Source organism: Triturus cristatus, chromosome 6 (genome assembly GCF_964204655.1).
Source record: "Triturus cristatus chromosome 6, aTriCri1.1, whole genome shotgun sequence".
In the NCBI taxonomy this organism is placed as follows: Eukaryota; Metazoa; Chordata; class Amphibia; order Caudata; family Salamandridae; genus Triturus; species Triturus cristatus.
In genome coordinates, this window is record NC_140589.1 from 1,891,085,209 (window position 1) to 1,891,373,566 (window position 288,358).

The following is a 288,358-nucleotide window of genomic DNA, read 5'->3' on the forward strand; positions in this document are numbered from 1 at the left end:
GAGCCTTCCTTCTGGAGTTGGCTCACGAGATACCATTGGCAGGACACCTGGGGCAAGACAAGACCTTCGCCCGTCTTGTCCCACACTTTTATTGGCCTCAGATGAAAGTGTCGTCCGATACCTACTGCCGGACATGTGTGTCTTGCCAAGCCAGTGGGAAAACAGGGGTGAAGCTGAAAGCTCCCCTGGAACCACTTCCTGTCGTTAGCACCCCCTTTGAAAGGGTGGGCATCGACATTGTGGGTCCATTAGATCCACCAACTACAGCTGGTCACAGGTTTATCCTGGTTCTGGTGGATCATGCCACACGGTACCCAGAGGCAATACCTCTGAGGACCATAACAGCACCTGTTGTGGCTAGGGCCCTGATGGGAATCTTTACCCGAGTGGGTTTTCCCAAGGAAGTTGTGTCCGACAGGGGGACCAACTTCATGTCAGCATATATGCGGGCAATGTGGAAGGAGTGTGGAGTGACCTACCGGTTCACGACTCCTTACCACCCCCAGACCAATGGTCTGGTGGAGAGGTTTAATAAAACCTTGAAAGGCATGATCAGAAGTCTGCCTGAAAGCCTGCGGAGGAAATGGGACGTCCTCCTACCCTGTTTACTCTTTTCTTACAGGGAAGTGCCACAGAAGGGAGTGGGCTTCAGCCCCTTCGAGCTTCTGTATGGGCACCCTGTACGTGGACCTCTTAACCTGGTGAGAGACGGATGGGAAAGAACTCCCAGAAAGCTCCCCCAGGATGTGGTGAGCTACATGCTGGCCTTCCGGAGCCAAATGGCTAAGTTGTGGAAGCAAGCTTCTGACAACTTGGAAGCCAGCCAAGCAGTGATGAAGGCGTGGTATGACCACAACGCTCACCCGGTGGAGTTGGAGCCTGGCCAGAAGGTGTGGGTGATCGAACCAGGAGAGCTTAGTGCCCTTCAGGATCGCTGGTCAGGACCCTTTGAGGTGTTGGAGAAGAAGGGTAAGGCTACCTACTTGGTGGACCTGAAGACCCCTCGTCAGCCCCTGCGGGTGCTGCATGCCAACCGCCTCAAACCCCACCACGAGAGGCCCGAAGTCATCTTGATGATGGTGACTGACGGAGGAGAGGACGTGGAAAGCGAGCCTCTCCCTGATCTGTTTGCGTCTCAAGAAAAGGATGGGTCGGTGGAGGGAGTGATTCTCTCCCCATCTCTAACTCCTGAACAGCAGGAGGACTGTCGCCAGGCCCTGGGGCAGTACTCTTCGTTGTTCTCCCTTGTCCTGGGTAGGACTCACCTGTGCGTCCATGACGTGGACACAGGAGACAGCCCACCTGTGAAGTCCAAGATCTACCGGATGTCAGACAAGGTGAAGGCCAGCATTCATAGTGAAGTCACTAAGATGCTGGAGCTAGGAGTGATTGAACCTTCTAGCAGCCCCTGGTCTAGTCCGGTGGTGTTAGTACCGAAAGCTGCACCACCGGGTGCCCAACCAGAACTGAGGTTCTGTGTGGACTACCGGGGACTGAATTCAGTGACAAAAACTGATGCTCATCCGATCCCTAGGGCGGATGAATTGATTGACCGGCTGGGAGCTGCCCAATATCTAAGTACCTTTGACCTTACCTCTGGGTACTGGCAGATCTCTTTGACTGATGGAGCAAGGGAAAGGTCAGCCTTCTCCACGCCCAATGGCCACTACCAGTTCTGTGTGATGCCCTTTGGGCTCAAGAACGCACCTGCCACGTTTCAGCGCCTGGTAAACCAGATCCTCACCGGAATGGAGAGTTTCTCTGCTGCTTATCTGGATGACATAGCTGTCTTCAGTAACAGCTGGGAGGATCACTTGCGTCACCTGCAAGCTGTTCTCCAGGCCCTGAGACAAGCTGGATTGACGATCAAGGCCAGCAAGTGCCAGATCGGGCAGGGGTCGGTAGTGTACCTTGGACACTTGGTGGGTAGGGGAACGGTGCAACCCCTCCAGGCGAAGATCGAGGCCATCATGGCCTGGGAACCCCCCAAGACACAGACTGAGGTCCGAGCATTTTTGGGCCTCACGGGATACTATCGCCGCTTCGTGAAGGGGTACGGTACCATCGTAGCCCCTCTCACGGAGCTCACGTCCAAGAAACAACCTCGACGGGTAATCTGGACGGAGGCTTGTCAGCAAGCCTTTGAGAAATTGAAGAAAGCCATGTGCGAGGCCCCGGTCTTAAGGGCCCCAGACTTTTCCAAGAAGTTCATTGTCCAGACAGATGCATCAGAACATGGCATTGGGGCAGTGTTATCGCAACTCAACGAAGAGGGTCTGGATCAACCCGTGGTCTTCCTATCCAGGAGACTACTTCCCAGGGAACAGAAGTGGAGTGCAATAGAGCGTGAAGCCTTTGCAGTGGTATGGGCTCTGAAGAAGTTGCGGCCATACCTGTTTGGCTCGCACTTCCTAGTTCAGACCGACCACCGACCCCTTCGTTGGCTGATGCAAATGAAGGGGGAGAATCCCAAGTTGTTGAGGTGGTCTATTTCCCTACAGGGGATGGACTTTCAGGTGGAACATCGGCCTGGAGTGGACCACGCCAATGCAGACGGTCTCTCAAGGTATTTCCGCCTTAGTGATGAGAACTCCCAAGGGGTTGGGTAGTTCTCCCCACTTTCAGCTGGGGGGGACGCGTGTTAGACCTGTCAGCCCTTTGGGTGGTCCCTCCTCATCATTATTTATTTTGTCCCACTTTTGCCTCAAACCCTGTTTGAATTTTTTCCTTTTTGGGAACCACCAGACTTTTTAGTGTTGCTGCAGATTCAGGGAGCCATTTTAGCTACCCCTGAAACTTCTGTCTGAGGGCCTGGAGCACAAGATGGTGGCCACCTGTGACATCACCAGCATCCACTGGAACCTACCAGCACCTTCCAGAACATTCCAGGAGGTTCCAGAACTCTGTGACAGTTGGAAACCGTTTAGAATGTTGGGAGGTTAAGAGAGAGAGTTGGCAGTTGGAGCTGGCAGTTGGCACCTGACTGGTGAAGAGAGAGGAGCACAACAGTGAAGGAGGAAGGAGTGAAGCAGCAGGGGTGGAAACTTGTGCCTGGAGTGGGGTCCATAAACCCACCCTTGATACTTGTCCCTACTGATGGATCCCAGCCTATAGCCCTGTGTGGGAAGAAGACAGAAGAAACTTATCCTAAGGACCTGGACAGCAGGAACAGGCCTTAGAACCAAGAAAACAGCAAGATTCTGACCTGAGAACTGGTTTCCCTGGAGTCCGGCGTCGAGTAGCCTGAAGACCTGGAGCCCGAGGTGGAGAAGCGGCGCTGACTGAAGTAGCAGACGTCGTACCCGGAGCCGCCTGAGGTCGTGAGAGGGCGCCGACAGAGGTCGTGAGGAATACCAGAGGTCGAGGAGGAAGTGAACCGAGGTCGAGCGAGCGGCGTCATCGGAGGAGTGAAGTCCGCCCTCCGGAGTCGTCGGAGACCGAGGTAGAGGAGCACCGGAGGTCGGGAGTGAGGATCGCACTCCGGAGTCGCCCGGAGCCTGTGAGGAGGAGCACCGGAGGTCGGGGGTGAGGATCGCACCCCGGAGTCGCCGGAAGTCGACATCGAGGCCAGGCCGGCTGACGTCATCGGAGCCGAGAGCGCCATCGGACCGGAGCCGCCCGAAGTCGACATCGTGAAGAGACTGCCCGACGCCGTCGAATCGGAGGTCGAGATCGAACCGAGGCCACCGACATCGGACCGGAACCGCCTGCCGGCGTCGTCAAAGAACTGACATTGTGCCGAGGCCGCCGAGACCGAACCGGAACCGCCTCACGGCGTCGACACGACTCCAGCGGCGTCGGAACATCAGAAAAAGGGCAGTAAGTGGAGTAGAGGGCGCCTAAGGCCCTGTGGAGACCTGAGAGACTGCTCTAAGGGGCTAGGGAGGTGCTGAAACCAACCTGACTGTGCAAGGGGTGAACTGGGACTAACCTAGAGAGGTTGTGTGGAGAGAGAAAGCCAGGGCACTGGTATTCCCCCCTTGGATCTACCTCAGATTAGGCCTCAGCCTTGTCCCAGCCAGGGAGTAGCCCCCCTCAAGCCTTCCACAACCCTACAAGCTGTGCCTGGGCCAAATCAGCCCATAAGAATTGAAGTGTCATCTGATTATATGAGGGTTGCTGTATACTTTTAATTATTTATTGGGGGTACTGTATTTATTGAATTTTTACCTATTTATTGCTGCACTATATTTATAGGTCCACAGGACTTGATGGTGTACAATATTTATTGGTACAGTATTTATTGCCTCAAAGTATTTAATTGTCTGTATATATTGCACTTGTATTTATGCCCTGTTATTTATGATCACCCCTATTTATTTCATCAAACAGCCAATATTTATTTGACCTGCACTAATTGAAACTTGTATATTGTGAGTGTCTTATTTATTTTTCCAATCAGCAACTAAGAGAAAAAGATAAAGAAAGAATATTTTCATAATTTTTACGGTGTAGAGTCGTTTTTGGAACGGATGCACGCATGGTTCTTGTATGGGTATATTGTATGCTTAGCACTGCGCCTGTTTCCTGACCACTCGAGCCAAGCTACCACAGTGTGTTCCGGAAGACCACCACCACCCCTTCTAGTGTGGGAGTGGTTTTCCAACAAGGGGTAACAAGGAACACTCGGGGTTGTTCTTATTATACCCCATGTTTTGAATTGGTCGGTTTTAGTCAACACTAGATCCCGAATTACGGACGTTGACAGCGTTATTTGAGTAGCTTCGCCCGTATTGGATCCAGTACATGGGATAAATTCTATCGCAATTATATCCCTCGATTGAAGATGATTTAAATCTGATAATGATTTGAAGAGTTTTAATATATTTCCTCGGTTAAGAATGTCTTGCGGGCCCCTTGAGATGAATTCTGGAATAAACAGCAATTGGGTGTTTTGAGTGCTGTTTTGGGGCTCACAGAGCTCGTTGGCCGTTGCTGGCTGTTTTTGCTTGGAATTTTCTTTGGAGAGCTTTCTTGACAATACGGATATAGTGGGTGAGAAAGAAGACTTTTCCTTGTGGTTTATATTTAAAGAATGTGGGGAATGACTTTTGTTTGTGGGCTCCAAGCTACAATGGTTTGCTGAATTTAAATCTCTTTTACAACCAGAATCTATAGCTGTACTTTGTATACATGGTTTGCTATTAGTGGCACCAGTGAGGGGTTGAAGTGAACTGAATTCTTGAGTAATGATTTGAAATGATGCGGGCTCTGTTGAGCAGCTCCCGAAACTAGGTGCTTAAGTGATAGTTGTGTAGAGCCAGATTTTACTTGTATTGGTGAATGAAAAGAAGATTCCAGAGCTTGAGATGTCACTGGTTGCCTGTTAATCTGTGTTAAAAGTTCTGTCTGTGTTAGCAGCTGATTTGACGGAGGTTGAGGGCTTATCCGTTCTCCTTTCGAAGAAAGTATTGGTGCTATTGATGGAGCATTTCCTAAGGGAGCGGCCTCGTCCCTGAGGGAATTGCTCATATTTGAAGATGTTAGGCCGATTATTAGTTTGTTACGGCTTTTTCGTTGTCTTTTCTTTTCCCTTTTCGACAGGCGGTGTGATTTTTTGGATGGTTTAATGGAAAGTGGTTCAGCAACTGCTATATCGATTGGGTTAGGAGACTTTGAAATAGTGTGAACTTTCAGGCGAAGAGAATCCTGTAGCTGACTTGGAGCCTGAGTGGAGGGATCTTGCGACTTGGACTCCAAGGGTTTCTTTATTTCCGTTAAAACGGCTGAAAGAAATTGAGGTAGAGATGAAAGAGAATCTATTATGGGCGAACAGCAGCACACTGATTGCACCAGTTGTGTTTGGGCTTGGGCTTTTTTAATAAAAGCATTGAGTGCCTCCAGTTTTTGATCGATCCCAGCAGTGTACACTGCAAGCGTGTTTAGTAGGTGTACCTGCATGTCCATCTTGACTGAATGGTATGTTAAAGCAGCTGATGTTGTTGAAAAGTTTGTAATAGTTGAGACCATAAGTTGTTGAAATTGGCCGATGAGGATGTGTTTTGCCTATCCGGCTCTTTATGCACAGTATTGAAAAATGATAAGTCCAAAGAGGTATTTATAATATTAGTTTTTAGGTCTTCGGGTAAAGGAACTTGGTCGGTTGCCACCCCTTGATTCCTTCTGTTCAAACAGGGGTCCAATTCAGATTGAACTAAGTTGCTGAGGGCCGCTTGTGGAGAAGCCCTAGCCTGTACTGGAGCGGCTGTTGGGACTCTTTTGTGGTTTATCCTGGTTAAGATTAACTGAAGAATAAAATGCAGACGGAGAGAGCAAACTTGAATTTAAAATTGGTTGGGGGATTGAAGGGTCAGCATTACTGTGAGTTGTTACCTTTAATGAAACTTGAACTGAATAAATTGATTGTTGAACTGAAGGTTGAGGGAGAGCCTGTTGTAATTGGATAAAGTTCAGGGCTTCTGGGGCATCCTTGCGAGGAGATTCTATTATTGATAAGGCACTGTGTTGACTTAAATCGGTGGATCCTTCATCGACCCTGTGAATCAATGGGAGAACCATAATTTGGTGTGGCCGTGGCTCAGGAACTGCTAATGCAGGGACCTGCTGAGAAGGGGATACCTGTTGATTATTCTGGGTACCTGTGGCACTCTTCTGGGCTGTGGCAGGAGCTGTGGACCTGAAGTAGTCCCTTAGAGAGACTTTGTTTTTTGCTGATTTTGATTGTTTTTTAGAGCCAGGTGATTGTTCCTCAGTCATTGAACGGGCATATGCTAGCCCTGGATCTGAGGTTGTCCTTGTGGTTGCTAATATTTGTTGTGGCGTGGACATCATTGGAGAAGTTGCCAGTAGCTCACAGAAGTCCGTGTTGTTTGCTCCTTTTTTTGGCGGTTTTACCAGAGCTTTCCTTACTCGTCCTGACCTCATTCCAGGCGCCCTTCCTTTCCCTTTTTTTAATTTTTTTTATGTGATTTATGTTTTGAGTAACTGCAAAGCTTCCTGGTGGTCCTGAAAGTTGCGATTGATTGGCTTAATGAGGGACCAGATCAATGGAAAACACGATGATCAGACTTAATTGAAGTAAGACCTTGAATTCACCTTTAATTTATTTATGTTGATTTGATGGTGAATTGATTACTGAGTTATTAAGTAATTGGGTAGAATTTGGTGAAGTTATTGGGTTATTAGGTGAATGGCGCCTGCTCTGGCAGTTCACCGGTTTCAAAGTGTCGGTTCTGTCCTCAGAAGTCTCGGGGACCGGGGTTAAGATCAACACAGATTCGAGCTCGAGTTCCTGCTCGGACCCCCAAATCAGGCTTTGCCCTGGCACCTCCGGCGCCCCCGGCGATGGCCGACCACGATATTGTTCGCTCCCTCTCCGTAGTCGTAGTCGTGGTCCGTGGCCGTAGTCGTGGTCGTGGCCGTTGTAGGTAGCCATCAATAACTACCACCGCAGCCTTGATTTTTAACGAGATTGTGGGGGGGTGCGCAGGGGATTTGCAGGGTCACAGTGGCCACCAACCTGAAGCTGATCCCAAGCAATCCAGCCGCAGAGCCACCTCGTTACTCCACGCTCCACGCTGAACTCAGCTCCGACGTCCAAGCTCCGCGCAGCTCCTCGCAGCTCCCCGCTGCTCCTCCTCCGTTCCACCTCCTCCTCCGTTCAGCCCTCAGCTGCACGCGGCTAATGGCAACTCTCCACCTCGGTCCAACCACGCCAGCCTCCCCTTGGCTGACGGCGATGTTTCAATAGTCCGACAATCCGGTAGCCCGATTGTGGTGGAGAGGGGGGTAGGCAGAAACCGCGTCTGAGGACTCCTGCGGCTTGCAGCTACAGCACAATTGCTCCGCTCCCCTCCGCTGCTACTGCTTTCTGCTGCTCCGCTGCTAGTGCTCTCTACTGTCCAAGGTATTCATTTTGAGAAGAATAAATCTTGTGATCATGATGTAAGGTGAGCACATACATAACATGTGAATTCTCTTGTGCATTCATGTTAAAGCCCAAAGCTCTTTCACTTCTTCATAATTCGAATGAATAGACAAATTATAAGTTAGAAACATTCCATCAGAACACACGATGCATGTAATGCAGATTGTTGCACAATAAGGAAAATAAACACAGCAGCTTTGTGAATAAATAATGACTTACATTGCATAAGCAAATAAGAAATGCATTATATAAGGGTCTGCTAAAAGAGATAAAAGTCAAAATATATTTTGGTGCAGCAATTCACAGTCATCCTCAGGACTTCCCTACATACAGTTCTTCGGACAGCGCCTGGTGAAATTTGTGTATGGGAAACTGACATAGCTGCTAGTTTTGGAGTTCCAAAAGTGGGAAAATATTAGTGGCGGCTCCTCGTGGGAGTGCTGCGGGGTGGTGAGGCTAAGTGGGGGAAGGGCAGGGCGGGGGGTAGTAAACTCCGGCGTAAGGCCGAACGGAGTTCAGTTAATAAATAAATAAAACAAATGTCATTGCGCGAGCTGCAATGCAGCGCACGCAATGAAATTTTTTTATTTATTAACTGAACTCCGTTCGGCCTTATGCTGGAGTTTACTACCCCTCACACTTCTTGGACAAGACTTAAGGGACCTCCGAGAGGTCCCTTAAGTCTTGGTTGCCTTGGTTGCTGCAGCCTTGCTGCATGAGATCACCTTCTTCCTAGTAGAACCTGTGGGCTCCACTGATATTCAAACACTCCTGGACTTCAAGCTGGTGCCAAAGGCTTTTAAGGGTTAAGCACTCTTTCTGTGCTTTTCAGAATTCCTCTCTGAAGGATACTCATGCCCAATGCAACTCAGATTTCTAGCATATCTCACACGGTAGGCTGTTCTTCCCCTTAGGTTTCAGATCCTCTCCCTGGAAATTAGATTCCTTCTTGGCCATGGGGAGTTTTGGGGCTGACTTCCCATGCCTCGTGTTCTTCCTCTTGGTTTTGGGGACTCTGGGTGATTGTTCCAGACTCCAGGTTCCCTTGACTTACCTGATGGACTGTCTAGGCTCTTGTGGGTACAACTATCTTTCCTCCTCAGCCCAAGAAGAGGTTTCTAGGTTGATTCCCAGTAGGCACTCCCCTGAAATACAGTGACACACAGCTACCATCTTCCGGTCTGACTGACAGGGCACACCGATACTGTCTGCAGGCATGTAACCCTTGCCACATAAAGGGGCCACTGCTGTGGGATGAAATATAACCTTATTGTCAACGTTGACTATCCTATGGAGAACATCTAGGATAATCTGCTCTGTCCAACACTGTGATCAGGCTTGCTCCTGCATCTCTCAGAGTCTCAACCTTGCTCCTATTGATGGTTGGCCATTGCCTATGCTTCACAATGCTGCGAGGTAGGGCAGCCAAGGCTTCAACATCCACCCCAATCACGGAGACTGAGGTGACTTCAGTCCAACCCCTGGTTTCCCCTGAGCAAACTTCCACCCCAATTCCTATACTTGCAGTCCACGGGGACTGCCCACCCGTGGGCCACTCTTAGAACTGAGATTGAGTCTCCTATTTATGACCTGGATTGTGACTCTCCAGACACATCACAGCCTTCACGTGGCCAAAATATTTCTTTCCCCTATGCCTACCTCTCTTGACTTTGAAAAAGGCACGGGACTCCCACTACTAAGTAGTGTTTTGGGACCCTTGTGAGAACTCCTCCTTGGGATCCACTAGATGCTTGTGTAACTCTGAATGACAATTACTCATGGCATGCTTCTTAATGAGCAGATTATATATCCCATCATAAATAAGTAGTCTTTGTATTGTCTTTTGCTCAGTCTACTAGTGCCTTTATGGAGACATCTATGACGTTTACCCAGGAATCGTGCATGCCTTTGTGTGTCTCCTTGAGCTTATGCAGGAGTCAGCTTTGTGTGTCTCCTTGAGCTTATGCAGGAGTCAGCTACTCAGTCTTCTAGTCAGGAGTGCACCCCTACCCAGTGTTGGCACCGACTCCTGCAGCAATGCTCCCTGGTGCCTTTGAAGCACCCTGCCCATTCCCAATGCTCTTTCATAGGAGATAAACCATGCATTTTTACCCCATTGCTAATCTATGCACAATACCCTTGGGCAAGCAAGGGTTGTTCTCAACCCCAGATACCGTACCATTGATGTCGCTCCCCACCCGTAAGCTAAACTCAATACCCTTTGGCAAGCAAGTATTGTGTGGCTTCCTTGTAGACACCTCACCATTGCTGCCACCATCTTCTTCGAATCTCCAGAGTCCTCAGCTGGTGTTCTTCTCCTCCAACGCCAGTCTCTTTCTTTTAGTACAAGTCTTTTGTCACTGAGCTGCAGCTGGCAAATGACCAGTTCGGGAGCACTTATGCTGACAGAGTCCCTTTTGCTCCCAGCCCTGGATGGCACACTAAAATATCCCTTTTGGGACAGGTGGTCCCTGCCCCTTAAACCACTGAAGCTGCATCCATGTATTCATCCTCGGGGGACCCATGCTTTGTGGGCTTCTTCCCAGACCTTAAAGGCCCTTTCATAGTCCGTCTTCCTGGCATTCTGGCTCAACTTCAATTGTCTTTATTCACATATGTTTTCATCTCCACCACTGTAAGAATTGTCATCGTAGCCAAATCCAAACCCAGATTTCTTTAGAGTTTTGAAAGGTGCAAAAAATGGAATAAAAAATGTTTTGAAAAAAACTAAATTGACTCTATTAGAGATCTGATGCCAATTAACAAATCAAAAATATGTTTTGATTTCAGTTCAATTTAGAGGTCTTTAATTTCGAACTTGATAGCTACTTGGTACTGCTAAACACAAGTCATGGATCACACCGCTGAACACCGGTGTGAGAACATGGATTATTAGTTGGGGTGGATGCTAGTCCATCACAAGTAACAATGTTCCTAGCCTTGTTCGTTCCAGAAAACGTTTCCGTAAACTAAACCTGAGATTGACTCATGTTAGCTATGGCAAGACAGACAGGCTTAACTTTAAAAATGTCTAAAACATTTAGCCATACCAACAAAGTTAAAAAGTCTAAATCAAAACAAAACAAAAAATAGAAATCCTGCTCAAATTTATAAAAATAGAGGATAGTTTAACAACGTGACAAAAATGAAATATGGGTAACTGGAGGTATGAATTTTTAAATAGAAATAGCATCAAAAAAGCATTCAATTCCAGTCACATTCATCTGCCTCAGCTTGATCAAATCTGAGGTAAGATTTGAAGCTGGTGCGATGGAGCACGGGTCAGATACAGAAACCAGGCTTGTCCTGGTCAGAAGATTTACCTCCTGACATACCCTCTGAAATGGAAGTCAAAAAATCTCAGTGGGGCAAAGCAGTAGGTTGGGGCTGAGAAGGGATCCATGAGGCCAGATAGCATTCTTATGAAGTCCTGGTGAAGCTGTTGACTTTTGGCAGGATTGGTCCAAGCAAGAAAAATTCAAGATTTGCCTCCAAGGAAGGTCACTCACCAACCAGATACTTTTGGTGCCTTTGCCTGGTGAAGATTTCCACCATCAGACTTAGATTCCTCCAGTAGGGCAAGGCTGCAATCTATAGATGTACACACCCCCACACGGACAGATACCATCTCTGCGACATCCCACTGAAATGGTTTTGCTTCTCAGAAAAAGCTACAAGCGAGAGCAAACTGAATCATTGGCCCAGTGTCAAAGCCCCTTCGTTGGATTGACTTGGCAGGCTTGTCATACTCCTCCGTAAGTCTTTGCAGACAAAATGTTTCTAAGGCCCAGGTTTTTCAAGATGTGAGAATGAGTACACTTCGACACAGCCAAGGGTCCCAGAATGACAGGAACAGTACTCAATCCCACAAAGTCACCAGCAGAGCCCAGGGAAGGTCCACTTTGAACTGGTCAGCTGGGCTCTTTAGGAAATATGCTTCTAACAGTGTGTTGTTCCCCTGTATCTTAACAGGAGGTCAACCAATTGACCAATGAAGTCTACTTCTTTGACCTTGGTACAAGTGCGAGTAGGTCCAGCCTTTCAGGTCTCCTCAGGGGTCTAAATAGCAGGAGCAGTCCTTTTGTTCAGAGTGCCACATTAAACCTGGCAGTAGCCTGTGGGTGGGGTGACTTCTACCTCCTCCTCCCTAGGGAAATGTTACCACGGGTAACACTACCCACCTTTGCAGCAGTTACTGTGTGCCATACTGCAAAACTTCCCACAGTGCCCCTCTACCTAATTCCAATATGGCAGAACCTTTCTTCCCCTGTGCATAGCTTGTGTGCCCACCCCAGTGATTTGGCCAGGGAAATGAGCAACCCATCCTCTGTGTCACTTCAAACCAGTTCTGTGAACAACTCCTTTACTGCCTGGATTGGTGCCTGCCTGACTAGGTGGACAAAAGAGGGCCCTGCCCAGGTGTCAGATCGCATTTGTCTGTTACAGAGTAGACGCCTTTCAAGTTAATTACATTCCTGGGCACAGCTCAGATGGTCCTCCTGCCAGAGAAACCAAATAACTCCCCATACCAAAAGTCTTTGCCTCAGTTCTGGGAGCAAATTCACACCTCATCAAGTGGCTTAGTCATCTCCTGGGTGACAGTTCAAAGCTCATGCAAAGCTTCTACAATTAGCTTTAGATAGCTTTATGTAGGGAGTAGGAGTCATTCTGAAATTCATTTTATATTCATTACAAATCTGACTTGACCAGTAAATTGGGTTTGAAATAAATATGTTTGAAAGCCCAAGAATGAATTTTGCAGCTCTTTCCTAAGCGAAGATAACTGCATGAAATGTAATATTGTATCCCAATGCTTTTCTATGAAACAGCTGACCCTTTTAGAGTGAAAATAGGTTTTGGGGCCGTGTCATTTTAAGGACATGTTTACCATGAAACGTTTACATGTCCAACTTTCAAATACCTTGCACCCTACCTTATGGGCATTAAGGCTTACATAGGGATGGCTTATTAATATTTAAAAGGAGGGTTTAGGCCTGTCAAAAGGGGTTATGTTGACACGTTGAATTAGCATTTTTAAAGCGTCATAGACAGGTAGGACTCCAGTCATGTTTATATTGACCCTGCAATGGATGGCACAACGGGTGCTGCCGTCCGCTACTGGCATTTGACTTACAGCCCTCAGTGCACTTTGTACCATATGCTCGGGACACATAGGTAAGATAAATTTGGAAAATATCCAATTTCAACATGTTTTAGCGGTCAGAGCACTGTGGCCCAGTTATCAGAATCCTAACTTAAAGAGTCAAAAAAGACATCAGCATAAGTAAAAAACAATGGGTGTGACCATGCAAAAAGAGGCAGTTTCCAACACGCGTGTGTTGAGAGTTTGGTTTCCAGTGTCATATAAAACACTACGTTTACTAATGGTTGCTTAAAAGGTTGTGAAAGGGTCTCATGTATATGCATGAACATAGTGAAGCATGGGACCGGTTCTCAAAGTCTACCACACATTGACGTTCTATTGGTGGAAAATTCAGAGTCTTTATAGTTTGTGGTGTCTGTCGGATACCTGCCATTGAATTAGGTTTTTCCCTGATAACAAATAACGTCAGTCTAGTAAAAAATGACACATTAAAACCATCCATATTTTTATTGATTGTTACCGTGTTACAGCTTATATTAGTACAAGTGCGTTGAAAGCAGGGTGGTCTTGCCCTCCCCCTCCAGTTAACAATTGAGAGTGAGGGTAGTGTTTTTTTATTTATGATAATTCTAATGCATACACACTCCTTCTAATTTCCGATAGCTGCCTGGATATTGAAAAATGTACGAGCGGGATCCAGCTGGAGAATAGAAGAGAGACAACAGTTGTTCAGTAGTAAAGATATCCATGCAGGAGTGCAGAAAAAGCAAAACCAGAAATGCCACAGCTGTGCTATATACCTTGTGCCCAGTTCTAGTATTCTAGTGGTCTACAGTAACATGGCCTGTATCTCTCCTTTACTAAGGTGGAAATATCTGAGTAAAAGAACCGTCCTGCCCAGTCTTGTCCCAAGGTCTTCAGACTGTAGCATCGTCAACTGGAAGGCAGTGGGGCTGGCGTGAGAAGAACCAACACTGCCTAGTGACAACAACGCGGCTTCATAGACACACAGCAGGTTATATGATGAAGGCAGTTTCAGGATCAGTATCTGCCATGGAAAGAAAGTAAAGAGAAGGATATGTTCATCAATGATAGACTATATCACTAGCATCATAAGCATCATCGTTATTTATACTCTTGAAACATCTTCATACTTTCATTTCAGCCATGGGATTGTTTACTATAAAAGACAGATTCACTGAGTCAGCATAAAAGAGAAGTAGGATGAACACATTTGTTATTTAAGAATTTATCAACAAATAAAGCAAATTTATGGTTGAAGCTCATAAACTCAGTGTCTAGGTTTCATAGGTCACTCTAGGTGGTGGCCAAGCTCTGCCCAAAATATTGCTGCTACCACTTTGATGTAACCAGGTTGTATTTTGGGGTCTCTCTGCCTGAGGGCGTTTGTCCTAGCACACAAGTGGAGGACTGTGTTCATTGAGAAAAGAGTGGGAATGTTCGATGGCTGGAGTTTTCTAGATCCTCGAAGATTCTGGAACTTTTCCTTACAGAAATGTGAGAAAAAATCATGATTTAGTCAAAGTTTGAGATTTGCAGGGTATTCTGGGTACGAAATGACAAGGGTCCACACAAGTGACACCACCCTTTCCTTGGGTGTCTAGTTTCCGGAAATGTGTGGATTTAGTAGGTATCCTTGTGTGTGCTGCCAGAGTCTGTGCCTAAATACAGCTGCTACACACATAGCCAAAATAGGCCGATTCAAAATGACTCCATTTGGGTTTGAGGCCTCTCCTGTTGCAGGCGCTAGACTCAGCCATACAAGGGAGCTACTTCTTACCCGTAGAAGCTTGGGAACATAGAACGACTAAACATCTTTTATTATTACCTGAATTTTACTTAATTATTGGCTTCCACATGTAAGCCAGTGTGCAAGAAATCTTTTTTTCAAAATGAGTTGAACAAATAATCTACATTCAGTATCTAAGGCACATTTCAAAAAAGTATGTTTTTCCTTCATATCCATTTCTGATTCAGCAGATTCTACCAGATGCAGGGTCAGCACACAATGAAAACCGTTATAGGATGCAGCTTTGTTGTTGGCTCCGGGTATCCTGTGCTCTTGGAGAAACAACAAACCGACATATCCCTGCAGTCAAAAGAGCCTGGCAGGTGTGACCATGCACTGTACTGTTTCCTGTTCATGGTATTTATAAGAACTCGATAAGGCTGTTTGTAGCTATTCCCATTACTTGTGAGTTTGTCTGGATTGCCTGTGTAGGTTGCTTGAAGCTGGGATCTCTTTCTCCCTGTTCCGAGGGTCTAATTCAGGTTTGTCAAGTCTTTAATTTTGCTTGGTTTGTAACGGGGTCCCCTATCTCTTAGCTACCTGGTCGGTTTGTGCTTTATTTGTGATTTCTTCGTTTTCCTGTTGTTCTACTATCATATCATGGGAACATATTCGTATGCCAGCTGAGCAGAATCCACTTATTAGACCTCAAAAAGCTACACTGGCTCCTGATCCAGAAGAGATGCTAGCAGAAGATGTTGACCCAAGCATACAAAGCCCTGCACAACGAAGGACCAGCATACATCAGCAAATGCATGACCTTCCACCAACCAACAAGACACCTATGATCCCCCTCCATCTTCCTCACACACACACCCTGGATCAGGCAAGGCAACAGCGGTGGACACTCCTTCTCCCACCTAGCAAACAAAACTTGGAATGACTTCCCCCTGAACCTCAGGAACTCCTCATCACTCCACAATTAAGTAAAGGACTCAAGACATGGCTATTCCAATTAACAGATCAACATGAGGCAGTCAGCAACTCAAGCCAGCGCTTGGAGCCCTCGCACATGATTTCCCGCACTTCACAAATCCTTGATTGATTGATTAGATAGAATCCCTTTAGCCAAGGTGTCAGTGGACCACAGAGTCTCTGTTGATTATCTCTCCTTTCATTTGTTCCCAGAGAGGGAGAAATACTACAATACAAGCAAGTGCAGAGATACTGTCTAATGCAGGGGAGTGATGGGGGTTGAAGTTAATTGGGTTATGTAGAGGGTTCGATTTTGTTTGCGTCTCCCAGTCTTTGTTTATTCAGTGGGGGAACTTCCTGATGCTAGTTCATCTGTTCATGTCAATGCCACATGTTCAGCCCGAATTGGAATGTTCTTATTAGAGCAGGGTCAAGAATGATTTATATATAGCTGGGTCTAATCTGCAGTTGCGTGGTGGACAAAATAAAGATGGGTTGGAATGCTGCCCGAGTGATTGCCAATGATTAGACTTATTGAAAACATCCTCCCTTCAACTGTTGTGTATTTTGACGTAGCTCTCTACATGGCCAAGAAAATGCCCAGATGTGGGTCTCTTGCTCACTATGCAACTTAAACCAAGCTAAACGTGACTGAAAAGTCACTATCAGGATGAAACCAGTCTTGGGTTGCTTGTGTTGCGGTTCTGAGAGGGCCTGGCTTTGCAGTTCAAGCTGCAGTGTTCCTGTTGGAGCAGAATTAACACTGATTTGCATATAGCTGAGTCTAATCTGAGTTGGCGTGGTGGGCAAAAGAGTGATGGTTTGGAATGGTCCCCAGAGTGATTGTCTGTGGTTAGACTCATTGCAAGCATTACCCATCACCTTTTGTATGTTTGAGTGGTGAACGGTTCAACAGACCCAAAGGTGGGTGAGACCAATATTTTCACAAAAGGACTCAAGACTCTATGTTCTTTTCATCTAGAAGGAGCGGAAACCGTGGCAGAATATGCAGCGGAGGCCACAGATACAATGAAATATGCACAGTGGTCAGTCTCTGTTGGTTAAAAGGCAGATGCTTCGCAGAGTTTTTCCACAACTAGCACAATCTGATGCAAGATGCATAGATTCTCCAAGCTGTCCAAATTCTCTAAGAGTTCTGTCTGGATTCACAGAGTACCCTATTTAGCCTAAAAAATAAGTCTCATCAGATTCTCGAATGACCACTCCCAGCTCATGGATGCAGAAATCAAGAAGTTAGGAGAGTGATCTAGACCTGGTTGTAAAACAGACTGAAATTGTCCTGCTACAGAGTCTAGGGATTGTGATAAATAGGCAAAAGTCAGTTCTTTACCCAAAACAGAAGCTAAAGTTGCTAGGTTTCAGAGTAGATTTGGTGCAAGCGACAAGCAGTTTTTCATCTTCTCTCCCAGAATCAAAAGGATGTATAGAATGAGATCAAACAGGTTCAGAAAAAGAAGCAGGTTTCTCCAAGGTCCCTGGTTTTAATATTGAGTTGCTTATCAGCCTTGATTCAGGCAATATTTACAGGTCCTCTACATTGGAGTGCCCTTTAGGGAATGAAAACCTCCCATCTTCGGTATGGCTTGACATATGCAGATCAAGTTCCGCGGACAGCCGAAGCCAAAGAGGAGTAGAAGTGGTTGCTGATCATGTGTAGGCATAGAATGGCAGGAACACTTTGCAAATATTTCCAGACATGGTCATCAACTCTGATGCCAGATGCTTTGGAATGGGCGCCCATTGTGCAACCTAGCAACCAGAGGTCGTTGGTCAGACCAAGAACTCCAATTGCATATTATTTGTCTAGAATTATTGGTGGATCTTTTTCCAGGAACAGAATTTGCAGTTGAATTTAGTTGCAAATGGGCATCATATTGGCGGTAAGGTATATCAGTTGCATGTGGGGCATTCCAGAGAGATCGCAGAACAAGCAAAATGATTCTGGAATTTTTGTCTGGAAAGGAAAATAGGGATGATTTTGGAATACCTTCCAGGGGTATCCAACAAAGTAGTGGACTGGCAGTCCCGCCACGTCAAGGATTCGATGAAGTGTAATTGGACCGCTGAGATTGTGGATCAACTTTAGACTCCTTTGGGTCGTTGTGCCATAGATGTTTTTTGAGTTCAGGCTGACCAGACCGATGCCACAGTATTTAAGTGGGAGTTTGGCCCCTAAGCTCTAGAGGAAGATGCTTTTCTGCAGGTGTGGGGCCCTCCACCGAACTCTGCATCTCTCCCATTTCAGATGAGTCCGAGGACAGTGATGCAGGTTAGGTGCCAGTCTACAGAACTGATTATAGTAATGCCACAGTGGACAACACAAGGTGGTATCCTGACCTAATAGAGCTATCAGTAGATGTTCCAAAACTGTTTTCAATATAAAGCACAATATTGATGAACTTCACAGGGGACACACATCCCCTATTTCAAGAGGGCAGTCGGTGTATCATGATTTGGAGGATTTCTGGGCGAGATAGAGCATCACATGCTTTCTGGGCCAAGCTGAAGCCCTCCTTAGGGAATCATGGGCTCTGGGAACTCTCTGAAGGTACAACACAGCCTGGAACAGATGGCATAGCTGGTGTTTGGAGAGGAGTGTGCATCTGTCTTCAGCCCCTCTTGAGCATATTTTACATTTTCTTTCTGATTGATACAGGAACACAATGCAAATAGGACAGTAAGTAATTACAGGTCCGCCATGTCAGCCGGGCACTGTTACAAGGATGGCACCACAATAGGAGGACATCCTTTAGTGTACAGATTGTTGAAAGGTATCAGACTCCAGTTTCCTCCCACACCAATGAATAACTCACTATGAGATGTTTGTGAGATGTTTCATTTACTCTTACTGTGTCCAGACAATGATCTTTGATCATTTAAGGAGTTAAAGTCAGTTCATTCTTTTGATCTGCTTCCTCCCATGCAAACGTGTTTCTGATGTGAGAGCATTGGATATAGATGAACGGTCCTTTACTCCGGAAGTTGTTGCTGTTGTTGGTTCACAAAGGACACAGATTAATTGCAGAGCTGTGTCTTATCCTACTTTTCTGGAAACGTCCAAGGCCTGTGTGATAAGATGGTTGAAAGATTATGAAAATAGAGCATCTAGGATTAGACCAAGAGGAGACAAACACCTCATTGTTGCTTTGAAATCTCCTCATTAAGCTGTTGCATTTCTCACTTTAGCAAGATAGGTAAAATGGGTTATGCAACTAGCAGGTATTGATTTGCGAGGTTTTGGCACTCGCTCTACCAGAGGAGCGATGGTACTGAAAGCGTACCATGTAGGTGCCTGATTGGAAGACATTTAGAGAGTTGCATGTATGTATGTGTTTTTTGTAAAGCGCACTGCTGCCGAGGCGTCGTGGCGCTGTAGACCGCTGGGGAATCCGTCCTGGCTATCCCTGTGAGATGGTCCCTCCTGGGTATCTCCAAGGTGAAACCAGGCATCCCCGGCGAATTGTGGGGGCCGTTGTGGAGATGAGGCAAGCTAATGCCCAGAGTTGCCAAGTGTGATCCCTGGTTAGAGTAGGCACCGAGGCGAGAATTATCAGTCCGCTGGCCCTGGTCCACGACCCTGCCGTGTCGGGAATTGAACCCTGGTCCCGGGCCGTCCTCTGCTTCCGGGTCTGCCGCCTCTAACCAGTGAGCCACACTACTCCACCATGATATTGAGAATTTCACAGCTGATAAATATACACAAATGGTGTTATATAATCATTAGCATCTAGGGTCCAGTTGAAACTCAGTCCTGAAGAAAGCTCTACAACTCCCCTGAGGTGATCAAATTGGCTGAAACATGTCGACCTGAGATGTTGGGGTACATGGCATACCCGAAACGCATCTTTCCTTGTGTTTTTGACCTTGTCAAAGGTATCCTGAATAAAGAAAACCAGGCCTTTTTAGTTACAGATCCCGTAGCAGTAAAGCTCCACTAACCAACAGTGTCGAGCCCACGCACACCTACTAGGTGTAGTGGGTGAGGATATAATGATGAAGCATACTACTGGTGGTACTAGGGGGTGAGGGTCCTTTTATAAAATCTAAGAGGTTTCTTGGATTCTACCCATCACGCGTATTTTCTGGAATGTACATTCAGATAAAATTAGATGTTAGATAGTAGATGCTTCTGTGATAATAGATATTTAATTTTGCAAGTGGAGGGTATTCTCTTTATGTTGCTTCTCACTCCGTTGTTTGCTTTCTAGTAGAGAAGCTTTGAACAGAGCAGACTATGAGCCATTTAAAAGAATTAAAGTTGAAGGAAGAATAGTTTCTATGAACAGCACAGAGATGAGTCCTATCCCACCCAAAGGAAAGCAGTATTGAGTTTATTTGTTGAAGATGGAAATCAAGCGCTATACTGTGGATAGAATCTCGTTTGATTCCCTCCCAGTTGTGTGTGTTTTTGGTTTGTTTTAGCAGATTCCAAGAGAGCTGAATGAGTCGTCTCGTTAAGGCGGTTTGAAGAAATAGTGTTTCTTTTGGAAGTCCATGTGGAAAATTGCAGCTTGCTTCCGGTTGAGGTCTTCGCAACAATGAAAAGGCGAGGTGGAGTTGTGCGACAGTGCAGGTATAGGCAGGTAGGGGTGCTGATTGGTAGGCTTGAGAAGTTCCTCCAACATCTTCTATGTCTACAATGACTACTACAGGTGTCTGAGTTTTGTAGCAGTGTCGGAGCATTGGTGTAGCCTCTGCCTGCTGTACGGTGTTCGCCTGCTGCCTGCTGTGCGGTTTGAATGCCTTGAACGGCAGAAACCCAAATCCGAAGCTGTGGCCGTCGGCAGGTTGCAGGTTGCAAGGAGAGAGGAGTAGATGGAGTGAGCCGGTGCGGCAGTCTCTACGACCGCGGCCGGTGCCCTGAAGTTTGGATTCCCGCCCCCCCTGTCCTGTCCTGCCCTGCCGTGAACTCTGTGCCGAAGCAGGTTGAGCAGATTGAGCAGCGCCGAGTTGAGCAAGCGAGTGGGCAAGAAACGGGAGTCCCTCACAATTTGTGCAATTTGTGCCTGAACTCTGTACTGGAGGAGCGTGTGCCTGTACCAGTGCCGGTGTAGTACCTGTGCCAGTCCCCATGACCGGATTTGTTCCGGATCAACCCCAGGTCACCTGTGTGACCTCTGCGGCCCTCCCTCCTACTGCAAGAGGCGGCAGGTGGCGGGGCGGAGGTAGCGGGTGGTTGAGGTCAGGTCAGGTCAGTTGAGGTCAGCGGAGGTGGAGGCTGTGGAGTGCTGGTGCATTGGAGCAAGCTTCATCACGTCCTGTCTTTTGTTTGTTTGTGCTGTGTGACCTGTGCTTCAAGTTCAAGAGGCAATTTATCGACATCCCCGACGGCCCGTACGCAGCAGGAGGCGAAGCTTAAGGTCAGTGACGGTCAAAGGCAGTGGTCAGGAGCGGTGTGAATAAGGAAACGCCCTAGGATCCTGAAACTGCGGCTTTCTGTGGAGTTCAGAGGGCCTATGGCCTATTGGTCCCCCTGGGCTTGTGGCATGGAACTTATATTTCCCAGTACTGTCCAGTAAAGATCGGTAAAGGCCAGTAAAGGACAGTTGTGGTCAGCTGAGAGCATCAAAATCTCCACCCCCATTTCCCTCAAGCAGCCCAGTAAGCTGTAACAAAATCTAATTAAGCATCTTGCAATGCCATCTAGGTGTTTGCGCTCAAGCGTATCAGCGAAAACAGCAGCAAGCTCAGAAAGTTGTTATACGAGCCATAGGAGTCCCCTTAAACTTCAAAAAAACATCTGGTGCAGGAGAAATAGGGATCACCTCTCTCATCTGAAAACGTATCCATTGGTGATGTCAATGTTTACAAAAGGTGTAAGGTGCTCCAAGCGTGGGAAGGGCTTAAAGGAGCAAAAAAAGGAGGTCCAGGAAGATGAGGTGGTGGACACTCATGTAACATCAGAGAACGAGGAGGGCATTCAGTCCACTAATTTAGAAGTCAAGGCAGCCCTATACCCGACCATAATTATTCAACAGAACAATAATGGTGAAAATTCCCAGTTGTTGTCATCTGTACAGCCACCAGGTGAAATTGTTGTTTTACAAACAGGAGGGGTGAGTAGCAAGACGGAAATGGATCTGTCGGTGGGCAAAGTAGAAGGCCCCTCGAATAAGAACGTGAAAAGAAAGGGACCTACACCATTATCACCATTGACAGGATTGGTATCTCTCTTTGACAATTCTCGAGTCTAACCAAGAAGTACGAATGGATTTGAGTCTAGTTTCTCCCCGCCTAAATTGGGTGAACTGTCACTAAAAGTGCCACAGCGTACAGAACTTAGCTTTAGCTCTGAGCAGGCGAAAATGGAGGATTACACTCTACTGGACATTGCTAAACAAATGGAAAAGAATGAAGAACTGACGGCGCAGATGAAAAAGATAGGCGCCATGGAGATGGATCCGGAACTGGGAGTGTCTCCCGTTTTATTAGCCGGTCAACCACATTTGCCTGCTCTGTGTAGTAGTACACCTACTAGTTCATCCCATGCTCATTTATTAGAATTTTATGCTGAAAGGACATCAGGAGTATTACTGGATAAGGGGACAGAGAACATTATGAATTCATCTGAGAATGCGCGGATGGGGGAACCTTTGAGATTTTCTAGGCACTAGAGAGAATTCTCTCCTCAATTTTATCTTTGCCTGAAAAAAGCACAGTAAATACTGATCATTTATTGGAAGTCCTCTCGCCCATACTAATAGGGGTCCAAGAGCTCAATCAGATCAAGCAAGCCATAAAGAATTTGGTAAAAGTTCCTGAGGTACCCAGTCGCTTATGTCAGATATATAACGAGATGCCAAAAAGTGGTACCAAATTTGTGGACGGGGAAACAAAAGAAATGAATGAGGGCTCTAAAAGTGTCCCGCTCAGAGGTAGTCCAATTGTAAGTTTACCCTCAGTTAAACACCCTGAGAGTGCACAGTATACCAGCCAAGGGGGAAATTTAAATTTAAAAGTATCCCCGGTAACTCCCCCATTACGAGTTCTCCCTATTTTTAAAAAAAGTAACACAAACAACCCAAGCTTATAGTTAATTGAAGAATTAGCAAATACTTCAGATATTGCACCCTTAGGGAAAGCCCCAGTATTGAGTGAAAGAAATATCAGAATTGGTCGAAGGGGTAAGAAGAAGAATAGGATTTGACGTATCTCTAAAATTGCGGTTCCCTCCAGTAAGCGTGGAATTATATAGTACAAAATCTCTTCCAAGTAGAAAGGACACAGGGACTTTGGGGCAACTCAAATTGAATACAGGTCGAAAAACTGGGCAAGATAATGATAACCAGTCGATCTGTTCGTGGGATAAATCATGAGATAAGTAGAGACCCCATATCCGGAAATGTAACGGAAAACTTACATGAGCCTGCAATAGACCTACCGGAGGTGCCCCTTTCCATTCCCGTGGATGGGAAACTTTCCCAGCACGGTTTGATTCCGGCCAGGGGACAGTTAGGGAGGGGGACTTGTTCACAGTTTTTAACAGTAATAGGGGCATGTTAGAGAGGGACCCGGTCTTAGGGCAGCCCGGAAATAGGTCAATAAGGAAAACAGGGCCAGGAGCCAGGCAGGTGAGCAGGACCTTGTTTTTCGTCTCTCTGTTTGAAACTGAACCAATGTTATTGAATAGAAGTTCCCTCCTACAGTTGTTAACAGAGATAAAGGACTTGGGTTCAATAACAAGTAAAGATCTCGAGACGGTCTATTTAGACTTGAGGAGCACACCCCCAAGTACTAGAGTTACATTCTCGTCCGGGTTAGTTTCAACATTAGTTATAGCTAATGTAGACTGCTTTAGAAAAAGAGGTATAGATGTGATCTCTAGTGTACCTCCATGCCGAGTTCCATCAGAAAGCTCAGGAACGATTCATCAGATGCAAGGGTATGGGTTCTCTAACAATAGGGGTGCAAAAATCCCCATAAACCTACATCAAAATAACTGTAGGGAGAAGCCTATGAAACAGAGAATTTAACTTTTTATGCCCTGATGCCCGAATGCCTAGTAGTCCCAATGTGGAGGATGAGGTAGCAAAGTGGAGCTGGGTTGCAGGTACCCTGAATGGGTCAAAAATATCCACCACAAAGCCCAAAGTGCGGGGGTAGCTAATTGGGAAACATCCTATCCTGGAATGTGGCGGGGGTAGGAAAAATGAGTTGGAAGCTTAAATCACTATTAGAATTTGACCCCAAAATAATTTGCCTCCAGGAAACCTGGATGGGGGAGGATTTTCAGTTTGAGAATTTTTATGTGTATTGTTGTACAGCAAAAAAATCTGTAAAAGGGCACGCAAGTGGAGGTTTAGCTATTTAAGCTGTAACATAAGATCTATAAGCACCCCTCAAAATGCTGTATCGGAGTAAAGTTGAGGATTGGTGAAGATAACTTGGGGAAAGCAATTTCTCTTTTACTAGTAAACGTGTATATTCCTCCAGGGAGAGCGTCAAACGTATTGGTCACCTCAATCTGTACTTTTGTGCAAAGCTTAAGTGACAATGAAGAATGCTCACGTATAATGATGGCGGGTGACTTTAACGCTAAATTATCCAATAGTGCAGATATGTCTTTTTCTAATCCGGAATTGGAGGTATGGGCCATCCCAGTTTCTGTACTGCTGGACCATCTAAGGTCAGATAAACAAGGCTTGTTACTTTTGCAAAATTTTGTAAGTTTAGACCTTGTAATGTTAAACGGTAGATTCCCAGAGAACTCCCCCGCTGCTTACACCTTCCGGGGTGCATATGGTCACTCCCTAACTGATTATATGGCAAAATCTCTTCAACTATTTAATGTATGTACACAATTTAAGGTATCTGCCACAAATATGAGTGACCATAGTATTTTAGCTGTAAAAATGGACATAGAAATTGAGAAGCCTGAACTCTGGAATCAGAGGGATGAAAAGGTCTCCTATAATCGTAACAACGGGCGCACTTGCTGGTCAAATAATTTGCTTCCAAATTTTAAAAGGGTCTTTGAAAATACTGCCTTTATTTCCAGCCAAGAAACCCCGGATCAGAGGTTCGCGAGAGTCTTGGCTGCAATTAGAACTTTTGGAAGAAAGAAGTGAGTCATTAGTTTTACTCCATTAGTAATAATACCATGGGAAATTCAAAAACTGAATCGGGAAATTAACGGTTTAATTAGAGACCAATTTAGGAAGCCTATGATACAAAGGCAGAGAGAAATAAGTAGACTGAAACAGGTACGGAAAAGGAAAATAATATCGGATCGTAGGAGGGCTGAAGACGCAAAATGGGTTAGACTTCGAGAGGTGGCTCTTTCTGGTGACACTAGGAAGTATTGGGCACTGATAGCAAAAGTTTGTGTTGGGAGAGAGAAGTCAAAACCTATTTTAATCCCAGAAGCAGAATGGTCCATGTACATTTCCCAACTTTATGCTTCAAATCTCGCAGTTGGACAGAACGAAGAGGCTAGCATTATCCCGACTGCGGGGAGAGACTATGGTGCACCGTCATGCATGGAGTTTGAGGGTTACATTAAAGGGGCAAGATATTCCAGTGCAGTGGGCCCAGATGATGTACCAGTAGCCATAATAAAACAGGATTGTGAAGAGTGGGTGAAATTTCTGCATCCGTTGTTTGTCCATTGTTATATCCATGGTGAAATTCTCTCCTGGATGCAACCGGGAAATTGTTTGCAAAGAGTATTCTCACTTATTTTCAAGAGTGGGCATTTGGAAATAATTTTATCCCTTTGGAACAAACAGGATTTCGTAAGAATAGTGGCACCGTTGATAATATCACCATTTTTCAAACTTTAACTGAAAAGTATCCAGTAAGTCGGGGTGCGCCATTATATTCAGCTTTTATAGATTTCTCCACAACATTCGACAGGGTAGATCGGGGGAAGCTGTGGAGGAAATTGGTCACCATGGGGATACCAGGGACTCTTTTATGATTAATAATTGCTCTTCACTCCTCCACTTGGACTCAGGTTTTATTGGGGGGAACACAAGGCCTCTCGAGGAAAATAGTAACCAATAATGGGTTGAAGCATGGGTGCCTTTTGGCCCCTTTACTTTTTTCTATTTATATTAATGATTTGCCTAGAAGAGTGGGGCTTAGTAAAGGGAATCCCCATAAATTAGGAAACTTATAGCTGAGCTGTTTGCTATATGCAGATGACGCCATAATAATGTATTTAACCCCAATCGGACTACAAAGACGACTTGCTGAGCTAATTAGGTACACAGAAGAGTATTATCTAAAAATAAATATTTTAAAGAGTAAAGTCATGATTTTTAGTTATCAAGGATGTAAGGTCAGAATTTTTTTTAACTGGTTCTTGGGAAAAGAGAAATTGGAAGTAGTAAAATGTTATCCATACTTAGGAAAAATATTCACAAATAGGTGCTCAGCTAATAGTCATATGGACCATTGCAAAGGCAAAGCAATCTCACAAGCCTTTGCAATTAACCGTCTGTACACACACTGTGGGAAAAGACATTTCTCACACATTATATCGGTCTATAAAATAAAGATCCCACCAACCCTATGCTACGCCAGTGAAACAATAGATGCACCTGAGTAAGACAAATTCGAGAAAGTGGAAGAGCAAATCTGGCGCCAAATATGCAATTTGAATCGCGCTGCACCTATTGCAGCGCTTAGGCTTGAATTTGGTTTACTTTCCACTTATGTGCTATCAATGACCGCGTGTTCAAGATGGTGCAATGCATTGTTAAATAGCTCTGAGAACCTACTACGGGTAGCACTGTACAGAGAAATATTTGTAAATATGAATTAAAAAAGTGCTATTATTTAGGAATAATTTAAAAGCATTAACAATGTTTGGTTTAGATAAGGATTAGGCGGCGGTTCTTTGCAAAAGGGCTTTGAAAACTATAATTAAGAAAACAATCTACGGGGTTTCTCGTGAAAGAGATATTAAAATGTGCTCAGAGAATAGAAATACTGATTGTATTGTGGGGAACAGTAGTGCCAAAAAAACCCCAACCTTATGTTTTATGGAATCTCAAACATGGAGTACGCAGGGTGATTCTGCTACTGAGATTGAATTTGCTCCCCCTAAGAATTGTAACAGGAGCTTGGGAGGGTATTGCTAGACACGAAAGGTATTGTCATTTATGTAATTCCTGTATACAAGACCTGAATCATGTTTTATTCTTTTGTCCCGCATTACAATCAACATGTCGTAGATATCTAAGGAATTGTTTTTTAAAGCATAATATCACCACAGGAGAAGAGGCCCAAAATTGTCTGCTGTCCTCCCATCTGAACTTATGGGTTTCAAAATTTTTTGTTTTTTTAAACAATTTTTAAATATATACTAAAGTCATAAGGATCTTCTTAATATGTATGCACTGAACACTTGCCATTTCTTGACCCTTCGGTCTTTAAGGCGGATTTACTATGTTTGTAGTCAAGCATGTGCACTCTTACAAACTTGTTTTGCTGCTAAACTATCGTGTCCTTCATGATCTTCTTAATATGTATGCACCGAGCACTTGAACTTTCGTTGACCCATCGGTCTTTAAGGCCGATATACTATGATTGCAATCAAGCATGTGCACTCTTACAAACTTTTTCTGCTGCTAGTTACTCATTCTGTAGGATCTCAAGCACCTTACTAAATCCTTGTTTTGCTGCTAAACTATCGTGTACTTCACGCTAATAAAGGCGAGTCTATAGTATTGAACTACTCTGCACTGTCATTATGCTGCTGGTTATACAGTACAGTTTAGTGAATAGACAAATTATTTTTTATTACATGGTTATTTCGTTCATTATCTAGTACTGTATAGCGTATTTTAAATCTTTGCACTTTACAATAAGTTTTAATTCTGAATGTTTTATGATAGTATTAGATTATAAGGCCGGATAAGTCTGTTAGAATTCACGTATGGTAATCTGACTACTCGTGGTTCATCCCTTCCGGCACTGGAAAACCTCTAGAATGGCTGCTACTGATTTGCTGATTTGTGGTTTTAAATGAAATGACAAGATGAATTTAGATTGGCATTTTTTATGTAATGTAATGTGTTTTTAAGATGTATTTTTATGTGGAATTCTTCAGAATTCCAAATCATAATGAATAAAAATTTTATTGAATTGACTACTACAGACGGGAGTTGCATTTTATATTAATATGCATGATAGTATGTTGATTTTTTGCTGCTGAAGGGAACTGGAGTTGAAGGCACAATAGAGGGACACTGAACTGCGCAACTCTACTCCTACCAGAAGATGCACTTTTAAATGATTGTCTCACCAAATGTTTGGAGATATCCGATGTTTGATATTTGAATCTGAGTAGCAGGGCGGTGGGCACAGGTGCCGCTCTTTCTGGGTAAAAGCTGCCCCTGTGGAGCAGTTCAGAGGTCACCTTTGGAATTTGAAAATGCTCAGTACATCTGTGCAGAGAACAAATAAGACCCCCGGACACTGCATAACATGGCCCGCCCCCTCAAAGAGAAGGGCGTGTCAATGCTCCACCCCTATTTGACTAAGGCAGATCAATGGGCAGGAAATGGAAAATCCTGAACTTTAACATTCACTCAAAACCATTAAGAAAACCTACACAACAAGGATTTTCCACTTCTCAGTATTTTTAGATGTATTAAAATAATGGTATCATCACAGTAAGCAGAGGTCATTAGAGTTAAAGGTATTAGTAGAAAACCAAAATAATATTAATGCAAAATTGCATGTATCTTTAAGAAATCGAGTAGCACCATCACATATGGTAATTGATAAAATTAGTAGTAAATAGGCATAAATACAAAAAGGACCACAGGCATCTAGCTCTTGCTAAGCAACAAGGAAAAAAAGTCTGACAGCTTCAGAAGAAGATAAAGATTATTGGACCTATTTCCAAGCCCCTTGCGCCGCCGGTGCATCACTTGAAACATGGGGAAAAGTGCGGCACCAGAGGCGCAATATTTGATCGAGTACAGCTTTACTGCAATATGACAAGCACTCTTGGTAATGTGGCCAAGTTATGCTCAATAAACCAAACCTATATTAAGCCTATTTTCTAATAAAAATATTTTACTTTCCCAGTCCCCCTCATATAATATTTAAATGATCAGATCATCACATTATAATATCTCAGTCATCGTTCTTGATTTTATTGGTTCATCCTTCAGTAACACTCTCAGGTTACCATAGATGCCAACCTAATGCAGTGGGGGGTGATAATTAGAGCAGGGGGCGTGGAGGATCACACAAGCACACTCACTCAAACCCATCGTTCATACGTGCACACATTCATCCACCATTCACAAGTACATACAAACACACACATACACACCCATTCACAGCACTCACTCACAAATACAAATAAATTCATATATACATACATGCACGCACCATACATAAAAGAATGGCACTTACCAGGGTGCAGCGGTGTTCTCAGGTGGAGGGAGGGAAGCCTCTGTGGTTCCTGAGATTTGGGACTGCCACCTGCTCTCATTGGCTGACTTTGTTATGGGTCAGCCAATGAGAGAAGCAGCAGTCTCTTGCTCGTCACAGAGTGGGATGGGGTCAGTGAGACTGCAGACCACACCCCACTCTGTGACGAGCTTCACTTGGGGGACACTCAGCCCAGGGCACTTCAGGGCTTAAAACTGAAGCACCTAGGTCCGAGGCTATCAGTGATGCTTCCCCTTGTCATGAGGAGGAGGACCACCAAGCGATTTGCAGGGCTGAGGAGGTCACGCCCAAAGTGCTGTGACATCTTCAGCCCAGCAAAGTTCATCTTAGGCTGCCAGCTGCCTGCGCTTTCAGTGCAAATACACCGCCTGGGGGCCAGACCTGAACAAAAAGAGTATCCCTCAGGCTGAATTTGCTCAGGCCGACAGACACTCTTAATATCTGGACAAAAGTGGGAGGTGGGGCCCCTCTGCCCTTGAGGACGGGCCGCCGCTTGCCTTTTGTTCATCAAGAACAGAGTTATGATCACTAAACTGTAATGACTTAGTCCAGAAGTGTAGAGGGTCTTTAGATGTTTATTTGTAGTTGGTTACAAGTCTTCCAATTCAATCCATTACAAGACAGACAAGACCAATCATAGACCCCACCAGGAGCAACCAGTGTGGTGCTCAGCCCTTCTCAACTGACATCTCAGGCTTCCAACATTCTGTACTACATCATAGGATGAACATTCCACTGGCAAAGCAAGAGATGCAATGCATAACAACAAAGCCAGGGTATGACATATCCCCTTTTCTTCCATATAAAACAACGAAGAAAGAAAAGAAAACAAAAAGATAGAAGAGACACAAAGAGTAAATCAGAAACACCGCAAACCATTGAGAAAACAGAACAACTAAAAGAAGAAGCTAAAACATAAGTGAAGAAAACAGAAAAGAAAGACAAAAGGTGACAAAAGGTGACAATACCATCCCCTTTTCCTCACAACAACAATAACGAAAAGAGAAAATACAAAGCCACTACCTCAAGATATACCTACTGGCCAGGCATGCATAATAAGAGACAAGTCAAAGCACAACACAATGACCAACAGACTAAAAGCAGACACTAACAAGAGTAGGAGAAACAAAAACTCCAATACAAAAAAGACATCATGTTAAGAGAAATACAGAGAAGAACAAGGAAAATAAAATAAAAACCAGAATCCACAGATGACACCAGTAAAAGATATCAAAAGGAAAACTGAGCTGTAAAGGGAAATGATGAGACAATCTAAGATAAATCACACAAAATTCCCATTACATTAAAATCTCATTAAAAAGTCACATACAATCTGTGTAGTGTAAACAAATGAGACGAGAGGTGTCCGTGTATGGACAACTAGTGTGGAGCTTCCACACTGTGCACTAAAGCAACATAAAAGTTAGCTTATCAGGTAGGAACCCGAGTACATGGGTAGGAACCCGTGACAGTGTGCACTGAAAAGAAAGAAATACCCTAGAGGTAATTTCTTGTGGACTGAGCAGATGGGAATGTAAGCCATGTGAGACACCTCATGAAGAGGCAAACATGATGTGCACCGTAAAAATGGGAATGTAACCCATGTGAGACACCTCATGTAGAGGTCAATGTTGTGCACCAGTAGAAGATGGGACTGTGACCCATGTGCTACACCTCATAGAGAGGTCAGTGTTGTGCACTAGTAGAAGGACAAAACGCTTGCGATACACCTCGAGTGAAGGTAAGGGCAAAGTGCACTGAAATAAAGGGACTAAACCCTTGCGAGACACCTAATGTTAAGGTATTGAGATTGTGCACTGTGTGATAAGGTAAAAATTGTGCACTGTGTGACCGTATTATAACACTAGAGATAATAAACACTGCTCACTAGAAACATAAAAAATAAAAAATAAACGAAAGGTCAAAAACTTGACTTGTCACGCTATTAAAGGGTCACTCAGCAGTTTTAGAAAACAGAGTTAGCCACAACACAGGAGGTTGAAACACTGTAAAACTGTAACTGAAATGAATCACTGTAAACTGTAATAAATTATACTTTAAAAATTGGCATACAAATACTGAATGGTGAGACATTGACTCTGGAGCTTCAAGCTTGTAATGTTTGAAATTGACACTAGATGGCAGCATAGCAGTGAATAAAGCTCGTAATGTTTGAAATTGTCATTAGATGGCAAAACTTAACAAAACTGGAGAGAAGAAATGTCGCCTCCAATGCCACCTCTTAAACAAGCATTTACAATGCAATGGTCTCGGCAATATTATAGGTAGAGCTATTGGTACTGCTCATTATTTTTTTTATAATTTTTGTATCCCTAAATAAATGGCATTGTCATTTCTATTGGTATTAGCTTTTTTTTGCATATGTTATACCTATTGCATTAGCAGAGAGAGAGTGAGGTAGTGAGATAGAGAGAGAGAGTGAGGTATTGAAATAGAGAGTGAGGTAGTGAGAGAGAGTGGGGTAGTGAGATAGAGAGTGAGGTAGATAGAGAGTGAGGTAGTGAGATAGAGAGAGTGAGGTAGTGAGAGAGTGAGGTAGTGAAAGAGTGAGGTAGTGAGGGAGAGGGATGTTGTGAGGTAGTGATATATAAGGATAGAGTGATGTTGTGATGTAGTGAGATAGAGAGAGAGGTAGTGAAAGAGAGAGTGAAAGTGAGGTAGTGAGATAGAAAGAGTGAGGTAGTGAGATAGAGAGTGATTGAGGTAGTGAGTGAGAGAGAGTGAAGTTGTGAGGTTGTGAGCTAGAGAGTGAGGTAGTGATGTTTTGAGAGAGAGAAGTTGTGAGATAGTGAGGTAGTGAGATAGAGTGGAGAGTGGAGTAGTGAGGTAAAGAGAGTTATGGAAAACACAAATTATCTAAGGTGAAGATAAATATAAACGGGACCTGCAGCGTGGACTTAGATGGCCATAAGGATTTTTAATGTAGTTGTTGACGACTTAATCAGTATTGTAGAGCACGTCATCTGAGTTCACGTATCTGCATGTATAGCGCCAAAGAACATTCTTGAAGTGTTCGCAGAGAACAGCGCTTCTTCGTTCAAGACCTCTTCAGTTTAAAGTTATTTATGTGGCAGCCGGGGACAGAGGGCCACAGTTCCACAAGCTCCCAACGAAAAGCGCGCACAAGACACAAACGACTTCAAGATAACAAATACAATACATTGTGCGGGATTACCATAGCTCCTATGACCAGAGACTGCAACTCCTAAGCGCTGTACATAAAAGGCGTCACCTAGTACACCAATGTAATGGAGCTCAACTAACGACTTCGGGAGAATGAAGAGCTGTGTCGGCCCTGCTGGGACTCGACCTTGTGACCGAGGTCGCTTCACACGCCTGAGCCATCCCATAGGCTCACCCATTAAACACGATGACTACATTTCAGCTGTAACAAACAAGCAAGATTTTAAACTATGATGGTTCAACTCATCAATTATATTTTGTTTTTTATTTCAGTTTTATCACTTATTATCTGGTTTGATGATCAAATAAAGCACTTGCTCTAAAGAAGCCGGGCTTCACCTGAAATATGTGTTGCCATACATTTTAAAAATGATCAAGACTGTGCACTAAGAAAGATATCTTTAAGAATGTTATGAATACGGGTGACGAGGCTTTAAGCCGAGAGACATAGCAGCTTCTTTCAGTGCTCTGGTGAGCCTGTCTAAAATCTCCTGCTGAGAGCCTCCTAAATCTGACTCCGCCCATCTCCTGTAGCTCAGTGTGCAAATGTGCAGGAATTTTATATAGCGCAAATCACCAAGCGGTCTCTAAGCGCTTGCTTAGGGAACCCGTCCTGGTATTCCCCTGTGAGATAACCGAGCAGGGCATCCGCAAGGTGAAAGCCAGGCATCCCGCCGCGAGGGGCCCATGTGGAGATTAAGCAAGCTATTACCCAGAGTCGCAGAGTGTGAACCCATGAATCGAGTATGCACTGGAGCAAGAATTATCGAGTCCATGGACATTTATGGGCTCAAGACCCAGCCGAGCCGGGAATTGAACCCTGGTCCCGGGCTGACCTCTGCTTCCAGGTCTACCTCCTCTAACCAGTGAGCCACACTTCTCCACTTGTAGCTCAGTGGTTGGGGAATGTTTGCAACACCGGAATGAGAGCTCACTGATCCCTGGTCACCCCCTAAGATTTGCCAACTGAGTATTATTGGAGCGATCGCAGTCACCGCCACACCCATCATGGTGGCGCCGCTCTCTTAACCATTTCTGGCTGCAGCGACGTCTCCTCCCAGTGCATGCCCAATGACAAGGAGGAGACCGCTGGATGACCCGCTGCCATTTACTTACCTCTACTCTGCCGGCATGTCATCTCAGCGGTAAGATCTCTGAGATTTCATCTCAGCAACAAAGCGTACACAACGGTCACGAATGCAACACTTGGGGGGTAGTTGCACGCACGGTAGTTCGCATCTCGTTGTGCAGGTGAAAACCCCTCCCGATTCCCGTTTTGCTGATATGGGGCCACAAGCCCTACTACGCGGGGTGTCCGAAGCTCGCGATACGAAAGGGCCTAAAAGACCTTACAATGCGAATCACCAATGCCGAAATTAGAATCAGCTCCCTGGAAGATCACAACAGTCTCCAATCCAAAACTGACTTATATTAAAACAGACGATAGTATTAAAAGAACGCGGCAGCGATGAAATAGAGCAGCGCGGGGTGTCCGAAGCTCGTGTTCTCCCTGAATGGGTCCGGGAGGCTGCGGGTTGGCAGTTAGAGTGAGGTCGAAAAAGTGAGACAAAACACGGGAAGCTTCCAAACTTTTTCGGCTTCGAGGGCGTGTTCCTGCTGTTCTAAAAAGGGCGTGGCTAAAAAGTGGAAAGAACAGCACGGAACACGCCCCCGAATCTGAAAAAGACGGAGCCTATTTGGAGGGACGGCTCTCTCCTCCAATGGCTGGCCTCCGTTTAGGAAGCCAGCCAATGGAGGAGAAGCAAAAAGAGAGGCGGGCTAAATAGCCACTCTAAGAATCATTAAATCTCCGGACTTCCGGTTCTGCCTTTGGCAGACCGGACGGTCCCTCGACCTAAAAACGAGTCACTATGTTATTGCAAACTCACAGGTGCTCAGATAAGTCAGCTGATCCCATGCACCCGATGTCATGCTGTTCGAACAGTCCGGTGCTGTTGGTGCAAGACCCGCTGCAATTTCGTCATAACAAAAGGCTTGTCTCCACAGACTACGACACAGAAAACGATACGAGTAAACCCAAGAGAAACTTTATCGGAAGGGAACAAAACGTGGTTGTCAGAATGTGTGGAAACCACGATAGAAAGTATTGCAGAAATCCCAAAGCCAAAATGGCGGCACGCACGGGCGCCGCCGCGCCTGATGGCTCCCGGTGTCACCATTCTGTTAGGCGTCCGTGTGAGGAGAATTGAGCATGGCGTCACAAATGCCGCGAAGAAGGCATCATAGGAGCGCAGGATGTAGGTAAGGCTGCTTGCTGTCTGAGGCATAGAAATGACGGTGAGAGCGTGTGAAGGGTGTGAGTGCGCTCGAGAGCTATTTAAAAGTACGAGGAAAGCAGTTAAACTGCCATTGACGGGCGCATCAAAGACCAAACAGCAAAGTGTAAATAAATAAATAACTCACAGTCAATGTCTCGAACCACGCAAAGGGAAGTGGTCGATGAGAGGAAATGTCAAACAGCTGTTAAGGCAGGCAACTCTCACAGACACTCCCAATTATGCAAAAAAACGAAATTATCCCAGGTCAAAGGAAACACTGTCCCTAGGCATGCAGACACATAGGTCTCCCCTTGAAGATGGGAGCAGGCCAGAGGAAACTCTGGGGCAGTGGGCAACGAGAGGCCAAAGCACTGGTCACAGGAAGTGTAGATTCCGTCCAAAAGTAGAAAGGTAGCAGTACATGTAGACAAGGAAAACCCCTCCAAAATCAGCAGGAAAAGCTTGTGGCAAGATAGTGAGCAAGAAAAGATCCCTGCTGTGGGAAACTGCACTTCAAGGGCACACTTCCTCCAAAGGATGGTACACACTTCTAGGGAACTGTACGTTGGTGGGGATCAGCGCCAAAATAGCAGAAGAGACAGATTTCCTCCAAGACAGGCAGGTAGCAAGACAGAAAAACACTCTCCTTGTAGAAGCACAGGACGTTGTACAGGCATCCAAATGAGGGTGCAGTCAGTGAAACAGTCATTCAGACCAGTGACTGGTGCACAGGTACAATGGTACACATCTTCTCCACTCTCACAGCAGAAACAGTAGGAATGGCACATACCTGAGCACACACACTTCTTCACCAGACAGTGTGCAGACATAGGCTTACCCTCACAGAAGGCTCAGCACCACCAGATGTGGGCTTTGTCTGAAACTTAGAGATGCACTCAGGAGAGTAGACAGCCTTGAGAAGATGAACAGCTCTGTGCTGCGTAGACTGGAACTGGCACTTTGCGTTGAGGGCGACCAATGGGAGGTCACTGGTGGGGTCAAGTGTGCCAGTTGAAGGTAGAAACAAGGCTTCAGTTACTCTTAAGACTGTAGTAGAAGTTGATTGAAGTTTGAAGAGGTGGAAGTAGCAGGTTCTTTAAAAAATCGTCGCCAAAAATTGTAGTGACTTAGTCCAGACGTGTAGAGGATTTTTAGATGTTTATTTGTAGTTGGTTACAAGTCATCCAATTCAATCCATTACAAGATAGACAAGACCAATCATAGAACCCACCAGGAGCAGCCAGTGTGGTGCTCAGCCCTTCTCAACTGACATCTCTGGCTCCCAACATTCTGTACTACATCATAGGATGAACATTCCTCTGGCAAAGCAAGAGATGCAATGCATAACAACAAAGCCAGGATATGACATAAACAAAACCTATGTTCAGCACTATTTTCTAATAAAATACTTTTCTTTCACAGGAGCATAATGTGGGATTGAGTCAAATATTTGCTCCGCCTGAATGGAGAAAGGAGAGTGGCTGCCTGTCATGTGGAGACCCTCCTTGGATCAGCCCAGAGCACAAGGCTCTGCTGTTGCAAAGAGGAATCATTGCCCATCAAAATACTGCTGTGATCTGAGACTGGATAATGATGTCCAACCCAACCAAGGTGGCGACTCAAGACTGCGGTGAGGGAGGCACTCGCTAGCTGGAACCCAAGATGGCTGCAATACTTTTGAGCGATTGTGCCGCTTCTCATTCAATCATCTTCTTAATGGAAGACAGGGAAGTCATGTGACCTGAAACACGGCACACTGAAGGTGTGAACCAATGCGGGGGCTGTGAGGTTGCATCGAGTTTGACAAGGCAGCTGCATCACAAAGCGCTGTTCTATTTAAACTGCCTTCCCCAGTCCATGGTAAAAAAGCGTCTGATGTCAGAATAACAGGGTCGACAATGGTAGGTTACAGTTTTAACCAAACCCAAGGCAATCAGTGGGAGGTGGGTTACGCTTGAGGAGTTGGGCTCTGAGTCCACAGTGCAGCTCTCCGGTTATCATCAAGGACAGTATAAGAAATCTGGGGTATTGATTGAGGAGGGTGAGTACCCACCTCAGGTAATAACCAACACCCTTGTCAAGAGAACCACTAAAGTCACTAAATTAATCTCAGCTCACTTCCTGGTAACTATTGCACAGAGCACACAGGACTATCTTAGAGGCAAGGACCAGAGTATTTGTGCAGTCCCAGAACAGCAATAAAGCCAAAGCACTCGACGAGAAAATTCCAATCCAATGTAGAAAAACAAGAGTAAATTATAATAAATAAAACAACATCAAAATTAAAAACATTCAGTAAAGGAAACCAGAATTATGAATTTCTAAACTTTAAATACAAAATAGCACCAAAAGCATTAAGTGACAATTTTGGTCATCTGTTTGTGCTTGACCACTGCTGAGGCTCAAGTTCAGGTCGACCACGATGGAGCATGGGCCAGATTCAGAAACCACTTACAAACCAGTATAAAGTTTTACCTTCAAACTTAATCTCTGAAATGGAAATAAAAAATCCTCAGCAGGGCAGAGCAGCAGGCTGTGGCCAAAGAGAGCTTAATGTCGTCCGATATCAATTTGACGTGGTTGCAGTAAAGCTGTTGAATTTTGGTGGGAAAGCTCTGAGCAGGAGAAATTTGAATTCTCAACTGGAGAAGGTCCCTCACCGGCTGGATACTTTTGCCTTTGCCCAGTGAAGAATTTTATCTTCGGATTCAGTCACTTTTTGGAGCTTGGATTCTACCGGCTGGGCAAGGCTACAGGCGGTTGCCAAAGAGGGCTCCAAGAGGACAGACACCTTCTCCGAGAGCTCCTGGTGAATCGTATTTGCTGCTGCGGAAATCTCAGATTGGGAGTAATCTGAATCCAGCGGCCATGCACCTTCATCATATCCGCTTGGCAGGTTAGTCCTGGTCTCTCGGAGGTCTTTGAAGACAGGAAAAGTTAGGACGCGCACAGTTTGACACCAGCCAAGATTCCAGGACCTTGAGGACAGCATGTGGGGGTCAAGACTCACTTCAGCAGAGGCCAGCTTCAGTATTTAGGACAGGTCCAATTTGAATTGGTCAGCTTGGCAGTTGCAGAAAAGACCTCTTTGTAGCCTGTTGTGCCCCTGTTGTGTGCCTGTAGGTTAAATAAGTCAGCCTTATGACCTCTGGAGTCCACTTCTATGTCCTGGGTAAAGGAGGGAGAGCAGGTCCAGTATTCTAGGCTCTTCTCAGGTTACAGACAGCAGGTTTGTCACTCTTCTGTTCTTCCACACGTCCCGAAAGTGTTGTGAGCCTGGTACTGGAGATGCCACATTTATGCTTGGCACCAGCCTCTGAGTGGAGGAAACTCTTGGTCACTCCCTAAGAAATGTTGAAAATGTTGCCAGGGGCAACCCTACCCTCTTTTGCAGCACTTCTTGTGTGCTGTACTGCAAACAATCCCACAGCGCCCCTTCCTGCCTAAATTAAAGATGGTGAAACCCTTCTCCCATTGTGCAAAGCATGTATGCCCAACCCAGAGGTGTGTCCAGGGAAATGAGCAACCCCTCCTCTGTGGTCTATATCAGTTCTGGGGTTGCTCCTCTCTATCAGGGATTGGTTCCTGACTGGCTTGGGGGACAAAAGAGGGACCTGCCTAGGTATCAGTTACCATTTGTAACACTCTTTGAAGGTATTTAAGTTTGTGGGCACAGCACAGAGGGCCACATGGCCATGCTGCCAGATGAACAGAATATCTCCACACACCCCAGACTTTCACTCCGGTCCTGGGAGCAAGTTCACATGTCATCAAGGAGCTATTCAGCTGCTGAATAACAGTTGGGCCCATTCAAACGGGCAACTAGAAACTTTTGGCAGGGAAAATGTAACTCTCTAAATGAACTCTTTTCAAAATATTTATTACACTCCAGACTTAATCATTGAATTGAGCTTGCAGTAAATATTTCAAAAGGTTCAAGAATAATGTTGTAGCTGGAGATCATATTTTTAAATTCAGTATAGCATGCCAATCCTTTCCTACGGAACAGAAAACTCTGCTACCGTGAAAATAACTTTTAGGGCATTTTCACTGTAAGGGCATGTTTAATATTAATATTTTACATGCTCTACTTTTGAATACTGTGTATGTTGACTTATGGGCAGAAAGGCCTACTTAGGAGTGACTTATTAATATTTAAAAGAAAGGTTTAGATCTGTCAAAAGGTGTTATTTTGGCTGGTCAAATTTGCAGTTTAAACCTGCAAAGCCAGGTTACAAATGGCAGGTCTGCAGCCATGCCACCAAAGTGGATGGCACAATGGGTGATGCAGTACTCTTGTGCTGCGGAAACAAATGATGGATGAAATGCTGAATGAATCAAACATTTACCCCCAGTCAAGAGAATGTTTGATTTGTCCCACATTCAGTCCATCATTTGTTTATCTTTTGTTTTCAAGCCGTAAGTGCGCCGTGTAAGCCCAGAAGTGAATCCCGGGCTCACTGTGTCACTGGATTCAAGCTAGCCTGGCTGATAGGTGGTAATACCCTGAAACCGGTCCCAGGATGCTTGTTTCTCAACCAAGGAGGACCTGGCTCGGTAGTTCGGGCTGTACTGTGCCCATGAGGAGCAGGGTCAAGACTGATTTGCATATGGCTGGGTCTAAACTGGGGTGGCATGGTGAAAAAAACAACAATGGATTTAACTCAGATCTTTTGACTTGGGGTGAATGTTTGATTCGTTCCATATTCCATCCATCCATCCATCATTTGTGTGCTTTGTGCATTCTCTCCCTAAGTGCGCCAGGTATGCCCAGACGTGGGCCCTGGGCTCACTGTGCCACTGGATTCAAGCTAGCCTAGCTGATGAGGGGTGAAACCCCGAAACCGGTCCTAGGATGCTTGTTTCCGGTCCAGGGAGGACCTGGCTTGGCAGTTCGGGCTGGACTGTTCCCATGAGGCACAGGGTCAAGGCTGATTTATATATATCTGTGTCTGAACTGGTTGGAAAATTGGTTGTAGTTTAACAAAAACATTTTACTTTTGCTAGTTTCATGCCCAGATATTCGGTGTACTAATTGCTAGACATTTGTTAGCCTAAGCTTGTACGTCCAGAGGATTTGCAAACAGGTTACAGGCTTTAACTGATGTCTTTCTTTATTGAAAAAAGAATTTGTGTTGCAAACAACTTAGAGTGACTTTTTCCCAATGCTTCTGGACTCTTCTTAAAATATATAGAACATTTGTCTAGAGTTGTCCCTTAAAGCAGTGTTGCCTTTGCCATGAAGTTAGAGTCAGTAATCTGTCACCGACTATCTCACATGGTTCAAATGTATTTCTGTCCCCTTTATATTTTTTCTCTTACTTTTCATTTCCTTTTTGCCATATTCTTTGGTTTTTCACTATTCCCTCTCTGTGCACCTCAGAGAGGTTGGGGTACACTCACAGGTGGGTAATTAAAGGTCAGAGGGTTAACTCAGAGGAAAAGAGTTAGCCACCAGTCCAATATTTATCAAATGGTCTTCAAATACTGTCTGACCTAATAGTACCCTATGAAAGAAAATGTTCCACTCAGTATTCCAGCTGTTGGGTGCCACAGGATGAATATGGCTGAGAAGTACTATGTATGGAACTACTAAGGTAGTCTGAAGGGGAAAAAAGAGAGTAAAAAAGAAATATCATTCTTGCAACATATAGCTAATTGGCAAAAAGAAAAAGTAGTGCAGATATAGAATATAATTTTATACATCACAAGTGTGAGAAATTGCATTTCTGGTTGGCAGAGGTATGCACCATGTCCCAGTAGGAGCCACAATCCTAGTCAGGGTAAGTCACAAACACACACTACATTAAGCTGTGCTCACCCTCTAGTAACTTCGCACAGAGCAGTCAGGCTTAACTTAAGAGGCAAAGTGTAAAGTATTTGTGCGATACTTCAAACAGTGAAAACACCACACAAAAAGATGCCACACCTGGTTTAATGAACAAAACAAGACCAAAAATCCAAGAAGTAGATCTCGAGATATGACATTTTAAAGAATAAATGGAAAAACAGCGCCTAAAAGCAATAAGCACCTATTTGGGATATCTGGTGGCACTGGACCGGGACAAAGATCGTGATCCACTGAGAATGCACCTTGTTAGGTCGATGATGACGGGATATTTGGGGAGCAGACGAGGCGATGTGTCAGCATCACACAGCGAAGGTAATGCATCCGTTTTTCCATATAACAGCAGAGATGCGTCAGTTCCAAGGGCAATGTGCTGGTTCTGAAGGGAATATGTCAACTCTGCTTTGGCAGTAGAAGATGTGTTGTTTCCAAGGACGATATGCTGGTCCCGACATGTGGTGCGTCGGTTTTCTCCACGCAACAGCATTGATGGGTCGGTGCTGAGGGCGATGCGCTGGTTCCAAAGGCAATGCATCAGTTCTGTGCAATGGCAGTGATGCGTCGATTCTGCTCATTCAGCAGAGTATGCGTTGGTGCTGAAGCAAACACCTTAAGCCCACTTCCAATGGTTGAAGTGTAGGAGCAGGGTGGTTAGAAATCTTTTATGTCCATTAGACATAAGATCAGGAGGCCAGCCAGCTAGCCCTTGGAGTCCCTCCAGGTTCTGGGGACCAGGAAGGCAGGTCCAATCCTTCTCACCCAGGCAAGGAGGACAGCAGGCAGCAAGTCAGCACAGTAAGAAAGCAGTTCTTCCAGAGCAGCAGTCCAGCAGAGTGGCGGCCCTTGAGCAGCATTGCAGTCCTTCTTCTTGGCAAGGTATCCTCAGGTCCAGAAGTGTACTGAGTTGGTAGTCCAGTTCTTATACCCAGTGGTGCCTTTGATGTTGGGGAGGCATCAAAGAAGGACTTTGAAGTGCACAGAAGTCAACCCTTCCTGCCCTGACTCCAGACTCACTACAGTGGAGTGTGCAGCCCCTTGTGCGGGTGCAGGACACAACCTATTCAGGTGTAAGCAAGGCTGGACTGACCATACCGGGCATCTGGCATTTTCCCGGGAGGCTACTTACTCTGTAGCAGTGCAGCAGTTTTAAAAGCACTGCCAAGTTCCTTGTATATCCAACAGTTTTCAGACAACAATAAAAGAGCCAAGATAACTCCGGTGACTAATGTACCTGCTGGAAAAAGATTGGAGTTTTGTCTAGTGGCAGTTTTGACTCATCTAAGCTGGCGTAAAGGGTTAATATGCAGGCTGCAATCAGCATGTACTATGCAGATCACAGAACAGTATTTTATGTGCATAGCTCAGTGGGTTACTGCTTTTGTCACAGAGATCCTTTTGTCACTGTGCAGTTAATAGGTATAATCGTAATCTAGGTTAGAAAGTTATGTTTTTTTGTCCCAGTCTTTCAATATCTTAGTTTTGCTACATAGGGTTTGTTTGGGTAGAAACAAATTCAGTAAAGTCAACCTTAAGCACTGTGTTACATTCCTAATCCGGAGTTTGTGCTTCCCCAGACCGAACACTCTTAAAAAATACCTACCAGTATAGGTGAGGGGAATCCCACACTTTGTCGTCCCTTTTGTCTTATGTAACATTTTCAATACATTGATTTCCACACAATTCTTTGTATCTGTATGTTTGTGATGTAAAAATGCTCCAACACCCTACACTTGTATGATAGGTGCTATAAAACAAATGAAATAAATGTCAGAGGGGCTATGGAGAGGCACGGTTGAAGGGTGATACTGACGGAATCATTGAAAAGCCCCAATAAAGATTGCAGTATCCTGGTGCACTGTAAGGTCATCATTTTCTATGCTTTAAAAATGAATACAATTGAATATATAATGAAAAATGTGTTGTAGAATGTACCACTTTTGCCATTTTTCCCCAACTTTTCTTGGGGGGAGAACCCCCAAACCCACTTGTAGTGGTCAGGCCCGCTGTGTTCGATCACTATGTACCATATGGGGGCTGGTCTGACAAAGGGGTGCATTGAGTTTGTAGTCCGGCCCTGGGTGTAAGTGTGAGGCTGTGCCCAGCTCCTCCCTCCCATCCTGCCAGGATGACCCATCAAGTCACACCTAAGCTCCCTTTGTGTGTGACTGTCTAGGGGGAATACACAAAGGCAAGGAGGAGGTAAATGAATATCATTTTGTAGTAGGTCTAGTAGTGCTATTGTGTGACTGCAAACGTACTCAAAATGCAGAGACTGAATAAGTCCCATAGGATTTACTATAAAGTTATAGTGGTGTTATTGTACATATATTACAAGTGCCTTTCCCCAAGGAAGGCCTTGTGGCTTGTGCCAAGCTAGCACAGGGACACTTGGAATCCCTCACACAAACCAACTTATGGGCGGTAGATTTCGGGACTGTGTGAGAGGAGACAAGGAAAGACAGGAAGATAAGAATGGGCAAAAAGACAAGGAAAGACAGGGATTTGAGGAAGGGTAATGAGACAAGGAAGGACAAAGAAATGATGAGAAGGGTTGATGAGGCAAGGAAAAACACGGAGAAGTGAAAGGGCAATGAGACAAGGAAAGACAGGCGAATGAAAAAGGGCATTAAAACAAGGAAAGACAGGGGGGGTGAGAAAGGGTAATGAGACAAGGAAAAACAGGGAGATGAGAAAGGGCAATGATACAAAGAAAGTTAGGGGGATGAGAAAAGACAATGAGACAAGGAAAGACAGTGAGATCAGAATGGGTAGAGACAAGAAAAGACAGGGAAATCAGAAAGGACAGTTAGTCCAGGAAAGACAGGGAGATCAGAAAGGGCAGCAAGACAAGGAAAGACTGTGAACTCAGAAAGGGTGTCCGCCTAGATACTCAGGCAGGGCACACAGATAATACATTCAGACAGGGAGTTCACACAAGAAAATCAGAACGCATGGGCTGGCATGGCAGTCATATAAAATGCTCAGGCAGGGCAACCAGACAGGGTGATCAGACATGGTGATGAAATAGGGCAATAAGGCAGGATGCTCAAGCAGAGTCTAAGACAAGGTGACCAGGCAGTGAATCAGACAGGAGAACCAGAGGATGTAATCAGATAGGACAACCAAACAGGACATCCAGACAGGGCAACCAGTCACCACAAGCAGACAAGGTGATCAGACATGATGCTCAGACAAGGCAATCAAACAGGACTCTCAGACAAGGTGACCAGACAGGACAATCAGACGTGTCAGTCAGACATTTCGACCATGTAAGTCAATCAGCACCACATGAACAGGCACCTTGAACAGATGTTGTGCACATCTTCGTGCACGAGCCACAGCACTTTTCCAGCCCAGGGCAGTCTTCATCACTCTCACACGTGTCCTCTCCTTCAGGCTTGAGGCATGGTTCCTCCTCATATGGGCACAACCCGTCTTTTTCTGAGAAAGAAGACACAAGAGGTTTCACAAGTTAGTTTCTGTGTGGTGGTGTAAGAGACATCTGGAAGATTCATCCTGGACACACAAGATATATCTCTCCTACATGCCTGTGATGTGCGTCTCAAACCGTGATTCATCCTGGACACACAAGAGATCTGTCTCTCCTACACTTCTGTGATGTGCGTCTCAAACCGTGATTCATCCTGGACACACAAGAGATCTGTCTCTCCTACACTCTGTGATGCGCATCTTAAACCGTGATTCATCCTGGACACACAAGAGATCTGTCTCTCCTACACTTCTGTGATGTGCGTCTCAAACTATGATTCATCCTGGACACACACGAGATCTGTCTCTCCTACACTGTGATGTGCACCTCAAACCATGCTCCACACCAGCAGTACTTGTACGCTTCTGGTGAACTTCACTTTGTGTACAGCTTAATCTTTTGACTTATTCCCCTGCACTGTTTGTCATTTTTTAATTCTGTAAACACCTAATCTTCATATTAACAAATGTAGGGTTGGGCAGTTCATTAACTTCAGAAGAATGATAAGCTGGGTTTAGGTTGTGAGGAGTAGAAATCCTGCCCCTCAGGTCCCACTGAGTGTCAACCACTCTCATGATATGCTCTTTCCTGTAGTTTTTGCTTTGTTCGCCATAAGTTGGCAGGGTATGCTCAGACGTGAGTCCCTTGCTCACTTTGCCACTGGATTCAAGCAAGCCTGGCTGAAGACGGCTGAAATGCCAGAAACCGGTCCTAGGAAGCTTGTTTCCGGTCCAGGGAAGACATGGCTTGGTAGTTCGGGCTGGACTGTTCCCATGAGGCACAGGGTCAGACTGATTTGCATATGGCCATGTCTGAACTGGGGTGGCAGAGTGGGCTAAAGAACGGTGATGGATTAAACCCAGATCAGTTGACTGGGGGTGAGTGCTTGCAATGTTCAACACTCCGTCCATCATTTCCTTTAGTTTTTGCTTTGTTCGCCATAAGTTGGCAGGGTATGCTCAGACGTGAGTCCCTTGCTCACTTTGCCACTGGATTCAAGCAAGCCTGGCTGAAGACGGCTGAAATGCCAGAAACCGGTCCTAGGAAGCTTGTTTCCGGTCCAGGGAAGACATGGCTTGGTAGTTCGGGCTGGACTGTTCCCATGAGGCACAGGGTCAGACTGATTTGCATATGGCCATGTCTGAACTGGGGTGGCAGAGTGGGCTAAAGAACGGTGATGGATTAAACCCAGATCAGTTGACTGGGGGTGAGTGCTTGCAATGTTCAACACTCCGTCCATCATTTCCTTTAGTTTTTGCTTTACACTACTGCAGGCATGGACATCCAAGTGTCATGGTGCTATAGATGAAAACAACATATTCTCCAATCAGAAGTGTCATACATACTAAGAAAACATTTAATGCAAATGTATCCTCAACTTAGTACTAGAAAGGCTTCCGGTCCAGGAAAAACTCTTTATGCTTCTGAACGGGTTCGAAATTTCCTTTACATAGCGTAAAACTTAAAATTATATCTTTTTGAGTTAATCTAAAATTAAATAGATCATAAAAGGACACTGCTGTAAAGTAGAATGTATTTGAATTATCATCAAGCACTGGCAATACCAACAGGTCTGTTTTTTATTGTTGAGAATGTGTGGATGGTTGAGTGGATAAATGCACCATTTTTATTTGCACTTTACACTAATGGGTTAGGACAAACATTGGTGGAACAGTGCCAGGACTTGCCTCAAATTGATAGATGCCCTATACCGGCCCTTCTCTACGCTGATGATGCAGTTTTAATGTCACGCACACAATTGAGGCTAAAACGGGCGTTAACTTCCTTCACTGCTTTTATGCAGAAGCTAGGTCTTCGAGTAAATATACCAAAGAATTTATCGTGAAGTGTGGAATAGGAAGCAGTAAGTGCAGATATATATATATATATATATATAGATAAAAAATGATAAATCCCACAAAGACATATCCCTACTGAGGAATTCTTTTTGCTCATAGGGGCACATGGTCCAAGGCAGTTAATGCCAGGAGGCTTGCATTTTTAAAATCAACAGCAGCCCTATCTAACTTTGCACGCAAACTGGGAAAAAGACCCCCCGAGAAATTGATAAACATCTACAGAGCAAAATGCGTCAACACCGCTATATACGGGGCAGGTATATGGGGTTATACGAACACCCAGCAACTGCAGATGGTGGAAAACGCTTTTTAAAGATTCCTCCTTGCAGTCCCGGATAGCTCTTCCATTTAGGTATGCCATGCAGAATTGGGGTTACCTTAAATAACTGATTAAATACAAATTCAACCAGTCCTATTATGGCACAGAATATGGACAAATACGAAAACGGAACTTCACAGGGAAATGATAAGAGATTGTATTAAACTAGATAGGGCCTCCAAAATCCCCTGGTTGAAATACATAAAAGATTTTATGTAGGATCTAGGACATCCAGAATATTATGAGAAGCCAAGTTCCACACTCTCTGTCACAAGAAAATATCTTTAAAAAGAGTCTATGACTCTTCTGGAGTCCTGTAGACTCTGCAGAAATAAAAAGGTCGACAGTCCGGTCAATTGTCACTTACTACATATGACATGCAACCATGCCTAAAATATGTGGAGGATTCTCAGTATAGATTCGCCCTGACCCGTTTTATGTTTGGTATCTTCCACCGAATAACATCCTTCCCCACAATGAACGATTGGATAAAAATATTAGTTATCTGTCCATGTGACGATGTGTCAGCCCAATCTACAATTCATGTGTTTTTTATTTTGTAAATTTTACTCGATACAAAGAAAGAGATGGATTTTACCAATTTTAAAGATATTAGGATTTTAGACAATGCCAACCTGCATTATTGTTTTTACAATTTTTACAGAATGAGGATTTCACCAGGTCTATAGCACGATTTTTAAGGAACATAATTGGCTGTAGAAAAACTATGATAACATGCATTTTGCAAATTGATTAGATCATTGTATATAATAATTTATAAAAATATGTGTTTTTATGATATATGATATGTATGATGATATATGCTGGTTTTTATTGTTTCTGCTTTTATGATTTTTTGTGAAGAATCAAATAAAGTATACTGAACTGAATTGAGTGGATAAATGTAAGATAGATTAAATGGATGTACGAGGATAGATAACTGACTCTAATGCATACATTAATTAATGGATACAGCTGTCTATTGGAAGCTCAATCACAAATTCCTCCAACCACTCCTTCCTGCATTCACCCGCTAACTCATCCTCAAGTGCAAATTACCAATCCACGATGTAGCACTTTATCGTATGGAGAAAAAAAACTGATATAATAAAGCAATGGTGTTGCTTTCTTTTACTATCCCTTTGATATAAATATATTTTTTCAAATGTTTCTCCTGAGCCTACTTTCCTCCAGTCTGAAGACGTTTGATTCCGATAACTCTTATCTACTACAAAGTGATGTCATGAAGTGCACTTATCACTTTTGGAATTTGTATTCCTCCATCATGCTCCCTTAATCTGCTTCCCTTCATGGGAAACATTGTTTTATATGCTTCATGGGGGCTTGACATAAACTATGCATTAACCCCTTCAGTGCCCATGACGAGCTGGACTCGTCATGGGCCGCGGTGGCGCTGTGCCCATGACGAGTCCAGCTCGTCATAGACCCCGCCCGCTAATGCAACGGCCGGCACTGGGCGGGGAAAGGGGCGGGCACTGAAGGGGTTAAAACCTGGACAGAGATAACTCAGGATCTGCCCCTTTACTAATCTGGCCTCAGATGCACATTAAACAAGACCTCTAGGGCCATATGTACCTGAATGGTGGCGCAGGGCAGCGCAGCACGTTACCTTGCTGTGTTGTTCTGTGCCACAGGCAAAGAGCATCAATGCACCATATTTATACAATGCGGCGCATGCCTATCCTTTATCCCTGCACTGGCCCTGATTCAGCGGGCTAGCGCCAATGCAGGCACCCTTGCACCACGGTGCAAGGGTGCCTGCTTTCAGCGCCACACATAGAAAGAGGAGAACGCCTCTATGGATAGTTTTTGTGCAGGAAGGTGCCACTTCCTGCACAAAAACTATCCAGGATGTAAGAACATTTTAACAAGTTTGAAAAACACAAAATAATAAAGTAATAATATCTTTAAAAGTGCAACACTATTTCGCTTTTTTTGCCACATAATTTACTGCACGCCATGGGTGCCATTATTAAATGTGTGCGCCTGTGTTGTAAAAGTAAGAGCGGGCACCATGCTGCAACATTAAGCGCAGTGCCAGAGTGTGGGGGGGCAGGGCGGAGTCGGGATGAGGGCGTGTGAGCATTGCGTTCTGGGAAAAAGATGTCTAGTAAAAAAAGCATTGGTCAATGTAAGAAAATATGCTACAGCCAATAGAACTGGAGAAAAAGTAAGTGGCCTGCACAGGAATCAATTAGGAGCCATCCCAATTCCCCTTAAAAGAAGACCAAACCAAGCAAATATCCTACTAGAAAAAGCCCAATTGACAGTGGAGATTGAAAAGTGCAAAAAGTCTAATAACAAAAAGTAGAAGCAAGGAACACGAGCCATGGTGGGGAGGTAGCAGTAACACAACTGTGGCATTAAGAGGAGTTAGGAAGAAGAATGATATGTGTGAATGTAAGCAGTTAGGGCACTGAAGCTAAACACAGACAAACAGTAACAGAGCAGGAAACCAAGAAATAAATTCTCTGCCAAAGAACAGATAAAGGACCATAGCGGAATGAGACAGTACTAAGTCCCTGCTATGTGGAAGGAACAGAAGAGAGAAAGGAGGGACAAAGAGGCAGGACTGACCTCTAGGAAGCAAGGATTTTTAAAGGACACTGACATAGACAAATGAAAAGCAATGGCAAGAAAGGGGATAGACTTGAAGTCTACATGCTGATTACAGCAGGTCTCGAACAGACAGGGCATGTTCTGTCTAGCTCGACCTAAAAGCTAGCAGAAATAAGCATATTTCTCCTTGTTATGCCTCTCAGGTTTACAAGCCCTTGTAAATCTGGGAACTCGTCAAAACCATGGGAGCTGCATGGGAACACCCACTGCAACGCCCATGGAATACCTCTCTTGCACAAAGTAAGGCAATGCAGCAATTTGCCCTGCGTTGCATTACTCCATATTTATGAAGCCATTTAAAGCCACCCCAAGTGGCTTTGCAAGGCTTCATAAATATGACGGAGAGGTTTGCTTCCTGCATGTACCGCGTTGCGAGGTGCAACCATGATGCAAGGCTCTTGTAAATATACCGCCTAGTGCTTTTAATGATGTTCCAAGGATACAAGATCACCTATTTTGACCGCATCAACAAGCCTGGCAGAGGGATCACCATAATAAACAAGGAATCTCTACAAAGCACCAACACAAATAATAACATCACCACAGCCATGGAACACCTGAACTTCCAACTCCAAACAGACAGAAAACCCACCATCAGAAGCACTGTGACCTACCACCCTCCAGGACTAAGCCTTCTACAACTTCCTTGTTAACTTCATCACGCCCCTCACCATGGACTCCAACAACTACATTTTCCTCTTTAACTTCAACTTTCATCACAACAACCACAATGACATGAACACTACCAACCTCTTTACAGCATGAACAACATCAGACTCACCCAACTCATCCACAACCCCATGCACACCGCAGGCCACATGCTAGACCCCATCTTCACCTCCAGCACGCGCCTTCATGTACAGCCACATCATTAAACTCACCTGGACTGACCCCTCCATCATCCACTTCAATATCACCAGCTCGCAGACCTGTGCCCCCAGTCTGCCCAATGCCACTCAACGCAGCTGGGGCAAAGTCTCAAAGTACACATGGACCAATTCCCTCAACACCACCCACCCCATTTCCTCCTACAACCTCGACCACAATGTCAGAGCCTTCAACAATGGGATCACCAACTGTATCAACAGCGACAGTCCCACCGGCAACAAACACCCACAGAAGATCCAACAAGCAGGCTAGCTGGTACACTGAAGACCTGAGAACCACTAGACGACACTGTGAACAACTGGAAAAGAGATTGTGCACCAGCAAAGACACAACCAACATGACCACCCTCGAGACAGCCTTCAACCTCTACCACAGACAGTTGGGAGAATCGAATAACAAGGCCTTAGACTCAGGTGTCGGATTAAGCTTCAATAACAGCAAAGAACTTTTCAACACCGTCAAAGAATTCTCCAACCGCTCAGCTGCAACAAACAACATTACCCCCCCCCCCCACAGGAACTCTGCGACAACCTTTCAAAATTCTACCATGTCAGGAGCACCAAGATCTACAGAAACTTTAAACCCAAACCTAAGGCCACCGGCTTCTTCAAGCAACACAACAACTTCCATAACTGCATGACAGACTTCGCCAACTGAATGATTGACAACTGCCTAAAGCTCAACACAGACAAGACAGAGGTATTCATTTCGGAAATAAAAGCTGCCCATGGGATGCATCCTGGTGGCCCACAGAACTAGGACCTACTCCTACTGCCACTGAACATGCTAAGAACCTAGTCATCATTCTGGACAAAAAGCTCATCATAATAACTCAGGTCAACTCTGGCTCCTCTTCAGGCTTCTTCATCCCATGCACAAATTGTAAGATATTCAAATGGCTACCCCAGAGCTCAAGATGCACCATTACTCAGGCCCTCTTCTTCAGCTGACTGGACTAAAGCAACACTCTGTATGCAGGGTTTGCAGCTCACCTTCTCCGACGACTACAGATCATACAGAATGCTGCAGCCAGACTTGTCCTGGATCAACCTTGATGAACACACATCACCCCGAACGTCAGGAAACTACACTTGTTCTCTATACAGAAAAGAGGCATACAAGGCCCCACAAAACTGCAGACCCGCCTGCTTAAACCACCAGCTGAACTTCCATCAGCCCACCAGAAACCTCCCTCCGTGTCCCTTTCTCTAACTCTCACCCGCTCAACCGACGTAGCAGATGTGGAGGTCACTCCTTCTCCTAACTAGCAGTGACCTGGCTATTCGGCTAATCAACTGGACCCTGACAGTGCCCGAATACCCTCACGGGTGACAAGTAGTGCTCTATAAATCTACTTATTGATTAATTGAATGAGAAGTAGGCAAAGTAGACTGACAAGGAAAACCAACCAATGGTAAGCAATATGTGGGTTACAGCCCCTCTGTGTTTTTGTTAAGCCACAATGTACCTCGCAACAGACAGCCCATATGCTGCCTAGCAGAAGCGACCTACAATTAGCAATGAAAAGTAGCTCTACAAAGGAGAGCATGTGTGTGTGCACACAATGTGGCGTGACTTAGAAAACTTAACAAAGCCCCACTGTTGTGTTGAAGAACTGGGCATTAGGACCTTTCAGCCACGACTGGGTAACCATGAAATAGGAAACGAAAATCCCTTCCTGCGAGAGATATGGGAATCAAGCAGACAGGATCAGGGCAGAAAGGGGTTGCATGGTGGAGATTAGAACCCCCAGTAAAAGAGGTGGCTAGAGTAAATGCTAGGGAAGGAAATCGTACTACAGAAAATGCCACAGGTTTGACTTAGTATTGTCATTGTTGACACCCATATCCTATGATCGATATTCAGAGGTATAAAAGCTCAAAGAGTTACTAGAAGGACTAACTTGCAAGGACCCCAGGCATAATAGTATATAGAGACCCATGAAAAACGCGCACATGCTCAGACAATACAAAGTGAGCAAGTGCACAGCTGTAGTACCTTCACCTACAGGGGGTTCCTGTATCATCTCCATCCATACGCAATAGGCCCACATGAAGGTGCCAGACATCCTGATTAAAACTGGAGATCATTGAATTATCACAGTGAAAAATCCTCGTTTACAAACCATGTAAAGGTTGTTCCTGGTCAGTGAGTAGCTTTCATCTTGGATCACCTGGGCTTTGTCTGAGGAGTCCAGAAGTGTGCTTTCAGCCAGGGTCAGCTCCTACTTGGAGCTCTACCATGCCTTACCAAGGGATCTAGCTAACATGTTTATATCTCTGTTCTCTTTCAAGTCAAGAGTTAAGTACCACTGGTTTTACATCCTTCTATCGCGACAATACCTATTGATATTGGGTTCTGTGTAATGTAATATATTCTAATGTAATGCAAGGTGGATTTGTAGAGCTCTGCTTGTCATCGTAAGGGTATCAAGTTAAACCGCATATTTAAAAAACAACTGTGTTAATTGTATCTGCAGCTGCTGCACAGTGGCTGAACCCTACAGAGGACGGTGGAGCAGCTTTTGACAGACAGGGAACTCTATTTCCTTCTACTGCAAGCACCTTGGAAGAAGAAGTAGAAGACCAGATTCTCGTGTGTTGGGCTGAGAAACAAAGACAAGCAGCATCTCCTCGAAGGTGGAAGGAGGGGTTAGAGCTACTCCGTAGGAGGTGGAGCCTAGAAGGGACCACTTCGCTATGCATTGAAGATTTAGGATACATTTAATAAGGAATTATGCAAGCTGTTCTGCAAATTCTCAGATGAGCATGGATAAGTTCCTGGTGGGTAAGCATGAGAGCAGTAAGGAGATGATGCAGGAACTGTGAACATCAAGATTCATGGAAAGTGTGACTCCTCAGCAATGCATTGTGAACAATGGGGCACAAAAACCTCTGCTTCTCTCCAGATCACCTCTCAAACCACATCTGCGTTCTAGGGTTTCTCCCAGCTCGGGGTAGTCCCTTCGTTTACGCCACCACCACGCCTATCCCTTTGACCCCAGCAGCTCAAGCTGCTACATGTTACATGGGATGTGCTCACAAAATGACATGCTAGTATCCATGCAGCAGATGGAGTCCCGACAACCTATACACATAGGCACAGAGTTACATAGCATTACCTAGAGTTTCTAATTGACTGATACACCATGTAATGAGCAGACACAATGAAAGCGGTACACTATTTACAAACAACATCATGGCAATCATTTTTGCCAATTATTTTACTGAATTTGAGTTGCACCTGTGTTTCATACCACTGATGAGGCAGTGAAGTCCATTAGCAGACAGGTAGCACGTTGCCTCTTGGAAGTGCTTCATTGTAAGAGTGTTGACATTGCAAAGAGGTCTATGAATATTGCATTAAAGAAAGCCCCTCCCAGTCTTGTGCTCACTCTGAAGAAGTTGTTGGTCACCTCTATAGATCCCTTTCTAAAGCCAATGGCTTATTGCTTGCAAAGACAAGACAAATAGGGCCACAACAAGGTCTACGGACCTGGGATTATTCCTTGCCAAGCGTTTAATCACCTGTGGGGGGGAGATCGTCGATGCCAGCAGCGATATCCGCTTGAGAGCTTTCCATGCAGGCATAGGCCCAGGCGGAAGGTGTTGCAATGGGCAGGAAGGACACACAAGACCTACCTAAGTACCCTTTATCAGCCCGCCAGGACACCCTCCTGACTAAGTTTCAAGCATCCTCAGTGCCTACTGATACACCGCCTGAGACTTCCTTCACTCCAGCAACTGCGGCACCCTCCTAGTCCATGATCCGTCATCTGGTGTGCCTAACACTCTTTCCTGAATTAGTCTCCCCCCTTCCCTCAATAATTCCTCATTGTTGGTTCTGGCCCTATTTGCAGGGTTATCCCCAAACCTTTTGCTTCTTTCTCTTATTTTCCCTGATCTGTTGTTGTTGGTTTTAGGACTCTTGGCACCTTACGACTGCTGATCAGTGCTAAACTGCATACGCTCTCTGGGTAAATTGTTATCATGATTCGTTCTCCCTGATTGGCATATTTGATTTAATGGTAAGTCCCTAGTAAAGTGCACTGAGTGTGCCGGGGCCTGTAAATCAAATGCTACTAGCGGGCCTGCAGCACTGATAGCCCCACCCACATTAGTAGCCCTGAAATGGTATTTCAGACCTGCCACTGCAGTGTCTGTGCGCAGTTTTAAACGGAGCAAGTCAACCTGGCAAATGCACCCCTTTGCCAGGCCCAAACCTTCTCTTTTCTTACATGTGAGACACCCTTTGGGTAGGCCGAAGGTACCCCCATGGGCAGGGTGCAGTGTATGTGAAAGGTAGGACATGTTCTGGTGTGTGTGACATGTCCTGATAGTGAAATACTGCCAATTTAATTTTTCACTATTGAAAGGCTATCTGTCCATTAGAATAGCAAAGGAGTTGGGGCCATATGTAGGTAATTTCTATTTACCGATTCCTAAATACCGAATTTTACTGATTCGGTATTTACAGATCGGTAAATAGAATGTAGGTAAAAAATCGGTAAATTTTACCGAATCGGTAATATTCGTTCTTACCGATTCGGTATTTACCGAATCGGTAATAAGGCATACCTTCCCATTCATTCCTATGGGCCTGGAGGCCCATAGGAATGAATGGGAAGCCATTCACTATTACCGATTCGGTAAATACCGAATCGGTAATAGGGGGAGCATATTCAAGGGTGGCAGGGTGTCACATTGACACCCTGTTGCACCCCTGAATCGTGCATGTGTGCACATGTGGCGCACATACATGCCCTAAGGGCATGTATGTCTGCCACATGGCACTTTTAAAAAAGCACAAAATTGCTTTTGAAAAGGTATTCGGTATTTACCATCAACTTGTAGTTGGTGGTAAATAACGAATCCTTAAACCAAAAATGCACTCACTTGAGTGCTCCCTACATAGGATTTAAGGATTCGGTAAGTTACCGATTCAGTATTTTACCGATTTCTTAAAATACCGATTCGGTAAATTACCGAATCCTTAACACCTGCCTCATACATTAGAAAGGGCTAAATACCGGTCGGTAACGGGAAAATTACAGATTTTCGGCCGTTACCGACTGGTATTTAGCTATCTACATATGGCCCATAGTGTGTAATATCTTACAAGTATAACTTTCCATTGGGACAAGATAGAGGAATAAAGTTGAGGCTCTCTGAACTCAGAATTTAATAACACATCTTTTACTAAAGATGGTTTTTAAATTGTGTTTGAAAATGCCTCTTTTAGAAAGTAGATATTTTTTGTTTAACCATTCTTTATGCCTCTGCTTGTTTATGGATTGACTGTCTGGTTTTAGAGTGACAGGGGCTGGGGATGTGCATTCACTGGGGGTGGGGAAGTGGTTGAAGAGTGCCTGGCCCTTCCTGGATGACTCAGAGCTGAGCCGAATAGACCTTGGCTCAATTTTTGAGTAGTGGGAGGATTTTTCCTTGCCCCTGAGTAGGGGCTGTCTCCACCCCCTGTGGTCATACTGCACCAGTGAGGACATAACTGGTTTGGATTGGGCTCAGAGGTCCTTGCACAAAGAAGAACAAATACAAAATGGGGTATAAGTAGTGGACCTTAAACCCCAAAACTTTAGATCACTTCTGGACTCAAGAGGAACCTCTTCCACTGGAGAGCTGTGAGGAAGAGTTCTGCCCTTTGCTGTGTGATATGTGGGGTTGGCCTGCAGTTGCTTCTTCTGCCAAGGAAACAACATAGACTGGAACTTTGCTGAGAGACCTGCTTGAAGATGACTCTCCAAGGGCCTGTGTGTGCAGGCCTCCTGTTCTGAAGTCTAAGGGACACAAAGACTTCCCCCATCTCCCCTGAACTCTATTGATGAGAGTTCTGACCTGCCAGGAGGTGCCTTTTCCAGGTTTGGGCCTCTGGCAGTTGTTCCTGCTATTGGGAGCTGGAAGAAACCTAAGAGAAGCAAGAAAAGTGATCTCTGATGCTGTCAGTGACACAGCCATGATGCCGCGAACTGCACCGAGGCCCAGGACAGCGCTCGTGAAGTGCACAATGCACCGCCCAGCCTGCTCCTCAGCTCTGATGCTCTTCGGCGCCTGCCGACACCTGCAGCTATTGCCCTTCCCGATGCCAGCACTCACACCGACTCAGTCACCGCCAGTGCCTGCATCCTGTTATCACAGCACCGATAACCGCCGAGGATGACTCCATAAACTCGCCGACTTCGTATTGCCTCACCGGAACCAAGGCCTCACCACCGACTTCCCTTGTCCTGGATTTGACATATCGTCTCTCCGCGGACACGATGCCTCATCTTCCACATGGCAGCTAAGTAGCCGGTCTTGACCTCAGCACCGATTCCTTACCTCCACGATGCCATGCATCATCATAGACTTCGTTCCCAAGGTACTATTTGTTTTGGGGTCAGTGTGAATTTGTGCCCGATGCTGCGCACCTTGCGGTCGGCGCTGTACTTTGGATTTATTGCTGTCACAATGTCATAATAGCCCCAGGTGGAGTTATTTCTTTTCTACAAGCTTCATTTTGGAAATAACTGATTTAGGTGCTATTTTACTACCTGTATGTTGGATTTTTTGTTGTTGTTTTGGTCTTGTTGAGTTTAGATAAAGATACTTTATTTTTCTAAACTGATGTAGTGTTGATTTGTGGTGTTATCACTGTGTTACTGTGTGTTTTGAGTGCCAATGATTTACACATTGCCTTTGGTATTAGCCTGTCTGCTCGTGCTAAGCTACCAAGGAGGTGAGCAGGGGTTATCTAAAGTGTGTATCCCCCTTACCTCGACTAGAAGCGAGCCAATCAGAGACCCCCAGTTCTAACACTCATCCAAACTCTTTCTCTGTAATGGTGCATATTGATCCTTCCCAGCGGTTCAGCAATGGTGCAGACCCCACTGTTGACACGCCCGCTTTGGAAGAATACCCCCTGGTTGCTTTCCTTTTTGTCGCTCCTGTTTTGTTTATTTTTCCCTTTTTTATGTATATATATATATATTGCGTTCTTTGCGTCTTGCACTGATGCTTCCTGTTGTTGTTGCTGTATGTCACATGAATCATGCTTCTGATGCACATGTATGTATAAGAATAATTAAATAAATAAAGATTCAAACAAAAAAATGAAGTCAGTGGCAGGTGCTGAGACTCCCATCACATGTAAGGCAAGTTATCATTGAACTGAAAACAATGTGGTTCTGTTTGAGACCCAGGGATTTCTGCTTGTTTCACTCTTCTTTGTTATTTACACAAGGGTGGTCTTTATTTTTTCAACCATGCCTGTATGATTTATTTGAGTTCATTCACATTTATCAGAGTGGTGAAATACTTTTGTGATGGGATGCTTTGTTTCAGATTTTGAAGGCGCTGTAAACAGCAGCGGAGGATCAAAGGCAGCGACTCCCTGCGCAGCTCAAACAGCGGAACCTTTACCCATGCATAGCGTTTAAACTAAGCTGATGCTGAGCATGTCTGCCCATGGTCGCACTGAACCACTGGCCGGTTTCCCAGAAGCTGCACTCAGCCTGTACCCATCCTGTGATGGCTGGTAGTGCAGTGGGCCAGCTTTGTACCTGCTGTCATAGGATATATGTAGGAAATATCAATGTACTTCTTGCCCCTCTTTTAAAGTCTTGGCACCTATGGTGCCCCTGGCACAGGCGCTCTCTTTGGTACCCACTAAGCACAACAGTCAATTCTCTGCCACCTTACACAATTGGCATGCATGCCGCCTGGCCTTGTACCATGCCCACTGCCCTGCCCTCTGCCCTGAGGTCCTTCTGGCAGTGTCCAGCCCAGCACTGGTTGTTCACCGGTACCTTACCATCAATTGCGGGGTCAGTGCACTTCACGCCACAGCCGGGGGAGCAGCACTTCTGCTGGCCTGGGCACTGCATGTCATTCACGCACTGCTCAGCTGGTATTTTCTCATCCATCTTGCACAGTGTGGTTTGTTTGGGACAGTGGCCAATTTTCCCTGTAATGCAGAAAGTTTGCAGGTTCAAAAAGCTATCGTTATCCCTTAAGGCTTAAAATGCTCCATCCGGGACATACTCTTAAACCACCCATCCATCCTCGACGCCCTCCATTTCATCATCAGCTGCAATTCTGATTTGTTTATTGTTCATTTTAGTGTTCACAATGTTCATTAACATTTAAAGATTTCTACTTTGATTACAGGTTATTTACACACCCTTCCTCCCCATTTAATAATGACCTCATGACTCACTATAGAATTCTCTTCCTAGGTTTTTATGCAAAAACGCAAGTGAACGTAAAAGGAGAATACGGATTGTAAGAGCAGTGTGGATACAAGCAGTGCTACCTGTTGCATTCTGTGTTTCTATTGAGGAGACAAAAAAGGAGCAAATTAACCAATCAGAGATGTACAGAGCGCTGCAAGTCACCCGTGAGGGTCTCGAGGAGCTGGGGTTGTTCGCTGCTGTGTGGCGGTGGTTACTCAAACATCCAGGTCTTTAGTTCTCTTCTGAATTGCTGGAGCGAGGGTGTGGTCCTGAGTGCAGGGGAGTTTGTTCCAGGCCTTGGCTGCCAGGTGCGAGAAGGAGCGGCCTCCGCTATCGTCCCTCTCCACCATCACATTGTGGCGCTTCCTTAACACAAATGCTGCCCACTGCACCCCCATTGATGTTGACATGTCTCGCCTGCAAGGACCACAGATGCAACCCTACCTATCACCACAAGAGGGAGCACAGCAACAACAGAAGCTGCCATGACAAGAGCAGCGACGACAGCAGCGACTACAGCTGCAACCATGGCAGGGAAAAGCCCCAGCAACTACATTTGTGACCACAGTAGGGACAACAGCAGCAACCAAACCTGCGCCCACAACATGGACCACACCAGCAACCACAGCTACACACACAACATGGACCGCACCAGCAACCACAGTTGTGCACACAACATGGACCGCACAAGCAACCACAGCAGCGCACACAACATGGACCGCACCAGGAACCACAGCTGTGCACACAACATGGACCACACCAGCAACCACAGCTGTGCACACAACATGGACCTCTCTAGCAACCACAGCTGTGCACACAACATGGACCACACCAGCAACCACAGCTGCACACACAACATGGACCCCACCAGCAACCACAGCTGTGCACACAACATGAACCACACCAGCAACCACAGCTGCACACACAACATGGACCACACCAGCAACCACAACTGTGCACACAGCATGGACCACACCAGCAACCATACAGTATTACTGTCATCAGCAAACACAGCAACCACAGTATTACTGTCACTAGCACTCACAACAACCATGTGGTTACTGTCACCAGCAAAGACAGTGTTACTGTCACCAGCAAACACAGCAACCACATTATTACTGACACCAGCAGACACAGCAACCACAGGATTACTGTCACCAGCAAACACAGCAAGCACAGGATTACTGTCACAGCAACCACAGCAACCACAGGATTACTGACACAACAAACACAGCAACCACAGGATTACTGACAAAGCAAACACAGCAACTGCAGTATTACTCTCACCAGCACACACCACAGCTGCAGTATTACTGTCACCAGAAAACACAGCAACTGCAGTATTACTGTCACCAGCAAACACAGCAACCACAGGATTACTGTCACCAGCAAACACAGCAACCGCAGTATTGCTGTCACCAGCAAACACAGCAACCACAGGATTACTGTCACAACAAACACAGCAATCACAGTATTACTGTCACCAGCAAACACAGAAACTGCAGTATTACTGTCACCAGCAAACACAGCAACTGCAGTATTACTTTCACCAGCAAACACAGAAACCGCAGTATTACTGTCACCAGCAAACACAGCAACTGCAGTATTACTGTCACAGCAAGCACAGCAACCGCAGTATTACTGTCACCAGTCCCTGTCTACCAAGAACTTAAAAATGTTGCTGGCCAAGGAGGGCCAGGTTGGCTGACACCGGCCCTGGAAACCTGATCGATGTGAATGGATTATATGTCTCACTGTGTACTAGGCTGTCTAACTGTGAACCTGTGTTTCTCGTTGTGTTTGTGAGTGTTTGATGGCCCACCCTTGTGTCTGAACCTGCACCCGGGATTAGAGAGATTGTTGTATTGGGTGTCGGTATATGAGGCCTGTTGAGGTGGCTGAACTAATTTCTGTCTCTTTGATATTGTGTGGGTGGGTGTGTGAGTATATGTATTGGTGCATTAAATGTATTTTTGCCATTTGATTGATGCTATCACAGAGTCTTACAAAAATGTAAGCGTCAATTAAAGGCCAGAGCACAGATTAACTAAGGGTTTGCATTGAGCTTGCATGGGGCAAGGTACCGCAAGGCAATGCAAGCTCTTACGTCAAATCTACTAAGCCACACAAGGTCACTAGAGTAACACAAGGTAGCACAAGTCAATGTCTTGCATTACTCTGTGTTGGGAAGGCATTCCATGGGTGGAGTGAGGGTGTTCCTACTACGTACGCCGTCCCAAAAGAGGGGTAACAAGGAGAAATAGGTTTATTTCTCCTCGTTATTTCCTCTTTCTATCGGTGCGCCACTCTGCAGCACACATACAAAGAGAAAAATGTCTCTGCGGATTTATTTTGTGCAGAAATTCCTGCACAAAATCCTGCCTGTAACACAGGCAGGATTGCCTGCATTAGTGCAAAGCAGCACTCCTGTGCGCCTGCGCAGGGAGAGAGCAGCAGTGCGTCATATCTTAGTCGTTACAGTACATTTCTGCTCTCTCTGTCACGCAGCGCAGCAAGTTGTCTTGGGGTGACGTGTTGCGCAACTTTTTAGTAAATTTGAGCCTTACAGTGTTTATACTGAGCACATTTGAAAGACGTAAGGTAAGAATCAGAAAGGTATAACATTGAAACACATCATTGGTTTAAGGGGCTGATTTTAGCATTTAATAAACACCATCACATTACGGTCTTTATTAATGTGTACGACAATGTGTTACATTTGTTATCCTTACGTGATAATATTTTGTTTATATCCATGAAAAAGTTCAAACATTGAGCGAATCTTATGTCAGTGTATTAGGACACACATGGATATAAAAAAGCAAAAGCGACCCAAAAATGATTCAGTTTAAATAGGTACTTGTAAACTGTAAATGCAGAGGGGACCTGCACTTGTAAACTGTCCCTGACAGAGGGGACCTGCACTTGTAAACTGTCCCTGACAGAGGGGACCTGCACTTGTAAACTGTCCCTGACAGAGGGGACCAGCACTTGTAAACTGTCCCTGACAGAGGGGACCAGCACTTGTAAACTGTTCCTGACAGAGGGGACCTGCACTTGTAAACTGTAAATGCAGAGTGGACCAGCACTTGTAAACTGTCCCTGACAGAGGGGACCTGCACTTGTAAACTGTCCCTGAAAGAGGGGATGTGCACTTGTAAACTGTACCCTGCAGAGGAGACCTGCACCTGTACACTTGTAAACAGAACCCAGCAGAGGGGACCTGCACTTGTAAACTGCACCTTGCCGAAGCAACGTGCACTTATAAACTGTACCCGGCAGAGGAGACCTGAACTTGTAAACTGTACCTGACAGAGGGGATGAACACTTATAACCTGTACCTGGGAGAGAGGATGTGTACTTCCAAACTGTACGAGGCACTCGGAAACCACCTGGCAGAGGGGACCTGCACTTGTACACTGTCCCTGACAGCACCTGCGGTCCATGCAGGTAACAGAGGTGAGGCGGTGCAGCCGCATGGGGGGGATTTCGAGGGACTCTGCCGACTGAAAATTCATTATTTATTTAATTTTCCTTGGCATCGTCCCTCGAAATCCCCCCAACCTAGCCCCACCGCTGTTACCTGCACGGACCGCGGCTGCCTGACAGAGGGGACATGCACTTACAACCTGTACCTGGCAAAGGGGATGTGCACTTGCAAACTGTATCCAGCAGAGGAGACCTGCACTTGTAAACTGTACCTGGAGAGGGTGACGTGCACTTGTAAACTGTACCTGCAGAGGAGACCTACACTTGTAAACTTTAAATGCAGAGGGGACCAGCACTTGTAAACTGTCCCTGACAGAGGGGACATGCACTTGTAAACTGTCCCTGACAGAGGGGATGTGCACTTGTAAACTGTACCCTGCAGAGGAGACCTGCACCTGTACACTTGTAAACAGAACCCAGCAGAGGGGACCTGCACTTGTAAACTGCACCTTGCCGAAGGAACGTGCACTTATAAACTGTACCCGGCAGAGGAGACCTGAACTTGTAAACTGTACCTGGAGAGGGTGACGTGCACTTGTAAACTGTCCCTGACAGAGGGGACCTGCACTTGTAAACTGTAAATGCAGAGGGGACCAGCACTTGTAAACTGTCCCTGACAGAGGGGACCTGCACTTGTAAACTGTCCCTGACAGAGGGGATGTACACTTGTAAACCGTACCCTGCAGAGGAGACCTGCACCTGTACACTTGTAAACAGAACCCGGCAGAGGGGACCTGCACTTGTAAACTGCACCTTGCCGAAGGAACGTGCACTTATAAACTGTACCCGGCAGAGGAGACCTGAACTTGTAAACTGTACCTGACAGAGGGGATGAACACTTATAACCTGTACCTGGGAGAGAGGTTGTGTACTTCCAAACTGTACGAGGCACTCGGAAACCACCTGGCAGAGGGGACCTGCACTTGTACACTGTCCCTGACAGCACCTGCGGTCCATGCAGGTAACAGCGGTGAGGCGGTGCAGCCGCATGGGGGGGATTTCGAGGGACTCTGCCGACTGAAAATTCATTATTTATTTAATTTCCCTTGGCATCGTCCCTCGAAATCCCCCCAACCTAGCCCCACCGCTGTTACCTGCACGGACCGCAGCTGCCTGACAGAGGGGACATGCACTTATAACCTGTACCTGGCAGAGGGGATGTGCACTTGCAAACTGTACCCAGCAGAGGAGACCTCATTTTGTAAACTGTACCCGGCAGGGGGAACCTGCACTTGTAAACTGCACCTTGCAGAAGGGACGTGCACTTGTAAACTGTACCCGACAGAGGAGACCTGTGTTAGCGTCGCCTCTGTGGCGTGTGTTCTAGGACCCGTCCCCACTGTGGTACGATGTGGGAAACTACATTTTCCTGTTGCTAAATTGTGGCTGCGGTGTCCTGTAAATGTACATTAAGCACTGCAATATGTTTTCTTTGCATTTTCCTTTCATTGTTCATTCCTTTATATGTTCTCCTTTTTCCCTGCTGGATGTAACTATAGGGGACTACATATCCCAGAATCCCCACACAGCAGCCACTTTGGGTGTGGTTGCCTATGGGTGTGGTCGTATCCCAGAATCCCCACACAGCAGTCACTTTGGGTGTGGTTGCCTATGGGTGTGCTCATATCCCAGAATCCCCACACAGCAGTCACTTTGGGTGTGGTTGCCTATGGGTGTGGTCTGCCTATAAAAGGATCCACACCCATTGGGCGTGGCTCACTATTCTGGATCCTGTGTGGGAGCGGCCTCTCTCTCTTCTGCTGACTCGGGAGTTCATTTCAATTTACTTTGAGCCTGCAGGTCAGCCTCTGTTGTTTGAAGGCAACAGAGTAACTTCATTTCCTTGTTGGATTCGGTGCGCTTTGGAGCTCATTTGCTGCATTAAGTGTTTGGCAGCACACTATCGTGCGCTTTGGGGCTCATTTTGCAAACTACATTTTGGCAAGCATACAACAGTGCGCTCTGGAGTTTATTTTGACTATTGTATGATTACGCTCACACTTTTGATTGTGCGTTTTGGAATTCATTAAAACATTGTGTTGTCGAGCATTAGGTCCAGCAGTTATGATTAAGAGCTCTGGCTCATTTTTGCATATTGAGTTGGTGAACATAGGGACTAGTGCTCTGGGTCCATTTGGCATAGTGTATGTGGAACTTTCGGATTAGCCCTTTGGTATGTTGATTTTTCAAGCGCTTGGGCAAGCTTGCAGAGGGGCTCATTTGGGTACTGTGTCATAATTATGAGTATATGCTCTGTATTTTATTGAACTTTACTGTTAGGAAGGTGTGATTGTAACACATTCCTTGGAAGTGTATTTTCTGTATAACTTGTATCACGGGCTCGTGATAAAGTAGAGACTCATTAGCAATAAGACTCCGCGTAGCAGAGTCTGGTACCTGAGAATTATTCATACTGATTGTTATTGTTTGTATGTTTATCTGTTTTACAAGTCTCCCTCCCAGCTGTTCCCTTCCTCAAACCCTACCCCCCAATTGGTCACTCTAACTTTCAATGCTGTAATAGCATCCTGATTGGAGGTACCGAGAGGTGGGCCCATAGAGCAACGTACAGACTCCGAGGAAGTGGCGCTCTGACAACCTGTACTTGTAAACTGTACCTGTCAGAGGGGCTATTCACTTGTAAATTGTACCTGGCAGAGGAGACCTGCACTTGCAAACTGTACCCATCAGAGGAGAGCTGCACTTGTCAACTCTACCTGGCAGTGGAGACCTGCACTTGTAAACTGTACCTGGCAGAGGGGATCGGCACTTGTTAAATGTACCTGGCAGCAGAGGGGACCTGCACTTGTAAACCATACCTGGCAGAGGAAATCTGCTCTTGTAAACTGTACCCTGCAGGGGAGACCTGAACTTGTAAAATGTACCTGGCAATTGAGATGACTGCTTGTAAACTGCACCTGGCAGAGGAGACCTGCCCTTGTAACCTATACCTGGCAGAGGGGACTTGCACTTGTAAACTGTACACAGCAGAGAGGACTTGCACTTGAAAACTGTACCCAGCACAGGGGACATGCATTTGTAACTGCACCAGTCAGAGGGGGCCTGCGCTTGTAAACTGTATCTGTCAGAGAGGACCTGCACTTATAAACGTACAAGGCATTGGAGACCTACACTTGTACACTGTACCTGGCAGAGGGGACTTGCACCTGTAAACTCTACCTGGCAGTGGAGACCTACACTTGTAAAGTGTACCTGAAAGATAGGACCTGCACTTGTAAACTATCCCTGGCAGAGGAGACCTACACTTGTAAACTGTACCTGGTAGTGGAGAACTGCATTTGTAAACTGTACCCGGCAGTTGAGACCTGCACCTGTAACCTGTACCCAGCCGAGGGGACTTGTACTTGTAAACTTTACCTGGCAGAGGGGACATGCACCTGTAAACTGTACCTGACAGTGTGGACCTGCACTTGTAAATTGTACCTGGCAGTGGGGACCTTTACTTGTAAACTATACCTGGCCGAGAGGACCTGCACTTGTACACTGATCTGGCAGAGGGGACCAGCACTTGTAAACTCTACTTGGCAGAGGGAACCTGCACTTTTAAACTTTATCTGGCAGAGAGGACCTGCACTTGTAACCTGTACCTGGCAGTGGAAGCCTCCGCTTGTAAACTGTACCTGGCAGAAAGGATCTGCACTTGTAAACAGAACCCCTCAGAGGAGACCTGCACTTGGAAAATGTATCCGACGGTGGAGATCTGAACTTGTAAACTGTACCTGACAGAAGAGACCTGCACTAGTAAACTGTTCCTGCAGAGGGGATGTGCACTTGTAAACTGTACCCAACAGAGGCGACCTACACTTGTAAACAGTACCCTGCAGAGAAGACCTGCACTTGTAGACTGTTCATGGCAGAGGGGATATGCACTTGTAACCTGTACCCGGGAGAGGAGACCAGCACTTGTAAACTGAACCCCTCAGAGGAGACCTGCACTTGTAAACTGAACCCCTCAGAGGAGACCTGCACTTGTAAACTGTACCTGGCAGTGGAGACCTGCACTTGTAACCTGTAGCTGGCAGAGGGGACGTGCACCTGTAAACTGATCTGGAAGAGGGGATGTGCACTTGTAAACTGTACCCAACAGAGGCGACCTACACTTGTCCTCTGTACCCTGCAGAGGAGACCTGTACTTGTAGACTGTACATGGCAGAGGGGATGTGCATTTGTAACCTGTACCCGACAGAGGAGACCTGGATTTGTAAATTGTACCTGGTATAGGGGACCTGCACTTGTAACCTGTACCCGGCAGAGGAGACCTGCACATGAGACCTCCGCTTGTAACCTGTACCTGGTAGAGGAGACCCACACTTTTAAACTGTACCTGGCAGAGGGGACCGACACTTGTAAACTGTACCTGGGCAATTGAGACCTCCGCTTGTAACCTGTACCTGGCAGAGCGTGTAGGAGAGTAGGATCTGCTTCACATGGGTACCCCCGCTTTTTGCTGGTGTTTCACTGTTTTTCGACCTTAGTCTGTCTGTGGCCCTGCTAATCAGGACCACAGCCTAGCTGCTTCCTCTCTAAAATGGTTTGCATGTACATTAGGTACATATCTAATTGGATTCTGGAGTGCCTTATACGCCCCTAGTATATGGTATACTATGTACCTAGGGCATGGGTACCTCAGAGGCCTACCAGGGGCTGAAGCATGTATTATGCCACCCCTGGGAAGCACTCAAAAATGGCACCACAGGTCTGCTACTGCAGCCTGGTTAAGGGTGTGCTTGCACCCCTTGCACTGGTATAGGCTACCTATATCACTACCATTGCACACACATATAAAACCTATAAGTCACTCCTATGGCAGGCCTTAACAATCCTAAAGGCAGAGTGCTTGGTTTTTATGTGAGAGGGTGCCCCTGCATGAGCAGAGCCCCTCTGCGTTCGGAGTACCTCCTCTGATGCTGTTTGTGGTGCAGCCTGACCATATACTCTTAAGTGCATATAACCTCGCGGTAAATGCTAACTTTGGGATAGCTGCACGGAAACATGTCGTGTTTGGTGTTAAACGCTTTGGAATACTACCCCCCCCCCGCCAGTTCTGGAAGCCCGGGTAGCATTCCACCCTTCTAGAGGGAGAGACATGTTCACACTGGTCTAACCCGGTAGGACTTTCTACAGCCCTTGCATCACAAAATGGATGCCTCTGCCACAGACACAGGTCTGGCCTCCTGCTGCTGACCGAAACACCGGCAGGGGAGGCCTGGACAATAGGTTTCCTGTCCCAGGGAGTTGTAACCACCTCCCCAGACAGGCAGATGTGTATTGGGGCTGGGCGGGAGCACTCTCTGGTGCTTTGAAGTCCTGCACTGGGGGCACACTTGGTGTCCCTGTGCATAGTCCAGTTCAACCCTGCTCTGGTGCGAAACTGGACAAAGGAAATGGGTGTAACCACCCCTCTTTCCAAACCCTCCCATGGGTGGGTCCCTAGAGTATGTCCAACCCTCAAACTTAGTATAAGTATGGGAACCCAGTCCTTGAGACTTTAGATTACCCTGGACAAAACTCTGAAACATATATCCTGGACCTTCGACTTTCTATCTCAACTAGAAGATGGAAGAAATCTCTCTTGGAGTCAAGGAGTGACTCCCCTGCTTGGCAGGCACCAAAGAAGCAACTGACCGGTCTTCATCGCTGAAGTTCCAGCTGGACGCCGAAGTCTTTGCATCACCAGAGGTGGATTTCCAAACTTCCCTGAGGCTACCCTGAGTCCACAGCAAAGCTGAGGCCTGTGGCTATCGTGGGTTTCGTGGAACCGTGACCCCTGGACACCGTGAACTTTTGCAGCACCATCATCTTCCTGGTCTTCCTCGAAGTTGTGATTTGGGCTACGAGTAGCCCCAGCCTTGAGCATCTCTTGCACCGAAGATTTCTGGCCTCCACTCCACGAGAGACCCGTGGGCCAGTTCCCAGTGCAACCACTCGAGGCTCCTTCACGATCGCTAGCCCGTTGGCTAGTAGGTACCCACGAAGGCAACTCCTCTTCTGATTGGGCTTTCCTGGTTGCTCCAGACGTGCTCCGACTTACCCTCGCTGGGTGAGTTCCCCAGACCTTGCTGGTTTGCACCGCAGTCCTTTCTCTGATTCCCAATGACTTGCCAAGGCTTGTTGAGTCCAATCTGGTTGCTGACACCGCAGCACTCGACAGACTTTGTGGGACAGCTCGAATCCAGCTCCTGGTTGCCATTGGCGCCTCCTGGACCTCGTGGCTGAAGAGTCAAGACACCCGTCAACTCACCTGAAGCGCCCGACATCTGTGGGCATTGGTCCATCCTGCCTTTGGTCACTGGTAAGTGACCCAGACTCTGTCCCCTCTGCTTTCAGGTTCCTTCCATCCTAGATCGAGGCTTGGATCGCTTCGGACACTTCTCCTCTCCACGGCAGCAGCACTTCTTTGCCAGCTTCCATTGAAATCGACGACGCCACCCGACACCAAAAGACACCTATGCACCCGGCTTCCCTGGGTGAGGTAACACAAGTACTCTGGTGCTCCCGTGGGTGCTGGCCCTAGAACTTCCTAAGTCCAAAAGGGTTTAGTCCTGACTCAATTCTAAGTGTCCCTAATCTTTACATTTCCAACCGCGACATTGCCCATAGAAGCTAATGGGAACCCACTGTTGTGTTTACACACTGCACACGGCCCCCGTGGGTCCCCTGCATCACTACCTTGGGTGGTTCCTTGGGGACCCAGTAATTCTACAGGCTCTAGGCCTTGTGTCTAGTTCAGTCGTGGTTCTTAGACCACTTTATTGGTATATGGTTTGGTACGCCCCTAGGGCCCAAACGTGTATTTGTGCTATTACTGTTGATTGCTAACTTATAAATTAAGTACTTCGAACTCCAGCCTCATAAAGAGACTAGAGGGGTGTGTTTTATCTTAAATACATATATTTTAAATATATACCTGGTGTGTTTGTCCTTTCATTTGGTCATTCAAGAGATTATAGACTGGTAAAAAAAGCTGCTTTACATTCCTTCAAGACTTAGCCTGAAGGCTGCTCTCCAGAGCTACCACTAGGATAGCTTTCAATAAAGGTTGTCTTTGACCTATTCACCATAAGGGGTTGTTTGGACTGATACAGGGTGCCCACTGTAACTAGTGAACAGCATATATCAGGCCAACTTCTCACAGAGGGGAACCACACTTTTAAACTGTACCTGGCAGAGGGGAACCACACTTTCAAACTGTACCTGGCAGAGGGGACCTACACTTGTAAACTGTACCTGGCAGTGGGGACCTGCACTTGTAAACTGTACCCAGCAGAGGGGACTGGCACTTGTAAACTATACCCAGCAGAGGGGACCTGCACTTGTAACCTGTACCCGGCAGAGGAGACCTGCACTTGTAAGCTGTACCTGGCAGTGCGTACCTTCACTTGTAACCTGTACTCAGCAGAGGAGACCTACACCTGTAAACTGTACCTGGACAATTGATCCCTCCACTTGTAACCTGTACCTGGCAGACTGGATACACAGTTTTAAACTGGCAGAGGGGACCTACACTTGTAAACAGTCCCTGGCAGAGGAGACCTGCACTTGTAAACTGTACCTGGTAGTGGAGAACTGCATTTGTAAACTGTACCAGGCAGTTGAGACCTGCACCTGTAACATGTAACCTGTACCCAGCCGAGGGGACTTGCACTTGTAAACTTTACCTGGCAGAGAGGATATGCACCTGTAAACTGTACCTGACAAAGTGGACCTGCACTTGTAAACTGTACCTGGCAGTGCAGACCTTCACTTGTAACCTGTACTTAGCAGAGGGGACCTACACTTGTAAACTGTACCTGGCCAAGGGGACCTGCACTTATAAACTATACCTGGAATAGAGGACCTGCACTTGTACACTGATCTGGCAGAGGGGACCAGCACTTGTAAACTCTACATGGCAGAGGGAACCTGTACTTTTAAACTTTACCTGGCAGAGAGGACCTGCACTTGTAACCTGTAGCAGAAGGGCCTGCACTTGTAACCTGTACCTGGCAGTGGAAACCTCCGCTTGTAAACTGTACCTGACAGTGGAGACCTGTACTTGTAAACTGTACATGGCAGTAGAAACTTGAACTTGTAAACTGTACCTGGCAGATCGGGCCTGCACTTGTAAACTGTAAATGCAAAGGAGACCTGTACTTGTAAACAGTAAATGGCAGAGGGGATGTGCACTTGTAAACTGTACCTGGCAGTGGAGACCTCCTCTTGCAAACTTTACCTGGCAGAAAGGACCTGCACTTATAAACTGTACTCATCAGAGGAGACATGCACTTGTAAACTGAACCTGCAGAGGAGACCTGTACTTGCAACCTGTAGCTGGCAGAGGGGAGGTGCACTTGTAAACTGATCTGGCAGAGGGGATGTATACTTGTATACTGTACCCAGCAGAGGGAACGTATACTTCTAAACTGTACCTGGAGAGGGTGACATGCACTTGTAAACTGTACCTGGCACAGGGGACGAGCACTTGTAAACTGTAGCTGGCAGAGGGGACGTGTACTTGTAAACTGATCTGGCAGAGGGGATGTGCACTTGTATACTGTACCCAGCAGAGGGGACGTGTAGTTTTACACTGTACCTGGAAAGGGTGACATGCACTTGTAAACTGTACCTGGCAGAGGGGACCTGCACTTGTAAACTGTACCTGGAAGTGGAGACCTCCGATTGTACACTTGTAAACTGTACTTAACAAAGGGGGCTTGCACTTATAGACTTTACCCGGCAGAGGGTACCTACACTTGTAAACTGTACCCGAAATTGGAGACCTTCGCTTGTAAACCTCTAAACTGTACCTGGCAGAGGGGACGTGCACTTATAGACTGTACCTGACAGAGGGGACCTGCACTTGTAAACTGTACCTGTAAGTGGAGACCTCCGATTGTACACTTGTAAACTGTACCTAACAAAGGGGGCTTGCACTTATAGACTTTACCCGGCAGAGGGTACCTTCACTTGTAAACTGTACCAGAAATTGGAGACCTTCGCTTGTAAACCTCTAAACTGTACCTGGCAGAGGGGACGTGCACTTATAGACTGTACCTGACAGAGGGGACCTGCACTTGTAAACTGTACCTGGAAGTGGAGACCTCCGATTGTACACTTGTAAACTGTACCTAACAAAGGGGGCTTGCACTTATAGACTTTACCCGGCAGAGGGTACCTTCACTTGTAAACTGTACCAGAAATTGGAGATCTTCGCTTGTAAACCTCTAAACTGTACCTGGCAGAGGGGACGTGCACTTATAGACTGTACCTGACAGAGGGGACCTGCACTTGTAAACTGTACCTGGAAGTGGAGACCTCCGATTGTACACTTGTAAACTGTACTCAGCAGAGGAGACCTACACCTGTAAACTGTACCTGGACAATTGAGCCCTCCGCTTGTAACCTGTACCTGGCAGACTGGATACACAGTTTTAAACTGGCAGAGGGGACCTACACTTGTAAACAGTCCCTGGCAGAGGAGACCTGCACTTGTAAACTGTACCTGGTAGTGGAGAACTGCATTTGTAAACTGTACCAGGCAGTTGAGACCTGCACCTGTAACCTGTAACCTGTACCCAGCCGAGGGGACTTGCACTTGTAAACATTACCTGGCAGAGAGGACATGCACCTGTAAACTGTACCTGACAAAGTGGACCTGCACTTGTAAACTGTACCTGGCAGTGCAGACCTTCACTTGTAACCTGTACTTAGCAGAGGGGACCTACACTTGTAAACTGTACCTGGCCAAGGGGACCTGCACTTATAAACTATACCTGGAATAGAGGACCTGCACTTGTACACTGATCTGGCAGAGGGGACCAGCACTTGTAAACTCTACATGGCAGAGGGAACCTGTACTTTTAAACTTTACCTGGCAGAGAGGACCTGCACTTGTAACCTGTAGCAGAAGGGCCTGCACTTGTAACCTGTACCTGGCAGTGGAAACCTCCGCTTGTAAACTGTACCTGACATTGGAGACCTGTACTTGTAAACTGTACATGGCAGTAGAAACTTGCACTTGTAAACTGTACCTGGCAGATCGGGCCTGCACTTGTAAACTGTAAATGCAAAGGAGACCTGTACTTGTAAACAGTAAATGGCAGAGGGGATGTGCACTTGTAAACTGTACCTGGCAGTGGAGACCTCCTCTTGCAAACTTTACCTGGCAGAAAGGACCTGCACTTATAAACTGTACTCATCAGAGGAGACATGCACTTGTAAACTGAACCTGCAGAGGAGACCTGTACTTGCAACCTGTAGCTGGCAGAGGGGAGGTGCACTTGTAAACTGATCTGGCAGAGGGGATGTATACTTGTATACTGTACCCAGCAGAGGGAACGTGTACTTCTAAACTGTACCTGGAGAGGGTGACATGCACTTGTAAACTGTACCTGGCACAGGGGACGAGCACTTGTAAACTGTAGCTGGCAGAGGGGACGTGTACTTGTAAACTGATCTGGCAGAGGGGATGTGCACTTGTATACTGTACCCAGCAGAGGGGACGTGTAGTTTTACACTGTACCTGGAAAGGGTGACATGCACTTGTAAACTGTACCTGGCAGAGGGGACCTGCACTTGTAAACTGTACCTGGAAGTGGAGACCTCCGATTGTACACTTGTAAACTGTACTTAACAAAGGGGGCTTGCACTTATAGACTTTACCCGGCAGAGGGTACCTACACTTGTAAACTGTACCCGAAATTGGAGACCTTCGCTTGTAAACCTCTAAACTGTACCTGGCAGAGGGGACGTGCACTTATAGACTGTACCTGACAGAGGGGACCTGCACTTGTAAACTGTACCTGTAAGTGGAGACCTCCGATTGTACACTTGTAAACTGTACCTAACAAAGGGGGCTTGCACTTATAGACTTTACCCGGCAGAGGGTACCTTCACTTGTAAACTGTACCAGAAATTGGAGACCTTCGCTTGTAAACCTCTAAACTGTACCTGGCAGAGGGAACGTGCACTTATAGACTGTACCTGACAGAGGGGACCTGCACTTGTAAACTGTACCTGGAAGTGGAGACCTCCGATTGTACACTTGTAAACTGTACCTAACAAAGGGGGCTTGCACTTATAGACTTTACCCGGCAGAGGGTACCTTCACTTGTAAACTGTACCAGAAATTGGAGATCTTCGCTTGTAAACCTCTAAACTGTACCTGGCAGAGGGGACGTGCACTTATAGACTGTACCTGACAGAGGGGACCTGCACTTGTAAACTGTACCTGGAAGTGGAGACCTCCGATTGTACACTTGTAAACTGTACCTAACAAAGGGGGCTTGCACTTATAGACTTTACCCGGCAGAGGGTACCTTCACTTGTAAACTGTACCAGAAATTGGAGACCTTCGCTTGTAAACCTCTAAACTGTACCTGGCAGAGGGGACGTGCACTTATAGACTGTACCTGACAGAGGGGACCTGCACTTGTAAACTGTACCTGGAAGTGGAGACCTCCGCTTGTAAACTTGTAAATTGTACCTTGCAAAGGGGATTTGGACTTGTAAACTGTAAATGGCAGAGGGGGTGTGCACTTATAGACTGTACCCGATAGAGGGGACCTGCACTTGCAAACTGTACCTGGCAGAGGGGACAGGCACTTGAGTCCACACTGGGAGAGACAGCAGCGCTTGTTCGTTAGACAGTCAGTGTCCATTTCACACTCATCCGGCTCTTTTGTTGTGCAGATGGAGGTGTCCGGGGGGCAGGAGCCAATCTTCTCTGCAGGGGCGACAAATAACAGTGTTACAAGAGTGCTGTCTGTGGAGGAGATAAAGTCACTGCTCAACAACATGGCAGAAGGTGGAGAGAATTACAGCTAATGGGAAATACATGTGCTTACCTGATTGTGTAGTCTCAATGCAGGGCACTCGCCCACCTGCATGAGTATGAGCCCAATCAAGGGACCAGAACAGTTTGAGGAAATTACTTTATCGTCCAGCTCTTATCTTCAAGATCCTCTACGCACAGCCTTTCTTGCATGCCCTTTAACCCTTGCCCCTCCTATCACCTCTCATCTGCACTTCCATACATTTCTGACTTCCATGCACTTACACCCAGCTGCCAAGTAACCTAGGCCGCTTGTGACCCTCTCTGGTATCCCTGGGGTTTGCCAACAGAACTTTGCATTTTGGGACTTGCAGGTTTTTTTGCCATGCATAACGATGGACTTTAGCCCCAGCTTGTCAGGTGATGTGGGTTTAAAAGTCAGGACTGGGTGAAAGTGCCACATGCGACATGGGTCTACTTGCTAGATCTCACTATTTTAAGGACACTTCCTCAGGGGCCTGGCTTGCTCAGTAAGAATGGGGGAGAGCTCGGAGGGGTTGTGAGTTTTAGATTTCCCAGCAATCTGACTGGCACATATTGTTGAAATACAATATAAGACAAGCAGGGGGCATGAGAGGGGCTAAAGGAGCAGTGGAAAGGGAGAGGAATGCAGATTGGTTGGGGCACATTAGCTTGGAAAAAACCCAACATTTTTAAGGACTTTCAAAACAGAGAGTGGGCGTTTTTGTGTGTCTGTATGTAAAAGAATTCGGGTGAAATCTGACAGACACTTCATAATACCCAACAAAACATACATTTCTGAGGGGCATAACCCCCAAGTACCCCCTGAAGCTACGTACTGACTTCCCTCTTTCCTTTTCTTTGCCCTTCTATCACCCAGCTGTGCAGACATACACACAGCCGTGGAGTGGCCCATTTCCTGGTAGCCAAGAAGTCCACGCACCCCAGAGGTCAGCAGTCACCCCGACATGTGAGGCAAACACTGAATCAACATTCTTCATGTGGGAAAGGAAAACACCAAAAACCTGGGGAAAAGGACAGAGGTGATAAAAAGCAGCAAAAGGCAGAGAAGGTCCCATGCTCAGTCCCACCTCATACACTATATATTGTTATCCGTACACCCTGCCTCCCTGTGGTCACCTCAAGCTGGAAAGTACCAGGCCTGAGTTAGCTGTCCACGAAACTCTCCTCAAAGAGATCTCGGAACCGGTGACTCAGGAACCGACAAAAGAATCCACCACGGTCAGAACCGTCTCCAACCGTTACTGCAGTGCCCTCCACACTGGATATTCCCACTTTGTAATGAATAAATGATAGCAACTTATAAAGCGTGCAGCTACTCGAGAGAGTGTCCCGGCAGTAACAGGCAAAGCCCAGATACGCATCCCCGCAACAGAGATCTTACTGCCCGCAGGTTTTAAGTTTTTTTGGAAAAGTGAGCTCGGAAGAGATCAAGCGCAGTTCACGAGGGAGCTCATTCCAAGCTTTAGCATTAAGGAAGGAAAGGAAGCGGGCCGAGGGAGGCAAGTCGGACCAGATAGGGGCCCGCAGGTAACCCCTACCAGTGCCGGGAACACCGGAACTACGGCGGGCATGCATGCGAAAAAAAGCAGGAATGATTGGACATGTCATTTAAATACAGGAACCACCCAAGAGAAACAGGAGGGCGGGGAGGCCAAGGGGCCATAAGAGGGCAGGGGGCCCCCTCCTTGACCCTAGTGACTGCTCAGACAGTGTCCTTGGGATGCTTCACGTCAAGGACACGTGGGAATAGGTGACAGCACACAATGACAGCCAGAATAGATGAGCTGCTCAGACAGTGTCCTTGGGATGCTTCACGGCAAGGACACATGGGAATAGGTGACAGCACACAATGACAGCAAGAATAGAAGAGCTGCTCAGACAATGTCCTTGGGATGCCTCACAGCAGGGACACAATGGAGCAGGTGACAGCACACGAGGACAGCCAGAATAGATGAGCTGCTCAGACAGTGTCTTTGGAATGCCGCACAGCAGGGACACGGGGAATAAGTGACAGCACCCAATGACAGCCAGAATAGATGAGCTGCTCAGACAGTGTCCTTGGGATGCTTCACGGCAAGGACACATGGGAATAGGTGACAGCACACAATGACAGCCAGAATAGATGAGCTGCTCAGACAGTGTCCTTGGGATGCTTCACGGCAAGGACACATGGGAATAGGTGACAGCACACAATTACAGCCAGAATAGATGAGCTGCTCAGACAGTGTCCTTGGGATGCTTCACGGCAAGGACACAATGGAGCATGTGACAGCACACAATGACAGCAAGAATAGAAGAGCTGCTCAGACAATGTCCTTGGGATGCCTCAGGGCAGGGACACGGGGAATAAGTGACAGCACCCAATGACAGCCAGAATAGATGAGCTGCTCAGACAGTGTCCTTGGGATGCCTCACGGCAGGGACACGGGGAATAGGTGACAGCACACAATGACAGCAAGAATAGACGAGCTGCTCAGACAGTGTCCTTGGGATGTCTCACGGCAGGGGCATGGGGAGCAGGTGACAGCACATGAGGACAGCAAGAATAAAAGAGCTGCTCAGACAGTGTCCTTGGGATGCCTCACAGCAGGGACACGGGGGGGGCAGATGACGGCACACAATGACAGCTAGAATAGAAGAGCTGCTCAGACAGTGTCCTTGGGATGCTTCACGTCAAGGACACGTGGGAATAGGTGACAGAACACAATGACAGCCAGAATAGATGAGCTGCTCAGACAGTATCCTTGGGATGCCTCACAGCAGGGACACGGGGGAGCAGATGACAGCACACAATGACAGCAAGAATAGAAGAGCTGCTCAGACAGTGTCCTTGGGATGCCTCAGGGCAGGGACATGGGGAATAGGTGACAGCACACAATGACAGCAAGAATAGACGAGCTGCTCAGACAGTGTCCTTGGGATGCCTCACAGCAGGGACACAATGGAGCAGGTGACAGCACACGAGGACAGCCAGAATAAAAGAGATGCTCAGACAGTGTCCTTGGGATACCTCACCGCAGGGACACAGGGAATAGGTGACAGCACACAATGACAGCCAGAATTGATGAGCTGCTCAGACAGTGTCTTTGGAATGCCTCACAGCAGGGACACAATGGAGCAGGTGACAGCACACAATGACAGCAAGAATAGACGAGCTGCTCAGACAGTGTCCTTGGGATGTCTCACGGCAGGGGCATGGGGAGCAGGTGACAGCACATGAGGACAGCCAGAATAGAAGAGCTGCTCAGACAGTGTCCTTGGGAAGCCTCACAGCAGGGACACAATTCAGCAGGTGACAGCACACAATGACAGCAAGAATAGACGAGCTGCTCAGACAGTGTCCTTGGGATGTCTCACGACAGGGGCATGGGGAGCAGGTGACAGCACATGAGGACAGCCAGAATAGAAGAGCTGCTCAGACAGTGTCCTTGGGATGCCTCACGGCAGGGACATGGGGAATAGGTGACAGCACACAATGACAGCAAGAATAGACGAGCTGCTCAGACAGTGTCCTTGGGATGCCTCACGGCAGGGACATGGGGAATAGGTGACAGCACACAATGACAGCAAGAATAGAAGAGCTGCTCAGACAGTGTCCTTTGGATGCCACATGGCAAGGACACTGGGGAGCAGATGACAGCACACAATGACAGCAAGAATAGATGAGCTGCTCAGACAGTGTCTTTGGAATGCCTCACGGCAGGGACACAATGGAGCAGGTGACAGCACCCAATGACAGCCAGAATAGAAGAGCTGCTCAGACAGTGTCCTTGGGATGCCTCACAGCAGGGACACAATGGAGCAGGTGACAGCACACGAGGACAGCCAGAATAGATGAGCTGCTCAGACAGTGTCTTTGGAATGCCTCACAGCAGGGACACAATGGAGCAGGTGACAGCACACGAGGACAGCCAGAATAGATGAGCTGCTCAGACAGTGTCTTTGGAATGCCTCACAGCAGGGACACGGGGAATAAGTGACAGCACCCAATTACAGCCAGAATAGATGAGCTGCTCAGACAGTGTCCTTGGGATGCTTCACGGCAAGGACACATGGGAATAGGTGACAGCACACAATGACAGCCAGAATAGAAGAGCTGCTCAGACAGTGTCCTTGGGATGCCTCAGGGCAGGGACACGGGGAATAAGTGACAGCACCCAATGACAGCCAGAATAGATGAGCTGCTCAGACAGTGTCCTTGGGATTCCTCACAGCAGGGACACAATGGAGCAGGTGACAGCACACGAGGACAGCCAGAATAGATGAGCTGCTCAGACAGTGTCCTTGGGATGCCTCACAGCAGGGACAGGGGGGAGCAGATGACAGCACACAATGACAGCAAGAATAGAAGAGCTGCTCAGACAATGTCCTTGGGATGCCTCACGGCAGGGACACGGGGAATAAGTGACAGCACCCAATGACAGCCAGAATAGATGAGCTGCTCAGACAGTGTCCTTGGGATGCTTCACGTCAAGGACACGGGGGAGCAGATGACAGCACACAATGACAGCCAGAATAGAAGAGCTGCTCAGACAGTGTCTTTGGAATGCCTCACAGCAGGGACACAATGGAGCAGGTGACAGCACACAATGACAGCAAGAATAGACGAGCTGCTCAGACAGTGTCCTTGGGATGTCTCACGGCAGGGGCATGGGGAGCAGGTGACAGCACATGAGGACAGCAAGAATAAAAGAGCTGCTCAGACAGTGTCCTTGGGATGCCTCACAGCAGGGACACGGGGGGGGCAGATGACGGCACACAATGACAGCTAGAATAGAAGAGCTGCTCAGACAGTGTCCTTGGGATGCTTCACGTCAAGGACACGTGGGAATAGGTGACAGAACACAATGACAGCCAGAATAGATGAGCTGCTCAGACAGTATCCTTGGGATGCCTCACAGCAGGGACACGGGGGAGCAGATGACAGCACACAATGACAGCAAGAATAGAAGAGCTGCTCAGACAGTGTCCTTTGGATGCCACATGGCAAGGACACTGGGGAGCAGATGACAGCACACAATGACAGCAAGAATAGATGAGCTGCTCAGACAGTGTCTTAGGGATGTCTCACGGCAGGGGCATGGGGAGCAGGTGACAGCACACAATGACAGCAATAATAGATGAGCTGCTCAGACAGTGTCTTAGGGATGTCTCACGGCAGGGGCATGGGGAGCAGGTGACAGCACATGAGGACAGCCAGAATAGAAGAGCTGCTCAGACAGTGTCCTTGGGAAGCCTCACAGCAGGGACACAATTCAGCAGGTGACAGCACACAATGACAGCAAGAATAGACGAGCTGCTCAGACAGTGTCCTTGGGATGTCTCACGACAGGGGCATGGGGAGCAGGTGACAGCACATGAGGACAGCCAGAATAGAAGAGCTGCTCAGACAGTGTCCTTGGGATGCCTCACGGCAGGGACATGGGGAATAGGTGACAGCACACAATGACAGCAAGAATAGACGAGCTGCTCAGACAGTGTCCTTGGGATGCCTCACGGCAGGGACATGGGGAATAGGTGACAGCACACAATGACAGCAAGAATAGAAGAGCTGCTCAGACAGTGTCCTTTGGATGCCACATGGCAAGGACACTGGGGAGCAGATGACAGCACACAATGACAGCCAGAATAGATGAGCTGCTCAGACAGTGTCTTTGGAATGCCTCACGGCAGGGACACAATGGAGCATGTGACAGCACCCAATGACAGCCAGAATAGAAGAGCTGCTCAGACAGTGTCCTTGGGATGCCTCACAGCAGGGACACAATGGAGCAGGTGACAGCACACGAGGACAGCCAGAATAGATGAGCTGCTCAGACAGTGTCTTTGGAATGCCTCACAGCAGGGACACAATGGAGCAGGTGACAGCACACGAGGACAGCCAGAATAGATGAGCTGCTCAGACAGTGTCTTTGGAATGCCTCACAGCAGGGACACGGGGAATAAGTGACAGCACCCAATTACAGCCAGAATAGATGAGCTGCTCAGACAGTGTCCTTGGGATGCTTCACGGCAAGGACACATGGGAATAGGTGACAGCACACAATGACAGCCAGAATAGAAGAGCTGCTCAGACAGTGTCCTTGGGATGCCTCAGGGCAGGGACACGGGGAATAAGTGACAGCACCCAATGACAGCCAGAATAGATGAGCTGCTCAGACAGTGTCCTTGGGATTCCTCACAGCAGGGACACAATGGAGCAGGTGACAGCACACGAGGACAGCCAGAATAGATGAGCTGCTCAGACAGTGTCCTTGGGATGCCTCACAGCAGGGACAGGGGGGAGCAGATGACAGCACACAATGACAGCAAGAATAGAAGAGCTGCTCAGACAATGTCCTTGGGATGCCTCACGGCAGGGACACGGGGAATAAGTGACAGCACCCAATGACAGCCAGAATAGATGAGCTGCTCAGACAGTGTCCTTGGGATGCTTCACGTCAAGGACACGGGGGAGCAGATGACAGCACACAATGACAGCCAGAATAGAAGAGCTGCTCAGACAGTGTCTTTGGAATGCCTCACAGCAGGGACACAATGGAGCAGGTGACAGCACACAATGACAGCAAGAATAGACGAGCTGCTCAGACAGTGTCCTTGGGATGTCTCACGGCAGGGGCATGGGGAGCAGGTGACAGCACATGAGGACAGCAAGAATAAAAGAGCTGCTCAGACAGTGTCCTTGGGATGCCTCACAGCAGGGACACGGGGGGGGCAGATGACGGCACACAATGACAGCTAGAATAGAAGAGCTGCTCAGACAGTGTCCTTGGGATGCTTCACGTCAAGGACACGTGGGAATAGGTGACAGAACACAATGACAGCCAGAATAGATGAGCTGCTCAGACAGTATCCTTGGGATGCCTCACAGCAGGGACACGGGGGAGCAGATGACAGCACACAATGACAGCAAGAATAGAAGAGCTGCTCAGACAGTGTCCTTGGGATGCCTCACAGCAGGGACACAATGGAGCAGACGACAGCACACGAGGACAGCCAGAATAAAAGAGCTGCTCAGACAGTGTCCTTGGGATACCTCACGGCAGGGACACAGGGAATAGGTGACAGCACACAATGACAGCCAGAATAGATGAGCTGCTCAGACAGTGTCTTTGGAATGCCTCACAGCAGGGACACAATGGAGCAGGTGACAGCACACAATGACAGCAAGAATAGACGAGCTGCTCAGACAGTGTCCTTGGGATGTCTCACGGCAGGGGCATGGGGAGCAGGTGACAGCACATGAGGACAGCCAGAATAGAAGAGCTGCTCAGACAGTGTCCTTGGGAAGCCTCACAGCAGGGACACAATTCAGCAGGTGACAGCACACAATGACAGCAAGAATAGACGAGCTGCTCAGACTGTGTCCTTGGGATGTCTCACGGCAGGGGCATGGGGAGCAGGTGACAGCACATGAGGACATCCAGAATAGAAGAGCTGCTCAGACAGTGTCCTTGGGATGCCTCAGGGCAGGGACATGGGGAATAGGTGACAGCACACAATGACAGCAAGAATAGACGAGCTGCTCAGACAGTGTCCTTGGGATGCCTCACAGCAGGGACACAATGGAGCAGGTGACAGCACACGAGGACAGCCAGAATAAAAGAGATGCTCAGACAGTGTCCTTGGGATACCTCACCGCAGGGACACAGGGAATAGGTGACAGCACACAATGACAGCCAGAATTGATGAGCTGCTCAGACAGTGTCTTTGGAATGCCTCACAGCAGGGACACAATGGAGCAGGTGACAGCACACAATGACAGCAAGAATAGACGAGCTGCTCAGACAGTGTCCTTGGGATGTCTCACGGCAGGGGCATGGGGAGCAGGTGACAGCACATGAGGACAGCCAGAATAGAAGAGCTGCTCAGACAGTGTCCTTGGGAAGCCTCACAGCAGGGACACAATTCAGCAGGTGACAGCACACAATGACAGCAAGAATAGACGAGCTGCTCAGACAGTGTCCTTGGGATGTCTCACGACAGGGGCATGGGGAGCAGGTGACAGCACATGAGGACAGCCAGAATAGAAGAGCTGCTCAGACAGTGTCCTTGGGATGCCTCACGGCAGGGACATGGGGAATAGGTGACAGCACACAATGACAGCAAGAATAGACGAGCTGCTCAGACAGTGTCCTTGGGATGCCTCACGGCAGGGACATGGGGAATAGGTGACAGCACACAATGACAGCAAGAATAGAAGAGCTGCTCAGACAGTGTCCTTTGGATGCCACATGGCAAGGACACTGGGGAGCAGATGACAGCACACAATGACAGCAAGAATAGATGAGCTGCTCAGACAGTGTCTTAGGGATGTCTCACGGCAGGGGCATGGGGAGCAGGTGACAGCACACAATGACAGCAAGAATAGATGAGCTGCTCAGACAGTGTCTTAGGGATGTCTCACGGCAGGGGCATGGGGAGCAGGTGACAGCACATGAGGACAGCCAGAATAGAAGAGCTGCTCAGACAGTGTCCTTGGGAAGCCTCACAGCAGGGACACAATTCAGCAGGTGACAGCACACAATGACAGCAAGAATAGACGAGCTGCTCAGACAGTGTCCTTGGGATGTCTCACGACAGGGGCATGGGGAGCAGGTGACAGCACATGAGGACAGCCAGAATAGAAGAGCTGCTCAGACAGTGTCCTTGGGATGCCTCACGGCAGGGACATGGGGAATAGGTGACAGCACACAATGACAGCAAGAATAGACGAGCTGCTCAGACAGTGTCCTTGGGATGCCTCACGGCAGGGACATGGGGAATAGGTGACAGCACACAATGACAGCAAGAATAGAAGAGCTGCTCAGACAGTGTCCTTTGGATGCCACATGGCAAGGACACTGGGGAGCAGATGACAGCACACAATGACAGCAAGAATAGATGAGCTGCTCAGACAGTGTCTTAGGGATGTCTCACGGCAGGGGCATGGGGAGCAGGTGACAGCACACAATGACAGCAAGAATAGATGAGCTGCTCAGACAGTGTCCTTGGACGCCACACAGCAGGGACATGGGGAAGCAGGTAAGTTGCCAGCAAGGTTACAGGGAAGTGGAATGGCACTTTCAGCCCGGGCCGGGTCAGACAGCTGCCCACAGAGTGGGTAGCAAGGTAAGCCTAGAACCCGCAAAGCCCAAGACACGTGGAAAGGGGCAGTGCGTGGGGTCAGTGCTGTCAGCCGGCAACTGAGAGAAAACATTGGTACAGTGGAAAAGCGAGAACTGGAATATTTAACAAATAAACATGGGTCATGACTCATGAATGACCAACCAGAAAGTTACGATATGTATGATCCATGTTGTGTAATAAACTGCGGCCTTTATGCACCACAAACTGTGTCCCCTGAATGTTTTGAAGTGGGGATGATGCATGATACCGGGTTTCACACTCTTGGGAGGGGTTAGGCATTACGACCCTTTCGCACACAAAGAATTACCAAAAGTGAAGCAGAACGCAGCGTTCTGATGGCAATACACTGCGCATATCTCAGCCAAGTAACCAGGGCTAGAATGATAGCCTGCCTGGGAACCAAAACTAACACTTGACACATTCCGAGATAGCGCATCAAGTCAAAATAATGAATTTCAGAGCCATTTTTTGTTTTATGGTAGAAGTCCACCTCGGGGTCATGTGTCAGTGTCAATTAGCACCTAACATCTCACATGTACTACAAGTTTCGTCGCAGCACTTAGGAACTGTTTGAACAGTTCCAGTACTGGGGCCACACACAGCTCTGCCGGTGCACTTCATCCCTGACCCGCAGTCAGTGCACCAGTACTGGGCCCAAACACAGCTCTGTTGTGAATGAATGAAATAAATTATCGTTCAGTTAATGAAAACTTACACTAAAAAACATCTTAATACAATTTTTTTTAACATTTCATACAATAAAGCCTCTTTATGTGATTTCATTACCTTTCATACATAACCAATCCCGTGCCCTTATTTTAAAACCACATAATTAAAAAAACAATTCCTCAGTTCATAAGTACTAAAAAAATCTCTTCATTGATCGCTATTAGACAATTTCCTCTCTGGTATTTCTATAAACTTCAAACGTCTGCCCGTGAAGTGTAAACCTTCTCCCTGCAGGCTGGCAATGACTGCTTGTCGACATGATCGAATCAATTGTCAATTATCAAATCCTGCCTCAGCAGCCTCCTACATTCCACTAATAGCCCCGGTCAGCTACAGATGATTTGACAAATATCTTCTCTATTATAGTTACAGAGGCGACACGTTACCACTCAACTTTTTCCACGTTGGGGTGACCCCCCGGAATAGGCCAAACCCGAGACTCATACATTTCAAATTGGCCCTTTGGCTAATTAGAACCCCCAGATATCTCCGAGCTTCGAGCATACCATATGAAGCAATCAATGTCCATGCATGGGCTCTTTTTGCCACTACTGCTTTATCCAACAGCAAGGACATTTTTTTGCTGCACCCGTTTATCACTTTGTTTATCACTTTCAAGCCCATAATTGTTCAGCCTTAAACGTATCTATAGCCACTTTGAAGCATTCGTTGGCCTGCTTATGTTTGTTGTTACTTATCACCTCCCAAATCAATGTCATCAGCGTTGCGCCATTATCCTGTCTCAGTTTATGGCAAATATGCCCCTAAACTGTTTAGGTTCTGTCGTCTAAGGCCAAATTCAAGTCGAATTTGCGCTGGTGATGTCTGCTGAGGGAGATGAAACCAGCGACAATAGGTACCTGTCACCAGCTTGTCTATGATATTATCAGTGCGTCCTCTAAAGGTCTCTACTCCATATGTCAGAGATGGAACGTGTTTAACTGACATTACTTCTAGTAATGGTTTGAGGGAAAGGCCTTTTAAGTTGTTCTGGAGGGTAGCGAATGATGCAGTTACTGAGTTATTTCTTCTCTGCATTGCTACCCACTGATTCTTACCCGACCCCCTAGCGTCTAGTATGACACCCAGAGATCTATATACTGAAACGGATTCTAATACAGACCCTTCTATACTCAATAAAGCTTGCGCTGCTAACCCCCTTGATACCAGCATTGTTTTTGACTTCTTTAAGTTGAACTTTAACTCGTGAGATGAAGCGTATAGAGCAGTTTAGTTTATTAGTCTCGGCAGCCACACTTATGTGTAACTTATTAATACAATGTCGTCGGCATACAATACTACTGTACCCTAGCCCAAACTTACTCTCGACCAGGTATTAGTATATAGCAGTTGGATCGCTTTCAACAAACTAGGTGTGATTCCACTTTTCGAGAACGTTTTCCAAAGAATATTCCTTTTCACCGTGTCAAAGGCCAAGCTAAACTCAATAAAACATAAATACAAGTTCAATGCTGGACACTTTGCCATTTCAGTTATAAGAGCTAACATTTGAATGTTAATAATAGCCCCCATGCCTTTTATAAACCCTGTTTGGTTCATTGGCAGTTGTTTACTGTCTCCCACACAAACAGTCATCTGCCAACGGACATTTAGCAGAAAACTTAGCTTCACAATCCATTAAGGCTATTAGCCTATAATTTGCAGGGTCCGAGGACTGGCCAGCTTTAAAGATCGGGGCCAAGATTGAGCCCTTCCATTTATCGGGGATTTCTTCATTCTGCAAGGCGTGATTAAATAGTATTGTCAGATTGTTTGCCCAATATTGCAAGTTTTCTTTAAATAGGGCTTGAGGGATGCCATTTGGTCCTGGCGCACCACTCCGACGACTAGAACTTATCATTGTTTCCACTGTTGTGTACTAGATTTTTAACTGCGTTATGTCCCTTGAATTATCCCCTGATCCATCTTCCACTGGATTTATTATGTTGTTTATGGCACCTGATGTAGAACCCAAGTGCTTTTCCCAGACTTCTTCCAATATATTTGAAGTTATTAGTTGCTGTTTTCTGCCATTGGCTTGATTTACCAATCTCCAAAACTCACGTGCGTCTTTACGTTTAGCTGCATAATTCATTTTACACCAATACAGATCTAGCTCCGCTTTTGTTTGTGACCATACCTCTTTTTTGTAAAGTGACCTTAATTTTGGTAGGGCGTCATTCCTGATTCTGGAGGATGCATCATTTCTTAAAAACCCTTGAGGCATGATTCAATTTTTCTTTGCTGTTTTAAGATGCGCAGACATCTTATTTGGGAATGGCGTAACTGGTGCTGCCCTGGCTTTTGACTGAACAGCATTTTTCTCTAGTAGACAGATTGAAAACTGCTCCCACTGAGTCAAAGGATTTTGATCTATTTTATTTAAAGCTTCCCACTGGACTCTTGCTTGCTGTTCGATAATTTTTATGCTATTTACTGACCCGTGTCTGCTCTTATAGTTAAGGACAATAGTTTGACCTAACTCTGGGGCAGTTTGGTAATGTAGAGGAATATTTAAGTTAAGTCTCATCATTTGTGGTTGAAGATCACTTTCCAGCCTATTGCCCAACTTGTATCTTGTTACCATCTGATATAGTGGGAGTGATACTATAGCCTTATAGCCCGCCGTAGCGGGCTATACCGGCTGTTAAAGGCCCGCTGCAGCGTTAAAGGCCCGAGCCGAAGGCGAGGGACTTTAACAAAGCAGAGGGACTTTAAAAGCCGGTATAGCCCTGCTACGAAGGGCTATAAGGCTTTTAGAACATTCTGCCACTAGAGGGCAGAATGTTCTAACAAAACAAAGCCTTCAGGGAGCGCGAGGGGATTGAAATCCCCTCAGGCTCCCTGAAGTCTTTGTTCACCGCCAGAGCTGTGAACAAAGACACATTGGAATGTTGGTGCTCTGGGCTTATACCAGCCTTTATAAGCCCGGAGCACTCCATTGTTTTCAATGGAGCTTCCAGCATTCCAATGTTCTAATAGTGAGTAATCTATAACGTTTTTCGCTTTTACCGAGTAATGAGTCGCTTGAGCTGGTATATCCGGATACGTCCAGCCATTCAATACTCGGAGACTGTGGTGCTCCAAATTTCTCACCGCTTCTCTGCCCAGTCTATGAGATCGTTGTTTGGGTACTTCCGTTGCCTGGATGTGCCAGATTTGATCCATTACGACCAATATTTGATCTCTAGGAGTCACCTGGAAGAGATTCATATGAAAATCTCCCGTCAAGAGGATCCACGGAACTGGTTTCATTATGCTTTGCAATGTCAATAAACTCAGAATCTTGTCGATTGTTTCTTTTTTTCAGCTTCCAAGGGGATGTGTATACACATTTATTATCATCAAGGGGATCCTATTAGCTGGACTATGAGGCCACACCTTAATAGCTTGTATGTTCGTATTATCGATTTCTACTTCTTCGATTTTTAATCTTAGGTCCACTGTTACATATAAAGCCAGACCTCCTGCTGCTCGCCCCTTCAATTTTATTTTAATTGCTGGCTTACTGTAACATAGATATCCCGGAAGTTTAATTTCCTCTTGAGCCCATGTTTCTTGAAAAAGGACTATCTGGAACCTTCCAATATAAGATAAAAATTCCTCATCGTCTACCATTGCTGCCAAGCCCTCTATATTCCATGAGCAGATGTCAACTTTGTTCATAATATGGCCATCGTGGCTGACAGGGTCTTAGATCCTTGTCTGAACTGGCACTCAGCACACTCAGGAGCCAGGAACAATCAGATTTAGGGTGATGGCCTTCACTCATTATAACGTCTATATAGTTATCTTCCTGAATGGCTGTGTTGTCCTTTAAAGGTGTAATTGAACGACTCCTTGCCCCCTTTAGGATTGTTGTTAGGCCTAATTGCCGCTTACAAATTAATGGACTTTTTATTTGGCTTTGACGTCCCCTACCGCACTCCTCTCCTACCCCTTTTTGACGAGTGTCACAACCATCAGGATCTAAAAACTGTGGGTAGGGTTCCTCCCTTTCCCTAGTCATCTCAATGCCCCAAATTTCTCCTTTTCAGCCCAAACTTGGTCTGCTACCTCTGGAGTGGTTCATGTAATCATAGTCGGTTCCTCACCTCCCCAATGTTGCAAGATTTACGAATGTGACTGAGTGTATGACCGTAGACTCTATATGACATAACTTCTGTATTTCTTTTGTCATTCGAATCATAGACCCTCTATTTATTCTATCTAAATGCCCCCTGGAATTGTATTTTGAAAAAAATGTCAATTTGCAGTGACTACTGGGCAGACTGGGGCGAATCGGCCACTCTCTTTGACCCTGCATTATAGTTCAGATTATATCCTGCTGTATGTTCTTAACCTGCAGTGCTTCTTCTGGGACCTTATATCCGAGTTGAGTGCCACCTGACTGACGTTGCATCTGTTCACCTTTTAGGGCCTTATCAGTCCTTAATGATTCTTCTCTTATTCGCATTCTAATCTCCTTTTTGTCTTTGTCTTCCATGCCTTTATCTGCTTCCAGAGCTTTTTGAATCCTTTCCCGGTCCCCCACTGACTTTACTATTTTACTTTGACTTGCTGGTTCATATTTTCCTGGTCTGATCTGGTCTAACCCCCGCTGAGTCTCGACAGATTGTCCATCCATTTCCTTCATCATCGTTTTTACTTCCACTCGAGCAGATATCCTCTCAATCTCCTTTTCCACTTTATTATCCCCTACCCAGTCTTCATTCTTTTTTCCTTGACATACCCCTCGATTACCTGTGTTTAAACAGAAAATTGGATGCATCTTCCCTTGTTGTGCTGAAGTTATTTCCACCTCTTTTTTTTTATGGCTTTTCCTGAGTCTTTTGCGCTGTCTCTTAGAAAGCTTATTTATCTTGACCGCTTCCCCTGGTAAAGCTGGGTCTGATGCTCCATCTTCCTGTTCCCCCTTCCTTCCTGGTGTACTGGATGACTGGACATTTGTGAGCCTTTTCACATGGGCTACGGTTTTTTTCCGGTTACTTTGCCGAGTGGGATCAACTTTCCTCTACTGTAACTTCTCCGCACTGGTTCTCCCCGGAGGCACCTCTCCTCCTGTTTGCTTATTTGTGCTGATTCTTTTTCGTCTGTCTCTCACCTGTTGGTGTTTAAATGACCTATTGGGCTCATCGCTGCTTTGGCAGATTGCCTTTGCCCCTTTATCTCTACAAGGACCTGATCCAGCATTCCAGGGAGAGTGGAAAATGTCTCCAGAACTGGGCTACAGGCACAAGTGCTAGTGGGCACTATTTCCACCTGCGCCTCCGCCTGCACCCTCTGTACCCACTGGTTCAATACTCCTATTTTTGCGTCAATAGCTGTGATGTATAATGCCATTGTATTGAATAGATCCACCTGGATGTCCAGCTTGCTTGATTGATATGTCAAGGCATTGACGACCGATTGAAATGAATGAAGGAAGATCTCCTAAGTATTACTATTCCGGCCTCGTTCCTGGCCTTGTTCTCCCATTTGTTGACTATTTGGGGGAGCCGACGTGAGTGCAAATACCCGGGTGGTCCTTTATATGGGAACCAGTTGGATGAGCCCCCCACAGATTTACTCCCTCAACCTTGTCCTCTACCTGCGGTAATTCATGAAATTGGTGATATGCATTTTCTACTTGGGACTCTCACTCTACAGGGGACCTTTTACCCCCAAAGACGCCCGCTAGGTCCGTTCCCTGATATGAATTTAGTGTCCCTTTAGGGTCTATTCCTTCTAGGTCGTCTAGATCATCCGTCTTGACCGGGTTTACCATGTTGTTATCTATTTGTTGATGCACCTGAGCTTGAGTCTGGATTTCTTTCCCCAAGAGAGTTGGCGTCATTGGCGTCGATGGAGCCGTTGACCCCGTTAGCACCCTAATCCTAGTTGGAGATTCCGATTTCCATTGTGGAGCACTGTTATCGCCTGGTTCCTTTGTGACTGGCGCATCTTTTTGCAAGGCCACTAACACACTACTTTCCTTCCCTCTTTGCCGCTCGCTATTTATGGCCCAGGTTTCCCAGTTTTTCTTTGTATTTAGACCCCCGAGGTGGAAGAACATTCCAACTTCTCCTTATTACTCGTAGCCGCACTGGCCGCACTGGAGGTCCGTTTGGAACACTCAGCCGTCTCAGACGGCTTAAATGTTGGTTGCAGTTGTATCGGGCTTTGCAGATCCTTGATGTGCATATCCTTATGATATGTAAGCGGTTCATCCACTGGGCTCTTCAAAAAGTCAGTGTTCTTCGCCCTTTTATTTTGGTTACAATTTAGGGATTTAACAGGGCCGGTTGCTGACCACGCCCCTTGTACTACAAGGGGAGGGTCCTCCATGCAGGGCTCCTCCATACAAGGCCCCTTTGCTACGTTGACTTTCTTATCTTCATTGTCTCCGATGTTGGAAGCAGCCCCGGCTTGCTGTTTCTGTCCCCGTCGGACTACTTCCTGTGCTCTTCTAGTTCTCCCCAAGCGCATCTCTTTGTGCTTTTAGGCACTTTTTTTAGTTTTAAGATCGTATGTCTGAGTTCGATGTACGCTGTTTTTAATCTGGCTTAGTGATAGGTTGGGTCAGTCCGACCCAACGCCCAACTACACCTCGGCGTTCCCCTCCTTCGGCGTAAACCAGCTCCACCAGAATTCACAGGGCTCCTCCTTGCTACGACCAGCCCCGACTGAATAGCGCTGGGATGGCGGAGATAAATAAGGTCAGAAGCGGGGGCAGCGATAGCGGATGGCAGGTAGCATGGCGCATGAGAGCAGGGCGCACTTGGGTGTCGCTAGCCCCACCCAACCTAGTTGGGTTGCTTCCGCGAACACACCTGGGCTCTTCACTCTGCAATCGCCGCTACGGCGTTTGCGCTCTCTTGCTTTCTTGCTCAATAGATCGACCTTGTCCTCGCTTACACCTACCCTCTGGGTCGGCTTACTTTGCCTCTCTGGTGCTTGCTCTGGTGCTTGCTATGGAGCTTGCAAAGTCCTCCACAAGAGACAGGGGGGATGAGAGACGGAGTGTGGAAATTTAGCCTGCAAACTGAACATTATCTGCGCCATCTTGCCTCTCCCCAGTGCCACGCACAGCGAATGCACGGCCGCCATTTTAGGCACCCCACTCTCTCCCCGCTCATTCTCGATCGCCAGCGCTTTCCCCTGGCGCTGCGAGCATCCCCCGCGCGCCGGCCGCCCCGCTCTCTTATACACGGGCCATAAACCCTCTCATTCAGCGCGACCCTGCCATGGAACCACATCCCACACCTGACCGACATCCCATACATGGTCATGCCCCTCTTTGATAAACCCCCTTCCTCTGCGCCCCATTGTCCGAACCGATCCCAGGCCATCACCTAGCCCTGCGGATGCAGTTTATTGCTCCTACTGTAAGGGAAACACCCCACATCACAGGGATTACGGTGGATCAAAGCCCCTACCCCCTGAGACCCGGCCGGTTGCACACACCCCCGGGAATTGGCGGAATATCCAGCTGCGTGATAGCCATCTCCTACTGTGGGTGGGGTGGGGACTTCTACTGTAGATATGTGTGGGAACGAGCTTGAAGTGGGGGTTCCAAGGAATGTCTTTCCGAACATCAAAGCCTCAACACGAATGTACCATATGTAATAAAGCAATAAACCTGTGTATAAGAGACCAGGTCTCAGAGATGCAGTTAGAGCACCTCGTGACGATACCTTGCTGTCTGATCTGATGTGTTCTGCTCCGACGGAATAAAACTTTGTTTCCTGCCTTCCAGTCTCCGGCGCCTGCCTCTTTCATTGGTAAATTATCGAGTGGTATGAGAGGCGATTACCGCCGGGCAAATACTTGAAAGGTTATCGATTGAAACTGCCTCTACCATTTAACAATTGGCGTCCCAAACGTGGGGCCCATCAGCGACACGTGGATCCAGTGGGAGAGGTCCCGACGACAGAGTGAACGACTGCAACGATCGGGAGAGCTCCTGCCCAATAGACCCTCGTCTGGCAGCCGATCATCAGAACTTCACTGGTTCCGAGCAGACCTCTCTCGAGTGATCTACGGTCCTGACTGGGAACCATCAGGAGTGCCGCGGCAAATACGGAGAGTAGAGGACGATCGGGCGCTGGAGGCGGAAGACGAGAAACTGTCCACGCGGTCCGGGTAAGGTCGTGATACACGACAAATTGCGAAATAATTGATTGATTGTTTGAAGCTTTGGAATACTAGTATTGCTCATTGATTGTGCTCATTGATTGTTCTCTTTGAGATATTCGCTGTCTACAAACGGGGAGGAGTAGAAATACTCTCTCTCTCTCCCTTTGCAGATAGTGAAGGGTAGGTAACGCAGACTTTTGTCCCCGTTGAAACCCGTCGTGCCTATCTTTATCTCCCCACTGATTGATTGTCCGAACATTGATTGTTTTGAAGAATAGTGCTCTTTGAGATATTCTCTGTTTGCAAATAACGTAGAATAGAAATATTCTGTCTAGTCTTTGCAAATAGTGAAGGGTAGGTAACGCAGACTTTTGTCCCCGTTGTAACCCGTCGTGCCTATCTTTATCTCCCCATTGATTGATTGATTGATTGTCCGAACACTAGTTGTTCGATATTGGTTCTTTGGAGGTATTCTCTGCTTACAAATAACGAGGAATAGAGATATTCTGTCTAGTCTTTGCAAGCAGTGAAAAGATAGGTAGTGCTGACTTTTGTTAAGATAAAGAAAGGAGGGTCTCCCTGTTTAAATTAAGGCCCAAGAGGAGGGAGTAAGTACAAAAATCTAGTATAAACCTCTAAACCGGCCTGTATAATTCTTCGACAGATCTGTATAGATTCTGTGTTTCCCAATCTGACTATTTAAAGATTTGTATTACCACATTATTTTCATAGAATCCACTAGAATGCAGTGTTATAAACAAAAATAAATTTTTATTTGTTTTTACTCTTTTTTCATCTTAAGATAATTTATACATTTTTTTAGAGAAATGATGCTAATTGATTTTCACACATAATTTAGAATACAGACATTGTTACAAAACAACATGATTGTGAAAGACATCCTAGACATCTACAATATAAAAAAAAGCATTTACTATCCATTCATACATCATGCTTGCATTCAAACAGAAAACAGTGAAGAAAAATAGTCTAAAGATAGAGAGCTAAAACTGTGAATTGGTCAGATTTTTCAGTTGACTGAAAGTAGGGAGGATGTTGAATTTCAATATCTTCGATATTGGCAATTTTGATGGTCAACGCGCGTTTCAGTGGATGAACCACCTTCTTCAGGACCAACTGCCGGAATTAGCAAGTGGGAATGTTAAAAAAGGATGTCAGGGTGTCTGTGAAATAAACACAAGGATTTTGTAATTGGCAATTGGTAGGGAAACATTATATTGCAATTTAAATTTAAAAGGATAGCTATCATGCGCTTTAGATGCAAAGTTATTAGAGCGAGGGAACATGCGTCGAGAGGTGCTGACTTTTGTCCCCGTTGAAACCCGTCATGCCTATCTTCTCCCCACTGATTGGTAGTTGGTTCTGCCCGGACCGCTTATTAGAGGTGAACCATCCGGCTCCACTGGAGGGCACCCCTAATAAGGACATGTTCACTAAATATGGACTAGTCGCCGTAGCTTATAGCAAGCTATGGCATAAATATACAAAGAAGGACCCCGAGAGTCAGTGGCCACTGATGGGATCCTTCGACGACCATAAGATAGAAGTGCTAGAAATAGCTCTGCGTAGCAATAAGACGACGCCTACTATGCTTGACAGTATCGGCATGTGGCGCAAAGAAGCAACGCAACGGAAAAAGAGGGAAGAAGTAAAAGCAGAAAAGGAATTACGAAAAGCAGCTCACCTTGCCGCTAGAAAGTTAGAAGAAGAAATAAAGGAGAGAAGGGAAACTAAACTAAGGCAGGAGCCCGAAACATCAGGCCAGTACGCTGTTAGGACCCCTTCTTTGCTCTACCCTGAGTTGTCCTCCAAGCAGCGAACGAATGACGAATTACTGTTAGGTCCCCCGATCATTTACATGCCCCCTCCATATGCACCCTCCCAGTCAGTAGTGCAACACCCACCACCCCCAAACACGAGCGAAAGCAGTACAGGGGCCTCGGTCCTCACGGCCTCCGCGCCGGCCGAGCCTCCTGTACTGAACACAACGTCGGCAATAACGTTGGATGACCCTGAGATGAGAAAGAAAGATTCCACCAGAATGAATCGACTAACGAAGGATGAACGAGAAGGAATCGGCAAAATAGTAAAGACTCTAGTGGAGCGTAAGGAAAGTGAGGAGTATATAACAGACGTATATAACTCGTATGCAGACAGCCGCAGACGACACTTTGTCGTACGACTTTGTTATCATGCCCTAAATGCATATGAGGATAGGTACCACGATAAAGGTCCCGAAGGCTTAGCGACCCTATATAGGAAGGTAGACATTGGGGAAGAAGGAGAGGGCGATGTAACGAACCTCTTCACTCGTACACTCGAGGTCTATCGACACCTTAGAGAACACAGGCAGACCACCAAAGCAGAAACCCCCATAGCGACTAAGCCCCAAGAAGGAAGGGCTGATACCATGATGCCCATCAAAGAGGCTGCCCCCTACTGGGTCCCCCCACGAGGTCAGGGAACACATGACGACATCAACCACCAAGATGCGAAGGGAAGGGTTGTATATAACTGGGTCTACCAGCCGTGGGACCGGCAAGATATTTTGACCTTTAGAAAAACTCTACCCGACTTGAGAAAGAACCCGACTGCCTTCTACACTGAACTGGGTACAGCCTTAGGCTCAACGATAATGACTTTAGCAGATATCGACTTGTTCTTTGGGCTATGCCTGCCGGCTGATGTGTGGAAACAAATCCGGAAAGTTGACCACGCTGAGCCGTTCGGATATACCTGGGTACAACTCGATACCATAGATAAACAGCGAGAACCAGGACAGAAACCCCCGAAAGCCATATTAGAGCTCCCAGACAAGATTGTACAAAAGCTGAAGACTCTAATCCCAGAAAGAAAGGTAGACTGGTCGATAGTGACGGCTTGCCACCAGAAACCCCAGGAGGATGTGTCTGAATACTTCTCCCGATTCGAGACTGTGTTTTCCGATTACAGTGGCCAAGACATGACCACCGCAACCGGACATCACCTCTTTGTCCAGAATTATGTGAAGGGTCTGTCACAAGAAGTTTCCCAGAAACTACAGACCAGCGAGAGTAGTTGGGCAGCCTCCAAACCCGCAGCAATTCTCCAGATGGCCCAATACTACGAAAACCAGAAAAACGAGAACGATAGGGCGTCAGAGAAGAAGAAAAAGGAACTAAAGGAGAGGGTAATGATAGCACAGTTGCAAGGGGTGACCATAGGAAGGGAACCCCCGAAAGAGAATTACCAACCAACCGCCCCTAGAAAGCTACCCCCTAGAGACCATACCCCTACACCCTACAACGGACGGAGAGACTTAGATGGGAACCAATGTGCGTTCTGTAGAGGGTTCGGACACTGGAAATCCCAGTGCCCGGTCCTTCTGGAACTTAACAAAAATAGGGATCCCAGAAACACCGCATATGACCCCAGAAATAGAGGACAGGGACGAGGGCACACGAACGACGCCATCAACGACAGGCCAGGCAGACCAAACACCTTTGATCGCCCCCGACAAAACCAGTGTCAGCAGTCCGACTACGAAAGCACTCATGACTTTGCATAGGACCGCCAGGGGCAAGGGAGGGATCCAGTCGAACTCCGTGTTGACCAGCAAGGTCCTTACGTCACCGCTAAGGTCCTGGGCACGAAATCTCCATTCCTGGTAGATACTGGGGCGACACGTAGCGCGTTATCTAAACGACTGATTCCTAGGGCACCCTTGTCTGGCTCACACGTAACCTCAATAGGCTTCGATGGAACGCCCTCCACTAACCACTTACCAGCACCAATCTCCTTTGACTTAGACGATAACGTCACTGACACAACCTTTCTGCTCTCCTCCAACACCCCCGATGCTATTATGGGACTTGACTTACTAAAACATTTTCGAGCTACCATCAGATGCTCCCCAGACGGAGTTCGGGTCATCTTGCACGATAACCCAGATCTGTCCAGACCCTGTCACACACGATGTGAGAAGTTGGCCTGATATGTAGTGCTCACTATTCTAGTGATCACTGTGTATCATTCCAAACGACCCTTATTGATGATTGGTTGCAAGTCAACCTTATAGACCAGCTATCCTAGTAGCGTGGATACGAGCAGTCTTAGGCTAAACTCTAGAGGGCGTGTTAAGCCAGCTGTTTACCATCACATATACCCCTTGAACACCAAGTGAAAGGACACCACACAAGTTGTTATGAAAATAAAAGGATATTTATTTATAACAAGACTACCCTGGCTCTTTATGAGTCAGGGAGCTAAGCACACTACACAACTCTTAGGAAAATACTTCAGTTGCACAATTTACACAAATGCCCGAGGGGCACGAGAAACCATCTACACTAACAGTGAAATGCAAATGGTTAAAGTCTGGAGGTACTGATTCCGGAGTGTTCCGATCAGTGGGACTAAACGAAAAAGGAACTGGACACTTGTAGAGCGAACCTGCGATGGAGCACCGAGATGCTCGAGTTACCTAGCCCGGAGGCTGCGGCTGCGTGAAGTTCGGCAAGATGTCGGGAGTCCTCGTGTAGTCTCAGGAGCCTGAAAGAAGAAGTTGCTGGCAGGCGACCAGTGACGATGTTCAGAGCGATCCAAGCCTGGATCGGTGATGAAGGGAACCTGAAAGCAGAGGGGACTCAGTTCTCAACCGCTAGCCAGCGATCGTGTGGGTACCAGGGGGGTACCGGCTGAAGTCACCTCGACCAGGTGAGTGGGTGACGTCGGACTCGGCTGTTCCTCGGACCAGGAGGCGCGGCGGCGACCAGGATGGAGGGCGAGCTGTCCCACGAAGGTGTCTGCTGTCGATGATGCTGGGCCCAGGAAGGGGCAGCGGATCTTGGCAGTGGCAACCCAAGCGGGGGAGTCAAGATGGCGTCGGGAGTGGACCAGGAGGGTCCGTGGTACTCCTCTGTTGAAGGGGAGCAAGAGCCAGTCTGGAGCAACCAGACCGGTGATGCAAATAATCTTGGAGCGTCGTGAAGAGGGCCACAAGCCGGTCGGCAAGTGGTCGGACAACGCTGGGAACAGCAAGAAGCGGAAGGGCCCCCACGCAGATCTCGTGGATGCTGGGGAGACAGACTTCGATGCTGGAGCTGCCCAGGGTTTAGGGCTTCTCAAACCCTAGGTGCACTCACTCGAGGGTCCCTCGGTGGGCGTGCTAGTTAAGCGTCGTGCAGGTTCTGACGATAGCCGGTCCCGCAGGTCTCGTCACACCTACGACTCTCAGCTGGGCTGATGAGGTAGGTAAAAGGTCAGAGATGGCAGGGAACTCAGGTCTCGTCGAGCTGGGCAGTCTTGATCCGTAGGAGACGTACAGCAAACCGCAAGCGCTTAGGTGGTGCCTGCTGGTGCAGGGTGGCTACTCCTTAGCCACAAGGGAGAGTCTTCAGAAATAGTCAAGAGTTCCTTTCGTGGAAAGTGGTTCGTGATTCGGAGTTATCCGATTAACTGATTATCCAATTTGGGAAGGGGACTCGCTCCTACCTTTATTCTAAGAAAAGGGGCTGGCCCGTGACTAGGTTCTACCTATGGGTGGAGCCAGGAGGGGGGTGGTTACACCCCTATCCTTTGTCCGGCTTCGCGCCAGCTCAGGGGCTGGTGTGCCCCCAAAACTGGTTTGAGCCGGGCTATGCACAGTGAGCACCGGGGTGCCACTTGCAATCACCTTCCTTTCAGCCCTGCCTACCTGGGATACACAAACCCTGTCTGGGATGGTGCTAACACCGCCCTCGACAGGAAACCCTTTGTCCAAGCTCCCCTTGCTGGAAGGTCCCCCAGCAGCAGGAGGTCAGACTTGTGTCTGGTGGCAGCATCCATTTTGTGATGCTGAGGCTTGAGTCAACTTTAACCGGGGTTCAAGGTTACTTCCATGTCGTGTCCCTCTAAAAGGGGGGAATGCTAACCCCGTCGCCAGGACTGGCGAGGGGTTCGTATTCCCATTCGTATGACACCTTACTCGACATGTGTAGGTGATGTGATGCCAAAGTTAGCAAATAACCACAAGGATTATAATGCATTAAAAGTAGTTGGCCCGCGTCACCATGGAACGGCTATTAGGACTTGGTTCCGCAAGCCGTCGACGGGCTCAGCTCGCGCCAGAGCACCGTTGTAGGAGAGTAGGGTCTGCTTTCTATGTTCACTCCCACTTTTTGCTTTTGCTTTACTGGTTTTCGACTTAGATGTGGCTGTGGGCCTGCTAATCAGACCCACAGCCCTGCTGTTCTCTCTCTAAATTAACACTATGTACTTTAGGTGCATAACCCATTTGGATAGGATCACCTTATTGGCCCCTGTACAGTGTACCCTAGGTACCCAGGGCATAGGTGTACCCTAGGCCTACCAGGGGCTGCAGCATGTATTGTGCCACCCCTGGCCTGGCCTTCCATTTTGACACAACTGGCTGATCACTCAGCTGGGGGCAAGGTCGTGTAATCACCCCTTGCTTAGGTGTAGTATTCCTATACCTAACTTACATATAGACACATGTGTACCTATCAGTCACTCCTATGGCAGGCCTTGACAATCCTGGAGGCAGAGTGCTTGGTAACATGTGAGATGGTGCTCTAGCATGAGCTGAGCCTGTCTGCAGCTTTCGGAACCTTGTCCTTATAGCTGTTCTATGATATAGCCTACCATATACTCTTAAAGTGCCTTATAATCTTAGACGGTTATGGTAACTATGGTTTGGCTTTATCAAAACATGTCGTGTAAGGTGTCTAACACTCGGGAATAATACCCCCATGCCATTTCTGGACATGAGAATATTATTCCCCCCTTCTAGAGGGAAAGACATGTTAAAATCATACTTCAACTGTTAGCCTCTGACCAAAGCCTCAGCATCACAAAATGGATGCTGCTGCCACGACACAAGTCTGACCTCCTGCTGCTGGGAGTGATCCCAGCCAGGGAGGCCTGGACAATAGGTTTCCTGCTTGGGGAGGTGCTAGCACCTCCCCAGACAGCCTTTAGTGTATTGGGGCAGGGTGGGCTGAAAGGAATGAGACATGCCTGGGGCACACAAGGTGTTCCTTGCATAGTCCAGTTCAAACCGGCGCTGGGGCACTCCAGCCCCAGCTCTGGCACGAAACTGGACAAAGGGAAGTGGGTGTAACCACCCCCTCCCAGGTCCCACCCATAAGGCGTGACCTAGCAGGTATCCCAGCCCCCCAGATTAGTATAAGAGTGGGAGTTGGGCCTCAAGACTTTAGATTATCCTGAACCTGCAAAACTGAACAGAAACTCTGGACCTTCGACATTCGACGAAAGAAGAAGACTGAAGAATCTCCCTTGTAGCCAAGGAGTGGCTACCCTGTGCAAACAGGCACCATCAAGAGACTACCCTTTGCTTTGCGACCGTTCTACGAGGAACCGACTGCAGAGCCCGACCAGAGCCTTGACTTCCAGACTTCTCCGACCCTCATCCACATCTGCAGCAGAGCTGAGATCCGTGGAGGCGACGAGCGACGTGGGACCGGCTACCTGGGAAAAGTGGCTAGTAACTTACAGCGCAGCTTCTGAGGTACCCTCGAAGTTGTGCACCGGGGATTGAGAAGCCCCAACCCCAAGCACCATCTGCACCGAAGATCAGCCCCCCACACTCCACGAGTCCTGCGTGGGGCCCTTCAGCATTTTCCTGCTTGCCGCGCCTGTCCGGTTGCTTGCCCGCTGGCTAGTGACCTCTGTGACGACGCTCCCTGAAATCTTCTGCGCTGGTTTGGCTCCTCCAGACTGGCTCCCGCTTCTCTGCAAAGAAGAAGCACCCCAGACCTTCCTGGTCTGCACCAGAAGCAAGTCCCTTGTTCTTCGTGGGTTCCGCTTGCCAAGGCTTGGTGAGTCCTAGTCCAACTTCGACGCCGCCGACAGCAAGAGCCTTCGTGGGACAGCTCGCCTCCTGGTCCTGGTCGTCCTCGACGCTTCCTGGTCCTCCTGGCTGCAGCGACAAGCTTCACCTTCACCTGCAACTCTTCACGACATCGCCTGGTTCCTTCCTGGTTCCACGTGGTCACTGGCTAGTGACCTTGACTCTGTCCCTTCTGCTTGCAGGTTTCTTCTCTTCTTGATCCCAGCCTTGGGATCCACCGGACACTCTTCACTGACTGCCTGTCAGCATCTTTCTTCAGGCATCCATAGGAGTCGACGACGAAAACGACGCATCTTCACCCCTATGCACCCGCAGCCTGTGGGCTAGGTAACTTGGGTACTCCGGTGCTCATCAGGATAGTGACTATCCTAGTGTCTAGTTTTCAAGTCTCAACTTCCTAGCTACTCCGGAAGTGTCCTAAATCTATCTATTTCTAAACTGTAACATTGCTATTGACTTTTACGCATTACGCGTGAGTGTTTCCACTCTGCACACGAATCCCGTGGGCCTCCCACTTCCTAACTAACGCTAGTGTAGTGTAGCCCCAGCGATTCCCTAGGCCTAGGCCTATTCTATTTCCGTGACAGTGGTTCTTATACCACTTACTTAGTATATGGTTTGCGTGGCCCCTAGGGCCTAACTGTATTACTTACCTGTGTGACTTACTGTATGCATTAATAAGACTGTGTTGTACTTACCTCTAAACTCATAAAGAGTGCTGAGGGTTTGCTTAGAATAAATACACTTTATTTTATATATATATCTGTTGTGGTGTCCTTTCATTTGGTATTCAAGGGATTATATATGGTATCACAGCTGGCTTCACATGCCATTCAGAGTTTAGCCTAAGACTGCTCTTGTCCATGCTACCACTAGGATAGCTGGTCTATAAGGTTGACTTTACAACCAATCACCATAAGGGTATTTGGACTGATATAAGGTGCACACTATAACTAGTGACATCATACATCAGGCCAACTTCTCACATTGGTGAGCAGCGGTTGGGATCTGAGCTTGCTGTTGTAATACCATTGTAATCTTGAGATACTAAATTGAAAGATCACACAGATATTGTCTAGGTACATATAACATAGTTTATAATACTTAAGTCCTACTGGACTTAGTGGTTGTAGGTTGAAGGGAGTAACACACCCTGACTACAACTACTAGAGAGGTTTAGTAGAAACAACTAGTGTAGGTAGGTGCACACACCACACCCTCACTAGATCATGCCTCTGGGAGGAGATCAAGTAGATGCTCTCTCAGGAGGGGCAGGTCTGCAGAAGACCCCCTCTAGGTATGATACCTTAACATTCCAGGAGATGAGACAATTGTGTACCTCCAGAGGAATAAAACAGGGTGCAAACCCTACCCTCCTTCAGTTAAGACAACTCCTAGAGGAGTATGATGCTCAGAGGGCATCTCAGGAAGGTGCCCTAGGCGCAGAGGAGGGTCTACCCACCACAGAGGAGTCAGATGGGGCTTCAGATGGGGAGGTAGACAGCCAGAGCCAAGTAAGGAGACTTAGCCAGGCTAACTTAAGTTTACATGGGAGTTTGCATGGGGTCCCCCCATACAGACCCACAAGTAGGCATTCACAGAGAAGCAGGAGGGACAGATCCCCTTCAAGGGAATCCATCCACTCCCATGTCTCTAACATCTCTAATGCTTCCTCTCACAGGGGAATGACTTCACCTGAGAGAAAGGAGCATGCAGCCAGAATGAGGGAGGCTAATCTGAGGATTCAGAGGGAAGAACTTGCCCTTGCCAAAGAGAAGCTTGCTCTGGCTAGAGAACAAAAGTTAAGTGGGTTAGAACCCACTGGTGGCAGCAACATTCCTAGAGATAGAGACAGGCACTATGATAATAGAAACCTGAGCAAGATTGTCCCTCCCTACAAGTGTGGGGATGACATCCACAAATGGATAACTGCTTTGGAGAGAGCTTGCAAAGTACAGCAGGTACCCCAAAGTCAGTGGGCAGCTATCTTGTGGCTCTCCTTCTCCGAGAAAGGAAGAGACAAGCTCCTCACAGTTAGTGATGAGGATGCAGATAATTACACTGTCCTGAAGAGTGCTCTGATTGATGGGTTTGGCCTAACCACTGAACAATACAGGTTGTTGTTCAGGGATACCCAGAAGACACAGACTCAGGACTGGACTGACTTTGTAGATTGTGCCACTAAGGCTCTGGAAGGCTGGCTAATGGGAAGTAAGGTTAAGGACTATACAGGATTGTATAATTTGATCATGAGAGAACAAATACTTAACAACTGTCAAAACCAGCTATTGCATCAACACCTGATTGATTCTGATCTGACTTCTCCCCAAGAATTGGGAAAGAAGGCAGATAGATGGGTCAGGACTAGAGTTAAGCAGAAAAACCAGAACCAGGGCGGTGATCAGAAAAAGGCAGACCAGAAGGGTAATGAGCAGAAACAAAAAGACCAGAAGTCTTCACCAGGCCCCCAAAAGGCTCAGGGGGAGGGTGGTTCCAAAAAGGATAAGAAGAAAGAAGGCCAAAAGAAACCATGGTGCAACTATTGTAAGTCTACCTCACATTGGTTTAGTGAGTGCACCAAAAAGGATAAGCCCCCAACCACCATTGCCCCTAAGGCAACTGTACCCCCTAGTTCAGCTGTAAGTGGTGGTTCCCAGCAAAAGGGTGTAGTAGGGTTAACCCTGGGAACTGAGGAGGATTCTGGCCTGGTCAGAGTACCTACTCAGGCTGTCCTGATCTGTGATGGGGACTTAGCTTTGTCCTCTACTGTAGGCCCCAGTAACCTGGGCAAGTACAGACAGACACCTTTTATCAACCAAAGAATGGCTCAGGCCTACAGGGACACTGGAGCTAGTGTCACAATGGTGACACCTGCTTTTGTGGACCCTGGACAGATCATACTAGGTGAGAATTACCTAGTGACCAACGCTAGCAATGCCACTACCTCCCATAGTGTGGCTATTGTTAACTTCTCCTGGGGAGGGGTAACTGGCCTCAAGAAAGTTGTTGTTAGTTCAGACCTTCCTGTAGAGTGTTTACTGGGCAATGATCTTGAAACTTCAGTTTGGTCTGAAGTGGAGTATAGGACCCATGCAGAAATGCTGGGGATAGATGCACATGTCCTTGCTGTGACCAGGTCACAGGCCAAAAAGTGCAACACTGAACAAGTGCTGGATCCTGAAACTATGGACCAGTCACAATCCAAGAGAAAGAGCAGTAGGGTTAAGGCTGTGCCTTCCCCCCTGCCTCAGGTGGTGGATCAGCCCTCCCAGGAGGATGATTCTGAGAGCCCTGAAGGAACTGTCCTAGAAGAACTTGAACCTGATCAGGTTGAGTTTCTTGGGACAGGGGGACCTTCCAGGGCAGATCTGAGGCAGGCTCAATTAGACTGCCCCTCTCTTGAACCCCTCAGACAGCTGGCTGCTGCTGAGGCTGCAGGGAATGCTCAAGGTACCCATAGAGTGTATTGGGATGAAGGGCTACTGTACTCAGAGGCTAGAGACCCCAAGCCTGGTGCATCCAGGAGGTTGGTCATACCACTGAAGTTCAGAGGCTTCCTTCTAACCTTGGCCCATGATATTCCCCTTGCAGGACATTTAGGCCAGAACAAGACTTGGGACAGGCTTGTCCCTCACTTTCACTGGCCCCATATGTCAGAAGATACTAAGGAGTTTTGTCGCTCCTGTGTCACCTGCCAAGCCAGTGGCAAATCAGGTGGCACCACAAAGACCCCCTCATACCACTACCTGTGGTGGGGGTCCCCTTTGAAAGAGTGGGCATAGATATTGTAGGACCAATGGACCCACAAACAGCATCTGGGCACAGATTCATACTGGTGATAGTGGACCATGCCACCAGGTACCCAGAAGCAATTCCCCTGAGGACCACAACAGCTCCTGTTGTGGCAAGGGCCCTGCTTGGAGTATTCTCCAGAGTGGGCTTTCCAAAGGAGGTCATTTCTGACAGAGGTGCCAACTTTATGTCAGGATACTTGACTGCAATGTGGAAGGAGTGTGGTGTTAACTATAAGTTCACCACACCCTACCACCCACAGTGCAATGGGCTTGTTGAGAGATTCAACAAGACCCTAAAGGGAATGATAAAAGGATTACCAGACAAGCTTAGGCGAAGATGGGACATCCTTTTACCCTGCCTTCTGTTTGCTTACAGAGAGGTCCCACAAAAGGGGGTTGGCTACAGCCCTTTTGAGCTTTTGTTTGGGCATCCTGTAAGAGGACCCCTGTGTTTGGTGAAGGAAGGATGGGAGAGACCTCTCAGACAACCCAAACTAGACATAGTGGATTATGTACTTGGTCTCCGCTCCAGGATGGCAGAGTATATGAAGAAGGCTTCTAAAAACCTTGAGGCAAGCCAAGAACTCCAAAAAGCTTGGCATGACCAAAAGGCTGTACTGACTGTTTACCAGCCAGGACAGAAAGTGTGGGTGTTGGAGCCAGTGGCCCCAGCAGCACTCCAAGACAAATGGTCTGGACCCCACACTATTGTTGAGAAAAAGGGAGAAGTCACCTACTTGGTGGACCTTGGGACTCCCAGAAGCCCCCACAGGGTGCTTCATGTCAACAGACTGAAGGCATATGTTGACAGGGCAGACATGGGGCTACTCATGGCTACAGATGAGGGGCAGGAGGAAGAGAGTGACCCTCTCCCAGACCTGTTGACTCAGAACCCTGATGATGGCTCAGTTGATGGTGTGGTCTTTTCTGACAGCCTCACTGTCCATCAGCAACAGGACTGCAGACAAGTTCTGCAGGCCTACAGACATATGTTCTCTCTGACCCCAAGTCAGACAAACTGGTGCACCCATGAGGTGGACACTGGTGACAGTCTGCCTGTGAAGAGTAAAATCTACAGGCAACCTGACCATGTCAGGGACTGCATAAAAGTTGAGGTACAAAAGATGTTGGAGCTGGGAGTCATTGAACCTTCAGAGAGCCCTTGGGCTAGTCCTGTAGTCCTTGTGCCAAAACCTCACACCCAAGATGGTAAGAGAGAGATGAGGTTTTGCGTGGATTACAGAGGTCTCAATGCTGTCACTAGGACAGATGCCCACCCAATACCTAGGGCAGATGAGCTCATTGACAGACTGGCAGCTGCTAAGTTTTTGAGCACATTTGACCTAACAGCAGGCTACTGGCAAATCAGACTAGCTGAGAGTGCAAAGGCCAAAACTGCTTTCTCGACCCCAGGAGGACATTATCAATTTGTGGTAATGCCCTTTGGTTTGAAGAATGCACCTACCACTTTCCAAAGGCTGGTGAATCAAGTCCTTACTGGGTTGGATGATTATTGTGCAGCTTATCTTGATGATATTGCTGTCTTTAGCTCCACCTGGGAGGATCACCTGGTCCACCTGAGGAATGTTTTAGAGGCCCTGCAAAAGGCAGGCCTCACTATCAAGGCCACTAAGTGCCAGATAGGGCAGAGCAAGGTTGTATACCTGGGCCACCTAGTTGGTGGGGGTCAGGTTCAACCACTGGAGAGCAAGATCCAGACCATAAAGGACTGGGCTCCTCCAACTACCCAGACTCAGGTCAGAGCTTTCTTGGGCCTGTCTGGGTACTACAGAAAGTTTGTTAAGAACTATGGGTCCATAGTGACACCACTTAATGACTTGACCTCCAAGAAGATGCCAAAGAAAGTTCAGTGGACAGTAAGCTGTCAAAAAGCATTTGATGACCTGAAGCAGGCCATGTGCAGTGCACCTATTCTGAAAAGTCCAGACTACTCCAAAGAGTTCATTGTCCAGACAGATGCTTCTGAGTTAGGTGTGGGAGCTGTTCTTTCACAACTGAATGTAGATGGTCAAGACCAGCCCATTGCTTTTATAAGTAGAAGGCTGACCCCTAGAGAGAAACGTTGGTCAGCTATTGAGAGGGAGGCCTTTGCTGTGGTTTGGGCCCTGAAGAAGCTGAGGCCACACTTGTTTGGCACTCACTTCAAGATTCAGACAGACCATTAGCCCCTCTTGTGGCTAAATCAGATGAAGGGTGAAAATCCCAAACTTCTTAGGTGGTCCATTTCCCTACAGGGGATGGACTTCACAGTGGAACATAGACCTGGGACTGACCATGCCAATGCAGATGGACTCTCCAGATATTTCCACTTAGAACATGAAGACTCAACTGGTCAAGGTTAGTTTAATGTCCCTAAGTTTGGGGGGGGGGTTGTGTAGGAGAGTAGGGTCTGCTTTCTATGTACACCCCCACTTTTTGCTTTTGCTTTACTGGTTTTCGACTTAGATGTGGCTGTGGGCCTGCTAATCAGACCCACAGCCCTGCTGTTCTCTCTCTAAATTAACACTATGTACTTTAGGTGCATAACCCATTTGGATAGGATCACCTTATTGGCCCTTGTACAGTGTACCCTAGGTACCCAGGGCATAGGTGTACCCTAGGCCTACCAGGGGCTGCAGCATGTATTGTGCCACCCCTGGCCTGGCCTTCCATTTTTACACAACTGGCTGATCACTCAGCTGGGGGCAAGGTCGTGTAATCACCCCTTGCTTAGGTGTAGTATTCCTATACCTAACTTACATATAGACACATGTGTACCTATCAGTCACTCCTATGGCAGGCCTTGACAATCCTGGAGGCAGAGTGCTTGGTAACATGTGAGATGGTGCTCTAGCATGAGCTGAGCCTGTCTGCAGCTTTCGGAACCTTGTCCTTATAGCTGTTCTATGATATAGCCTACCATATACTCTTAAAGTGCCTTATAATCTTAGACGGTTATGGTAACTATGGTTTGGCTTTATCAAAACATGTCGTGTAAGGTGTCTAACACTCGGGAATAATACCCCCATGCCATTTCTGGACATGAGAATATTATTCCCCCCTTCTAGAGGGAAAGACATGTTAAAATCATACTTCAACTGTTAGCCTCTGACCAAAGCCTCAGCATCACAAAATGGATGCTGCTGCCACGACACAAGTCTGACCTCCTGCTGCTGGGAGTGATCCCAGCCAGGGAGGCCTGGACAATAGGTTTCCTGCTTGGGGAGGTGCTAGCACCTCCCCAGACAGCCTTTAGTGTATTGGGGCAGGGTGGGCTGAAAGGAATGAGACATGCCTGGGGCACACAAGGTGTTCCTTGCATAGTCCAGTTCAAACCGGCGCTGGGGCACTCCAGCCCCAGCTCTGGCGCGAAACTGGACAAAGGGAAGTGGGTGTAACCACCCCCTCCCAGGTCCCACCCATAAGGCGTGACCTAGCAGGTATCCCAGCCCCCCAGATTAGTATAAGAGTGGGAGTTGGGCCTCAAGACTTTAGATTATCCTGAACCTGCAAAACTGAACAGAAACTCTGGACCTTCGACATTCGACGAAAGAAGAAGACTGAAGAATCTCCCTTGTAGCCAAGGAGTGGCTACCCTGTGCAAACAGGCACCATCAAGAGACTACCCTTTGCTTTGCGACCGTTCTACGAGGAACCGACTGCAGAGCCCGACCAGAGCCTTGACTTCCAGACTTCTCCGACCCTCATCCACATCTGCAGCAGAGCTGAGATCCGTGGAGGCGACGAGCGACGTGGGACCGGCTACCTGGGAAAAGTGGCTAGTAACTTACAGCGCAGCTTCTGAGGTACCCTCGAAGTTGTGCACCGGGGATTGAGAAGCCCCAACCCCAAGCACCATCTGCACCGAAGATCAGCCCCCCACACTCCACGAGTCCTGCGTGGGGCCCTTCAGCATTTTCCTGCTTGCCGCGCCTGTCCGGTTGCTTGCCCGCTGGCTAGTGACCTCTGTGACGACGCTCCCTGAAATCTTCTGCGCTGGTTTGGCTCCTCCAGACTGGCTCCCGCTTCTCTGCAAAGAAGAAGCACCCCAGACCTTCCTGGTCTGCACCAGAAGCAAGTCCCTTGTTCTTCGTGGGTTCCGCTTGCCAAGGCTTGGTGAGTCCTAGTCCAACTTCGACGCCGCCGACAGCAAGAGCCTTCGTGGGACAGCTCGCCTCCTGGTCCTGGTCGTCCTCGACGCTTCCTGGTCCTCCTGGCTGCAGCGACAAGCTTCACCTTCACCTGCAACTCTTCACGACATCGCCTGGTTCCTTCCTGGTTCCACGTGGTCACTGGCTAGTGACCTTGACTCTGTCCCTTCTGCTTGCAGGTTTCTTCTCTTCTTGATCCCAGCCTTGGGATCCACCGGACACTCTTCACTGACTGCCTGTCAGCATCTTTCTTCAGGCATCCATAGGAGTCGACGACGAAAACGACGCATCTTCACCCCTATGCACCCGCAGCCTGTGGGCTAGGTAACTTGGGTACTCCGGTGCTCATCAGGATAGTGACTATCCTAGTGTCTAGTTTTCAAGTCTCAACTTCCTAGCTACTCCGGAAGTGTCCTAAATCTATCTATTTCTAAACTGTAACATTGCTATTGACTTTTACGCATTATGCGTGAGTGTTTCCACTCTGCACACGAATCCCGTGGGCCTCCCACTTCCTAACTAACGCTAGTGTAGTGTAGCCCCAGCGATTCCCTAGGCCTAGGCCTATTCTATTTCCGTGACAGTGGTTCTTATACCACTTACTTAGTATATGGTTTGCGTGGCCCCTAGGGCCTAACTGTATTACTTACCTGTGTGACTTACTGTATGCATTAATAAGACTGTGTTGTACTTACCTCTAAACTCATAAAGAGTGCTGAGGGTTTGCTTAGAATAAATACACTTTATTTTATATATATATCTGTTGTGGTGTCCTTTCATTTGGTATTCAAGGGATTATATATGGTATCACAGCTGGCTTCACATGCCATTCAGAGTTTAGCCTAAGACTGCTCTTGTCCATGCTACCACTAGGATAGCTGGTCTATAAGGTTGACTTTACAACCAATCACCATAAGGGTATTTGGACTGATATAAGGTGCACACTATAACTAGTGACATCATACATCAGGCCAACTTCTCACAACCGTCCCACATGATTCCCTGCACTCTGCCTTCAGGATTGATAAGGCCTGCTATAGGAGTGACTGATAGGAATCCATGCGTCCATTTTAGGGTTTAGGTGTAGGAATACTACACCTACAGCAACGGGTGATTACACCACGTGGCCCCAGCTGTCGTGCAGCCAGTTGTGTCAGATTTGGGCGGCCATTCCAGGGGTGGCATAATACATGCTTCAGCCCCTGGTAGGCCCTGGGTACACCGATGCCCTGGATACCTGTGGTATGCTGAGACAGGGACTGACAAGGCGGCCCAGTTCCAATTAGTGGATGCACCTAATGTACATGTGTGTTAATTTCGAGAGAGAACAGCTAGGCTGTGGGTCTGATTGGCAGGCCCACAGCCGGAGAAAGTCGTAAACCAATGAAGCAAAAGCAAAAAATCTGGGTGATCATAGGATTGCAGACCCTACTCTCCTACATGACCCCCCCCCAAACTTTGGGACAATAAGCTAACCTTGACCATGTGAGTCTTCTTGCTCTAAGTGGAAATACCTGGAGAGCCCATCTGCATTGCCATGATCAGTGCCAGGTCTATGCTCCACTGTGAAGTCCATCCCATGTAGGGAAATGGACCACCTAAGTAGTTTGGGGTTTTCACCCTTCATTTGATTTAGCCACAAGAGGGGCTTATGGTCGGTCTGAATCTTGAAGTGAGTGCCAAACAAGTATGGCCTCAACTTCTTCAGGGCCCAAACCACAGCAAAGGCCTCCCTCTCAATAGCTGACCAATTCTTCTCTCTGGGGGTCAGCCTCCTGCTAATAAAAGCTATGGGCTGGTCATGACCATCAAAATTCAGTTGCGATAGAACAGCTCCCACACCCAGCTCCGAAGCGTCTGTTTGGACAATGAATGGTTTGGAGTAGTCTGGACTCTTTAGGATAGGTGCTGTGCACATGGCCTGCTTTAGGTCATCGAATGCCTTCTGACAGCTTGCTGTCCACTGAACTTTTTTTGGCATCTTTTTACTTGTCAGGTCGTTTAGCGGGGTCACAATGGATCCATAATTTCTGACAAATTTCCGGTAATAACCAGTCAGGCCCAAGAAAGCTCGAACCTGAGTCTGGGTGGTTGGAGGAGCCCAGTCCTGGATGGCCTGTATTTTGCTCTCCAATGGTTGAACCTGGCCTCCACCTACAAGGTGGCCCAGGTATACAACCTGTGTCTGCCCTATCTGGCACTTGGTGGCCTTGATAGTGAGGCCTGCCTTCTGCAGGGCCTCTAACACTTTCCTCAGGTGGACCAGGTGATCCTCCCAGGTGGAGCTAAAGACAGCGATATCGTCCAGATACGCCGCACAGAAGTCGTCCAACCCAGTGAGAACTCGATTCACCAGCCTTTGGAAGGTGGCAGGTGCATTTTTCAAACCAAAGGGCATTACCACGAACTGATAATGCCCACCCGGGGTAGAAAATGCTGTTTTGGGCTTGGCCTCCTCAGCTAACCTGATTTGCCAATACCCAGCTGTCAGGTCAAACGTACTTAAGTAGTTGGCCGAGGCCAACCGGTCGATAAGTTCGTCTGCTCTTGGTATCGGGTGGGCGTCAGTCTTAGTGACCGCATTGAGACCTCTGTAGTCCACGCAAAACCTCATCTCTTTCTTACCGCCCTGGGTGTGAGGTTTCGGCACGAGCACTACGGGACTAGCCCAGGGGCTGTCCGAGGGTTCAATGACTCCCAGCTCCAACATTTTCTGCACCTCTGTCTTGATGCAGTCTCTGACATGATCAGGTTGCCGATAGATTTTACTCTTTACGGGCAGACTGTCCCCAGTGTCGACCTCATGGGTACACCACTTGGTCTGACTGGGTGTCAGAGAGAACATATGTCGAAAGGATTGAAGAACCTGTTTACAATCCTCTTGTTGATGTCCAGAGAGGCTGCCACAAAAGTACCCTGCCCTAGGAATTACATAACTATTGTACAGGGGGCCCTTGCTTACTTTTCTGAATGCCACAAAAGACAACACCATCTACTGATCCATCGTCAGGGTTCTGAGAGAGCAGGTCTGGGAGAGGGTCACTCTCCTCCTCCTGTCCCTCATCTGTGGCCATGAGCAAGCCCATGCCCTCCCTGTCGACATATGCCTTGAGCCGGTTTACATGGAGCACCCTGTGGGGGCTCCGGGGAGTTCCCAGGTCTACCAAGTAGGTGACCTCTCCCTTTTGCTCAATGATCGTGTGGGGCCCAGACCATTTGTCTTTGAGTGCTGCTGGGGCCACTGGCTCCAGCACCCACACCTTCTGTCCAGGCTGGTACACAGTCAGGACAGCCTTTTGGTCGTGCCAAGCTTTCTGTAATTCTTGGCTCGCCTCCAGGTTTTTAGACGCCTTTTCCATGTACTCCGCCATCCGCGAGCGGAGACCGAGCACATAGTCCACAATGTTTGATGCCGGCTTTCTGAGAGGTCTCTCCCATCCTTCCTTTACCAAACAAAGGGGTCCCCTTACAGGATGTCCGAACAGAAGCTCAAAAGGACTGTAGCCAACCCCCTTCTGCGGGACCTCTCTGTAGGCGAACAAGAGGCAGGGTATCAGGACATCCCATCTCCGCCGAAGCTTTTCAGGTAGTCCGTGAATCATCCCTTTTAGGGTCCTGTTGAATCTCTCAACAAGCCCATTGCATTGTGGGTGATAGGGTGTGGTGAACTTGTAGTTGACACCACATTCCTTCCACATAGCAGTCAGATATCCCGACATGAAGTTTGCACCTCTGTCTGAGACGACCTCCTTAGGGAAGCCCACTCTGGAGAACACTCCAAGTAGGGCCCGTGCCACCACAGGTGCTGTAGTGGTCCTAAGGGGAATAGCTTCGGGATACCTGGTGGCGTGGTCCACCACCACCAGTATAAACTTGTGCCCCGATGCTGTCTGGGGTTCCATTGGTCCGACAATGTCGATCCCCACTCGTTCAAAGGGTACCCCCACCACTGGTAGTGGTATGAGGGGGGCCTTTGTCGTGCCACCTGACTTACCACTGGCTTGGCAAGTGACACAGGAGCGGCAAAACTCCTTCGCATCTTCGGACATGTGGGGCCAGTGAAAGTGTGGAACAATTCTGTCCCAAGTCTTATTCTGGCCTAAGTGACCTGCAAGGGGAATCTCGTGGGCCAAGGTGAGAAGGAAACCTCTCAGAGACAAGGGGATGACCAGCCTCCTGGTCGCACCAGGTTTGGGGTCTCTTGCCTCGGAGTACAGGAGTCCATCGTCCCAGTACACTTTGTGGGTACCTGTGGCGTTCCCTGCAGCCTCAGCAGCGGCCTGCTGTCTGAGGGGTTCAAGTGAGGGGCAGTCTAACTGTGCCTTCCCCAGGTCTTCCCTGGAGGGTCCCCCTGAGCCCAGAAACTCAACCTGACCAGGTTCAAGCTCTTGCGGCTCAGTTTCCCTCAGTTCTTTAAGGTCAGCCTCCTCGGAGACTTGATCCACGACCTGGGGCAAGGGGGAAGGCGAAGCCTTACCCTTACTGCTCCTTTTCTTGGAAGGTGTCTGGTCCGTTCTTCCAGGATCCAGCACCTGTTCAGTGGGGCATCTCTTGGCCTGTGACCTGGTCACAGCAAGGACATGTGCTGGCAAGCCTAACATCTCCATGTGAGTCCTCTGCTCCACTTCTGACCATTGTGACGTTTCCAAATCATTGCCCAACAGACATTCTACGGGGAGGTCTGAACTAACCACAACCTTTTTCGGGCCACTTACCCCTCCCCAGGAGAAATCAACAACTGCCATACTGTGATTGGTAGTGACGTTGCTGGCATTGGTCACTAGGTAACTGGTACCTAGCATGATCTGTCCAGGGTCCACGAAGTTAGGCGTCACCATGGTGACACTGGCACACGTGTCCCTGTAGGCCTGAGCCACTTTTCCATTTACCAAAGGTGTCTGCCTGTATTTGCCCAAAGTATTGGGACTGGCATCAGGGGACATATCCATATCCCCTGTACAGACAAGGACGGCCTGAGTGAGCGTGCCGACTAAGTCGTCACTCCCCTCGGTTCCCAAGGTTAACCCAACTAATGCCTTGGGAGGCGCACTACCACTGCTGACTGTACTAGGGGGCGCAGGTGCCTTAGGGGCTGCAGTGGCAGGAGTTTGCCCTCCTTTCTTGGTGCACTCACTAAACCAGTGAGTCTTACTTTTACAGTATTGGCACCACCTTTTTGACTGGCCTTCTTGAGTCTTCTTCTTCTGTGAAGCCTGACCCCCACCCTCTTTGGTTTGTTGGGGACCTGTCGAAGACTTCTGGTCATTTTGTTCGTTCTTGTTACCCTTTTGGTCTGCTTTCTTCTGACCACCCTGGTTCTGATTCTGGTTCTGCTTGACCCTTGTTCTGACCCATCTGTCTGCCTTCTTTCCCAATTCTTGGGGAGAGGTCAGATCCGAGTCGACAAGGTGCTGATGCAACAATTGGTTCTGACAGTTGTTTAAAATCTGTTCTCGCATGATAAGATTGTACAATCCTGTGTAATCAGTAACCTTGCTACCCAGCAACCAGCCTTCCAAAGCCTTAGTGGCACAATCGACAAAGTCAGCCCAATCCTGAGACTGAATTTTCTGGGTGTCCCGGAACAGCACCCGGTACTGTTCCGTGGTTAAGCCGAACCCATCAATCAGTGTGTTCTTCAGGACTTGGTAGTTGTTAGCATCCTCAGCTCTTGTAGTGAGGAGCTTGTCCCTTCCTTTACCTTCAAAGGAAAGCCACAGTATAGCTGCCCACTGACTTGGGGGGACGCACTGGACAGTGCAGGCCCTCTCCAAGGCAGTTATCCACTTGTGGATGTCGTCCCCTTGTTTAAAGGGGGGCACTATTTTACTCAGGTGTCTAGTGTCTATACCCCTGTCTTTCTCTCTATTGAGAATGCTGCCACCAGTGGGGTCTAACCCACTTAATTTCTGCTCTCGGGCCAAGGCAAGTCTTTCTTTGGCGAGGGCAAGTTCTTCCCGCTCAATCCTCAGATTGACCTCCCGCATCTTCGCTTCATGCTCCCTCCTCTGAGGGGAAGTCATTCCTCTCTGAGAAGGCGCCTGAGAGACATATGTATGAACCGATCTGCCAGAGCCTCTGGAGAGAGACCTAGCTCGTCCGTTCCCAAGGTTAAGCCTGCTTGAGCGTGGGCCCGGGGCTCCCCCAGTTCCATTCTCATGCCTGCTTAAGTTGGTCCTTGTAAGCCTGCCGACTACCACTGGACCTTTGTCTGCCTCGTCTCCCGATAACTCGTCCTCGTCCTCCTCCTCTGTGTGGAGGTCGAGGTCTGGGTCACCGAGGGTTCCCTCTAAGGGAGGCATGTTCCCATCTGCACTGGGGGGACCTGGGTTAGAGGACCTCCTAGCATCGTACGCCTCTAAGAGACCTATCAGTATTGCGATGGTAGGGTTAGAACCCTGGTTTAGCTTCCTGGAGGCACACAGTTGTCTCATCTCCTTGAAGCTAAGAGTTGCATATCGTGACACGACCTGTGGAGGGTCACTGACCACTAAGGGAGTCCCTGCAGACTCTCCGTGGACCGACATGCTTTTCTAGTGAGGTGTAAGTGTTGCACCTACCTACACTATGGGTTTACCTACTGATCCCTTGCTAAGAGTTGTAGTCAGGGTGTGCTAAGCCCTGTTACACTACAACAGCCGGTTCAGTAGAACTCGGAGTATTCTAAGTTAAGTTATATGTACCTGGGTACTTATGTGATCTTTCACTGCGATATTCTTAGGATACGTGTGTGGTAAAACAACAGCAAGCTCAAATCCCAACCGCTGCTCACCAATGTGAGAAGTTGGCCTGATATGTAGTGCTCACTATTCTAGTGATCACTGTGTATCATTCCAAACGACCCTTATTGATGATTGGTTGCAAGTCAACCTTATAGACCAGCTATCCTAGTAGCGTGGATACGAGCAGTCTTAGGCTAAACTCTAGAGGGCGTGTTAAGCCAGCTGTTTACCATCACATATACCCCTTGAACACCAAGTGAAAGGACACCACACAAGTTGTTATGAAAATAAAAGGATATTTATTTATAACAAGACTACCCTGGCTCTTTATGAGTCAGGGAGCTAAGCACACTACAAAACTCTTAGGAAAATACTTCAGTTGCACAATTTACACAAATGCCCGAGGGGCACGACAAACCATCTACACTAACAGTGAAATGCAAATGGTTAAAGTCTGGAGGTACTGATTCCGGAGTGTTCCGATCAGTGGGACTAAACGAAAAAGGAACTGGACACTTGTAGAGCGAACCTGCGATGGAGCACCGAGATGCTCGAGTTACCTAGCCCGGAAGCTGCGGCTGCGTGAAGTTCGGCAAGATGTCGGGAGTCCTCGTGTAGTCTCAGGAGCCTGAAAGAAGAAGTTGCTGGCAGGCGACCAGTGACGATGTTCAGAGCGATCCAAGCCTGGATCGGTGATGAAGGGAACCTGAAAGCAGAGGGGACTCAGTTCTCAACCGCTAGCCAGCGATCGTGTGGGTACCAGGGGGGTACCGGCTGAAGTCACCTCGACCAGGTGAGTGGGTGACGTCGGACTCGGCTGTTCCTCGGACCAGGAGGCGCGGCGGCGACCAGGATGGAGGGCGAGCTGTCCCACGAAGGTGTCTGCTGTCGATGATGCTGGGCCCAGGAAGGGGCAGCGGATCTTGGCAGTGGCAACCCAAGCGGGGGAGTCAAGATGGCGTCGGGAGTGGACCAGGAGGGTCCGTGGTACTCCTCTGTTGAAGGGGAGCAAGAGCCAGTCTGGAGCAACCAGACCGGTGATGCAAATAATCTTGGAGCGTTGTGAAGAGGGCCACAAGCCGGTCGGCAAGTGGTCGGACAACGCTGGGAACAGCAAGAAGCGGAAGGGCCCGCACGCAGATCTCGTGGATGCTGGGGAGACAGACTTCGATGCTGGAGCTGCTCAGGGTTTAGGGCTTCTCAAACCCTAGGTGCACTCACTCGAGGGTCCCTCGGTGGGCGTGCTAGTTAAGCGTCGTGCAGGTTCTGACGATAGCCGGTCCCGCAGGTCTCGTCACACCTACGACTCTCAGCTGGGCTGATGAGGTAGGTAAAAGGTCAGAGATGGCAGGGAACTCGGGTCTCGTCGAGCTGGGCAGTCTTGATCCGTAGGAGACGTACAGCAAACCGCAAGCGCTTAGGTGGTGCCTGCTGGTGCAGGGTGGCTACTCCTTAGCCACAAGGGAGAGTCTTCAGAAATAGTCAAGAGTTCCTTTCGTGGAAAGTGGTTCGTGATTCGGAGTTATCCGATTATCTGATTATCCAATTTGGGAAGGGGACTCGCTCCTACCTTTATTCTAAGAAAAGGGGCTGGCCCGTGACTAGGTTCTACCTATGGGTGGAGCCAGGAGGGGGGTGGTTACACCCCTATCCTTTGTCCGGCTTCGCGCCAGCTCAGGGGCTGGTGTGCCCCCGAAACTGGTTTGAGCCGGGCTATGCACAGTGAGCACCGGGGTGCCACTTGCAATCACCTTCCTTTCAGCCCTGCCTACCTGGGATACACAAACCCTGTCTGGGATGGTGCTAACACCGCCCTCGACAGGAAACCCTTTGTCCAAGCTCCCCTTGCTGGAAGGTCCCCCAGCAGCAGGAGGTCAGACTTGTGTCTGGTGGCAGCATCCATTTTGTGATGCTGAGGCTTGAGTCAACTTTAACCGGGGTTCAAGGTTACTTCCATGTCGTGTCCCTCTAAAAGGGGGGAATGCTAACCCCGTCGCCAGGACTGGCGAGGGGTTCGTATTCCCATTCGTATGACACCTTACTCGACATGTGTAGGTGATGTGATGCCAAAGTTAGCAAATAACCGCAAGGATTATAATGCATTAAAAGTAGTTGGCCCGCGTCACCATGGAACGGCTATTAGGACTTGGTTCCGCAAGCCGTCGACGAGCTCAGCTCGCGCCAGAGCACCGTCCCACATGATTCCCTGCACTCTGCCTTCAGGATTGATAAGGCCTGCTATAGGAGTGACTGATAGGAATCCATGCGTCCATTTTAGGGTTTAGGTGTAGGAATACTACACCTACAGCAACGGGTGATTACACCACGTGGCTCCAGCTGTCGTGCAGCCAGTTGTGTCAGATTTGGGCGGCCATTCCAGGGGTGGCATAATACATGCTTCAGCCCCTGGTAGGCCCTGGGTACACCGATGCCCTGGATACCTGTGGTATGCTGAGACAGGGACTGACAAGGCGGCCCAGTTCCAATTAGTGGATGCACCTAATGTACATGTGTGTTAATTTCGAGAGAGAACAGCTAGGCTGTGGGTCTGATTGGCAGGCCCACAGCCGGAGAAAGTCGTAAACCAATGAAGCAAAAGCAAAAAATCTGGGTGATCATAGGATTGCAGACCCTACTCTCCTACACACGACGTATGCTCTCTATAACTGATGCTGACCTGTCCCTACTCGACACATTACCTTCACATCTATGGGCTAAAACCGACTCAGATGTAGGGCGCATGGTGATTGACCCAGTACACATAACCGTCCGACCGGACGCAGTGCTCCCAAAGCTTCCACAGTATCGGATATCGCCTGAAGGCGAGAAGGCGTTGGTGGAAATCATCGAGTCCCTAGTTGATGCAGGAGTGGTAGAAGAAGTAGTCAGTAATGTTTGCAACAGCCCTATCCTACCCATTGTAAAGAAGCAAGGCGAGGGAGATGAGAAAGCCTACCGTTTCATTGTTGATTTGCGAGAGGTTAACAAAGTAGTCATACCCCAGTACCCCGTAGTCTCAGACATCACCACCATCCTCACCCTGATTCCATCCACTGCCACCACCTTTACTGTTATTGATCTCAAAAACGCATTCTTTTCCATCCCCATCCACCCAGACAGCCGCTACCTGTTCGGCTTCACTTTAAAAGCCCGTTCGTACAGATTCTGCAGGGCACCCCAAGGCTACACTGAGAGTCCCAGTATTTATAGCCAAGCCCTCAAGAGGCAGCTAGATGCAGTCCAACTACCCGATGGAGTGGTGTTAATACAGTACGTCGATGACATCCTTTTGGCGGCCGACACCACTCCCCTTGCAGTCACAGCCACCATTCACCTTCTCCGCTTCCTCGCGGAGAATGGTCACAAGGTCTCCAGGAAGAAATTACAATTCTGCCAACCCCAAGTAACATATTTAGGCCACCTACTATCCAAAGACGGGAGAAAACTTACCCCTGACCGAATTCAGACCATCCTAGAAACCCCTGTTCCCAAAACTCAGAAGCAAGTACGGTCCCTAGTAGGCCTCACCTCCTTTTGTCGACAATGGTTGCCAAACTTCAGTCTTATCGTAAAACCCCTGCTTTCCCTGCTGGCTAAAGATGTCCCCTTCCCCCTCCCCTGGACACCCGAATGTCAATCCTCCTTCAAAGAATTACGAGACGCCCTCTGTTTGGCCCCAGTCCTAGGAACCCCAGACTACACTAAACCTTTCTCCCTCTACACCCACGAAAGGGAGGGATGTGCGTTGTCTGTCCTAACCCAGTCCATAGGCCCTAAACAACGCCCTTGTGCCTACTTCTCTGCCACTCTTGACCCTGTAGCCAGAGCTTTGCCCGCATGCCTTCGAGCAGTAGCCGCCGCGGCTATCTCTATCCGGCAAAGCGAGGGGATCGTACTCTCAAACCCCCTCACAGTATTGGTACCCCATGCGGTTGACACCCTCCTGAACCAAACCAAGACTCAACACCTGACTAGCGCACGACTGACCGGTTACGAACTGACTCTGCTTGCACCCCACATCACATTGAAACGATGCACCACTCTGAATCAGGCTACTCTACTACCTCTCCCTGACACTGATCCCAATGCGTCCCCTATACACGACTGTGTGACCCTCACCGACGAACAGACCAAGAGTAGGGTCGACCTCCGAGATACTGCCTTCCCGGACCCTGACGGAGAACTGTGGGTGGATGGCTCATGCATCAAGCTCCCCGATGGCACCACCTCAGCTGCCTATGCAGTCACCACAGCCCGAACAGTTGTTGAGACAGCCCGCATCACACAGCGATCCGCACAGGCGGCGGAACTAATAGCTCTCACACGAGCATGCATTCTGGCAGCAGGGACAACCGCAAACATTTACACAGACAGTCAGTATGCCTTCGGGGTAGTTCACCACTTTGGGCTCTTATGGAAAGAGAGGGGATTCTTGACTTCTCATGGCACACCCATCCTGCATGGAGATCTAGTCTCTGCCCTGACCGAAGCGGTCCTCCTCCCCACACGGCTGGCTGTGATCAAATGCCAAGCACACAAGAAGGTGACAGACATTATAGGACAGGGAAATGCACTAGCTGACATTACTGCCCGAACCACAGCCGAGAATAGGTCCACGACCCGTATGTACGTGACCAGGTCACAAGCTGAGAAATGGAAGGATGCTAGGGAAACGATTAGGGACATCCAATTAGCCAGTACACCACACGAGTTAACTGAATGGGCACGGGTGGGATTGAAGGACGATGATGGTTGCTGGCGGACTAAAGACTCGAACAAATGGTTGCTACCAGACTCATACTTGATCCCCATGCTGACCATGGCACACTCCCCCGCACACATAGGGTCTGCCCCCATGATCGAACTCATCTCCAAAGTCTGGCACAACGACAAGATCCCAGACTCAGCCAAACGCCTGGTCCAACAATGCCTAGTATGCCTCCAACACAACCCTGGGAAAGGAACTGCTGTACCCCGGGGAGGGTTCGGGGTCCCCAATCACCCTTTTGAAGTCCTACAAATGGACTATATCCAGTTAGAAAGGTGCCAAGGTTTGAAGTACGTACTTGTCGTTGTGTGTGCCTTCAGCAAGTGGGTGGAAGCCTATCCAACCCACGACAACACCGCCATGACTACCGCAAAAGTACTACTGAAGGAATTCTTCCCCCGATACGGCCTTTGTCGAATTTTGTGGAGCGACAATGGCCCTCACTTCGTAGCCGAAGTTATCCAACTCATCTTAAAAGGGTTGGGTGTAAAACAGAAATTCCATGCGGTCTTCCATCCCCAATCTGCAGGCTTGGTTGAGCGACACAACGCCACCTTGAAGCTTAAGATAGCAAAAATAGTCGCCACCACAGGACTGAGATGGCCAGACGCTCTCCCGCTAGCATTGCTATCAATGCGTTCCAGCCCCACTAAACACCACTTAACCCCCTACGAGGTCGTTTTCGGGCGGCCCATGAACCTTTGGGCTGCTCCAAAGCCAACATCCATCCACGACGTCCCGGACGTCCTCATGTCTGACTATTTGTATAACCTAACTAAAACGTTGTCTGTCATCCATCAGCAGGTGCTGCACGCCATTCCCGACGTTTCCAGGGGCCCCGGACACGACATCCAACCCGGTGACTTCGTCTTAGTGCGTAACTTCCAGCGCACCAAGAGTCTGGAGCCCCGGTGGACGGGCCCCCTGCAAGTCCTGATCACCACCCGAACAGCTCTTCGAGTGGAGGGGAAACGCAATTGGCTGCATGCACACCACTGCAAGAAGGTATCACCGACCCTGACGACCACGGACAACATCACTGCCCAAGAAGAACTTCTGGACAAAGACCGACCACCCCTGAGCCGCTGCCCAGATACAGAGACACTCGAGTTAGTCAGATATCCTGATCCCACCGTGCCATCCAAGGAAGGGTATAACTTGCGACGAAAGGAGAGAACTTCGGCTAAGCAGACCACAGGCTAAGTGGAAATCTCAGAGCGGTAGCCTAGTCACCTCAAAGGCCACCAGGAGAGGAACTAAACGAAGTCTGTGGTTCTGCCCGCTACCGAGTCTCTTGAAGGTGATGGAAGCGCCCGACATGAAGATGATGGAAGCAACCGGACGTCCGAAGATCCACTACAAAAACCCAAAGACTGACCGAATGCACAGCTTAAAGACTATTGCACTTTTCATTACCCTTCTCTTTTGCCTTCTCCTCGTGGTCACCTTCTGGATCATGGAGGAGGGCACACCCGCTCATAAGATATTGCTGACCACCGTTCAACCTACCACCACGAAAGAACACCATCTGATCTCACTTTCACCCCAACTCCGAGAAAGGCGTAAGGAGTTCTGGAATAACTCTTTTGTGCAGTTGCTCCACCAACACAATCTTGCTGCCAACGCCACTAATTGCTGGATCTGTGGATTGCTACCACATGCCACTGGACACTCTATCCCTTTCATCCCTTCACCTTTTTCTGTCCATGGTTCCTGCCTCGCCTGGCTAATCCTCCTGCAAGAAAGCTACAAGGACAATGCCACTTCCGGCAGAACCATGTCACACTTCTACCATGGGTTCTGGCTGAACAAAACTGGAAGAACTTCTGCCCTCTTCTGCCCTCTGAGATCGAACACTTCCTTTCACATGGACATCCCTGCCAAAGAACGAGTTGAAATGCAAGTGTTCAACAACCCAGCCAGACCCACCTTCTCTTACCTCCGGAAACGGACGGCCGCCACCCTAACAGTGGCCCTGTCCGTCATCAACATCACTGGATTTGTGTGCCTCGAAGGCCTGGGGGTGCAGCTGGTGGGCCACAGCTCCTGCCTCATCACCCGAACATTGGACTCAGTTGACCCACCCTCCTTTGTTGCCTCCCCGAATATGTACTTCGTCTGTGGTACTAAGGCCTACACCTGGCTTCCGAAAGGTTGGGGAGGCACCTGCTACATCGCCTTTGTCCTTCCTCCGACATATGTGGCTCCAGCAAACCATCACCGACAGAAGCGGGCCAAAGACATTGTGCAAGCCGACTCCGCCGGAGCACAGTTCATGGACGCAGTGAAAGGCCTTGTTCCACTCTGGGGTCCAATGGCAAACAGCCGTGCCATCCGCCATTTAACCCAGGCAGTCGAAACGGCGATGAACATTACGGCTGGCGCCCTCGCCAACAACACCGCCGAGCTCCAGGCCGTCCGCTTAGTGGCCCTTCAGAACCGCCTCGTTCTAGATGTGGTTCTGGCTGATCGTGGAGGAGCATGACGCATCATTGGGTCCAGCTGTTGTACCTACGTACCGGATAACTCACCCTCAGTCTACAAAGCAATTGAACACTTCCACAGACTGTCCGCAGAGGTCCATCAAGAGCAAGGAGAATGGTCACTGGGGAGTTGGTTTTGGGACACTATTAAAAGTTGGGGATGGAGGCTGTTTTCATTTATCCTCATACCAATTGTGATACTATGTGGATGTTGCTTGGGGATTCAGTGTCTGCCACCTTTATGTTCGCTTTTTATGAACTGCATCTGCCCTAAGACTTTGGACTTTGAAACAGAGTGAATGAAAGCTCTGTATGAGGTGGAAGTTCGGAGTATTATGGGGATAGATCCGAACTAGGCAAGCTGGCGAGATATGTTAAAAGGGAGGACTGTGGAAATTTAGCCTGCAAACTGAACATTATCTGCGCCATCTTGCCTCTCCCCAGCGCCACGCACAGCGAATGCACGGCCGCCATTTTAGGCACCCCACTCTCTCCCCGCTCATTCTCGATCGCCAGCGCTTTCCCCTGGCGCTGCGAGCATCCCCTGCGCGCCGGCCGCCCCCGCTCTCTCATACACGGGCCATAAACCCTCTCATTCAGCGCGACCCTGCCATGGAACCACATCCCACACCTGACCGACATCCCATACATGGTCATGCCCCTCTTTGATAAACCCCCTTCCTCTGCGCCCCATTGTCCGAACCGATCCCAGGCCATCACCTAGCCCTGCGGATGCAGTTTATTGCTCCTACTGTAAGGGAAACACCCCACATCAAAGGGATTACGGTGGATCAAAGCCCCTACCCCCTGAGACCCGGCCGGTTGCACACACCCCCGGGAATTGGCGGAATATCCAGCTGCGTGATAGCCTTCTCCTACTGTGGGTGGGGTGGGGACTTCTACTGTAGATATGTGTGGGAACGAGCTTGAAGTGGGGGTTCCAAGGAATGTCTTTCCGAACATCAAAGCCTCAACAAGAATGTACCATATGTAATAAAGCAATAAACCTGTGTATAAGAGACCAGGTCTCAGAGATGCAGTTAGAGCACCTCGTGACGATACCTTGCTGTCTGATCTGATGTGTTCTGCTCCGACGGAATAAAACTTTGTTTCCTGCCTTCCAGTCTCCGGCGCCTGCCTCTTTCATTGGTAAATTATCGAGTGGTATGAGAGGCGATTACCGCCGGGCAAATACTTGAAAGGTTATCGATTGAAACTGCCTCTACCATTTAACAGGAGGACTTGGCTGATTTCCCGAGTCCCAAGTCCTGATGTGTGCACATGGGCGTAGGAAGTGTGGGGGACGCGGGGGATATATCCCCCCAGATTTTGGAGTGGGGGGGACACGGGGGACAAGGGTGGGGGGGACGAGGGGACAAAGGAATTTCCCCTCTCCCTTCTGTTATCGCAGGGCCATTAGCACGCGAAAGCGCTACCTAATGGCCCTGCACTTGACCTGCCTGGAGTCAGAGGCCACCCGCCCTCTGCCTTTTGTTATGCTGCAGGAAGGCTCAGCCGTTCTGGGAAGGACAGAGAACGGAGAAAAAATAAAACACTGTCTCTTTTCCTTCATGGCAAGGACCGTGTCCACTACTCCTGATCTGCCTCTGGCGGCTGCCCTCCTCTCTTTATTCCTCCATCTCTTTCTGTCTCTGTCTCGCTCCTGCTTACATACTGATTTCAAGAGGCAGCTCTTAAGGTACTCTCTCTTGCCTCTCCTTTTCTTTATTTGTTCCCCTGTGAAATTGGTCCAAAAAAGGCTGAACACTTTGGCTGTAAATGTCCTCATTTTCTGACCGTTTTCTATTGAAAAGAAAAACCTCGGAATGGAGAGAAAAAATAGTTAAATACCTAAATAAAGCAATACAGAGTGGACAGCAGACAGGCCAGACTGTTATTTACACCCACACACATTAGCGCCACTTTACAGAGTTTGCCAGTGAAAGCGCTAGTTTCTTTTTATCTTCATTCTTTGAACAACATTGTTTTCCCAGGGTGGGTAAGTGTGCCATTCCTAAAGGGACTGCAATACCTGGTTGATGGGTAGAGTGGAAACGTTTAATATGATCGTTTTCAACTTTTTAATTATTTTAGCTTATAAAATGCGGCTCTGTGTTTGGGGATGTGGTCTTTTTTAAACCAAACTGCATACATTTTGAAAGGATATAAGCAATGGACATTGAAAGGGGTCCCTTCCTGGTCCTGTAGCCATGTCTTGAACTTTTCAGGCAAAATCACTTACTGATTTCTGAATAATGAGTTTAAAACCGTTAAGGTAACCATGTTTTTTTCTGATTACAGTTCACATACTTTGCTTATTCTTGCATTCCCTATGAGTGTTTGCTTTTTCCAGGGTGTTATTCATTTTTTTTCAGGCAGCATTTTACTGTTGTCTAGTGCATAATTTGAGTTTAGTCGCAGCACAATTGAGTTGTGCTGAAGGCAGTGCGAGTTTCTCTCAGTGGGGCAGTATGGTGTTCAGTGTGGGAGAGAATGTGGCACTCTGGCCAGAGCTGCTGAATTTGGAACTGGAGAACCATGTTCAGACCTTCATGACCAGTTCACCATACCACACTCCTGACAGAGCTTATTCCGATGCTACACCTTAGAAGGCCCGATAGACCTCAAAAGCCCAGGTGTCTTAGCACCCACAGGTGGACCTGTCCACCACAATCCATACTGCAGTTCACTTCCAGTCTTACGGGCAGGCATATGAAGAAGCACATCCTAGATCGACAGTGAATCTGTCACTGAGGTCACAAGACCCTTGAGGCCAGTCCACCTCACCCATTGGTACCTCCATTGGCCTTTTTCCAGCACTAGCAGTGCAACTTGCCAGGGGTTGGCAATGTAGGATTTGCATGTACACCAAACTTAGGGGGTGATTATAATGGCAGTGGGACCGCCACGTCACCCCGTCGGTGGCGGTCCCACCGCCATTGGTGACTGCATGACAGCCTGCCACATTACAATGGCGGGTGGTTACCTGGCGCTCGTAAAGACCAACCACCATGCACCCGACGGGCTTCTTGGGCCCGCCGGTGTGGTGTAGGGGCTCGTAGTTCCTACAATGCTGGTGGTGCCTACCATGCACCGCAGCAGAGATTACGATGTCCCTTACCCGCCAGCTTATCAATGTCTGTTCACCTGCCATGGAAATGCTGGCGAAAGGGACATTGGGGGCCCGTAGCAGGCCCCTTTACCCCTGGCCCTCAGACATGGGTCCTGGGGGGCATCTATGATGCCCCACAACATATCACTGCACCATGTGGCAGGCACCGATATATTTAACATGTTCCTTTTTTTTTTTTACTTTGCGGCGGTTGATGCAGCCAGCAGCACCTGCTGCAATGTAAAAGATAGGCACTGCGAACACCGTAGTGGCAGTCGCATTGTAATGCCTATCGTGGGGCCTCCACCTTGAAGGCCAGCGGTCCCATTCCCCGATTCGATGGCGGTGGTACTGAAGTCCACCTGCCATCGTAGTCAGCCCCTAAGTTTGCATTTTATGAATATGATTCAGCGGGAAATAAATTGATGTTTGCAATTTAATTGACTTTGGTTGGCCTCTTATCTATGAGATTTCCCTGTTGAATGTGCCTTTACATTATACATTTTTGGTTGTATGAATTGATTGCATACTACACTCTTCTACAGGTATTCATTTGAGTGTCATTAGGAGTGTCTGGGACCAATTGTTTTCTTAGGAATTGTTTTCTTTACTAACCTTTGCAGAGGGCCCTAAACTTCACAGCAACACAATTCACATTTCTTTTATTAATTTGGGATCCGTTTGAGCTACAAAATTGTTTTGGATGAAATCGTTAGATTATGCAGCAGATGATGTATTATGTGGCAAATATGATACAGCCATAGTTAAGTGGAAAACATTTTTCCACTTAATTTTGCCCCAACATTGTAGTTGATCAATTTGTAAGTTCCCCAAACCCAAAAGTCGAGTTTGGGCACAATTTGCATTTTAAAAGCAGCCCTATAACACAGGGCTACTTTTAAACTGACCTCAGGCTTCAGCAGTGCACTCACACAAGCGCAGAAAGGGTGGCTGGCCTCTAAACTGCCATGCCTTATTATGTTCTAGGGACTTAAAAGTAGTTCTAATCCCCCTGCCCTATTATGTACTGGGGCCTTATAGGAGAGGCCATGCCAATCATAGGGGTACCCTAACCCATAGTGCACCCTAGTGTATGTAGGTGTTTTCACTGTATTTTTAAGTGCCTCTTTCAGAATAACACTGGCTGTTTAGGCAGAGGCCAGGGTCAGTCAGTCAGGTACCACCAGTACCAGTCAGCAAAAAGTTGGGGAGTGCCCAGGGCACCTTTGCAACACTAGAGAAACACAAACTCAGAATGGAAAACATAACACCATGGTTGGGGGGTTCTCTTCAATAATCAGAATTGATTTCTATCCTAATGAACCCATTTTCCAACATTAGGATAGGGAAAGACTGGGGAAAAATCATAACGTTCTAATCTATACATTGAAGTTTTTATGCAGTTCTTTGATGATGGTTAATAGCTCACTGTTCAATGTTAGGATTTTGACTTATAAACTTCAAATACCAAAAGAATATCTCAGACAAAAGCAGTAACTCACTGACCTATTAAATTAAAACTTTCACTAGACAAGCCTTCGATCTCTCTCAAAAAAAGAACATTAATCACCAAAGTTATCTTCACATTTTTATTGTTGCCTGAAAATTGCTGGAGACCAGGAATGCAGCAGCAGGTACTTTTCAAACCATAATGCACTTGCAAACACGACGCCCCCACCCTAAGTCAGCGGCCTTTGTTTGCTTTGTGCATTAAGATGCAAGATTCATATATATGTTTTTTTTAAACATTTGGTCTCATTACTATATGAATGTAAATAACAATAAAGCATAAATGCAAACTGTGACTACATGCCTGCTTTTCTCAATATTTCATTTCGAAAGTATGCGGTGATTTGTATAGGGTCACTGGAAAGTGCACAAGGTTGTCCCTGTCCCCCCCAGAATTTTAGTGTCTCCTACGCCCCTGTGTGTGCAGTCTGATCTGTGCAGTGTCATGAGCAGAACAACACGTCTGAATTCAGGCTCCAACATGCACCAGTGACCTTGCAGCTTACAGCTACAGCTGCTCCCACCCCTCGCCGCCCCTCGAGCGTAAAAGGGCAGAACCAGTAAAGTAAGTGTCTGTATGGCTGGATGGCTGACTTCTAGGCAAGCCACTCAAGAAGCCGCTAGCTGTTCCGGTGCACGCCCAGCCTCCACGCACTCTCAAGCTCTCTCAAGTTGCGATGTGCGTCCTCCTGCCTCCTCCTCCTACTGCTGCCCGCACAGGTTACACGGTTTACTGCTGTGGACGGAGAGACGGGAGACCTCCCGCTTCTACTTGCCGTTTGCCGATTGCCTCTTGCAACTCGACTCAGCTCAGCATGGCAGCTCGGCTCTGCTCGGCGTGTCTGCGTATCGGCGTCTCACAGCAAGGGGCAATCCTACAGGTCACTGATGGTGGTTTTGCAGTGGGGGTGCACAGGCTCCAGAGTTCATGCAGGGGACGGGTCTCTGTCCCCACAGGTGCGGGGCACCTCCACTCGGTTTTAGAGACCTGGACATTATCAGTCTCTGACATGTATGAAAAAAGAGAAATTACGGGAAAATTGTCAACGTGGGGAAGAGGGGATGAAAAAGAACCTACAAGAGTAGGGAAAAGAGACAGAAAGTGAAAGAATGGTAGAAGGAATAGGCACAAGGGTGAAAGAAAGGTAGTCCTTGGGCTCCTGCTCTCATTTCTTGTACAAATTAAGCAACGATTGGGCCTCAGGCCACTAGCCGTAAGTGGCTAGGATACGTTCTGTGTTCAGACCTCACTCTTTTCCCGCCGTTTTCCTCTCCATGTCTCCTTCACAGTTGTAATGTTGGGCCCTTGGCCCTCATGCTCGGTGACAGGACTGACACAGGACACATGGATAGTGTAGTGGGAATGGCCACGAGCACGTGCGCTCGGCCCTTTTATTATACTCGTCACCTGACCCAGTGACGTAGGTGGTGGGTGGGTGTATAGTGTATTACACACACGTATGAACACTAGAACGTGTCCATGCACGGACACTACATCCCTCCCAATTTTTAATGACAAAACCCAAAGTCAAAGTTCAACCTGTGGGAGAAAGAAAACCCATACATATGTAAAACAGTGACCAAAACTTCCGCAGAGTCTCTTACGTCTCTGCTGCTTGGGGTCCCAGACGATGTTCTTCCTGTCGCGGACGATCACCAGTTCACTGTGGCACCAGCCATGGGTGCTCGATGGATCCGGTCTGTTGACGACTCTGCCTTGAAGTTGTACTCACAGTCTTTTCGTCACTTTACTTCCATGGCGACAAACGCAGTTGAAGTTCTTGTGGTTCACCGCTAGCTGTTGCCGTTCATCTTTCTGTCCTGTCCTCTTTTTCATCTGTGGCGTGTATTCTGTTTTGGCAAAAGACGGATTGGTTGCAAGACACCCCTCTCACCATGATGCCCCTCTCGCAGGTGTTCCCCTGCCACGGGATATCCCTGAGGCCCTCTTCCTCAGATCTGTCCTGGGTTGAGTGTCCTGTATCGTGTTACTCCCATGCCGATAAGTGCGGGTGCAGAGGAGACGGCAAGTCTCACCTCAGATTCCGCAGTCAGACCTGGAGGGTAGCTGTTGGCTCCTGTCTTCGCGCGCGCGATTTCTTCATCCTCCTGGGACCTTTGCAGAAGGGCGGCTGATGACCATCTCTCGTCGCGGGGATACTCTCTTACTAGCATCCCTGAGGCCTTTGCCCCTGAGTCACCACGGCTGGCGTTGTTTAGTGTCCGTGTGACCCCAAAGGTGGATGTTCCGAACGGTCCGGCCTGCTCACCTCTGCAGATCCCAGGTGAGCTGAAAGCATCGTCAAGCAGATGGTCTTCTCTCCGTGCCACGGGTGTTCTCAGGACTTGCTCTCCATGTTCTGGCACTTGTCGCCTTTCTTATCTTCGAGGTGTCAGTAGTCTTGCCACACTCCTCTCTCTTTCCTCGGTTCTAATTTCCGTGAGGGTGTCGAGTCACTCTGACTTCTCCTCCCACTCTTAACAGTGGCCAACGTGCCACGGATCTAGTTCCTTCTTCTCTTCTTCTTGCAGTGGCAACCATGCCACTCAGATCTCTTCTTTCTTCTTTTCTTGTAGTGGCAAACGTGCCACTCAGATCTCATTCTTCCTCTTTTCTTGTGGTGGCAAACGTGCCACTCCGATATCTTCTTTCTTCTTGTAGTGGCAGACGTGCCACTCTGATATCTTCATTTCTTGTAGTGGCGGACATGCCACTCTGATATCTTCATCCCTTCGCTTCACGACCTACTCTGGACCGTCTCTGTTCTCCTTTTGGTCTGACCAGGCTTCTCCATGCAGCTCGCGCACTCTGCACGTGTTCCCCCTGGTCTTGTCCTCGTCCGAGGACACTCTCTCCATCTTCCTCAGCATTCCGAGTTAGGGTCGTGACCTTCTCTTCATCTTCTCCTTTTCACCAGCTACTTTGGTTGTTGAAGTTTGCGGGGCCATGCTCTTGGTCCTCTTCGTTCTTGAACTTCTCGGACCACTTGACGGTCCATTCTGCCGATCTCTGGCAGGATACCTTCGGTCTTTCGTCAGACCTCTTGTTCCGTAGTTTCACTGACCCGTGCGTCGGTCACCTCCTTTTGCAACCCCTGGCGGGTTGGCTTCTGTGTGTTGACCACCTGGCTGGTCACTGGTTGGTGTGATATTCACTTTGACCCGTGCGTCGGTCACCTCCTCTTGCAACCCCTGGTGGGTTGGCTTTTGTGGTGCGACCATTTGGCTGGTCGGCTTGGCCTTTGTGGGGCGACCATGTGGCTGGTCGGCTTCAAGAGGTGCGTCACGTCGTGTGACTCCCTGAGTTTACGAGGTGCATCACATCGTGTGACTACCTGTGGTTGCTGCCTTGTCCGGCGCTGGTGCGTGCTTCTCTTCGTACCGTCGTGGTACATCTTCAGTGTAGCGTTGCACCTTGTACCGTGTGATTTCTTGTTGTGGTGGAATCTTGGCGCCACTGGGTGTGCCTCTGCATCCTTACCCATCAGTGTCGGATACTTGCTGCGCCCATCCTCTTCAGTGGGTTCCTCTCCTGTAGGTGCTGCTGTGTACCGTCCGCGTCTGGGGTACATCTGCGCTGAGTCCGTTCGAGGGTTCGCTCCACTTGATGCGGCGACAGCGCAGTCCTTGCTGGGGTGGATGTGGCTTGACACCGTTTTTCTTTCTTCCTCCTTGTCGCTGTGGGATGGCGCTGCATCCCTGTGGCACACTGCCTCTTCTTCCTTGCGCTGCAATCTGTCGGTCTCCTGTGGCTGCTGGATTTCCTTGGCTTGCTGCAGGCCTGTTTATTTCTCTATTGCTGCAGTACCACCAGAGACCACTAGATGGCAGTGTTGCTTTCATCTCCATGCAGCAGCACCCTTCTTGGCTGCCAGAACTTTCTGCCCTGTTGTCTTCCCTTTTCCAGGCTTCACTCGGGCTGTGGAGGGGAGCTGGAGCCAGGCAGAACAGTGGAGTGCAGGGCACCACCAGCCAGCAGGTAAGTCTCTTTTACATTTATTTATTCAGGGGCAGGAGGGCACAGGCATTGTCAGGGAGCTGCACAGAGGATGATAAGGCATCACTCGCCAGCTGGGGGAGGAATGCACCTTTCGCGCTCCCTTCAGACACATTTCTTGGGGGCTCTTGCCTATGTGCCTGGCAGCTCTCACCCTCATTTGCTGCTGCACAGGCTCCTCGCGACCTTCGCGCATCTTCCTAATGTTCGTTTCGCGCTTCACTGCGCCTTTGAGCTGCCGCTTCGGACCGATTTGGGGCACACGCCTGGAGGCACCACTGAGGGGGAGGGGCGCTTTACCTTATGTGGCCCGCATTGCTCCGAAGACGTTTGTCGCACGCCGGCCGCTCCCGCTGGCCGGGAGTGTTCTCTGGGGTGCTGGCGCTGTCCTCCCCATTCTCCTCCCGGTAAGCTTCATTAACTCCTTCGCGCCCCTCACCGCGGGCCTCACTCACCACGGGTTGTGCAGGGGTGTCGGCTCCGGTCACTGGGCGGCAAGCTTTCGGTTTTCTGCTCTTCCCCCGCTTCCGCAGCCTCGCGCTCCATACGCTGCGCGGAGGGGAGGGTGCGTTGATGTTCTCGATCTCGCCCACGGTTCTGGGCGTGTGCCGGCAGTCCTTCGCCGCCAGCAGACACCGCTGCGCGGCGGTGATTTACTTCCTGCAGGGCTCCACTGAAGGCGGCCGCCGGCTTGCTCCGCCACGCTTCCCCTGCCCGCCGCAGCCTTGCACCTCACACGCTGTGCGGGTGGGGGTCACAGCACACTCTCAGTCGGCTCGGCGGGGTGGGCTCCCGTCCGCTCCCCACATCCTCGGGGCATGTCACGTTGTGTCTCAGGGGCGGGGGGGGGAAGAGCGGGGCTCCTCACCTTCGGCCAGCGGGTGGGCTCCGCATGGTCCACGCCTCTCACAGGGGTCGCGGCCGATGCGGGTGAGCTCCGCTCGGACCGCTCTGCACCCGGGCACGGCGGCAGGCTCGACGGGGTCGGGGTGGGAACCCGACTTCCTCCCCTTCACGGTGCGGGGTGCTCCCGGTCACTGCAGGACATGCTGCGGGCTCCGCCTCGCGTCGCGCCTTCATGCAGAGGGGATGTCCTCACTGGGGGCAGTCCTCTCTCCCTCTTTGTTTTTTTCTTCTTCGTTGCGCAGATCGGGGGCTGCACACGTGGATTGAAGTACCCGCCTCGTCGCCATTGTAATGTTGGGCCCTAGGCCCTCATGCTCGGTGACAGGACTGACACAGGACACATGGATAGTGTAGTGGGAATGGCCACGAGCACGTGCGCTCGGCCCTTTTATTATCCTCATCACCTGACCCAGTGACGTAGGTGGTGGGTGGGTGTATAGTGTATTACACACACATTGGAACATTAGAACGCGTCCATGCTAGAACACTACAACAGTGTCTGACAGGTGTCAGGCAGTGCGCGTTCACTGACGGAGAAGGCTCAGACAGCCAAGGAAAGAAGAGCCCTCTTCTCCCCATGCAGCAGGCCCAGTGTGGTTGAAACCTCCAGTGTCTGCACTTCTTCCAGTGCAAGAAGTTGTATCGGTGGATTCCATTGGAAGAGTCTGACCCAACCTGCACCCATCCCGGATCAGCGGAGGCTTCTAACAGCCGCCGCAATAAACGTGCTGATCATTTCACCAATTGAGTCAACAACATCTATCTTCATGTCAATGAGGGAGAGGGAACAGTCAAGCCCCCCTCTCTTGAAGGAGGAACTAACCTTATGCAACGAGCCCCCTTGGACGGCTGGCTCTCTTGACGTAGATGCTGTTTCCACCTTGATGCGTCAAGTAAAATCTGGGTCTCCAGGTGAACAGTGAAAACCCGACTACATATTAACATTTCAGGAGAGCATCAGACCTATCTTTCTTGAATTAGCCAACCTCTCGCTGAGCACTGCGGAAGTACCAGTATCATGGAAACCTACCAAGGGCATCCCTCTCCTGAAAAAAAGCCCTCACTAGATACCAGTCAGCCAGAACACGATCGCCCCGTTCCCCTGCCGCCATTGCTATCCATGGTCATGGAGAACATTTTAAATAATCTCTTAACCGACTTTTTAGAAGAAAACAATATTTAAATGGTTCCCAAAATGGGTTTCGACCATAACAGAGCACAGACCCCGCTCTTTCAACAGTTACTGAAGCCCCTCACAGCACTGCAGACGCTGGCACATCCCAGGCTGTGACACTCCTGTGCCTAAGCATGGCCTTCGACACTCATATGATTCTACTGTCACGCCTCAACGTACTGGGAGTGTGGTAAATAAAATTCCTTTACCGGGACTTAATTTGATACAGAAACATAATAAAATAGCTCAGTAAAATGAGAGGCAGAATCCGTGGTATTAGAGGTTCGGAATGGGCTTTATTCCAATAATCGATTATAATCGGTTGCTCCAAGTTCCATCACCACGGGGGTTCAGGAAGTGAAGTACATACTTTATTGACAAGAAATGATTTTTATAGAACATTCATTACAATGAAGCAAATGCAGTAGGCGTAACAATTGATAAGGAAAATGACGAGTTACATACGTAACCGAAAAATGGGTGTAATAAGGAGTAAAAAGGAACATAATTGGTTATGATGTCACATATAGGTGGATCTATAAGATAATACTTGGCATAGATGCGCGCGCAGCAGCATGACGTGTAATTGACGTGCAACTAGGGGGTGAAGGGGACTTGACATTTAGCTCTACATGTGGAGACAAAAAGTCTGGGGGGTCAAGTCAACCTAATCCCAAATCATATCTAACATCCTATGTTTAAAGAACTATGTTATCCACAAAAGAAGGACTCTCGGACAGAATCTATTCTATACTGACTGTGCGTGCGTGTACAAGCGTCTAAGTGTCTACACTGAATGTGAGGGGGTAGGAATATTCCATGGTAACAGGGCTATGAATTACTTGCATAAAGACAGAGAAGCCGAGCCTTTGCTCAGTAGCTGGACGAATGTTTACTTAAGCTGCTAGACAGGAATGCATCGGCTAAGGAGTGAAGCAGATAATTCGAAGGTGAAATACAGTTCTTGGCAGAGAATAGGCTGATGTCAGGCTTCGTGAGCCGCGCAGAGAATGAGACAAAGTTCATGGTCACAGATGCAGGCTCAGACTGGAGCTTTCAGAGGCAGAAGGCAAGAAGAGTTTTGATGACAGAATCAGGGCCTACTTGCCTGGACTGTAAAATGGCATAAGTGAACCATATAAAGGCGGTGGCCTTTCGTACTTAGGAATGGAATATCCGGCCTATTCATGGCGGATCTGACAGAGGACATGTTGACGGTGGACGCACATGTATTTGCGTCTTCATAACTGGAACTGGAGGGAACATACATGTACTTGTGACATGCACATAGAACCGTTGGGGTCCAAGATAGGGGACATAACTGACCAGAAAAATCCATATTTCCACATTCCCTCCTTGTCCCCTACTTGCCCGTTAAGAGATATCAATCTTCATCAATCCATTGATCTGTTCATATAGCATCATTTGTTCTTCTTTCTTCTTCCGTGACGAATGAAATCTTGGTGGTGGAATACACGATGTGGTACACAGACCACAAATCGCTGGTCCACATTGTAGACATAGACAGCAACTGAATAGTATGAGGAGGCCAATACCTAGGAAGGATAAAACTCTCCATCCCCAGGCTGATACCACACTCCAAAACCAACTGGACCAAGTCCAAGTGCCTGGGTTCTGGTGTATCTGGTTTACAATCTTATGAAGGCGAGTGATGGCTTTATATACAGATGGCGAATTTTCTGGTATGAATACGCAGCAGCTTGATCCGATGACCCTACAAGCTCCGCCCCTATCAGCCAGGATGACGTCAAGGACAAGACGATTTTGAAGCACAACAATCCGCATAGCAGACTGCTCTTCTGTTAAATTGCCTAAGGCGGAAATAGTCTCATTCACTACTGCTTCAAGGGTTCTAGTTAATCTACGTATCAGCTTACTATTAGTAACAGTACCTATATAGGGAAAGATGCCTTTATTAAAATCTACATACTTGTCCCATGCCGTCTCAGTGTAATCGACAATGGGGAGATCTCTCCGCTCTCTGTTGTGTACTAAATGAATATTTCTGTAATAATCAGGAGGAGCTAGGAAAACAGGTGGCAAAAGGAATGCAATGTAGCAGGTACCATCCCAATCTAGAGGTAGACGCATATATGCAGTCTGACCACATATAAAGTAGGAGTGGCGATAAGCTCTAAATGAAGATTTGCCTTGATCACTGAATTCTACTATAGTAGTGCATTTACTATGGCCCATATGTATGGAACCAACCTTTCTTACACACAATTCACCCTTTGCTGGGAATACTGACATGGTGGGTAAGACTAGTTCAACTTCGGATACGACATCTAGAATCATGAGATTAGGTGTAAAATTACCTAATCCATATACTTCATTTTCTAGATCAGTTCCTGTTCTTTTGGGGCGACCCTCCTTGTCAGGGTAGCAGACCTTGAGTAAAACTAGGTTCAGGTTTCCCCATACCCAATGATCTTGGTAAACTGCTGTGTCTGAGTCTATGGAATTGATTAAACTAAACCATGCTCCACAGGAGCCATTATGTGTAAATGGGTGTGGAAAGAATGGCAGGACTCCTTCATAATTCTGATAGGGAGGGAGCCGACCACACACCCAACAATTGGTGGCATTACTAGTCTGATGGGAATGATGTAACATACTAATGAAAGTGTTATTGCGCAGCGCAAGTCTATAAGACAATTCATGCGGAGGTAAGTCACTAAAAGAATGTTCAGCAGTAACATTATAAACATGTCTAGAAATAGGGTAATATATGTGCAACAATATACTTGCAGTAATTATTAAAAGACTCAAGAAAAACAAGATTAATAATGTCACTATGCAGTGGCTACGCAATGATTTACAATACGCCTGTCGTTTCAACATTTTCCGGGTGTTTTCTCTACTCGGGTCCAAGGGATACATGTCAGAGACAATTCAACCGCTTCACCTTGGAGAGGACTTAAACAATCAAATTGCTCGACTGGTTGGGCCTAAGCTTTAGTTTATAGTGTTCAGAGGTACTCTGTTCAACAAAAGGAAGTTTTGAGTCAATGGGTGAAGACACACGAGGTGGGCTGTTTACATCTGCAGGAAGTCCATGAAATTTCTTGATATGACTTGAATGAATCCAGCCTTTCCTGCCCTCGATCTTCACGGCTGTCCTTGTGGTCAGCAGGACCAACTTGGGCGACTTCCACCTGGGCTCCAGCTGAGTCTTTCGGTCGAAATTCCTCACAAGTATGAGGTCCCCCGGAACTACGTCATGGGGTTTCACCTCAGTGTTGTCGGGAAAGGCTGCAGCTACCTGTGAACGACAAGATTGTAGTGCAGACATCAAGGAAGCCAGGTAATCTGTCAGCATATTACAGTCAATATCAGTTATTTTGCGTGGTATAGGCGTCCCCCACATATTTGGTGGTCTGCCGAAGATCACCTCATACGGGGATAGCCCTGTTCGAGAGTGTGCTACCATTCTCATGTAAAAGAGTGCAACTGGTAACGCTACTACCCAGTCGACACCTTTCTCTCTGCATATTTTGGACAATCTGATTTTCAGTATCTGATTATGTCTTTCTACGAGACCTGCTGCCTCGGGGTGTCGGACACAGTGGAATTTCCACTGATATCCTAACAGAAGTGAAACGTGTTTCATTAATTCGGATGAGAACGGCTGGCCGTTATCTGAGTGAACAACACGTGGTAAACCGTATCGTGGGAAGAATTCTCGAACCAAGTGTTTGGCAGTAGTCGGGGCAGTGTAATCTGAAACCGGGTATGCCTCTGTCCAACGGGACAGAGCGCAGACAACTACGAGAACATATTTGAATCCTCGACATCGTTCCATCTGAATATAGTCCATCTGGAGTACTTCAAAAGGGTGATTAGGAGGATGAAATCCACCCTGTTCTACGGGAACGCTTTTTCCTGGGTTAAACTGACAACAGATCATACAGGTACGGACCTTTTGTTTGGCTGCTGCTCGTAAATGTTTATTGAACCAAATGTGTTGAATGCTGTCTAGCATAGCTTTTTCTCCTAGATGTGCTGGACTATGTATAGTGTTAATTATAACTTGGACCATTGAATCAGGAAGGAACCATACAGACTTTTCCTTCATCATCCATCCTTGGTCCGTTTGGATCCCTCCTAATTCAGTCCATTTCTTTATTTCGTCTGGTGTAGCATGTGTCTGTATGTCAATTATGTCAAGAGTAGGATCTTTAACTGTCATACAATGTGTCGGTGTCGGGACTATTGTCTTTGTCATGTCGGGGGTTTGAGTTTGAGCAGTCTGTTTAGCTGTTCTGTCGGCTAGATCATTGCCTTGGGAAATGATATCAGTAACCTTCGTATGAGCCTTACATTTCATAATTGATATTGCAGTGGGTAGATGTATTGCATCTAATAAGGCATGAATGAGGGGTCCGTGCTGAATGTGGGCACCGTGGGAAGTTAAATAACCTCTCTCTCGCCACAGCACGCCGAAGTCATGTACAACTCCGAATGCATAACGTGAATCAGTGTATATATTGACTTTTTTATTTGTGGCTTGAATACAGGCTTGTGTCAGAGCGATGAGCTCTGCGGCTTGAGCTGACAAAGTATTTATACGATTTGTTTCAATGATTTCAGTATCTGTTGTGACTGCATAAGCGGCCACTAATTCTCCTGTACTTGTTCTCATACATGAACCATCTACATACAATGTCAGGTCTGGATCTGACAATGGGACATCGGTTAAGTCTTGTCTGGGTTTTGTCGTTATAGTAATAACTTCAATACAGTCATGAGCTAGTGGGTCTGTTCCGGTTACTGGCAAAAGTGTGGCAGGATTCAATGTGTTACAGCGTCTGATTTCTATATGTGGCTGAAACAATGTAAGTTCGTACCCTGTAAGTCGCGCTATAGTCAAGTGTTGTGTTTGCGTTCTATTTACAAGAACCTCTACTGCGTGTGGTACTTGAACTGTCAATGGATGTCCTAACACTATGGCATCGCTTTGTCTGATTGCTAAAGCTGTCGCTGCCACTGATTTTAGGCACGCAGGCAAAGCCTGAGCTACGGGATCTAATGTACTAGAAAAATAAGCACATGGTTTGTGTGCTCCTGCTTGTTCCTGTGTGAGCACTGACAAGGCAGTACCTTCGCGTTCTGTAACAAAGAGTGTAAACTGTTTTCTGTAACATGGCGTTGCTAAAACAGGTGCTTGACATAAAGCTTTCTTTAGGCTTTCAAAAGCTTGTGTATGTTCCTGAGTCCAAGGGAGAACAGTCGATGTGGCTGCCTCCTGTGTGGTTAACTGAATGAGTGGTTTTGCTAGAAATGCATACTGAGGGATCCACTGCCTACAATATGAAGTGAGGCCTATGAAAGCCCGTACCTCCTTTTGTGTCTTGGGTATTGGCATGTTAGCTATTAACTGAATGCGGTCCGGTGTAAGCTGCCTTCCCTCCTTGGACAGCGAGTGTCCAAGATAAACAACTCGCTGGACACAGAATTGCAGCTTAGAAGGGGACACCTTGTGCCCCTTTTCGGCTAGAAATTGTAAAACTGTCAGTGATGCTTTCTCACATTCCGGTTCGCTTCTCGCGGTGATCAGCAGATCATCGACGTATTGGAGCAGAGCAGTGTTAACTGGCATGTGGATACTGTCAAGTTCTCGTTTCAGTGCTTGGCTATAGATGCTGGGGCTTTCTGTAAATCCTTGAGGTGCGCGTGAGAATTTAAAGCTACGCCCATTTAAACTAAATCCGAACAAATATTGGCTTTCCGGATCTATTGGGACGCTGAAAAAGGCATTCTTGAGATCAATTACAGTAAAGAATGTTGCTTCGGAATCAATAGCTGTCAATAATGACGAGATATCTGGCACCACAGGAAATTGTGGCACAATGCATTTGTTTAACTCGCGCAGATCAATAACCAATCGATATACTGGCGGGGCCTTAGGATCTGTTCGTTTAAGAATCGGAATTATCGGTGAATTACATACATTGGAGTCTGTTTCCACAACTACTCCTTGGGCAATGAGCTCGTCAATGATTTGTAGTAAAGCCACTACAGCATCTGGTGGTAACTTGTATTGTCGTATTCGTGGTAGCACCACTCCTGCCTTTAATGTGACTCGATATGGTGTAATATTCATGCAACCAACATCAGTAGGGCCTTGTGCCCATAGATGTGTAGGTAAAATCTGCAGTCGGGGATCCATGTCTCTAGACACATAGTGACCTTTAAAATCACGTAAAAACAACCTTACACCCTCCGGAGAACAACATATTATGGCTCCTAGAGCTTTCAGTGTTTTTATTCCTAACAAGTTTTCTGGACATGATTTAGTAAGCAATAAATCTGTAGTTCGGGTCAGAGGTCCTATCGTAAGTGGAAGAGGCTGTGATACTTCATTAACAATAGGTTTTCCTGAAAAACCAAGGGAAATATTCTGAGAGCCTGAGAGGGGTGCCCCTGGAACTTCACTACGTTTTATAGTTGTTCGACTTGCCCCTGTATCGAGTAAAAATTTTCTATCTTGGCCTAATAATTCACTATGTACATAAGGTCCTTCTTGATCTACAGGAATCTCGATAAGGGGTAAGTCAACTTCCCTCTCTAGGCTAGTTCATGCGTAACGCTGATACTCAGGATATTCATACTGTGCGGTCTGATACATTTGTCGTGTTGTTGTCTGTGTGGCAGCAACAGGCAACGGTGGTGCAGCTGGCACAAACTGTATTGGCTGTTGTGCGGCTGGCATGGCCTGTGCATGCTGCAGAGCTCCTTGTTCATTCTGATCTTGTCTGAGTGGCCGTGATCTTTCTTGTGTTTTACCTATGGCGATATTATGTTTTAAAACTGGACAATCGTGTACGTAATGACCTGGCTTTTTACAATAATTGCATGTCCCTTTTACAGGTCCTGCTGAATCGGAATGTGTCATACCCTTTTTATGTCCTTCAGCTGGGACTGTCTGGGAAACTAGCATTTTCATTTTCGTGTCTTTCATGCGTCTGTGTTCATGTTCTTGTTCCTCTCTAATTCTATTGTGATGGTACTGTAACATTTGTAACATTTGTGATGGAGTGTTACCTTGCCAGGTACTCTCGAATTTTAATACTCTATTCTTTACTGGGGGCAGGGCATTTTCTACTAATTTTGTTACAAACAGATGCGGGTATGATTCGCTACTTGCTTTTATGCCACTATTTATACCAAAACATTTTTCGAATCGGGCATAGTAATCACTAGTGTCTTCATCTTGCTTCTGTTTACAGGCTGAAATTGTACCCCAATCTTCCTTTTTCGTAGTTAATAAACGTGGCAGTACCTGTACTAATAAACCTGGTAATGCTTTAGTTTTATCCCCAAGTCCTGCTCCTGCAGTTCGGGCCTTTTCTTCCGCTTCTAACACTGACCATTCTATCTTTTGGTCTCCTACCTCCCACTCTTTTTCCTTGAGTTTCTCATAAATGCCAGCAGGCATCAATACCTTTAATATTGTCATAATGTCGGGATAGGTATACTCTCCCATGAGTAACATGTCTTTAATTTCTCGGTGAAAACCCGCTGGATCTTTGTCATGACTGGGTACCACTTTCTTCATTTGTAACAATTCTATTTTTGATATGGGCGTATATACAAATACGCGCTTAAACTCGTTGTCCTCGCCTTTTATTGGGTGCACTTCTCGTAAGGGATTCTGTCTATCCATGTGATACGTGGTTCTTTCCTTGACGGGCAATGAGACATGCTCTGCGCATACAAAAAGAATATACTGCTTTCTTGATTCTAGAATTTCTTTAATTAATTTAGTACCTGCACCTCTCCATTTATTCATAAGCAATTCAGTCAATATGTCAGGTAAGGGACCAGGGTCCGAACGCTGACTCCGATATAATATAATGAGTTGTTGAATCATATAAATCCCAGCTAACCTCTGTTCATCTGGGGTGAGATTCAAAAATGTGCGTACTACTGTATCATCACTATATTTTCCGGGACTGTCCACCCAATGGACAGCTGCCCTGGCTAAATCTTGTTCATCCATAGAATCGAGAAAATGATAACCCCTTCGTTCTCGGAGTAGTTTGTCGGCGTTTTGGAACGAATGCTCGTTAGACCTTATATTAATTATAGGTATTTGGAAATTCCTGTTATTATCTGGACATATCGGACGTATCGAGTCAGTAAGACATCTATTACTATTACAAGATCTTCCTCTACCTACATAGGCTATGGTGTCCGACTGTCCCGCGGGCAGTCCTGACCCTTCTTCCTCGCTTTGTTCGAACTCGTCTACCTCTAATCTTTCTTCGTGTAGGCGTTCTATTTCTTTACGGATCTTTCGGCACATGGCTATTATACAATTTTGCTTATCATGTCTCCCTTCTGATATATTCTGGCTCCATCTGGTAAGAATTTGCATTGCTTCCGGGTTTACCCCCGGTCGGTCTTGATTTCTGATCACACAATTTATGAGGAAACGTAACAGTTCCCCCTGTATCTCTACTTTCTGGTATTCCATAGCTCTGTTAATACATTCTGGATCTCGCCCTGTTTGGACAAAATGATATATTTTATCTAGATGCGCAGTCATTCCTGGTAACTTCCCTAAATACACTGCGGCTCGTCTGATACGCAATGATGCCAGGGTCATTTCGTCCTCTTTACCGGGCACCGGGTCATATCTGCAATCTATAAGAAGTTCCTTCAGCGTACGGGCACTTATGAGTTTGGGTGTACGTGAATGTGCTGACTCTTGAAAAGTAAGTTTATTTATTGTGGGTGGCGTAGAAAAAATATTGGTAGCACCTCCCGTGGCCCCATCTGGGGTGTCGGGTGTGAAAGGATTCGTCGAACGTGACACAGCAACTACAGGTGTGGACACAGCTATAGAAGTAGCTGTAGGGACGGATGCAGAAACAGATGTGCTTGCCGGAACTTGTGACTCGATCTGTTGCTGTAGGGATACGGGTACTGGATCTTGGCGTTGGACCTCCCTGGTATGCGGTCTATGTGGGGCGGAATTAGCATACTCGGGAGCTGCGTCATCTAAATATGAGGAAAGAAAAACGTCTTCTGCGGTTCTAGGATGCCCCTTAGGATGTACCTTTATTGGGAATAATGGGGGTGGCAAGTCTTTCGGTATCTCTGGAGTAGCCTTAGGTAATCCTTCGGCTAGAAGGGGATACATACCATTCATAAGGGCATTTCTTTGCCTATCTACTTGTTCTGATTTCACTCGGATACCTTCCTCAATTAATAGATTCTCTCGAACTTTATTTGAACTCTCTTTATTCTTTTCTTCCTGTCGGAGTGCCTTTTCTGTGCGTCTATGAGATTCTTTACGCCATAACTCAACGGCGTCTTTCTGTGACTGTCTGACTTTCCTTTTCCATAACTCTTCCTCGACTTTCATGATGCACTCTGCATCCCAGGTCCCCGCTGCGGGCCACCTCTGACTTTCTGGTAATCCCTTGGTGTAGTCTACCCATAAATCAAGAAATAATATAGCGTCTAAGCCATGTTTGTGATACATGAAGTGCCCTGGAGTATCCCTAGGAGGAATAGGGACGGCTTCTTCGAGTACCCCTTTTCTAGTAGTGATCTGTCTTAATTTCGAAAAGAGCGGCATATTAACAACTGATCCGATACTTAATCTTGAACACACTTAATACAAAAGCACAATAATGAACAACCATTCATACCACAATATGCAGGACGTTTTAACACATTAAACATTAAACATTAAACACATTTTTAACCTTTAAAATAAACAACAATGGTGATCGTCTGCATAACTAATCACCAAGATAATTCTTAACAATAACTAGATACTTCGGAATACTTGATATACTGCTAAACAGTACAGATACACTGCTAAAACAGTGCAGACCGGATTTGTGTACCCAAACCCGTCTTGACCGGCACAACCTATGTGCACGTCAGAAATGCCTCCCCAGTAATGGTACTCACCGGGTAGCTTCGGAAACGGAAGGCCTCGGTAACTTGAACTTGGACCGAACTGGACTCGACTCGTCGGACACTGAACTCGACTTCGAACTGGTGGGTCTCTGTATACCTCGGATCTTGCTCTCTCAGCTAGGCTCTGGTCGGGATACTTCGCACTTCTCACCGCCTCGTCTGGGTGTTGATCGCAGCCTCAGTCGCCCCCGCTTGACCGGAGGGAGATACAGGAAATCCTGCTGGTACGCGTTATTGTCCGTCCAGCTGTGGCAGGAGACCGGGCCTGCAACTCACCGCCGGCGCGTGAGATGAGAAAGTGTCCCTGTTCGGGCGCCATTCATGTGGTAAATAAAATTCCTTTACCGGGACTTAATTTGATACAGAAACATAATAAAATAGCTCAGTAAAATGAGAGGCAGAATCCGTGGTATTAGAGGTTCGGAATGGGCTTTATTCCAATAATCGATTATAATCGGTTGCTCCAAGTTCCATCACCACGGGGGTTCAGGAAGTGAAGTACATACTTTATTGACAAGAAATGATTTTTATAGAACATTCATTACAATGAAGCAAATGCAGTAGGCGTAACAATTGATAAGGAAAATGACGAGTTACATACGTAACCGAAAAATGGGTGTAATAAGGAGTAAAAAGGAACATAATTGGTTATGATGTCACATATAGGTGGATCTATAAGATAATACTTGGCATAGATGCGCGCGCAGCAGCATGACGTGTAATTGACGTGCAACTAGGGGGTGAAGGGGACTTGACATTTAGCTCTACATGTGGAGACAAAAAGTCTGGGGGGTCAAGTCAACCTAATCCCAAATCATATCTAACATCCTATGTTTAAAGAACTATGTTATCCACAAAAGAAGGACTCTCGGACAGAATCTATTCTATACTGACTGTGCGTGCGTGTACAAGCGTCTAAGTGTCTACACTGAATGTGAGGGGGTAGGAATATTCCATGGTAACAGGGCTATGAATTACTTGCATAAAGACAGAGAAGCCGAGCCTTTGCTCAGTAGCTGGACGAATGTTTACTTAAGCTGCTAGACAGGAATGCATCGGCTAAGGAGTGAAGCAGATAATTCGAAGGTGAAATACAGTTCTTGGCAGAGAATAGGCTGATGTCAGGCTTCGTGAGCCGCGCAGAGAATGAGACAAAGTTCATGGTCACAGATGCAGGCTCAGACTGGAGCTTTCAGAGGCAGAAGGCAAGAAGAGTTTTGATGACAGAATCAGGGCCTACTTGCCTGGACTGTAAAATGGCATAAGTGAACCATATAAAGGCGGTGGCCTTTCGTACTTAGGAATGGAATATCCGGCCTATTCATGGCGGATCTGACAGAGGACATGTTGACGGTGGACGCACATGTATTTGCGTCTTCATAACTGGAACTGGAGGGAACATACATGTACTTGTGACATGCACATAGAACCGTTGGGGTCCAAGATAGGGGACATAACTGACCAGAAAAATCCATATTTCCACAGGAGTACAGGGCAAAGGCCGGTCCTGGTTATCCTCCTTTTTAAAAGAGTGGTCTTTCCAAGTTATATCCCGCCACCTTTGCCTCATCCCAAAGAGCACTGATGTATGGCGCCCCGCAGGGTTCAGGGCTGAGCCCTTCCCTTTTGACGCCAGTTGTGGTCAGAGGGCTGCCATTCAAGTAGATTTTCTTCTCAAGTGGCAGGAAAGTCAACTTGAATGGATGCGTGCTCTCGCATCACGCCTGGTGTCATTCACTCTGATTTTCAGTGCTGCTCGCGGTATCGCCACTAAATCGCAGTGCCAGCGGCATGTTTTCTGCCTGTTGGCAGAATTCTGTGGAATCTTGCTGAGTTTTCCTGTAACTCCACCAATCCGCGGAGTGAAACACCACGATTTCTGCCCACATCTACAGACCGGCCCTGCCTACCTCAACAGTCGACTCTCCTTCTACATCCCCAACCTCCAGCTACCATCCGCCGACCTCGCACTTCCACCGTTCCGCGCATCCGAAGAACTACCACCAGCGGGAGATCCTTCTCCCACCTCGCCACCAAAACATGGAACACCCTACCGCTGAGCCTACGACAGACCTGCTGACCTTCAGGAGAACACTCAAGACCTGGCTCTCCGATCGGTAGCAGCCTTCCCCCCCCCCCCCCAGGAACTTGAGACCCTCGCGGGTATGTAGTGTGCTTTACAAATGTTTGATTGATTGATTACAGGTCAACCCCAGGTTACATATGAACCTGGGGTAAGCCAGATGGAAAAGTTCTGGATACAGCATGGTTACAACAAATATGGCTATGTTTGACTTTTTAAAGGATAATAAAACTATTTTCCAACGTGTGTGGTGGTGTGTATAACAATTCTCCTAAAGTACATAAAATAAATGAATGTAGGGCAACTCCGAGTTTTCCTGCAGTTTTGTCTAACCTGCCTCACTCCCCTCTCTACCAGAGATGCCTGTTGGCTCCTGTTGCTCCCTTGGTCCCCTATTCTTGCCATACTTCCCTCTCTACCAGAGATGCCTGTTGGCTCCTGTTGCTCCCTTGGTCCCCTATTCTTGCCTTACTCCCCTCTCTACCAGAGATGCCTGTTGGCTCCTGTTGCTCCCTTGGTCCCCTATTCTTGCCTTACTCCCCTCTCTACCAGAGATGCCTGTTGGCTCCTGTTGCTCCCCTGGTCCCCTATTCTAGCCTTACTTCCCTCTCTACCAGAGATGCCTGTTGGCTCCTGTTGCTCCCTTGGTCTTCTATTCTTGCCTCACTTCCCTCTCTACCAGAGATGCCTGTTGGCTCCTGTTGCTCCCTTGGTCCCCTATTCTTGCCTTACTTCCCTCTCTACCAGAGATGCCTGTTGGCTCCTGTTGCTCCCTTGGTCCCCTATTCTTGCCTCACTTCCCTCTCTACCAGAGATGCCTGTTGGCTCCTGTTGCTCCCTTGGTCCCCTATTCTTGCCTCACTCCCCTCTCTACCAGAGATGCCTGTTGGCTCCTGTTGCTCCCTTGGTCCCCTATTCTTGCCTTACTCCCCTCTCTACCAGAGATGCCTGTTGGCTCCTGTTGCTCCCTTGGTCCCCTATTCTTACCTTACTTCCCTCTCTACCAGAGATGCCTGTTGGCTCCTGTTGCTCCCTTGGTCTTCTATTCTTGCCTCACTTCCCTCTCTACCAGAGATGCCTGTTGGCGCCTGTTGCTCCCTTGGTCCCCTATTCTTGAACCCCCTTTGCTGCAGTTTTTTGTCCTCTGCAATAACTACACAACAGCTTTCTTTGGTTACTTCTCCATTCTGCCGACAAGCTAGGTGTCACGTAGACAACAATGCTACGGTTGGTTTGCTAAAAGCTAAAAGCTGAGGATCAGCATCGAGAGGTGCAAACACCCAACAACAGTTCCAGGATGCAGTCGCCTACACTTTGTTGCACTCACCTGCCTCTGCCTGCTCAGATCCTGCTGCATGCAGGCCATCAATGCTGGACATGTCTGTGATGGGCTTCACCTTCTCCTGTTGCTTCTTTGGGTCATCAGTGGCCTGGAGGGCTGCTCTGACTGCATTGTCTTTCCAAGTGATTTGTTTCAGCAGCTTGTTCTTTGTTCCTTGTGACACCTCAGCGACCTTAGGGCCAAGGAGACGGGCCTCCTTCATTCTTACTTCCTCCACCAAGAACTCCATCTCTCCATCTGAAAATGGAACTTTACGTTGGATGGCACCTTGTAGCGCAGATAACGCAGCAAAGGGTGGCAGTCGTACATGGACCAGCGGTCGCAGATTTGTGATTGCTGTGCATTGTCTAATGTGGAGGAGACCAAACATTGCCCTCGGGCAAGAACTGATTCATTTCCTCTACAAATTCACCTTAGCTTATTAGCACTAAATCTATTTATAATGCAAACTATGTTCTAGGATTTATACTCGCATCAATCCATTACTAAATGATGGCTAAATACTAAAATGCAAAAAACCCACATAGGGCCTCATTACGAGTCTGGCATTCTGAGAACTGGCAGACTCGCAGTGGCGTGGCAGTCCAGCCACCACCGTACCAGCGGTCCGACCACCCCATTACAAGTTGGGTGCTTGGACTGCCATTTTACCGCCGCAGCTAACAGGGAAAAGCCATTCCCTGGTGGTGGCATGGTGGTCAGGGCCTCAATAATATGCTGGTGGTGCCGTTACAGCACCGCCATGCATTTTACGAGCTTCAGGATCACCAGCATTGTCATGGAAGTCTCTTGTCCATGAAAAGGCTGGCGGTTCTGAAACAAAAGGGGCACTACAGGGCCCCCGTTTCCCATTTTCAATGAGATGTATGCAGGGTAGCACAACATGTGCCCCCTGTGTGCATGCACCCCAGTTGCACAGTCCATGCCGGAAACTTGTAATCTAGCCGGTTGTGGAACCACGGATTTGGCGGTGTGGGCCGCCAGCATGCTGGGCCGCTTCCACACCGCCAAAGTCATAATCGGGCCCATAGAATTGATAAGCTACACATGTGTGGATCACAGAAATTGAGAGCACTGCACTGTGCTTTAATTGCTTTGAAGTGTGCCACTGGTCTAAACTTCTTACCGAGAGAAGTCCTTCTGGCCCTTCTGAAGCCCCTGCACCTCACAGAGGGTGCTTTCAGGTCAAACCCCCCCTCATTGTGTTTTGATTTTAAAGTTGAGAAGAGACCTCTAGTCTCACTCATTGCGAGTGAGAATCACACATTTGGAGCTTGGGTTGAACTGTCACTCATAACCGGCTAATGATCCTAACCGGTGATAAGGGCTAGAAATAAAACTGTAATTGTCACCCCGTTCAGAGCTCTGCTGTGTGCGCAGCCGCCCCGGGGTGTTATAGAGACTTTAGGAAAAAATAACACCAGAGGGGGTGGGAGGCAAGTACACCCCCCTTCACTTTTGAGACATAATGGGATGAAGATCTGTTACTTTTAAAAGCCTTGAGTCTACTTTAGTAACGTTCTGATGGTATCTTATCTATATTTCATTGACTTTGTTTTTATTATCGTTTAGCAGATGTCACATTCGTGTGACATCACTCTTATGATGTAATCAAATATGCTAATATGTTCTCCTACACATTCGCAAAACTAGAGAGCTCTCCATTGGGCATGAGCTCTGCGTACACTGTGAATTCCGTTCAACGTGAGCGTAACTACTTCGCGAATCCTGCTGCCACTGAGGAGTGATACCAATGGACATGGTGTAAGGGGCCTGGAAGTGTGCCGACACCACATAAGGAGTGAACATGGAAAGATGGTTTCACTGGACTCCTGCTTGGGAGAGTGGACAGAGGTTGATTTTGCCTAGTTTGAAAAAATAAACTTAGTCTAGGGGCCCAAAGCCTCTCTCAGGCGCTTGCTGCGGAATGCAGGGGGGGCCGCATACTAAGAGCTGGATTCACAAAGGTGACTCGCTCTTCGAAGTAATTTACACTTTTGAGTAAGTTTACTACTTTTTGATTTTTCGCAAATCTTACTATGAACTTATATTATATTCCCATTATTAATGATGTAATTCAAAATTAATTTCATAGTGCTGCACCATTTTTTTTGTACATTTAAAAAAAAGTATGAACTAAAATGACATTATGTAGCATAACATATTTTTTATTATTATTTTAAGTTAAATAAACCTTTTATTTTTCCCTAAACTTTACCCTAAAAAGTGATACATGTAAATGTGTGCCATGCACACTTCTTGCAGATATCTTGAGAACCTGTCTGTGTTGCATTATTCTGTGGATGGACGAGCCCAGCCCTAATGGGAAGACAGAATAGTGGAATCGATTCTATTAGTTCCTGAGCCATCCCTCAGAAACCAAATTCCCTCTTTTATACATCAATAAAAACAACTACTGGCATTATAGAGCAGTTCCAAGATGCACATGGAATGTCCGCACAGGTCACTGCAAGCATTTACCAGCTCTGCCCAATCATGGTCCGAGTTGTAGCTCGATGCGGCGTGAAAGGCGCGCAGTACGTCAAGTGAAGAATTTGAGGACCAGGGATCATTCCACATTGCTACAAGGATGAGTTTTGGCCAGTAAAAAGGTATATTGGCTACCTCCTTCAGTTTAACAAAATGTACAGTGGTGGCCTGCACTGATCAGAGGTGGGGGAGGGTAGGGGAGGGAGGGGGGAGGACATGAGAGGTGGGGGGTGAGAGGTGGGTGGCAGGGCGGGGAGGACGCAGGGGAAGCGGTAATAAAAATAATTGCCTTCTCGCCATTTCCTTGCCTCTGTAGGTGCTCACTGGAGGCCTGGGCATATTCTCCATCTAGGCTATAATGCAGCCTGCACGGAGAACATGAAAAGTGCGCAAGACTGTTTTGGGCACCCTAAGATGGCCGGCCAAGCAGTCACTGTGTACTTTAGGAGGGTTCTATCACTGGAACTGCCAGTTGGATACCTTTTCTGGCAGATATCGCTCAAGCTCTGGAGCTTTGGAGGAAAGGCTTTCAGAAGTTTCCAGACTTTCTTCTGGTGTCCAAACAATGATAGCGATAGAGATCTAAGACCCCTGACCCCAGGGGAAGGTGCTTAGAGACTCTCAGATTGTCAGGCATGGGTCAACTGCAAAGTCCAAGCCCAGGACAGTTGCCCCTGGTCCACTAGAAGTCTTTACACCAAAGGCCCCTTCAGCATGTTTATGTTCCTGGAGCCGCTCACAGGATCAGCTTGATGATAACTGGAGATCTTTCTGTGCCTGGATTTCAAGTGGCGGCGGGTCCAACCACCTCAGGGCCTTCTCACAGGTCCCGGAGGCCAAGGGAAGCAGGCTCAGTCTGCTCGGCATTCTCTCTCAAGTCCAGGAGTGTTTCCAGGAGGACTGAAGAGGGATACCCTACCACACCCATACTCCCTCTCTGACCAATGGAGTGAATGTTTCCAGGCCATGACCTACACCCCTTTTCAGTGGTTCCTCTTTGCCTTACTGCAAACAGGCCCAAAATGCAATATTTCAAGGCCAATCAAAGACGGCCAAAGTCTTCTAAATCTGGCCTCTCATCGCTGGGGCTCTGTAGGGACGTGTACTGTGGACATTACGAGTGTCCGCTCACATCTAACACTTAAACCCAGTTTGAAGCACAACGAAAATGAGGCAGAGGTTATTAAGAAAGGCAGGGTCCTTCAGTAACCAGACAGAGGATACACAAGAGTTTGTGATCGCCCAGTTTAATCCCTTTTGAAGGTGTGAAGGTTTTACAAGTGCCTCAGAGAGGCCGGTCTGACAGCACTGGACTGCACTGGATAGCAGTGTCCATGAGTTACAGTTCAAAACTACCAGCAGGAGAGTCCCCCCAAAAATGAAAAAATGCAGATGATCGCCCAAAAGTGGGTCAATCTGCAGCATCAAGTTTCTGTGGCCCTTTTTCCCTCCTAGGCTTCTGGTTTTGCTGGAAATCAGGGTTGTTTACAGCTGCTGGATGCCATGAAGGTGTCACGGCCTTCGCTTCCTCTGCTCGCTGCCAGGTTCTCAACATACAGAATCCTTGCACCTGTGCCATTCCGCCCCACGTACATGAGATCACTAGCACAGCCTTGCGGTGGGTCTCTCTCGATCACTGGGGCTCCTGGTGCGGTGCTGGTGGCTGGCTGGGAAGCAGTCCCAGGCCCTGCCTCAGTGCCCGTCCTTCAATCTATTCCAAGGGGGCAAGGGGGCCTGTGCACTCCCCACCGCCCAGCCTCTTCATTGAGATGAGCCCTTTCTCAGGGGTTGATCAATCAATTAGGGGGAAGCAAGATGGCCGCCGTGGTGTAGGCTGTGCACAGCCCAGCTCCCTCTCCTCACTCTTGGAGAAAACCTCGGAAACCTCGGAACGGCGTTTAATTACCGAAAAAAGGACTGGAGGGATTTCCGCATGGGATTCCACATTTAAATAAACCTTCTATTTAAAACATCAGCATTTGAATGTTTCTCGGCGTTTTCAAACCCACCTTTGCCGCCAAAATCTGCAACGGCTGGAGGGTGCCTACCGGTCGATACTGGAGAGAACTATACGTTTGTCTCCCTACGGTTCGTGTGTGTCGTCTTCGCTGGACCTCTGCTGGTGGTCGTGACAGTAGCGCCTGGTTCAGGATGCCGCCAAAATCAACACGGAGTGCGAAGGCTCAGGCAGGAGCCATGGAGAACTCTCTGTTGGGAGAGCTCACGGATGGTGCGGCTGGCACCCAGCGCTCCAGCAATCCACCTCAGAGGAAAGGAGAACGAGGTGTAGGAAAGGAGAAAGCCCGAGCAGGAAAGCATGGAGGATTGACACTGCCGGAGCTGTTTGGTAAACAGATGGTCAAAGGGGATACTTTGTTGCAGACCAAATCGAACGAACAGGCAGGTGAGATACATTTGTCTTCTCTTGATTCTGGCAACATTGTGTCCGATAATACCTCATTGCTGGCTGAATCGGCTGAATCGGCTGTTTCATCTTTATCTATCCCGGAGAAAACAGCTTTAGCGGTCGAACAATCCACAGCTGAAAACCAGACACTATCAGAATTCGGCAGGGGGGTTCTGGGAGTTGTAGGATCTGATATCCCTCCTTCTAAAGGCTCAACCGATGGCTCTGTCACTAGAATAGCTGAAACACCTGCAGCAGAGCAGAACAAGGAGGAATTATCCCAGGCTAATACTGGCTCGCAAGAATTAACTGAGAATTTTTACTCCCTATCTGATTTATCATCAGACGAGAGCAGCAAGGAATGGTCTGAGGACGAGGCAGAATATAGCACGGATAAAGAAGCTGACTCAAGTAAGATTTCTCCGATTACCACGGTTAAAAAAACTAAAAAGGGGAAGGAAAGCCCTGCAAATGGCAATATGTCTATAGGAACTACAAAAACTGGCCCGATTTTGGAAGAAAGTGCCATACAATCATCTGAGCAAATATCTGATCATGGGATAACACTGTCAACAATTTATAACACCATGTTGGACCATAGGGCCGAGATTAAAGCAGAGAATGTTCGTATGCAAGCAACTTGCAGGAAAGTGCAAAACTCTGTGCGACGTGTAATTAAGATTTGTTCAGACACAGCGTTAAGAGTGACTGAAACAGAGTCAAGAATATCGGCGCTAGAAGACATAGTAGCGGCACAGAAAACTGAAATCAGTACTATATCTGGTCATAAGGATGATGTAGTATCAAAACTGGCAGAATTAGAAAATCAGGCCAGGAGAAAGAATCTCCGTATTTTGGGTATTCCAGAGAAAAAAGAAGAAGGAACGGATGTCCGAAAATTTGTATGTGACTTATTTTCTGAAGCCTTTCCGGAACTCACCTCATGGGACTGGCCTATAGAGATCCAGAGGGCACATAGGGTTCCGTTTAATGTGAGGAAAGTGAGGTTGGGAGAGGCAGAGAAACCCCGTGCTATCCTGGTCCGTTTTAATAATTTTTTGGCTAGAGAGGCTGTCTTTGGCTTGGCTAGACCGGATAAGAAAAGATTTGCAAAAGACTGTTATTTTTTTGTTAGACCGGATTTTTGCAGAGAAACTGTGACAAGACGTTGGCATTTACGACAGTTGATATCTGGGTTTCAGGAGAAAGGTGCTGTCGTCTTTCTGCAAAACCCTGCTAAGCTCAAAGTCATGCATAAAGGCCAAACTAGGTTTTTTTTCTCTGAGGTTATGGCCAGTGAATTTTTACATTCCTTGTAAATATAGGATTTAATATGTGTGAGGGATTTGATTCCTATTAAGTTTCTCCTTGTAGCTGGGAGAGGGAAAGCGGTAGACCATCTTATTAGGGTTGCTCATCCCTATGCTTCATGTGGTGGTTTGGGTGGTTTGGGTGGGATGGGTGGGAGGGGTGGTATGTGGGGGACGGAGGGGAAGTGTGGGTTTTTTGAGTTGGGGGGGGGTGTTGAGTGTAGTGGGCACGGGGGGTGAAAAATCATCAATTGCCTGGTCACACGAATTCTTCGAGCTAGGAAACCTTAATTCTCATGTTAAGGATAATAAGGAAAAAAGGAATAAACAGTATATCATCTTAATCACTATGGCCAAGTATTATGTGAAGAGGTTGTTCTTTTTAGGTCTCTCAAACTGGTCTCATGGATAAGAAGATAAAAATTTGTTCACTCAATATTTGCGGGCTAAACGATGTGAAAAAAAGAGAGGTGTTCATTAAATTTATTCAGATTATCAATGTTGATTTACTTTGTTTGCAAGAAACTCACATTCCATGGGCTAAAAGGAATTGTCTAAAGAAACTTGGGCTAGAACTGATTGCATGCTCTAAACAAACTGGGGTGAAGAGGGGAGTCGCCATTCTCATGAAACGAGGCTTGGGGGTATGTGTTAAATCAGCAGAGGATAAATGGGGGCGTTGGGTGATTAGCTTATGCCAGATTGGGCAATGTAGATTTACAGTTTGTAATCTTTATGGCCCTAATCTGGACGATACGGAACTTATGTATTTTCTCAACCTTGAGCTAGCTCAATGGCCACAGCCCCTGGTGTTATGTGGGGACTTGAATATTCACCTCAATGCCAATTTTAATATCAGGACATCCTCATTATATAAGGGTAGGAAGCCCGGTTTGTTTACAGCACTAAGAGAGGTCATTATAGATCACGGCCTGTTTGATACCTGGAATGCAATTCATATGAATGATTTGGGATATACTTTTTACTCTGCTCCACACAGAAAATTTGTTAGACTAGATTATTTCTTTGTTTCTTTAGAATATCAAGGTAAAATTGAGTTAGAGATTTTACCTAAACTTATATCTGATCATAACCCACTAGTTCTGGGATTGTCACTTGATCCACAAACAGAGAATAGACAGCATTCATGGTCTTTTGAACGGAGCTTGATTGGGGATAAGGAATATCGTCAATTTATGGTCAAATTGATACAGGAGTTTTTCTTGCTCAATAAAGGTACAGCTTCTATACAAACTATATGGGATGCTTTTAAAGCAGTAGTCCGAGGGGAAACCCTTAGCTTCTCTCTATCACGACGTAAACTATTGTTAAGTAAATATAAAGAAGATTTTAGGTCGGTTATACTATCCGAGCAGAAATTGGCTGAGACAATTAGGCTGGGTAGGGATCTGGAAGGGGCCCAGAAAGAACTTGCTGTGAATAGGGCGAGAGTGTATTCTAATCTGGCGGATAAAATAGCTTTAAAATATAAGCAACACAAGGAGTTGGCATATGAATTTGGCAAAAAAACTGGAAAAATTCTGGCTAAAAGAATAAGGCAAAAAGCTGTATATAATGATATATCTAAAATTAGAGATGTAAATGGGGTTTTGCAAGAAACGAGAGAAGGGGTTCTGGGGGCTTTTCAAAGCTTCTACCAATCTCTTTACAAACCTCCGGCATCAGAGATTTTAGATCATGGGAAGGACTATCTGTTGGGAGTCCCTACCACAGGACTTACCGAGGCACAGGGAATAAGCTTAAAAGCTCCAATAACATGGGAGGAAGTTGAAAGAGCGATATTAGCTTTAGCTTTGGGTAAAGCTATGGGTCCAGATCAAATCCCCTTGGAGTTTTATCGTACGTTCAGGAACATGCTAAAAAATGACTTATTGTTAGTATGCCAACAAGCTTTTCTAGGCAATCCCCCGGCTTCTTGGTCAATGGCCACTATAGTAATTTTCTTGAAGAAAGGCAAGCTAGATACGGACATGGGATCTTATAGACCTATATCCCTACTTAATGTGGATAGCAAAATTTATTCCAAAGTTATTGCAAACAGATTAAATAGTTTTATGTCTTCTTTGGTATCTAAGAGACAACATGGGTTTATTTCAGGTCGGGATACGACAGATCATATTAAGAGGATCATCTCCTTATTAGATTGGGCACAGGCTACGAGCTCTTCTCTTGCAGTCGCTTTATTGGATGCTGAAAAAGCGTTCGATCGGGTATGCTGGAATTTTTTGTGGTCAACACTAGTTTGGAAGGGCTTTCCGAGGGAATTTATCGAGGCTATTCAGGCTTTATATAAAAACCCAAAAGCAACGCTTCGGATAGCAGGCCATCATTCTGGTAATATTATAATCACTAGGGGGACAAGGCAAGGTTGTCCTACATCGCCTTTGCTATTTGCGTTATATATCGAGCCCTTCTTAAGTAGCTTGGATAATAATGCTGGAATAAAACCAGTCTGCATACATGACATAGCTTATAAAGTTTTTGCATACGCAGACGATATAGCTATTGTTACTTCAGATATTAAGTCTGCCCTTCCCAAGCTAATACAAGCTTCGGAGAATTTTGGTAAGTACTCTGGATATAAGCTTAACGTTGCTAAGACCCAATTGCTTCATTCAGAGTTCGGACGTCCACAAGACATGCATTTTGAGGTGGAATCTATGTATCTTGGGATCAAAATAACCGCGGATATTGATAAAATTGTTCCAATAAATACTGATACTGTAATAGTGTCTACTAATAAAATATTGGAGAAATTGGATAACTTACATTTATCATTATATGGTCGTAGCAACGTCTTGAAAATGCTTATTTTTCCCAAGTTTTTGTATTTATTTAGAACTATTCCACTGCTATTCCCTATGTCCATATTCAATCGGATTGAAAGAATGTGCTCCAGGTTTCTCTGGAGCTATCATAGATCTAGAAGAGCTCTTAAAAAATGTACTTTATCTAGAGACAGAGGGGGCTGGGCAATTCCTAATTTCCAGTTATACTATTGGTCTATTTTTTTACAGAATATGGGTGCTTTATTGTTTAAAGAAGCTTATCTGGATGAGGCTATAAGACCTTCAATCTATGAGATGCTACTGGGACAGGAAGCTCGTCAATGTTTAGTTCGCATCATTGAACCAAGTTATTACAAGAAAACGAAATTTAAAATTGTTTTAACCGTCTTTGAGATCTGGAAGAAAATTAAAAAGAAAATTGGATTTACTACTAATTTAAACTATTATACACCTCTAAGTAATTGCCCTTTGTTACCTGACATTTTTAAAGACCCTATTATGTATAGATGGCATCGGGCTGGGATAACCCAAGTGGGTGATTTGATGGAGGGCCAACATATAGGGTCTTTTTCGTTTTTACAACAAAAATATGGTCTTTTACGATCTGAATTTTTTAAGTTTTTACAAATTCGGAGTTTTCTAGATAGAAACTGTTCTGAAAGCCAAAATGAGCTTCAGAAGGTCAAAATCATTGAAGCACTTCGGAAACGACCAAGAATCGGCCATATTTACCAATTGCTGATGGAGCATTATCCAGATGATATATTGATGTTAGAAGACAAATGGACAAAGAAACTTAACGTGCCAAGTCTAGACATGCATAGAGTTATAGAAATTTCTGTTAAAACACTATATAATGGATCATTAATGAGCCAACATTTTATGTTTATATATGATTTATACTATACGCCTGCTAAATTGGCGAGATGGGCACCAGGCAAAGTGAACAAATGTAACCGTTGTGATTTAAATGCAGCAGATACGATACATATGTTTTTTCTGTGTCCAAAGCTAAGTCATTTCATTCGTGACATAGAGAATTTTCTGTCAACTTATTTAGGTGTCCAAACGCAAATTTCAGCAGAACTGGTTATCTTAGGTGTACAAACTAGTAGTGTTTGTTCAAGAACTGATTTGGAGGATAGATTCTTATTTATATGCATGTCTATCTTTCGTTGTTGTATTACTACACACTGGCTAGATGCTGAACCACCTGTTTTTAGCTATTGGCAAGCCAAATTATTGTCTGTTTATCATCTGGAAACTGCTGTTTATAAAACAAAGGGTAAGAGTAGAAGGGCACTTGGGTTAAAATTATGGTCTCCAGTTCTCAATTGGCTATGAATGGAATTTTACGTTTTTGTATTGTTTATGTTGTGATATTTTTGATGATATTACTAATTAGTCTATATGCTATATAATGTTTGTGTCCTGGCTTTTTGATGATATAAAATCAATAAAGAAAATTAAAAAAAAAAAAAAACTACCAGCAGGAGAGTCCCCCCAAAAATGAAAAAATGCAGATGATCGCCCAAAAGTGGGTCAATCTGCAGCATCAAGTTTCTGTGGCCCTTTTTCCCTCCTAGGCTTCTGGTTTTGCTGGAAATCAGGGTTGTTTACAGCTGCTGGATGCCATGAAGGTGTCACGGCCTTCGCTTCCTCTGCTCGCTGCCAGGTTCTCAACATACAGAATCCTTGCACCTGTGCCATTCCGCCCCACGTACATGAGATCACTAGCACAGCCTTGCGGTGGGTCTCTCTCGATCACTGGGGCTCCTGGTGCGGTGCTGGTGGCTGGCTGGGAAGCAGTCCCAGGCCCTGCCTCAGTGCCCGTCCTTCAATCTATTCCAAGGGGGCAAGGGGGCCTGTGCACTCCCCACCGCCCAGCCTCTTCATTGAGATGAGCCCTTTCTCAGGGGTTGGGGCAAGGGAAGCAACTTATTGGAAACTAAATCCGAGTTTGTGTTCACCCCTCCTATTCCCAGGAGTGGCAGTGGCGAGGGGTCAGATCTCATCACCCTGCAGTTACTCCTGAATGCTGGGGGCTGCTGGGAGGTGGCTGGTCTTCTCTTCCTGCTCCCACAGGGGGAAATTCTGGTCTGGGGTGCTCAAGTGTCATTCGTATTTCATCCCTATTCTCAAAGTTGGGGATTGGTTAGGAGATAACCGAGGTGGCACAATAGTGCAGCGGGTGCAGTGGCACCTAGTGGGTGGGCCCAGCCTGCACTGTACCATCAGCCCTGCAAGGAGCCTCCTGCACACAGTGCCTGTCTGGGCACTGGGTCTGTGTTTGTTGGGAGGGAGGTTTGAGGGGTGCAGTCATGGAGAGACAAACAGGCACTTCACAGGGACTAGACAGGCACACCCAGACCATTCGCTCCATAAGGGACACACTTCTGCTTGTCATTAGTTCAGTTCCTTTGTGACTGAATGACTGCCCAGGCGCCTAGAAGACAGCTCGGTTCAAGCCTGCACAAGGGCGGAGATGCTGCATTCAAACACTGGCTGTCTGCAAAGCACCTGCTGTGAGTTACACATGAGTGCTTAATGGTAGTTGCACCACCACCTAAATGATACAAAGCGTCACTACTGCTTTGAGGGGTGCAGAAGCTGGGTGCTGGTGTCAATGTAAGAAGGGAAGGCCAGTGCTAATGACATTGAGAGAAGACGGTAAGCTTGGTGCTGCGTTACTGTGAGAAGGGAAGCTCGTGACTAGGGTTAATGTGAGAAGGGAAGCTTGTGACGGGTTAAAGTGAAAAGTGAAGCATGTGACTAGGGTTAATGTGCGAAGGGAAGCTTGGTGCTGCGTTACTGTGAGAAGGGACGCTCGTGACTAGGGTTAATGTGAGAAGGGAAGCTTGTGACGGGTTAAAGTGAAAAGTGAAGCATGTGACAAGGGTTAATGTGCGAAGGGAAGCTTGGTGCTGCGTTACTGTGAGATGGGAAGCTTGGTACTAGGGTTACTGTGAGAAGGGAAGCTTGGTGTGGGTGTGACTGGGAGGAGGGAAGCTCGGTGCTGGTGTTACTGTGAGAAGGGAAGCTCAAGCTGGAGTATCTGTGAGAAGGGAAGATCGGTGCTGGTGTCTTTTGAAGGGAATCGAAGCTTAGTGCTGGTGTTACTGTGAGAAACGAATCTTGGTGCTGCTCTTACTGTGAGGAGAAGGGAAGCTTGTTCTGGCATTACTGTGAAAAGGGAAGCTTGGTGTGGGTGTTACTGGGAAGAGAATGGAAGTTTGGTGCTGGTGTTATAGGTGGAAGGGGAGCTTTGAGCTAGCGATACTGTGAGGAGAATTGAAGCTCATGCTGGAGTTACTGTGAGAAGGGAAGCTCTGTACTGCTGTTACTGTGAGAAGGGAAGCTCAGTGCTGGAGTTACTGTGAGAAGGGAAGCTCGGTGCTGGTGTTACTGTGAGAAGGGAAGCTCGGTGCTGGTGTTACTGTGAGAAGGGAAACTCGGTGCTGGTGTTACTGTGAGAAGGGAAGCTTGGTACTGCTGTTACTGTGAGAAGGGAAGCCCAGTGCTGGCATTACTGTGAGAACAGAAGTTCCGGCTGGAGTTACTGTGAGAAGGGAAGCTCAGGTATGGCTTTACTGTAAGGGGAATCAAAGCTCAGTGCCATTACTGTCATAAGAGAACGTGGTGCTGGTGTTACTGTGAGAAGGGAAGCTTAGTGCAGGTGTTACTATGAGGAGAATGGAAGCTCGATGAGGGCGTTACTGTGAAAAGGGAAGCTGGGTGCTGGAGTTACTGAGGAGAATTGAAGCTTGGTGCTCGAGTTACTGTGAGAAGGGAGCTCGGTGCTGGTGCTACTGTGATAAAGGAAGCTCGATGCTGGTGTTACTGTGAGAAGGGAAGCTCGGTGCTGGTGTTACTGTGAGGAGAAGGGAAGCTTGGTGTTGGTGTTACTGTGATAAGGGAAGCTCGATGCTGATGTTATTGTGAGAAGGGAAGCTGGGAGCTGGCGTTACTGAGGAGAATTGAAGCTTGGTGCTCGAGTTACTGTGAGAAGGGAGCTCGGTGCTGGTGCTACTGTGATAAGGGAAGCTCGATGCTGGTGTTACTGTGAGAAGGGAAGCTCGGTGCTGGTGTTACTGTGAGGAGAAGGGAAGCTTGGTGTTGGTGTTACAGTGAGAAGGGAAGCTCGGTGCTGGTGTTACTGTGAGAAGGGAAGCTCGGTGCTGGTGTTACAGTGAGAAGGGAAGCTCGGTGCTGGTGTTACTGTGAGAAGGGAAGCTCGGTGCTGGTGTTACTGTGAGGAGAAGGGAAGCTTGGTGTTGGTGTTACTGTGATAAGGGAAGCTCGATGCTGATGTTACTGTGAGAAGGGAAGCTCGGTGCTGGTGTTACTCTGAGAAGGGAAGCTCGGTGCTGGCGTTACTGTGAGAAGGGAAGCTTGTGACTAGGGTACTTGAGAAAGGAAGCTTGGTGTTGGTGTTACTTTTAGGAGAAGAGAAGCTCAGTGCTAGGGTTACTGTGTGAAGGGAAGCTTGGTGCTGGCGTTACTGTGTGAAGGGAAGCTTGGTGCTGGAGTTGCTCTGAGTGGGAAACTTGTGACTAGGGTTACTGTGAGAAGGGAAGCTCGGTGCTGGTGTTACTGTGAGAAGGAAGCTCGGTGCTGGTGTTACTGTGAGAAGGAAGCTCGGTGCTGGTGTTGCTGTGGGCAGAAGGGAAGGTCGTGCGGGTGTTGCTGTGAGAATGGAAGGTCGTGCGGGTGTTACTGTGAGGTGAATGGAAGCTCGGCGCAGGTATCACTGCCAATGAATGGGAACCTTGATGCTGGCGTCACTGTGAAGAGAAGAGGTGGGATTTCTGGTGTTGCTGCCACTATGAGCAGATAGAAGAGAGCCGCAAAGTCCCTTTGAGGACACTTATAGATAGCGGTTCACTGATGACAGAACAGAAGGTCGGCGCTCGTAGTGCTGCGAGGACAGCCTAGCCTCACAGCGCTCTTGACATCCGGGGACAGACAATGAAATATACATTAAGTTGCATCAACTGTGTCCCCCTGTGGGGCTGTTTGAAGCACTTTAAGGAATTATCAAGGATGGATTCTAGAGGGTTACAGACACGGATGGATAGATACAGGCATTGACAGAAAGATTGCAATTCAGGACACAGAGATACAGAGGAGAGTGGAGAAAAAATACATAGGAAGGACAAATTCAGAGTTCAGGAAAGAGAGAATGAAGACAAAGGAGGGCTAGAGGAAAAAGATAAGGGGTTGAATGGAGAGATACAGGGGAAGTGGACAGATAACGGAGGAGGGAGAGATGCAGAAAACCAAGGGGGCAAAGGAAGGATGGAGTAGTGCAGGTGTGAAGAGAGGGATATAGGTGAGAATAGAGGGATAAAGATGAGAATGGAGAGATGCAGGTGAGAATAGAGAGATTCAGGTGTGATTAGAGAGTTAAAGGCGAGAATAGAGGGATATAGGAAGAAATAGAGGGATACATGTGAGTATAGAGGGAACAGATGAAAATAGAGAGATACAGGTAAGAATAGAGGGATATAGGAAGAAATAGATTGGTACAGGTGAGAATAGAGAGATACAGGTGAGAATAGAGAGCTATATATGTGAATAGAGAGATACAGGTGAGAATAGAGGGATATCGGAAGGAATAGAGGGGCAGAGGTGAGTATAGAGGGAGACCGATGAGAATAGAGACATACAAGTGAGGAGAGAGGGATACATGTGAAAATAGAGAGATACTGATGAGGATAGAGGGATACAGGTGAGAATAGAGGGACACAGGTGAGGATAGAGGGACACAGGTGAGGAAAGAGATATACAGGTAAGGATAGAGAGATACAGGTGAGGATAGAGAGATACATGGGAGAATAGAGGGACACAGGTGAGAATGGAGGGACCAAGGTGAGAATAGAAGAATACTGGTGAGGATAGAGGGATACGTGTGAGAATAGAGACATACAAGTGAGGAGAGAGGGATACATGTGAAAATAGAGAGATACGGATGAGGATAGAGGGATACAGGTGAGAATAGAGGGACACAGGTGAGGAAAGAGATATACAGGTAAGGATAGAGAGATACAGGTGAGGATAGAGGGATACATGTGAGAATAGAGGGATACAGGTGAGGATAGAGATATACAGGTAAGGATAGAGAGATACAGGTGAGGAAAGAGGGATACATGTGAGAATGGAGGGATACAGGTGAGGAAAGAGATATACAGGTAAGGATAGAGAGATACAGGTGAGGAAAGAGGGATACATGTGAGAATAGAGGCATACAGGTGAGGATAGAGGGATACAGATGAGAATAGAGGGATATTGGAAGGAATCGAGGGACAGAGGTGAGAATAGAGGGAGACAGATGAGAATAGAGGGATATTGGAAGGAATCGAGGGACAGAGGTGAGAATAGAGATATACAGGTGAGGATAGAGAGATACATGTGAGAATAGAGGGACACAGGTGAGAATAGAGGGACACAGGTGAGAATAGAGGGATACAGGTGAGAATAGAGGGACACAGGTGAGAATAGAAGAATACTGGTGAGGATAGAGGGATACGTGTGAGAATAGAGACATACAAGTGAGGAGAGAGGGATACATGTGAAAATAGAGAGATACTGATGAGGATAGAGGGATACATGTGAGAATAGAGAGATACTGATGTGGATAGAGGGATACATGTGAGAATGGAGAGATACAGGTGAGGAAAGAGGGATACATGTGAGAATAGAGGCATACAGGTGAGGATAGAGGGATACAGGTGAGAATAGAGGGATATTGGAAGGAATCGAGGGACAGAGGTGAGAATAGAGGGAGACAGATGAGAATAGAGGGATATTGGAAGGAATCGAGGGACAGAGGTGAGAATAGAGATATACAGGTGAGGATAGAGAGATACATGTGAGAATAGAGGGACACAGGTGAGAATAGAGGGACACAGGTGAGAATAGAGGGATACAGGTGAGAATAGAGGGACACAGGTGAGAATAGAGGTACACAGGTGAGAATAGAAGAATACTGGTGAGGATAGAGGGATACGTGTGAGAATAGAGACATACAAGTGAGGAGAGAGGGATACATGTGAAAATAGAGAAATACTGATGAGGATAGAGGGATACATGTGAGAATAGAGAGATACTGATGTGGATAGAGGGATACATGTGAGAATGGAGGGATACAGGTGAGGAAAGAGATATACAGGTAAGGATAGAGAGATACAGGTGAGGATAGAGAGATACATGTGAGAATATAGAGATACAGGTGAGGATCGAGGGACACATGTGAGAATATAGAGATACAGGTGAGGATAGAGGGATACATGTGAGAATAGAGAGATACTGATGAGGATAGAGGGATACAGGTGAGAATAGAGGGGCACAGGTGAGAATAGAGTGATACAGGTGAGTATAGAGGAATACATGTGAGAATAGAGAGATATAGGTGAGGATAGAGGGATACGTGTGAGAATAGAGAAATAAAGGTGAGAATGGAGGGATGCATGTGAGAATAGAAGGATACATGTGAGAATAGATAGATACAGGTGAGCATAGAAGAATACAGGTGAGAATAGAGGGATACATGTGAGAATAGAGGAAGACCTGCAAGAATAGAGGGATACATGTGAGAATGGGGCAGGTTTGCACCCTCTGAGGACAGGGGTCGCAAAGAAGACGTGCCAGGTGTAGCAGGGAGCAAGCTAGAGGTCACAGCTGCAACCCCTAGCTACCTCCAAATGACTTCCAGGTCTGACCTCCTGCTTTTGACTGTTTTGCTGACTTCATTTGGGCTGGCTTTAGGAACCTGGGCCCTTTACCACTGCTAATCAGTACTAAAGTACATGTACTCTTTACCTACAACCTGGTGACATTGGTTTATTCACAATTGACATGTTTGATTTACTTATACGTCCCTAGTAGAGTGAACTACCTGTGCCCAGGGCCTAGAAATCAAATGCTAATAGTGGGCTACAGCACCAATTGTGCCCCCCACATGAGTAGCCTTTCACACATGTGTCAGTCCTGCCATTGCAGAGCCTCTATGTACAGATTTAAAATTCTATTTTGACCTGTAAAATTAACGTACTTGCCAGGCAAAACCTTACTTTTTATTGCATAGAGGCCACCCCTAAGGTAGAACCTGGACAGCCCAAGTGCAGAGCAGATTACAGTGTATTTTAAAAGTAGGACATGTAATTTAAGGTTTTACATGTCCTGATAGTGAAATACACATACATTTGTTTTTCAATACTGCAAGGCCTATTTCTCCCATACGATAACAGTTGTATTCGCTTACTACAGTTTATAAGTGCAATTTCCAATTGCTAAAAGATGCAACCCACATAGTTGGTGACTCTGGAATCACAATTTAAAAACGCAACTTATGGTGCAGTTGGATTTTATATTGCTATTCTGAAAATGCCCATTTTAGAAAGTTGACATTTTCTTACTGTGAACATGTGGTGCCTTCTGCCTGTCTATGGAATACAAGTCTGGGGTGGGTGACAGCTGGCTTCCTGCATTCCCTCCGGACAACCACGAACAAAGGAAGGGTAGGTGTAACTGAGTGGCCATCTGCATGCTGATGGGTCATCCTTAGCAGCATGGGCGGGAGGAGCTGACACTTACACCTGAAAGGGCTGTGTCCTGTCCCCACACAAGGGGTGCATCCCCCCTGTAGTGATTCTGAAGCCAGGGCAGGAAAGGCAGGATCTTGTGCACCTCAAAGGCATCTCTTTAAAGTATCACCAATTCAAAGACCCAACTGGGTAAAAGTACTGGACCTCTGACACCAACAAATGTATTTGCAGTATTTGTGAATCGCCAACACTCATCCCCAAGGGGATATCATGGCTCTGTAGCTGCCACATTTCCTGTTTACTGAGTGACTGGGGTGAAGGACATTTAAGAGATGAAATCGGTTACTCTAGAAAGAGCCAAGTTTTACGCTTCTTTCTGAATCTGAGGTAGTCATTCGCGAAGCGGAGGTCCAGGGGTAGCAGATTCCAATAGGCGGCTGCAGCGGCATTGACTCTTCTTTAATGACACGTTTGGTTTTGGATAAGGCTAGATTTGTGGATCTTAGACTTCTTGCGAGTATGTAGAACTCCATTTTAGATCCATGGATCGTGGGGCCTGAGTTAAGAAGAGCTTTGAGAGTGTGGCAAAGAAGTTTGAACTTTCCCATCTTTTGGATGGGCAGCTAGTGGAGGGTTTTTAGGCAAGAGGAGGAGGAGCAGTATCTGTCTTTATTGCGGATGCGTTTAGCAGTGATGAGTTCAAATAATAAATGGCTGTGCTGCTCAGTATGTACCAGGGCCTTCATTGCCAGCTACTGGGTTCTCTACTGCTGATGGCTAGCCCTAGTCCAGCCCATGAATGGCTATGGTTCTCAACATGTACCAGGGCGTGCAGTGATAGCTGCTGGGTGCTCTGCTGCTGATTATTAGTCCTATTCGGGTCCCTGAATGGCTGTGGTTCTCAGCATGAACCAGGGCATGCTTTGATAGCTGCTGGGTGCTCTGCTGCTGATGCTAGTCCTAATCCTATCCATGAATGACTGTGGTTCTCAGCCTGTACCAGGGAGTGCAGTGATAGCTGCGGGGTTCTCTACTGCTTATGGCGAGCCCTAGTCCAGTCCATACATGGCTGTTGTCCTAAGCATGTACCAGGGTGTGCATTGATAGCTGGTGGGTGCTCTGCTGTGAGTCCTTGTTAGACCTGGCACCTTGGCGTGAGTTTCCCTTCCACTTTTTGATGGTGTGCCTCGATTGTTTTGCTGGTGTTGTCCGCTCAGGGCACTGCGCCACGGCTAATCCGTGCCGCAGTGCAAGTGCTCCCTAGGTAAAGTGTACCTGTAATTGATGTCCATGATTGGTTTATTGGGGTGCCAGGGCTTGTGAATGCCAATGCTGCTGGTGGGCTTGCAGCGCTGGTTGCGCCACCCACGGAAGCGGCCTTGTAAAGTGTGTCTAGGGTCTGCCACCGCAGACCATGTGCGCGGTCCGGGACCGTCGCGCTGACTGCGCAAGTGCCCCCACTTGCCAGTCCCTAAACCTTCCCTTACCTACATATTAGCCACCCCTCTGGTAGGCCCAAGGGCAGGGTGCATTGTAGGCATAAGGTAGGACATGCCCTGTGTATGTGGCATGTCTTAGTAGTGAATTACAGCCATTTTCGTTCTTCACTATTGAAGGCTACCTGCTCTCCATAGGCCAGAATGGGCTGCCGGGATCACGCCACCGCTGTGACCCCAGTGGACTCAGAGAGCATGGTAGAAGTGTCAAGTTTAGTATGCCTGAACTCAGGATGATAAAACACTTCTTGTAGTCAAGTTTGTTTTAATATCCTGGGTTTGTAAATACTACTTTTAGAAAGTTAGTATTTACTGACCTGACCATCTCAGTCCGCCTCTGCTGTGTGTGTGTGTGTTCTGCCTAGCAACAGTAAGGAGCAGGGTGGGGGGATCCCCAGAGACAGGTTGGCTGCCAGGTGGTGGGTAGAGAGATGACACCAGGATGGGTGGGAGGAGTACACCTTGACTCTTGAATAGACCTGTGCTCTGCCACCACAAAGCCGGCGCCACCCCCTGTGGGGCGGCTGATGTCTCTGCCCTGCTGCTGAAAGGAAAGAGCAGAGTCACCATAACAAAGTGCTCCAGAACTGGACTGAGCCAGGCCTAGGCCCCCTGGCGCTAAAGAACAAAAGAATCATGGTATAAAAGTAGGAGCCTGGCTCCTAAGAAATCAGAATCCTGTTTTACCACAAAGAACCTCTGCCCGACTAGAAGGAGAAGAAGACGCTGGAGGAGCTGGCCTGCTGCTTGCCTTGCTGAGAAAGGAGAGGAAGAGCCTTACTGAAAAGACTTTGCTACTTTGTGCTTGAACATTCTCCAAGGGCTTGATCTGAGCTTGCCCCCTGAACTGAACCCCAGGAACAGTGGGTTCTCTGTGCTTCTTGCTCATCCTCCAATTCGAGCCGTGTGGGCATCCCGCTGGAAAAGAGACTGCGCCCCTCATCGCCCCTCCTAGGGCCGTGACACTCAGAAGCTCGCCTGCCTCAAACCCGTGAGAGCCCCGCTCCGTCCCGAGCCGCTCTCTGTCCCCGGGCCAGGCCGCCTGCATCCCTGTCACCGCCTGCTACTGGAGCGCGCTGACCGTGCTATCACCCCTCCCGCCGGAAGCCGTCCGACGACTGTGATCTACGCCGGGTCATCCAGCTGCACTGACCGTGCCCTGTGACCCCGCTTCGCTATCCCCGGACATCTCAGGCCGCGCCGCCCCCGCTGTGGAGACCCTCCTGTACCGCCGTGCTAAAGGGTCGCTGGCCGCGCCTGCCTACGTGCCCACACCTGCTGATTGAGGACCCAAGAACACTTCCCAAGCTGAGAGTCGCGCCGACCTGTGCCGACTCTCCACATCACGAAAGAAGTTCCAGTATCGGGCTCGGGGCCCTCAACGCCTTATTTCCCCGTTCGCCGGAGCCGATCTCTGTGAGTACTGGAACCACAAGTAATATTTGCAAGAGGCTACAAAGTATCCATTTGAAGCTACGAACAACGAACATTTGCCCGCTTTACAACCTGGTGGCATAGCGAAAACGTTATTGGTCTTGTGATAAGTCTGCTGAGATATATATACCTTATTTTTACATAAAGAATCGTATTTTTATATATATCCAAGTCTGGTGTCCGTTTCTGGGGGGATTGATGTATTTACTGTGTGTATGATTGTAAGTGCTTAACCAACAACGCCTGAGGAATCGCCTTGGCTGCTCACGCCACGCACCTAGAGGGTGAGCAAGGGTCATTCGCGAGGGGTTATCCTGCGCCCTGACGTGGAGGAGAGGGTTCCTGCTTGACACAAGGGCAACCTTGCGCCAACCAGAGATCCCCGACTCTAACATTGTTGGCAGCGGTTGGGATTTCGGATTTGCACTTGTAATTTGCATACAGTGAATTATTAATCACCAGATAGTGAGAGCAGACCAAATAACGCAGCCACAGGTTTGTAAGTGTTGAACTTTGTTGAGACATCTGCCATTACTGCAACCATGCCTGGCTCGCACTCCGCTGGAAGAGCACTCTCTGTGATTTCTGGAATAGATGAGGTGGATTGGGAGAGACTGGAAGGCTACACGATGGAGCAATTGAAAGGCTACAGTGTAAAATTCAGAGTCCCCCATGCTGGATGCAAGAGGAAGCCCCAGTACACCAAGGCGTTGAGAGCCTGGAAGGAGTCACGAGACCTACGGAATGCGGGGGACATCGTTCCACCCGACAACCTTGAGGAGCCCAGCAGAGTCCGGTCGCCAGAGGAGCTGGCAGACAGGGCAGCCGACAGGGCGCATGCAATGGAGATGGCAAAGTTGGCAGGACAAATGGAAATGGAAAAGCAGAAGTTGGCCCTGGAGGCACAACAACGCCAAATGGATCATGATATCAGAGTGAAGGAGTTGGAGCTGAAGGCGAAAAGTTTGGACACCGCTCCTTCTGGTGGCAGCACTCCACCAGTGCAGGTAGAGTCCAAGGTGTACATCCCCAAAGATGTAGTAAAGGAGTATTTCAGAAAGGATGACATAGGGCAGTGGTTTAGGGCCTACGAGGTGGCCATGTCCTCACACCGGGTCCCTGAGAAAGACTGGGGAGCGGGGTTGTGGGGAAGGTTCCTTGCGGAAGGGCGGGACACACTGTTAGATTTGCCCTTAGAAGTCCAGACCTCATACCCCCATATGAAGGAAGCTTTAATGACCAGGTATGGGTTAACTCCTGAGCTATATAGACAGAGGTTCAGGGAGACCAAGAAGATCCCTGAGAGTACGTATGTGGAATATGTGACCTTTTTCTGCAGAGCGCTGGATGGTTGGGTGAAGGGTAGCAAAGTGAATGATTATCAAGGGCTGCTTGATTTAATTGCATGGGAGCACTTGTCCAGTCAATGTTTTCCTGAGCTACGCCAGCACCTGATAGATAGCAAGCTGTCCAACCCGAGGAAGCTTGCTGAGGAGGCGGACCGCTGGCTCAGCACCAGGGTCCACAAGGGTCAAGTGGGAGACTCCGCCAAAGGTGGGCAGGGTCCCCAGCAGAAGAGTGGGGGGGACAAGGGTAAACAGAAGGGGTTCCAAAAAGGCCCCCAAAGTAATTCCCAAGGGAACCAGCAGAAGGGTTCTCAGCCTCCCCCACCCCCGCAGCAGAACGGGGCCCCGACAGGTAGACCTGTTCCAAAGGGGCCCTTCAATTGTTATAGGTGTGGTGACCCGGGTCACATTGCCTCTGATCCTAAGTGTCGCCTGTTTGGTAAGACCGCACCCACTGGTGCTCCACCCCGGCAAGTAGCTAGTGTTAACTTTGGGGAGGAGGTAGCAGTCCAGGAGGGTGGGGGTCCCGGGCAGATGACCCTAGTCTCGCTAGGAGACAGTGAGATGGTCCCTGTAACCTACCTGTTCTCTAACACTAAGAAATATGGGCAAGTAGTGACCATCAATGGAAAGAAGGTTGAGGCTCTTAGAGATACGGGAGCCAGCGTGACCTCGGTGAGGCAACACCTGGTGTCTCAAGAGCAAATTGTACCCAATGCCTACTGTAGGGTTGTCAACGCTGACAACGTAGAGAGTCGTTGTCCAATGGCTCAAGTTCCCTTTGAGTGGGGGGAGGTCTCTGGTACTCTACAAGTCGCTGTGAGAACTGACATGCCTGTAGACTGTCTGCTAGGGAACGACCTGGAGAGTTCCCCTTGGGAAAAGGTGGAGAAGACCACGCATCTGAGGATGGTGGGTCTACCCGACTGGGCGTGCGTGACCACCCGGTCCATGGCAGCCAGTAGGGGTGTTGAGAGGGTCCTGGAGCCTGAGGGAGAGGTCCAGGAACCGGCCTTAGGGAGAAGGCGCAGGAGGCGCGGGAAACCGGCCCCCGAAGTTCCCACGGCCCAGGAGGAAGTAGACCCTGAGGGGGATGCTCTGGAGCTTACCGGGGAACAGATTGCCGAACTGGGAGATCTGCCTGAGCTGACCCATTGGCAGCAAGAAGGAGGTCCCTCCAGGGAAGAATTCTGCAGGGAGCAGAAAGAATGCCCTTCTCTCGTGGGTATGCGGCAACAGGCTGCGGACCAGGCCAATGGTGTTCAGGCCAAAACACACTACGTGTACTGGGAGAGTGACCTCCTGTATTCCGAGCCTAAGGTTGCTGAACCTGGGTCAGCCCGTGTGCTGGTGGTACCCCAGAAGTTCAGAACCTTCCTACTGGGGCTGGCTCACGATGTGCCTTTAGCAGGACATTTGGGGATGGACAAGACCTATGACAGGCTTGTCACCCACTTTTACTGGCCCCAAATGCATAAGAATTCAGATTCCTACTGCAGAACCTGTCAGACTTGCCAGGCAAGTGGTAAGAGCGGAGGGAAGCACAAGGCTCCTCTGCAACCTTTCCCTGTGGTCGGTACGCCATTCCAACGAGTGGGTATTGACATTGTGGGGCCTCTGGACCCCAAGACAGCCCTGGGCAACAGGTTCATCCTGGTCTTGGTGGACCATGCCACCCGGTACCCTGAAGCCATCCCTCTGAGGACAGTGACGGCCCCCGTGGTGGGACGGGCACTGATGGGAATTTTCTCCCGAGTGGGATTCCCTCTAGAGGTGGTGAGCGACAGGGGGACCAATTTCATATCCACGTATATGAAATCCCTGTGGAAGGAGTGTGGGGTAACTTACAAGTTCACCACTCCTTACCACCCCCAAGGAAATGGGTTGGTTGAGAGATTCAACCGAACCCTTAAAGGCATGATCATGGGCCTGGACGGTCCGATGAGGCGTAAGTGGGACGTCCTCTTGCCATGCCTGCTCTTCGCTTACCGAGAGGTGCCGCAGAAGTCTCTAGGGTTCAGCCCCTTTGAGCTTCTGTATGGTCACCCGGTAAGAGGACCTCTGAGTTTGGTGAAGGAAGGCTGGGAGCAATCTCCCAGGAAACCTCCCCAGAATGTATATAGTTACATGCTGGCCTTCCGAAACCAGACTCGGCGTTTCAGGCAACTTGCTGAGGCAAATCTGGAAGCCAGCCAGGAGGAGATGAAGCGGTGGTACGACCGGAATGCCACTCTGGTAGAGCTTCAACCTGGACAAAAGGTGTGGGTCTTGGCCCCAGTGGAGCCGTGTGCACTTCAGGATAAGTGGACAGGTCCATTTGAGGTTGTGGAGCGCAAAAGTCCTATCACCTACTTGGTGGACATGCAGACTCCCAGGAACCCTTTGAGGGTCCTACATGTTAACCGCCTTAAGCCCCACTTAGAGAGGACCGAAGTGGGCATGCTGCTGGCCACTGATGATGGAATGGAAGAGGAGACCGAGCCTCTTCCTGACCTCTTAGTGGCCTCTGAGAAAGATGGGTCAGTGGATGGAGTTAACCTCTCACCCACCCTGACGCCCGAACAACAGGAAGACTGCCGCCACTTGCTGGGACAATTTTCCGACCGATTCTCCCTGGTTCCTGGTGTCACAGATTGGTGCGTCCATGATGTGGACACAGGAGACAGCTTACCTGTGAAGCACAAGGCTTACAGGGTAACTGACAGGGTCAGAGCTTGCATCAAGGAGGAGGTCTCCAAAATGCTTGCGCTAGGGGTGGTTGAGTCCTCCAGCAGTCCTTGGTCCAGCCCCGTGGTCTTGGTCCCAAAGGCTGCTGCGCCGGGAGCCACACCTGAACTCCGGTTCTGTGTGGACTACAGAGGACTCAATTCAGTCACGAAGACTGACGCTCACCCCATCCCCAGAGCTGATGAGCTCATTGATCGGCTGGGGGCTGCCCGGTTCCTCAGTACGTTTGATTTAACGTCTGGGTACTGGCAGATCGCCTTGACCGATGGGGCCAAAGAGAGGTCAGCATTCTCTACCCCAGATGGGCACTTCCAGTTCCGAGTCATGCCATTTGGGATGAAGAATGCCCCTGCCACCATTCAGAGGTTGGTCAACCAGGTATTGGTTGGGCTGGATGCGTTCAGTGCCGCCTACCTGGATGACATCGCAGTGTTCAGTGCCACCTGGCCTGAACACCTGCGCCACCTCTGGGAAGTGTTGATGGCGCTGCGCCGAGCAGGCCTCACGATCAAGGCAAGCAAGTGCCAGATCGGGCAGGGTTCCGTGGTGTACTTGGGACACCAAGTGGGGAGTGGCAAGGTGGCACCCTTGCAACCCAAAATTGAAACCATCCTGGCTTGGGAACCACCCAAGACGCAGACCGCAGTGAGGGCCTTCCTGGGGCTCACTGGGTACTACAGGAGGTTTGTCAAGGGCTATGGAACGATCGTTGCCCCCTTGACAGAGCTGACTTCGAAGAAGCAGCCCAGGAACGTGATTTGGACTGACACCTGTCAGAAAGCTTTCGACACCCTGAAGACTGCCATGTGCACGGCGCCCGTGCTCTTGGCCCCTGACTTCTCCAAGGAATTCCTAGTACAGACAGACGCTTCAGAGCATGGTGTAGGGGCTGTTCTCTCGCAGATGACTGAGGAGGGCTGGGACCAACCTGTAGCCTTCATCAGTAGGAGGTTACTTCCCCGGGAAAGTAGGTGGAGTGCAATTGAGCGAGAAGCATTTGCTGTGGTCTGGGCGCTGAAGAAGCTAAGACCCTACTTGTTTGGGTCTCACTTCCGGGTTCAGACGGACCACAGGCCCCTCAGATGGTTGATGCAAATGAGGGGTGAAAACCCGAAGCTGTTGAGGTGGTCCATCTCCCTACAGGGTATGGACTTTACGGTGGAACACCGTCCTGGTACAGATCACGCCAACGCTGACGGTCTGTCCAGGTATTTCCGCCTTAGTGACGAGGAACCCCCTGGGCAAGGGTAGTTCTCCCCACATTTCAGCTGGAGGGGACACGTGTTAGACCTGGCACCTTGGCGTGAGTTTCCCTTCCACTTTTTGATGGTGTGCCTCGATTGTTTTGCTGGTGTTGTCCGCTCAGGGCACTGCGCCACGGCTAATCCGTGCCGCAGTGCAAGTGCTCCCTAGGTAAAGTGTACCTGTAATTGATGTCCATGATTGGTTTATTGGATTCACTGTCAGTCCCCAGTAAAGTGCACCAGGGGTGCCAGGGCTTGTGAATGCCAATGCTGCTGGTGGGCTTGCAGCGCTGGTTGCGCCACCCACGGAAGCGGCCTTGTAAAGTGTGTCTAGGGTCTGCCACCGCAGACCCTGTGCGCGGTCCGGGACCGTCGCGCTGACTGCGCAAGTGCCCCCACTTGCCAGTCCCTAAACCTTCCCTTACCTACATATTAGCCACCCCTCTGGTAGGCCCAAGGGCAGGGTGCATTGTAGGCATAAGGTAGGACATGCCCTGTGTATGTGGCATGTCTTAGTAGTGAATTACAGCCATTTTCGTTCTTCACTATTGAAGGCTACCTGCTCTCCATAGGCCAGAATGGGCTGCCGGGATCACGCCACCGCTGTGACCCCAGTGGACTCAGAGAGCATGGTAGAAGTGTCAAGTTTAGTATGCCTGAACTCAGGATGATAAAACACTTCTTGTAGTCAAGTTTGTTTTAATATCCTGGGTTTGTAAATACTACTTTTAGAAAGTTAGTATTTACTGACCTGACCATCTCAGTCCGCCTCTGCTGTGTGTGTGTGGTCTGCCTGGCAACAGTAAGGAGCAGGGTTGGGGAATCCCCAGAGACAGGTTGGCTACCGGGTGGTGGGTAGAGAGGTGACACCTGGATGGGTGGGAGGAGTACACCTTGACTCTTGAATAGCCCTGTGCTCTGCCACCACAAAGCCGGCGCCACCCCCTGTGGGGCGGCTGATGTCTCTGCCCTGCTGCTGAAAGGAAAGAGCAGAGTCACCATAACAAAGTGCTCCAGAACTGGACTGAGCCAGGCCTAGGCCCCCTGGCGCTAAAGAACAAAAGAATCATGGTATAAAAGTAGGAGCCTGGCTCCTAAGAAATCAGAATCCTGTTTTACCACAAAGAACCTCTGCCCGACTAGAAGGAGAAGAAGACGCTGGAGGAGCTGGCCTGCTGCTTGCCTTGCTGAGAAAGGAGAGGAAGAGCCTTACTGAAAAGACTTTGCTACTTTGTGCTTGAACATTCTCCAAGGGCTTGATCTGAGCTTGCCCCCTGAACTGAACCCCAGGACCAGTGGGTTCTCTGTGCTTTTGCTCGTCCTCCAATTCGAGCCGTGTGTGCATCCCGCTGGAAAGAGACTGCGCCCCTCATCGCCCCTCCTAGGGCCGTGACACTCAGAAGCTCGCCTGCCTCCAACCCGTGAGAGCCCCGCTCCGTCCCGAGCCGCTCTCTGTCCCCGGGCCAGGCCGCCTGCATCCCTGTCACCGCCTGCTACTGGAGCGCGCTGACCGTGCTATCACCCCTCCCGCCGGAAGCCGTCCGACGACTGTGATCTACGCCGGGTCATCCAGCTGCACTGACCGTGCCCTGCGACCCCGCTTCGCTATCCCCGGACATCTCAGGCCGCGCCGCCCCCGCTGTGGAGACCCTCCTGCACCGCCGTGCTAAAGGGTCGCTGGCCGCGCCTGCCTACGTGCCCACACCTGCTGATTGAGGACCCAAGAACACTTCCCAAGCTGAGAGTCGCACCGACCTGTGCCGACTCTCCACATCACGAAAGAAGTTCCAGTATCGGGCTCGGGGCCCTCAACGCCTTATTTCCCCGTTCGCCGGAGCCGATCTCTGTGAGTACTGGAACCACAAGTAATATTTGCAAGAGACTACAAAGTATCCATTTGAAGCTACGAACAACGAACATTTGCCCGCTTTACAAAATGGTGGCATAGCGAAAACGTTATTGGTCTTGTGATAAGTCTGCTGAGATATATCTACCTTATTTTTACATAAAGAATCGTATTTTTATATATATCCAAGTCTGGTGTCCGTTTCTGGGGGGATTGATGTATTTACTGTGTGTATGATTGTAAGTGCTTAACCAACAACGCCTGAGGAATCGCCTTGGCTGCTCACGCCACGCACCTAGAGGGTGAGCAAGGGTCATTCGCGAGGGGTTATCCTGTGCCCTGACGTGGAGGAGAGGGTTCCTGCTTGACACAAGGGCAACCTTGCGCCAACCAGAGATCCCCGACTCTAACAGCCCTAGTCCCTGAATGGTTGCCGTTCTCACCAAGTACTAGGGCATGCAGTGATAGCTGCTGGGTGCTCTGCAGCTGATGCTAGTCCTAGTCCAGTCCATGGTTTGATGTGGTTCTCAGCATGTACCAGGACATGCAGTGATATCTGCTGGGTGCTCTGCTGCTGATGTCTAGCCATAGTCCTGTCCATAAATGGCTGTGGTTCTCAGCGTGTACCAGGGCATTCAGTGATATCTGCTGGGTGCTTTGCTGCAGATGCTAGCCCTAGTCCAGTCCATGAATGGCTGTGGTTCTCAGCATGTACCAGGGCATGCAGTGATAGATGCTGGGTGCTCTGCTGCTGATGCTAGTCCTATTACAGTCCCTGAATGGCTGTGGTACTCAGCATGTACTAGGGCATGCATTGATAGCTGCTGGGTGCTCTGCTGCTGATGCTAGTCCTAGCCCAGTCCATGAATGGCTGTGGTTCTCAGCAGATACCAGGGCATGCAGTGATAGCTGCTGGGCGCTGTGCTGCTGATGCTAGTCCTCGCTCAGTCCATGAATGGCTGTGGTTCTCAGCATGTACCAGGGCATGCAGTGATAGATGCTGGGTGCTCTGCTGCTGATGCTAGTCCTATTACAGTCCCTGAATGGCTGTGGTTCTCAGCATGTACTAGGGCATGCATTGATAGCTGCTGGGTGCTCTGCTGCTGATGCTAGTCCTAGCCCAGTCCATGAATGGCTGTGGTTCTCAGCAGATACCAGGGCATGCAGTGATAGCTGCTGGGAGCTCTGCTGCTGATGCTAGTCCTAGTCCAGTCCCTGAATGGCTGTGGTTCTCAGCATGTACCAGAGCATCAATTGATGGCTGCTGGGTGCTCTGCTGCTGATTACTAGTCCTACTCCAGTCCACGAATGGCTGTGGTTTGCAGCATGTAGCAGGGCATGCAGTGATAACTGCTGGGTTCTCTGCTGCTGATCCTAGTCCAGTCCCTGAATGGCTGTGGTTCTCAGCATGTACCAGCGCATCAATTGATGGCTGCTGGGTGCTCTGCTGCTGATTACTAGTCCTACTCCAGTCCACGAATGGCTGTGGTTCGCAGCATGTAGCAGGGCATGCAGTGATAGCTGCTGGGTGCTCTGCTGCTGATCCTAGTCCAGTCCCTGAATGGCTGTGGTTCTCAGCATGTTCCCAGGCATGCATTGATACCTGCTGGGAGCTCTGCTGCTGATGTTAGTCCTAGTGCAGTCCCTTAATGGCTGTGGTTCTCAGCATGTACCAGCTCATGCAGTGATAGCTGCTGGGTGCTCTGCTGCTGATGCTAGTCCTAGTCCAGTCCCAGAATGGCTTTGGTTCTCAGCATTTTCCCGGGCATGGATTGATAGCTGCTGGGTGCTCTGCTGCTGATGCTAGTCCTGGTCCAGTCCCTGAATGATGCTGGTTCTCAGCAGATACCAGGACCAGCAGTACTAGCTGCTGGGTGCTCTGCTGTTGATGGCTAGCCCTAGTCCAGTCCATTCATTGCTGCAATTCTCAGACTGTACAGGGCATGTATTGATGGCTGCTGGGTGCTCTGCTGCTGATGCTAGTCCTATTACAGTCCCTAAATGGCTGTGCTTCTTAGTATGTGCCAGGGCATGCAGTGATAACTGCTCGGTGGTCTGTTGCTGATGCTAGTCCTAGTCTAGTCCCTGAATGACAGTGGTTCTAAACATGTACCAGAGCATGAATTGATGGCTGCTGGGTGCTCTGCTGCTGATGCTAATCCTAGCCCATTCCATGAATGGCTGTTGTTCTCAGCATGTACCAGGGCATGCAGTGATAGCTGCTGGGCGCTCTGCTGCTGATGCTAGTCCTCGCCCAGTCCATGAATGGCTGTGGTTCTCAGCAGATACCAGGGCTTGCAGTGATAGCTGCTGGGTGCTCTGCTGCTGATGCTAGCCCAAGTCCAGTCCCTGAATTGCTGTGCTCCTCAGCATATACCAGGGCATGCAGTGATAGCTGCTGGGCACTCTGCTGCTGATGCTAGTTCTATTACACTCTCTGAATGGCTGTGGTTCTCAGCATGTACCAGGGCATGCATTGACAGCTGCTGTGTGCTCTGCTGCTGATGCTAGTTGTAGCTCACTCCTTGAATGGCTGTGGTTCTCAGCATGTTCTAGAGCATGACTTGATGGCTGCTGGGTGCTCTGCTGCTGATGCTAGTCCTGGTCCAGTCCCTGAATGGCTGTGGTTCTTAGCATGTACTAGAGCATGAATTGATGGCTGCTGTGTGCTCTGCTGCTGATGCTAGTCCTGGTCCAGTCCCTGAATGGCTGTGGTTCTCAGCAAGTACCAGGGCATGAATTGATGGCTGCTGGGTGCTCTGCTGCTGATGCTAGTCCTAGCCCAGTCCATGAATGGCTGTGGTTCTCAGCATGTACCAGGGCATGTATTGATGGCTGCTGGGTGCTATGCTGCTGATGCTAGTCCTATTACAGTCCCTGAATGGCTGTGGTTCTCAGCATGTACCAGGGCATGAATTGATGGCTGCTGTGTGCTCTGCTGCTGATGCTAGTTGTAGCTCACTCCTTGAATGGCTGTGGTTCTCAGCATGTTATAGAGCATGACTTGATGGCTGCTGGGTGCTCTGCTGCTGATGCTAGTCCTGGTCCAGTCCCTGAATGGCTGTGGTTCTCAGCATGTACCAGGGCATGTATTGATGGCTGCTGGGTGCTCTGCTGCTGATGCTAGTCCTGGTCCAGTCCCTGAATGGCTGTGGTTCTTAGCATGTACTAGAGCATGAATTGATGGCTGCTGTGTGCTCTGCTGCTGATGCTAGTTGTAGCTCACTCCTTGAATGGCTGTGGTTCTCAGCATGTTCTAGAGTATGACTTGATGGCTGCTGGGTGCTCTGCTGCTGATGCTAGTCCTGGTCCAGTCCCTGAATGGTTGTGGTTCTTAGCATGTATTAGAGCATGAATTGATGGCTGCTGGGTGCTCTGCTGCTGATGCTAGTTGTAGCTCACTCCTTGAATGGCTGTGGTTCTCAGCATGTTCTAGAGCATGACTTGATGGCTGCTGGGTGCTCTGCTGCTGATGCTAGTCCTGGTCCAGTCCCTGAATGGCTGTGGTTCTTAGCATGTTCTAGAGCATGACTTGATGGCTGCTGTGTGCTCTGCTGCTGATTACTAGTCGTATTCCAGTCCCTGAATGGCTGTGGTTCTTAGCATGTACCAGGGCATGAATTGATGGCTGCTGTGTGCTCTGCTGCTGATGCTAGTTGTAGCTCACTCCTTGAATGGCTGTGGTTCTCAGCATGTTCTAGAGTATGACTTGATGGCTGCTGGGTGCTCTGCTGCTGATGCTAGTCCTGGTCCAGTCCCTGAATGGTTGTGGTTCTTAGCATGTATTAGAGCATGAATTGATGGCTGCTGGGTGCTCTGCTGCTGATTACTAGCTGTATTCCAGTCCCTGAATGGCTGTGGTTCTCAGCATGTACCAGGGCATTAATTGATGACTGCTGTGTGCTCTGCTGCTGATGCTAGTTGTAGCTCACTCCTTGAATGGCTGTGGTTCTCAGCATGTTCTAGAGCATGACTTGATGGCTGCTGGGTGCTCTGCTGCTGATGCTAGTCCTGGTCCAGTCCCTGAATGGCTGTGGTTCTCAGCATGTACCAGGGCATGTATTGATGGCTGCTGGGTGCTCTGCTGCTGATGCTAGTCCTGTTACAGTCCCTGAATGGCTGTGGTTCTTAGCATGTACCAGGGCATGGATTGATGGCTGCTGTGTGCTCTGCTGCTGATGCTAGTTGTAGCTCACTCCTTGAATGGCTGTGGTTCTCAGCATGTTCTAGAGCATGACTTGATGGCTGCTGGGTGCTCTGCTGCTGATGCTAGTCCTAGTCCAGTCCCTGAATGGCTGTGGTTCTTAGCATGTATTAGAGCATGAATTGATGGCTGCTGGGTGCTCTGCTGCTGATTACTAGCTGTATTCCAGTCCCTGAATGGCTATGGTTCTCAACGTGTACCAGGGCATGCATTGATAGGTGCTGGGTGCTCTGCTGCTGATGCTAGTCCTACCCCAGTCCATGAATTGCTGTGGTTCTCAGCATGTACCAGGGCATGCAGTGATAACTGCCGGGTGCTCTGCTGCTGATGCTAGTCCTACCCCAGTCCATGAATTGCTGTGGTTCTCAGCATGTACCAGGGCATGCAGTGATAACTGCCGGGTGCTCTGCTGCTGATGCTAGTCCTAGTCCAGTACCTGAATGGCTGTGGTTCTCAGCATGTAGCAGGGCATGCAGTGAAAACTGCTGGGTGCTCTGCTGCTGATGGTAGTCTCATTCCAGTCTCTGAATGGCTAGGGTTTTCATCAGACACCACATCATGCAGTGGTAGCTGCTGAGTTCTCTACTGCTGATGACTAGTCTTAGTCCAGTTTGTGAATGGCTGCGACTCTCCGCATGTACCAGGGCAGTCAGTGCTAGCTGCTGGCTGCTCTGCTACTGATTGGAGTTCTAGTCCAGTCAATGAATGGTCGTGATGCTCAGTGTGCGCCAGGGCATGCAGTGATAGCTGCTGTAAACCTATTTCCCTGGATTGCTCTCTGCAGGCTTTAAAAGTCATTATATCTGGCTCGCCTCTAGTTCCTTGCCCCACTTATTTACTTGTATGGGGCTGAGATTATTAATCCTGTAGCTAACTCGATCCTTAACATTCAATACAGACTGCCACAGTTCCCAGCGTGTCAAAGCAAGCAAAGATTCTCCCAAGTGTGAAAAAGCCTGCGGCAGATCTGGCCATTCCAGCTTACAATAGGCTGATCTCCTTGCTGCCTGCCCTATCCAAAATACTGGGAAAAGAGAAGAACAAACAGCTGTCCAGTGCGTTGGAAGATAATAATCCGCTGCACCCCAACCAGTCAGGCTTGAGAGCCCGATATAGCACTGAGATTGCATTGGTAGAGGCCTCAGCCTATATGACTGGAACTCTGGATGCTGGGGAAATGCTGCACTGATTATGTTAGAGCTATCAGCAGCATTCAACACCGTCCCCCACTCTATGCTGCTGGAGCATCTCCAGGCCATTGGAGTAACAGGGCAGGTATTTCTAGCTAACGAGAGTCAACAAGTTTGGACTCCTCCTTGCTCCGCCAACCCATGTGATGTACTGATGGGAGTCCCTCAGAGCTCTGTCCGAAGCCCTCTCCTGTTTAACTTATACCTCACCCTCTGGGCCAATTAGCAGACTATCTGAGAGCCAAAGTGATCTCCTATGCGGATGATACGCAACTGCTATTCTCCTGGGGCAAGGAGGAGGTAGAGTTGCAGGGCACACAGATGAAAACCTGTTTTACAGCTGTCTTTCACTGGCTAGCACCTTCTCAACTTAAATGCAATGAAGAAACAACTGAAATTCTCTTTGTTAAGATTCCACCAGATGTCTGGAAAACTTTCTGCCCAGATTATGCCTTCACCCGGATCCCCAGAAAGATTCAGTCAAAAATCTGGGGATTAAATCTGATAACAGCCTGTCCTGTAAGCCGTAAAAGCATTGGTATGCACCTGTTTTGGCATTATAAGGGCACTAAAGAGATGTCGCCCTCTCATATCCTTTCCAGTGAAGAAATTGATAATTCAGGGGCTTATAACGTCCAGAATTGACTGCAGTAATGCCTTATACTTCGGGTTACCTGAGTACTTGTTGGACAAACTTCAAGTGACCCAAAATGAGGTGGCCCGTCTTCTTTTAACTGTGCCATTGAGAATATGGATTTCGCCTTACTTACAGACTCTACATAGGCTGCCCCTTAGGGAAAGAGTGAAAGTTAAATCTCTTCTTCTAGTGGATGATGCTATATCAATCGGGGGCGTCTTACCCCAGAGCCAGATTTGGATTCTATAGTCCTTCTAGACAGTTGAGATCCATCAACAAACAGTTGGCAGAGATCCTGAGAATTGAGAGCTCAAGAGCAGAATGAAGGTCCCTAACGTATCTGGGATTGGTAGCCTGGAATAAGCTTCCCGTGGAGCTGAGGGCAGTGAGTGATGCTAAAGCGTTTAAGAAAAACTGAAAATATGGCATTTTGTTCAGGCTTAATTCTCTGTTGCTCAATTTGCGATCCATTCTGTCTCGAGCCGGGACACTCCTTGGAGTCGCTGTGTGTGTTACAAATTGCTATCATCATCATTATCATCTTTGTAGCTCTTGGCTAGTCCTAGTCCAGTCCCTGAATAGCTGGTATTCTGAGAATGTTACGGGGCATGCAGTGATGGCTGCTGATGCTAGTCCTAGCCCAGTCCATGAATGGCTGTGTTTCTCAGCAGATACTAGGCCTTACGGTGCTAGCTGCTGGTTCTCTACTGCTGATGACTAGTCCAGTCCATAAATGGCTGGGATTCTCAGAATGTACCAAGACATGCAGTGATGGCTGCTGGGTGCTCTGCTGCTGATGCTAGTCCTAGCCCATCCATGAAGGGCTGTGGTTCTCAGCAGATACTAGGCCTTACGGTGCTAGCTGCTGGTTCTCTACTGCTGATGACTAGTCTAGTCCATAAATGGCTGGGATTCTCAGAGTGTACCAAGACATGCAGTGATGGCTGCTGGGTGCTCTGCTGCTGATGCTAGTCCTAGCCCATCCATGAAGGGCTGTGGTTCTCAGCAGATACTAGGCCTTACGGTGCTAGCTGCTGGTTCTCTACTGCTGATGACTAGTCCAGTCCATAAATGGCTGGGATTCTCAGAATGTACCAAGACATGCAGTGATGGCTGCTGGGTGCTCTGCTGCTGATGCTAGTCCTAGCCCATCCATGAAGGGCTGTGGTTCTCAGCAGATACTAGGCCTTACGGTGCTAGCTGCTGGTTCTCTACTGCTGATGGCTAGTCCAGTCAATGAATGGCTGGTTTTCTGAGAATGTTACAGGGCATGCAGTGATGGCTGCTGGGTGATCCGCTGCAGAAGCTAGTCCTAGCCCAGTCCATGATTGGCTGTGATTCTCAGCAGATGCCAGGCATGCAGTGCTAGCTGCTGGGTGGTCTGCTGGGAGGTGAGGTATTTATGGCCTGGAGCAAGGAGAGGGACTAAGACGTATTAATTGTATGTGCCTAGTACAGATGCCTTTTTCCTTGCCCTCATGGGGCAATGACCAGTACAAGGAAGAGTAGAGCTCTCGGTAACGAAGACTATCATGAAAACATCAGAGTTGAACCCAGTAAAACCACAGCGGGGGGTTGGAGAGGGGCTGCAGAAAAGGCACAGCCTGGCAGCCCCAGAACTCCCCATCCAGCACCCCCCAGCCTGGCTGCAGCCCCTCCTCTCTCTCGATGCCCTCTCTGCCCCCTGCTCCCTGACTCTCGATGCCCCTGAATATGGAAACTAGAATATCGAGGTATTCAAATATGGAGGGCAAAATACTTAATCTAAACTATTGCAAAGTAAGGATAGATTTTATGAACCTAAATCCACATATGGGCACCTTTTTATGTTTCTAAATTCAAGGTACATAGATGTACAGCTAGGAATAGTAAATGTATGCTTCCTCTATATGCACTTAGCGTTCCAAGTTTTGTCCAGGATAGTTTTGTTTCCCAATGTTCTTAGCCCCCATATTCAGCAGTACAAGTCCCCCCCTCCCCTCCAGGGCGTCCGCTGACATATACCCTCATCTCTGAGCAGCAGGTCAATGTGAATGGAATATGGAGGCAAATGTAGATTTCCATCCCGCCATTCGCAGGTCTGGGGCCTTCTTCCCTATTCTACGCTCTGGAACTCACCATGGGCGGATGAAGGTCTGGGGATTCTGGAGGAACAAGAGATTCAGGGCCCACGGACCCCTAGGACTTCACACATCCCACTCCCTGGACCGACACCCAGTCCACTCCTTGGACCTACACCCGTCCCACTCCCTGGGCCTACATCCAGCTCACTCCCTGGACCTGCTCCCAGTCCACTCCCTGGACCTACACCCAGGCCACTCCCTGGACCTACACCCAGGCCACTCCCTGGGCCTACATCCGGCCCACTCCCTGGACCTACACCGGCCCACTTCCTGGACCTACACCCAGTCCACTCCCTGGACCTACACTAGGCTAACTCCCTGGACCTACACCGGCCCACTTCCTGGACCTACACCCAGTCCACTCCCTGGACCTACACTAAGCCAACTCCCTCGACCTACACTAGGCCCACTTCCTGGACCTGCACCCAGTCCACTCCCTGGGCCTACATCCACCCCACTCCCTGGACCTCCACCCAGGCCACTCCCTGGACCTACACTAGGCCAACTCCCTGGACCTACACCCGGTCCCACTTCCTGGACCTACACCCAGTCCACTCCCTGGACCTACACTAGGCCAACTCCCTGGACCTACACTAGGCCAACTCCCTGGACTTACACCCGGCCCACTCCCTGGACCTACACCCGGTCCCACTTCCTGGACCTACACCCAGTCCACTCCCTGGACCTACACTAGGCCACCTCCCTGGACCTACAACGGCCCACTTCCTGGACCTACACCCAGTCCACTTCCTGGACCTACACTAGGCCAACTCCCTGGACCTACACTAGGCCCACTTCCTGGACCTACACTAGGTCAACTCCCTGGACCTACACTAGGCCCACTTCCTGGACCTACACCCAGTCCATTCCCTGGACCTACACTAGGCCAACTCCCTGGACCTACACTAGGCCAACTCCCTGGACTTACACTCGGCCCACTCCCTGAACCTACACCCGGCCCACTCCCTGGACCTACACCCAACCCACTCCCTGGACCTACACCCGGCCCACTCCCTGGACCTACACCCTGCCCACTCCTTGGACCTACACTCCGCCCACTCCTGGACCTACACCTAGCCCACTCCCTGGACTTACACTCCACCCACTCCCTGGACCTACACCTAGCCCACTCCCTGGACCTACACTTGGACCACTTCCTGGACCTACAACCAATCCACTCCTTGGACCTACACTAGGCCAACTCCCTGGACCTACACTAGGCCAACTCCCTGGACCTACACCCGACCCACTCCCTGGACCTACACCCATCCCACTCCCTGGACCTACACCCGGCCCACTCCCTGGTCCTACACCCAGCCCACTCCCTGGACCAACACTCTGCCCACTCCCTGGAGCTACATCCCGCCCACTTCCTGGACCTACACAAAGCCCACTCCCTGGACCTACACTAGGCCAACTTCCTGGATCTACACCCGCCCCACTTCCTGGACCAACACCCAGTCCACTCCCTGGACCTACACTAGGCCAACTCCCTGGACCTACACTAGGTCAACTCCCTGGACTTACACCCAGCCCACTCCCGGGACCTACACCCAGACCACTCCCTGGACCTACACCCAACCCACTCCCTGGACCTACACCCGGCACACTCCCTGGATCTACAACCAGCCCACTCCCTGGACCTACACTCAGCCCACTCCCTGGACCTACACCCGGGCCACTCCCTGGACCTACACCCTGCCCACTCCCTGGACCTACACTCCGCCCACTCCTGGACCTACACCTAGCCCACTCCCTGGACTTAGACTCCACCCACTCCCTGGACCTACACCTAGCCCACTCCCTGGACCTACACTAGGCCAACTCCCTGGACCTACACCGGGACCACTTCCTGGACCTATAACCAGTCCACTCCCTGGACCTACACTAGGCCAACTCCCTGGACCTAGACTAGGCCAACTCCCTGGACCTACACCCGACCCACTCCCTGGACCTACACCCATCCCACTCCCTGGACCTACACCCGGCCCACTCCCTGGACCTACACCCAGCCCACTCCCTGGACCAACACTCTGCCCACTCCCTGGAGCTACACCCGGCCCACTTCCTGGACCTACACAAAGCCCACTCCCTGGACCTACACTAGGCCAACTTCCTGGATCTACACCCGCCCCACTTCCTGGACCAACACCCAGTCCATTCCCTGGACCTACACTAGGCCAACTCCCTGGACCTACACTAGGTCAACTCCCTGGACTTACACCCAGCCCACTCCCGGGACCTACACCCAGACCACTTCCTGGACCTACACCCAACCCACTCCCTGGACCTACACCCGGCACACTCCCTGGATCTACACCAAGCCCACTCCCTGGACCTACACCCAGGCCACTCCCTGGACCTACACTCAGCCCACTCCCTGGACCTACACCCGGACCACTACCTGGACCTACACCCAACCCACTCCCAGGACCTACACCCGGCCCACTCCCTGGACCTACACCCGGCCCACTCCCTGGACCTACACTAGGGGAACTCCCTGGACCTACACTCAGCCCACTCCCTGGACCTACACCCGGCCCACTCCCTGGACCTACACCCAACCCACTCCCTGGACCTACACCCACCTCACTCTTTGGACCTACACCCAACCCACTCCCTGGGCCTACATCCGGCCCACTCCCTGGACCTACACCCGGCCCACTCCCTGGACCTACACCCACCTCACTCTTTGGACCTACACTCAGCCCACTCCCTGGACCTACACCCGTCCCACTTCCTGGACCTACACCCGGCCCACTCCCTGGACCTACACTCACCTCACTCTTTCGACCTACACTCAGCCCACTCCCTGGATCTGCACCCGGCCCACTCCCTGGACCTACACCCAGGCCACTCCCTGGACCTACACTCAGCCCACTCCCTGGACCTACACCCGGCCCACTCCCTGGACCTACACCCGGCCCACTCCCTAGACCTACATCCGGCCCACTCCCTGGACCTACACCCGGCCCAGTACCTAGACCTACACCAGCCTCAATATCTGACTCCTGCTGCTTTGTCCCCACGATGGCTCTGAATGTGGAATACCATCTGTTGTGCATACGTTGAACAGTTGAACATCCTGTTTCCAACATACCAAGGTATACATGGGCCTGACATCAGTGCCCCCTCCCCCAGCAGAGCCCCCCTCAATGTAGTCTCCATTCCTGGGGCCACCAGACCTCCGCCACCTTCAACTCGCCACCAGGGGGCAGTGAGAATATCAGACCTCAGTGCTAGGCTGGCTCACACTCAGATGCTTGTGTGGAGTGACGTCACCTCTCCTGCAGGGTGCAAACCACACACACTCATCTAGGATGGCCTCTGCGAACACTCACCTAGGATGGGCTCCGCGAACACTCACCTAGGATGGGCTCCGCGAACACTCACCTAGGATGGGCTCCGCGAACACTCACCTAGGATGGCCTCTGCGAACACTCACCTAGGATGGGCTCCGCGAACACTCACCTAAGATGGGCTCCGCGAACACTCACCTAGGATGGGCTCTGCGAATGCTCACCTAGGATGGGCTCCGCAAACACTCACCTAGGATGGGCTCCGCACACATGAACCGGCAGCGGAAGAGACAGCACTTGTAGATTCCCTCGCAATCCCCGTCCTGTTGGCACTCATTGGCCTCGAATCTCGGACAGTCAAAGAGCAGGTCCGGACAGATCCCAGGCTTTTCTGTAACTGAGAAAGAGATGACACGTTTTAAGGGCCTCATTTGTTAGTAACAGCCATCACTGTGCAGTATGCCAAACATGGCTGTCTGTGGCCCCAGCCAACGCCCCCTACTGGATGAATAGGCATACCGAGCTCTCCTTTCGGCTGGAGTCTGCCCAGACAGCCCTCTTTGGTCCCCCTGCTTCATTCACAGGAGTGCCAGTTCTGTCCAGGTCCGCCATGTCATCCTGTCCATGTCTACGGTGGACTATGACAGAAGAAGTCTAAAAATGCCCCCCACATAGAATGAAAAGCCTTCCAGGATGTGGGAGGGGGTGAGACTTGTTTCATTTCTGATGACAGACCCCTCCCCCCACATTGGGTGTCTGTCTTGGACATCAGACAAGTGACAGCAGGTCCACTTCTCACGATGGCGTGGAGATGCTGTAGTCACGGTGCGCCTCATTTACAAGGCCCCTGCACCACCAGAGGGTCCCTTTTCGTGCCACTACGGGGTTCGCTGTGTCCTGCTCCAATACGGCTTGTAAATATTGTGCCCTTTGGTGCCATTTTCTGCGTTAACGGCAGGTGCAATGGGTGTTGCTGTGGGCATTCCCAGCAACACCCATGGCTTTTTGACACTGCCTCAAATTTACAAGGAATCGTAAATTTGAGGCATCACCAAAAACATACGCCTCCCCAGAGCAGACGAAAGGGTGGATCCGCGAGGAGAAATACTTTTATTTCTCCTCGTTTTTTGCTCTTTCTATGTGTGCTCCTTTCTCACATAGAAAGAGAAAAGCGCCATTAATGATTGTTTTTGTGCAGGAAGGTTTCCCTTCCTGCACAAAAACAATCATCCCTGCAACGTCAAGGGTGTCTGTATTGGTGAACAGCTGATGTTTGTGTGCTGCCTCAGGAGTGAGTACAGGACTATGATGTATTCTTGTAAATACGGTGCATTCCTGCACTTAGACAATGACGCAGCTCAGTGCAGCAAAACTGTTTGCACCACGCTGCTCCATTGTCTTGTAAAATATGACCCCGTGCTTCCTTGCTCCGTAGAGGTTCTGCATCTGTACTGCTTTTCTGGTCACATTTATAAGGCAATCTTGTCTCTTTATTCCTTGTTTATCAGGGTGGTCCCTGCTTTGCAGGACGCTTTGTGGAAGGTCTAGCATTCCTCTGGGGGGGCCACTGCTCGGGTGCAGAAGGTGCTGCCTCTGACACCTCACCGCTACAGAAACACAAGAAACTTAAAAAAGGACCCCACAAACGTGGATATGGAACATGCATGGTATTTTATACTTATATCTGTCTGAGCGTGTTTTGGGGTCTATGGAGGGTACCAAGAGGTATGAGCTGAATTACTGAGGAAGTGTGCACCAGGTGAAGTGTAACCAAAGCACCTGCACTAAGATAAGGAAAGGTTATATGGTCTGCAGACTCACAGATCTCCACATGTGCGACTTCTGAAGATCATGTGGTGACCTCTGAAGACTATGTGGTGACCTCTAGACCATGTGGTGGCCTCTAGACCATGCAGGACCTCTGAAGACAATGTGGTTACCTCTGAAGACCATGTGGTGACCTCTGAAGACCATGTGGTGACCTCTAGACCATGTGGTGACCACTACACCATGTAGGACCTCAGAAGACCATGTGGTAACCTCTGAAGACCATGTGGTGACTTCTGAAGACCATGTGGTGATCCGTAGACCATGTGGTGATCTCTAGACCATGTAGGACCTCAGAAGACCATGTGGTAACCTCTGAAGACCATGTGGTGACTTCTGAAGACCATGTGGTGATCCGTAGACCATGTGGTGATCTCTAGACCATGTGGTAGCCTCTAGATCGTGTGGTTACCTCTGAAGACCATTTGGTGACCTCTGAAGACCATGTGGTGACCTCTGAAGACCATGTGGTGACCTCTAGACCATGTGGTGACCTCTAGACCATGCAGTACCTCTGAAGACCATGTGGTAACCTCTGAAGACCATGTGGTGACCGCTGAAGACCATGTGGTGACCTCTAGACCATGTGCTGGCCTCTAGACCACATAAGTTTATTAGCAGATAAGTTTATTTTTATTTATGATCTTGGAACTCCAAAGAGGTCCACATAAACTGTGAAACCAGTGGCATATAAAACATTTTGTGCAACATAGTTTCTTCAATCATAGGCGAAAGCCAACTGTAAAAAGTCTCCAAATACAAAATAGTAGAATATTCTATACAATAGAAAATATTTAAAATATCCTTTATGCCCTTATTACTGTATAGCATCAGGTTAAAACCAGAGTTAATAATTGCTTCCTCCATATAATGAGCGTTAATATAAATTTAAAACACACTTAAAAAAGTTAAAGATCTTATGACAAAACATTTAATTAGTTAGCTCATAAATAGAATCAGTTAGTGAAGAGGCCGAGAGAATAGATAATTGTAGACAAATTGGTCTTATCCATTTACGCCGACACAATATTAAAGTAGGGCAAATCAATATCACATGATTAACGTCCTGGATGGAGTTATTACACAAAGTACAAATCGGGGAAGAACCATTTCATTTAGACTGTACATTATTTAAATGGAGCATAACCTGCCTCAGTAATAGCCAAAAGAAGCGCACTCCATGGGGCAGGTTCCAGGAAATATAGGCCTGTACTTTTTTTTATCACACAGGAGTTTATGGCCGGGTGGATACCCCTCTTTAGAATGCGAGCTTCCCTATCCCTTGTGAAACTTAATTCCCAAGTGGCCTGTTTCAAAGTGGCCCTTAATGGATAAGGCGATAGGGTGAGGAGCAGAGACTCACCCAGTTGCAGCAAGTCAACCGCAATCCTGAAATTTTTAAGAATTAATGACTGCTCTTTTAAACTATCTAGTATTTCTTTCCGAATTAAAAATCTTAATGTGCCCGGATCACCCTTTACCAGGCTTACAACCCATCGCACTATCCCCGCAAGACCCTGTACCCAACTACTTCTTAAGCCAAATTCTAACCTTAGAGCAGCTACGGGGCAAGCAGAGTTGACTGAGGCCAGGCTCCTTAAAATTTGGCCTCCTGTTGTATTTAAAAAAAAACATTTCTCTACATCAAGCAATTCAATACCATACAAGAGCGAAGCGGGGATTTTTGCATGAAAAACCTCTAATAAAAGTGCAAAGTGTCTTTTTCCAGTAGATTCATAGAGGGAGCCTAAGCTTTTCCCCTGCATGGTAGCTTTACGGATGTTATTTTCTATATCGGCTTTGTCACTTAGGTTGCCACACACTATTTTTCCCAAGAAAACAAAAGATTTTACAAGTTCCAATTTTTAGGCACCCACCGACCATACGAAATTCCCATTCTTCAACTTTATACTTCTGCGCATGCACATTGTAGGAAATGGGACCCCCGGCCGGCCAGGGCTTGCGCCACAGCCAGTCAGAGACCACCACTCCTATGAAAGGTCGACCCCTGCTCGCCCTCTAGGTAACGCGACGCGGGCAGCCAGGCCTATCTCGGAGGATATGTGAAGCATTTGCACACGCACCCACCAACAACAACCTCCCGGGCCCCCCCCACAAAAGGAACTCCACACCAAGTATATATACGAAAAATAATATCTGTATTAAGCAGAACACATAGGAACACACATCGTACAAGGTGCCAGGGGCACGGGTAGGGGCTTCGGGGAAGAAGGTACAGCACAGGGCCAAGGGACCACTGCCAGGAATCGTACAGGGGTCATCTGGTATTCAGGGGGGGGGAAATAGGACCAAGTACACAACAACAGGAGCACCCGTAGAGGTGCAACACAGAATACTAGTAGGGATCACATTAGACTCAGTCCATAGCAATCCACAGGCCAGCGGGCCTTTCTGGGGCAAGGTGCCCAAGTGTCTCGATGTTCATGGCAGGAAGCCCGGGGCAAAGCTAAACGTAGCGGTGGCCCACTAAGTGCTGGGCCACTGGGGGACCTCGTGGGAGCCTTGCCGGCCCTGGGAAAAAGGGGGGGCCAACGGGTGGAGCCCCTTGGGCTCTGGGGGCAATGGCACGGTGGAGCCTCGCCGGGCTCTGGGGGCAATGGCCACCGGTGGAGCCTCGCAGGGCTCAGAACATTGGGGGGGGGCACGCGGAGTCCCTCTCGGGGGACTCGGCTTCGTGAGAGGCCTCCCGGGCCTCGGGGCACAACCGGAGATTCACTCGAGGGGGGCGGACACCGACAACGCGTCCCGACGCCCCTCCTCCCTGTGGCTCGCCGCAGCACTCACCGGTTTTGGTGCGCCGGTCTCCTTTGCTGCGCCAGCCTTCTCCTTGTGCTCCGGGGCTCTCTCTCTCTCTCGGGAGCCCCGGGGAAGGTCAGCAGCTTCACGGGGGTATCGCAGGGGCGCGGAGTGAGCTCCCGCCGCTCCTGCTACGTCGTTTTCCTTCGGCCGGCCTCTCCTCCTTCTCCCGGGCCGGCAGCCAATCACGGCGCGGCCTGGGGGATGACGCTAGTGGGGAATCCCGGGCCGGCAGCCAATACCAGCGCGGCCCGGGGATGACGTCACTAGGGTCCCGGGCGGCGGCGGTGAACTCGGGGAGAAATCGACGAGGAGTGGGCTCCCTCGTAAGGCACACGGGCAGGGAATAAAGCGAGGTAGGCACTCGCTGGGGGTATCGAACACTGGGAGCACGGGGCAGACGCCGGGTGAGCACCGGCTTGTTGGATGTAGCGCTACCAGCGCTTGTGCAGGAGGGAAGGACCCCAAAGCGGTAGGGAGCAGGGAGCAGCGCTTCCAGGTGCTGGGCAGGAGGGACAGCGCTCCCCCAGCGCTAGATGCAGATTACAAAAGTCCGTCGGCAGTCCAGGACCTCAGGGGGGGCCCAGCAGCGCCAAAGAGGGGAAAGGGGCCATCCTCAGTCCAGGAGTAGGGCAGGGCCCAGGGAGGCATGCCACCCCTGAGCCCCAGCAGCAGCAGCTCCAGGTAGATTCAAGTTGGAGAACAAGAACAAGTCCAGGGTGTCACAGCACCCTTTTTATACACACATTCTTGGTCTGAAGGGGCAGGCAGGGGGAGAACCAGCTGGAACTGGTTATGGGGGATTCTCTACACTGGCCAGGCTAGGAACAGCAGCCGCACCCCAGGGGGTGGAGCCAGCAGTGTCTGGGGAAAACCCAGCCTCATTCATGACACTCAAACCAGACGGTCAATCCACAAGCAGACCCAGGCTCACTCCTCCCCTCACATCAGTATGCTAAACACTCCATTCACCACCGGGCAGACCCTCCCAGATCCTGGGAGCCAGGCTCACCAGCCAGCCCCGGCCAATCATACGCCAGGCACATATTCCACAAATATGCCAACTTCCAAAAGGGGGACTTCTACACTAGACACACTCATACCTCATATACCGTTGCGCAGCATTCAACCTCACGAGTTCATACATACCAGACTTGACCCTGCACACCCTACGCACCGGGAACTATCGAGGACTCATCCGTTCCCCATGTATTCCTATGGAAGGGTAGGTCGCTCTCTCCTCACACTCACTCAGAGGGGGAATCACCATCCCCAGGTTACATATACCATAAAAACTTCAGGGGCGGACCTGCCAGATGGGCCACGTCCAACACATGCCCCTCCCAGCCCAAAGGCAGGGTAGACCAATCACTACCGTGATGGACTTCCCTGCTTGCAGGGCGATAGAACATGGACGTGGCCCGCGCTACCGAGCCACCCTCCAGTTCAACGCCCACCTGGACCGATAGACACACACAGGCTAAAAATTAAGAAAAATAAAAAAATGAAAAATAATAAAGACATAGGCCCAACCAGGCTACCCCACTGGCACGCCTTAGTTGTCCGTGACTAGGACCAGGCCCTGGGCTACCCAGATACCACTGGTCCCTGCTAATCTGGAGTGTGGGGTGGTAACCCCGGGCCCACAATAGCCCTTCTCCACTCCCTTTCTCAGGGTAGCCACGCCTACCACTGTTCCTTCCACCTAGGGTCCGCACCCTCAGGCTTGCCAGAGGTCACGGGCAAGAATGCCCCACCCTACCTCTACTTCTGAGGTTCCGCGTCCTCCCAGGAGGAACACCCTCAGAACACACTTTCTTATCAGTTTTGGAACTTCCTCCCTCCACTGGTCTTCCACCTGGGAACTAAGCGTTCAGCTCTCCCCAAGGCAAGCCGCGGCCACGCCAGCAGGTCTTCCTTGTCCGGGATACAACTTAACATAAATTCAATAAAACGAGCCGCGGCAGCACTAGCCGGTCTCAAGGTTCAGCTCTCCCCAAGGCAAGCCGCGGCCGAGCCAGCAGGTCTTCCTTGTCCGGGATACAACTACCATAATTTTAACAAAACGAGCCGCGGCAGCGCCAGCAGGTCTCAAGGTTCAGCTCTCCCCAAGGCAAGCCGCGGCCGAGCCAGCAGGTCTTCCTTGTCCGGGATACAACTACCATAACTTTAACAAAACGAGCCGCGGCAGCGCCAGCAGGACTCAACGTTCAGCTCTCCCCAAGGCAAGCCGCGGCAGCGCCAGCAGGTCTTCCTTGTCCGGGATACAACTTAACATAAATTTAGCCAGGGCGACACCTGACGCCTAAACCACATTCAGCGGGGTACGGACCGCATGATGCATCAAACACAATTAGCAGGGCAAAAAAAAAGGGGGGGGGGGGGACACCTGACGCATCAGACACATTCAGCGGTGCACGGAACACATGATGCCTCCAACACATTCAGCGGGGTAAGGAAGGACAGGACACCTGACGCATCAGACACATTCAGCGGTGCACGGAACACATGATGCCTCTAACACATTCAGCGGGGTAAGGAAGGACAGGACACCTGACGCATCAGACACATTCAGCGGTGCACGGAACACATGATGCCTCCAACACATTCAGCGGGGTAAGGAAGGACAGGACACCTGACGCATCAGACACATTCAGCGGTGCACGGAACACATGATGCCTCCAACACATTCAGCGGGGTAAGGAAGGACAGGATTAACGTTGACTCAGCAAGCTCCCCATCCCGGGGAACTTATACTCCATTACTCAGCATACCTTAACATTCATGCACATACCGTCCCCTAGACTGGTAGGACAGTTTTTCCACCGCCCCTGATTCCTCAACCTGACCCTCGGGGCACGGGTACCATTACTCTAGGGCAGGGACACGGACCACACATATTTGACCACAATTTTGCAACCACCACCGGATCCCACCCTTCTGGTGAATCCAGAGAACCATATTACCCTAGGGAGATGATTTATCCTCCCAAGCTAGGGACACCTAACTCGAACACATCTTTCACAGAACGGACATTGACGTAAACTCTTAAAACAATAATCTCCTTTCCTTGCGACCATGTACAGTACAGACTTTTGTAGGGAGGCCAGTTATCGTTGTGGTACTGCGCAAACACAAGTCCGGATCCCACCGCTGCCACCAGTGTAGGAAATGGGACCCCCGGCCGGCCAGGGCTTGCGCCACAGCCAGTCAGAGACCACCACTCCTATGAAAGGTCGACCCCTGCTCGCGCTCTAGGTAACGCGGCGCGGGCAGCCAGGCCTATCTCGGAGGATATGTGAAGCATTTGCGCACGCACCCACCAACAACAACCTCCCGGGCCCCCCCCACAAAAGGAACTCCACACCAAGTATATATACGAAAAATAATATCTGTATTAAGCAGAACACATAGGAACACACATCGTACAAGGTGCCAGGGGCACGGGTAGGGGCTTCGGGGAAGAAGGTACAGCACAGGGCCAAGGGACCACTGCCAGGAATCGTACAGGGGTCATCTGGTATTCAGGGGGGGGGAAATAGGACCAAGTACACAACAACAGGAGCACCCGTAGAGGTGCAACACAGAATACTAGTAGGGATCACATTAGACTCAGTCCATAGCAATCCACAGGCCAGCGGGCCTTTCTGGGGCAAGGTGCCCAAGTGTCTCGATGTTCATGGCAGGAAGCCCGGGGCAAAGCTAAACGTAGCGGTGGCCCACTAAGTGCTGGGCCACTGGGGGACCTCGTGGGAGCCTTGCCGGCCCTGGGAAAAAGGGGGGGCCAACGGGTGGAGCCCCTTGGGCTCTGGGGGCAATGGCACGGTGGAGCCTCGCCGGGCTCTGGGGGCAATGGCCACCGGTGGAGCCTCGCAGGGCTCAGAACATTGGGGGGGGGGGCACGCGGAGTCCCTCTCGGGGGACTCGGCTTCGTGAGAGGCCTCCCGGGCCTCGGGGCACAACCGGAGATTCACTCGAGGGGGGCGGACACCGACAACGCGTCCCGACGCCCCTCCTCCCTGTGGCTCGCCGCAGCACTCACCGGTTTTGGTGCGCCGGTCTCCTTTGCTGCGCCAGCCTTCTCCTTGTGCTCCGGGGCTCTCTCTCTCTCTCGGGAGCCCCGGGGAAGGTCAGCAGCTTCACGGGGGTATCGCAGGGGCGCGGAGTGAGCTCCCGCCGCTCCTGCTACGTCGTTTTCCTTCGGCCGGCCTCTCCTCCTTCTCCCGGGCCGGCAGCCAATCACGGCGCGGCCTGGGGGATGACGCTAGTGGGGAATCCCGGGTCGGCAGCCAATACCAGCGCGGCCCGGGGATGACGTCACTAGGGTCCCGGGCGGCGGCGGTGAACTCGGGGAGAAATCGACGAGGAGTGGGCTCCCTCGTAAGGCACACGGGCAGGGAATAAAGCGAGGTAGGCACTCGCTGGGGGTATCGAACACTGGGAGCACGGGGCAGACGCCGGGTGAGCACCGGCTTGTTGGATGTAGCGCTACCAGCGCTTGTGCAGGAGGGAAGGACCCCAAAGCGGTAGGGAGCAGGGAGCAGCGCTTCCAGGTGCTGGGCAGGAGGGACAGCGCTCCCCCAGCGCTAGATGCAGATTACAAAAGTCCGTCGGCAGTCCAGGACCTCAGGGGGGGCCCAGCAGCGCCAAAGAGGGGAAAGGGGCCATCCTCAGTCCAGGAGTAGGGCAGGGCCCAGGGAGGCACGCCACCCCTGAGCCCCAGCAGCAGCAGCTCCAGGTAGATTCAAGTTGGAGAACAAGAACAAGTCCAGGGTGTCACAGCACCCTTTTTATACACACATTCTTGGTCTGAAGGGGCAGGCAGGGGGAGAACCAGCTGGAACTGGTTATGGGGGATTCTCTCTACACTGGCCAGGCTAGGAACAGCAGCCGCACCCCAGGGGGTGGAGCCAGCAGTGTCTGGGGAAAACCCAGCCTCATTCATGACACTCAAACCAGACGGTCAATCCACAAGCAGACCCAGGCTCACTCCTCCCCTCACATCAGTATGCTAAACACTCCATTCACCACCGGGCAGACCCTCCCAGATCCTAGGAGCCAGGCTCACCAGCCAGCCCCGGCCAATCATACGCCAGGCACATATTCCACAAATATGCCAACTTCCAAAAGGGGGACTTCTACACTAGACACACTCATACCTCATATACCTCACGAGTTCATACATACCAGACTTGACCCTGCACACCCTACGCACCGGGAACTATCGAGGACTCATCCATTCCCCATGTATTCCTATGGAAGGGTAGGTCGCTCTCTCCTCACACTCACTCAGAGGGGGAATCACCATCCCCAGGTTACATATACCATAAAAACTTCAGGGGCGGACCTGCCAGATGGGCCACGTCCAACACACATCATTTTACTTTTGGATATATTAATCTTTAAATAGTGGGCCTCTGCAAATTTGTGTAGTGCTTGCAGATGACTATTTAATCCCCTAGGCGTTAGATCCAATAATATTATGTCGTCTGCATAAAGTAAACAAGTAATCGGTTTTCCCCCTAGTAACGGAGCACTGCCCTCACTTTGAGCCAAATTGTAAGGAAGATCAGAGATATATAGGGAGAAAAGTAGGGGAGCCAGTAAACATCCCTGCTTTAGGCCATTTGCGGTAGGGATGGTTTGGGAGAGACCTCTTTCCCCTCCCTTAGGACTCTGCACCAATTGTCCATATGAAGAGCACGAACTAACTCCAAAAGGGTGGTCGGCATACCCAGGTCTGACAGTTTCCTCCACAGCAGAGGACGATCTACTTTATCGAATGCTGTGGAGAAGTCTATAAAGGCTGTATACACCCTTCCTCTTCTAACTTTAACATATTTTTCATTTATTACCTGTAGTGCAGTTAGGTTATCAATTGTTCCATGCTTTGTCCTAAACCCGGTTTGCTCCAACGGTAAAATTTTAACCGCGTCCACCCAATCATTAATTTGGGTCAAGAGGCATTTAGCAAAAACTTTACCCACTGCGTCAAGAAGTGCAATTTGACGATAGTTGTCGGGAGCCTCTTGATCTCCTTTCTAGAGGGACTATTATACTCCCCTTCCAAGAGGGGGGAACCATTTTGTTTGCATAGCAATACTTGAACACCGGATAAAGAATTTTACTCCACATTATACTATCTTGTTTTAAAACTGTGATTGGTAATTCATCGGGGCCCATCGCTCCGTAGGAGCGCATCCCCCTGATCGCCATTTCTATTTCTTTTTCAGATGGCAATCCATACAGTGAGGGGTCTTCCTTTAGTGCGATATACTTAATTGCCATTGCATTATCTGCATATAAATCCTGAATAAAGCTAACCCATTTATGCTCTTCAATGGCCACATGGAGTGGTCGAGATCTAGCGCCACATCCCTCCCCGATAAGAGACCAAAAGGTTCTTACCTGGCCTTTAAAGGCAGCTTCTCTCAGTTTAACCCAAATGCTATCTTCCCTCTCTTTTCTTAACTTAACCTTTACCCGAGTCCTCCTCCTTTTTGATAATATTATTCTATAATATCTTTCCGAGGAGCAATTCAAGTACTGTTCCCTAACTAGTGTATTTATTTCGAGGTTTAATGGCAGGAAGCGTCTGGGGACCACTTTAGTGCTTTTTCTTTGGTTCGCCTTCTTTGCAATTTCTACTGCTTGATTCATAAATGTGTTAAAACTAACAATTTCTGTTCTATTCCAACTAGGCAACTTCTCTACAGTGACCTCTAAGACACTGTCGAGGCCCAAGATGGCTTTGTTATCCCAATGACATCTCCCTGTTTTCTTAGCAAAAATAACAGATTCACCATTTAATGCCCATGGATCTTGCGAAAACAAATTTAAATTTACGATAAGAGTTAATACATTATGGTCACTACAGGAAGAATTAGTAACCTTTATGTCTTTTAATAAAAAGAAGGAGGAACTTCCCACTGCCACATAGTCTAAGATAGATTCTCCACTATAAGTTTTACAAGTAAAGCTTGCCGGTCTATCCGAAGGAAATCTGCCATTTACTATGATGCTATCAACCTTCATTAATTCATCAATAAGCATTTCCAGTCTCTTATTAGTTCTAATTTGTGGGAAAAGCGCTTGTGGGATCTGCATAGATTCTTCTTTTTCTTTATTGCGGAATCTATCCAAGGTAGAGTTAGAGATTTTACAATTCAGATCCCCTACCAGAACTATATGAGGGGGAAGTTCTACATCATGAACTTTTTTAATGTAGGAAAAGACCGCCTTTAAGAGAACATCGTGAGAGGCATCTGGCGGAATATAGGCATTTATCAGCATTAGTGGTGGACTTCTTGCATTATTATCGAGATTATACTACATTATTGCCAAAAAAAAGATTAGTAGGATCTTTATAGTAATCATAATTCCATTTTATCTTTCTTGACATTAAGCAGGCCACCTCTTCCTGTGCATGTCCCGTCCTGGACAGGGTTGCTTTACAGTCTATAGTTAAATAATCCTTACATAGCAGTTCCTCTGTACACCAGGTCTCCTGAAGACTGATCACGTTTGCATCTAACGCACTTAAATATTGTAATTTCTCCCTACTAATCTTTATTCCTGCAGCATTCCAAGATATTATTTTTAGTTTGTTGCTAGAAGGATGGCTGTTGCAGATGTTTACTGTTAGATCTGCCTGCTGGTACACCGGGTAACCAATTCCATTTTGGCCTCTATTCTTTAGAATTCCATTTAAAGGAAAGGGGGGGAACATTCTTTAAGTTTCACTTGTCTACCATTTTTAGTAATACAGATTTTTAATTCCTCTGTTTCATACAAACAGTCTCTACTATCTGAAAGTGAGTGAGTTGACAGAGACCTATTGTTGAGGACTCTATTTCGGGGTATCTCAAAGAATGGAATGACATTAATCCCTCTGCTTTTTAGGCCTTCTGACCATTGTAATATAAGTTTTGCAATCATTTTGGAATTAAACCTTACCCTCAACTTATAACCAACTTCTGTATTTAAGATGGAGACTAAATTTATATCACTACTTTGTATAAGTTTCAAACTTTCAATCTCCAAGAGACATTTAAGAAGCAAAGTCCTATTTAATATTAAATCTGTATCAAACATAGGAATAAAATCTAACTGGAGTATGTCCTTACTTTCCCAGGGGGTTTGACACCAGTGATCCCTGGTTTACCTCTCATTTTTACTCTTTTGGGGAAGAGGACAGCCAGGGGGTTAAGTACTGATTAGGGAAGGTTAACTAACCTCGACTGCTCCACAGTTATATGTAATGGAAGCCCCTCTATTACTGTATTAGCACAATCTCCTATGGAGTTCGCAATATTCGAGGGGGAGGCCTCATAGACCATCATTAACTCTGTTGTTAAATCTTTATTTTGAGGGTTCACAACATCAATTTAATCTTCCAGCTTCCTATCTCGTGATGTATTTTGCAGGGGCTGGGAGGAGGTCTCCATACTAACTGAAACCTCGATGTTTTCTTTAAAACAAATTCTCCTTTGCTTCTTTTTTGAGAATCTTTGTGTTGATTTCATCTTTTTCCCTCTATTCTTTTCCTTTTTCCCATTTCTCCCATTTTTTTCCAGGTGTGAGGCTCCTAAGACATTGTCTTTCTTACCACTTAACTGGGTTTTAAAAATAGGGAAGAGTTCCTGGTCTATCCTTCTAGGCGAGCCCACCGAGCCTTTTACTTTTTGAGCTGAATCAGAGATAACCTGTATGGGTTCAGGTAAAGAATCAGGGGTCTTCTCTAGCATCACAGCTTTATTAATTATCTTATCAATTTGGGGATTACCATCATGAGTAGTACAGGTTGATTGACTACTAGCACCATCAAGTATATTCTCTTTTCACCTTTACTTCCGCTTCTACTTGTTCAGTATGTACACTTGAACTAGTCTCCCTTTCCCGATTACTTTTTAACAATACCTTTAATATTTGAGTTACAGTTTTCCAACACACAGTCGGAACCTCCCACAAATTTAGTAGCGTTAGGATAGAGGATAATAAATGTTCTAAGGATACTAATGAATCCAAGACTATTATATCCTTCCTTAGAGTTTGACTTGGTTGGGTGTCACTGATATTTAGATCTGGGGTCAAAGAGGGGTGAGATTGCAGAAGAGAGTAATTAGGTTTATTAGAGGGGGTACTCCTGAATAATGTTAATCCTATAGGAACTGCTATTGCTGGAGTGTTTGCTAGTTCCATAACCTTGCTAGTATCATGAGAAATATACCTCGTGCAAAGCTCTAAATCCAGATCGGGGAGAGTAAAGTCTTTATTTTGACCATCTTCAGCTAAATAGGGGCCTAGGGACCATGTGGTTACCTCTGAAGACCATGAGGTGGCCTCTAGACCATGTGGTGGCCTCTAGACCATGTGGTGACCTCTGAAGACCATGTGGCGACCTCTAGACCATGTGGTGGCTTCTAGTCCATGTGGTGACTTCTGAGGAACATGTTGTGACTCTGAAGACCATGTGGTTACCTCTGAAGACCATGTGGTGACCTCTGAAGACCATGGTGTGACCTGTGAAGACCATGTGGTGATCTCTAGACCATGTGGTGGCCTCTAGACCATGTGGTGAACTCTAGACCATATGGTGACCTCTGAAGACCATGTGGTGACTGCTGATGACCATGTGGTGACCTCTGAAGACCATGTGGTGACTTCTGAAGACCTTCTGATGACTCTAGACAGACCATGTGGTGACCTCTGCAGACCATGTCGGACCTCTGATGACTATGTGGTGACTTCTAGACCATGTAGGGACCTCTACATCATCTGGTGCCCTCTAGACCATGTGGTGACCTTTGAAGACCATGTGGTGACCTCTAGACCATGTGGTGGCCTCTAGGCCATGTAGGACCTCTGAAGACCATGTGGTGACCTCTGAAGACCATGTGGAAGACCATGTGGTGGCCTCTAGACCATGTGGTGACCTCTGAAGACCACGTGGTGACCCATAGAGCATGTGGTGACCTCTGAAGACCATGTGGTGGCCTCTAGACTATATGGTGGCCATGATCACGTAAGGTCAGTGAGCCGCTGACCTCTATAGTACAGCAGCGATCTGTTCTATATACCCTTCCAGAGTCTGTTGAGTTCATTAAAAAACACAATGTTAGAAACATATGTTAAGATATGTTGGTGTTAGGGCCAATTAAGGCAACCATGGGTAAACATGGCTTTCACCCATGGTGGCAAGGAGGACGTAAGCTTCGGTGAGACTCCACAAGTAAGTCTTCTCCCTCTAGTGCAGGCTGTAGGCCACACCTGATTTTTGGCACCTTTTGCCCTATTACCTCAACATACTTCCCTTTTTTGAGGGGCACAGAGACTGCCTTTGGCCAGGTCAGTGTCCCTACTGACACAGCAGATTCACCAATGTCACTATTGGTGTTACAGACACATTGGCCCTGGTGTGTATAGCTATCATTCCCGTACATGAGTGATGCACACAGGGCTTGGTGCTCTGCATTAGTCACTAGGCCCCAAGACTCTTTGTGGTCCACACGTGCCTAGCATCTGTGCGCCAGACCTTGGTGCACACAGCATTATGAGGAATAGAGCATCCTTTGAGCAAGGGGCATGACCTTTAGCTGCACTCTTCATCCCAACTCCATTACCCCAAAAGCCATCCGACCTTGGCCTCTGGCCATGCGCTGCAGAGTCTGACCACAGGGTGTGTCCTTTGGCCATGCCCTGCCTCCATCTTATTCCGAACAGTGTGTACCCTTTGGCCATGCCCTGCCTCCATCTTACTAACCACAGTGCCTACCCTCTGCGATGTCCTGCCTCCGTCTTACTACCCACAGTGCCTACCCTTTAGCCATACTCTACCTCTGCCTTACTGCCCACAATGCCCACCCTTTGGCCATACCCTGCCTTACAACACACAGTGCCTACCAATTTGCCATACCCTGCCTTTGTCTTACGACCTCCAGTGCCTACCCTTTGGCCATGCCCTACCTCCGTCTTACTACCCACAGTGCCTATCCTTTGGCCATATCCTGCCTCTGCCTTACTGCCCATAGTGCCTATCCTTTGGCCATGGCTTGCCTCTGCCTTACTGCCCATAGTGCCTACCCTTTGGCCATGCCCTGACTTACTACCCACAATGCCTAACCTTTGGCAATACCCTGCCTCTGTCTTACTACCCCCAGTGCCTACCCTTTGGTCATGCTCTGCCTCCGCCTTCCAACACACAGTGCGTACCCAATTGGGCATGACCTATCTCTGCCTTACTACCTCTAGTGCCTAGACTTTGGGCATGCTCTGCTTCTGCCTTACTACCCACAGTGCCTATCCTTTGATCATGCCCTGCCTCTGTCTTACTACCCACAGTGCCTACTCTTTAGCCATGTGCTCCCTCTATCTCATGACCCTCAGTGCCTACCCTTAGGTTATGCCCTGCCTCCATCTTACTACCCCAGTCCATACCCTTTGGCCTTGCCCTGCCTCAGTCTTACTACCCACAGTGCCTACCCTTTGCCCAATCCCTGCCTCCGTCTTACTACCCACAGTGTCTACCCTTTGACCATAGCCTGCCGCCATCTTACTACCCTCAGTGCCTACCCTTTGGCCATGCCCTGATTCTACCTACTATCCACAGTGGATACCCTTTGGCCATGCTCTGCCTTACTAGCCCAGTGCTGCCCCTTAGCCATACCATGCATTTGTCTTACTACCCACAGTGCCTACCCTGTGGTCATAACCTGCCTCCATCTTACTACCCGTAGTGGCTAACCTTTGGCCATGCCCTGTCTCCATCTTACTACACATAGTGCCTACCCTTTGGCCATGCCCTGCCTCCATCTTACTACTCCCAGTGCCTACCCTTTGGCCATGCCCTGCTTCCATATTACCTCCCCCAGTGCGTACCCTTTGGCCAAGCCTAACCTTACAACCCATAGTGCCTAACCTGTGGCCATGCCCTGCCTCCATCTAATGGCCACCAGTGCCTACCCTTTAGCCATGCCCTGCCTCCGTCTTACTACCCACAGTGCCTATCCTTGAGCCATTCCCTGCCTCTGCCTTACTGCCCTTAATGCCTAAGCCTTGGCCATGCCCTGCCTCCATCTTACGCTCACCAGTGCCTACCCTTTGGCCATGCTCTGTTTCCATCATTCTGCCCCCAGTGCCTAGCCTTTGCCATGCCCAGCCTCTGTCTTACTACCCACAGGGCCTACCCTCTGGTCATGCCCTGCCTCTGGCTTACTACCCACAGTGCCTACCCTTTGACCATGCCCTACCTCTTTCTCACTACCCCCAGGGCCTACCCTCTGGCCATGCCCCTGCCTCCGTCTTACTACACCAGTGCCTACCCTTTGGCCATGCCCTGCTTCCACCTTACTTACCCCAGTGCGTACCCTTTGGCCAAGCTTAACCTTAAAACCCATAGTGCCTAACCTTTGGCCATACCCTGCCTCCATCTAATGGCCACCAGTGCCTACCCTTTAGCCATGCCCTGCCTCTTTCTTACTACCTACAATGCCTACCCTTCGGCCATACCATGCCTCCGTCTTACTACCCACAGTGCCTATCCTTTAGCCATGTCCTGCCTCTATTTTACTAGGCCCAGTACCTACCATTTAGCCATACCGTGCTTCTGTTTCATTACCTACAGAACCTATCCTACGGCCATGCACTGCCTCAATCTTTCTAGGCCCAGTGCCTACACTTTGGCCATACCCTGCCTCCATCTTACTACCCACAGGGCCTACCCTTTGGCCATGTCCTGCCTCCGTCTTACTACCCACAGTGCCTACCCTTTAGCCATACCCTACCTCTGCCTTACTGCCCACAGTGCCCACCCTTTGGCCATAACCTGCCTTACTACTCACAGCGCCTACCCTTTAGCCATACCCTACTCTGCCTTACTGCCCACAATGCCCACCCTTTGGCCACAGCCTGCCTTACTACCTACCCCTTAGCTATACCCTTCCTCTGTCTTACGACCGCCAGTACCTACACTTTGGCCATGCCCTGCCTCCGTCTTACTACCCAAAGTGCCTTCCCTTTGGCCAATGTCTTGCCTCCATCTTACTACCCACAGTGCCTACCCTTTGGCCATGCCCTTCCTCCGTCTTACTACCCACAGTGTGTACCCTTTGGCCATGTCCTGCCTCCGTCTTTCTACCCACAGTGCCTACCCTTTAGCCATACTCTGCCTTTGCCTTACTGCCCACAGTTCCTATCCTTTGGCCATGGCTTGCCTCTGCCTTATTGCTCACAGTGCCTACCCTTTGGCCATGCCCTGCTTCCATCTTACTACCCACAGTGCCTAACCTTTAGCCATGCCCTGGCTCCATCTTATGGCCATCAGTGCCTACCCTTTAGCCATGCCTGGCCTCTTTCTTACTACCCACAATGCCCACCCTTCAGCCATACCATGCCTCCATCATACTATCCACAGTGCCTATCCTTTGCCCATGCCCTGCCTCCATTTTACTAGGCCCAGTGTCTACCCTTTAGCCATACCCTGCCTCTGTTTTATTACCCACAGTGCCTATCCTACGGCCATGCACTGCCTCACTCTTACTACCCAAGTGCCTACCCTTTAGCCATACCCTGCCTCTGCCTACTGCCCACAGTGCCCACCCTTTGGCCATACCCTGCCTTACTACCCACAGTGCCTGCCTTTTGGTCATACCCTGCCTCTGTCTTATGACCTCCAGTGCCTACCCTTTGGCCATGCCCTGCCTCCGTCTTACTACCCACAGTGCCTACCCTTTGGCCAAGTCCTGCCTCCATCTTACTACCCACAGTGTGTACCCTTTGGCCGTGCCCTGCCTCCGTCTTACTACCCACAGTTCCTATCCTTTGGGCATGGCTTGCCTCTGCCTTACTGGCCACAGTACCTACCCTTTGGCAATGCCCTGCATTACTACACACAATGTCAACCTTTTGGCCATGCACTGCCTCCATCTTACTACCCACAGTGCCTAACCTTTGGCCATGTCCTGCCTCCATCATATGGCCACCAGTGCCTACCCTTCAGCCATGCCCTGCCTCTTTCTTACTACCCACAATGCCTACACTTTGGCCATACCGTGCATCCGTCTTACTACCCACAGTGCCTGTCCTTTGGCCATGCCCTGCCTCCATTTTACTAGTCCCAGCGCCTACCCTTCAGCTATGCCCTGCCTCTTTCTTACGACGCAAAATGCCTACCCTTTGGCCATACCGTACCTCTGTCTTACTACCCACAGTGCCTATCCTTTGGCCATGACTTACCTCCATTTTACTAGTCCCAGTGCCTACCCTTTAGCCATACCCTACTCTGTCTTATTACCTACAGTGCCTATCCTTTTGCCATGCCCTGCCTTCATCTTACAAAGCCAGTGCCTACCCTTTGGCAATGCCCTGCCTCAGTCTTACTACCCACAATGCCTACACTTTGGCCATACCGTGCATCCGTCTTACTACCCACAGTGCCTGTCCTTTGGCCATGCCCTGCCTCCATTTTACTAGTCCCAGCGCCTACCCTTCAGCCATGCCCTGCCTCTGTTTTATTACCCACAGTGCCTGTCCTAGGCCATGCCCTGCCTCAATCTTACTACCCACAGTGCCTACCCTTTAGCCATACCCTGCCTCTGCCTACTGCCCACAGTGCCAACCCTTTTGCCATACCATGCCTCTGTCTTACGACCTCCAGCGCCTACCCTTTGGCCATGCCCTGCCTCCGTCTTAATACCCATAGTGACTGCCCTTTGGCCAATGCCTTGTGTCCGTCTTACTACCCACAGTGCCTACCCTTTGGCCAAACCCTGCCTCCATAGTACTACCCACAGTGTGTACCCTTTGGCCATGTCCTGCCTCTGTCTTACTACCCACAGTGCCTACCCTTTGGCCATATCCTGCCTCTGCCTCACTGCCCACAGTTCCTATCCTTTGGCCATGGCTTGCCTCTGCCTTACTGCCCACAGTGCGTACCCTTTGGCCATGCCCTGCCTTACTACCCACACTGCCTACCTTTTGGCCATGCCCTACCTCCATCTTACTACCCACAGTGGCTAACCTTTGGCCATGCCCTGCCTCCATCTTATGGCCACCAGTGTCTACCATTCAGCCATGCCCTGCCTCTTTCTTACTACCCACAATGCCTACACTTTGGCCATACCGTGCCTCTGTCTTACTACCCACAGTCCCTATCCTTTGGCCATGCCCTGCCTCCATTTTACTAGTCCCAGTGGGTACCCTTCATCCATACCCTGCCTCTGTCTTATTAACTGCAGTGCCTATTCTTTTGCAATGCCCTACCTTCATCTTACAAAGCCCAGTGCCTACACTTTGCCCATGCCATGCCACCGTCTTACTACCCACAGTGCCTACCCTGTGACCATGACCTGCCTCTATCTTAAGAACCTCAGTGCATACCCTTAGGCTATGACCTGCCTCCGTCTTACTACCCTCAGTGCCTACCCTTTGTGCATTCCCTGCCTGTCTTACTACCCACAGTGCCTACCCTTTGTGCATTCCCTGCCTCCGTCTTCCTACCCAAACTGCCTAGCCTTTGGCCATACCCTGCCTCCGTCTTACTACCCACAGTGACTACCCTTTGGGCATACCCTGCCTTTGTCTTACTACGCACAGGGCCAACCATTTGGCCATACCCTGCCTCCATCTTACTAGCAACAGTGCCTACCCTTTTGCCATGCCCTGCCTCCGTCCTACTACCCACAGTGCCTACCCTTTGGCCATACCCTGCCTCCGTCTTACCACCCACAGTGCTTACCATTTGGCCATGCCCTGCCTCCATCTTGCTACCCCCACTGCCGCTACTTCAGCACTTTTGAGATGATGTTCACTGTAACTACAATATCCATTCCACCAAGGCTTATGGGGAATGTCAATGTTTTCTATAATAAATGTTATTTCTCTTGCAAAAAATCATAGCTTTCTTTAAAAATCTTTTTCATGGATTTTTTTAATGATTATCTTTGGCTCACCATCCCTCTGGTGGGTGGGCTTTTCAACACGACAGGGAACTGACAAACCTGCAAGGGTCACTTGAAGAGGGGCAAGGGTAGACGAAGCCACTTTTATTTCTGCTTCATGAAAAATGTAACTCTGGTTTATCATACAAAGAGTCCTATTGCATGAATGCTGCAGCCGACCAAGCATAGGACAAAGTGCTCTAAAATAAGTTAACCAGTAGTGCTTATGCATGCTGTGATAAAAGGAGATATACATTTCATTGATTTAAGATTTCAAGCACCATGCACATAGATAAGGTATCTATCTATTAAAACACTTGTCGGCATATGTATAAGGGAAGTGGCAGAGTGAGGCGCTAGCCTTCCTGGAGGAACGCCTCACTCCACCACTTCAGAAACGTAGGGCTGCACCACATTTACAAGAATGCGGTGCAGCCCTGCGTTTCCCCATGCACTTACGCTACACTTAGCAGCCTAGCGCCAACGCAGGTACACTTGCACCCTAGTGCAAGGATGTCTGTGTGCAGGGGAAGATTGGTTATGTGTAGGAAGGTCTCCCGTCCTGCACATAGCCAATCTTTAAATACTGTGTTGTAACTTTTATGTGTGCTGCTTAATGCAGCCATATAGAAGTTGCAAAGCAGCATTTAAAAAAAAATTATTGTTTGTGTGTATGAAGAGGGAGCTTCCTGTACTCAAACAAGCATTGGCCTTTTGCTGTTTTCATGAGTGTTGCACAACGCATCACACATGAAAACAGCAAAAACGAGGAGAAATGAAACATTTCTCCTTGGTGTGCCAGGGTAAGAGCATGTTTTCCATGGTCTTAATTCTGGCGCTGGCTCCTATATATGCCTCCCATGTAAATAGGAGGCAACGTCAGAATCAATGAGTGTTGCACTTTTATTTTATTTTATTTATGTGATTTATATAGCGCCTGGCTACCCGAAGGCTTCCCCATGCTGAAGATAAGAACTGTAATAGCCAGGTCTTCAACTTTTTCCTAAATATTAGTTAATGTTCCTGCCCTTTGAGGTCCAACGGAAGAGCATTCCACAGTTTTGGGACCAAGTGAGAGAAAGAGCTACCTCCCCATCTGGATTTTTTCATTCTGGTGGTGGTGAGGATCTTTAAGATCTCGAAGGGGTATGGCACAAGATCAAGGATCTAAGTTTCATGGGCCTTTGTTATTCATAGCTCTGTGAGCGATACAGAGGACTTTACATTGTATTCTTGACGCTATGGGAAGCCAGTGGAGTAGTTTCAAGGATTCTCTAAGCGGCGCTTGTCTATGGAGTTTAGGCAGGAGCCTGGCCGCCGCATTCTGCCCCATCTGGAGCCTCTTGATCACATACTTGGGAGAGCCCAGATATAGGGAGTTCCCATAGTCCAGACGGGAGACTATCAGGGCTGCACGACGGTTTTCCTGAGTTGCTCCAGAATCAGTACTAACATCTTACTGAGCTTCCTCAGGAGTCCAAAGCAGATGTTGACAATTTATTTGCCTGTTCGCACATTGAAAGTGTGCTGTCGAGCCACATACCTACATTTTTTACGACCAGTTTGGGAACTGGAGGCACACCTAAACAAGGAGGCCAATTGTTTAGGGGTCTTGGGACGGCCCTATTTTCCAGGTTCATAAATTCGGTTTTATCACCGTTAAGTTTTAAAAAACTATCTGACATCCAGTTGGCCAGTTTTTCCAGGTAGGGGCCCATTAAAGAGTCTCCCTGATGGAAATCCTGGGGCAGCGCGACGATCAACTGAGTGTCGTCTGCACACGAAATGCCTAGGATGTCAAATTCCTGTATTATGTTGGCAAGCTGCCTGGCATAAATATTAAATAGGGTAGGGCTTTAGGAAGAGCCCTATGGCACTCTGGACTTAAGGGGCAGGCTGTCATAGAGGCAGTCCTGATCCATGGCTTGGATCGACCGGTCATCTAGAAAAGAGCCATTCCCAGGCTTTGCCCTGGATACCAGTTTCCCTCACTCTGTTTTTTTGCAGGGCGTGATTGACAGTGTTGAACGCCACGCTAAGGTCAAGTAGTATAATAGCGACTGACCCTGTGCATTCAAGTAAGCATTTAAGTTCCTCTGTGACAGCCAGAAGTGCTGCTTCGGTACTATGGAGGGCACGGAAGCCCATCTGCGTGGGATGGAGAAGTTCGTTCTCTTCCAGGAATTTGACCAAAGATTGGTTAACATGTTTTTCCACAAGTTTACCCAGAAGAGGGAGCAGGGAGATGGGACGCAGGTTGCTCAAAGTGTCAGAGTCCAGACGTGGTTTTGTTTAGGATGGGTTTGATTATAGCGTTTCCAGGCCAGATTGAAGTTATTTATTGTGGATTTTCATTGGGGAGGACCACCTCCGTCACCTTGAGAATAGCATGTGGGGGTGCAGCATCCAGCGGAGAGCCTGATTTGATGGATTTGAGCAGCTTGAGAGTGGCTTCCTCATCGAGCCAGGGAAGTGTGTAAGACTAGGGGAGGAGGCTGGGACACTAACCAAGCGGGACTCAACTAGAGCCGGCCGAGGAGTATTTTGAAAGAGATCATAGATATCAGCCACTTTTTTCTGAAAGAAAGAGGCTATTTGATTGCACCTTGCTATCGAGGCTTTCGGGGGGCCGTTGGTTTCCTGTGGAGTGGTCAGGCTTTTACCACGCTAAAAAATTCTTTAGGAGAGATTGTTTCTTCATAAAATTTGGCTTGAGCCTGTTTTAGTTCTTTATGGTAACATCTAATTGAAGCTTAGTAATTAATTTTTTAATCTGGGTCAAAGTCTTTTCCCCAATCTCTTTCTACTCTCTTACAAAGTTTTTTTAAGGAGAGCAGCTGTTCATTAAACCACGGGGCTTTCTTGGTCTGGTGTGTCCGGAGAGGGCTTTTTTTTACAGTGGAACGCCCACATCAACACCCACTGCCCTCCTCTTTCAAGCTAAGCGTAGCGGGGAAGGGGGGCTTATCTACAAGGCAGCGTTAAGCCACATTAAGTAAATAAGGCGAGGCCCGTATCGCCACCTGAAAGTGACGCTGTGATGGTGATAGGGGCTTGTAAATATGCCCCTAGATTAGGTTGGAGAATCCAGATGTTTCCGAGCTGCAAGATAACATTGTTCCTTTTCCGCACATTTGCTGCCCCGTGTTCAACGCACACTGGGCTTTGGAACAGAAGTTTAACAGGTCTCGATGCTTTCTTTGTCTGTATGAACTCTGCTACAGAACTTTTACAGGCATTGTCAGTTTGCATATCTTTTTGAGGTCATGTTCTTTAACGTAAGACAGTGCAGTGTCCATCAATGACCAATGGCTGCTGAATTTATCTCTAGATCTGTCTTTAAGAGACAGTCTGACCAGAGCAATGCCAGAGCCTCAGGACTGTAGCCGGAGTCCACAGCCCAAAGAAGCAAGGTGGCTGAGCCAGAATGGCTGCTGACTGATGACGTATCTGAGATCCTCGCGATGAGGGTCACGCTCCAACGGTATGGCAACCCTGGTTGAAACCTGGGGAAAAATCCTATAAAGTTGTGGGTATGGAAATATTGTCTTCAAAATGCGAGCAATTGAAAATGCCACCACAGCGGCACTGACAAATTCTGTGAAGACCTACACTGCTCTGTAAATAACTTTATGTGACTAAGTATAAAAAAGGCTCCAGTAAGTTGGAAGCGGAAATTGGCTGGTACAGACAAGAGGGAAGAAAGCCCCCCTGAGTGGGAAGCACAATGCCGCTGATTACTGTGAAAATCAGAAAACAACTGAGCTGGGCACGCGCTCTCAGACTGGGCATGCGCACGTCAGGATTGCAGCGGCAATTAAAACTGTAGCAAAAGCAAACCATTAACTTAACTAGAAGGCAATTGTGATTTTATAGCAAGGCCCGGAGGCTAATATTATGCATACTTCCTTTATTACTACTCAAACAGCAGCAACATCACAAAGAATTAGAATACAATAAACACTCTAGAACCCTGAACACGCATATAACCCCTGAACAGGCAGCCATCTTCCTCTTTTGTTGCTGCTCGAACAACAAGATAAGTACATTTGTGTTGAGCTGTTTTATGTAAGAATTGAAGGTTTAATTGGTAATATTGATGGAAATTAAGAATCAATTTAAGATGTATGTTATGGGGTGAGCCTTGAGGGTAATAAAAAAAACAAAAAAAAAACGTAGCGTTTTAAAATGAAGGATATGCTGAGTAAATAAGCATTTGTGAGGCATGGAAGGAGAAGTTCTGGTTGTGATCAGGATGTTGAGGACGATATATGCGTTGAAAAAGTAAGTAGACTTAGTTTTGAAGGGTTACCGTTTTTGGGATCAGGAGAGTCCATTACAAGCGCGAGAGAAGAGGGATGCGCGCGCAAGGAATCAAGATGATCCTGGCTGTGCGCGAGTCAGCGCGTGCAGAGTGAGGAGCTCGAGCGTATGACAGGTTGCGCAGGAGCGCGTTTGTTAGGAAAGGTCAAAGGAATTGAGTAATTGAAGCCGCCGTACGAACGGGACGTACGGCGGCCATTTTGAGAGCTTGGGGAAGACCAGTGTAGGTAAATGGAGATATTTCGGCCATATTTAGGGAAATCGGAAGTAATGTAAGTTTCAGTCAGGGAGATCGTTTTTTTCTCACAAACGAGGGTCGAGTTTAGGTGAGAGAGGCTGCGAGTTAATTGTGAGGAGGAAATTGGGAATTTTATTGAGGTAGAATTTTGAAGGAGGAATAATATTTGGTGGAATAATTTGAAAGGAGAATATTTATTGATTTTAACTTGGTGAAATTATTTAAAAAATAATAAAGATGGAAGGAGCAGAAGGAAATATGGAGGAGAAAATGAAGACCTATATGGAGAAGATGTTTGATGGGTTTTCAGCATCAATTGATAAAAAAATAGAAGAAACATTTGAGAAAGGTTTAAGGAAAAGAGATTGTAGACAAAAGATTAGTGAGGAAGAGAATTATTGGACGACTGAGGAAGTTGAGGTTGTGGCAGGAAAGTCTGGTGTAAGTGGGAAAAGGAAGGAAAAAAGGAAAAATGTGGAAAAAAGTAAGAAAATAATGGAAGACGAACGTAAGGTTCGAAAGGAAAAGGCTATAAAGGCCAAAGTAAGCGCAAAAAAGGCGCCAAAGAGGAAACACAGTGTGGTGTCCTGTGATTCGAGTTCATCTTCAGGTGATGTGGAACTGACATGTAGTTCTAGCCTGGATGATTCTGATGTTGAAGAGGTGCCAGTTAAAAAAAGGAAATATGAGGAAAAAGAATTTAAAATGGAAATGGGGGAATTTTGGGATCCTCAAGGGGAGGATATGTTTGATCCACTGTTGATCCAGCATCCATTATCACCTCAGTGGACTCCGGCTGAACACGTAGCCAAGTATATAAGATTTTGGATTAGGCGGGAGATACCTATGGAGGTGAGAACAAGGATGCGTTCTGAGTGCCCAAGGCCTAGTTTAAATAGTAAGGTGGCATATACACCTGAGCTAGATCAGAAAATGCTGGCTTTCATAAATAAAGGTGGAAGGGACCCAAGGAGAGGTCCCGACAAGGGTTTAAAAGGGTGCCAAGACAGGCTTTTGGAAGTCTTGGGCCCGCTGACGAAGGTTTTTGATATGTGTGAGGAGGCACATAGCAGTAACACTGGTGTGGATGTTAATGAGATGCGCCAGTGGTTACAAAGGGCGATTTGTTGACTTGGCAATGCGAATGCAGCTTTATGCTTGGAAAGGAGAAAGAGTATACTCTTTAAAATAGACCCGAAGCTTGCAGAATTGGCTGGCAAGGAGTTGGGTGAGGAAAGCGAAGGATTATTATTCGGAGATGATTTCGTGAAGGACATGGCCAGATATGTTGGCAGCTTCAATAGCCTACAAAAAGTCCAGAAGGACATAGGAAAGGTTTTTGGAACGGCCGGGCGAACATGGGGTCGGTTTCCCGGCCGAGGGCAGGGCTTCACCAGAAGCAATTTTGGAAGAGGCACAAGACCCTATGGTGCGAGTTATGGAGGAGGATATATGTTCTCGAGGACAGATCAGGGAAGTTTCTTTCCGCAAAGACAAAGGGGAAGGGCAAGAGGCTCGCGTGCTGAGAGGAGACCAAGAGGATTTTCAGGTAAGATTTCTAGCAGGCCATTCTGTTACTCGAATAGAGTTGGGCGGCAGACTAGCCCAATTTGTTTCACGTTGGGAAGAGATAACTCAAGATCCTTGGGTGTTGGGAACTATTGCTGGTTACAGAATAGATTTTATCAGTACTCCAGTACAGGGGAGAATACCAAAAATTGTAAGATTCTCAAGAGAGATGGAGTTGCTTGTGACAGAAGAGGTGTTGGCATTGGAAGAGAAAGGTGCGATAGAGCCTGCAAGGGAAGTACAAGGAGGTTTCATAAGCAATTTATTTTTGGTGGAAAAAAAGGACAAAGGAATGAGACCGGTAATAAATTTGAGGGAGCTGAACGATTGGGTTGGTTACAATCATTTCAAGATGGAAGGTATACACATGTTGAGGGATTTGTTGAGGAAAGGAGATTGGATGACGAGGTTAGATTTAAAGGATGCTTATCTGACGATTCCAATGTGTCAGGAGCAAAGAGACCTTTTGCAATTCAGGTGGAAAGGGAGAAGATGGAGGTTCAATAGTCTTCCGTTCGGACTAACGTCAGCTCCATGGTGCTTTACCAAGGTGATGAGGCCGGTGGTGGCCTGGTTAAGATCAAGGGGAATACATCTGATTGTGTATCTGGACGATATTTTGATTATGGCAGAGGAAAAGGATATGGCGAAGGATCAGACGGAGTTTGCAGTGAAGGTCATAGAGGATCTGGGCTTTGTAGTGAACAAGGAGAAGTCTTGTGTCTTACCTCAACAGGAAATGAAATTTTTAGGTTTTCAGATACTGACGTTGGAATGTGTATTGAAGTTGCCGATGGAGAAGGTGAGGAGAATCAGGAAGGAAGTGAGGAGAGTCAGGAATGCAGAGTGGATAACTCTGAGACAATTGGCACGATTGCTGGGACTTCTATCATCATCAATTCAGGCAATTTTCCCAGCACCTCTGCATTATCGTGCACTACAGAGGTTGAAGGCATACCATTTAAGGAAGGATGCGAGATATTCGCAGAAAGTGAGAATGAATCTGGAGACTCAGGAGGAGTTGGATTGGTGGATAGTGAATTTGGAAGCATGGAACGGAAGGGCAATTTTTGGAGAGATGCCAGAGATAGAGATAGAGTCGGATGCGAGCATGCACGGATGGGGTGCGAGATGTGGAATGGTTGCAACAGGTGGACAGTGGTCGAAGGAAGAAGGAAAGATGCATATAAATTGTTTGGAGCTTCTGGCGGGATCTTTTGCGATAAAGAGTTTTGTAAAAGATCAGGTGAGGTGTTGTGTACTTTTGAAAATGGACAATTTGTCAGCGGTTCGGTGTGTGAACAAGATGGGAGGAGCACGGTCAAAGGGGTTGGCCGAGCTAGCGAAGGAATTTTGGGAGTTCTGCTTGGAAAGGGAGATAGAGGTTCAGGCACAGTATATACCAGGAATGAACAACGTAGAAGCGGATTGGTATTCAAGATACCTGAAGGATGTGAGCAATTGGAGACTGAAGAGAGAAGTTTTTCTGAGTTTGGAGAGGTTATGGGGTCCGTTGAAGGTGGATCTTTTTGCAGACAGGTTGAATGCTCAGTTGGAAGAATTCTACAGTTGGAGGCCGGATCCGGAGGCAAAAGGGGTAGATGCATTTCTATAGATATGGAAAGGGGGAACGAGTTATGCGTTTCCTCCATTTTCAATGATTCAGAGAGTTTTGAACAAGGTCAGGAGGGAACAAGCAGAATTAGTATTGATAACACCCTTTTGGAGGGCTCAGGTTTGGTTTCCGGATGTAATAGATCTTCTGGTGGAGGATCCGGTGGTCTTGCCAGACATGAGGGAAATACTACAAGATATTCAGGGGAATGTTCACGAAATGGTGGTGTCAGGGCAGTTACGGTTGATAGCGTGGTTGATTTCAGGAGAATATGGCAGATGCATGTATTATCAAAGAGAGCGGAGGATCTTGTTTCTAAATCCTGGTCAAGGGGGACTTCAAGATCATATGGTTCAGCATGGAGAAAATGGAATGATTGGTGTATTAAGAGGGGTTTGGATCACGTATCGGCACCTGTGGTAGAGGTTGCGGATTATTTGTCAGAACGTTTTGAAGAGGGTTTGGCGTACAGTACAGTGAATTCAAGCTGGTCGGCGATTTCAGCTGGTCATGCATTGGTAGATGGAATTCCTGTTGGACAGCATGCTTTGATTAAAAGAGTTGTTAAAAGCGTGCATATTATGCATCCTCCAAGGGCAAGGTATTCTTCACTTTGGGATGTTTCAGTAGTTTTAAGGGAACTGGAGAGTTGGGGTGCAAATTCTAGTCTAGATTTGAAACTCTTGTCATGGAAGTTGGTTATGCTTTTGTGTCTGGTTTCCTTTAGAAGGGTTTTTGATGTAAGAGCTTTGGAGGTAAATTCTAGGTTTTATCAGCCAGAAGGGGTTTGTTTTGAAATTAAGAAAAGAACAAAGACTTTGTCTAAAACGAGTTTTTATCCTCTTTATGAGGGGAATAGGGTTTTATGTGTGGTGAATTGTTTAAAGGAATATGAGAAAAGAACTTTGGGCTTGAGGTTGGTTAATTGTTCACAATTACTGATTTCATATGTTAGACCGTTTAGGGCTGTATCAACGCCAACTTTAGCAAGGTGGAGTAGGGGAGTGATGATTAAGGCTGGTGTGGATATTAGTGTTTTTGGAGCGCATTCAGTGAGAGGAGCTATGGCTAGTAAGGCTTTCATGAGAGGATTTAGCTTAAATGATATTATGAAGTAGGCTGATTGGTCTAATGATGATACTTTCAGGAAGTTTTACTTTAAGCCTGTGGGAAATGTGTTGGATTCGGTTTTAGAATAACTTTGAACATGCATAATATTGGCCTCCGGGCCTTGCTATAAAATGCAGATTTTCCACAGTTTTAATGTACAGAAAATCATGATTTTATTAAAGGCACGGAGGCTAATATTATCCCTCCACTGTGCCCTCCCTTGAATGTTAATAAGTTTGTTTGTTTTGTAGGTTAACAAAGAAGAAGAGATTTGGCGTTAAGTCGGAAGAATTTGGAGAATGAAGGAGTTTGTTTTGGGGACTTGGTTCATAGCAGCCACAAAGAGGAAGATGGCTGCCTGTTCAGGGGTTATATGCATGTTCAGGGTTCTAGAGTGTTTATTGTATTCTAATTCCTTGTGATGTTGCTGCCGTTTGAGTAGTAATAAAGGAAGTATGCATAATATTAGCCTCCGTGCCGTTAATAAAATCATGATTTTCTTTACATTAAAACTGTGGAAAATCTGCATCAATTCATATCAGGAAAATATAAATTTCAGATCATGAAAATATCAGTTATTGAGAAAAAAAAAATAAGAAAAGAGGGGGAAATTCGAGAGAATCACCTGACATGGAAGAAATGCTATGTTTTGAGGAAAGAATCAAGAAGTAAGCTCCGAGTGTGCTTATCAGCCTTATAGTGATAAAATGCGGTTTGGTTCAAAGTTACATTCACCACTGGACAGACTGGCTCACGTATCACAAATATCCTTTTGTTTAAAAAAAAAAGAAAATTGTTTTTTTAACGTGTTTCTGCATAAGTGTTTTAAGTGGGGAAACAGCCTTTACCACGAAGCATTTTCTACGCATTACGTTTACAACGGTACACTTACCTCGTAAACGTCTTCACAACGCGTAATGCTTCAACGACCATCTTTACCACGCAAGCAACGTCATCACGGAACAACGTCTTCCTAATCCGAAAAAATGCGTCAGTCCGTTTTCAGTGTCGGCGGAGACCTGCGAAAAAGGCAAAAAAAAAAAAAGAAAGGGGGCTTGGGGGGGTCTCCCCCCCAAAAAAAGAAAAAGCGGGGTAAAGGAAAAATCGAGGTAAAGGCAAAGCGTAGAAAAAAGATTCCGTTGTAACGCATGTGTGGTAAAGGCATGCGTTGCAACGGAATGCATAGTAGCGACATATATTCATTTAAGTGTTCCCATAACTGATAGGCAACAGATCTATTGCTGTTCAGTTATTATGTCGGTATAATTGAAACCGCCATCAGAGGTAGTCCACTTAAGATTTCTCAACAGGGTATCTACACCGGTCCATCTGATTCATTATGGCCTGCGGGATAGCCCCAGCTGTCACAGGTGTGCAGCTGGAGATGGCCTGCGGGATAGCCCCAGCTGTCATAGGTGTGCAGCTGGAGACGGCCTGCGGGATAGCCCCAGCTGTCACAGGTGTGCAGCTGGAGAAGGCCTGCGGGATAGCCCCAGCTGTCATAGGTGTGCAGCTGGAGACGGCCTGCGGATAGCCCCAGCTGTCACAGGTGTGCAGCTGGAGACGGCCTGCGGGATAGCCCCAGCTGTCATAGGTGTGCAGCTGGAGACGGCCTGCGGGATAGCCCCAGCTGTCACAGGTGTGCAGCTGGAGAAGGCCTGCGGGATAGCCCCAGCTGTCATAGGTGTGCAGCTGGAGACGGCCTGCGGGATAGCCCCAGCTGTCACAGGTGTGCAGCTGGAGAAGGCCTGCGGGATAGCTCCAGCTGTCACAGGTGTGCAGCTGGAGAAGGCCTGCGGGATAGCCCCAGCTGTCACAGGTGTGCAGCTGGAGATGGCCTGCGGGATAGCCCCAGCTGTCACAGGTGTGCAGCTGGAGAAGGCCTGCGGGATAGCCCCAGCTGTCACAGGTGTGCAGCTGGAGAAGGCCTGCGGGATAGCCCCAGCTGTCACAGGTGTGCAGCTGGAGATGGCCTGCGGGATAGCCCCAGCTGTCACAGGTGTGCAGCTAGAGACGGCCTGCGGGATAGCCCCAGCTGTCACAGGTGTGCAGCTGGAGACGGCCTGCGGGATAGCCCCAGCTGTCACGGGTGTGCAGCTGGAGACGGCCTGCGGGATAGCCCCAGCTGTCACAGGTGTGCAGCTGGAGACGGCCTGCGGGATAGCCCCAGCTGTCACAGGTGTGCAGCTGGAGACGGCCTGCGGGATAGCCCCAGCTGTCACAGGTGTGCAGCTGGAGAAGGCCTGCGGGATAGTCCCAGCTTTCAAAGGTGTGCAGCTGGAGACGGCCTGCGGGATAGCCCCAGCTGTCACAGGTGTGCAGCTGGAGACGGCCTGCGGGATAGCCCCAGCTGTCATAGGTGTGCAGCTGGAGACGGCCTGCGGGATAGCCCCAGCTGTCACAGATGTGCAGCTGGAGAAGGCCTGCGGGATAGCCCCAGCTGTCATAGGTGTGCAGCTGGAGAAGGCCTGCGGGATATCCCCAGCTGTCACAGGTGTGCAGCTGGAGACGGCCTGCGGGATAGCTCCAGCTGTCACAGGTGTGCAGCTGGAGAAGGCCTGCGGGATAGCCCCAGTTGTCACAGGTGTGCAGCTGGAGACGGCCTGCGGGATAGCCCGAGCTGTCACAGGTGTGCAGCTGGAGAAGGGCTGCGGGATAGCCCGAGCTGTCACAGGTGTGCAGCTGGAGACGGCCTGCGGGATAGCCCCAGCTGTCACAGGTGTGCAGCTGGAGAAGGCCTGCGGGATAGCCCCAGATGGCCTGCGGGATAGCCCCAGCTGTCACGGGTGTGCAGCTGGAGAAGGCCTGCGGGATAGCCCCAGCTGTCACAGGTTGCAGCTCGAGATGGCCTGCGGGATAGCCCCAGCTGTCACAGGTGTGCAGCTGGAAACGGCCTGCGGGATAGCCTCAGCTGTCACAGGTGTGCAGCTGGAGACGGCCTGCGGGATAGCCCCAGCTGTCACAGGTGTGCAGCTGGAGACAGCCTGCGGGATAGCCCCAGCTGTCACAGGTGTGCAGCTGGAGAAGGCCTGCGGGATAGCCCCAGCTGTCACAGGTGTGCAGCTGGAGACGGCCTGCGGGATAGCCCCAGCTGTCACAGGTGTGCATCTGGAGACGGCCTGCGGGATAGCCCCAGCTGTCACAGGTGTGCAGCTGGAGACGGCCTGCGGGATAGCCCCAGCTGTCACAGGTGTGCAGCTGGAGACGGCCTGCGGGATAGCCCCAGCTGTCACAGGTGAGCAGCTGGAGAAGGCCTGCGGGATAGCCCCAGCTGTCACAGGTGTGCAGCTGGAGACGGCCTGCGGGATAGCCCCAGCTGTCACAGGTGTGCAGCTGGAGAAGGCCTGCGGGATAGCCCCAGCTGTCACAGGTGTGCAGCTGGAGAAGGCCTGCGGGATAGCCCCAGCTGTCATAGGTGTACAGCTGGAGATGCTGAATTTGCTCAAGAAGCATGGCGCATCTCTGGTGTTAAACAATATTAGTATAATATTTTTTGGGCGTTGAGAGAGATAATGGGGGACCAGATTGAGACTGCACCACTATTGGTGCCCTTGGGTCATGACAGAGAGATTCTGAAGGCCCCATGGCGGTTGGTGGATCTCGGACTGCTACTCGCAAAGCGTAGGATTGCCTTACGCTGGTTAATCTTCCAGGTATTACACTGCGTTTAATTCACCTCGTGGCACATACCAGCTCTGTCGTATGCCATTTGGTCTGGTGTCTGCCGCCTCAGTTTTTCAGCGTATAATGATTCAGGTGTTGGGCAACGTGAAGGGGGTCATAGTATTTCAGGATGATGTGCTGATATAAGCCAAGCAGTTGGAAGATAATGACAGAATAATATGAAAGGTTCTCTTGATTTTTTTCTGAGGTAGTGGTTAAGAAAGAATAGCATTCATTTTGGAAGGAAAAAGTATAGTTCTGTGTCACAGTATCTTTGGGAAAGGTATTTTTCGAGACTTGGCCTGTTTAAAAGGGTGGTGGATTTCCCAAAACCTAAGAACAAAGATGAGCTATGCTCTTTTATTGGGCTATGTGAACTTTATTCCAGATTTGTTATTGGTATGCATCTAAGATGAGAAATCTTGTCAAAATGCTAAAAAAAAGTTGGCAAGACACTTTTGAAATAGTAAAAACAGCGATGATGAGTGCCAGATTGCTGCATTGATATGAGCCCGAGTTGCCATGCACCATTACAGTGGATGCCAGGAAATATGGGCCTGGTGTCCCAGAATACGATCTGTGGGATAGTAACCATAAGCTATGCGTGCAGGGTATTTCGTGAGCCAGAACTAAACTATTCTGTCATTGAGAAGGAATTATTAGTCTGCTACTGGGCCATTGAAATGTTTAGGTCTTATGTATGGGGTAGGACGTTTGAGCTCCCAACAGACAACACAGATATACATTTATTTTCCATGCCCACAGTATCCAATGCAGCATTATTTCCGAGAGACATATTCATGAGACAGGGGTTCCCGGAACATCTAATTTCGAATCAAGCATCTGAGGAGTTCTCTCTACCATCCCCAAACCAATGGGCTTGTAGACAGAATGAACATGGCGGTGGTGGACTGCATCAAGTGGGCTAAGAATAATAACTACAATGTTGAAGAAGCCATAAAGTGCATGCTAAGGTTTTACTGCTCTACCCCTCATTCTGTGACCCAGGTGATTCCGTTCGTGTTAATAAGGGGTCGTCAACCTACCACAGTACAGTATCCTGCCTGCTTATTTAGGTCCTTTAGGAGCAAAGTGGTTAAGACTCATGATCAGGAAACCATACTACAAAGAGTAGTTGAGAATCAAAGAAAACAAAAGGATAGGTATAATGTCAGAAAGTGTGCCAAAAGTTTAGCGTTCAAAGTGGGTGATCAGGTGCAAATGACTAAACCAAGAAAGGAGTTGCCAAGTATGGTGGTATGATTAAGGTCGAAAAAGTGTGTGGCAGTGCAGTATGTGTGCAAGGGGGACATTGGTCGAATGTCGGTAAAATTGTTAAAGATTCAAGTTTGAAATGTTCTCTAGAGTTACCTGGTGCATAAAGGTATTTTGAGAAGCCTGGTCAGTACAGAGAAGGTCATGCTGGTTCATCGGATATGGTTGTTGGTCCAGCTGGCATGGTTTTAAGGAGATCGTCCAGAGAAAGGTTTGTCCCTTGGAAGTTGAGATGATGAATTTGTTCATTGATATATAAAGTTTGTGACCTATGGATATAGATACGTTTTTTATCTTGTTTTTACTTTTAATTTTAATATCTATTTTACTTTAAAAATGCTTTTACAATCATTCCTTCCCCCTTAGGGACCCCTTCCCATTTGCTAATGGGCTACCACCTACTTGAAGTAGGTAGTAATATGCAAACGTTTTGCGACCTCATTCACAGCCACAAAACATTCATGCATACCTTTAGGATTCGGTATTTGGAAGGGACGCCCTAAACACGCCCCTTCCAAATACTGACTCGCAAACCCATTTTGCGTTTCTGTAACAGGTAACCGAATCGCAAATTAGGGTTTGCTGCATCTAAAGTGCATTTTTTGCATTCGCAAACAGGCTGATTCTGCGAATTGGCGAGTTAGCGAAGGCAATAATGCTTGATGCATGCGCCCCTGAGTGTGAGACGATTACAGCGGTGGCTTCATGAGTTACAGCTTTGTGAATAATCTGGTGGCTACATCTCCCTGCACGCTGGATGACTGTGTAGGCTCTCAGTAGACACACATTGGTCTGTGATTGGTGCTGTGCCCGCAATGAGAAGGGACTGTGTGGCCTGATGGAGAGGCGCTCTATGCCTTGGAGGGTTGTGTGCTATTTGCCCCTTTGACATGTGTCGCATTGCATGGCAGAAGATAGTTGGTTCATTCTGTAAGCACTTTGCTTAATTTGTAGTCTGCATGTATTGAACTCTGACCTACTGCATAAAGTGTCTTGTATTCACTCTTTTGTGCTATGTAAATGCAATGATTGACAATGCGGATGATTGTTCCGGTTTTGTTGTATAAAATGAAAAATAAAGTATAGTAAAAAAAAAGCAGTATTTTAAGGTTCCGGTGCAGCACAGCAAGCTACAGCATTGTTGCCAGGACGTTACCTTGAAGAGCACGTTCCGTGCTTTCTAATACTGAAGCAAAATGGTACTTCTTGTTATGAGATGAGGGTCTGACTTTAGGAAAGATTTCACTTACAGTCTGTTTCACAAACGTCAAGTGCACGGAAACATTCCAGGCAGAACGATGCTCTAATAATGCAATTTGCATGGCGCGCTAATTACCCTGCAGGGTATCCAGGTGCCCTGGGAGGTGGGAACTGAGCTGTCAAACCCAGTTTAGAGGTATACAAGGGTCATAGTAGCCACGTACGTCCTCTGAGATTACCGTATGGTATTTTTATCTCTGCCTAGGCTACCACCAGAATAAAGGATACTTTGTGGTATACCCTAACATTGTTTCAAGCCATAAACTGGATCTAAGAATTTTAGCCAGAGAATTCTTTTTTTTTTTTTTAGAACCCCCTAATGTCAATCCCGTCCCCCCCCCCCCTCCCCCAAGGTTGAGTCCTTCCTGGTAGTACTATCTCACCAGGGTGTGGCGAGGTAGCCAGTGATAAAGCATGTCACATTAGGTGTGTGAGCCCACCTGGGAGTTACCCTTTTTCCCTGTGGGGATACTCGCAGTAGGTTGGTAGGAAAACACAACTAGTGCTTGGGAGACAATCCCTTATGCACATCAAGAGGGCATCACGCCGTTTCTGTGTTTTGAGTGTTCACCAGGAGGCAGGCGTGGGCCTGTTGTGTAGCCTCTTCTTCTATATTTGGTGTTTATAGTAGCCTTGTTGAAATGTCAGGTCTTTACTTTTTCCCCAGGTCTTGGGGGCGATATGGAAAAAGGAATGTCGTACCAATCGAATGTGTCGGATGCAGGGGATGTGGTGTGGAGAGTCATCCACCTCATCTGAGGTGCCCCGTAGGGGTGTGGAAGTGGATGCGGATGCGGTTGTTGAGCTGGGCAGGGCCTATGTTGTGAAGTGCCTTGTAAGTGAGAGTGAGTCCTTTGAAAATGGCACATTTCAGGATGAAGAGCCAGTGGAGGCCTCCAACGTGTTTGGAGATTTGGGCTCATGGAGTACGGTTGAGTATGATTCTCGCGGCCGTGCTTTGAACATCTTGTTGGTGAGCTTGGCCTACTTAGAGGGTGTTGTTGTCTGCTGTGATGAGATCTGAGTTACTGTCCTGTGGTGTCCAGTGGGAGCCATTTGAAGATTTTACTGAGGATCTTGAGGATTTGGAATCATGATGCTTCTACCATGTTGACTTGACCGAACACGGAGATTTGACTGTTGATTATAATACCCAGGTTTCGTGCGGCCTTGTTGGGGATGTGTGCTGGTCCCCGGTAGTTGAGCCACAAGCCTAGGGTTCCTAGGGAGGTATGTTTGCCGAATAGTGCCACATCCGTTTTGTTGCCATTGAGCTTGAGATCGCCCCTCTTCATGCAGTCTGCTATGTCCACCATGCATGCAAAGTTGACGTATCCGCTGAAAAGGAGAGTATTACGTGTGTGTCTTCTGCAGATGAGACAATGCTGAGGCCGTGGGTTTGAACGATGAAGGCCAGTGGAGCCATGTAGAGATTGAAGCGGTAGGGCTCAAGGAGGAACCCTGTGAAACTCGATAGATCAGCTTGGTGAGGATAATCATTTGGGAGTATCCAGTGACGGCTAAGAGGGAAAATTGTAGGACGGGCCCCGGATTTTAGTCTTGTGGAGTCTCTGGATGAGGAGTTGGTGGAAGACAGTGTTGAAGGCTGCTGAGAGGTCCAGAAGGATGAGGTCTGTTGTCTCTTCCTTGTTGGTGATGAGACATATGTCTTCAGTGGAGGCGATGAGGGCCATCTTGGTACTGGGGTTTGCTCTGTATCAGAGGGGTCACATAGGACGTTGGTCTCAAGAGAGTGAGCGAGGAGGGAGCTGACCATGTTTTCCAGGTCTTTAGCTACATAGGGTAGATGAGAGATTGGTCGAAGGGTTCTTGAGGAGGAGTAATATGGTGGCATGTTTCTAGGTGTTTGGGAAGGTCCGTGGTCGAAAGTGAGAAGTTGGGTACTGAGGTGAGCGATGAATAGATAGGGTCCAGTCCTCTTACGAAGATGTGGTGAGGGCAGGTGTCCAAGGGAGCTCCAGATTTAATCGATCACATGGTATTGGATGTTTCTGTGATTGAACATTTCTGGCCAGAACAATTGCTGGGGGATTGGCAGGGTGCTGGTTGCTGAGTCGAGGATGTTCAAGGATACGTTAGGATGTGGTTAGGAGTCGAAGTTGTCATAGAAAGTCCTAATTTTCTATGAGAAATGCATGGAGAGTTTGTTGCACAGGTCCTATGAGGGTTTGATAGCTGTGGAGCTAGCGGGTAAGAATGTGAATCCGTTAACAATGGAGATGATCTCTTTAGCGGAGTTCTCGGAGTTCTGTATATGGGAGGAAAGGGTTAGCATTTGGCATCTTTTAGGCTTTGATGATAGATCCTGAGTATCAACTGGGGGCTAGAGGCCAGCTTTCTTCCAGATGCTTGCAATTGGGTTTTGTGCGTAGAGGTCTTTGGTGTACCAGCTGGCATGGGGCATGGCCCGAGATTTGTAGTTGTTTAGATCTGGGTCTGGGAATCCACACAAATTGTAATCCCATTTTTGAAGTTGAAGGTGGCGTGAGTGAGGTTGGTGGTCTGTGAGCGAGGAGTTCAAAATTCCAGTTGTCTGTGATTTTCTTCCACTGCCCGCAGGAGGTCCGGATGTTGGTGGGTTTAGCATGGTGGAGTTTGTTAATAATGATACAAACTTGTTTTTATACAACTTGATATCACACTTTTGCTATTTCTAAACGTTACCATTACCCAGTTTAATAGTATTCCATTCACCGACCCTGGGATGGTATTCGTTTGATGGATTTGTGCGGGATTGGGATTTTGTAATCAACAGATCATCACATATCACAGTGACGAGCAATTAGGTCACTGAGCCATCTTGTTGGATTTAAGAGGCAAACCACAGCAGAGAAAAAGCCTTTAGTAACAGTGATTCAGAGACTTCTTCAAACAAGCATTTGCAATGCAATGGGTCGCGCATTTACATTATTTTGAGCTATTTACATTGTAAATGACAATGTTTTTGTGTGTGTTTTGTTTTAAAAAACATAAATAAAAGGCATTGTCATTTACAATGCCAATAGCTTAAACTTTTGTAAATGCCAGACCTATTGCATTTAGACGAGTTTGAGCTACTGGTATTGTATTAAGTTTGGTAAGTTTTGTGATCCTGCGCAGGTGATTTGGTCTTCTTGGAGTGCCCCAGACTGGGTGTTTGGCCTGGGGTAATGCACGGAGGATCAGGAGGAGGGTTTCAATGCGAAGTTGAGTTGAGGGGTGGACAAGTATGCGCGAGTGGGAGCAGCGGGTGGGGGGGCTGCTGAGGGAGCCTTGGCTTGGGAGGTGGGTGTTGGTGTTTGGACGCAGGAGCAAAAGGTTTTTGGGTGGGACAATAGCGGTGGATGGCGGGGTATGAGTGGGAAGCGAGGGAGTCCTGGGCTCAGAGCTGTCGACTTTGGAGCGGGGGAATGAGGTAGCGTGGCTGGCTGGCTTGGCTGACTGGCTGAGAGGGATTGACAGATAGATAGAAGAAAAGAAAATGGGGGAAACAATGGGTGGCGCGCTCGTGGGCACACACAGGTGGTGGAGTGTGCACATATTTAGCCGAGGGACAGTATAGAAGCGAAAAGTTGGATTGGAAGGATGACGCCTGGTACCTGGCTGTACACAACGCACACCTGCTGCAGGGTTAGAATACATGGTCTTGCTTTACTGTACCATGCACACCTCTTGCAGGGAGAGAGTGCGAGCACTGCTATACAGTATCATGCAGACCTTGTGCAGGGATAGGATACATGTTCCTTCCTGCTTTACCGTACCATGCACACCTCCTTGTTGGATCGCACATACTTCCTGCACAATGGTCTGTTATCCTTAAACTGAAACTGGACGCAAGCTGGATCTCCATCAAGAGGCGCTTGCCGTATAACATGCCCAGCAGAGAGCCCAGCATTTCGATATACCATAAAAACATCGGACTGTTAATATAATGTCAGAATATGAAGGACAACATTAAATTCTCCACTGATCGAGCGTACATTCTCAAGTAAACCACACCAGGCACAACCCCTGGCCCCTGTTGTTAGGGATCCACCGCCACCCCTCCCCCGGAGACGTACAGCATGTGAGAGAGACCCGCAGTCCAAGGATCCGGAGGGCACTGGGAAGGCACACACTGCCCCAGCCCCTCCGAGTGCAGCCAAGCCAGCCTTGGGGCACCGGCCAACTGGCCGAGGGGGAGGGGTGGACTGAGCCCCTCCGGAAGCGCAGGTGGAGGTGGGCGAGCTGGACACCTCGAAAACAAGGGAGGGAGAGCAGAAAGGAGCAGGGGAAGTGGGTGCAGAGGGCACTGTTGCAGGAACCACTGGGCACTGTATGCGGGGAGCAAGGAACTAGCAGAACACTTGGTGAGGGCGAGGGGTCGGACGGTAGAGGAAGCAGGAGACATTGGTGCAGAGCAGAGGGCAGGGGTTGAATGCTGCAGGAATGAGTGGGCACCTTATACAGGGACCAAGAGAGGATAAGAACACCTTGAAAACAAGGGAGGGGAAGCAGACAGGTCTAGAGGGCGTGGATGCAAAGGGCAGGAGTGCAATGTTGCAGGAACCACTGAGCACCACATGCAAGGAGCAAGGACCGAGCAGAACACATTGAAAACAGGGAGTGTGAAGTGCAACTCGAAAGCAGAGTAGTGAGGGGGTGTAGGAGAATGCTGAGAAGTAGGGAGCCGGTGTGCATTAGTGCATGGACGGGATGCACAGCTGCAGGAACTAGTGGGCACCCCATCCAGGGTGCAAGGACCAAGTTGAACACCTTGGAAACAGAGTAATGTGGGGGGACGGGCGCTGGATGCTGAGAAGCAGAGTCTAGTTGCGGATACAGAGACCCCCAAAGACCCTGCCACGCACACAATGACTGCTCCAAGCCCAGAGACCTGGAGGAGGAGAGGCCACGACCCCCGTGCAGTGCTCACCTAGCATGTCCCTGCAGAGGGTGCCCAAATCAGCCCTTTGTGTCCTCCCGTGCACGCCCTCGGCCAGGGCCCCCCAGCACTCACCTCTTGAGCATGTTGTGAATTATACATACTTTTTTTTGAAGATCCGCAATGACTTCACCAAATATTTTGGGCTCCTGAGCGTGGGGCGATTAGCCGTCGCAAATGCATCGAGGCCCTACGCCGCCCGTGACCATTGCACATGGGCGTGGAGACTCTCGGCGCTATAAAGCTATACAGTGCGAGGCAAAAATAAACACGCAGCTGTGATTGCTAAAGCCCAGTGACAAAGGCAGCCGCTTGTTTATATTTACACCGCGCTTTCACTTTAAGTAAAAGCACGAGGCAGAAATGAACACGCTGCTGCCTTTCCCAAAGCCAAATGAAACAAGCATTTATCTCATGGGCGACAGACAAGGCCGACAGTGCAGGTTTCCTCTCGAGACGCAGGACAGTGGCAGTCGCACACGGCGTTGGTTTCACTCGTTGTACCGTGGTGCAAGCTTTCTTTGCAATCAGATCAAGTCCAGTATAGGTTGCAGCACCGCGAACCCGAAACACTCAACAAGCTGTCGCCATTGCACAAATGTAAACCAAGTTGAAAAAACAACACTTCAGGAACATGATCCGTCACTACAAGCCTCCTTAAGATAAGTAATACCCTCATGACAACCGTCAAGCAAACGATCCAGTCCGGATTGGCCGTCCTAAAAGGAGACAGGCTGGGTACAAAGAAGCCTCATTTTCAATCGTAGGCCACCATTTAGCATAAATTGACGCCAGCCAATAAAAATTATGGGCGGGGTTTCAAGTCCCCTTCTGAAATCTCCTCTACCACAATATGTCTCGCAGAGCGGCACTGCATGCGCGCTGCAACGTTAAGCGAGACCTAAAAACAAAATTTCTGTGGTATTTTCATACTCTTACTGTGTATTTGATTTGTTTAACTCCTGTCATAAATGTCCACCGGCAGTGTTTTTGCCTTTGTTGTAAACCTCACAGTGGTATTTTGCAAACCTTTGGAAATATGTGACAAAAAATTACGTTTTCCTCTGGACTTAAAGTGTATTTAATCATCAATAATAATATTTCTCTGCTTTACATAATTTATCCCAATACTATTTTACAACTGGCACTGGGTCTGGGATATTTGTTTGTTTAGTTTCATGTCCTTTCCCTTTTTAGGTCTCGCCTGAGACAGCGCTTTAGCGCTGCTCTGGCGAGACTTATAGTAAGCGAGTTTTGGAAGTGCAAACAGTGGCTTTTCAGGCCTCCAAATACAGTGCATGTGCGTCGGCCAGGCGCGCGCACCATTTGGAGGCCTGAAAGCACTCGTTTGCTTTCACTTTCGGGGGCCGCACAGCAGTAAAGATCGGCAGTAAAGATTCCAATCTCTTTGTTCCCAGCATCAGTGAGTTCCGAGGACTGCAGAGGAGATGCAAGTCTTTGTGACACATAGCAGCGGTGATGCATTGGTTCTGTTTAAGCCAGACTTTTCTCTTTCTGTACACAGGTGAATAACGTACAGACAGAACCCCCTCCCCCTTTCACACCACCAGATTCTCAAAGTGCAGCGCACTACCTGTATCTCGCCGTGATTGGGCTCTGCTCAGCAGTGGATGGGGTGCCCCCACCCCCATCTCCCGCCCCCCCCTCCTTAATCCGCAAGCCTCTGACCCCAACTCTCACCAGAGCCCCTCCGCTTCTGGTCCATGTACTTGTTGTTGAAAAACATGTAATGTGCGCTGCCCACCGACACACACAGCGTGTGAAAAGAAAGAAACATGCAAAGACGACAGACCCGCTCTGTTACAAATACACACATTTATTATATGCACACAGCCATTGTGCCTCACGCACGTTCGTACCCACGTGGCCTCTCCCCACACTCCCGTCGACACAGACAGCGCCTCACAGAGCAGCACACCGCACAAAACGGCCCCAAGCCAGGGAGGCGCTAAACGGAAACAACTATGTATATGACATATACCTATACAATGTGTTCATGCAGCCTTATAAACATACAGACATCTATCTTATGGACAAACTAGCTGCATAGATAGATACTTATGTATGGAAATAGACCAACCAACCAAGAAAGAGAAAGGCGCATCCACCGACCCTACAGCTGACTCTTCCAGATGCGGCCGCCCAGATGACAGGCACACAGGACCGACAGGCAGGCAGGCGGATAGACAGAGAGATAAAGTATGACTGTGCCAGCGCGGCCACACCACTCGCAGGACGCTGTTTATGTAATTTATATTGCGCTTGTCTCCCTGTGCGTGTTTGCCGCCCCACCACGCCTCCCAGATCGCTGTTTTTTTTACATTCAGCACGTGCACATCACTCACGAGACGCTGGGAATGTGCACGTCTGATTTGAGTTTGCTGTTATTATGGGGACGAGATGGAGGCTTGGCGCTAGGGCTGCTCCGGTGCTATCGCTGCTCCTATGTCTCCCTTCACCAACAGAGGTATCCTTTGCCCTCCATACCCTCTCTCTGAGGGCACTGCTGCTGAGCACACATCGGGAGCAGGGCTGGCGTCCCTCCCGGCCTTGCCCAGCAGCATCTAGCTACCAACGGCCGCCTTGGGCACCTCCCCCCGCACACAGTCCATGGTGCTCAAGTACACCCCTGGTAAGAAACATACAAGGGCTTCCTTTCTCCTAAGGCTCAGTGTCTTGCCGTGAACGTACAGAGCAGAGTCCCTGCTCTGATTAGTGTTTCTTGTTCTGTGGTGGCGCCGCATTGTTCAGCCTCCACATCGAGCCCCTTAAGACCCTAGCCATGAATAACAGCCTCAAAGTTCACCAGCACCACGCACGCTAAGGGTTTTGGTTTACGTTTTCTATTGTACTTGTTTTTTATGCTCTTTTGTTTATCGGAACTGCTGAGCCGACTTTGAGCCTAGCCCTTTTTGGGGGGTTTGCTTTGAGGCGGTTGCAGCTAATAGCAGATGGGATGGCCTGCAGACATCTGCGTTTAGTTTGTTTGCAATGCCTTTTCCATGGCTGACCCGTACGCGACAATATGCGCACCTTTAAACATTCAAGTCAGCGGTGTAGCTGCTGAAGGGGGCATGGTGCTGCGCCCTTAACGTGAGGAACGACTGCTGCCCGGGCTCTACGACTAGTTTACTTTTATACGTTGAACACTGTTGGAGCTGCCCAATGCTGGTAGATTACTGAGGGGTGTGCATCTATACTATTTCAATCACCATGCTTATATTAAGTTCTCTTCGTGTGACTGTCAGTGAGGGAGCGTGTGCGTCCTATCCACATACATTTCTTGATGTAATATTGTAGTCGAGTAGCGTGTTGTAACACAACACATTAGGGATGGTGAAGTTATGCGTACTGTTATAGTAGTATGTGATTATTATAAGTTTGTGTGACGTTACTGTGCGCTATGTATTGGCACTCACTAGTTTAAGCTAAACTTTTACCTTTTACAATGTAATGCAGTAGTGTTGCTCCAAGTAGGGAGTATGCATACAGTGTTTTTGGTTGAGCCTAGAGTCAGATTTTCCCTGACACGTCATATAAACTTGTGGGCATCAGGGGCGTTCTTGAGTTGTGTGTAACACCCCACCCCTGTATCGCAACCCCCTCATTCTCTCAGCTACGTGCATTCAAGCCTAGTGTCTGGTGTCACCATTAACCACTCTCCACAGCATGAAGGCCCAGATACGCTCCTGCCATTCAGGAAAGCCTGACTCATGGCTGCTTGCCCCAGCCCTGACGGCTTGTCGGACGTGATAGGCTGGCAAGAAATCTCTCTACCGCATGCCAGCCAAGCTCAAACATTTTAAAAGCGCTTGGGGAAGGCGTGCACCAAGAGAGGTGGTGCGTGCTTACTTCCCACTCCTACGTTATACCACTGTGACTCCTCAAATCTCTGTTACCAGCTCTGATGACTCTGACTTTTATCCTTCTGAGGTCGAGCAGTGAAAACCATTGAATTAATCAATTGCATCACTTATTGAAGGCTCAAAAGAACTCACAAAGCGTACCCCTGGCTCCACCTCTTAACAAACTTCGACCCTGGGCGGGCAGCTCGCTATCTCCCGGCATGGATTAAAAAAGTTTAGGTTTGCTGCAGAAGCTGGGCGTTGAGTTCCCGTCGTCTTCACCTCCTCTCTCTTTGAATTGTTCCTGGCCAGTTGTGGCAGACTGCCACAGATGTGACTTAAATGTTCCACTCTGCCTTAACTTACTGACAGTACACAATAGATTGAATATTAGCCTAGGTGTATTCTTCAGTTCATTTTCTACCAGGTCTCACACAACACACAGTGAATCTTCAGTAAGCATAAGTGTGTCGATATGAAGTATCTTTCAGACCTTTATAACTGATGCATGATGTCTGATGCTTGTGGATGTCTGATGCTTGTGGATGTTTGATTCCTGATGTCTGATGCTTGTGGATGTCTGATGCTTGTGGCTGTCTGATGCCTGATGTCTGATGCCTGTGGATGTCTGACGCATGATGTCTGACACCTGATGTCTGACACCTGATGTCTGACGCATGATGTCTGATGCATGATGTCTGATGCCTGATGTCTGATGTCTGATGTCTGATGCCTGATGTCTGATTCCTGATGTCTGATGCTTGTGGATGTCTCATGCATGATGTCTGATGCCTGATGCATGATGCCTGATGCTTGTGGATGTCTGATGATTGTGGATGTCTGATGCCTGATGTCTGATGCCTGATGCCTGATGTCTAATATCTGATGCTTGTAGATGTCTGATACTTGTGGATGTCTGATGCCTGATGTCTGATGCCTGATGTCTTTTGCCTGATGTCTTATGCTTGTGGATGTCTGATGCTTGTGGATGTCTGATGCCTGATGTTTGATGCTTGTGGATGTCTGATGCCTGATGACTGATGTCTGATGCTTGTGGATGCCTGATGTCTCATGACTGATGTCTGATGCTTGTGGATGTCTTATGCCTGATGTCTGATGCTTGTGGATGTCTGATGCCTGATGTTTGATGCTTGTGGATGTCTGATGCCTGATGCTTGTGGATGTCTGATTCCTGATGCCTGATGCTTGTGGATGTCTGATGCCTGATGACTGATGTCTGATGCTTGTGGATGTCTGATGCCTGATGTCTCATGACTGATGTCTGATGCTTGTGGATGTCTTATGCCTGATGTCTGATGCTTGTGGATGTCTGATGCCTGATGCTTGTTATATTTGTGTTCCGTATGCTTGTTCCAAGGTTTCATCAGCACACTTTATTCTCTGGGACACAACATATTAAAAACATTTCTTCCCCATGTCCACTCAAAACCTAGAATTGACTCAAAAAGCGGGAAGGACCATAAGGAAGTCAAATTCTCTCCCGCAGTATAGATGACGTCTGAAAAAGAGTTGCCGTCACAGGCACATTCTCAGGGAATTCCCCTGCGGTCTGGCATGGACTACCCAAGGATATTACCCCCCTCCCCTGAATGCACACATCTAAGTTTAAAGACCATTTACTGAATCTGGCCAGGTTAAATTATTCGATGAATTTGATCAAATCGTGCCCATATCTGTGTGATGATTGATGTGATTGTGGACACACCTGTTTAATGATTGACGCGATTGAGTGCGGCTCTGTTTCATGAATGACGTGATTGTGTACACACCTGTTTAATCACTGACGTGATTGTGCACATATGTGTTTATTGATTGACTTGTTTGTTGGCGGCTGGGGGTTTTCTTGTCTGATTTCACACTGGCATAATATTTAGCTCTTTCTCTTGCCCTCCAATGCACTTTGTAATCAGTGCCATGTCAGTTGTCTACTGAGCAGCGTGTTTTCATTCGTAGTGTTTCTAGTAGCGCTATAATAGGAGCTAGAAATTAAATACCTTATTAAAATCTTGGGGGCATATTATCAAGCCAGGCGATAACATTATCGCCGCTTTAGCGGTAGAAAACTGCCGCTAAAACGGCGATAATGGGCTTGATAATATGCCTTTGTGAATTCCCATAGAAGCCCAGGCTAGATGTGAAGGACATCTAACATGGGCTTCAATTGGAATTCTATAACGCATATTAGCAAGCCCATTATCACTGTTTTAGCGGCGGTTTCCTGCCGCTAAAACGGCGATAATTTTAACGAGGTTCTTGCTAATGACTGATTTTTATAATATGCGCTGATATTTCCACATTGCATAGGCACGTTTTAGTATTGTTAATTGTCACTCAGATTTAGGGTCATATTATCAAGGAACGGCGATAACATTATTGCCGCTTTAGCGGCAGAAACTGCAGCTAAAGCAGCGATAATGGGCTTGATAATATGCCTTTGTGAATTCCCATAGAAGCCCAGGTTCACGCCAGAACCTGGGCTTCTGTGGGAATTCTCATGAGCATATTATCAAGCCCAGTATCTTCGCTTTAGCGGCAGTTTCCTGCCGCTAAAGCAGCAATAATGTTATCGCCGTTCCTTGATAATATGGCCCTGAGTTGTTTCAAAACACACATTTTCGAGCAGACGATCCTTAAAGAAAATTAATTCACTTAGAAAATGTGGCCTACATACAGAAATGACAGCAATAGTAATTCTCACTCCTTGTCGGATTGCAAGGGGAAAGAAGACACGGCATCTGTAGATGCACTGGTAGGCATAACTTTGCCTAATATCGCAGGCCATGGAACAAGATGTGGTCTTACATACAGATTCAGGGAGGGGCGCAGGCTGGATTTGCGTGATAAAAATCTGCGCTGTAATGACTTGCGTAGAGACAATAAGTACAATGTAAAAAATGCGTGGTAATTGCAGGTCATTGTAAAAACATCGTAGTAAAGGCTGTTTCCCCAATGTCGTGCATTGTACAGTGTCAAAAGAAGGAGTTTGACGCTATGCACATGTGAATATTCCTGGGGGTTTGCATCACAGCATATACATGCTCAGATGGGACCCACCTACAGTGGTTGGTTATTCTTTTTAGTGAGAGTTTTAGACATTTCTTATAATTCTTGCCATTTATTGGATAGAGGGACTTTCCTAAATCCCCTCATTCCCTCTCTGTGGAATGAATAGAAGTGACTCACCCTAGGCCTATTTTGGGAGCACCTGTTGCCATTTCTTAAATTGTGGGCTACATCCGCTTTCCACATAATTGTGATCATTCTTTTACCGTGTCACACACAAAAAGGGAGCCTAGAGGAGGTTTAAGGACCTGCATGGGCACACTCCCCACTCATAAAATCTAACACACAACAAGCCCACGGGTCTGGGGTGCAGGTCTGATAAGTATGTGGACTACATAAACCATACACCAAAACAGGGGGCACACTTTTGCAGTAGCTGTTTTTTCTGATCCTGACGAAGGCCATGATACTTTGAGAGGTCACTGAAGACCGAAACATGTTGATCTGATTTTGTTAATGTAGCTGTCTCTAATGTCGACAGTCTCATTACTAGGCTTATTGTTTTTAATCCCGTCACAGGGTAGTTGAATAAAGTTTGTTGATAGCTACCCCTGTAGGCAGTTTTAACTCACGTTCACATACACCTCAGCACTGCACATCACACTTATTCATACACCACGCTCACATAGAATTTTTAGGACAACCTATGTAGTGAAAACATCCCTGAGCTCCTCTCTCGTAGAGAGGGGGTTGTAGCCCGTGCCAAGACTAGGCTCTTGACACGAGGGGGCACCCCTAATATGAAGCATGACACCTCTGGTGTGTGAGGGAAACCATCCTTAAAAAGGGATATTCCCCTCCCTCACCCCCTGTTTTGGTGTTTTGGTGTATGGTTCATGTAGTCCACATACTTATCAGACCTGCACCCCGGACCTGTGGGCTCATTGTGTGTTGGATCATTCTTTTACCTACAGGCAATGCCGAATAAAAAAATCTGGAGGCCGCTTTACCAGTTGGACCGTGAACCAAGTTCCCCAAAAGATGTCCGTGAATAGCAGATTTTGTCGATTAGTGACTTGCATCAGAAACATTCTGATCTTTGGCCAGTACCCTCAGTCACTGGCCATTCCCAGAACATGTGCCAATAACCAGACTGGTCAATTCCATAGTGAGAGCAACTGGAGAAGTTGGGTGAAGCTGTTGTGCATGTTTTAATAATGGTCTTGGGTGTTAGGTAGGCTCTATGCACTACTAAATTTGTAAAAGAATAAGTGTTGGGGCCCTAATTTTCTCACAAGCATGTTGCTGCACATGTCCACCTTTTAAGATAAGGCTGCTGCAACACAGCAACAGTGAGGAGCTCTTGGCTGATAAAATTTGAGCATGTGTGCAAACATTTGGGGACTCTGTCGGATTAAAGATTAACATGATGTAGGCCTTATGATGTTAGTGTACACTCACATGGAAAGTCAGTGTGGTTTACTGTTTTGTCTGCAGGGACACTTTTTTATACACATGGGGGAAATCTGCTCTAGAGTGCAATTGTGCTTTCCTTTGGCCTACAAAGCCCAGTGACATATCAAAATGGGGCGGAACATGTGCATCAAGATCAAATTTGCAAGTTCCAAGAAGGTGTCTACAACTTTTGGGCCCTCCGGAAATGTCACATTGCTCTGCTCAGCTCAACTGCCACACTGTATCAGGGTTCGGACAGCCCAAGCCTATTGAACAAAGGAGGGAGCCCAGACCTCTAGAGCTAATACTGAGGGGGGGGGCCCTCCATACAGTTTTGGTGGGAAAGGCTCTGGCAGTGATGTCAGGGAAGGGCAGAGCTGATCCCCCAGAGCAGATGTTACCAGTGACTCCTGATTGACACCATTTTGAATGGTCTCTGCATGCTGAGCAGAAGGGTTGGGACAGGGGCAGTTAGGTGATTTGACACCCTAGAATTTGCCTGGGGTGACTGGCTTCTAGAACTTTGAGCCCTCACTTACAAAGCCTTGCACAAAGGGGAGAGAGTGTTTTTTTGTTACAATTGGACTTTGGGACTGGAAGCGGTAGCCGTGGACAACTGGAAAGACTAGCCCCGTGATGCCCACCCGGACTAAAGACTCTGACTACATTTGAACCCAGGACCAATGGGTCTGTCCCAAGGACCATGGAAGCTAGCCCCCTTAGGCCCCCAAGGACCAGTTTGGGGAAGAAATGGACTACTGCACCCAGGAGGATAGAAGCACCAGAGGAGAAAAAAGGAGAAAGGCTGGCACAGGGAGCCAGTGGAACCAGCTCCCTGCAAAGCACCCCACCTTAGAGGCCAAGAAGCCTAAGTAAAAGGCTCTAGGTGGCTAGGGCTCACCATCAAGATCGAAATGAGCCCAAGATCATGGAAAGCTACCTAATGGTCCAGAGATATTGAAGGAAAATACATTTGGCCTTTGACCCCAGCGAGAGACTGCAGCGCGTGAAGCTCCACTGTCCCAGTTCAAGAAACCCCTGGAGTGTGCTAAGACCCAGGGCTTGGCACAAGGACTACTGTCAATTTTTAACCCTGGGATGGGCTGTGCATGAGGCCCCCTCCCCAGAGCTCCAGAGGCCCCCGGGGCACAACCCCGAGGCCAGTTTTCATACCAGGGAGCCAGAGACCCCATTTTCGGGCCTCATCACCAAGACATAGAGGGTATGCCATTGCACCACTCGGAGAAGATGAGATAGGTGCCCAGGATTCCAACTCCGGGCCCATGATGCCAGTGTCCACGTGGAGCACTATCACGCTCCCCTGAGAAAAGGATGAGGGGCTCAGGATCCCAACTCCTGGCCCCAATGGTGGAGGGCCAGCCCCCCACTCCCGTGTCCATGGAGGGAGCATGACTGCCACCATAGAAGTAAACTCCCTGACTGCTCCACAGGAGAGAAGAGCTGCTGCCCCCTGCAGCAGATAAGAAGAGCCTGCTCGCGTGTGGGGCTGCCCGGGGCAGCCTGGAGTGGGCTCCTCAGCTGCCTCCAAAGGGAAAAGTCATGCGGTGTACCTGGGTGGGACTGGGCACCCCAAGGAAATATAAATAAGAGGAATAGCAAAAAATGGAAACTCTAAAGCTAAACGCTGCTCAGCAGCAGAAAAGAATGCAGTAGAGCTTGTAATTAAATATGCCTGCATCCCATAATGCACTGCAGGGCTTAACCCAGCCCAAAGTTCTTGCAATGTGGTGGCCCCAGGATGGTACGGGCAGCACACACAAGATACCAAGACAGTGAGGAGGGGGGCTACAGGAGTGTAGCAGCTCCCTACAAAGGAGGTTTACTTAAGTGCCAACCCTAAGTTTAGAGGGTTTACCTCCTCAGGATTTTCCTTGTTTTAATCACTCCAAAGCCTGGAGTTGTTTGTTCTACAAGTGCCGTGCCGTGCCGTGTTCTATGGCTGCAGTTTCTGTGGCCTGAAGATTTTTTTTAGAAAAGACCTATACATGGGTTATGTTCAAATAATACTTCATTTAAAAGTATTTTCACAATGGATTAAATAATGCTTTATTTATAAGTGTGATCCCCAATGGTTCAAACAATGCTTTATTAGAAGGGTTATTACTGCGGATAGAAATGTTTTAATATTGATCATGCGAGCACACGACTGCTATGCTTGATTACTCATCATAAGTGCAGAGGGATTAAGGGTCACTCAAGTCAGCAATAAAATGGGGGATTTTGCCGTATGATTCTGGTTTTTAAGTGTGGTGACATTGACCTGAAGTGAAGCGACACTCCCCTACATTGTTATGTGCTGTATTTGGAAGGGGGGGGGGGGGCAGTGAGAGGGGTACCATGATTTTTGGGGTCATGACCCTTTACTAATCAAATGTAATGTTGCCAAAGATATCTCCAATACCTTTATGTATATGTGTAATTACTGTTTATTATTAAGCAATATGTGTTTAATAAACATACTTTTCCTTTTTCTAAAGAAAAGCACAGACCGGACAATCCGTTATTGAGTGTTATTCTTGTGTGCGAGCAAATGGTGATCACTAGCCCCCACCACCTCCCTTGAGTAGGCCTTGGACTGCTCAGCTTCGCTACCCCGCGAGAGTCAAGCGCTACAGTGGGGTGTATGGTTCCCAGTGAAGGAGTGAAATGGACCCTTTACTTGTGCAGGCCACACAACTAATGGCCCATTTCCTTATACTTTCATTGCACAAATGACTCTAACTTATAGTGCAATTGCACCTTGAAGGCTAAAGCTTGAGCACAAGTTGGCCAATGAGATGTCTTGGCAAAAACTCCGTTACATCAGTACGAGATAAAATATATAACCACTGGCTAATCTCATTACTGATCACTTTACCCAAAATAAAGACATGCGATGGTGGTGTTTTTGATTATGGTGGGTTTGGGTTTATGGGACATAAACTAACAGAGAGTTGGGTCACAAGAGTGATCTCTAAATGGAGAACAAAGCAAAGGCCCATCCAGTGGAGTTGGGAAAGGAATCTTTTGTAGTTCATTTACTATTGGTCTATAAATGATAAAATATCACTATAAACCCGACCTAAATAATGGATAAGCTTCTTGGAAGAAATGAACATTGCGGTATTGGGCACAAATGTTTTCATAAATGTGTCATCCGTGCATCCGTCTCACCCTCCTGCTTCCGCACACTCCTCTTGCTTCGGAAGATTTTTAAGGGGATCCCCAACAAGTCCAGGAGAACGGTCATCCAGGCACTTGTCAGCAGCAAGCTTGACTCGACTATGGCACTGCACTCTACGCTGGCGCCACCTGAAAATTCCAAAAGATATTGCAGAGCAGCCAAAACGCCTGCGCCAGACTTATCCTGGACATTCCCCACCGCAGTGACATCTCTGGCACCTGAGAGACCTTCACTGGCTCTCGATCAACAAAAGAATCACCTTCAAGCTCCTTACGATGCCTACAAAGCCCTTCACAACACCAGACCTGCATACCTCAACCACCGCCTCTCCTACACACCCACTAGACATCGCCGCTCCGCCCAACTGGCCTTGGTCATTATCCCACAGATCCGCAAGACCTCGGCTGGAGGAAGATCCTTCTCCTACCTTGCTGGGAAGACCTGGAACTCTCTACGTCTACACCTCAGGCAATCATCTTCACTGCCTCAATTCAGGAAGGACCTCCAGACTTGGCTCTTCAACTAAACTGCAGAACCCCGACCCCCCATGCCTTAAGACCCTAATGTGTGATTAGCCAAGCTCTATAGGAACCCTGATTGACTGATTGATTGAGAGAGAAACATGCTGCGAATGGGGGAGAAGCACATGGGTGAGAAAACAACAGGGGTGAATACAAAAGCAAGTGCAACTTGGACGGGACAGGGAGAGGCACAGAGAGCATCATGGACCACAAGGTGAGAGAAGTGCACGAAGGCATCAGCTGGAAAACACCAGCACTCTTGTGTAGTGCTTAACCGAAAAGAAAAAAGTAGTGGAAGTGTAGAAACCATCAATCAAAAGAGATGGTAAAGAGGCTATGCTCCATGGGAGGGTCAAACACATGATTGACAAGCTGAAACACAAATAAGAAGCAAGCAAATGAGAGTGACAGGAAAGGCAACCAATGGTAAGCAATGGACACACTCTAAGCCCCTGTATGGTCTCGGTAAGCCCACAATATGACTTTTGCAACCAGGTAGTCTTGCAGGCTCGGCCTAAAAAAGGAGTCCCACCTTGTCCAAAAGTACACACTGTGCCTGCTGTAATTATGTGGGGGAGCTGGAAAACGTTGGAGCGGGGCCAGTAGTGGCCCACTGCCTTCAGAAATCATTCCACAAAGGCTCCAGCCCACAGGGACATGCCCAGTAAAAACAATGTGCAGTTCAGCGCTGATTCCAGGTTTTCCGATACATGTGTGGCCTGGGCACATGGGGCACTAACAGAATTCCTGGCTGGGCAGTATGGGACTCCCTCCAACTCATGAGCAGGCTGTATGATCAGCCTCAGGGCTTTCTTCCTCGACTTCATCCAGTCGTGCTAAACAGGTTAGGGAAGGTTAGAGAGTGTGACTTGGCTCCGCCCATGTCCAGGCAGTTTACAAAGCACACAATGCACTGTGTCATGTGCGATGGTATGCAATGCAAGCACCTACACATGCATAAGCTGTGGAATCTTCTCTAACAAGACACTATCAAGAACAGAAAATATGTGCATTTTTATTTTTAATAACTACATGACACGTTTTCAGCGCACGTCACCACCAAAATACAAGAAACTTAACAGTGCCTCCAAACACCAAAATATGCTCCTGCCAGGATAAATACCAACTCTACCAACTCTTACCAAATTCTAGTAAGCATTTTGTCTGTGGCTTTCCCAATGGATTTCATATGTATTCATCAGAGCGGAAACACAACGGTGCAGGTAGTAAGTCAGGAGTGATATCTGCTTAAAAGACTGAGCCCTTACGGGTCTTGTCTACTCACACTCCTCGAGGTCTGTAAAGAACTCGGCCTGCACCCAGCAGAACAAGAGAGGAACCAGCAGAAGAAGGAGGCTGTGTGAGGTCTTCATGGTGGTGCCGGCGGTGTGTGGGATGCAGCGTTCCTATAATTCAGGTTTATAGGCTGTGACACTTTAAGTAGGACCAGAGGGGGCGGAGAGAACAGTCCAACTGCGAGGAGGAAAGCCAGGGCCAAGGCCGGCACAGCGGGCTGTGGAACGCGCGCCAAATCGTAAATGTTAAAGTGCCCTGAGAGTGAACTGTAAACAGACTATTAGTTCTCATTTCTGCAACAAAAGTAACACTTTATGAAAGACCTGCCACCCATTAGAGCTAGGATTCGGAGCAGCCTGCTGTTCCTGCACAGCACATCCTGAATCCTTGGCTCTTGCCAGCACCAAGCTAATATAAAGACACTCCACCCACACAAAATGATTAAAGCTAGTTTATAGTTGACAGCATCTTTGAAAGGCTAGTAAGCGGCCTATCATGGAAGAACAGGAGACATCCCAGCACACGTAGGGACAGTGACCGTAGGGTCTCCCATCATGGCCCCCGAGAAGGGTATCACTTAGTGCTAGCAGCCTTATGAGCAGCCGCGGTCTCGATCACAGGAAGTGGTGCAGTGGCTGGGACTAGAAAATGTGCATGGTTACTTCCACAAAGATGAAATGACTGACCAGAGATAGTACTCAGTAAAAGAACAGCACTCTAAAACCAATGTAAATATATCTAAACAATAGAACGTAAAACCTGTACAAGTCCCACAATTAAATTCATTAAACACACAAATACAAAATAGTATCACTGGGTACCCAATTTACCATCATAATATTCTGTTTGTAATCATTTCAAACATTACGATCTATTCGCTGTTGGTGCTCAGTGGCTCACAAACAATAAGGGTCCTAGGGCACTCGTAGTAACCAGAGAGCTTTGTTCTTGCATGGGAAAGGAAATAATGACGGATCCCCCTGCCAAACAGAATGACTCCCACTGTACTGTTCATATTCACCACAGTGACAAGTACTGAGGGGCATATTTACGAGAAACTGTCCGAGCGTGGAGCTGTGTCAAATTTGGCAGCACCGCACTCCAACATTTTCAAAATGCAGGAATGCATTGTATTCACAAGAATATGGCACGCCCCTGTATTTTCACTAGCACTGGAGCTGAATTTAGCTGCCTAGCGCCAACACAGGCACACTTGCACTATAGTGCAAAGGTGCCTGCATTTCAGAGAATAATTGTTTCTGTGCAGGAAGGGGTCCCTGCCTGCACATAAACAACCACAAATGGCAATGTTACTTCTATGTGTGCTGCAGAATGCAAATCGTCATAATTTATGATTGTTTATGTGCAGGATGGAACACCTTTCTGCACAACAACAATCATTAATGGTGTTTTGCTCATTCTATATATGTTACAGAATGCAGCACACATAGAAAAAGCAAAAACAAGGAGAAATAAAAGTATTTCTCCTCATTTTACCTTTCTATCACCAATGGTTGCATGATTTTAGTTGTTGACACTGCCTCAGATTTACACCTCTTGGTAAATTTGGGTCAGCGATAAAAGCAAGGGGTGTTGCAGTGGAACAGCCACAACAACAACCATTGCACGCCCCTTTCAAACTAAGTGATACATGAAAAGGGGCCTTATTTACAAGGCAACCTGTTTTGTAAATATGGAGAAGGGCATATCACCAGCAGAACGTCACTTATAGAGATGTTCTCGTGGCGCTATCCCCTTGTAAATATGCCCCATGGTGTGGTATAAAGGCTCTCTCATAGTAAACATAGTGCATGGTTATTGTATGGGAGAGGAGCTAATTACTCATCCTGCTGCCACAAAGAAGGACTCCCACTGTACTGTTCACATTCACCGCAGTGACAAAGACTGTGCATAATGTCCAGACTGTGGTCCTCATACTAAACAGAGAGCTTTGTTATTGTATGGGAGGGGAACTTACTGCCAACATTCCGGCCTAAAATGATGACTCCCACTGCACTGTTCACATTCACCGCAGTGACAAACCTGTACGTGATGTACAGACTGTGATCTGCTCTCATAGGACACAAAGACCAGTGGTCTCCTACAAGAGGATTTTACTAAATCTGCTGGCCCCCCAGACGTTTACGGCACTTCCTACAATACAAATCTACCAGTAAAGTTATGAGGAAAAATTAAAAATAACATGATACAACGTTCTCAGTGTTTACATTACATCTTATTTTATTTAGCATTTCTCCCAGATTTTTTGAATGTTATTAACCCTTTCTCATTCACTGTTTTCCACATGATTTATTTGTTTTGCTATTATTTCACTGCTAATCTGGAAGAAAATGAAATATTCTCCAAAGAAGTGTGATTTATCTAGTTTCTTTACATAAAATAAATATATATAAATATATTATCTACTGGCGGTCGCCAGTAGATAGATAGTTATAGTTAGGACCGAGTGCCCATAGGAAATCCGAAAATTCTATTTTGAATAACTTTGGTGCCGGTTGACTTATCTTCGTGAAATTTTCAAAACTAATGGGGCGCTCCGCTCAGCTCCTACCCTGAAAGTCTCGGAGTGATTCGTCAAGCGGGGGCTGAGAAAAAAAGGGGGTCCCAAAACACGTTTTCCCCATGCATTTTCCCATAGGACCTTTAGTCGAAGGTACAGCCCGAACGGCTGAACAGAATTACTTGAAATTTGGCAAAGAGGTAGTCCTCAGGTCAGGCATGTGCCTTTTGCATATATGGTGTCAATCTGTTCAGTAGTTCCTGAGAAAATTGCAGTTAAAAGTATATAAATATCTATATGGGGAGAGGTGTGGCGCCGCGGCCAGGGCGACTGACAGTGGACACTGAGGATCACGTTCGATCCCTGGCTCCGGCGGCAGGGGTCTGCCCAGCAACATGTGACTCTGGGCAATAGCTCGCTTAATCTTCCCAACGGCCCCCAGCGCCGAGATACCCCTTCGGGGGTGATTTGTGCGCTATACAAGTACTGGATTTATATGCGCGCACCGTGCGCACACGGGGCGCGCACCAAATGTCCAAATGTCCGCGAGCGTAATTCTGATTGGTGGTTAGATGTCAGTCAACATTCCAATCGGTCGAAATCAGGAAGTGTCGGACGCCATTTTGTGTGTGACAGTGAAAAAGAAAGGTGGAGAACGTGAAAAGGGGGCAGGGTAGAGAGTTCCTGACCCCCTAGCCTTTGTCAGGGGGTCCCTGAAGGACCCCGAAGGGTGAAAAAAACATGTTGTGCCGTCGAAGAGCACCACCCCGAGAACCTGGGGGCCCCGGGGGCTGACATCTGCCGGCCTCTAATTGGGGATCAACATCAAGGAATTGAAGGACTACGTCGAACTGCCGGGGCTCATTTGGGGGCTCCGTTCAGCAGGAAATGGCACTCTTATTCAAAGCCGACACTACATTGCCCAGAATACTTTGCTTATCGCACAGGTGGCAACCGATCATGTGGCATGTCACAAGGTGCTTTTAAGCAGGGAGTGTCGGAGGTGCAATTTTCCACTACCAGCCCTGAAGAGAGGATTGCCTCGAAACGCGTCGGCGTACGTGGTGGGAACTGCTAAGCGCAGAGAGACGTTTTCCTTTCCGCTTAATAAAGGTGTCATGCTTGGAACACCTTGGTGTTTTTCGAGTGCTTTTCAATCAAACGACCAACCAAGCAGGAGCATGGATATATATATATATATATATATAAAAAAAACGCGTTTTCTCCATATTATTTCCCATAGGAAACTTTAGACACGACTACAGCCCGAACTGCTGAACGAAATTACACCAAATTTAGTAAAAAGGTAGCCCTTGGTTCAGAAAGAGAACTTTTTTTAAATGGCGTAAATCCGTTCAGTAGTTCCTGAGGAATTGAAAAAATAGAGGTAAAAAAATCAATTTCGCATAGGAAACTTTAGACACGGTTACAGCTGAAACTGCTGAACGGAATTACAACAAATTTGGCAAAAAGGTAGTGCTTGGTTCATAAAGCAACCTTTTTTAGGGCTCACACAGCGAGAGCCCTTTTGTGTGGGGTTCGAAAACGGAGCCTGGAATCGCACACGCTCGTGCGTGTGTTTTTCTTTTTGGCTTCCGTGATTAGCCTTTGCGTGCATGTGTTTCTGAAAGACATCACACAATAGGCCAAAGGCGGGCGCATTGCTCTGCCCATGGCCTATTGGTGTCTGTTACGCGCACCAAAGGCCATGTTTGGTTCAATTATCGTGCCCAGACACGGGCGCGATAATGAAAACACATGTTCACTGTGGCGCGGGCACAACTCGCGGGCGTTTTTTTTTGTTGTTTTTTTTACAATAGCGATCGCGAAAGCGATGTTTACAAACAGCTACTGGAGGGCAGCACAAGGCAGAAGACGCGAACTAGCGCTGCTCCTGGAGTTGTAAAAGATTATCTCCGTGGCTAGAAGGGATTATGTTGGATTCAAAAACCACGCGCAAAAAAATTCCATCTCGGCTGAATGAAAAATATCATTTGATGGCCAGAGTTCGGAATGCAAGGAAGGGTCAGTTACAGGGATGTGGACGAGGATTTATAAAAGATGAAAGTAAAATGAGAGAAGATGCGGGAAGCGCCTTGAAGTAGCCTGCGAAGCGGGTGCTAGAGAACCTCCACGGGTTGCGCTTAGAATGAACCCCTGATGGTGCTATACAACAGCGACCCCCCCAGCCTCCACTGCAGCGGGCCTGTTCTAGGAAATGTCCTCTGATAAGAGCAGGCAGGAGTGCATTATTGCCTCGCCTCTTTCATCTCCCCTCTCTCCCGTCGCTGCTCGTGACCCCGCGCCCCCTTCTATCTGGTAATAATCCGAGAACTCTTTTAGCTTTCGGAACCAGCAGCAGGTGTCTTTCATTGGTCTGTCCAAACCTGCCATTGTGTGCCATCAACGCTGCGGCAGTCCTGGAGAAATGTGTCATGTGAGTGCTTTTGTGTGTGCATCTGTGTGTGTATGAGGGGGTGTGTGCGGATGCACGTGTGTGTGTGTGCGCCTGTGCATGTATGAAAGACTGTGTTCACATTTGTGTGTGCTTGTGCATGTCTGTGCGTGTGATGGTGTGTGCATGTACTTGGGTGTATTTGTACTAGAGCATGGGATTGTATGTGTGCTTGTGCGTGTGGATGTTTCTGTATGCGTGCTTGTGTGCGCGCTTCTGTTCGCGTATGAGAGTGTGTGCGCACATTTGTGTGTGCTTGTGCATGTCTGTGCGTGTGATGGTGTGTGTGTGTGCATGTACTTGGGTGTATGTCCTTGGGTGTTTTTGTTCTGGAGCATGTGATTGTATGTGTGCTTGTGTTTTTGGTAGTTTCTGTATGTGTGCTTGTGTGTGTGCGTCTGTGCATGTATGAAAGTGTGAGCGCATTTGTGTGTCCTGCTTCCCTCCCGCCCCTGTCTAGCTCCTTGGGTCTGCCGTATTGCTTGCAACCCGGTAGCCGCCTGCTGAAGCCCGCTTCCTGAGGTCCAGTGAACATGTGTTTTTGTTTGTGCCCTTATTCCCAGAGTGCATCTGTGCACTAATTGTCAACTTTGCTTTGCATTTCGTATTTGGCTTTACTTTAGGTATTACTTATGGCTCCTTAATTTGGCTTTTTAGTTCTTTTGGCATTGTTGTTTTTGTGAATGTTTACTACCACTACAGTAAAACAGTTGCATCAGTATTGCAAAAAAATGTGCCAGAGTGCAAATAAATAGAGAAACCTTCACAAAAGAGCGCTTACATACTTACTTTCATTTGCCTCCCTGTCACAGTCCTGATTTTACTTTTCCTGCAAAATTGATGTTTTTCAATTTTGGAACGGGACACACCTAATTCCTGAGCACCGCTGCTCTGCATTACTACTGTGTTGGTCACTATCAAAGGAAGGCTGCTGCCCCTTCTGCTCATGGTGGATGGTGATTGGCATTCAAAGGCCAGGCCTACAGGCATTTTTATCTTCATCACGGTGTGGGGGTATTTCTTACTGGCTATCTCCGTTAAAAGTCCACCCTTTCCTCCATAACAGAGTTGAACCCGTATGTATGCGTGCACAAGGTGGTGGTTCTCCTGCAGGGTTTCTTTTTCCATGGTGGACATCGCGGCCTGCACGTCACCTTTGAACTATTTTCACCTGTCGAGTTTCCTTTAGAGTAGATTTCTCTTGCAACCATTAACCAGGCACATTACTGCTGTTGTCTAAAAAGTTTCCTTGTGTTGGATTTGGGCTGAGACATCCACACCTTGACCTGTCCAAACAATAGGTCTCGCATTATTAAAGTTTGAGCTATTGGTGTTGCATTATTTAGCAATGCCAATAGCTCAAACTTTCATAATGCGAGACCTATTGCATTGCAAATGCTTGTTTTGAATGGTGTAAATCCGTTCAGTAGTTTTCGAGATATTAAAGGAAACAAATCTTTAGATATCTGGGCGGGACCTAACTACACAAACATGAGCTTGGCTCTAATTGGCTGCCAACACTTCAATCCAGGAAGTATTGGCAGCCATCTTGGTGCAATGCTTTTTAGGTCTCGCCTAGTGCGCTGACACTACACAAACACAACTGCACTGCCCTAAACCCTAAAACACTACCCCAGCAAGAGCCCCTACACTGCACGAACACCACTGCACTGCCCTCAACCCTGAAGAACTACCCCAGCATGACTCTCTACACTGCCCGAACACCACTGTACTGCCCTAAACCCTAAAACACTACCCCAGCACGACCCCTCACACTACCCGAACACCACTGCACTGCCCTAAACCCTGAAACACCACCCCAGCACGACCCCCTACACTGCCCAAACACCACTGCACTGCCCTAAACCCTGAAGCACCACCCCCTGCACGACCCCCTACACTGTCCGAACACCACTGCCCTGCCCTAAACCCTGAAATACCACACCCAGCACGACCACCTACACTGCCCAAACACCAGTGCACTGCCCTAAACTCTAAAACACCATCCCCAGCACGACCACCTACACTGCCCGAACACCACTGCACTGCCCTAAACCCTAAAACACCACCCCCGCACATACCCCTACACTGCCCGAACACCACTGCACTGCCCTAAACCCTGAAACACCAGCCTCAGCATGACCCCTACACTGCCCGAACACCACTGCACTGCTCTAAACCCTGAACCACCAGCCCCAGCAAGACCCCCTACACTACCCGAACACCACTGCACTGCCCTAAACCAAGAAACACCAGCCCCAGCATGACCCCCTACACTGCCCGAACACCACTGCACTGCCCTAAACCCTGAAACTCCACCCCCAGCACGACCCCCTACACTGCCCGAACACCACTGCTGTGCCCTAAATCCAGAAACACCACCCCCAGCACGACCCCTACACTGCCCGAACACCACTGCTCTGCCCTAAACCCTGAAACACCAGCCCCAGCACGACCCCCTACACTGCCCGAGCACCACTGCACTGCCCTAAACCCTGAAAAACCACCCCAGCATGACCCCTACACTGCTCGAATACCACTGCACTGCCCTACACCCTGACACACCACTCCCAGCACGACCCCCTACACTGCCCGAACACCACTGCACTGCCCTAAACCCTGAAACACCAGCCCCAGCACGACCCCCTACACTGCCCGAACACCACTGCACTGCACTGCCCTACACCCTGAAACACTAGCCCCTGCACGACCCCCTACACTGCCCGAACACCACTGCACTGCCCTAAACCCTGAAACACCAGCCCCAGCACGACCCCCTACACTGCCCGAACACCACTGCACTGCCCTAAACCCTGAAACACCAGCCCCACTCGACCCCCTACACTGCCCGAACACCACTGCACTGCCCTAAACCCTGAAACACCAGCCCCAGCACGACCCCCTACATTGCCCGAACACCACTGCACTGCACTGCCCTAAACCCTGAAACACTACCCCCTGCACGATCCCCTACACTGTCCGAACACCACTGCCCTGCCCTAAACCCTGAAACACCACACCCAGCACGACCACCTACACTGCCCGAACACCACTGCTCTGCCCTAAACCCTGAAACACCAGCCCCAGCACGACCCCCTACACTGCCCGAGCACCACTGCACTGCCCTAAACCCTGAAACACCACCCCAGCACGACCCCTACACTGCTCGAATACCACTGCACTGCCCTACACCCTGACACACCACTCCCAGCGCGACCCCCTACACTGCCCAAACACCACTGCACTGCCCTAAACCCTGAAACACCAGCCCCAGCACGACCCCCTACACTGCCCGAACACCACTGCACTGCACTGCCCTACACCCTGAAACACTAGCCCCTGCACGACCCCCTACACTGCCCGAACACCACTGCACTGCCCTAAACCCTGAAACACCAGCCCCAGCACGACCCCCTACACTGCCCGAACACCACTGCACTGCCCTAAACCCTGAAACACCAGCCCCAGCTCGACCCCCTACACTGCCCGAACACCACTGCACTGCCCTAAACCCTGAAACACCAGCCCCAGCACGACCCCCTACATTGCCCGAACACCACTGCACTGCACTGCCCTAAACCCTGAAACACTACCCCCTGCACGATCCCCTACACTGTCCGAACACCACTGCCCTGCCCTAAACCCTGAAACACCACACCCAGCACGACCACCTACACTGCCCGAACACCAGTGCACTGCCCTAAACGCTAAAACACAACCCCCAGCACGACCACCTACACTGCCCGAATACCACTGCACTGCCCTAAAACCTAAAACACCACCCCCGCACATTCCCCTACACTGCCCGAACACCACTGCTCTGCCCTGAACCCTGAAACACCAGCCCCAGCATGACCCCCTACACTGCCCGAACACCACTGCACTGCCCTAAACCCTGAAACACCAGTCCCAGCACGACCCCCTACACTGCCCGAACACCACTGCACTGCCCTAAACCCTGAAACACCAACCCCAGCACGACCCCCGACACTGCCCAAACACCACTGCACTGCCCTAAACCCTGAAACACCAGCCACAGCACGACCCCCTACACTGCCCGAACACCACTGCACTGCTCTAAACCCAGAAACACCAGCCCCAGCAAGACCCCCTACACTGCCCGAACACCACTGCACTGCCCTAAACCCTGAAACACCAGCCCCAGCATGACCCCCTACACTGCCCGAGTACCACTGCACTGCCCTAAACCCTGAAACTCCACCCCAGCACGACCCCCTACACTGCCCGAACACCACTGCTGTGCCCTAAATCCGGAAACACCACCCCCAGCACGACCCCTACACTGCCCGAACACCACTGCTCTGCCCTAAACCCTGAAACACCAGCCCCAGCATGACCCCCTACACTGCCTGAACACCACTGCACTGCCCTAAACCCTGAAACACCACCCCCAGCACAACCCCCTACACTGCTCGAAGACCACTGCACTGCCCTAAACCCTGAAACACCAGCCCCAGCCCGACCCCCTACACTTCCCGAACACCACTGCACTGCCTTAAACCCTGAAACACCAGCCCCAGCCCGACCCCCTACACTGCCCGAACACGACTGCACTGCACTGCCCTAAACCTTGAAACACCACCCCAACACGACCCCCTACACTGCTCGAATACCACTGCACTGCCCTACACCCTGAAACACCACTCCCAGCACGACCCCCTACACTGCCCGAACACCACTGCACTGCCCTAAACCCTGAAACACCAGCCCCAGCACAACCCCCTACACTGCCCGAACACCACTGCACTGCACTGCCCTACACCCTGAAACACCAGCTCCTGCATGACCCCCTACACTGCCCGAACACCACTGCACTGCCCTAAACCCTGAAATACCAGACCCAGCACGACCCCCTACATTGCCCGAACACCACTGCACTGCACTGCCTTAAACCCTGAAACACCACCCCAGCACGACCCCCTACACTGCTCGAATACCACTACCCTGCCCTAAACCCTGAAACACCACACCCAGCACGACCACCTACACTGCCAGAACACCAGTGCACTAACCTAAATGCTAAAACACAACCCCCAGCACGACCACCTACACTGCCCGAATACCACTGCACTGCCCTAAAACCTAAAACACCACCCTGCACATTCCCCTACACTGCCTGAACACCACTGCTCTGCCCTAAACCATGAAACACCAGCCCCAGCATGACCCCCTACACTGCCCGAACACCACTGCACTGCCCTAAACCCTGAAACACCAGCCCCAGCACGACCCCCTACACTGCCCGAACACCACTGCACTGCTCTAAACCCAGAAACACCAGCCCCAGCAAGACCCCCTACACTGCCCAAACACCACTGCACTGCCCTAAACCCTAAAACACCAGCCCCAGCATGACCCCTTACACTGCCCGAACATCACTGCACTGCCCTAAACCCTGAAACTCCACCCCCAGCACGACCCCCTACACTGCCCGAACACCACTGCTGTGCCCTAAATCCAGAAACACCACCCCCAGCACGACCCCTACACTGCCCAAACACCTCTGCTCTGCCCTAAACCCTGAAACACCAGCCCTAGCATGACCCCCTACACTGCCTGAACACCACTGCACTGCCCTAAACCCTGAAACACCACCCCCAGCACGACCCCATACACTGCCCGAATACCACTGCACTGCCCTAAACCCTGAAACACCACTCCCAGCACAACCCCCTACACTGCCCGAACACCACTGCACTGCCCTAAACCCTTAAATACCAGCCCCAGCCCGACCCCCTACACTGCCCGAACACCACTGCACTGCCCTAAACCCTGAAACACCACCACAGCACGACCCCCTACACTGCCCGAACACCATTGCACTTCCCTAAACCCTGAAACACCACCCCTTGCACGACCCCCTACACTGCCCGAACACCACTGCACTGCCCTAAACCCTGAAACACCAGCCCCTGCACGACCCCCTACACTGCCCGAACAACACTGCATTGCCCTAAACCCTGAAACATCAGCCCCAGCACGACCCCCTACACTGCCCGAAAACCACTGCACTGCCCTAAACCCTGAAACACCAGCCCCAGCACAACCCCTACACTGCCCGAACACCACTGCACTAATCCCTGAAACACCATCCCCCAGCAAGACACCCTACATGGCCCGAACACCACTGCACTGCCCTAAACCCTGAAACACCACCCCCAGCAAGACACCCTACACTGCCCGACCACCACTGCACTGCCTTAGCCCAGAAACACCACTCCCTGCACAACCCCCTACACTGCTCGAACACCACTGCACTGCCCTAAGCCCTGAAACACCACCCCCTGCACGACCCGGTACACTGTACGAACACCACTGCACTGCCCTAAACCCTGAAACACCACCCCCTGCGCGACCCCCTACACTGCCCGAACACCACTGCACTGCCCTAAACCCTGAAACACCACCCCCAGCACGATCCCCTACACTGCCCGAACACCACTCCACTGCCCTAAACCCTAAATGTACCCCCAGCACGACCCCCTACACTGCCCAAACATCACTGCACTACCCTAAACCCTAAATCTACACCCAGCACGACCCCCTACACTACCCAAAAACCGCTGCACTACCCTAAACCCTAAAACACTTCCCTCAGCCCGACCCCTACACTACCCAAACACCACTGCACTACCCTAAACCCTAAAACACTACCCCAGCATGACCACCTACACTACCCAAACATCACTGCACTACCCTAAACCCTAAAACACTACCCACAGCATGACCCCCTACACTACACAAACACCACTGCACTACACTAAACCCTAAAACACTACCCCCAGCACAACCCCCTACAGTACACAAACACCACTGCACTACCCTAAACCCTGAAACACAACCCCCAGCACGACCCCCTACACTGCTCGAATATCACTGCACTGCCCTAAACCCTGAAACACCACTCCCAGCACGACCCCCTACACTGCCCGAACACCACTGCACTGCCCTAAACCCTGAAACACCAGCCCCAGCCCGACCCACTACACTGCCCGAACACCACTGCACTGCACTGCCCTAAACCCTGAAACACCACCCCAGCACGACCCCCTACACTGCTCAAATACCACTGCACTGCCCTACACCCTGAAACACCACTCCTAGCACGACCCCCTACACTGCCCGAACACCACTGCACTGCCCTAAACCCTGAAACACCAGTCACAGCACAACCACCTACACTGCCCGAACACCACTGCACTGCACTGCCCTACACCCTGAAACACCAGCCCCTGCATGACCCCCTACACTGCCCGAACACCACTGCACTGCCCTAAACCCTGAAACACCAGCCCCAGCACGACCCCCTATTTATTTATTTGCGGTATTTATAGAGCGCAACACTCATCCCAAGGGATATCACGGCGCTATGAACCAAGAGAGACTACTGGAGGCATATGCTGGAAGGTTATGTTTTGGGGAAAAGATGTGTTTTCAGTTTTTTTCTGAACTGAAAGTAGTTTATGGTGTGTCTTAGGTCGGTAGGTAGATCATTCCACCTTTTGGCCGCCAGGTAGGAAAAAGCGCGACCGCCTGTTCTGACTTTATAGATTCGACACTGCCCGAACACCACTGCACTGCCCTAAACCCTGAAACACCAGCCCCAGCTCGACCCCCTACACTGCCTGAACACCACTGCACTGCCCTAAACCCTGAAACACCAGCCCCAGCACGACCCCCTACATTGCCCGTACACCACTGGACTGCACTGCCCCACGGCGGTAAGGGGAGGACAGTGGCAGTGTCTCCCGACCCCGCTTGGTGTGAGGTAATGCTTGGATAGAGCGGAGCTCACAACGCAAATCACAATCTCTAATCTCATTTAAATGTTGTGGATTTGACCTTTTTTAACTCATTTACGGCGTAATTTTAAAAATATCACCTGTTCCTTTTATACGTATGTTGTGCTGTCTGTCTGCACTGACTGCCTAAAAACGTGACATTAAGCACAGGTCTGTAGTATCACATCCCAGCACTGTTAGGGGCTTCAGGGAGTTGGTGTCAGTCTCTGCTCAATACTACAGTCTACCCGCCCTGGTCCGACTCGGTATCCAATACCGTTGAGCGGAGGGCGGGGTTGACAAGAGCGAGACACGCCCAGCAGCCCCGGGACAGGCGAGCGGTTAGCGCTCCTGTACCAATCTTCACGGGGCTATTTAGGCGGTGAGGAGGCCTGGCTTTCCGCGGTAAGGGGAGGACAGTGGCAGTGTCTCCCGACCCCGCTTGGTGTGAGGTAATGCTTGGATAGAGCGGAGCTCACAGCGCAAATCACAATCTCTAATCTCATTTAAATGTTGTGGATTTGACCTTTTTTAACTCATTTACGGCGTAATTTAAAAAATATCACCTGTTCCTTTTATACGTATGTTGTGCTGTCTGTCTGCACTGACTGCCTAAAAACGTGACATTAAGCACAGGTCTGTAGTATCACATCCCAGCACTGTTAGGGGCTTCAGGGAGTTGGTGTCAGTCTCTGCTCAATACTACAGTCTACCCGCCCTGGTCCGACTCGGTATCCAATACCGTTGAGCGGAGGGCGGGGTTGACAAGAGCGAGACACGCCCAGCAGCCCCGGGACAGGCGAGCGGTTAGCGCTCTAGTACCAATCTTCACGGGCTATTTAGCCACCCGTCGGCCCTAGCGCGCAGCGGTTGCACGCAGGGGGCGCCTTTGACGGTGCCGAAGACAAGCCAAAGACCTGCCCGTCTGCGCCCGTCCGCGACAGGACGAGGCCAGGGGCCATGAGGACTGCAACACCTAATACGCAAAGATCGCCTCCTGGGCGGCTCACCTATAATTCTCAGGTATTGCGGGATTTCAACTCAGGACTATCAAAGGGTTGCGAGGGTGGTTACGTCCCCGAGGTAGAGGGGCCATTCTCGTGTCGACAATGCAATTTCCAATGCACCGTTCGAATGCGAGTCATGAATAAGTGTCAGCATTGTAAACCATCGGAACTTGCTACAAAGAAAATTGCTGCCGGAAGCAATCGGACATCTGTTGAGCTAAAAAGCTTCCTGTGCAACATTAGATCGTTGCCCAAACATACTGCTGAGGTGTGGGACTTAATTTCCTCCCAACAACCCGATATATGCTATTTTACTGAAACGTGGTTAAAACCACATTCTACTCCTGCCATAACTTTAGGAATTCCAAACAATTATAAAATTGTAAGACTTGATCGTCCTACGAAAATAGGTGGTGGGATTGCCATAGTGTACAAACAAGAAATTGACATTCGGGTCTTAGAAGTACTAAGTACCCCTGAACTCGAACTACTAATTTTTCAAATAAAACTGTCTTCTAAAGAAAATATAAAGGGTTCTTTAGTATATCGTCCTCCGGGACCCTGTAACAATTTTTCAAGCACACTGATGGAGCTACTTGCCCCATATGTTGACATTAACAGTGATTTTATTTTGGTCGGGGATTTTAATGTCCATAGTGACAAGTCAGACTGTAATGAAGCACAATCATTGCTGCTTGACATGGCCACCTTAGGACTGTTGAAACGTAACTGTGGCCCTACACACCAGGCAGGTCACACCCTGGACTTGATTTTATCTAATTTTTCACTGATTTCCTGTTCACCTGCCAAACAGGTTAGTTGGACTGACCACTTCTTGGTTGAATTTTGTACTCAGCATTTGAGGTATATTTCCTCCCGCCCAGCCCCATTACCCAGAATATATAGACAATGGCATAAAGTTAATGACGGCAGTTTTAGGAAAAACTTTATCTTTCCTTCCTATCCTACACAAACATGTATTGATTCTGCCCTTATAAAATTTAATAGAGCCATTACACAAACTATAGATAAAATTGCTCCTCTGAAGCAATTTAAATCCAGACCGACCAAGAAACAGGAAATTTGGTTTTCGGATAACCTAAGGACACTAAAACTCAATGCTAGAAAATTAGAAAAAAAGTGGAGACTTTCTCACTTGGCGGAAGATAAAACAAAATACTGGGACTCACTACGCACATATCATAAAGCTATTCGCACTGCTCGCAAAAACCACATCACAGCCCAAATCACAGCTGCAGGAAACTCTTCTAGGGTTTTATATCAAATCCTACAAACCTTTACCAAACCTACAGCATGTGAATCTGTTGAACTAGGTTCCAAACAGCTATGCGATGAAATTTCATGTTTTTTTGCGAAAAAAATTGATCTCATTTATGATAAAATAATATGCGCCAATAAAAGTGTTTCCATGGATAGAGTGTTACCTGAAATGGATGATGAACTTAAGCAGGAAAAACATATGTTAACATGCTTTCCTTCTATCTCTCTACAAGAAACACTTCTACTCACTTCTCAGATTAAAAGTGGCAGTCCTGATGATAACATTCCAGCCAGAATCATACCTGGCCTGAGCGAACAACTCTGTCCTATATTTGAAAGATTGGTGAATCTTTCACTTAGCTCAGGTACTGTGCCAAGAGACTGGAAACGAGCTTTGGTTAGACCCATTAGGAAAAACACCTCTATTCCATGGACTGATCTAACCAACCTTAGGCCTATATCCCTATTACCATTCTTAGGGAAACTGGCTGAGAAACATGTCAATCACCACTTGTCCAATTACATCGAACTTGTGGGGGCTTTGGACTACTCTCAGTCAGGGTTTAGGCCTAAACACAGTACAGAGTCTACTCTTCTGTCTGTCACAGATGACCTACAGATGTATCAGGACAGGGGTTTTTCAGTAATCCTTGTGCTCTTAGATCTTTCAGCAGCGTTCGATACCGTTTCACATACCATTCTTATTGAACGGTTATCGAACGCTGGCATCAAGGATAGGGCCATCGAATGGCTGAAAAGCTTTCTCCTTAATCGTTCCCAGAGAGTTATCATGGACTCCTACCGCTCAGCGGAGATTGAGATCTCTAAGGGGGTGCCCCGGGGCTCTTGTTTGATCCCAACCCTTTTTAATATATACGTGGCACCATTGGCTAGAGTGATGCGAAGATATGGTTTCATTCCAGTATCGTACGCTGATGACACCCAGCTCCTCTTTCCTTTCAAAACCCTCTCCGCTGAAGTGAAAAATTCCTTTTCTGCTGGCATGAAGGCAGTGGCTCGCTGGATGTCTTCCAACTTTCTCCAGTGTAATGTCAGTAAAACGGAAGTAATGTTGTTTGGTGAGGCAAAAATGTTGTGGACCCCTGACTGGTGGCCGCCTGATCTGGGAATAGTTCCTGAACCTAAACAGGTTGTGAAGAACCTTGGGATTCGTTTGGATCAAGACTTGCTTCTTAAACAACATGTCAATTACACTTCAGGAGTCTGTTTTCACACCATTAGTTTGTTACGGAAAATCTTTCCCCTCCTGCCAGATTCCTGTAAGAGAACCTTGGTCCAGACCTTGGTTTTAAGTAGGATTGACTACTGTAATGGCCTGCTTCTTTCTGCCAACGAAAGTGTTTTGAATAAACTGCAGGTCATTCAAAACACGGCAGCCCGCCTTGTCCTTAATGTTCCCCCCAGAACTGCTTCCAAACCCCTCCTGGATCAGCTACACTGGCTGTCGATCCGTCAGAGGATAAAATTTAAGATATGTTGCCTTATCCACAAATGCATAAATGGCCAAGGGCCCGTTTATCTACAAAATAAATTTGTTCCCTACATTCCGCTTCGATCACTAAGATCTAGCAATAACCTCCTCTTGGTGATCCCTCGTGCAAAAAAAGCCAGACATGGGAATAAAGCTTTATCTATTACAGGCCCCACATTGTGGAATAAACTTCCTTTATCATTAAGACAATGCAAGGAACATCTTACCTACAGGAAACTTCTTAAAACTGTGCTGTTTAAGAATGAGATCTAGCCCCTCTTTCATCCTATCCTTGCTTTACCGATTACTGAAAAGCGCAGAGATACTCCATTGGAGTCGATTCTAGCGCTATATAAACTAATAAATAAATAAATAAATAAACCCTGAAACACCACCCCAGCACGACCCCCTACACTGCTCGAATACCACTGCCCTGCCCTAAACCCTGAAACACCACACACAGCACGACCACCTACACTGCCCGAACACCAGTGCACTGCCCTAAACGCTAAAACACAACCCCCAGCACGACCACCTACACTGCCCGAATACCACTGCACTGCCCTAAAACCTAAAACACCACCCCCCGCACATTCCCCTACACTGCCCGAACACCACAGCTCTGCCCTAAACCCTGAAACACCAGCCCCAGCATGACCCCCTACACTGCCCAAACACCACTGCACTGCCCTAAACCCTGAAACACCAGTCCCAGCACGACCCCTACACTGCCCGAACACCACTGCACTGCCCTAAACCTTGAAACACCAACCCCAGCACGGCCCCCGACACTGCCCAAACACCACTGCACTGCCCTAAACCCTGAAACACCAGCCCCAGCACGACCCCCTACACTGCCCGAACACCACTGCACTGCTCTAAACCCAGAAACACTAGCCCCAGCAAGACCCCCTACACTGCCCAAACACCACTGCACTGCCCTAAACCCTAAAACACCAGCCCCAGCATGACCCCTTACACTGCCCAAACACCACTGCACTGCCCTAAACCCTGAAACTCCACCCCCAGCACGACCCCCTACACTGCCCGAACACCACTGTTGTGCCCTAAATCCAGAAACACCACCCCCAGCACGACCCCCTACACTGCCTGAACACCACTGCACTGCCCTAAACCCTGAAACACCAGCCCCAGATCGACCCCCTACACTGCCCGAACACCACTGCACTGCCCTAAACCCTGAAACACCACCCCAGCATGACCACCTACACTGCTCGAATACCACTGCCCTGCCCCAAACCCTGAAACACCACACCCAGCATGACCACCTACACTGCCCGAACACCAGTGCACTGCCCTAAACGCTAAAACACATCCCCCAGCACGACCACCTACACTGCCCGAATACCACTGCACTGCCCTAAAACCTAAAACACCACCCCCCGCACATTCCCCTACACTGCCCGAACACCACTGCTCTGCCCTAAACCCTGAAACACCAGCCCCAGCATGACCCCCTACACTGCCCGAACACCACTGCACTGCCCTAAACCCTGAAACACCAGTCCAAGCACGACCCCCTACACTGCCCGAACACCACTGCACTGCCTTAAACCTTGAAACACCAACCCCAGCACGACCCCCAACACTGCCCAAACACCACTGCACTGCCCTAAACCCTGAAACACCAGCCTCAGCACGACCCCCTACACTGCCCGAACACCACTGCACTGCTCTAAACCCAGAAACACCAGCCCCAGCAAGACCCCCTACACTGCCCGAACACCACTGCACTGCCCTAAATCCTAAAACACCAGCCCCAGCATGACCCCTTACACTGCCCGAACACCACTGCACTGCCCTAAACCCTGAAACTCCACCCCCAGCACGACCCCCTACACTGCCCGAACACCACTGCTGTGCCCTAAATCCAGAAACACCACCCCCAGCACGACCCCTACACTGCCCGAACACCACTGCTCTGCCCTAAACCCTGAAACACCAGCCCCAGCATGACCCCCTACACTGCCTGAACACCACTGCACTGCCCTAAACCCTGAAACACCACCCCAGCACGACCCCCTACACTGCCCGAATACCACTGCACTGCCCTAAACCCTGAAACACCACTCCCAGCACAACCCCCTACACTGCCCGAACACCACTGCACTGCCCTAAACCCTGAAACACCAGCCCCAGCCCGACCCCCTACACTGCCCGAACACCACTGCATTGCACTGCCCTAAAGCCTGAAACACCACCCCAGCACGACCCCCTACACTGCCCGAACACCATTGCACTGCCCTAGACCCTGAAACACCACCCCTTGCACGACCCCCTACACTGCCCGAACACCACTGCACTACCCTAAACCCTGAAACACCAGCCCCTGCACGACCCCCTACACTGCCCGAACAACACTGCATTGCCCTAAACCGTGAAACACCAGCCCCAGCATGAGCCCCTACACTGCCCGAAAACCACTGCACTGCCCTAAACCCTGAAACACCAGCCCCAGCACAACCCCTACACTGCCCGAACACCACTGCACTGCCCTAAACCCTGAACAACCATCCCCCAGCAAGACACCCTACATGGCCCGAACACCACTGCACTGCCCTAAACCCTGAAACACCACCCCCAGCAAGACACCCTACACTGCCCGTCCACCACTGCACTGCCTTAGCCCAGAAACACCACCACCTGCACAACCCCCTACACTGCTCGAACACCACTGCACTGCCCTAAGCCCTGAAACACCACCCCCTGCACGACCCGCTACACTGCCCGAACACCACTGCACTGCCCTAAACCCTGAAACACCACCCCCTGTGCGACCCCCTACACTGCCCGAACTCCACTGCACTGCCCTAAACCCTAAATGTACCCCCAGCACGACCCCTACACTGCCCAAACACCACTGCACTACCCTAAACCCTAAATCTACACCCAGCACGACCCCCTACACTACCCAAAAACCGCTGTACTACCCTAAACCCTAAAACACTTCCCTCAGCCCGACCCCTACACTACCCAAACACCACTGAACTACCCTAAACCCTAAGACTCTACCCCAGCATGACCCCCTACACTGCACAAACACCACTGCACTACCCTAAACCCTAAAACACTACCCCCAGCACAACCCCCTACAGTACACAAACACCACTGCACTACCCTAAACCCTAAAACACTACCCCCAGCACAACCCCCTACGCTACACAAGCACCACTGCACTGACCAAAACCCTAAAACACTACCCCAGCACAAACCCCTACACTACTCAAACACCACTGCACTACCCTAAACCCTAGAAAAGTAACCACCACCCCATGCCCTATCCCCCTTACCTCTCACTCCTCGTGGTTCCTCTCTCCTCATGGTTCCTGCTTCATGTCGTCTCTGAGGGGCAGTGCACGTCATTGTGAGGAAAGGGAACAGCCTCTGTTTCCTTACAACGACGTGGATGTCTACTCATGGTCATTTACCATACATCATAACAACAAAGAGAGGGTGAGGGAAAAACACTCTTATTCCCCCTTGTAAATTGTGTTAAACAACGAAAGAGTGAATAGGGAAAAAGGAAAAAGGGGAGAGCAAAAGCGTGGGCAAAAACCAAAAGGATTTGTTAAAAGAACCCTCACTCACCAACCTAGTTGGTGACATGCTTCATCTTCGGGATCCCACCAAGGAGGACGAGTGCCTCCCTGGTGTGCTGCGACGCCTGAATTACAGCGGAGCTGGGTTTTGATGGGAAGGTGGGTGTGAATTTAAAAGGTTAATGGTTTTAACCAACAACTGATTTAATCAAGGCAAACCAAAAACCTATAAAAACAGGTGAAACGGACTAGAACTGGTTGGTTAGGATAACCAAAGCTCGTCCGATTTAAATTAGTGAGAAAGAAAGATGGTCGACATGTTTCTGCTTGTCATGCCCAGTTGGCTAAGCATTCATCAGGACCAGGTGGAAAACCACGGCGGTATGCGCACGCTAAGGCGCACCCTAACCTGTGGAGATCAAGTGGTAAAACTTACGGTTCTACCGAAAAGCCTTCTTACTATTCCGGGGCTAATAAATTTCGTGTACAATGTACGACTAACATCATGGGTCCGAGAGGGGGGTAGTGAGCTATAGTATTTCCATGCTCGCACACTCCCGCAATAGACCTGGATCAGTCCTGCTCGGCCCGGATGTTCCCATACATACCTTTACAACAAAATTCATTGTAAAGGCATGCGTGGTACATGACCATGCGTTCTAAAAAAATGCGTAGTAATGACTTTGCGATGTACAACGTGTGAGAAGTTGGCCTGGTATATGCTGCTCACTAATTCTAGTGATCACCTTGTACCATGCCAAACAACCCTTATGGTGGTGGTTGAAGTCAACCTTGATAGACCAGCTATCCTAGTGGTAGCGTGGACAGTGCAGTCTGCAGGCTAAACTCTTGAGGGCATGTGAAGCCAGCTGTTTTACCATATGTAACCTCCTTGAATACCAAATGAAAGGACACCACACAGATATATATTCAAAATATATATGTATTTATTTACTTAAAAGTATCCCCTATACTCTTTATGAGCACAGAAGCACATTAGTTTAAAACAAGGCAGTGTTTAAATATACAAAAGTTGCACAATTATGGATGGGCCAGGTGGCCAGCTAAACCATATACTAAAATAGTGGTATAAGAACCACGAATAGAAAGGAAGGCAGGCCTAGGGCCTTGAGAATCGCTGGGACGACAAGGAGCTAACTGTAGTTAGTGACCAGGAGGCCCACAGGATGCGTGTGCAGTGTTAAAAGTTACACGCGTGCACCTATTGATTTCAATGGGTGCGTAAAAGTCACAAAGTTAAAGAAAAAGGAGTCTTCCAGATGGACCAGAACCTAACAACTTGAAACCTAGACACTAGAGATGTTTCTCTACCCAGGAGCACCGGAGTGCCAGCGTTACCTCACCCACAGGAAGTGGGTGCATAGGGGTCAAAGTGCGTCGGGTTTCGTCGTGCAGGTCTTGCAGGTCTATGGAGCCTGAGGATGAAGATGCTGCAGGCGGCCAGGCAGGAAGAGTTTGGGTGGATCCAAGGATGGATCTGAGGAGTAGACGACCTGTAAGCAGAGGGGACAGTGTTCAAAGTCACTAGCCAGTGACCGGCGTGGAACCAGGCGATGTCGGGTGCCAACAGGTGAAGAAAGGAAGCTTGTCTCCGCAGCCACGTGGAAGTGAAGGGATCGACGACGTCCAGGAGTCACTCACGAGCTGTCCCACAAAGGCTCCATGGCGGTGTCGGCTTCTTGATCGGAGCAAACAGACCTTGGCTAATGCAAGCCACGCAGGAATCGATGAAAGCTTGGTGCTCTAACCAGCAAGGTCAGAGGGGCTGCTTCTTTTCACAGAGCAAGGGCCAGTCTGGAGCAACCAGACCAGCGGTGTTTTGTTCGTAGATTTTGTCGCCAAGATGGCCACTAGCCAACGGGCCAGTAACCGGGATGACGCGTCGAGTGGCAAAAAGCAAAAGGGCCCCACACAGATCTCGTGGATGCTGGAGGGCTGATCTTTGGTGCAAATGCTGCTCGGTGTTGGGGCTTCTCAGGGCCCAAAGCACAGCATTGTGGATGCCTCAGGTGCTGCGCAGTCAGCTTGTCGTGGACATTTCAAGATGGCCGGTCCCACGTCTCTCGGTGCCTCCATGGGTCTCTTCTTTGCAGGGACTGTGGATCTGGCTCAGAGATGTCTGGGAGTCTGGGTCTTGTCGGGCTCTGGGCTCGGTCTCCGGTGGGAGGCGGCGGCAAAGCAGTCGTCGAGTTGCTGGATGGTGCCTGTATTCACAGGGTGGTCACTCCTTGGCCACAAGGGAGATTCTCTTCAGTCTTCTGTGCAGCAGAACGTCGAAGTCTAGTAGTTCTTCTTGTTTAAGTCGGGTTTCAGGATGATCTGAAGTCTTGGGACACAGCTCCTACTCTTATTCCAAATCTAGGGGCTGGATTACCTACTAGGTCCCTCCTCTGGGTGGTACCAGGAAGGGGGGTGGTTACACCCCCTTTCCTTTGTCCAGTTTCGCGCCAGGACTGGGGCTGGAGAGCCCCAGCTCCGGTTTGAACTGGCATATGCACAGGGACACCTTGTGTGCCCCAGGCATGTCTCAATCTATTCAGCCCTCCCTAACCCACTACACAAAATCCTGTCTGGGGTGGTGCAAGCACCTCCCCTGACAGGAAACCCTTTGTCCACACCTCCCAAGCTGGAAGGACTCCCAGCAGCAGGAGGGCAGACTTGTGTCTGTGGTGGCAGCATCCATTTTGTGATGCTGAGGCTCTGTCTAACCTTACCCAGGTTTCAGGTTGGTCACATGTCGTGTCCCTCTAGAAGGGTGGAATGCTACCCCCGTCGCCAGAATTGGTGAGGGGGTAGTATTCCAAATCGTATGACACCTTACTCGACATGTTTTGATAAAGCCAAACCAAAGTTAGCATTTGACCGCGAGGTACATAATGCACTTAAGAGTATATGGGATGGCAATATCATGAAACAGCTAAAGGACGTTGTTCCGAAAGCTGCAGACAGGCTCAGCTCATGCCAGAGCACCATATCACATGAAACCAAGCACTCTGCCTCCAGGATTGTTAAGGCCTGCCATAGGAGTGGCTGATAGGTTACCATGTGTCCATATAGGTTAGATATAGATATACTATATCTAAGTAAGAGGTGATTACACCAACTTACCCCAGCTGAGTGATCATCCAGTTGTGTCAAATAGTGAGGACAGGCCAGGGGTGGCATAATACCTGCTGCAGCCCCTGGTAGGCCTTGGATACACCTATGCCCTGGGTACCTGGGGTACACTGTTACAGGGTCCAATAAGGTGAACCTGTTCCAATTGGTAATGCACCTAGTGTGCATTGGCATTCATTTAGGGAGAGAGCAGCAGGGCTGTGGGTCTGATTAGCAGGCCCACAGCAACACTGAGTCATAAAACCAGTGAAGCAAAAGCAAAAATTTGGGGTGACCATAGGATAGCAGACCCTACTCTCCTACACAACGCATGCGTGGTAATGCATGCATTGTAATGGTATCGCGAAGTAAAAAATTCTTTGTAACAGCTGTTACCAGCCCCTGTTCTTCAGTGAGTCGTTATTTTTGATAAATTAGGAGGAAGGAATGTGTTTTTTTTACCGAAAAGTGCATTCCCGGCTGTTGTATTGTGAAAGTGTCCGCGTGGCCTGGTTTCACTTCCGGTGAGAGAGTGGAAGAGTCTGTTTGGATCTAAAGGAGTTCTGCTGTTGGATGGGGCCGGTGCGACACATCATCAGAAAACACAGCTAATGGAAAGCGTTGTCCCCGAAGTGTGGAGCAGTGCCATGAGAGGTCAACGAGTGCGCGTCCCAACGCAGTATGACCGTACCACGTGACCTATGTGCCGCCTCCAGTGTACAGAAGGCAGAAGCGGCATCCATCGCAGGTCCTCTTGAAGACCGTTGTAGCACTAATTCTACATTTTGGAACTAGGGCATTTTAACCTTGTTGTTCCTGCCAGATAAAAAGAGAAGAACCTGTGTTATTCAGTGCCCTGGTTACCTTTTCTGTGGGTAGTGGTGCTTGTCACTTCGCTATCCCACCGGTGCACACGACTGGGCTCCCCACCTTGTGTACCATCTGCAGGGCCTATGCCCTCAGATCACTGGTTTCGGTTTCTGGAGTGGTAACATAAACAGTTGCTCCCAAAGGTCTAGCCTGAACACTTAGGTGAATATCCCCTGTGCCAGCATTCCGCAGAAATTCTTTCCTAGTTCTCCCACGTTGACGACGATGTCATAATAGCACGGCTCTGCTCGCGACACCGTATGATGTCATAGGAGCCATAAGAAGACCTCGTCGGTGTGCTGACGTCAGTTCCACCCATTTTTTCAGTGCCATCGAGGTAAACAGGTGGGCCGACACATTTTCACATGTATACATAGTATACTAAATATAAATATATATCTATATATATATATATTCACTGAAAAAACCATGGGTTTCACACACGTTATAGTTAGGAATTAGCATTTAAAAAACCTTAGAAATTCACTGAAAAAACCATAGGTTTCACACACGTTATAGTTAGGAATTAGCATTTAAAAAACCTTAGAAATTCAGTGAAAAAACCATAGGTTTCACACATGTTATAGTTAGCTGGACATTTTACTCGTAAAAAACCAATGAAATTGCCCCGTTATAGTTAGTTCAGCTAACTATAACTCGCGCGCCCGCAATGCACTGCTGATGACGTCACATATTACATCACTCATGACATGGTCAGTGACATCACTCATGACATCACTGATGACATCTCAAATGACATCACTGATGACATCACTGATGACATCATCCAGTGAATGTGTGTTTTTCTGAAAATTAAATATGTTTTATATATGTATATCTCAAGGTCGATGGAAGAATAAATGGGTATATAAGTGTCTAAATGGATGATTTGTTTTTGAAAAATTGATTGTGTAACTGACTGATTAAGTGTATCTCTCACTTTGTGTATAAGTGGCTGCATGGGTTGGTGAGTAGCTACATGGGTGTCTATATAGGTTATTAGTTGTTTTTTTGAGTATCAGTCTGAGTGTCTGTATGGTACGGTGGGGGGTATTACGTAGTGCATAGATGCATGAATGAGTGACTCACTGTTTGTATGTGTTGAAGACAGCATGTGTGCAGGACTGTATGGGTGGATGAGTGTGTGTATGGGTGTGTTAGTGAGTGAATGACTGTCTCAATAGTGTCTTCAGGAGTAACTACATATGTTTTAAACTAGTATATGTGACTATTGGTGTATATATGTGAGTATATGTGAGAGGGAGAGATTGAAAGAGTTCCTGTATGAATAAGTATGTGTTTCTATAAGTGATTGTTTAAAAGACTAAGTATGTGTAAGTTTCCGTAGAAGTAAGTATGGTGGTGTGTGTATTACTGTATATGCAAGTAAATGTATGTTTTATTCTTTATTAGCATGAGTGACTATGTGTGTGAGTAACTCTATGGATGAGTGGCATTGTGTAACAGGATGTATAGATGTATGAGTACATATGATGAGTGAGTACATGTATGAGTGACTGTATAGGACTGTTGGTGAATGAGTGGATGTGTATGTGGATCTTAGAATTACTGAAGAGGTTGTTGTAACTGGTATTGGTATGTCCATTGTTTTGAAATTTTTAGTCTCTATTTTTGAATGTGTGTATCAAAGCTTATATTAAGGTGAGAGGAGGTCTGCCACTCTATCACAAGGATGATGTCATCAGTGATGTCATCAGTGATGTCATTTGAGATGTCATCAGTGATGTCATGAGTGATGTCACTGACCATGTCATGAGTGATGTAATATGTGACGTCATCAGCAGTGCATTGCGGGCGCGCGAGTTATAGTTAGCTGAACTAACTATAACGGGGCAATTTCATTGGTTTTTTACGAGTAAAATGTCCAGCTAACTATAACATGTGTGAAACCTATGGTTTTTTCACTGAATTTCTAAGGTTTTTTAAATGCTAATTCCTAACTATAACGTGTGTGAAACCTATGGTTTTTTCAGTGAATTTCTAAGGTTTTTTAAATGCTAATTCCTAACTATAACGTGTGTGAAACCCATGGTTTTTTCAGTGAATTTGCAAGGTTTTTTAAATGCTAATTCCTAACTATAACGTGTGTGAAACCCATGGTTTTTTCAGTGAATTTGCAAGGTTTTTTAAATGCTATTTTTTTTTTTTATTCTTCATTTTTTTCAAACATATTTTTAATTTAATTTTCTTATCTTTTATAAAGACTATGCTTAAATTTTTAAAATCCTTAAATATTTTTTTTATATATATTTTTTAAAATAAACATGTAAAATTTATTTCCAGATTTTTTTTTTTTTTTTTTTTTTTTTTATAGTACGCGTACCGTAAGCTCACGGTAAGCGTACGGTTTACGCAACGTCCGTAATCTATCTACGCTGCTTGCGTATAGTTACGTACTTTGCGTAGCCGCGCGTACTGCGCGTGGGACGCGTGCGCGCTTACGCAACACGCGCACGTTACGCGGAAGTGCCGGGGAGTGACTGTTATGCGCATGCGCGCAAGCGCGTGTCTTTTTTACGCGCACGCGTACTTTTTGCCGTAAGCGTACCGTAAGCGTACCGTAAGCGTACGGTTGGTCATGTGATCATGAAACACAACTTTTGATTGGTTGAAACTACTTTCAGTTCTAGAACTCTCCTACACCACACCCATTCCCCTCATTTCTGCTTGTGATCCCTTGGGAGAAGGAGCTGGTTTGTCTTTGGGATACGATGGCAGAACAGCAGAGCTCTTCTGAGAGTGAGGCTAGCACCAGCAGCACTGTCTTGAGGCAGAGAGCGAGGAAAGTAAAGCCTTCTTATGTTTGGGATTATTTTACTTTTCCAGAAGGCCAGCAAAAGGTGAATGCACCCTTAGTTACTTGCAAGCTGTGTAAGCGTGTACTTTCTAGAGGTAATCCTAACAGGAAGTATTCCTTTGGGAATCACACCATGAAGAGACTCCTCCAGGATGTACACAGAAGGACACATGGTCATCTTTTTGGAGGTAACTCTTCAGAAAGACGAGCCAGTACATCCACAGCAGCTCAGCCTGGACCATCATCTGCAGGGCAGACTCCTTCTTCTGCAGGTCAGGTGAGCCCTTCATCTGTGGGGGGAGAATCTCCTTTTGCTGGCCCTCTGGAAATTAACCCTCGGTTTGCGAGGGTTGAAGTACGGTGCGCCACTTGTCACGATCTAATTACTTATAGGGAGACCAGTGTTTCCCTGGTGAACAGTAAAATAGATCAGCACACTTGTCGTACCGTCTAATATTCCCAATCTTTCTTTCCTCTGTCCCTGCATGAACACAACGGTTCTTTTAAGAGCCAACCTTATCTTTCATCTTTTTTTTACATATGTTTTTAAAAACTTTTTTTTATTTTTTTTTACCGTACGCGTACGGTAAGCGTACCTTTTTTTTTATTTTTTAAAAAAAACACTAAAAATCATTTATCACATTAGAAGGTCCTTGAGAGACTACAATTATTATTATTGACTTACCATACTCACTCAAAAAAATATTTATTCATTTGTTTTTTTAAAAAATAGTTTTTAAAATGGTTGTAGTTTCCGAAAATTTTCTATATCGATCTGAAAAAAAAGAAAAAAGTATTAATATTTTTAAACCATTTTATAATACAGTACACATATTTACATTTTTTACCAAAAAATATTTTTGCCTTATTTTTGCTGTTTTCAGAATATATTGCATTTCACTATAAATTGTGAAAGCAATTGCATTCATCATTTTACAGCGGGCAAAAAAAAATAACAATCTCAAAGATTGTATTAAAAAAGCCCAGAATCTCTTCTCACTTAAACTTATCATTACAGAAATGCATATTATTCTAAAAAAATATCATCTAAAAACAATACTTTTTTCTTTAAAATACCGTCTGATATGTTTGTTTCAGAAGTATAATCACAATATTATATCTCAAATAACTCCAAAATACATCTGATTTTATTTCCTTTAGGCCAAATAGTATTTTTTTTTTTTTCCTGGAATAAATTTCCAAGGGAAAACCATTAAAATTCTAAAGTTTAATCTGTCCAGATCTCACCAATTCTCTGTAACATTTTGGTTCACGAAAATTTTTTGAATAATTTATTTAGTCCACAATAGAATTGCTTACTTTTCCACATGGCCAAATAGTAATTTTTTAAATCATTTTTGAAAAAATTTCCAATGGCAGTCCAATAGCATTCCAAAATTTAAAATGTGCAGAAGTTACCGATTATCTCTAAATTATTGGTTTTTCAAAATTGCATTAAAAATTAAAAAAGTCCACATTACAATTGGTTATCTTTCCTTTAGGCCAAATGATAATTTTAAAAATCTTTTTTCTACAAAATTGCAATGGTAATCCAGTAAAATGGTAAAATTATTTTGTCCAGATCTTGCCAAATCTCTCTAAAATTTAGGTTTCAGGAAGATTAGATAGGAATTTGCTAAATCAAAAGGCAAACGTTGTTTGAAAATCAATTGGGAATCATTACACAGTGTCCAGCCTTTTTCACATTTTAGATAAACTGTGTAATGTCCAGAAGTAACAGTAGGTCCATCATGGAAAATTATTGCAACAGTTACAAAAGTTTTTCCTGAAATTGATAATTGCTGTCCTGTAAACTTCTTTATTAAAGTATCCAATTTTGATCCATCAGCTCTACATCGTTGCATCATTAAAATTACATACTGTCCGTATTCCCTTAAAATTAATGTTGATAACATGTCAGAATTACACTCACCACATTTCATGCTATGATTAGCATCTTTAACTAATTTTGCAAAAGTGACTGTTTTACTCTCTGGCAATGTCAAATAAATAAACCTTTCATTATCAACAATAGAGCCACATATATTATAACAATTATCACAACTATGTTCCCATTTATAAGAGAGACCAAAAAAAATGTCAATGGGAACTCCTTCTTCTTCCACTACCTGAAGAAAATACATCAAAAATTCGTGTGCATCTTGCTGTTCATTTTGAGAAAACTGTGTTCGTCCTGAACATACATCTAAAAGTTTTCTAATATCAGTAGCACTTTCTATTTGAGTTTTATCTTTACTCAGCTTTTGAAAAAGGAGACTGAGCTCTGAACAGAATCTTTTTCCCTGATTTACTATTATCTGCTCTTGCAAACTTTCCAGATAAAATGCAACATTCAGCACTACATTAGCGTAGCAGTTGACACCAGAGCTATTTTCAAAATGACATCCTACAACCTGTTCTTCATTGTCCTTTTTCTTTTTGTTTGCAATTACATCACTCCTCTTTTTTTTCCTCTTCTCTATATCTTCATTACAGATATTCTCATTTCTCCTTTTACGAGAAACTACACGTTTCTCCAACACAGGATACTGACCTAAATGAGGAGCATAGCTTCTTCTTAATCTATTATACTCCTTTACACAGTTTGTATCAGCACTAACTTTTGAGTCATCAAAGTCTATCATGAATAAACCTGATAATGTTTTGACTCGTGACAAAGCTACATATGCCATACCTTCTTTGAACACAGTTGAACCAATGTTCACAAATGCACAATCTACAGTCAATCCTTGAGACTTGTGGATAGTTACAGCATATGCTAGTGAAAACGGAAACTGCTTCCTACGTACATATAAGTCTTTCACAAGCATGAAACGAACTGAACAACGACAAATGTCTTTAACTTCCTCTATCTGATCAAATTTTATTTTTAAACATTCAATTCCATCTTTTTTCTGATAATTAATAAAACCCACAACTCTTCCCATCGCTCCATTCACTAAGCCTTTCTCAACATCCAAATTTCTCCTTAAAAACACTCTACAGTTCATGCAAACATATAGATTTTTTTCTAATCCTGCTGTTTTGGAGATGTTCTTCTCTAGTGAGTCCAATTTATTTTTCAGTTTGCCTGTTACTGTGACAGTAATTCTTCCATCCTCAATTTTGTCCACTGCTTCCAATTTCCTGATGTCTTCCTTTTCCAATTTCAAAAGCTCCTCATTAAATATTGAGCATTCACGTAGAGTTGGCATTAAGCAGATGACACTTTTGTTTTCTGCAATATTCTTGTATATTTTCTCTGCAACTATTTCTTCCTTTGGAAATAAATTATGTAGCAGCCGACTCTGTAATGCTTTTTTCCCAACTTCTGTGAGTAGTCCAATCCTGATATCTTTCAGAATACTTCCATATTCTTCATCGTTTGCTTGCCTCATATTAGTTGTAAGTTCCTTGTACTCAAAGAAGGACCAAATATTTGTATTTCCAATGCTTCCCAATGACTTCTTCGTGTCTTCATGTGTCACAGTATTAAACACTGGTTGTCCTTTAACTGGAGTAAGTTGCAAAAGATCCCCAAAAACTATGACGTGTTTTCCACCAAATAACACGTCATAGTCTGTCTTCAAAATTTGCTGCATTCTTAAATGCACAAAGGCAAGCATTAAGTTTGATACCATGCTCACCTCATCAATAATGAGAACTTGCATCTTCTTCAATACTCGTGAAACTTCCAAGGATGCTTCTCCAGTTAGCTTGTTGAATTGTATTTTGTTCTCATGCTCCACTGGTAACATTAGCAAACGATGTAAGGTGATTCCTTTTATGTTATATGCTGCTAACCCAGTTGGAGCAGTAACCACACAAGACAAAGTAGAATCCGTTTTTTGCTTTAGGTAGCTTCTGATGACTTTAATTAGGAAACTTTTTCCAGTGCCAGCTTGTCCGCTTACATACATCCTGATTGGATGAAATGATGTGCATGAGCACTCTTTTTTGATATGTAGAAATCCGTGATCAATTTTGTTTTTGATCTCTTCATAAATTTGTTGCTGCTCTTGATTCAGTTGTCTTTCCAAATTTTCTAAGTCTATAAATTCTTCTTGAGCTTGATTCATAGCCGTTTCCACTTCATTCATGGCTATTGATGCTTCATTTTCAACGATTGGTTGTCCTAGGGGATCTTGACTGTGTGTTCCTGAACTTTGGCTGTCCTGAGAACTGTCTCTAGCTATTTCTGCTGCAATTGTAGTTTCCTGTTCAATTTCTTCATTTAACATTTGCAGATAAGTTGAGAATGTACTGCATTGTATGCTGTCTTTGCAAGCATTAAAAGAATCTTCATAGCTCTGGAATTCTCCCAGTAGTTCATCCTCTGTACGCCATGGTTTAAACAACTGTAAAAGAGCCAAGTAGTAAAATTCTTTCTTGTCGGTAGTGTCGCAACTCAGCTTCCGGTGATTTATCAAACTTCCTTTGGTTTGCTTCACCAAACATCCTTCTTCACCAACAACTTTATATTTTCCACTGTTGATGTCTTCTGCAGCTTTCCGTGAATAAATGTAGTTCTGTAACACTTCATAGAGACACATGTTCTCCAGATGATGACTTCTCTTGGGATAATATGTGTCCAACATGTTTGTTTTCAATATGTCTGTACTTTCTGGGTCATTCTCAGCCAAATATTCAATTTCTCCAACAGATTTCAGTACCCGATTTCTCATTGCTGCAAGGCCTAAACTTGCCCAAATTATTCTTCTTGACTTCGAGTAGAGACTTGCAGAAGATAACCTATCTGAACATTCGTAGGATCCAATTTCTCGATGCGATAACATCTTCAAACTGAAACTGTACAGCTTCTTACTGACAGTCTTCTCGTGAGAAATCTCTTCCCACATTTCCTTCAATTCTGTTTTTTCTGATTTCGTAATGTAAGACGTTACATATCGAGCAACAGCAATGGAATTGTCAGCAACATACTGTATATCCATGTTAGCGTTCCACATGGATAAAATGACTGGGTTGTAGTCATTTATATTTTTTGATTCTTCTTTTCTTTTAAGGTTGTAGGTATTCTTAGGTGATTTTCTTGTGATAGTATGTCTCACAGCTGACATAAAACTGTTGACTCTTCCATTTGTAAGAACAGGTCTAGGAAATCCAAATCGACATTTAGTGTAGTATTTTTCTTTGCTCTTGTATTTCCGTCGACAGTATTTTCCACACCGATGACTTTGGAAACGTAGAACTTGCTCCTTTAACTTGTTCTCTTCTGTGCTTTTAGGTATAGCACATGTTGCATATTCTTCAATGTAAGATAACACTGCTTCATCAGTATCTGTTCCAAACTTTGGGGCATCCTTGATCCACAGCAGCATATGAATATGAGGAGCACCTCTTGCCTGGTACTCTTTTCTCCAAAAGAAATCCACTACTTCTCCAAGGGGTGGATTTTTTTTATTGCAGATGAAGGATATCATAGCCTCAAATCTATGATTGAAATATCTGCAAACATTAACCGGATCCAATGAGCACAGTTCTCCTGCTGTCTTGTATTCGATGTTTTTAATGTTTGAATTGGCCTCTCGTAGAAAATCCAGTAAATCATCCCAAGCGTACTCGGCACAGCTTAGGGTAAGGAACCATGTTGGTGTTCCTAAATTGCGTAACATGCATTTTAGTTCACCATGGCGTCGGTACCAATATTCATTTGTCCCACGCTGACAAGCCATCAGATTGATCAGTTGTGTTTCCAAATGATCATCTCGGTGCTGCACTTTCTCCATAAAATCCTTAGCAGACACATTTTGTAAATGTACTCCACTTTTTAAAATGTGATTTACTGCATAAGACAGTGCAGACAAGTCGCTTTCAAATAAAAGATGGAACAAATAAGGAATACTTTGTCGAAATCTGGGATCTTCAGCATATAGTCTTGTAGTTCGATACTCTGAAGCTGGAATCTGTTCTGGACGTTCATCGTATCGTCCTCCTTTTCCTTTAGGAAACAGCTGGGGAAAACATCGAGCTTCCAAGCTCTCCTCCCATACACTCACGGGATTTCCTTTTGCTTTCTTCATCTGAAAGAGATCAATATTGTCTCCCATAACTTCTTTCGAATGGAGAGGATGTATGCTAAAATGTTCATAAATTTCTTCTTCCTTTGACTTGTCCACTTTTTCAATTTGTCCAGTTGGTGTTTCTGTGTCTCCTTGTAAATCTTCTTCTTCTTCTTCTTCTTCTTCTTCTATATAAATTGATTCATACCATTTGTTATTTTTTTTCAAATACAAATTTGCTCTTTGTACTTTCCGCACATCTACCAGCTCCTGCCAAATCTTCTTATTCTTTGTAGGTACACCATTAACCAGAATAATTAATGGTTCAGTTTCCAAAGTATCCGCATCAATAGTTTCCATATTTTTTTTCAAATCCAAGGGCAAATACACCACTCTACCTTTTAAACCTCTCAGTAAATCTGAAGGAGGTAATTTACCAGTTTTGGGCTCCATACGTACTATGGTCTGGAACGGATGAACACATTGAATGAGTATAGACTCATATGTATTTAATTCAGAAAGTTCAGCAGGAATAGCATCCAATTCTAAATTATTATGTACAGCTCTGGTCGGCATTCTATTTTCCTCTAACTTGTTGTAGCAGTATTTACAAATACGCTGATCTTCACCCAATTCAAAACAATTTTCAAGAAATATATATGTGGCAAAATCCATCCACTTATAATTATCTTCATTTTCACTCTTTCTGTAGAGATCAACATTCCTAGTTTGTTTTCTATAATGAGTTCTGCGGCAACAAATACAAGTAACATTTGGTCTTTCAGTAGAGATTATTGCAAATTTTGTTATGTGATCATTAAATGTCTTACTTACACAAGGTTCTACATTCTCTTCCACTTCTGCCTCATTTACTGTGTCCTTCTCTGCACTGTTTTGTTCAGGACCAAAGTAACAAAACTGAATTTCATCAACAACCTTCTCTACATCTGATACCGTTCCTCGGAACAGAGCCCTATTCAATTCATTTAACTTTATTGCTGGACTTTTGGCAAAATACAACCGTCTCACAAACTTTCTCATTTCAGTATGATGAACAGCCAGCATCCTAAAATGATGGAAAACACTATTGCACACTTTTCTAGATAGACAAGCAAGAGAATGACCCTGCAAACCAGTATTCTCTCTCACTCTGCATGGATCCAGACTTTGAAGCACCTTAATCTTTTGTTTTACACTTTTTTTACTATATTCTCTTAGAAACTCTCGAAATCTGTCAATAGATTCCTGACGCACAGTGCAAATACTACTACAATTCCAAGTGTACACTGGGGCTTTAGGACGTCTCCCCATTGCCTCATCTGCCATCACTTGTACCTCATCTCTTGGAACCATTATCTCCTTCTCCATTATGCAACCATTTTTTACTTCGTATGAACGACCTCTGGTGTCAACTGCATGCAGCAAACTATTACTTTGAAAATAGCTCTCTTCATTAAAAAAAGGTTCACTACTTGAACTATGCATCCACTTTCCTAAAAACACTTTACAAAAGTTTGTTCTGTTCACTACTCTTTTGCTTTTGCTTTGTGATTTCAGTACATTAACCATTTTATCTAATGTACGCATCCTATTCAAAATTAATATGAATAGTTTCCTTTTTAATTCTAATGCTTTTGCTGCAATGGCTTCAATTTCTTTTTTTCTCTTGTAATATTTAGCCTTTTGCTTATATTTCTTTATATCCTTTATCAAATTGGACATAACTCTTCTCTGAAACATTTTTCTACGTATCTCTTTAAATGCTGTTTTTCTGTTTATGTTAAACTTTTCAATTGCAGAAGGTATATTTGCATTAACTAAATTCTCAATTTTTTGCTGTTCTCTATGTTTTGTTACATTTTTCCGAGAACAGACATTTTGTACATTTTTCTTTGTTTTGAATATTTTGTTTAGAAATTGTTTTTTTTGCTTACCAGAAGATTTTTTCTTTTTCCCAACATCAGCATCTTCTACTAACTTTGGTCCTCCAGTTGTCTTCAAATATAGTTTTTTTTTTAGCGTTTTTTGAACTCGAGATTTTGTAGGCATCTTAAATTTTGTTCACTGTTCTTCAGTAATACCTGAAAAAAACTAAAAAAAAAATCCTTTATTGTATTTAAATATATTACTACATTTCTTTTCACAATAGTCACAAAACGAAATTTCTTTGCCAATTTGAATGCACACAAACTGCTCTTTTTTTTGGGCAAGTGAAAATCTCTTTTACAAACTGTCACATTATGAAACCAAGCTGTTTTTTCAGACCACCACCATGTGTATTCTCTGTGACTGCCTACACTCCAGCAGGGGCAACCAGCCTTAGTGATGCTGAATGTATTTGCATTACAGACTTAAACCTGAAAACCCCACTCGCTTCTAATTACTGTGCATGACTATACATGGCAAGCACATGGGTGTGTGCTAAGCCTCTGCTTCTTCCCCCAAAAATTCGCTCCCCCTTTCCATCTACTGCAACTGTGAAATCACCAGAGCAAGACGCAATAAATCTCTGCCTATAATTCTTCTATGCACACAGAGTCATGTTTTCACATTAGTGCCAAAACGAAATTTCTTTGCCAATTTGAAAGCACACTTACTGCTCTTTTTTTTTCGGGCCAAGTGAAAATCTCTTTTTACAATTTGAAATCACTTTTACAGACTGACACATTCTGAAACCTTTTTTTAAAATTTATTTAAATGCACATGTCCAAGCTGTTTTTTTTTCAGACCACCACCGTGTGTATTCTCTGTGACTGCCTACACTCCAGCAGGGGCAACCAGCCTTAGTGATGCTGAATGTATTTGCATTACAGACTTAAACCTGAAAACCCCACTCGCTTCTAATTACTGTGCATGACTATACATGGCAAGCACATGGGTGTGTGCTAAGCCTCTGCTTCTTCCCCCAAAAATTCGCTCCTCTTTTCCATCTACTGCAACTGTGAAATCACCAGAGCAAGACGCAATAAATCTCTGCCTATAATTCTTCTATGCACACAGAGTCATGTTTTCACATTAGTGCCAAAACGAAATTTCTTTGCCAATTTGAAAGCACACTTACTGCTCTTTTTTTTTCGGGCCAAGTGAAAATCTCTTTTTACAATTTGAAATCACTTTTACAGACTGACACATTCTGAAACCTTTTTTTTAAATTTATTTAAATGCACATGTCCAAGCTGGTTTTTTTTCAGACCACCACCGTGTGTATTCTCTGTGACTGCCTACACTCCAGCAGGGGCAACCAGCCTTAGTGATGCTGAATGTATTTGCATTACAGACTTAAACCTGAAAACCCCACTGGCTTGTAAATACTGTGCATGACTATACACGGCAAGGACATGGGTGTGTGCTAAGCCTCTGCTTCTTCCCCCAAAAATTCGCTCCCCCTTTCCATCTACTGCAACTGTGAAATCACCAGAGCAAGACGCAATAAATCTCTGCCTATAATTCTTCTATGCACACAGAGTCATGTTTTCACATTAGTGCCAAAACGAAATTTCTTTGCCAATTTGAAAGCACACTTACTGCTCTTTTTTTTTCGGGCCAAGTGAAAATCTCTTTTTACAATTTGAAATCACTTTTACAGACTGACACATTCTGAAACCTTTTTTTTAAATTTATTTAAATGCACATGTCCAAGCTGTTTTTTTTTCAGACCACCACCGTGTGTATTCTCTGTGACTGCCTACACTCCAGCAGGGGCAACCAGCCTTAGTGATGCTGAATGTATTTGCATTACAGACTTAAACCTGAAAACCCCACTCGCTTCTAATTACTGTGCATGACTATACATGGCAAGCACATGGGTGTGTGCTAAGCCTCTGCTTCTTCCCTCAAAAATTCGCTCCTCTTTTCCATCTACTGCAACTGTGAAATCACCAGAGCAAGACGCAATAAATCTCTGCCTATAATTCTTCTATGCACACAGAGTCATGTTTTCACATTAGTGCCAAAACGAAATTTCTTTGCCAATTTGAAAGCACACTTACTGCTCTTTTTTCTTCGGGCCAAGTGAAAATCTCTTTTTACAATTTGAAATCACTTTTACAGACTGACACATTCTGAAACCTTTTTTTTAAATTTATTTAAATGCACATGTCCAAGCTGTTTTTTTTTCAGACCACCACCGTGTGTATTCTCTGTGACTGCCTACACTCCAGCAGGGGCAACCAGCCTTAGTGATGCTGAATGTATTTGCATTACAGACTTAAACCTGAAAACCCCACTCGCTTCTAATTACTGTGCATGACTATACATGGCAAGCACATGGGTGTGTGCTAAGCCTCTGCTTCTTCCCCCAAAAATTCGCTCCCCCTTTCCATCTACTGCAACTGTGAAATCACCAGAGCAAGACGCAATAAATCTCTGCCTATAATTCTTCTATGCACACAGAGTCATGTTTTCACATTAGTGCCAAAACGAAATTTCTTTGCCAATTTGAAAGCACACTTACTGCTCTTTTTTTTTCGGGCCAAGTGAAAATCTCTTTTTACAATTTGAAATCACTTTTACAGACTGACACATTCTGAAACCTTTTTTTTAATTTTATTTAAATGCACATGTCCAAGCTGTTTTTTTTTTCAGACCACCACCGTGTGTATTCTCTGTGACTGCCTACACTCCAGCAGGGGCAACCAGCCTTAGTGATGCTGAATGTATTTGCATTACAGACTTAAACCTGAAAACCCCACTCGCTTCTAATTACTGTGCATGACTATACATGGCAAGCACATGGGTGTGTGCTAAGCCTCTGCTTCTTCCCCCAAAAATTCGCTCCTCTTTTCCATCTACTGCAACTGTGAAATCACCAGAGCAAGACGCAATAAATCTCTGCCTATAATTCTTCTATGCACACAGAGTCATGTTTTCACATTAGTGCCAAAACGAAATTTCTTTGCCAATTTGAAAGCACACTTACTGCTCTTTTTTTTTCGGGCCAAGTGAAAATCTCTTTTTACAATTTGAAATCACTTTTACAGACTGACACATTCTGAAACCTTTTTTTTAAATTTATTTAAATGCACATGTCCAAGCTGTTTTTTTTTCAGACCACCACCGTGTGTATTCTCTGTGACTGCCTACACTCCAGCAGGGGCAACCAGCCTTAGTGATGCTGAATGTATTTGCATTACAGACTTAAACCTGAAAACCCCACTCGCTTCTAATTACTGTGCATGACTATACATGGCAAGCACATGGGTGTGTGCTAAGCCTCTGCTTCTTCCCCCAAAAATTCGCTCCCCCTTTCCATCTACTGCAACTGTGAAATCACCAGAGCAAGACGCAATAAATCTCTGCCTATAATTCTTCTATGCACACAGAGTCATGTTTTCACATTAGTGCCAAAACGAAATTTCTTTGCCAATTTGAAAGCACACTTACTGCTCTTTTTTTTTCGGGCCAAGTGAAAATCTCTTTTTACAATTTGAAATCACTTTTACAGACTGACACATTCTGAAACCTTTTTTTTAAATTTATTTAAATGCACATGTCCAAGCTGTTTTTTTTTCAGACCACCACCGTGTGTATTCTCTGTGACTGCCTACACTCCAGCAGGGGCAACCAGCCTTAGTGATGCTGAATGTATTTGCATTACAGACTTAAACCTGAAAACCCCACTCGCTTCTAATTACTGTGCATGACTATACATGGCAAGCACATGGGTGTGTGCTAAGCCTCTGCTTCTTCCCCCAAAAATTCGCTCCCCCTTTCCATCTACTGCAACTGTGAAATCACCAGAGCAAGACGCAATAAATCTCTGCCTATAATTCTTCTATGCACACAGAGTCATGTTTTCACATTAGTGCCAAAACGAAATTTCTTTGCCAATTTGAAAGCACACTTACTGCTCTTTTTTTTTCGGGCCAAGTGAAAATCTCTTTTTACAATTTGAAATCACTTTTACAGACTGACACATTCTGAAACCTTTTTTTTAATTTTATTTAAATGCACATGTCCAAGCTGTTTTTTTTTTCAGACCACCACCGTGTGTATTCTCTGTGACTGCCTACACTCCAGCAGGGGCAACCAGCCTTAGTGATGCTGAATGTATTTGCATTACAGACTTAAACCTGAAAACCCCACTCGCTTCTAATTACTGTGCATGACTATACATGGCAAGCACATGGGTGTGTGCTAAGCCTCTGCTTCTTCCCCCAAAAATTCGCTCCTCTTTTCCATCTACTGCAACTGTGAAATCACCAGAGCAAGACGCAATAAATCTCTGCCTATAATTCTTCTATGCACACAGAGTCATGTTTTCACATTAGTGCCAAAACGAAATTTCTTTGCCAATTTGAAAGCACACTTACTGCTCTTTTTTTTTCGGGCCAAGTGAAAATCTCTTTTTACAATTTGAAATCACTTTTACAGACTGACACATTCTGAAACCTTTTTTTTAAATTTATTTAAATGCACATGTCCAAGCTGTTTTTTTTTCAGACCACCACCGTGTGTATTCTCTGTGACTGCCTACACTCCAGCAGGGGCAACCAGCCTTAGTGATGCTGAATGTATTTGCATTACAGACTTAAACCTGAAAACCCCACTCGCTTCTAATTACTGTGCATGACTATACATGGCAAGCACATGGGTGTGTGCTAAGCCTCTGCTTCTTCCCCCAAAAATTCGCTCCCCCTTTCCATCTACTGCAACTGTGAAATCACCAGAGCAAGACGCAATAAATCTCTGCCTATAATTCTTCTATGCACACAGAGTCATGTTTTCACATTAGTGCCAAAACGAAATTTCTTTGCCAATTTGAAAGCACACTTACTGCTCTTTTTTTTTCGGGCCAAGTGAAAATCTCTTTTTACAATTTGAAATCACTTTTACAGACTGACACATTCTGAAACCTTTTTTTTAAATTTATTTAAATGCACATGTCCAAGCTGTTTTTTTTTCAGACCACCACCGTGTGTATTCTCTGTGACTGCCTACACTCCAGCAGGGGCAACCAGCCTTAGTGATGCTGAATGTATTTGCATTACAGACTTAAACCTGAAAACCCCACTCGCTTCTAATTACTGTGCATGACTATACATGGCAAGCACATGGGTGTGTGCTAAGCCTCTGCTTCTTCCCCCAAAAATTCGCTCCTCTTTTCCATCTACTGCAACTGTGAAATCACCAGAGCAAGACGCAATAAATCTCTGCCTATAATTCTTCTATGCACACAGAGTCATGTTTTCACATTAGTGCCAAAACGAAATTTCTTTGCCAATTTGAAAGCACACTTACTGCTCTTTTTTTTTCGGGCCAAGTGAAAATCTCTTTTTACAATTTGAAATCACTTTTACAGACTGACACATTCTGAAACCTTTTTTTTAAATTTATTTAAATGCACATGTCCAAGCTGTTTTTTTTTCAGACCACCACCGTGTGTATTCTCTGTGACTGCCTACACTCCAGCAGGGGCAACCAGCCTTAGTGATGCTGAATGTATTTGCATTACAGACTTAAACCTGAAAACCCCACTCGCTTCTAATTACTGTGCATGACTATACATGGCAAGCACATGGGTGTGTGCTAAGCCTCTGCTTCTTCCCCCAAAAATTCGCTCCCCCTTTCCATCTACTGCAACTGTGAAATCACCAGAGCAAGACGCAATAAATCTCTGCCTATAATTCTTCTATGCACACAGAGTCATGTTTTCACATTAGTCCCAAAACGAAATTTCTTTGCCAATTTGAAAGCACACTTACTGCTCTTTTTTTTTCGGGCCAAGTGAAAATCTCTTTTTACAATTTGAAATCACTTTTACAGACTGACACATTCTGAAACCTTTTTTTTAAATTTATTTAAATGCACATGTCCAAGCTGTTTTTTTTTCAGACCACCACCGTGTGTATTCTCTGTGAGTGCCTACACTCCAGCAGGGGCAACCAGCCTTAGTGATGCTGAATGTATTTGCATTACAGACTTAAACCTGAAAACCCCACTCGCTTCTAATTACTGTGCATGACTATACATGGCAAGCACATGGGTGTGTGCTAAGCCTCTGCTTCTTCCCCCAAAAATTCGCTCCCCCTTTCCATCTACTGCAACTGTGAAATCACCAGAGCAAGACGCAATAAATCTCTGCCTATAATTCTTCTATGCACACAGAGTCATGTTTTCACATTAGTGCCAAAACGAAATTTCTTTGCCAATTTGAAAGCACACTTACTGCTCTTTTTTTTTCGGGCCAAGTGAAAATCTCTTTTTACAATTTGAGATCACTTTTACAGACTGACACATTCTGAAACCTTTTTTTTAAATTTATTTAAATGCACATGTCCAAGCTGTTTTTTTTTCAGACCACCACCGTGTGTATTCTCTGTGACTGCCTACACTCCAGCAGGGGCAACCAGCCTTAGTGATGCTGAATGTATTTGCATTACAGACTTAAACCTGAAAACCCCACTCGCTTCTAATTACTGTGCATGACTATACATGGCAAGCACATGGGTGTGTGCTAAGCCTCTGCTTCTTCCCCCAAAAATTCGCTCCTCTTTTCCATCTACTGCAACTGTGAAATCACCAGAGCAAGACGCAATAAATCTCTGCCTATAATTCTTCTATGCACACAGAGTCATGTTTTCACATTAGTGCCAAAACGAAATTTCTTTGCCAATTTGAAAGCACACTTACTGCTCTTTTTTTTTCGGGCCAAGTGAAAATCACTTTTACAGACTGACACATTATGAAACCACCATGTGTAACTACAACAAAAACAATTCCCATTTCTATTATTCATTTCTTAAGTTACCACATACATCCCCTCTCAAACTGTAAACTCACCTTTAAAATTAGTTAGTTGTGAAAGAAATGTGACACTCAAACAGCAGATTATCAGAGCCAGGATCTCTGTTGTGTTCACCTCTCTCCTCTCAGCAGAACCAGATAATGGCAAACTTTCCCTCTATTTTTCCACACATATACATGTAAGTTTCAAATCTCAGTGCTTCCCCCTTTTTTTCAAATGTAATGACACATTTCTATTGGTTGAAAACCAACCCTTTTCCAAAAGTACCCTGCCCCCAACTTGACTTCTGCCTAGTACCCTTCCCCCAACTTGACTTCTGCCTGCTACCATAGCAACAGCTCATGGAACACTGCTGTGTGCAGTTAGGTCAGAAGTTCGACACACAATGTTTCAATTCCACAGAGCAAGAGTGCTTGACTTTTCAAACCTAACAGCAAATCCATAGTACTGTTCTTTGGTTACACATTTTTTTGTACCAATACAAAACATGCTTCTATTAATTTTCACATACAGCCTAGTTTTTTTTCTAGAATGGTATGAAACAGCCAATCAGTTCTTTTTGTTTTGTAAAAAATATGTATGCCTCCATTTCCAAACTGTCTTTCTTTTCATATTGCCATTCTACTGAAAGACACCTCCTGAGTGCATCCAGTTCTCCTTTGAAGATGTTCACAGTGTGGATTGTAGGGCACAGCTATGTCTTCTGGAGTGAAAAGTTTGCAGAGAAAACAGATATGGTGAGAGACCTTGCTTTGCCAAATGTAGATATTAAATGGATTGGTCAGAGAGGGTTAAAGTGGCACCAATTGATGCCATTGGTGAAATCCTTCATTCAAATCCAACACCCTGACCTCATGATAGTGCACTGTGGTGGCAATGACCTAGGCACTTTGACTGGGGTAGGTCTGGAAATGCTTATGAAGGACACCTTCGCACAACTGTTTACACTTTTCCCTAAAACTGCCTTTGTGTTTTCCAACATATGCCAAAGGCAAAAATGGAACTGGTCCAATCATTTCTGTCCACAGATTGACAAAGCAAGAAAGCACGTCAACAAATCTGTTTCTGCTTTCCTCCGTGACTGTGGTATGGGTGCCATTTACCACAACAACTTGCGTTACGACATGCAAGACATTTATAGAGGAGATGGTGTGCACTTCAATGATGAAGGGAACAGAGTCTTCCTCTTGAACCTTAGACTCTGCATCGGTACTTACTTGTAGGTACCACTAAAAAAATGACTCCATAAACACAACAGCTCTTTTTAGAGCTCCCTAATTTCTAAACTCTTAAATCTGCTTTTCATTTATTTATTTTTATTTTTTTTACCGTACGCTTACCGTAAGCTTACCGTACGCGTACCCCGTGATTTTTTTTAAAATCAATAAATGTTTTTTTTGTACTTTTCTGTCCTTCTTTGACCCCCTTACAATTGTTAGGGGGTCTGTAACTCTCCTCATTGCCCCCTTTCCTTGTTTTCACTCTTTTTTTTCAGAGTGAAATACACAAAATGGCGGCCGCCGCTTCCTGGTTTCGGCCGATTCGAATGTTTACTAAGATCTAAGAGCCAATCAGAATCGCGCTCGCGCACGCCACCGTACGCTTACCGTAAGCGTACGGTAAGCGTACCGTAAGCGGGCTCAGATATATATATTGATTTAAAGGCTATTTTCTCAGAATCTACTGAACAGATTTACACCAAACCTACAAAAGGCACTTCCTTGACCTAGGGACTACCTCTCTGCCAAATTTTGAGTAATTCTGTTCAGCCGTTCGGGCTGTAGCTCGTTCTAAAGGTCCTATGGAAAAATGCATGGGAAAAACGCGTTTTGGGACCCCCCTTTTATCTCAGCCCCCGCTTGACGGATCCCCCCAAGACTTTCAGGGTAGGAGCGGAGCGTAGCGCCCCACCTATTTTGAGAAATTCGCGAGGATTCGTCGACCGGCGCCAAAGTTATTCAAAATAGAATGTTGCGGATTTCCTATGGAAACGTGGTCCTAACTATAACTACCTACTGGCGACCGCCAGTAGGTAATATATATATATATATATATATATCCACAACTATTGATCGCGAGGAAACCCAAGCCTCTTATAGCGGTGGACTGTGGCGGGGACGCGAACCCATAATCTCCACCACAATCGTTATTTCACCATACCAGAAAAGACGATGCCACAGCCACGTATTCCTTTTCAAAGCATGTTTATTTGATTTCGTTTAGCCAGTCACTCGACGCGTTTCGGAGTACAACTCCTTTTTCACGACTAAGAGTGCTTTGCAAATAACTGTGTTTATACAATCTTAAAGTGCCACACCTTCTTAAAAGTAAACAGTGAAGAAAGACCTCACGGCATATTTCAGTGCAAGGAGCTAAAGAAAACAGACTTCACAGTCAAATCAGGCGAATGATTTCATTTAAACATTTATCATGGTAATTCATAAATATACATTTACCTAAGGTAATAAATATTAACCAAAAGGGGCAGCATTGTTTTTTACACATAAACAACCGCTCATTCATGGATCGCTGCACATTTTGTACAAACTTTATTGTTCCATTGTAGTATGAAACAATATACACACTGGCCTTATATACGCCCTAGTGGGCGTTTTAACTTTTTAAATAAAAAACTGCTTTTTATCAATCAAGAGTAATGGCCAATCTATTAAATTAGAGCCATGAGAACAAATTAGTCCAACCCAAGTGGGTATTGGTGATTTGTTGCGGAAGCATTCCGATCTTATACATTCCATAAATCATTCACGTAAATCAAATACTTCAAATGAGTCTTATACTCAACTCTCCTCCAGTACCCTGCCGTGTGTCTGTCGAATCAAACAAAATAAAATACAATGAAACACCAATTTAAAATTTGTGAAAAATTCACAAGCACTGAAAATCTTTTTTTTAAAAAGCAAACAGACTAGACAAGCTAACAAAGGATGTACATTTTAATCTATACAAGGGGAAATATAGCAGTACACATTAGCCTAAATGTGGTGAGAGTCCCTCGTCACAATTGTGGCCATCAGGTTGCAAAGTGTGATACTTGATAATTAATTTCGATTCCAATCGTCTGAGTTCTTGTTCTCTATCTCCTCCTCTTGTTCTGATTGGAATATTGTCAAGAACACAAAAAGAGAGAAGTGCATTATCACCCTTATGATGAAAGGCAAAATGCCTTGCGATTGGATATTGTTTGTCGTTATACTTAATTGCCCTTAGGTGTTCAAGGATTCGTTTTTTGGCTTTATGTATGGTACTACCAATGTAGTACTTGTCACATGGACACCTAAGGGCATACACTACAAATTCAGTATTACATGAGTAGTGCTCAAGAATTTTAAAAGGTTTACAATGGGTGGACAGTTGTACTTCTTTTACGTTGAAACTGTGTTTACAGGCTTTACATTGCCGACAGGTAAAGAAACCCTGAATGCCACTCTTCCTTTTCGCTGTTTGTATTACTGCTTTACACAATGAATCTTAAAGGGATTCAGCTTTACGGTACGTAACTTGGGGATAGTCTTGAAGACAATCTGATAAATCATGATCAGTTTGAAGGACTCCCCAGAATTTATTCAGTGCTCCTTTAACATTCCACGACTGCTGGTTAAAGGTAGTTATGAACCGTACTGTTTCTTTACCTTCAGTGCTCTCTCAAGCTCCTTTTTCCATTTGTTTATCTTTGGACTTGATTAAATCAGCCCTTTCTCTGGTCTTAACCTCAGACAGTGCTGCTTCAATACATCTAGTAGTGTAACCTCTGTCTTTGAATCTTTCACACATGATTTTACTCTCTACTAAATAATCTTCCTCAGTACTGCAATTTCGTTTCTCTCGCAACAACTCACCCATGGGAATACTCTTGATGAGACTGTCAGGATGGCAGCTATGTGTATGGAGCAGGCTATTGCCGGCTGCCTTTTTTCTAAAGAGCTTAGTCACAAGTTTATTTTCTCTTGTACTGACTAGTTTTAAGCGCTGTTGTCTGTGCTTCTGAAAAAATGTTTTTAACATAGCTTCTATTTTTTGACATTTTTTTCAGTTCATTAATGACACCCTTCTCAAAAACATCAATTGCTTCATTCGCTATTTGTGGTAAAAATATAGATTTTGGCCGGAATCCACTATCGTGGTTCAAGTCCAATCTTATATTGTCATTTACCAAATTCAAAATGGGATTTTGGTTAAGAAACGGGTTACCATCAAGTTCATGAAACATATGAAGGAAGTCAATATCTTGTATAGCCAATACACTCGGTCTCTCAGGGTTAATTGGCCTTTGTATATATATATATATATATATATATATATTAAAAAAGCTTTGAAATTCACTGAAAACCCACAGGTTTCAGAGACGTTATAGTTAGAAATTAGCATTTAAAAAACCTTAGAAATTCACAGAAAAAAACATAGGTTTCAGGGGTGTTATAGTTAGCTGGCCATTTCACTCGTACAAAACCATAGAAATTCCTTCATTATAGTTAGTTCTTCTAACTGTAACTCGCGCGCCCGCAATGCACTGCTGATGATGTCACATATTGCATCATTCATGACATGGTCAGTGACATCACTGATGACATCTCAAATGACATCACTGATGACACCACTGATAACATTATCCATGTGACAATCTGATACACCTCATCTTATACTAGTATAACCTTTCATCACTCACTGTAAAATACAGAGTACCATATTTGAAACCATTGACACACCAATACCAGTTACTACATACCCACTCACTGATTCCTAAGTCTACACACACAACTCATGCTGGGGCGCGCTGGGTGCTCGACTTTATGATATGTATGTGTCTTTAATATACATATTAGGGCAAGAGATTATATAAGATATTCATAAAAATAATATATTTGTACTTATAATAAACTTATATTATTTTTAAATATATTTTTGCGAAGTCGGGTGCGTGCATCGTGAGCGAAGAGAACCAGGTCAGCAGAGCTGCTGTAGAGCCAGAGAAACCAGGTCAGAAGAGCCGTTGTAGAGCCAAAGAACCAGGTCAGCAGAGCTGCTCTAGAGCCTAAGAAGCAGGTCAGCAGAGTTGCTCTAGAACCAGAGACCTAGGTCAGCACAGCTGCTCTAGAGCCAGAGACCCAGGTCAGCAGAGCTGCTCTAGAGGCCGAGAACCAGGTCAGAAGAGCTGCTTTAGAGGGAGAGAACCAGGTCAGCAGAACTGCTTTAGAGGGAGAGAACCAGGTGAGCAGAACTGCTTTAGACCCAGAGAACCAGGTCAGCAGAGCTGCTCTAGAGCCAGAGAACCAGGTCAGCAGAGCTGCTTTAGAGCCACAGAACCAGGTCAGCAGAGCTGCTCTAGAGGCAGAGAACCAGGTCAGCAGAACTGCTTTAGAGCCAGGGAACCAGGTCAGCAGAGCTCTTTAGAGAGAGAGAACCAGGTCAGCAGAGCAGCTTTAGAGCCAGAGAACCAGTTCAGCAGAGCTGCTTTAGAGCCAGAGAACCAGGTCAGCAGAGCTGCTTTAGAGCCATAGAACCAGGTCAGCAGAGCTGCTTTAGAGCCAGAGAACCAGGTCAGCAGCGCTGCTCTAGAGGCAAAGAACCAGGTCAGCAGAGCTGCTTTAGAGGGAGAGAACCAGATCAGCAGAGCTGCTTTAGAGCCAGAGAACCAGGTCAGCAGAGCTGCTCTAGAGCCAGAGAAACCAGATCAGCAGAGCTGCTTTAGAGGGAGAGAACCAGGTCAGGTTTTAGAGCCAGAGAACCAGGTCAGGGGAGCTGCTCTAGAGCCAGAGAAGCAGGTCAGCAGAGCTGCTCTAGAGCCATAGAACCAGGTCAGCAAAGCTGCTCTAGAGGCAGAGAACCAGGTCAGCAGAGCTGATTTAGAGGGAGAGAACCAGGCCAGCAGAGCTGCTTTAGAGCCAGAGAACCAGGTCAGCAGAGCTGCTCTAGAGCCAAAGAACCAGTTACACAGAGCTGCTTTAGAGCCATAGAACTAGGTCACCAGAGCTGCTTTAGAGCCAGAGAACCAGGTCAGCAGAGCTGCTCTAGAGCCAGAATCCCAGGTCAGCTGAGCTGCTTTAGAGCCAGAGAGCCAGGTCAGCAGAGCTGCTCTAGAGCCAGAGAACCAGGTCAGCAGAACTGCTTTAGAGCCATAGAACCAGGTCAGCAGAGCTGCTTTAGATCCAGAGACCCAGGTCAGCAGAGCTGCTCTAGAGCCAGAGAACCAGTTACACAGAGCTGCTTTAGAGCCATTGAACTAGGTCACCAGAGCTGCTTTAGAGCCAGAGAACCAGGTCAGCAGAGCTGCTCTAGAGCCAGAAACCCAGGTCAGCAGAGCTGCTTTAGAGCCAGAGAGCCAGGTCAGCAGAGCTGCTCTAGAGCCAGAGAACCAGGTCAGCAGAACTGCTTTAGAGCCATAGAACCAGGTCAGCAGAGCTGACTTAGATCCAGAGAACCAGGTCAGCAGAGCTGCTCTAGAGCCAGAGAACCAGGTCAGCAGAACTGCTTTAGAGCCAAAGAACCAGGTCAGCAGAGCTCTTTAGAGGGAAAGAACCAGGTTTGCAGAGCTGCTTTAGAGCCAGAGAACCAGGTCAGCAGAGCTGCTTTAGAGCCAGAGAACCAGGTCAGCAGAGCTGCTTTAGGGCCAGAGAACCAGGTCAGCAGAGCTGCTCTAGAGGCAGAGAACCAGGTCAGCAGAGCTGCTTTAGAGGGAGAGAACCAGGTCAGCAGAACTGCTTTAGAGCCAGAGAACCAGGTCAGCAGAGCTGCTCTAGAGCCAGAGAACCAGGTCAGCAGAGCTGCTCTTGAGCCATAGAAACAGGTCAGCAGAGCTGCTCTAGAGGCAGAGAACCAGGTCAGCAGAGCTGATTTAGAGGGAGAGAACCAGGTCAGCAGAGATGCTTTGGAGCCAGAGAACCAGGTCAGCAGAGTTGCTCTAGAGCCAAAGAACCAGGTGAGCAGAGCTGCTTTAGAGCCATAGAACCAGGTCAACAGAGCTGCTTTAAAGCCAGAGAACCAGGTCAGCAGAGCTGCTCTAGAGCCAGAGAACCTGGTCAGCAGAGCTGCTGTAGAGCCAGAGAAACCAGGTCAGTAAAGCTGCTTTAGGGTGAGAGAACCAGGTCAGCAGAGCTGCTTTAGATGGAGCGACACCAGAACAGCGGAGCTGCTTTAGAGCCAAGGGACCAGGTCAGCAGAGCGGCTCTAGAGCCAGAGAACCAGGTCAGCAGAACTGCTTCAGAGCCATAGAACCGGCTCAGCAGAGCTGCTTTAGAGCCAGAGAACCAGGTCAGCAGAGCTGTTGTAAAGCCAGAGAACCAGGTCAGCAGAGCTGCTCTAGAGCCTAAGAACTAGGCCAGCAGAGCTGCTCTAGAGCCAGAGAACCAGGTCAGCAGAGCTGCTGTATAGCCAGAGAAACCAAGTCAGCAGAGCTGCTTTAGAGGGAGAGAACCAGGTCAGCAGAGCTGCTTTAGAGCCAGAGCATCAGGTCAGCAGAGCTGCTCTAGCTGACACTGACTGACTGACACTGACTGACTGACACTGACTGATTGACACTGACTGACACTGAATGACTGACACTGACTGACTGACTGACTAACACTGACTGACACTGACTGACACTGATTGACTGACACTGACTGACACTGATTGACTGACACTGACTGACTGACTGACACTGACTGACTGACACTGACACTGACTGACTGACACTGACTGAAACTGACTGACTGGCTGACACTGACTGACTGACTGACACTGACTGACACAGACCGACACTGACTGACTACTCTCTACTACTCTACTACTCATTCTCTACTACTCACTCTCTATTACTCACTCTCTACTACTCTACTACTCACTCTCTACTACTCTCTACAACTCACTCTCTACTACTCTCTACTACTCACTCTTTACTACTCTCTACAACTCACTCTACTACTATTCACTCTCTACTATTCACTCTCTACTACTCACTCTCTACTACTCTCTACTACTCTCTCTCTACTACTCACTCTCTACTACTCACTCGCTACTATTCTCTACTACTCACTCTCTACTACTCTCTACTACTCTCTACTACTACTCTCTACTACTCACTCTCTACTACTCACTCTACTACTCTCTACCACTTACTCTCTACTACTCACTCTCTACTACTCTCTACTACTCTCTCTCTACTACTCACTCTCTACTACTCACTCTACTACTCTCTACTACTCACTCTCTACTACTCACTCTCTACTATTCACTCTCTTCTACTCACTTCCTACTACTCACTCCCTACTACTCGCTCTCTACTACTCTCTACTACTCTCTCTACTACTCACTGTCTACTACTGTCTCTCTACCACTCACTCTCTACTACTCACTCTCTAATACTCATTCTCTACTACTCTCTACTACTCACTCTCTACTACTCTCTCTCTACTACGCTCTACTACTCACTCTCTACTACTCACTATCTACTACTCGCTCTCTACTACTCTACTACTCACTCTCTACTACTCACTCTCCACTACTCACTCTCTACTACTCGCTCTCAACTACTCTCTACTACTCACTCTACTACTCACTCTCTACTACTCTACTACTCTCTACTACTCTGTCTACTTCT

General features: G+C 47.6%; 1 protein-coding gene across 1 annotated transcript; it reads right to left on the bottom strand.

Annotated features, from left to right (window-relative positions):
- Window positions 1-13,951: 13,951 nt before the first annotated feature.
- LOC146822323 (uncharacterized) lies at window positions 13,952-238,153 on the bottom strand. The gene is made up of 7 exons (XM_085609459.1): window positions 238,066-238,153; window positions 184,425-184,571; window positions 145,051-145,302; window positions 72,982-73,122; window positions 57,488-57,640; window positions 43,786-43,926; window positions 13,952-14,040 (listed from the first exon to the last, which is right to left on the bottom strand). The coding sequence occupies exons 1-7, from the start codon at window positions 238,151-238,153 to the stop codon at window positions 14,009-14,011; spliced, it is 954 nt and encodes a 317-aa protein (XP_085465585.1). The 3' UTR covers window positions 13,952-14,008.
- Window positions 238,154-288,358: the final 50,205 nt, after the last annotated feature.

Coding starts and splice junctions, on each gene's coding strand:
- LOC146822323 (XM_085609459.1), bottom strand. CDS start 238,153: ATGAAGACCTCACACAGCCTCCTTCTTCTGCTGGTTCCTCTCTTGTTC. Junction 145,303..184,424: donor GTGTGCGGAGCCCATCCTAG/GTGAGTGTTTGC, acceptor TTCCATTTTCAG/ATGGAGAGATGGAGTTCTTG. Junction 14,041..43,785: donor GTGCACAACATCTGTTCAAG/GTGCCTGTTCAT, acceptor TTTCCATGGCAG/ATACTGATCCTGAAACTGCC.